We start from the raw sequence: 248,348 nt of genomic DNA, 5'->3' as shown, positions 1-248,348 counted from the left end.
TGCTGACCTAAGTTATACTCCAAGTAGCTTTTTTCCCCCTTACTATTTTTTCTTTCAGTGCCTTTATTTGCGAGTTAGAGTTTGGTGAAGAAATCAGGAATGACTACTGGCATTTTCAGCAGAAAAGGGTTTGACATGGGGAACTGGGCCTACATAGCCGTTAGAAGGCCTGGGGAAGTGGGTCAGCGAGGCCACTGAAATCTCTCTGCAGGAACTGCAGGGCGCTACTGTTGGGGATCTCAGCTGCCGGTAGCACCTGGGAGGGTGCTTGCCAAAGATGCCTGGAAGCTACTGGCAGATCCCACAGTAGCTGCTCTTACCCCTGGCGAATACTTATTTTTATGTCTCTTTTCAAATTGTGTACAAAACGGCTCTCTTTGGTGAACTCTATTTGGATCTCTGTGGGTAAGTGCCCAGTAGAAGGGAGAACTCAGAAGGGTGTGGAGAGTACAGAATATTCAACAGACATTGCTCAGCACAGTCCACCCTTTGGGAATATACGGCATCTATACTGACCCTTGTATCCGTATTTAAATTTCCAAAGCAGAACAAAAAGAATATCATGATTCTGGCTGACACACAGCAACTATCCCTGTTGAAGTGAAGATGTAACACCCTCTTCCCAATAGAGGAGATAAGTTTCACAGATTTATCCATTTCTTCCTCAATCACCATCCCCCTTGATATAAAAGTCTTATGTAATCTTGTGTTATTATTAACATTTTAATGATATTTTATAAGAGATTATTGTTTTATACAATGTTCACTTAAATTTATTCTCATTTGTCTTGATTACATATCATGCCTTGTGTCTGGGATTGCTTCCTTTGGAATTCCTTTGATGTTTAGGCTGCTGGAGGCAAACTCTTTCTGATTTTAATTGTCTGAATATGTTTTTATTTTGCTGAATATAGAATTCTAGGTTGGCAGTTATATTCTTTCAGCATATCATATTCTGGCTTCCACTGTGGCTGTTTGAGATGTCAGACTATTGCTCTTACAGTAGTGTTATTTCTCTGTGGTGCTTTTTAGGATTCCCTCCTTGGTTTTGGTGTGTGGTCTGCAGCTTTGCTCTGTTGTTTCTGAATGTGGATTTCTTTTTATTTATCCTACTTAGGATTCATGGAACTTGACTTTATGGATTTTGCATTGCAAAGTTCTCATTTAGTAACTCTTTGAATGTTGTCACTTTCCCATGTAGTCGCTCCTCTCCTGATACCCTGATTAGGCATATGGTAGACCATCTCACCCCATCCTCCATGCCTTTTAGCTCCCATGTGTATTTTCCATCTTTTTATCTTTCCGTGAATCATTCCTGATAATTTCTTCTAATCTAACTTCAGTTCACTAGTCTACTATTAGCTGTGTCTAATTTGTTGTTAAAACAGTTCTTTGGGGGTTTTAAAAACAGTAACTATTGAGGAATACTGTATGTGCCATAAGCTTTATCCATTTTCACTGTACAGTTAAATACATTTTAGTGAATTTATAGAGTTGTGCAGTAATCACCACAATCCAGTTGTAGAACATTTCCATCTCCTCAAAGTTCTTTTGCACTGACTTTTAATTTCAATTATATATGTTTTGTTTTTGCTTGGAAGTTCTTTTTGGTTATTTCTCAATCTTGGCCACTGTTTTCTCTTCCTTGAAGCTATTTTCGGCCTTGTCTTTTACTTCTTTGAACTTGATATTGAGTTATTTTGGGGTGTATGTCTGATATTTCCAATATCTATTTTGTCTGCTGGTTCTGTCTACAATCACACCTGGTGCCTTGTTTCCTTGTATGCTTTGTTCATTTTGGCTGTTTCTTGGAGAATTACTTTTGGGATTCTTTGAGGCCTAGGTTGGAGGTGGCTTCCTTCAGAGAATTTGAATTTATTTCTGTGAGGTGCGTAAAGCTCTACCGGTTCAGAGATGCTTTCTACATTCATGGTTTGAGATTTTGTGTCATTAGGTGATGTGAATTTGTGGCTTAAGTTTGTACAACTCTAGCTCCTAAAGGACCAGATTGGTATCTTGGTCATCACTGTTCCCAGCAGACCAGAATTTTACAAAACCAGACTACCATGTCTTTCTTAGAGACCTGTCTCCTTTTAGGCCTTGGGGAAGTAGCTCTCAAATTTCAATGTGCGTGTTAAAAAGTACAGATTCTCTGGTCAATGGCAGAGGCTATGATTCAGTGGGTGGAGTAGCAGCCCAGTAATTTGCATTTATTAACCACCGACAATGGTCTGGATATGGATGATAGAGGCCCACATTTTGAGAAACAGCATCTTTAGATATCATAGCCTCATTGGGTTTATTGTACAACCTCAAGCAAGACTGTGTGTGAGCCCTGGCTTTCTCTCTCCCAGATGGGGAGAATGTTCATTACAATGTTCAGTAATCATTTATCCTTTATATTTATGGGCCGACCTACTTAAGTCTATTGTATAGACCACGTTATGGGAGGGTGCACCCTATAGATCCAAATCTGAATGAAATAAAAGCAAAAGTACCTTTTATAATAATTATAGATTTGGGTTTTGTCCAGTTTCTGGCACAGAGCTCCTCAAACCCTTGGAATTTCCTAAGTGATGATCATCATAAAGATGTTTTTTAAAGAGGCAACTTTTGGAAAGCCCTAAGGTCACTGAAGGATGGATGAGTCAGAAATGGTGAATGAGAAGTAGGTGAATGAGATAGAAGGTATTCTTTATTCTCTATTAAATTAAGAATTTAAAAAACTTAAAAAAATAAAACTATAGCAAGCCAAGTTTAAAAAGAGAGAGAGAGAAAGAAAAATCCAAAATTTGATCAAACTTAACTTGAACTTAATTTGTTGCAATTGCACTGTATCTCTGCAGGTCTGGTTTCCCTGGTGTATCAAGAACACTCCAGGTAAAGACCATACTTCACGCTCAGCCATGAATCTCATGCTTTATACACTTGGAAATAAAGTTCTCAACTGCAGTTAAGTTTTCTTCTTTTTAAAAATATTATGAATGCTCCTGTCCTTTTGAAAATTGGAATGTGGACTGCAGTGTGGCAAATGGTAAGAAGTGGGAGAAGCTGTAGGAAAATAATCTGATGTCAATTGACTTTTCTCTTGGAGTAGAGAAGTTCCCTGCCCCTGTGCTTGGGCCCAGGTCATCTGCTTCAGGCCAGAGGGCAGCTTCCCTGCTGCTACGGATGGGTCAGGGATCCCCCTTAGGTATTAGTGGAGCCAGATGTGTTTGGAGATGGCTGGGGTCCCCAGAAGCCTACTTGGATGAGAGCATGAGCAGCCTCTTGCTGATTAACAGGATGACTCTGACCTTAACTCCTGCAGGGGATGGTGATCCTGAGGAGAGCCTGGTGCCACCACTTGGACCAGCCCTTGGGTAGGTGGCTGGTTTCTTCGGATGGCAGGGGAACTTTCACTAAAAATGTCAATAAGATAAGATGGGGCACAGCAGCCTGTTTTGGTACATGTTTTATTGAGATGCAAAGGGAGGCGAGGGGTTCTGAGCTTCACCACCCCACCAGGTGCCCTGACTTCTGCAGGGATTTTGGGGGGACCTGTGTCCACTGCTGCAGAGATAGGACTTATTCAGGGGCACATCTAAGTACACCCCCTGCACTGCTCAGGAGCACTTCCTAGGAGGCCAAAGGCCTCTGTGAACAGGTGGGAGGACCCAGATGAAATACGGGTTACTGCTGGTCATATGTTAATGTGATCTCATTGGCCTGCAGGCTTGTGGGGCCCAAGGAAACTTGGGTTACATAAAAAAGGAAACCATACTGTAGTTGGCAAACAAACTGCATCTTTGTGTATGAGTGTGTATGTGAGAGAAATGAGCTTTCATTTAGAACCTTTGGCAGTGGCTTCAGCTAGTTCCCCAGCACTTTTAAAATGACAATTTCTGAGCCTGGAAACCAAGCGGGCAGATCATGGAATTTTGGCTGGAGATCTTTTTTAAAAAAATGTAGGCTAGCAGTGAAAACGGAGGCGGGAATTTGGCTGGGAGGCCTTTCTGGACTGCAGAGCAAACCAAGCAGGGTTACCATGGCGGCGCTTCTCCTGTTTATATAAACAAAGGTTTTTCCTGACAAACATACTTCATATTTAATAATCCTCAATCCACAAGGGCCTCTTCTCTTTGTGTGTAGCTAGTTCTGCCAGTTGGACTTGGGTAGAATTTTATTACTGTGTGTGGTTGTTTTCAGGCACCCAGTGCACTTCAAAATTAAGTGTTAAGTACTGATATCTTGAAGTGCAAGGCTGAGGGGTGTTTAGTGATGGGAAGCGAGATTAACCTGCAGTATGGAAACGTAAAACAGGCTTTTCCCAGACCTGAAGTCTGCTGGGCCAGGCGACACGGAGCGTTCAGACGTGGGGTGCCATTTTAGCTCAGTTCACATGCCTACTTAACTCCAACTCCACCGACCCGACTTCTCGGTCTCTCTCAAGAGCCCTCCCAGTCACCACACTTCACACTGCGGTGGCTGAGACGTCGCCCTCCTCTTAGCCTGCATTCAGTCATCTGTGAAGTCTTAACAAGCTCCTGTACTGTAAGAGGACGCGTGTGGGTATGAGTAATGGAAAACCCTGCTCTCTTCAACTGACGCACTAAAGGGGACTTACTGGATCATGTAAACTGGGAAAGCGGGTAGATCTAGCCCGAGGAATCGCTGGATCCAGCTCCCATGCCCATGTCTCCAGAGGGTCCCAGGTCCTGGCACATTAAGGAACTGACTGAAGGAGTGCTTTTAGGACTCCTTTTCCTAGGAACGTGGAGTGATTGGGAATGTCACAAGCTTGGGTAGAGCTCTCTGCAGTTCCTCTCTTCTGGATATGTGGACACACCTCTAGACCTGCCCAGAGGCTCGGAGCAGTCTCTGGGGAGTCTCTGCAGTTGTCTCCTCTCTGCCCTCTGCGGTCTCCAAAGGGAGCACTGAGGGTCCGTATCAGCTGTGAGCAGACTTCTCTGCTGATGCCCTTCCAGGGTTTCCCCAGTGAACAAACTGGTTCTGTTCCAAGGAGCCGAAAGTGTGTGATGCGCGTATGCATGGCACCAGGGGACCAGGACTCCAGTGATCCAGGCTAACCTGTATTACGTCCCCAGGTATCTCCAGGAGCAGTCAATCTGCGGTTCATCCACTGGCTCCATTACCCCAACTTCAGGGCCCCTCACAACTCCAGTACCTTGGTGTCTGCCACCACCCAGAATGCCATAGGCATTTCTGAAAGTCCTCAGGAGTTTTGCTCTGTGTTTTGGGAACAAATCCATGTCTTCTGCCAGGTCCGGGTTGGGCTTCCGTCAGCTCTTCTCTGGTCACCTCAAAGTTGCAGATGCTTGAGATACTACAGGGCTCAGTTCCTGGAGCGGGTGAGGCTGTGACATGCCATGATGTCCACTCCTTCACCCTCTGCTCCACTGTCTCCTTTTCAAGTTTCGTTTCCTCCCAGACCCCCTGCTCCCCTCTCCTCCATGAACACCGCAGGTCCCACCCTTCCAGGCTTCTCTACTCATCGCTTCCTATTTTAACAGGTACAACAAGACCTCCGGGTCAAGCTGGATGGTGACCGCTAGGGCTGGGATCCAGATGTCTTCATTCTCTGCTTTTTAAAATTTTTTTTATAACCAATTAAAAATTTCAATATCTGGGAGATATTTGAGGGAACTGTTTGTTTAAAATGCTAGATGGCGCCCGGCTGGGCATGGCTCAGTGGTTAAGCGTCGACCTAGGATCCAGGAGATCGGGGTTCGATTCCCGGTCAGGGCACATGCCCGGGTTGCGGGCTGCAGCCGATCAATGACTCTCTCGTCATTGATGTTTCTCTCTCTCTCCCTAACCCTTCCTCTCTCTGAAATCAATAAAGATATTAAAAAAAAAAAAAAAGAAACCATCCTCTTTAGAAAATAAAAAAATAAAAAAATAAAATGCTAGATGGCCAACAGACATGAAAGGATGCTCATCATCACTAATCATCAGAGAGATGCAAATTAAAACCACGAAGAGATAACACCTCACACCTGCCAGAACGGCTCCATCAGTAAATCAAGCAAGTGCTGGCGAGGGTGTGGAGAAAGGGAACCTCGTGCACTGCTGGTGGGAATGCAGTTGGTGCAGCCACTGTGGAAACAGTATGGAGGTTCCTCAAAAAAATTAAAAATGGAACTGCCTCATGATCCAGCGATTCCACTTCTGAGAATATATCTGAAGAAACCAAAAACATTAATTTGAAAGAATACATGCACCCCTATGTTCATTGTAATGTTATTTACAATAGCCAAGATCTGGAAGCAGCCCAAGTGCCCATCAGTAGATGAGTGGATAAAACAGCCGCGGCACATTTACACCATGGAATACTACGCAGCTGTAAAAAAGGAAGGAAATCTTACTTTTTGTGACAGCATGGGTGGGCCTGGAGAGTATTATGCTAAGTGAAGAAAGATAAATGCCATATGATTTCACTTATATGTGGAATCTAATAAACAAAATGAACTAACAAAGTGGAGACAGACTCATGGATACATGGGACAGACTGACAGCTGTCAGAGGGGAAGGGGGTGTGGGAGACTGAATGAAAGAAGGTGAAGACATTAGCCAAAGAACAAATCTGCATAACCCATAGAAACACAAGAGTGTGGCGATGGCCATAGGGAAGGGGAGGGCGGGGGCTGGGTGGAGGTGAGCAAAGGGTGGGGGGCATGGGGACATCTATAATGTCAACAATAAACATAAAGTAAAAAAATTCCTTGAATAATAACAAAAAAATCAAATTAAATAATTAAAAAATAAAAATAAAAAAATGTTAAAAGTGGCACCTTGCAAACAGGGGTTTTAGTTTTGAGAGTGTAATTCGAGAACCTTGGGGAAGGCAGTGGAGTGATTCAGCAGCTGTTTGCACCGGGGCCCTAAGGAAGGAAGGCGTCTGAAGGCAGCACCCACTTGCTCTAAGAAGTGGTTATGGTCAGAGGCAAGGGCCAGCTCTGAGTGAGGCAGAGCTCATGGGGTCAGAGGAGCGGAGCCTCATTCACCAGGGCTCAGACGGGGGCCATGCTGCAGCTCAGAACCGAGAGTCCTGGGGAAAGAGGGAGAGCAAAGGGCCGAGAAGGGGTCACCTTAGCAAGAGACAATGGTGACTGTCACAGAGTTGGCCCAGGCTCCCTGGGATATGTTGAATTAATTGGTTGGAACTTGTGGGAGTTCACAGTTCCCACAATTCTGCAGGTGGGACTGAACCATGAAAGTGACATTTTGTGTTGTTATTGTGACCCCCTTGCACCCACCCCAAGGTGGGATGACCGGGAGGAAGTAACGGCTCACTCAGTGGACAGAGCAGCCAAGTTGTTTGTCAGCAGAATAAAAATCTCTTGGGGAAAACTGAGGGGCGTCCGGGATTAAAACACCTGCTGTGACGCGAAGCGGCCACCAGGGGGCAGTGCCGCCCCGGCCTGTCTGAGTCCAAACGGGCGGAGTCCCCAGGGAGTCGGGAGAGGCACGGCGGCCACGGGGCAGGGCCTTCACCGTTTCTTTCCCTTTTCCTCTGCGGGGCGTGACTGCCCCGGGAGGCTGGGGGGCGGGGTGGGGTGGGGTGGGGTGGGGTGGGGTGGTCTGTACCGAGCCGCGTGCAGAGCGGGACCTAAGAGCCACCCTGGGGAGCGCGTCGCGCTGCAGACCCGGGGCACCGGGCGGGCGGCCTGTGAGCCCTTCTCGCCGCCCCTGCTCTGCGGCCCCTCGGCCCCCGCCCTCTCCCCCCGAAACCCGCGGTGAGCAGCCTCCGTGCCTCGGGCACCTTTCTAGGCGCTGGGGCACTGGCCGTCCTGGAACTTGGGTTCTGGAGGGGAGGGACCGAAGTCCCCCGCAGCCTCTCCCACCTGGCCGCCTCCTCCACCTGTTCCTGGGGCCCTCAGGCGCAACCGGCCGGGCGGAAGAGTCTGCCTTTGGAAGGACAGGTGACAGAGGGGCTCACAGCCTTTTGCCTCCCGCACCCCCGAGTGTGGCTGGGATAACGGGGAGCGGTGCCCCGACGGAAGCCGCAATGGCGCGTAGTGACCACAAGGGGGCGCCTGGAGACACCAAAGGGGCGGTGATGCAAGGACCAAACTGTATTTCTCTGGGGCCACAATATGTCACAGCGACCGGGCAAGCACGGCTGCTCTTTGAACCAGCTGCCTCCCCCACTGGCTCAGGAAATTCTCAGGAGTCCTCTGAACACAGAGGTAAACGTTCACCTGCAAGATGCGGCCGCCTGCCTTCCACCTGGGGTCAAGGCGCCTGCAGGGCAATTTACACTGAAAATCGAGTTTCCTTTAGATTTTGGTGGCCTCTTTCTGCCTCCTTAGCTGGATCCAGGAAATGGGCTGTAGCCTGGGGGAGCCGGGCCCTGGAGTCCTGGCTTCTTGTGTAAGGAGGAGCAGCCGAGAAATGGGTTCCTGGCTGATGGATGACCCCCCTAAGGCGCTGAATCAGGTGCTGGGCTTGCACAACACGGAAAGCCCTCCTACAGTTGTGCAAAGCCTCATGCTCTCTCTTTCCTATTTTTTGGTGGCTAAAGCCCATCTCCTGCCCGCCGTTTGAGAGCGCCACCAGGCTGTTTTTGAGAATACAATTCAGGAAGTTGACACAATTATGCTCCTCAGCCAGGATTCTGCATGTCTGACATTTGATTGCAAATTGCAACTTTCCAGGCTTCATAGCTCTGGTGTTGCAAGCGAGAAGGTGAATCTATCTGTAAATATCTTTTTCCTTAAACTTTGTTCTCTCATGCCTCTTCTCTTTTTTGGCTCCTACCCCTTTTTGGCACAAGTAATACAGCTGAGGTCAGCGGGGCTGGGACATTTCTCAGTCCACAGCAGAGAGAGGACCAGGAATGAATGTTTGTGTCCAAAGGTGTGTTGTCTGCCTTAGGGTCCAGGCTGGGGGGTGGCCAGGGCACCTTTGTCTCTGGCTGTAGCTAAAATGAGGGCCCAAGGTGAGAATTTATTTATTTATTTAATTTTTTTGATTTGGAAGTTAAATCTGGTTATTCAAAACAAGGCTGAATTCCTGGGTGTTGAGGTAGCTTTGGAACTCTAGGTCCCACTTCACGTCTGCTTCTCGCTCCATGAACAACAGCTCTGGTGGAGAATGGCCTAGGGTGACCAGCTCGTCATTGGGTTTGGAGGGAGCAGCTTACTTGAGATCTGGTGGAGAGCTCATCTGAAAAGATCGGGGCTAGGAGATGGGGGCCCGGAGCACCAGCCACACCCCACTGTAGGTACAAATGGGTCCACCGTGCCTCAGCCTTGCTCCCCGAGATGCCTGAGTGGCTTGCCATTGTTTGAGTAGTGCCCGTGATTCTCAGCAGTTACCTGCTGGGATAGAGCCACATTCGGTTAACTTCACAGCCGGTGCCGTGCGGGACCTCCCCTGCCCCGCGCCTCAGCTCTCTGGGGCCTCGCTCAGTGTGCGGTCCTGTACGAGCCAGTCATGTGCGGTCCTGGCTCCGACCTCTGTGTCCCGTCAGCACGAGACTGCCCTGGCCTGGGTAGTCCTGTTTTAGGCCAAGCTTTAACTTTGAAATTGTCTATTGCCTTTATGCATCTAAGATAACATACCTTTGAAACGCCAGAGTGATATTTTCCCAGCCCCCTGGAAGGCACAGCCGCCTGCACCAGGGCAGGAGACCTCATTGTTACCTTGCCGCCCCTTCATGCTCTAAATGGCAACTGTCCTGTACACACAGGAGTCTTCCAGTCTCAGAGGTTTCCCGCTTTGCTCTCTCCTGCCTCCCTAACCCACCACCAATGAATTTCATGTAACCCTTCTACATCTCCTCCTTTGATTCTGAAATATAAAACAAGGTGCAAATCTGCCTTTCTCCGGAGCAATGTTTCAATCCGTTGAGATTTTCCTTCCCAGAAACTGTCAGTTTGGCTCAAATAAACCCTTGTAAGGCTTTTTTCTTAGGCTGGACATTCTTTTGTCAACAGGAGAGTTTTTGCTCCCTTCCATCCTGGCCCAAAGGAAGGTGGGCAGTTTGGACAGGTAGAGGGCTCTACTCTACAAGGTCACCCAGGAACCCAGGCCGGTGAGCTGGTTCTGTCAGCCTCTGTAGATGGCATCTCTCTCTAGGTCCAAAGTAACTGCCATACATTTCCCAGCAGGAAGGGAGAGAATGTGTCCATAGCAAGTGCATTTCAGGAAATAATCTGGAAATTTCAAACCTAACTTTTGCTGATACAGCTTTGGCTCAAATAAGTCATGTGACTAAATCTAACTGTAGGGGGTGCTGGGAAACAGACTATATCGATGTCCTCTCTTCTAAATTGTCAACCTCTTCCTCTCTTCTGGTCCCAACCATCGGCATTTCAAGTGTTTCTCACCTTTAGGGTTCCACTCTCCTTGTTAGTGGTGAGTCTCCGCCCCTTCCTCATGCTCCCGCCTTCCTCCGGCCTATTCACCGCTCAGCCCAGGCAATGTGGCTCTTCCCCAACACCGCCCTGAGACCTGTGGCCTCAGTTTTGTTGAATTCATGCTTCCCAGAGCTTCCTGTTATGGGAATAAAGGGGTGTATTTGTCTGCGTGCATCAAAGCCCAATCAAACACCAACAGGACTTTGTAGCCGAGAAAGCCGGGGTTAATTAGTTGAGGAAATGAGGCAGAGCCAGAATCACAGGTAAGCTTGTGGTACTCAAATATCTGGCTCCCCCAATGACTTCCAGGGGAAAAATCATTAATTATGGTGGCTAAAGGAGTTGGGGTCATGGGCTGTACTGATTGGTGGGGGCCAGGGTAAGGAGTAGAATCACTGTATCGGGTCCTGAAGTCAGCGTGGCATTGTTCTGCTGGGTTCATGAGCGTGTGATCCGTAGAGCTGGTCAGCTTTCACGGGCCTGGAGCTGAAACACAAAGTCCAGGGGTTATCTTTAGCTTGACCCAAACTCTGTCTCTGCAGTCAACAGACCTGAGGCTTTATTCTTAAGAGAGTTTGACCCTGACTGGAATCTGATGTCCTAAGCGATCAGACAGAAAGGTGAAACGGGTCATGTGAAAGAAGTGGAGTTTCTATGGGGTTGCATCCCCTTACTGGATGATTCTTCAGCTTCCGGTGCATTGACATTCTCTCTTGAATGCTGTCTGTCTGTCCTTCATTCATTTGCTATCACACCTTCATGTTCCCCTCCCTTTGGTCATTCCTAGTCCATCCCTGCCTGAATGGCTCCTCTGCCCTCTGTTCTCTCAGCATTTCCCAGGGCTGGACTCCTTTTTGTTCTTTTGTCTGAACACCCACCTGAGCAGACCCACTCCGAGGATAAGTCAATTAGGCTGCATGTAACTGATACCCACAGATGGTGGCTGATCTAAGCAGGAGGCTCGTCTTATGTAACAGAGTTTGGGGCCAGGCTGTCAGTCCGAGGTTGACTGGGCTCGTTTGAAAAGCCTGCCTTGCCAGCATTAGTGCGCGGCTCTTTTCCCCAGGGTGCAAGAAGGCTGCCACATCTTCAGGCATCACGTCTGCATTCCCCCAGGCAGGAGGAAGGGGGCCAAAGCCAAGCCAAAAGGGGGATGCCAACTAAGTCTGTTGCATTTTATAAAAGCTTTCTCAGGAGACCGCCCCCCCCCCCCCCCCCAGCACTCCTGTTTCAGAGCAAGGTCCCATGTCCCCTCCTGGCTACCAGAATGTCATGGGAAGTGAGTGACCTAGCTGGGCACAAGCAAACCTGAATAAAACTGGGAGCATAAATAAGAAAGGAGAAGATGAATACTGGATGGGAAAGCAGCAGCGAAATCACCCGTGACTTTAGCACCCATCTGCTGACAATTCAAAAACCCGTATCTTCTATACAAATGACCCATCAGCACATGAAACAATCCTAAACATCACTAAGCATCAGGGAAATGCCAATCAAACCTCAGTGAGATGCCACCTCACGTCCACGAGGATGGCTATGACAAAAAACAAGCCAACACACGAACAACACTTGTTTTTGTTCTCTTGGAACCACAGCTTGGTTTGCTAATTTTTTGCCACAAACTACGCATGTGGAATGTGGTGGATTTTCTTTGCTGGAGATAAAGCCGAATGACAAATAATCTTTGTCGTAATGGCATACAATAGTTTTGAACTTAGCTTTAGAAGAACCAGTGGCAATTCAGGTACTGGACGAGGTATCAGCTGCTGATGTGCTGGGCAAGGCAGCACTCGATGTACCGGCACCCCTTTCTTCACTGTCTTGTAAGTTTCATGTTAAATGGGGTGCTATGGCCTAAAAAAAAAATAATAACCCTTACAAGTCAGAAGAAAATACGGTGTTACTTGAAATTATTTGTGAACACACTTGTCAAAAGTTCAAAACTAAATGGTTGAAATGAAATAAATCTTACACAGTTTAAACCATTTCACTATCCATAAGTTTCTACGTATATGAAAACTCTGGATATGAAATAAATCTCAGCACTGATAACGATGCAATGTTTTGAAAAACTCACCTCTCTTCTTAGGAAGCAATGCATGCAAATCACGCGTGTTGCCCAAGGACGCACCAGGCCTGGGCGCATTCGCTTTGCCTCCAAAGGCCCTCGCGCACGGTGGGGCCGGCCCTGCGCTGTGCTCTCCAGGGCCCTGGCCTTGTGTTCAAGCTGCTGCTGCAACGTGTTGAGCCCCACCAGGCGGCTGTCTTTTAGATGGAGAATAGAGCAGAGCCATAAAATGTGTCATTTCTAATGGAATTTTTTTTTTCTAGTGGTACACTGATTGAAAATCACTGATCTAGAGGGAGAGGAAGCGTAGGCCAGGCAGAAATCAGTCTTACAATCTCAGAAGTGACATCCCATCACCTTTTGACTATATTCTTCCAATTCAAAGTATGCCACTAGGTCTAGGCCACACTCCAGAGGAGGGGGCACCAGAGCATGCATCCCAGGAGGTGGGGTCACTGGGAGCCATTTTCGAAACTACCCACCCCAGCGTTTTCTTTGGGCTCAGGATATTTCATCTTGCAGGGAACTTGGATCAATCAGTCAAATCCATCAAAGGTTAAGAGATGGGTAAATTTGCTGACAAATCTCTGAGTAGTTCCCCCCCTTCTCTGCAGCTCTCTTTCCCACTAGCGTCAGTTTCGGTGTTTTCAAGCACAGATGGTGAGATGCTGAAGTTGCAAACAGACTGAAGGGCCAGGCTTCCTGCTGGGACTTTAAAGAGGGAGCGAGCACTGGTTCTCAAGGCTGCTCCTTCTCTCCTGGTCTGACCAGCTCCCTGTGGCTTGGCTTTGCTCTGTGGCTTGTTTACATGGCTGGGCAAGAAAGATGACTTAGCCCAACCAGGCTCCTGGGCCACATGGAGCCCTGGCAGGACTGATTTCAAAGTGAATCGTTAGTCAAAATAAGCCATAACTAGTTAATGATCAGAAATCTTTGCCTTCGCTACAGATACACCACAAGAAACCACGCTCTGGGTCTTGGCATGCGCTCTTCCCCATCTGCAATGCCCTCCCTGCCTCACCAACCCAGCCTTCCAGGTGACCCTTCCTGAACCTTCCTATTTCTGTCCACACCACTCTTTCCCTTTCTTCTCTGAAGTTTTAGAGCAGCTAACATCTGTGCCACCCAGTTTAGCTTCTGGCCACATCCTGCCTCGTGGAATTCTTTATTCCCCACGTGTGGGCCTTAAGCCCTCCCACCAATAAGATGTAAGTTTCTCCAGAGCAAGAACTGCTTGCTGTCCAATTCCTTTCAACCCACCGTGGTGCCCGGCCCAGGGTAGAGCTCGTTGGGATTTGAAGGTGGAGGCTTAGGGGGTTCTTATATGTTGAGCCGCCGCAATCTCCCTGCACAGTGCCTGTCCCTGGCAGGCCTTCCCTAAATCCATGTGAATTTGATGTTGGCGTCTGTGGCATTTGCATAGATGGAGCCTGGGATTCAGAGGGGGGTGATGGAGAGGACTGTGGCCTCTTTCTGCAGGCGGCAGTTGTGGGGACAAAGCTCGTTTTCTTTTTAATCTTCACCTGAGGATATGTTGAGAGAGAGAGAGAGGGAGGGGGAGGGAGGGAGAGAAACATTGATTGGTTGCCTCCCGTAAGCACCCTGACCAGGATCAAACTTGAAACCCAGGTATGTGTCTTGACCGGGAATTGAACCTGCCACCCTTTGGTGTACAGGACGATGCCCAGCCAACTGGGCCACCCAGCCAGGGCCACAACTCGTTTTCACTCACATCCCCCCGGGCTCATTCCTCGTGTATGCACTCAGGGCATCTCCTGGGGCGGCCGGGGTGTGCTACTTGCATGGTGATGATCAGTCTAGAGAACTCTGGCTGGGGAAAGGGAAGCTGGATCTTTATTTCTGGGCAAGCAAGCTCCTCCTCCCCGACATTCCTGCCTTTGGGAAAGCAGTTGCTTGTCTGCTTTGAAGGGAGTGGAAGGGGAATGGGTGTGAGAACTGCAGGGGGGCTTGGCCATGGCTTGGACGCCTCCCTGCACAGGTGCCACCCAGGGGCTGGGCAAGGCGGCGCGGGTGGGTGGTGCAGACAGGCGCCGACCTCTTGCAAGGATCATACTGTGGATTTTGTCCTTGGCTTTGCAGTTCCGACTCAAAGGACAAGGCCTGAAGCGTCCTGGTGCCTCAGTTTGCCACTGGGAACAGGAGGTGGTGTGGTCCTTCTGGTGGGACAGGTGTTTCCTGGGAGCGCTGGGGATCCTTTGACTGCAGCTGATTCTGGGGGGTAAGCTGGGGCGGGGGAGCAGTGTTCCTCACGTTGTCCCATAACCAGCATTTATAACCAGCGTTACTGGGCACCCTTTGGGCTCTATGCTTTGAGGGGGGGGTGGACCCTGAAAACACAAAAATGGCAGGTCCTGGTCCTGGAGGAGCTCTCGCAGCCTCAGGGGAGGAGAACAGGATGACGACAGAGCTCTGCCTCCCTGGCAGGGGCCGCCTGGAGCCTCGAGGAGGAGCCGCCTCAGGTGGGAGGCATCTGAGAGCCAGAGGCGGCCATGCTGCAGCTGAGTCTTTTTTTTTTTCTTTCTTTTTTTTTTTTTTTTTTTTAAATATCTTTATTGATTTCAGAGAGAGGAAGGGAGAGGAAGAGAGAGAGATAGAAACATCAATGATGAGAGAGTCATTGATCGGCTGCAGCCCACAACCCGGGCATGTGCCCTGACCAGGAATCGAACCCCGATCTCCTGGATCCTAGGTCGACGCTCAACCGCTGAGCCACGCCCGGCTGGGCTGCAGCTGAGTCTTGACAAATAAGAATTGGTCACTTGAGGAGAGGATTTTCGATTCCTATATCGAAGGGCCCAGGTGCTGAGAGTGTACAGTGTGTTCAGGGGTGTAGTGAGTTGGCCTGGCTACAGTGCGAGGCTTCCAGGCAGGAGTAACAATCAGGCCTGCACTTTAGAAGGATCACTGAGCCTGGTGTGGAGGGGCTGGGGGCCCGAGGGTCGTGGTGGGTAGGCTGGCAGAGGCTCTGCAGTCGCCCAGCTGGGTGCATCTGGAGGCCAGCAGGCCATGCAAGAGGCACCGAATCAGGAAAAGCTGGCATCCGTGCTGCCGGTCACTACCAGAACCCATGAGTAGGTCGAGCTTGAATCAATATGGGCTCTTTATTCAGATGGCGGGCGATCCGAGAAGACGGTGGCTTATGTGCCCTAAAGACCACCGTCTTCCATCTCATCTCAATATGACCTTTTCATAAGGAGAAGAAAAGTATAGGTGAAGGGTTTAGAATTCAGTAGAAAGTAGGTAAAGGGCTTGGAATTCAGGGAAAAAGTTTAATTAGATAAAAGCTGCAGTCCGGTGATTTTCTGAGCATCCCTTCCTCTGCTGACTGGTGATTCTCGATCTGCATCCTGGACAGCGGACGTTCTCTCCCTGGAGCTCAATGGCTGAGATACCATCTTGGTGGCTTGCAGTCCTCCTGTCAGCTGGGACTTTTTTGAACAGATGGGTTTCTCATTTTAAATATCCCAAATTGTCTCTCTCTCTTTTTAATCTCAGTACCTTTCAGAGTCTTCCAAGTATATACGCATGAAGAAAGGTAAGGAGCCTGGCTGGTGTGGCTCAGTTGGTTGAGCTCCGTCCGGTACACGGAGAGGCCACCAGTTGGACTCCTGGTAGGGGCACATGCTTGCGTTTCCGGCTTGATCCCCAGTAAGGGGCATGCAGGAGGTAGCCAATCCATGTTTCTATCTCTCTTTCTTTCCTTCTCTCTCCCTCTCTCTCTCTCTTAAAAAAAAAAATCAAAAAAATCAATGAAAACATTTTAAAAAAAAGAAGAAAGGTAAGGATTTCTTAAAACAATAGGAGTCTATAAGCACACACTCCTAAGGCAGCTCTATGAAGACAAAGTGCGTGGGAGGTAGAGGGGATTCCACAGGGGTCCTGTTTGCGGCACAGTTGACTTCTCTCTGTTTTAATTTAAGCCTCTAAGTCTGGTGCACATTAACACCATGTTAAACGGAAAGAGGAGAGGTTGAGATATATGCTGTAAACCAGCACTTCCATATTTTCCTGCTTGTCTGGGCCACCTGGGGATGCTGTTGAAATGCAGATTGGGACTCAGGGGGACTAGGTGGGGCCTGAGCCCTAGGCTGCAGGTTTGGACCACCCTCTGAGTAGCAAGACTGAATAAAGAAGTCAAAGGCGCCTGCGGTGAATGAAGAGGGGGCATGGACAAGAGCCTGAGGGAGAAGAGGATGAGTTCTGTTTGGATATGTTGCATTTGAGGCCCTTGCATTTTTCTTGTGGGAAATTGTGTGGTGATGACTAGTGGGGTTAGAGTTCAATGAGAGGTCAGCAAAAGGTCAGTGAGAGGTTGGAGTTGAAGATGCATACCGGGATCTCACCACCTAGAAGGTTATAGTGGACACCTTGAAGGAAATGAAATTGCTAAAGAAAAGGAGGGAGAGAGGGAGAGAGAGAAATTTGAAGAGAAAAAAGAATAGGGCAGCGGGACTAGAGCGGTGAAGAGACCGACAAGGCGTGGTTCGAACATCAGGAGAGCAGCCAGCAGAGTGGGAGCGACAGAAACCAAGCGAGAGGAAAGGCAGGAGGAGGTGGGGGAGCGTTGGGTCCTCCTGGGTCCAGACCTCCACCCCCACTCTTCTCCCTGTGCCCCGAGTCCTGGGGGAAGCGTCTCACAAGTGCTGCAATGGACTTTCTTGCTTTCTGGACTTAGGTTGGGTTTAAGCCAACCGGGAGCGCTGGCTGGAGGCTGGAGGGTAGAGCAGAGTGAGTTGGGGTATTTCCCTGGCTCTTACCCTCCATCACAGAACCCCACTCCTGTCGAGTGACCCTCTCCACATAGCTCACTGTTTCTTGTAGCTCTCCTCTCTGCTGCTGGCTCCAGTCTGCTGCAACATCCCCTGCGAATAAAGGGACTATTTATAGAGGTGTAAGATAGTTTGGGAAAAGCAACCAAGCTTGTGTGCACCATCTGTATCCTGTTTGGAGCCTGACCAATAGAGAGGGGATGGTCGGCTGTACAGTGTTGCAAGAAGAGCGCTGGAACCAGGACATAAAATTTTGCAAGTGAGAGCTCGCCTTGTTTGCCCAGAGCCATTTCCCGAGTAGGATGGGCACAGCGAGTTGAAGGCCATGTGAGACTTGAGGAAGTGCAGGCCACCCCTTCAAAAAGCTTGGCTCCGGAGAGAATGCGGGAGTAAGGCAGCAGCCGGAGGGAAATGCTGGGGCTGAGGAAGGGGCTGGTGCGCTGGGGGCCCTGAGCACATTTACAGGCAGACAGGAAGGTGCCGCCAGAGGGGAGAGACTGAAGTTGCGGGAGAGCAGGTGGGTGATGGATGGAGGGGTCCCAGGGGGCCGAGGCCTAAGGATCAACATGGGACGTGGAAGACTCAGCTCTGTAAAGGAGGAGGCGTGTGTCCTTTGTAACAGATAAGGGAGGGGACGGGTGGGTGATGGAGCGGGGAGTGTGTGGAAGAGTCAGGGGCCTTGACCGGCCTCCTCTTGGGTGCTTTGATCTTTTTCCTGACAGAGGAAGCAGATCTGCATCTGAAAGTGAAGGAGTGAGGGATAGAATAAAAAGTTTGGAAAAAGCTTCTGGAAGGAGAGACACTGGAAACATCTGGAGAAAACATGAGTCTTCATAAGTTTTTCTCGCTGTCTCTGGCTGACTTCAGGTTGAGGGTGCAGCCCCCCTTCAGGTCTATGGGCACCTGTCTGCATCCTGCCTGTGGCTCAGCTCATCACGGCACACCTCTGGCCTGATCTGGAGTTACAGATCCAGCAGTTACCTCCATCTTACCCTCTGGGCCTCTCCTTTGAGAGGGAGAATCTGACTGACTCAACCCAACCAATGGGTTGGTTTCTCTTGGGCCAGGCCGTCACTTGTGTTTCAGTCAGCTCTGGCCAGGGCGTGGGGTCACCGTTACAAACATGGGCCCACAGGCCCACCCTCCATCAGAAATTGTGGCTCTTAATGAGAGTAACACCCTCAAAAGAGTTTAGTACATTGGGCTTTATTTATTTATTTAATTTTTTTGGTTAACCCTCACCTGAGGATATTTTTTCCCCATTGATTTTTAGAGAGAATGGAAGGGAGGGAGGGAGGGAAGAAGAGAGAGAGAAAGAGAGAGCGGGAGAGAAACATCAATGTGAGAGAGAAACATCGATAGGTAACCTACGACATGCATTGAATCTGCTACCCAAGTATGTGCCCGTGACTGGGATTCAAAGCCGTCACCCTCTGGTGCACAGGCCAGTGCTCTAACCACTGAGCAATACCAACCAGGGCAGTACATTGAGCTTTAGATTGATGTGAATGAAATTGTTTTAGTAAAATTCCTTTGGTTATTTTGGGATGCTGAAATCTCCCTAAGGGATAGCAAGGAATTAGCTAATGAGTCTCCAAGATACTTCACTATGAGGTGGAACTCCCTAAGAGAAAAGAAGTGAGTGTTCTCATCATTCCTATTTCCTTCAGGATCCCATAAAATAGATCTGACTGGTGGGGATGTGATTCAGAGGCTGAGGTGGTGGAAATAAAACCTGGGCATGCTCATTACCGATGCCTGCCCCAAACTGCTGAGCCCTTAGGTAGGGAGCGCTCAAGATCACAGGCCTGGCTGGGCCTCATAGCCCAAAGTAGAGGCTCTTCTTAAGGCACATTGGTGAGGTTTGGAAAGAGCTAGGGGTTTGGAGTTGGGGAGTCTTGTTTGAGTTCCTTCTGCACTGTGTAATTTCAGGCAAATATTTATCTCACTGAGATTATAATTTTTAAGCGATAACATCTCTGGATGGATAATACATTGGGTTAAATTCACACTAAGGTGTGATAGCAGATTACTCAAACTTTTCCTTGGAGTCAGCTCTGACTCTAAGAAGGCTATTGAACTCTGAATAACAGGAGTAAAAGGAATATCATGGAAAGAAGGCATCAGTAGGTCTGTAGGCCAGGAATTCTATAAAGAGATTTCTACACATTCAGTCTTGGGCTGATTATTCTAAAGTCTAGGGGCATAGGTGTGGTGTCCACCGGACTTTCTATGTAGAAGAAAGACGTCACCTGGCATGCTTGCAAGGGGTTGTTCTCTGTCATGAACTTTAAAACCTGGGCTGTTTTCCACGACTTTCCTTTTCTGAGATACTTGCTGACTTTCCTCTTGCCTTCCCACAACTATCCTGTTGAAAGAGACAGTTTGGAGCATTGTCAGAGTGCTCAGCTGTGACCCTTCAGCCTGCTGACCCCTGAAAGTATGTTTTCTCTCAATAAAGGGCCAAGTTTCCAGTCTTATTGCTATTTTTCTTTAAAAAATAAAAAAACAAAAACCTGGGAAACCTTCCCAAAGCAACACAAACACTAACATAGAGACCCCACTCGGTCTGTTTCTCAAAGAGACAATCCATCAAGGCTCACATGCCACATGCATTTCTTTTGTAGAAGATTCCCGACTTGATGTCTCCCCACGGACTTTGTGAGGATGATCTCACCCACTGAAACTGGCAGGGAGGACGCATTCCGATTTTGTCCCAGCACAAGAACAGAAAGGTGGTTGTTAAGCAGATATTATCCAGTTAGTAATCAGACAAGCCCAGTCCCTTCTCAGAAAGATTCGGACCAAATTCTGGAGCTACTTTCTGCAGTAGGATTTACCCTAGACAGCCCTGTCCCCCACCAGGCATCTGCTTCTGGCTTCCGTAGGAGGTGTTGAGGTCTCTGTGAAGGGAAAGGGGACCCCGAAGGAGTGGAATGATGTGGAACTCTTCCTATTGCAAATACATAGAAATGCAGGATAAAATGAAAACCAAATCAATCTATTGCTGGAACTGAAGAGGGAATGGAAAAACAGCCGGAAGTGGCGAGCAGTGCCGCAGCAAGCCAGGGGCGCGGGAGTGTCTGTCTGTGCTCCTATTAGGCTGGGATAGGGCCCATGCAGCCGTGAGAGTTAAGGCCTTGGGCAGTGCCAGAGGGGCCTAAACAAGAAAGCAAAAAGATAGGCAATTGCAGGGCTGAGCTCTCCGGGAAAGGAGCACTGGAAAAAAAATTCAGTCTTCAAATCAAGAAGATGCAGAGAAAGTTTGCCTCCGCCTGGGTTCTGGGAAGGGAAAAAAAATTGCAAAAGTGAAAAGTGCTTTGAGAGGTGCTGGAGGCTGAATGTACGCTGTCCATCAGCTGTGGACACCCTACACTAGGAGTTACGCATGAAGAGCGGTCCTAGTTACGGTACTGCTAGGACACATGCAGAAGCAGATGGATAATCACTCTGGTCTTAGGAGCTTTCCATTGAAAAATCAAGCTCAGCTGAAGATGAGTTTTCAGTAAAAAATATAAAACACCTGCTGGAAAGATCCACCATGAACAAGAATTTGCAGACATAATAAGCAGGAGAGTCAATAACACTGAACTTGAGGTCACAGAAAAACAATCTGAGAAAGACTACAAATACAGGGATGTTTACGTGGTTAAAGAGATGAAAAGGAAAAGTGGGAGCCACAGTGAAAGAATAACACATTATAAAAAGATTGAGAGAACATTGATAATACAACGTATTTGCATTTATGTTTAAATTAAAAAATAAGTAGACAAACTGAGGAAAACATGTGGGCACCAACCATCCAAATAACTAGCAAACAAAACAACAAAACCCAACAACATTCCCTCCTTCCGCTAAAAAGAACCCCAAAGTACAAAAAAACTCCAAAAGCCAGAGCTTGGAAAGAGAAAATGGGAGGTCTTTCTTCCTTTCTTCCTTTCTTCCTTTCTTCCTTTCTTCCTTTCTTCCTTTCTTCCTTTCTTCCTTTCTTCCTTTCTTCCTTTCTTCCTTTCTTCCTTTCTTCCTTTCTTCCTTCCTTCCTTCCCTTTCCTTTCTTCTCTTACCTGAGGACATTTTTTTCCATTGCTTTTCAGAGAGAGAGAAAGAGAGAGAGAGATGTGAGAGAGGCACCGATTGGTTGCCTCCCACAGGAGCCATGATCTGGGTCGGGGATCAAGCCTGCAATCGAGGTAGGAGCCCTTGGCTGGAATTGAACTCGAGACCCTTCAGTCAGCAGGCCAAAGCTTTAACCACTGAGCCAAACTGGCCAGGACTCTCCTTGCGTATTTTAACCCAACGAAGCTTAATATGGTTTATTCACTCTTGTAAAATATATGTTAGCATTAGGATTATCATGAGACTAAGAATGTAGGCACTAAACTTAGTTGCCTAGTGTATCAAAATAATCTTTCCATCATAATGACATGATAATGGAAAGAACTGGAAATACTGGACCAGTAGGGCTCCTGTGAATAGTTCTGTAAAATCACACAGTGGGAGGGAATGAATGGGGAACTTGAGTGGAGTCTTGAGATGGAAAAGTAAGTTAAAAAATTGTATAATTGTATAATTCAAGCATACATGCTAGAGAACTTGGGTAGTGGACATGCCTGGTGACCAGCCACCGTCAATGTAATGAATCAGTGTTAGTTTTGTCCCGTCTACCTGCTCATGCTTGACTCCACATATCTGTGAATTTCCTTCTTTTTCTCCTGTGGTACACATTTTGCCATACATGAGTGTATCAAACCATCACATTTTACACCTTAAGTTTGTACAATGTTATATGCCAATTATATCTCAGTAATGTAGGCTGTGGGCTGGTCATACATGGCCTTTATTATGTTGAGATAGGTTCTTTCTATACCTAATTTGTTGAGAGGTTTTTTATCATGAAAGTATGTTATATTTTGACAGATGATTTTTCTGCATGTATTGAGAAGATCATACCCTTTTTGGCCTTCATTCTTTTAATCGGTGTATCACACTTACTGATTTGTGTATGTTAACCATCCGTGCATCCCAGGGTTAAATCCCACTTGATCATGGTGTTTAACCCTTTTAATGAACTTTTGGAGTCAGTATTCTACTTTTATAATTTTGTTAAGAATTTTGACATCATATCATCAGGCCTCATGGCCTGTAGTTTTCTTTTTCTGTACTGCCCTTATCTGGTGTCAGGGTAATGCTGACTTCATAAAATGAGTTTGGGAGTGTTTTCTTCTCTTAAATTTTTTGGAAGAGTTGGAGAAGAATTGGCATTTATTTAAAAAAAGTGTTTAGTAGAATTCACAGGGCTGGGCTTTTTTTGGGGGGGAGTTTTTTGATTATTGATATAATCTCCTTAGTCACTATTGGTCTGTTCATATTTTCTATTTTTTCATAATTCAGCCTTGGTAGAATGTATGTTTCTAGGAATTTATCCACTTCTTATAGGTTGTCCAATTTGTTGGTGTATAATTGTTCATAGCAGTTCCTTATGATCCTTTGTATTTCTGTGTTATCAGTTATAATGTCTCCTCTTTCATTTCTGATTTTATTTGAGTCTTCTCTCTTTTTTTCTTAGTCTAGCTAAAGGTTTGTCAATTTTGCTTATCTTCTAAAGAAATCAGCTCCTAATCCCACCATCTTTTCTATTGTTTTTCTAGTATTTATTCCACTTATTTCTACTCTGATCTTTATTTCCTTTTTTCTACTAACTTTGGGCTTAGTGTACTCTTATTTTTCTAGTTCTTTGAGGTGTAAAGTTAAATTGTTTACTTGATATCTTTCTTTTTTTTTTTTTAAATCCTCACCTGAGAATATTTTTTCCATTTATTTTTCAGAAAGAGTGAAAGGGAGAGTGAGAGAGGGAGAGAAACATCGATGTGAGAGAGACACATTAATAAATATTGATGTGAGAGAGACACATTGATTGGTTGCCTCCCACAGGAACCTTGAAACCTGGACCTGGGATTGAGCCTGCAACCAAGGTACATGCCCTTCACTGGAATCAAACCTGGGACCCTTTAGTCTGCAGGCCAACTCTCTAACCACCCAGCCAAACTGGCTAGGGCTCTTTTTTTCCCTCTTAATGTAGATATTTATTGCTATAAACTCTCTCTTAGAGCTACTTTTGTTGCATCTTATAAGTTTTTTATGTTGTTTCCATTTGTTTCAAGATATTTTTCTATTTTCCTTTTGACCCATGGGTTGTTCAGGAGTCTATTGTTTAATTTCTACGTATCTGTGAATTTTCCACTTTTTCTCCTGTTATTGATATCTATTTTCATACTATAATAGTCAGACTTTTCTATCCACATACCAGCTTGGAACAATTTCAACCTTAAATTTGCAAACACTTGTTTTGTGTCCTATCATATGATCTGTCCTGGAGAATATTTTCATGTTACTAATTTGCATCCTTTCATTTCAACTTGAAGAACTCTTCCATTCCTTGTGATGATGAACGCCCTCAGCTTTTACTTGTCTGGGTAAATTTTCTCACTCCATTTCTAAAAGACAACTTTGCCAGTTGATTGGCAGTTTTTTTCTTTAGTATTTGAATATATTGTCCCACAGGGTTTCTGCTGAGAAATCTGCTGATAGCCTTATGGGGATTCCCTTGTAAGTTACAAGCTTCTTCTTTTTTTTTTTCTTTAAATTTTATTTTTGTTTAAAATATTACAGGTGTCCCTTTTTCTCCCACAAGCTTCTTTTCTTTTGTTGCTTTTAAGATTTTCCCTGTCTTTGGTTTTTTCAGTTTTATTATAATAGGTCTTGGAGAATATATCTTTATGTTGAGCTTGTTTGGGGACTTATTAACTTCATGCACTTGAATGTCCAAATCTCTCCCCAGGTTTAGGAAGTGCTCAGTTATTATTTTTTAAAATAAGTTTTCCACTTCCTTTTCCTCTTCTTCTTCTGGAACCCCAATAATTTACAGATTGTTCCTTTTGATGGTGGCCCATAGATCATGTAGGTTTCTTTCCACCCGTTTTTATTCTTTTGTTGTTGTTGTTGTTCTCCTCTGGATAATTTCAAAGTTCCTATCTTCTAATTCACAGATGTTTTCTTCTGCTCGATCCATTCTGTTGTTAATGCTCTCTATTGCATTTTTAAAAATTTAATTGATTGTATTCATCAGCTCCAGACTTTCTGTTTGGTTCTTTTTTATGATTTCTCTTAGTTAAATTTCTCATTTTGCCTATTGTTCACCTGATTTTGTTGAATTTTATTTCTGTGTTTTCTTCTAGGTCATTGAGCTTTCTTAAAACAGATATTTAAAAACCTTTATTGAGGAAATTGCAGATTTCTTGGGTCCCTTGGCATATGATGCTGGTTCTCACATCTCCCTCAAAGGTACGTCTGTCTGTGGATGGATGTGAAATTGTTGTTGAGAGGGTTATACAAGCATGAGACTTATTTGCCCATCTGGATGCCTTTATTCCCCTAGGATTCTTATTAGAAAAATTTTCCCATTATATTTTTGTGAAATATATTAGACATACTAAAAGTTTAGAGAATAATTTAATGATGCATACACCCATGTATGCATCATCTAGCTTAAGAAATAAAAAAAGTACATTTGAAACTCAGTGGCTCAGTGGTTGAGCGTAGACCTAGGATCCAGGCGATCAGAGTTTGATTCCCGGTCAGGGCACATGCCTGGGTTGTAGGCTCGATCAATGACTCTCTCATCATTGATGTTTCTGTCTCTCTCTCTCTCTCCTTTCTTCTTTCTGAAATCAGTAAAGATATATTTAAAAAATAAAAATATACATAAAAAACAAAAACAAAAAAAACCTCCCTGTGTCTTCCTCTGCATCTCATTACCCGCCTTTCTTTCTAGTTCTGAGGTTGGTGTTTATCATGCCCCTGCATATTTTTATAGATTTATTACCTACACTTTTAAACTCTAGACAATACATAGAATTATTTTGCATGTTTATAAATTTCACAGAAATGGCATAATGTCACATGTATCCTTCTACAATTTGTTTACCTCATTCAATATGTGTTATGAGATTTTCCACATTGATACTAGTAGCTCTAGTTCATTTTTATGAATATGCCACCATCTATTTATTTACCTAGCTTGCTTTCATTTTTTACTATTACAAATAATACTGCAGAAAACATTTTGGTTCATGTCTCCTGGGGCATACTTAAGAGCTTCTGTAGCTGAGTTGAAGGGTAGGCACACTCATCACTTGGGTAATGCCACACATTTCTTGGGTAGTAATTAAAATGTAAACCTTCCTGTATCTTATAGTCTTGGCAGAGACCTCAAAGTCTGGGCCCAGTTTTTTCCTGATAGACTGTTTATCTGTTTTTTAATTTTTAAAAAAATTTTTACTGATTTTTTAGAAGTTTTAAAAATGTTTTCTGGATACCAGTTTTTTGTTGGGTATACTCATTGCAAATGCATCTCTTAAGCTTTTCTCTTTGTTACTGTTTACTCTGCTTAAGTAGGTTTTACAATTTGAACCGAGTCAAATTTGTTAATCTTTCCCTTTATTCCTTACTGTTTGTGCCCTTTTGGGTCTTATTTAAGGACTTTTTCACCAACCCCTATAATGGAAGGATTTGTTTCTTACTCAGTTCTGGCAGTTTATTTTTAGTGGCATAATGGGTTTTAGTTTCTATCCTCTGGTAGGGTCCTCTGGCCAGCTCTGGTTCTCTTCTAAGCCATGTAAACTATTACTTAGACCTGCAGAGACTCAAGCAGCTTCAGGGACTGCCAGACCCATTTCATCTCAAGGGTGGAGCTATCTTAACCTGTCTCATCATAATTCTCTAAAAGAGTTAACATGATTTAGTCAGTGAGCTTGACTGGAATTTTTCCAACAAAAGCTTATTAAAATTCTTTCCTGAAATAGAGTTAGATGGAGATTGGTAATTAGAAAATAGAAATTGTTTAGTATGGGTTTTGGAGCAAGACAGGACTGGTTTTGAAATCCCAGTCAAATCACTAATTATGGGTCTCAGTTTCTTTATAATATGGGGATAATGACATCTAAAGTGAAGAATTTATGATGAGTATTAAATGCTCTGACCACAGAGCAAGCATACTAAGAAAAAATAGCTAAATTTGTTGAGCACTTAATATGTGCTAGTCACAGAGCTAAATGTTTTACATGAATTATCTCACTCTGTCCTTACGACAATCCTCTGAAGTTAAGTACCACAACTATGATCATATAGAGGTTAAGGTAAAGGTTTTGATTAGGTTCAAATCCCAGCTCAGCTATTAACTGTGTGACCTTAGATCTTGCATTTTGGTTTTCTCACCTGTAAAGTGGAAACATAATAATAGTATATAGTCATCAGGTTACTAGAGCTGCTGTCACAAAGTGCCACAAACTGCGTGGCTTAAACAAAAATTCTGTTCCACAGTTCTGTAGGCTGGAAGTCTGAGATCAAGGTGTGGGCAGGGCCATGCTCCCCCTGAGAGTACCAGGGAAGGAGCTGTTCCTGACCTCGCTCCTAGCTCCTGATAGCTCCTTGGCTCATGGAAACATAATGCCCACCTTTACACAACATTCTCCCTGTGTGTTTGTCTCTGTTACCAATTTTCTCCATTTTATAAGGACATCAACTATATTGAATTAGGGGTCCCTCCTACTCCAGTATGACCTCATTTTAACGAATTATATTTACAATGACCTTATTTTCAGATAAGGTCACATTTGGGGGTACTGGGGTGGAGGGAGAGCATAAGACTCCAACATACAAATTTTAGGGGAAAACAATTCGACTCATAACATTGTATGTGAAAATTTGTCATGAAGATGAAGAGTTGATACATTTAGAGTGTAGAACATTGATACATAGAAAATGATCAGTAAAGTGTTAGCTCTTGTTATACTACCATGAGTCAGACGGAGAAACTGATGCTCGGGGAGGTGGAGTGACTTCCCTAAGGTGATATGGTCAACGAGTGGCAGAACCAGGGCTTCAGCCCAGATACACTGATCCCCAAACTTCTGCACTATGTTTCTTCATCACCTAAAGAAAACAGAAGAGAGATTCATATTTCAAGGCTCCTTTTAGAGGGAGATACTCACCCGGGTATAATTGCGTGCAAAGAAGGTTCTGAAAATTGTCCTCAGCACTTCAGTTGCATATTTGCATTGCATGTAACTTTTCTTATTTTCAAGTAACATATTAAGATAAAACAGCTATCAATGATTGAAATGAAGTAAATTAAAGAAAAAATAAGTTATAAATCGTATAATTTTACTTTTCCTCATTTTTCCTATCACTTATTTACTGCAACCCATCACTGAAGTTCAGTTTTTCTTCTTTCTATTTGTTCCACTTAGTATTTCCCAAACCCGGGACCCACATCTCCTCACCAGGGCTTCCCTGCTAGTAACTTCTCCTACTTAGCTGCCCTATGTCCCATTCTTATAATAAGGCTCTCACCCAGGTGTACTGGTTAAAAAAATCAAAGAGGTAAGCTTTGCTGGGGCACATGTGTTGTAGCCCCAGTCGGTTCCCAAAGGCTGCGACTCTGACAGCCTGGGAACAGGGGATGGTAGGACTCACACTTAGGGACACTTAAGAGATGGTCATGACCGGGCAGGTCTGGTCAAGGTTTGGAAGTTGAGAACAGTTTGCCACCTCCAGTCTCAAGTTCACATCTTCCAATTCCTGTTTCCAGGATGATCAGTCCTCTCTCTCCACCAGGTCCTGCGACAAGAGGCCTCACCCATGACATTCATGTCTAAGGTCCCATTTAGGAAGCCCTCCCCCTGTGTGGCAACATCTTTGGGGTCCAGGGAGAGTGATTTCTCTGTAAATCAGGATGCCTGCAGGCCCTGAGGGATTATGACTCCATTTTTCTTTTTCTCTGGTGTGGTTTGTTGTGCAGCTAATTCTCATTGGTTACGCTGAGGCGAGGATTCTTTGGGGTTCTGGAAGGAAATTTCCTCACATTTTCCATTCCTTTCTTCCCAGAGACAGTTTACTGGCAGAGTACCGGCCACTTCTCTCGGCAGCCAGATGAGAAACAGAGCTTAAGGCAGAGGCAAGATCGCTGCTTATGTGGCCAGCACCATTTTTCAGCATTAAAAAAAAAGTCAGTCCAACTTGGGGTCTTTTTTTTTTTTGAAAAGTGAAGGAAAATGCAAAACTTAAAAAGGCCCTTTGCTCAAGAGGAGTGGAAGCTGCTGTTTGAGGAGAGAGGGTTGTGGCTGAGATGACAATGCCATGTTTCTTTTCCCTCCCTGGTCACCGGCGCTCACCTTTGCGCATCACAAGCCCTGGTCTGGGTCTCCGATGGTGGACACAAGCCCTTCATGTGCCTGGGGCCAGGGTCTTCCACCTCCTCCCCCCCGAAGACTGACTAACCCAGGCCCTGTGCCCCAGGGATCTCCCAAAAGGGCCTATGTTGTGGGGACAGCCTCGTCTTCCAGTTTGAGGCCATCCCGCCCGCAGGTGTTGGGCTGCCCAACCGCAGCCCCCAAATCACTCCCTCCACGCTGTCCCTTCCTACTCAAGTCAGCTGTGGCGCAGGAAGGACAAGTCCCACTTTCGAGGACTTCTGAAGGGTTTTACAAATGCTGCCTCAAGTTCTAACCTCTCGCTTTCCATGAAGTTTGTGCTTAAGGAATTGCTATAACTGTTAAAGGAAATGATAAAATCAATACTTGCATGTGGTTAAAATAAAAAAGCAGACAATGTTACAGAAATTCTGGCCAGCAATGGAAAGCTCCTGTCTCTTATGTCTCACCCTTAGAAGAAAGGACTTTTAATTGTTGCTTTGTTTCTTTTTCAAAATCATTGAGCATTGCCGGGCTGCTTTTATTTATTGATTTGAGAGAGAGAAAGAGAGAGAGAGATTGAGATTTGTTGCTCCTATTATTTATGAGTTCATTGGTTGATTCTTGAATGTGCCTTGACCAGGAATAGAACCTGCAACCCTGATGTATGGGAATGACACTAACCAACTGAGCTACCTGGCCAGGGCCTATGTTTACTGTTTTTGTTGATTTATTGATTTTTATTATTATTATTTTTTAAATGTATCTTTATTGATTTCAGAGAGAGGAAAGAAGGGGGGGGAGAGAGATAGAAACATCAATGATGAGAGTCATTGATCAGCTGCAACCTGCAACCCGGGCACGTGCCCTGACCAGGAATCGAACCCTGATCACCTGGATCCTAGGTCGACGCTCAACCGCTGAGCCACGCCCAGCCGGGCTGTTTACTGTTTTTAATGAGGTCTTGCTAGAGAGTGACAATTAGCAGTGCACTATGTTGAATTAGAAACTCTGTTAGTTTTGACAAGTGTAGTAGAAAGATCCCGGTATTGTTGACAGGTCTGGGTTCTAGCAGGTGTAGGTCACTGCATTTTTGTGGCTACTCACCCCTTCTTGCTGTGGCACTGGTATTTTCTGGAAGATTGGAGAAGCACTGAGGAGAGCAGACTAAATAATTCATCACTCTGAGGCTCTGGTTCCTCATTTTTAAGTTATTCATGCAATTAATAAGTGCCTACCATGTACCTGGTTCTGTGTTAAATGCTGGAGAAACAGAGATGAAACAGTCATAGTCCCTTTCTGTCAGGTGGTAGGAGTAGGGGTTGGATAGAAACAAAAGAGTGAGATTTTATGGCGAGTGCTATGATAGATACCTATGATAGATAGATATGTCACCTTCCAGAATAGAGGAAGGTAAAGTCATGGACAGTTTCCCAGAGGAAGTAATATTCAAGCTCAAATAAGGGTTCTCCAGGGAGACAAGGGAGAAGGAAGCATCCAGGCAAGGAGTGAGCAGTACCTAAGCACGGAGAGCTCGGTGCTTCCAGGGAACCTGTAACCTTTCTATTTACCTACATAGAACATAGGTGCTTGTGGGGGAAGATGAGAAGAGAGACTAGAAAGTTACCAATGGCAGCTAACATGCCTCATATGTACAACTACTCTGCATATTTACGGATGAGGAAACTGAGGCCCAGACTCACATGACCTGAAGGACTTTCAGTTAATACTTGGGGGAGCTGGGATTTGATCCCTGGCAGACTGGTTCTATAGCTCTTTTTTTTGTTTAATGGGTTAGATGACCGAGGAGTTTGGAATTGTTTCTATAAACAAACTTTAAGGTAGAGGAGTGACATGATCAGTGTTGTGTTTTAGAGACAACTCTCGAGCCACCATTTGGAAACCTGTTAGGCAAGAGGTCAGGGTGCCCAGAGAGCAAATTAGGGGATGACTGCACCGTGTATCAGGCATTGGAGGATGGCCCCTGAATTTAAAAGGGAAATGGGGCTGCACTGGAAGAGGCTATTAGGAAAGTTATTTCAGAGGCAGAATCAACAGAACTTGGTCACTGACCAGATGTGGGAGTTAGGAGAGTATGGGGTCAAGATTCAGGGGCTGAGCCATGGTGATTTGTTTGTTATATTTGGGAGAGGGGGAAAAAAGAGAATGAATCAGGGTTGAACATAGTGCAATCAAGGCAGCTGTACAGTGTTCAGGCAGCCCCGTCGGAAGTGGTTGGAAAGACGGGTCTGGGATGCTGGGGAGACATCTGTGTTGAGGGTAGATTTGGGAGTCACTGGCTCGTAAGAAGAACTGAATCACAGAAGTGGATATGAAGATAATATGTGGTATGAAGAAAGCCAAGGTAAGAGTTCTGGGAAGCATCAGAATTTACGAGGGTTGTGCCTGAAAAGTTGGTTGGGACATCCTTGAGAACAGGTGGAGGGGTGTGGGTGATGGGAGTAGTTAGGAAGATCCCAGTACTGCTCTGGGCTCTGTGATACCTGGAGCCCAGGGCTGTAAGTGAGAGTCAGGTCTATGAAGGACAGGAGGCCAGTGGTGAAGCAGTGATGGAGAGAGGAGGGTTCTCAGAAATGGGGACCCTAGGGGGAACAGAGGAGAGAGGTGGCAGGGAGCATAGAATTCAGAAGTGTTAGGGGTGGAGAGAAGACGCTTGACTGAATTGAGAGACCGAGGGCACCACAGAGAGTGGATGAGGGAGGGGAGGGAACTCTTCCTAACTGGCCTCTTTTCTCTTAGCTAATTTCTGTGTCTAGTCTGCTCAGGTGGCTGCCTGCTGCTACAGGGGGTAGTCAGGCCTTCAGATTTGCTGGGTTGCATCTGGGTTCCTGAAGTGCTCTTGTGCAGGAACCACCGTGTATGTTTACATCCACATATTTGGCTTCCACTGACCTGAGGACAGATGTGGAAACAGTAAGCCTGGCCGGCCAGAGGAAGCAGAGAGGCTTACAAAGCCAAACCTCCTTCTGTTTTAACTGGAACATCAGGACCCAGCTTCATTCCTCCAACCCGTTCTAGTCCAAGAGAGAATGGGCCACTTCTGGCCTCTCATTTTAGAGCAGAGTGTGACGATGGCATGCCACATGTCCGATTGGCTAGTCTGGACCACAACACATCCCGGTGCCTGGCCGTTCCTGAGGTCTCCTTCCAGACTCCACACAGGTACTTTGGCTGGTTTCTGAGTGTCTCCTGACTTCTCTCAACAGCCCCTCTAGTAGGCATTTTATTAGTCTTGTTTGCAACCAAAAAAAAGGAAGCTCAAGATGACACAAATACTAAGTGGGAGAAGCAGAATTTATTTTATTAAACTTCTCTTTTGTTATGAAATATTTCAAACAGAAATATTCCAAGAATAGCATATCTGATACCTTCTAGACCCACTGATAGCTCTATGAGACTCTAATATTAAGCCATCCCTGCTTCCCATTTTTATTTTTTATTTATTTATTGAAGAAAAATCTTTATTGATTTCAGAGAGAGGAAGAGAGAGGGAGAGAGAGAGATAGAAACATCAATGATGAGAGAGTCATTGGTTGGCTACCTCCTGCATGCCCTCTATTGGGGATCGAGCCCGCAGCCCGGGCATGTGCCCTGACCAGGAATCAAAGCTCTATCTCCTGGATCGTAGGTGGATGCTCAACCACTGAGCCACACTGCTTCATATTTTTAAAAAGAAAATATTAATGTCATAGTTGAAGCTATCTGTGTTGCCCTTCTTGATGTTTACCCCTCCTTCTCTCTTTAGAAGTAACCATATTTGAAGTTGGTGGTTATTATTACCATGCACATATTTATATTTTTATTACACATACTATACTAAAAGATAATCTATGGTATAATTTTGCATGCTTTCAAGTGTTGCATAAATGGTATCAAACTCAACATTTTTTTCCTGGATGATTCCATTTGAGTGCATTTAAGACATGCATTGGAGATCACAGACAATGTTAACCTGAGCTTGCATTGAGCAATCAGCCTTCATCGGCTCTGACAGGAAGTAATCAGACTCTGAAAGTTCCGTGTCTCACAGAGCCCTTCCAGTTCTGATAACTCAGAGCGCTAACTCCTTACTCAGTTCCTAATGAGTAAGGGTGTTCAGGTCAATTTCTTGACTTCCTTGAATAATATTATAGGCTTTATTATTGGAAGTTGGTTTTGGTCAAGCCTTTCTTGCCAAACCATTCTGTATAATGAATGAAACATGAACAATATTTTCCACAGTGCAGAGGTGGGGTGGAGGGTGGGGGGAATGTGGCTCAGACAAGAAGTCAGAGGACATAGGAGTAGCAGCATCTTTTCAACAATGTTTACAATAGTCGCAAGGTTCTTTTTACTCCTATGTCTTCTCAATGAGCTTTTCCCATTTGGCACAAAGAACTCTCCTGGTATTGAATCCAACAGGAAGTGGAACATTTGAGTTTTACTGAAGGTTATTTCTCAAGTTTTGCCTGGGTAGAAGACAATGAAAAAAAAAAAAATCAAGGTTATCTTCATCAATGATGAGGCCTTCAGTTCTAGAACAGTGATGTACAACTTTTTCTGTAGAATTCTAGGATGTTCAGAATTTTTGGACTTGATGGAAACATTCTAGATCTATGCCACACATGGCTTTTGAGCACCTGAAATGTGACTAGTGTAACTAAGGAACTGAATTTTAAATTTTATTTAAAATTATTTTAAAAAATGTATCTTTATTGTTGAAAGTATTACAAATGTCTCCCCCCCCCCATTGACCCCCTCCTCACTCCTGCCTCCTCCCCAGGCCTTCACCGCACTATTATCTATAGCCTCACAGGGTTAATAACTACTGTATTGAACAACACAATTGTAGAAGATTTAGATCAACATCTGTTGGGAGAGTTTAAACAAGTCTTAATAAATCAAATAAATTCACATTAAGATGCAATGATTTATTTGTTCTTTCTTTTTCCAAATCTGAAGTTAGTATAAGAAACTGGATAGCTTGGAAACTGTTGCATAAGGTGCTGCTTCTCCAAGAGCTGCTGTTAATCTGTTGTTTGTAGTGAGCGTATCTTGTGATTCTGTTGGTGTTGACGAGTGCCAGGTATTAGTGGTGTATCTGCTTGTACCCGCTGTCATTGCCCCTGCTTCATAGCTCACTCAGCCTACAGCGCCATCCCCCAGCCCACTGATTCTGGCTCCTTTAAGTTCAGGTTGTCCTTCGCCTCCCTGTCGTGTAGCACAGCCTCACCCTGGGAGATGGGCAAGAGTGGGGACCAGGCCTAGTCACCTCTTGATTTCAATCCAGCTTTGGACTCTGTCCAAATCAACTTTCATTTCTTTAAGTTTTTATTTCAAAGTCATTTTAGACTTAGAAAAATGTTCCGAATAGTACAATGGTACAAAGAATTCTGCTGTATATTATTCGCCCAGATTCCCGTATGTTCATGTGGCTAACATTTTACTACCTTTGCTTTCTTCTCCCCTCCCCTTTTCTATATCCACTCCTATGTCTGTGTATGTATTTATATCTATTACCTATGTGTCTCTCTCTCTCCATTTATATATATTCTCCTAAAAAAAAAAGTTCTCTTGTATAACTACAGTACAATTATAAAAATCATAAAATTAACATAAATACAATACTATTATTTATTAGTATAATAGACCTCATTCAAAAATTTCCAGTTTCCCCCTAATGTCTTTTATAACAAAAATCTTCTGATCCAGTATCCAGCCCAGGATCACAGGCTGCATTTGTTTTCTTGTCTCAGTCACCTTTAATCTAGAACAGTTCTATAGTCTTTCCATGGGCTGGACATTTCTGAAGAGCAGACAAAGGTCAGCTATTTTAAAAAAATCCCTCAACTTGTGTTTTTCTGATGTTTCCTCATGGATTTAGCTTCTACATTTTATCAAGAACATCATGCAAGTGATGTTGTATCCTCAGAGCATATATATAGAAGTACATGATATCACTTTTTCATTTGTGATTAATTACTTGTTGAAGGTGGTATCTGCTAAGTTTCTCTATTATAAAGTCACTGTTTTTCCTTTTGGAATCAGTAAGTATCTATAGTAAGATATTTTGAGAATATGTAAATATCCTATTTCTCATCATACTTTTGCCCATTGGTTTCAATATCTACTTATCATTCTTGCTTGAAACAATTGTTACCATTGTGGTTGCCAAATGGAGATGATTTAATTATATCACTCTTTCTGTAGTCAGCATTTATTTGTGAACATTCTACTGTAAGAAAACGTTTTTCCTTTTTAATATCTATCTATTTATCTATCATCTATCAATCAATCAATCATCATCTATCATACATCTACATATCTATCTATATCTATATCATCTATCATACATCTATCTCAATATGGACTCATGGGTTCTTATTTGTTTTCATGGGTTATATTCTATCATTATCATTATTCATGATGCTAAACTTTACCAGATGTGGGTAGTGGAAATCCCTCGTTTGCTCTTTGACATATTTCTATATTTTTCTGAGTAATTTCTTACTTCCTGATGTGACTATATGTTTCAGTCTCATCTTGCACTTTTTGTGTACCAATCCTGGAATCAGTCACTTATTGAAAGACTAGCTTTCATTGTGATGAGCACATGTTGAGAGAGTGAACAGGAGGCAAAAACCAAGGAGAGGACCTGGGACCCTAAAAGTCAACATAGTCAGGGTATGAATGAACTAGAAAAATACTGCACCTCACAGATAGAAATAGCAAGGAAGCTGGCTTGTCAATGTTAAGTTAAAGGAGAACATTTTCTCTTGAGAATTCTTAAACATAGGCTGGCATTCATTCAAATTTGTAACCCAAATTTACACTACCTGCATGATTCTAAATTACTTTAGGTTAGAATTTATTTTAAAATAGCTCTGGGTTGGTAATGATTCCAGATATTTGTAAGAAGCAAACATAAGTTCTCTTCGGAGAAATGCAATCACAACACAAACCTCAAAGTTTTCCATGAATAAAGTTCTGAGGAATGTGAGCTCAGAGTCAAAATCAAAAAGCATTTAAGGAGACAAGGCACTATGAGCAGAAACCAGCAGGAACAATAAACCACAGAATCAGAAGCAAAGATTTTAAATGTGGGAATTATTGAATATAAATTAAGCATGTTTTATATATTTAAAGAAAGAAAAGTGGTGATTAATAACTTAAAGTACAAGTGATTATAAAAGGTGAACAAGCACATTTGAAAAACAACCAAATAAGATTTTTATAAAAGACAAATATAAAAATTCAAATGATGATTTAAAGAGAAAAGTAGATATAGGTGATAAGTCCATGAGCAGGAAAACAGATCTGAAGGAATTATCCAAATTGTATAATAGAGAGACAAAGAAGTAGAAAATATGAAAAACAAGTTAAGAGGCATGGAAGACACAGTGAGAAGGTCTAACATATGTGTAATTGGAGTCCAAGAAGACAAGGAGAGAGAATGGAGGAGAGGAAATATTTGAAGAGATAATGACTGAAAAATTTTTAGAATCTAAGAAACATACATGCATACTTCAGATTCAGGAGGCCAAATGAATTTATAGCAATATAAACAAATTTTTGCTTAGATCAATAGCAGTGAAACTGAGGAATATCAAAGACTATGGGGAGCAGAGGCTATTCCCAGTAGCTGGGGTGGGAATGCCATTTGTCAGCCTTGAAGAGTGAATCAGGGCAGAGTATTATACTTTCCACTACAAGTTTTCATAATATTAAATAAAGACACACAAGATAAAAAATTGTATTTGTAGTATGATTTCAATATTTTAAGGGGCATATACAAACAAAAATGACCTAAAGAAAATAAACTAAAATATTTAAGAGGTTTTGTCTTGGTATTGGAATAATGGATAACTTTTATTTTCTCTCTAATTTGTATCTTGTAAACACACACTAAAACCTCAGAATAGTTTATGGAAAACATAAAACCATCCCACTGATTCCTCTCTACGAACTGTTCAAATTACTCAGAAAGTTAACATCAGTGTCCCTCAACAGGTGAATGGATTAACAAGCTGTAGTACATTCATACAATGGAATATTACTCAGCAAAAAAAAAAGAGCAATCAAGCAACAAAAAGACAGGGAGGATCCTTAAATACATAGTGCTAAGTGAAAGAAGACGATCTGAAAAGGGTATATACCATATGATTCCAGTTTTGTAATATTCTGGAAAAGACAAGACTATGGGGATAGGAAAAATAGCAGAGGTTTTCAGGGGTTCAGGGGGAAAGAAGAGGAGGGATGAAGGATGGTGGAACTATTCTTCATGACACTGTATGACACAAGGTGGATACATGTGCATTTGGCAAATTCTGTAGGACTGTATAATACAAAGAGTGCATGCTAATGTAAATTGGACTTTACTATTGATTTATCAATTGTAACAAATGTACCACACCAATGCAAGATGTTAATAATAAGGAAAACTGTGCACAGGAGAGGGGATATTTGGGAATTCTTTACACTACCTCCTCAATTTTTGTGTAAATCTAAAACTTTCCTAAAAAATAAAGTCTATTAAAAAAAAAGAAAAAAATGAGCATTTGTTTCATTAGTTGATACAGAATTTAACAGGCAATAGGCTCAGCAAACTGAGGTGAGAAGACCTCTTTACTGTGGACTGAACAAAGCCCTTTCAGGCAGCTGTGAAATATTAGAACACAAATCTGCAAATAAACAGCTGCTTTGTTTATGGATGCATTAATAGGTATCACAACAGCTTGACTCCTGATTCTGGATTCTTGCTGTTTCTTCAATGAACCATGACACAACTGTTGAATCTTGCTTATGAATTCATGGAATGGCAGGGAATCTGGTTCTGTGACAGGATATTTGATAAACAAACGAGGCAAATTGGAGCTGATTCTTCTGAGGACTGCCAGTGCTGGCGCAGTTTTTTCCTTCTGGCACCTACCCTAAGTTCCTGGCACCTACTCTTATTTTTCCTCCCGGGCCAACTGCAGAAAGGACTTGACCTCAGTTGACACAGAATGTGGAAGAATGTGTATGCATTGAAAAGTAATCCAGTCAGCTGACAAAGTTAATCAATTTTCATAAGAATTCATTCAGTACCACCCAGTGAGAGCCCACACTTTGAATATTTGCTCAAAGGCAGTGGGAAAATGAGAACTTGTTTATTACCTCTGGTTCTTGAAAGAAAACATAGTCTCAGATAGAGGTTCCATTTCTATTGTTGATTTGCTTAAACATTCAAACACGTTGAAAATCTTCATGTATGTTTATTCATTCAACTAACACTGATGAACAACTATTATGTGACAGGCACTGTATACATAGGTTTGTTAGTAGAGAGGCTGCGCTAATACATGTTCTATTACATTGTCAGAGCGTGGGGATGAGAGGAATCTTTTTCTATGCTTATTCTTGCCTTGACTATAGAGAAGACAACTCTTTCCTGCACTTCCATTCTTCTCTTCGCCCTTTTCTTGCTTTTGCCTGGGAGTTGCGACCTATCTGATTGGCGAGATTATAAGACTCATCCATTTATAGGACAGTGCTATCAGTGGACACAGTTACTATTAATTACAAGCAAGAAAACTTCTTTGCATTCTTTTTTTTTCTTTAATCCATGTGAAATCTATTTTTATATTGCAGAGATAGAAATTTCATTTTATTTTCCCCCCAATTAGGTAGCCTTTTATTTTATTTATTTATTTTTAAAATTTATTTACTTTTAGGGAGAGAGAGGAAAGGAGAGACATCAATTTGTTGTTCCACTTATTTATGGATTTATTGGTTGATTCTTGTATGTGCCCTGAGCAGGGAACAAATCTGCAGTCTTGGCGTCTGGACTGAGCTTTAACCAACTGAACAACCTGGCCAGGGCTAGATAGCCCTTTATTAAAGAAGTAGCTCTTGGAAATGCCACCATTATCATAAACTAAACTTATATGTCAGTTTCTGAAAATTGTTCTGTTGTATTACCGTCTACTGGCTATCCTTGTCCATTTTCTTTTTAAGTTAAATTTGGAATCAGCATTTGAAGTTACGTAAAAATCTCGTGAGGTTTTTTTTAATGGCATTAATTTGAGTTTGTAGATTATGTATTTGTGAGAGAACTGACATCTTTTCAGTATTAAATCCCACTGAGAGATGTAGTACACACAGCTTTCCATTTATTAAGGATAGTTTATAAAAATTCTTATAGTTGTCTCCCTATATTTACAGGCATGCCTCACTTTATTGTGCTTCACAGATGTTGTGATTTTTACAAATTGAAGGCAAGGCCCTCCACCAATAAAAAAATTATGACTCTCTTTATTTTGATAGTAGCTTTATTGCAGTGGTCTGGAACTGAACACACAAGATTTCTGAAGTATGCCTGTATATAAAATTTATATATAATTTTAAAATTTAAATATACACAATTAATTTTTTCTATTATGAATGGACAGTTTTCTAACTGGCCATGGTCCCTGATGGTGCTGATCATGTACCTGGCCAGCTCACTGGCCTCTTTTATTAATTCTAATAATTTTTAAGTTGATTCTTATGAGATCTTTAGGTAGTCAATTATATTGTCTGCAAATGCTGATTTTTTTTTCTTCCTGATATTTATAATTACTTTTAACTTTTGTTTGTGTTATTGTACTGGCTAGGAGCAGAGGCGGACAATACTGGTGATGGTTCTAATTCTCTCTTTTTTATTATAGAGGAAATATTCTTAACATTTCAACTTTAAGTATAATGTTTGTGTCATTTTTTGGTGGATACCTTTTATCTGTTTAAAAGCTTTTTTTGTCTGTTCCTAACTTGCAAAGGAAATTAAAATTAAAAAAAATTAACAGTTATTATTAATTACAAGCAAGAAAATTATGTCTAGGACATAGTGCTGGACTGGATCTCTTCTTGCGTTTACTAATGGCTCAAGATTAAATAATAATAATAATCTTTAAAGACCTCCTAAAAGGAAATATTGAAAAACTTATAAAAATGTTGATCTAAACATCAAAATCCTGTGAGAACCAACAACCTAACAAGTAACATGGGTAGAGGCCAGGGCGTGGGGAGAGTGAGCATTTAGTTTTGGAATTTTGATGGGGCAAATGGAAACGTCTGACAAGGGCTGGCCATGGCACCCTGTTCTCCTGGAGCTCTGCAGGTCTTATTCCTCATAGCAGCGATCATGCCATTGGAGCAGGTGCAGACGTGAGTGAGTCTGAAAGTCGCGTCAGCCTTATTGAAACACAGGAAGCAAAGCCAGGGAAACGGAACATGTGTCACACAGACACTGACTATGGGAGCTCATTATACCCAATTCTGCACAGAGTGGAGAAGGCAGTCGAATGTGATGTTAGAAAGGACTTATTTGTAGTAAAAACTTTCATGCCTGTGTAATGCAGGCAAGAATGTTTCTTTTTGGAGAAATGACTGGGACCCACATTACTCCTGACAAGAAAAAAATTTGGAGACATCCTAAATTAAATTACAGCAGGCCAGAGGGTGGACAGAAGAAAACAAGAGAGGTTAATCAGTTAACAACTGGGGGCCAAAACCAACAAGACTGCCTACATTCCTGAATGTATGTTGAAACTTGGAATTAACTTCAGGTGGGTTTTCCACAATTATTTAGAGAGAAGAACTGAGCGGCTGACCACCAGACGCCACATCTTGCTTAGGCGTGAACTTTGTGGACTCTTGCCCACAGCCGATCCAAAAGAGCCAACACTTCTTCCTTACGGACCGTGCACCTGTCCCAGAAATAGCCCCTTTTGCTTATAGCCGCTGTAAATTCTTTCAAAACAACTTACATCTTTCTTCCCCGAACTTAATGTATGAAAGAGCCCGTCAGCTCGAGGATGGTGTTTGTTTTCTCCATCCAGCCCTGCCGCTGTGGTTCCAACTGCAGTCCCAGGGCCTGGTCTTTTCTCTGGCCAGCATGTGGCTCCATAAGCCCTTTCCTTTTGAAAAGCTTTCGCTCGTAAAGGTTTTTGTTTAACACTCTCATGTGGATGGCTTTATCCACACGAGGTTTTGGGGTCTGCCAACTTTGCCACCATCCAGAACAAGAGGAACTGAGCATGGCCTGTCTGGACCTTCCCTCAGCCCAGCCCCATCTGCTGTCAGTCGGCCCTGAGTGAAGGCGTGCCCAACAGTACAGCTATTGCCAGCGGAAATTACTAGGCCCTTGGTTCTTTGCTACACCCTGGCAATTGTATTACCACGTCTGATGTCTTTAGCCAGCAGGAAGCTGAGCTAACCTCCCAGGCCCTAGTTTCCGGGCGTCGCGCTTCACTCCAGGCGCTGGGCTGCCTGAGCCTGTGCGGCCTGGTTTGCCACCTCTTGCTTTCCTGCCCCTCTGGCCTAGAATCGCTCCTCTCACCTTCCTGCCTGAGGATCTCCCGTTGTCTTCCCTTCCACCCTATGGAGCCTGTGGTTTGAACCCTTGGGCCACCTCTGCAGACAGAGGCTGCTTCCCGCTCCCTTGGAACCCACTCCAGCTGGGAGAAGCCTGTTTCTGCGATTTCAGATGCACGTAAATGCTTCTGCATCTCCTTACCTAGGAGCCACTCTTTGCATTCAAGTGGGATATTTATCTATTTCCACAAGAGTTTTGTTGGAAATGTCGCTTATCATTGATTTTAAGCCAGTTTCTTACAGAATCTATAGGTGTCCTCTAAATAATTCTAAGAGTAAACTAAACCAAAAGACATGTGCTCTGTTTCCTACAAAGTCGGGGTGGGGCTCACAGGAAGGGGAATGTCAAAAGTGATTGTGTTTAAAACAATGAGAAGATAGAGGGCTGTAAGTCTACCACGGCAGCTCCTGGGGGGAGGGGGGAAGCACAACTTAGAAAGTCCTGCTTTAGGACTTCTCTTTCAGGAGAAAATAAAAAGTTTTCTGTACTCTTAGCACTCATCCCCAACAATTCTTGTCCTTTTAAAATGTTTTTCAAGAATGCAAATCATTACACAAAGGAAAATGTCTTTTAGGAGTGGTGTCTGTGTTAATATTTACCAGAAACTCCCAGCTGAGGGTGTCAACTGAAGTACTGAGTGTGCAGTTAATCGAACATGTTTGAACAGAGCTTGGCTTTGACCTGTTCAGGGACTCAGGCATCTCAGGCATTTTGTTAACTGCTGCTGTTGCTTCATAAGTACACTGTGAAACGATATTTAAAACTCAGTAAAGGAGATGTTGCACAATTTGAACTCCAAAATTTAAAATTTTCCCAACTTAAGTAGAGCAGGAAGAATTTATATAACTAAGTGAACATCTGAATGTTGGGTAAAAAGGAGAAGAATCTAAGATTATACCTAGTGGAATTATGAGGCTTCTAAATTGTTATTGGATGATAACTTCAAGCCAACACAATACAACTGTAATCATAATAAAATCCATGTGTTTTGCCTATGCCAACTTTATAGCCTTCTACAAAATGTTTGATAATTATAAGCAATGTTGAACTTGTTTACCATATATTTAGATGGACAAAGTATTATACTGATTGCTATATGCCTGTGAGACTCCAGAGAGAAACATATTTTTCCGAAGACAGAAGATTAGATTTAGTGATGAATAATTGTGGATCTTCCGCTCAAGTTCACGGGCAGCTCCTGATCAATGATCTTAGTCCCATCCCTAAGGCTTCCTTTGCTTAGCCAACTGGATACATCGGAGCACGACACAGGGTAGTTGAAGGGATTTCATCAGAAAGTTGGTCGGTAATGCAAACAATATGCAGGGTTTAAAAGTTCTTCACACCATCCAGTAAGCATTTTTTCCACTGCTAGTATGTTTCTGGTTTATTTATTACACTTAAATGCAGATGGAATTTATTTTGGTGTAAGGAGTGATGTAGGACTCCAACTTATTTCCCCCCCTTCCAAATTGCTAGCCTGTTATCTCATTCAATTCAATGATTAAGAATGTTTATTTTTTATTTTTTTAAAAATGTCTTTGTGCCCCAAATGCTATGAAAATGGAATACTAATGAAATCTTGGAAAGAAATTGTGGCATGATTTTCTGTTTGCAGATGGTTTTATTCCAATTAAGATAAACTCAAGGCTTAATGAGGACTTGTAAAGAAACAAATTCAGGAACGGGTAAGAGACTCTTTTACTTACCAAAAAATGTAAGTGGAGGAGCTGAATTGAAGCTGCTATGAAGAACAGTGGTTTGTATCAGAAATAATAGACATATTTTGAAGTGTGTGTAGACAGGATGGTATTTACTGCAGCACTATCTATGATGCTGCCTGGTTTCCTGAGCAGCTGCAAACCTCCGGAATCCTCGCTCTGTAAGTCAAATCAGTAATAGCCACATTTCTTGTTGCAGGCAGCTAGACACAATCCTAAATGAGACGATCTCTTTCTTCTGTGGGCTTCTCTGTCTCCATTTTTCATTTTCATTTTTCATTTAGCATGGACTACTTTTTAAAATTTAAAACTGTTACTGGAAACAAAGAATATTTTGAGTGTCAGACAGCTAAAGAAGAAACGGGAGTAATCAAGACAGTAAGGAGTTTAGCGGAGGGCACAAATGAAATTAATTTGAGAAATGTCATTTCATTTGCAGAACGATGGCCATTTTATTATGACCAGGATGTTAAACACTGGAACAATCTATGTTTTATTTTTATAACAAAGAGACAACCAGTCAATCAAATCAAAAGAGTTGATTTTAGGAATTTATTATATATTTTTTTAAAAAAAGCAACTTCCAGGGTTTGTCATTGTACAGGTTTAGCCCGGCCTCCTATGGCATGGTACAGCGATAACTGATTTTCTTTATAACAATGACTCAGAGGTACTAGAATCCGTAACTGTCTTCTGAATTATCACAGAAAGAAGAGAGAATTAGAAGAAGAGTTTAATGTTAAGTGTATTTAAAAAAAATCATATTCTAGTTCTTTTAAATTGGTTATCCAAGTATGATAATATAGCAGAGCTCAGATAACTAGAAAAGGCAATTGACGATAACGCCCCGTCCCCATCTGGTGTGCATTAACAGGCATTTTACTGCATATATCTTTATATAGTTGCAAGCTAATTCAACCCATTTTACACAGCATTAATTCTTTTTATTGAGCTAGCATTGGGCTGAAACTGTTGCTCCTTATCTCATAATTATTACTTTTTCTGATTTTTTTGATGGTTTTCCCTCATCTGACAGTGTTTGGACTTTAACGTATATGAGATTTTGAGGTCATCTCTGCCCATTCTCCTGATAGTTACAGTGAGGTTACCCATGGCCAAGTATCCTAGGCTAGTTGTTAATTTTTCCTCCAGCTCTGTTCTTGACCTTGGTAAAAGAGAGACCTTGTGCCTCCCTGGAATATGTGCCAAACTCCAGGCCAGAACTGTTTGTGGGCTGGTCATTAACAGAGAGGACCCTCGAGGTTCTTATTAATGCTGTGCAAACAAGGGTCTCGTCATTTCAGTAACTATTTGTACATTTATAGAAGCAATACGGTCATGGGAAAAACCAACAAGCACAGCTTGGTAGAATAACCTGCCATGAAATATCATTGGCTTCATAATAATTTACTACAACTGTTTTTATTCACACTGGATGGGAAGTGCTTCCATCTAACACATGGAATACGAATATATACAACAAAAAGTTGGGTTTTATTATAAAAAAGACTTCACGAAGGCAATAACCTGGGGATTTAAAAAATAATTCTGTGCAGTTTCCTGATCACAATCATATGTCTGCTGCCTTTTACAGGGAATGACACAAGTATTGATAGATTTTATAAACCAGTTAAAGAACTTTCCTGCCTGTAATAGCCTACTGTTAAAAACATTGCCTTGTTCATACAGCATAGGTGTTTTTCCTTCTCAACTGTAATTCTAAGTGATTACGGATGACATGATGAGTCAGTTTTAAGGACAAACCTTGCTAATCTTCAAAATCATCATATATTTGCAGTTCCCTATTTCATCAAAAAGTTCACCGAAACAACATCTCAGAAACTGCACAGGGCTTCTGATGGATGTGCTGTTGGGATCCCGAGTGTTGCATTCGCACCTGATGCCCACCGTCTTTTTTCACAACAATGTCAGCATCTTGGCTTGAACTTTCTCATGGCTGCAGTGAGTTATGTGGCAGTGGTGTGGGGTGGACTGTTTTGTACTGCCAGCAGTCAAAACAGTTGTCATGGGCTCAGCATCTCTACACGGTGAGCCTGGGGGACCCATTCTTCTATGGAATGGTTTTCTGGAGTCCAGCAACGTCACTGCAGGTGGCCGAGACATCCTGGCCCCCACTTCATGAAGGACTATACTAAAGAAGAAGCCTAGTATTCTAAAAATAGACAATACAGGCCAGCTTGGGGGTTAGGGGAGGGAGGATGCTTTCATAAGTCTTGGAAACCATCTCCGATTTTAGCTCTATGAGAAGCTAGGGGATCCTCTGGGAGTGGCAGGCTGGGAGAAGGGCTGAGTCTGAGGTACGCTTGGAGAAGTGTCAGTTTGGCATTGACACTGCACATTTAGTGCCTGTAGTCTAGGCACTGGGCCTAGATCTATTTTCCCCTGACTGTACCTTTTATGCCTAAGGGTTTCCTCATTACCCCATGCAATCCCTGTTTGTTTTTGTTTTCTATGTAGGGATGGCAAAGAGGGCTCATCTCTCTCTCAATTCTGACTGATGAGTGGTGGCTCTTTGGAATTGTGATTTGAGGATTGTGAAGAAATCAGTAGGCTCTACGGGAAATAGTGCTGTGATTGATTAGCAATGTCTGTCGTGGCTATAAGAATTGGTGTTTATGGAATGCATGCCAGGCCTTAAGTCCCTGTTCTGAGTAAAGTGAAAGAATGAGTTTGGCTTGATGTGTTCTTGGAGGATCTTTGGAGACCAGAGACCAAAGCACTAAGTTTATATTTATATTCTGCTTTGTTCCTGAAAATATTTAAGGAGTTTGGGAGAGGAATTTTAAGATCTGTAGAAAGCTGGAGGGGGAGATAATTTTGAACAGGCTGGTGCAGGAGGTCCTGGACAATGGGCTCCGTTTTCACCCCTGGGTGATGAGGCCCAATGTTTAGAAAGTGCGTATGGGGCTTACTGCTCAAAACAGATTCGGAAAGACTTGGAGCAATGGAATGAGCCCAGGCACGGTGGGAATTTCAGGCAGAGCATTTCTGGTATATTTCATTTGGATCAACAGCTGAAAATAAGTCATATGTTGAAAAGCCAAGGAGGAACCTATTTGCATCCACATAAGTGCCTTTTTGGGGGTTAATCAAAGAACCTGGGGATAGTTTCCTTATTATGTCAGGACCATTGTCTCTCAGCTCTATCTAGAAGTCTCTGGTGCATAGCTTTACCAAGAAAGAAAAATAAAACCAGTGAAATTGTGTGGTAGGTGCTAGTGGTGCCATTTTGGGAAGATCAACTCACATTTGTCTATAGAAAACGGGATCAATTACTTCTTCATATTCAAGTGATTTAAACCAAAGCCAATCCTGAGTTTCATTAACAGGTTGCTCGTCGACAATGTGTTGTCTGTTGATTTAGGGGACCACATCGGGCCAAAGCCAGCCACCCCAAGCTGCTGATGGCCTGTGGGTTTTAGAAACTGTCTGATGCTCCCATCAGCATGCCCCTTGTCAATGCCCACACCTGATTTCACTTACACAGCAACATGGCAACGTACCTTTTTCCATCAGTAAACACCTGCTCTTTTCCTCACTTGGAAACTGGGAGAATTTGGAAGGAAACTATGGCGTGTTTTAACTCCTCTGAAAATCCCAGTAAGACATGCTTTTGGATATCTGTCAGATGTTGAGTTTCTTGCCACAACGGCTACTCCGAGCTTTCCCCCAAATTGTAGGCAAAGGGTTTCCACCTTCCTGGGTGGTGCACAGGGGTGAGGATTCCTTGGTTCCTAGGCCAAGGGTCCAAGGTTAAATGATGGAGTTGGAGTGGAGGAGGAAAGCAGCATTTAGAAACTCAGCAATGTTATTTCTTATCCGACTCTGCATTTCACCCTCAGAGAAATGATTTCTTATTGGTCTCCATGAGACACAATCCCGCTTGGAGCATCTCAGCAGTTTCACTGTCTCTGGAACCTTCTAGAGGTGATGGCTGGCTGGCTATAACTGTGACTATAGTTGCCTCATCATGTTTTCAGACAGGACAAAATTTCGATTTCTTTCTGCTGATCGCAATTGTTGGCATACTGGCATGCATGACAAACCAATTTTTAAAGTGTGCGAACACTAGTGGGCTTTGTCACCACTCGTTTCCAAAGCAGAAGCCTCCTTTAACTGGAAAGACCTGTTCTACCACCACAGAGGAGCCTCCTCCCTAACGTTTTTTGAGAGAGCCCAGAGCAGGAACTTTGGGTTCTAGACAGAAGGCCTAGGAGGAGGCCGGGAGGGGGGTGGCGCCCTGTTGGGAGGGGGGGCCTGAGGGGGAGGGGGCAGGGTGGAAGGCGGGCATGGGATGGGAGGAGTGGGAGCACTGGGGGGCGGGGGAGGGCAGTGGGGAGCAGGGGGTGGCGGGGTGTAGATGGGCGCGGGCGGCGGCGAGCTGGTGTGGTAGGCGTTGTTGAGGGGGTACTTGGCGGGCTGATGGTTCTTGACTCTGGTGAAGTTGATGCAGCGGCCCTGGAAGAGAAGCGGAGAAAGGGAGCGTGAGCTGAAGCTTGCTATGACCTCCTAGCAGGGCGTGGGAAGCCTGAAAGAAACATGCAGACAATAGATACGACGTCTGTGACAACACACTCCTGGCGCACAGGAGAACCTGACAACAAATAAGCTCCCTGCTTCCTTTTTCTAAGCTTACTGTATTGCAAAATGATTGGTTAAAACGCATTTTTCCTGTAGTCTCTCTCTCAGGAAGGAGGAAAAGCAGGGGCCTGATCTTAACCGGAGGCCCAGGGTCAAGCCGAGTACAGAGGCCATCGATTTTAATCTCAACAGTCTTGCCAGCCAGGCGTTATTGTCAATTGTTACATTTCATGCATGAGGAAACTAAGGCTCAGAACAGTTAAGTCACTTTCCCAAGGCCACACAGCTAGTAAGTCAGTCCCGTCTCCTCCACACATCTTTCCCTGATGCCTCCAGCCTCCACTGAGGCTTTGCTTCCCTCCCTAAATTCTTCTCTAGTTACAATCTGGGCCACACACTGAAGCCTGCATACTAAAATCATTTGATCTGTAAATGCACTGCCTCCCTGACCAGATGAGAAACTTCCGGAAGGGAGCAGCCTTGTTTTATACTTTGCTGCTACCCCACTGGTTTAGGAACTGCAATGCCGTATTTCGATGCCGGCCATCTTCTCTGAGCTTGCATTTCATGAGGTTAAACCAGGGCCTAACTTTGTTAGGTTCTGATCGGGGGTCTACTACCTGCAGAAATAAGTCATCATCTTCTCACTGCATTGCCCAGAACTCTCAGCTCAAGGTCGAGCTTTCCATGACTTAAATGATGTTGTAACCCAGTACTGTACATTCCCAGTTGTCCAAGCAGCCGTCTTTTACAGATTTATAAATCTAAGCCTTGGTTACAGTTTATTTATGATTCTGGATAAAGCTCTTTCCTTCAACATGCTAAAGTCCTAATGGTTACCATCTGTGATAAATGCCTGCAATGGGCAACTCAGAGTTGGGATTTATTGTACTATGTATTCTGCCCTTCATTCCTAGACATGCTCAGTCAGATCCAGAGACCGGAGATCCATTTCCTTTAAAGGTGAAGGGAAATTCCAGTCCTGGGGAAGGAGCTGCTGGTGCCTGGGGCCGAGTCCCTGTGTGGCTTCAGATTTCCTTTAGGGCTGGCCATCCACTGCTCTCTCCCTCCCTCTAGGGATCAGTGATGGTGGGCTGGGGCAAGAGCGGAGGCCTATTAATCCAGAAGCTGGGGAGTGGGGGTAAAGTGGGGGAAAAGACCTCCCTAGTCAGCCCCTCCAGCTGCCATCATTGCCTCTTGGCTATAGCTGCAGGGGGCTAGGGTGGGCTGAGGTGGGGAGAGGCAAGCAGCCCCCTTCCTGTGGTCAGTAACACCCCAGGACTGTACTCACTGTCTCAGGCTCCAGAGCTCTGGGCTGTGGTTCATTGTAGACCCCAGTGCCTTAGAGCTGACACCACAGCCCAGAGCAGCCGAGTGGAGGGGTAAGCTCACTGCCTCTGCCACGCCCTGCTGCATGACACCCCACTGTGTGACTCGAGGGAGATAATGCCACCTGCCACTGACAGTCATTATGAGGCTTAACCTGATCAATGCTGGTGAAGGCCTTGGAAAAGTGCCCAAAACATGGTGTTTGGAAAATGAAGTTGAGTCTAGATGGGGAAACATGCTCAGACACAATAATGACCTTATCTACTGCAGAAAGGCCAGCTGGAGGTCGTATCAGGTTTTCTAACTCCTAGTTTCGTGCCTTCTAAGTGAGCTGCCGGCTAGAGCCTCTACACGCCACACCTGGCTTCTTTAATAAAACTGGCATACAGGAGAAAAAATGCAGCCCCAGAGGCCCGCCCTCTCACGATTCCTCTCACGGCCACGTAACTCCTGTAACTTATTCGTATCAGACCTCCCATAGTGCTTTGCACCCCAGTTCACTGCTGATGCATTTGCACATACTTATCATCCTGTAAAAAGGTGCAGATTACGCAGAAACAAATCCCCAGGGTCAGTTACAGTAAGACGCAATTAGGGCTTCAGGGAGGGGTGTGGCTAAAATTAAGTTCTTAAAACCTGGAGCCTGAGGAGCCAACACAAACACTGTATCACTTAGACCATATAATTGGCCTGAAGATCAGTTTACACGACATCATTTCTTGCTTGCGAGAGGATAATAGAAAGGCCAGATGTTCTCAGTGTCATGTATGCCAGCAAATCTGCACCAGTGTTTGCTTTAAACGTTGCTAGGACGATTGGAGCGCTCATTTCCTACACTGGTCTGTAACCCAGTTTAATTCTCCGCAGTATTGTTTTTGAGTGGTTTGACTCAGCTCTAAGATTTAGCTTTGATCTCAGTTTACCTCGGGGGTTGCTCGTTTATGAAGAATGAATGCCAATTATTTTCACACATTAGCAACAAAATGCTCTGGATAAATTCTAAGAAGAATATGCAAACAATATCTCCTGCTAAGGGGTAGCTCAGCAGGATGTTCGGCGGTGTTCCTCCTAGGCTAGAAAATCCCATTTTTATCCGACTGAATCTGATGGTGTTGGGAGGATTATTAGAAATGTCCAGGCACATCAGCTTCTCTATTATCAAAACTCTATGTACTAAGTATTATTATCTTCACTGTACAGAAAAAAAGACCGAGGGCTGAGCTTTATTTAAACAATGTGACTAAGATTATACAGCCGGGGAATGATAGAAGTTGGATTAAAACCAGTTCTGCTTGCTGTAGGCACTAATCCTCTTTTCATTGTATTATCCTGAAGAGACTAAAAGTACAAATAATTTCTTGAGGCACTTGTAGATGTTATCGCACAGTGTAGCACTTGGCCACCATCCGTCAGATCTTGACCTAGCTGTCTAGAGATCTTTCCAGAATATGAGTCAATTCACTGACCAGCTCAAAATTCTTCAAGGCTCCCCATCATCTTTAGAATAAAATCCAAACCCTCCGATGGCGTATCAGCCCTTTTGTGATCTGGTCCTGACTTACATCTTTTAATTAATTCCTTGCTCTTACATTGTGGGATGTCCAGGCTGGCCCATCCTAAGCCCTCTACAAATATTTGTTCAATGAAAGAATATACTATGCCACTTGGTGCTCTTAGTATAGACATCGCTTCCTCGCTGAAGGGTGAGCATCTCTGAGGCAGCATCTGGTCTTCTCTTCCTGAGATCTTTAAAGCAGCACTAGGTTCAAGTTCAAGTTGGCACTCAACACATACTGCTCATATCCCCCAGGGTTTCCGAGGTGGACTGAACCTTTGTTGAAAGCTCAGGTTTTCTCTGCAAGTTTAGGTTCTAAGACGATCAAAGTTCCATGAACTCAAGGCTGTGAGTTCAGGTCTCCTTGGTTACCTTCTCATGGTCTCTTTGGACATCTAAGGTCTTGGGGGAAGGGTGGCAAGCATCTTATGTGCTCTTCTTGATTTCCACACTAGACATGTTAACACGTTACCATCAAAAATAGTTTTTTGGTTACTTTTGATTGATTTACCAAAGAAAATTGTCCCTCAACAAAACCCTTTACCTAAATTGGAGGTGACACACTCTGAAACAATCATGGTGTAAACAGATTGTATTGACCAGGTTCTGGCTTTTTCCCAGTTTTGGAGGGCGGACACCGATGGTTCATGGAGAACAGAGACAGGAAACTGGAGGTGTGGGCTGCGGTCTGCCCTGTGGGGCAGGCCTGGGAGGCAGAGTTCTACCTCTAGTTCTGCCTCTAATGCACTGACACAGTAAGTCACTTTCTCTCTATGGGCCTCAACTCCCTCATCTGTAAAACCAAGTTGTGCTAGCTAGATGAAATCCAAGGGTCTTTCAGCCCTAATATTTTATGATTCAATAAAAATTCAAGTTGTTTTGGAACCCTTTCCTCGAATACTTTAATCTGAATTCTTTTGGGACAGTCAATTTGCATGTCTTTTTATACTACTTAGTTTGGCTAACTCTTTGTATTGCATGTTTTCCAGTTGCTTATCAGATTTACAAAATACTAATAAATTGAATTTCAAAATTGGACTCTCCATCTTCTGCTCTTTTGTTACCATGGTAAAAACTCAAGCTTGCCTGTGAGTTCTGAATTTGAGTTTGTGGGATGACAGGGGGGATGTGAAAAGAACTGTGGGCTGATCGTGTGCAAATGACTTGCCAGTGGTGAGCTCATGTGTGCTGAGTGTTATAAAACATCTGTTTAGGTATCAGGCACGATCAGTGGAGAGGGAGCTGGCCTTCAGAGATGGTTAAAAATATGCCACGCTCCCACAGATTAAACAAAATAGTTCTCTATGAACAGAGGTCACTTAAGGAAATTGGATTTCACAGGAAGAATACAAAAATAATCAGATGGAAAACATTTAACATGTACGCCAAGTTTCTTCTGACAAATACCTTTTTTCTCTGGCCTAGTTCTCTCGTTAATTGTCTTGTTTGGAGGGCTGTAGGTATTTCTCAAGTTACAAATGGACTGGGTTTCTGAAGTTTGTTTTAAGTCATTTGTTTAGAATTAGGAGCATAATTTCTAACTTAAGTCACTCTTATAAATGGGGGTTGGTTCTCAGGCTAGACCACAAAAGCTCATTGACATATTGAAGGCAATTGATGTAATCCTCCTGAAGTTGGTGCTCTAACGATAAATGAGACACATGAGCAATGAATGGATGGAGGGCTGGATTGGATGACTTCACAGCACTTTCTATCCCATGATTCTCTTCATTTGTTAAGTCCTTTGTGTATTCACCCTTTTGACAAGTGGTTTTTGAGTGCCCACTATGTCCTGGACACCCGAGGTGTTGCCGACAGTGTTGAGCAACCAAAAGCAGTCTCTGCCCTCATGAGGAATATTGGCCACAGGTGGAGAGAGACAGCCGTCGAGTGATCCCACAGGCAATCATGTTTGTGCCCTGTAACACTGGCCTTGGCCACAGTTGATTGGACCGGGGGTGGACACCTACCTTGATTCTCTCTTCTGGGAGTTTGGAATTACGACTGAGTTTACAGGCAGTCAGTCAGTCAGGGCTGATCCCTTGCATAGAGGGGGTGTAAGTGGGAACTGGGGCTGGCCCTCTTCTGGCACAGGGGGAAGCAGAGCTCTGATTCTATCTCTTAGAGATCCTTCACACCCATTCATTCCTCCCTGCCCTCACTATTGCTCATCCTCTGTAACTTGGGTCACTAAATAAACCGGGCTCCCTGACTTCAGCCTTTCCCTTTTCCAGTGATATTTTGGTTCCATATAAAATTTATATATACACACATAAAAAAAAAAAAAAGCGTATGTATGCACGTGTATATATAGAGGTATATATGCCTTTATACATATATGCAAGATGTATATATGCCTGTATACATAAAATTTTATATACTTGCACATATAAATATATACGTATACATACACATAGCCACGCATTCAGCATTGTCTTCCTGCTTAAATTCTTCAGTGCCTCCCCACCTTCTAGGGGAAAATATCCAAGTTCCTGAGCAGGAACTGTCCCCTGTCCCCTTTGCATTTCTTTCTGCCATCCTACCCCTTTTCTTTCCTATACTTTAGCTTTGGTCCATCGCTTGAAATGAAGTCACCATACTCTGGCTTTTCGTTTAACAGCTTTCATTCACAGGCCTAATTCTATGACAGGGACAAAGTGGCGCAGAGACACCTGTCTTGCTTTTTCCTCTTTTCCAAAGCCTGAGCTTTTCTCCACCTTGAACTTACCCTGTCTATAAATCTCATATACTACACTGCCTTTTATGTGCTGTTCATGGAACAGGAGCCAAGGCGGGTTCTTTCAGTGATTTGATTCATTTTGCTGACACACATGCTGGCATGCTCTGCTTAATAACTTCTTCGGATGCCAAACTGAGGGTTAGCTGAAAGCGTGAAGGAAATATTTGGTAACAAGAGGAAACTAGAAAAATGGACGGGTAGAAATAAAAATGGTACATCTTTAGTGGGACACGTGCAAACTAGGCTTTGTTAAGAATTACTACTGAGAAAAGACTTATTTAACAATAAAATTCACTTTTTTCATCTGATTACAAAGTTTCACATTTTCTTTGTGGAAAATTTGTAAAATGCACAGAAGAAGAAAAGAAGATTAGAATTTGAAATTGTAACACTCAGAAAGTTAATAGTCTGACTTATCCTTTCAGATCTCTCTTTTACTCTCTTTCTCCCTCTCACGCGCACATGCAGTGGTACATATGTTTACAAAAATGGAATTGTTCTATACAAATTGTTTTCAATAATATGCTGTGGCCATTTCCTCCCTGACATTTTCAATATTATTTTCAATGGTTGCATAATCTTCTATGACATGGGAACACCAAATGCAGTTATTAAATTCTTTATTGGACATTAAGAGTCTATCTAATTTTTAATTATCACAACGTTTCTAAATAAACTTCTGAAAAGTTCTAGAGTCAATTGTTAGTCTTTGATTTAGGATTTTTACATCCAATTTCATATGTGAGATTGGCCATTTTTCTTTTGTTGTTTACTGTTTCTGTCATCAAGGTTATGTTGACTTCACAAAAGAAATGGGAAGATTTTCATCTTTTTATATGTTCTGTATTTCTGAAATAGAGTAAAATAAGTTGGTCATCAAAAGCATAGAAAATTTTCTCAAAATATTTCTGAACATACTGTTTTTCTAGAGTGCAGATTTTTTGATGATTTTAAAAGTTTTCCAGAGGTATTGACCTGTTCTCGAGTCCATTCTTTTCTTGAGTCCATTTCCATAATTTATCCTTCCTTAGAAAATTACTCGTTTCATCAAGATTTTTTTAAAGCATTTGCACAGACGTGTGCTTAGTACACAGAAAATTCTTAGTTAAATAAATCTATTTGTGGAGATACCTTTTTTGATATTAATGTCATATTAATATTATTAATATTATACATATTTACATGTTCTGACTTGTTTTGTGACTTTCAAAATTTTGTCAATGAATTGGTATTTCCAAAGACATTTTTTTATTGATTTCAGAGAGAGGGAGAGAGAAAAAGAGACAGAAACATCAATGATGAGGGTCGTTGATCAGCTGCCTCCTGCATGTGCCCTGACTGAGAATCAACCGCGATCTCCTGGATCCTAGGCCGACGCTCAACCGCTGAGCCACGCCCAGCTGGGCCAAAGACATTTTTTAATGATTTATTTTTCAGTCCTGCTGGTGTTGTTTTGTTTTCATTAATTTGTTCTCATATTCATAGAGTCTTTGTTTCTGTTGGTTTTTTTTTTTTTTTGTAGATTTGTTTTCTATTCTTTTCTAAGTTTTAACTAAATGCTTAGCTCATTTGTTTTCATTGTTTTCTTGTTTAATAATAAAAATTTAAAGTTATGATTTTCTTAAACCCCATAAGTTTTTATTGTGGCATTCCAATTATCACCTTTCTAGGATCCCAGTAACTGTAGTTTTGTAGCATGTTTTAAAACTCCTAAGTGCCTTATGGCTAACTTCCAGGTTTTTTTTTTGTTTTTGTTTTTTGTGGTGGGAAAATGTAGCCTATAAAAATACTTTTTTTTTTTCTTTCAGATTTTCTTTGTTGCCCAAGTTATAGTCAACTTTTACAACTTTAAAAAATAATGTGAAGCTTTCTACTTTATGGGTGCATTGTTAAATAAATATCCATTCATTGTTCTTGTTAGATTAAAGCCTCTATATCTTTGGTTTATTTTCTTTCAACTGCTTGATCTATTGAATTCTAAGGATGGTTTATTAACTCTCCCCCCAATATTTTAAATAATTATATTTCCTCAAATTTGACTTTGTTGCTTTAGTAATTGGGCCACCCAAGAGCAGTAAGGAGGGGGGGCCTTTCCCAGCAGTCTGGGCGGAGAGAATCTCTCCTGTTCCAAACAGTTCTCTCTCCCTGTTTGGCGGTAGTTGGTTTGAATGATGGCAGCCATCCTTCCGTCCCTCGTCACCATAGGCCTGTCCCAACGGCGAGGCGGAGCCTGTGCCTCCACTCCCTTGAATCCGGGTGGGCTTGCGATAGTTCTGAATAATGGAATATGGTGGAAGTGATGTTGTGTCAGCTTTGAGTCTGATAGTAAGGGTCCTGGACATTCCTGCTTCCCATTCCTGGTGCCCTGAGTTCCCATTCCTAGGCCCCTTCACTGTAGGGAGAGGCCGCGAGGGGAGGCTGAGCACACGCAGCATCTTGGATGAAGCAGCCCTCTTGGACCTTTGGCCCAATCAACTTTGCAGTGACTCCAGCTCTAGCCACTGTCTGATTGTGCCTTCACGAGGGACCCCAAGTGACAACTACACGGCCAAGCCAGGTCAACCCACGGAACTGAGAGCGAAAGGAGCCCACTGTTGCTGTAAGTCACCATACTGTTAGAGAGCGATACTGAAACAAGTCAGGCCTTTTACTGATTTGCCTTGGGCTCCCTCCCCCCCTACTACAATTTAAATCTAACTCAGTAAGGCTGTAGCAGGCCTCCACATCCTTGGGTCCCACACCTGCAGAGTCAACCAACTACAGGTGGAAAATATTAGGAAAAAAGTTACGTGGTTGCCGGTGTGTTCTGTGTAGGTAAGCCTGTGATGGTCGTGTCTGTACTAAATAAGTACACACTTATTTTGTCCTGATTCCCTACACAATGCGGTATGACAACTATTTATATAGCATTTACACGGTGTTGGGTATTATAAGGACTTCAGATGTTAGAGGTTTTCCCCGCCCATACTGGATCTCAGTGAGGTCCACCTGCTAAGCCCTTCATGGGTTCCTGCCCTTTTCCTTATCAAACTTTGCCCTTAATTCTTGCTGTAACTGCCTGTCACTGTACAGCAAGCTCTTTGTTGGCCACTGTATCACCTTCACCACCCAGAGTTGGCACACAGAAGGGCTGCCAACTATTTGTAAAATAAAGGAATGAAGAAGCAGACCCTGCTTTCTAGGAAGAAGGTGAAATGAAACATTTGTCAAATACTACATTAAGCCCTGCGAACATTATGATCCTATTTGTATCTTGTGAATAAGCTTAAAAGCCCATCTAATGGGCATGGGTGGTCATCACTGTAGCTATAATAGCCATGATTTATCCAAGCCGTGCATACGCCATTCTAAAACCTCACCCCAGCCTTGTAAAGCAGGTATTACTATCTCCATCAAAAAGATAAAGAACTGGAGGCTCTTAAAGGCCAAGGCCCTTCTCCAGGGCCACACAAATAGTAAGTGGCAGGGTCAGGATTCAAACCTAGTTTGGTCTGACTTTGAAGCTGATGTGCATTAGAGGCTATGAGGGTTGAGGATGCCTGGAGGGGGTCTCTCCCAGCTGGGTCCTGGGTTCTGGTCACAGAGAGGAACTCTGGAATGAACTCACCCAGAGAACTCAAATAAACCCCTTGAGTCCAGACAGCCCAGGGTACCGAAAGGCGACCTCATGCTTAGTAAGAGCAATCTTTGCTCTTTGTCTGAAGACCCTGCAGTGGGTGTGTGTGGGGGTTGCTAGTGGTTTGGCCCACTCCCCATCTGGTGCCGCATCCACCAACCCGCTCCCGGCTCACCAAAGAAGAGAATTCTTGAGGCCGGGAGATGTGGCCGGACGGAGGCCGAGGAATGCTGTGGCCAGGCAGTGTGAGGACACACCACAGTCTGAAAGCCTCACTCAGGTTTTCTGGGAGCTTCTGCTGTGAAGCGGCATCATCATGAATAAAGAAGAAGCCCAATAGAAGTAGCCCAATAGAAGTCCTCCTTCTGGTCATCGCAGTTTCCACTGGGCCCTTCCATGTTTTCCAGCCTTCTTTCTTTGAGGGCAGGGACTTAGTCATATTTGGTCTGAAACAAGCTTCTGGAAGAGCATCAGACACTTGCTCATTCAATCAATAAGCTGCCGGAAGGGCTGAAGGGCCACACTGGCAGCCTGGAGAGGGAGCTGCAGAGCGGGCGCCGTCAGCCTCCTGGGCCCATTCTTCTGAGCCCAGCTCGCCCCTCTGTCCAGCCTCCTTCGCTTCTTCCCTGTTGTGGTGTTAATGCCTTGGGGTGAGCGGGGTGGAACTCCAAAACTACCCTGGCTTGAGGTCCCCTCTTCCTACCCTGTTCACCTTGGGGCACGTCTAGCCTGCCACCAGGTCTGCTACTCTCAGCATTAGGGGTCCTCTGTGGGGGGCACACAGCCATGGGTGGGTTTATCAGCATGCTTATCTACCTTTGGGGCCAGGGAAAGGGCAATCAGGATTGTTAAGTTTGGGATGCTGGTGGTCTGGAGAAAGGGACACAGGAAGGTCAAATTTTGGTGGGACTGGGGGAGGCAAAAGGTTAAAAGTGTGCAGAGCACTAAAGAGAAAGGATGCGAGGGGCTGGCCAGCATGTGAGCACGTGAGCTCATCCCCTCGGCTGGGAGAACCATAGAAAAGGGAGGGAAGGTGGCACCACAGTATGTCTGTGCGTCTCTGACCTAGGGCTTCCCTTCCCAGAGGTGAGCAAGGAGCCCTAGAGAGGTGGTTTAGTCTTCAAGGAGGTTTCTTTCATACGCTAGTCACATGGTATCATGTGGACTAGTCACAGGGTTTTACTATTTTAGGACTATTCTCACAAAAGGGAGTGAGGTTGACCTCCTCTGCTCCTTGCATCATTTTCAGAGGAAAGTGACATTTTGGAAGCTGTCTGATTTACATGTTTTGGGAAGGAAGGGTAGGACCTGAACCAAGAGATGTATGTGTCTGAGGACTGCTATGCAGGACTGTGCCGGGACGTGGGACAATCTTTTACGTTCTTGCGGAAAGAGCACCTGAGCTAATGGTGGGGCTTGCTGGGCACTTCCTGAAGGAATGAAATGCCAGCCAAATTCCTGGAACTTTGAAGTTGGGCATTTACTGGCCTAGGTGGGGATCTGGGGGCAGGAGAGAGGGGACAGAAGGGAAAAGGTGGTGGAGCTAAAGTGAAGAGCTGCAAAGGGAGCCAGCACTTCATTCTTCACGTGAACAGAGCAATTCTAGGAGGAGCTGTAGCCTAAATCAGAGGCCAGTCACTCTCTGGATTACTTCAGCCCATTTTCAAAGTGTATTGACACAATCTTCAGTCAATAAAAACCAACAGTGATTTCAACCTACTGTTTGCAAGGAAGTTGTCAAGTCATGGAAACATTACCTCTTCTTTAAGCTTCTGACAAAGTGATCATACACAACCTGACCAAAAGGGTGGTTTCTTTTACAGGAATCAAAAGGAAAGTCCCCAAAGTTCATATGCCCTGAAAAAGATGATCTTATTTGTTTTTTCAACTTGCTCATGCCAAAGTTAATCTGGAATTTGTATTGATATAAGTTATCATTCGAAGGCTAATGACACAGATTTTTTTTATTTTATTACCTTAAATGCTCCTCCAGAGGCAGGGGCTCTGGTCATATTGTTATAGTAGATGGCATCCGACCTGGCTGTTGGCAGGACCAGGTGGAGATGTGAACATAGTTTATGCACCAGAGTTTAAAACTCAAAAGGGAAGGGTCGAGGTTTATTTTTTGTTTATATTCAGTGGCCCAATGGTTAAATAAAATTGGGTCTACATCTACATTTGAGATTACACAAATTATCTCTAATACTGTAATTTTAAGCCATTTCCAACTTTAGGGAATTCATATATATTTCCCTAGGCTTGGTCTTGGTTGATTTTCAGATATTCTTTCTTTTAACACCTCCATGTGATTTCTCTGACTAATGAATCCAACACTTTCACTCTAGGCAAACCTAAAAAATTAAAACTTTTTTGGTTATTTCAGTCATGATAACAGTGATGATGTTTCCCAAGTGTTGGCCCTTGTTTGAACTGAGTTTCAACGATGACCTGTGAGTTTGACTCAGTCTTATTGGAGCTGAAGGGGACGATCTTGAGTCATTTTGCTCACGCAGAATGCTGTCCTTCCAATGATAGCTCTCCTTATTGTTCCATTGTGGGAGAAATCACAGAACTTTCATCTCTCTAGGTTGGCAAATTAGTAGGAGGGAAAATTAGAAACCAAAGACAGAAAACAATGGGAGGGAAAAGTGTAGGGGACTCAGAAAGGGAAATCAGCCAGATACCAGCTGAAGAGTCATAGACACTATTTGTGTGAGAGTGACATAGGAGGTTGCTTCTAATATCACCCAAGAAGAGGAGCTGGCTGAGTAAGGCTTGGCACTGCCTCTGGTCCCAGTGTCCAAGTTGTTGACCACTGAATCCTTGTCTGTACAACTTTTCTCCCTATTCATGCAGCCTTGAAGTGATCTCAGCTGTGGACCATTGTCCCATCAGTGTAGCCTCCGGGACCTTTTGAGTTGAGGTGACCTGATGTCTGCTCTGAGTGGCTCTGGGCTGGGAGAGAGCCTTTTCTTTCCTTGTTTCTCTATGACCTCTAGGGACCCCCAAAGTGTGGAACATAATGAGAGTGAAGAGGGTCTTTCTGGAGGCAAATCACAAATGGATGTATTCTTTAAGTTTACATCTGAAAATGCCCTAAAGAGTTCAAAAAGGAATAGTTTTAGAAAGAGATTATAAAAGTATGATTTATGCAAGATAAACCTCAGAGAAGGTTCTGGGCCAGGTGTAAGTGGTTTATAGACCATAAATGTCAGTCTCACCGCTTCAGAACACAGCTTTTCTTGTGAATGAGGAGAATCCTTTGAAAAGTTTATTTTGATGTGTCAGTGTTCGGTCCCTGGTCCTGTCCTGCTTTAGTCTAAGGAACCCTAGATAAGGATGCCTCCTCCTCCAGCACCTTTCGATCTTCAGCTCCTTCTTCACTACCCAGTGACTCCAGGGCAATGCCCAACCCCTCTGGCCTGAAGTTGCTCTAACTGATATTTAGCCCACCAAGGAGTCTCTGGGGGAAAAGACAGTTATATGACTCATTATAATTTTGCAGCGGGGACAATGACAGTATTGTCACTCTGGAATTAACACTAGGAAAATATCATTGTCCAGTTAAGACCACTGGAAGAATATTGAACACTGGCTTTTTAAGCTCTCAATATTTTTTACTTTTAAGGGTTCAAATCTTGGGCCAGACTGCCAGAAAACATTACCTCATCATATCCGTCATTGGGTAACAAGGAAACTGAACTAAATGAAGACTGAATTTCATACCAAAGCTCTGAATTCAAAACCTTGGGGGATCATTAGACAAGCAGAATGACAAGCAGACCAGAGAAAGATCTTTAATGATGGTGACCTTGCCAATGAGCGTCTGGGAGACCTGGGCCGCAGAAGTGAAGGTCGTGCCGGATGGAACGTAAGCAGAGGTGGCCACGGCAGAGGGCCGCTGTGTCCCAGTGTGATCAGCCACTCACACCTCCTCACCGGGGCTTTGAGGCAGTGGGCTGGGACATTTTTCTACCCACCAGGGAGTCTAGCTCAGACATCACAGATCTAGTTCTACAATCATCCCAGAAAGCTCACATCTGCTTCCTTCTCTCTCTTTTCTTAAACTACCACTTCTTTTGTTAAATAAAAGCAATTAAGGGCCTTACAAGCTACAGAAAAAAGAGGAAAAAACCACACCCCTGAGGCTTACTACCCCAACACGACCACTGTTAATATTCAGGACCTATATGCTTACTTCCACATTTCATCATTTTACTTTTTGTTGTTGTTGTTAATCCTTACCCGAGGGTATTTTTTCTATTGACTTTTAGAGACAGTGAAAGGGAGGGAGGGAGGGGAAGAGAGAGAGAGAAAGATTGATGTGGAAGGGACACATCAATTGGTTGCCTCTCGCATGTGCCCCCACTGGGGCTGGGGATCAAACCTGCAACCCAGGTATGTGCCCTTTACCGGGAATTAAACTCAAGACCCTTTGGTGCACGGGTTGACACTCCAACCACTGAGCCACACCGGGCAGGGCCACCATGTTACATTTTAATGGATCCCCTATTTTCAGGTGAAGCAATAGGAACCAGAGATTTCTTTTCTTTTCTTAGAGGGGAGAACAGTCTAGGCAAATTTTAATGGATTCACTGATAGTCTTTGATGCACTGCCCCATGATTAGAACTGAGACCCCACAAAACGCTTTTTACTTTACTTTTAGGTCCCCTGTTACTCTCACTCAATTTAAAGGTTGAATTATGATACAGGGATAAGATGGAGCTTTATCCAGAGAATTTAAAATAAATAATCTCTCATATTGATGTAAGGGCTAATAAAACCACCAAACTCTTAATATCGCATGTGTGATTTTAATGTATTTTAGGTGTATAAAGTTATATAGATCTTTTTTGAAAGGTGTCTTTAAGTAAGCCTCAATGGACGTGACTATTTTGGGGACTGGTGCCCATTGGCTTCCGGTCCTCTGTAATTGGAGGGTCTCTTTACAGCTCCTACTCAACAAGCAGCTGCTATAAATGTATAGTGTCATTTAAAAGCCTCACACTATTGCAAAAAAAGAAAAAAAATCTCTTCCCGTAAGTTTCCACTTCTCAGTGTAGAAATGAATATTGCTTAAATGTTTCCATCTCTTCTATTCTGTAAATTATGTTTTATTTAACAGACCTTCATTTTATTATGCCAGTTCATATGGGACATATCAAATAAAATCCCCCTTTGTATTTGAGGTAATCATAATCTCTTTAAGAGTCTCAAAACAAATTTGATACAGGAAAGAAGAATCTTTGGAGTGTAGGGAACTCCAGGGGTCAAAGGCTCCATCCTTTAGCTTCCTAGTTAGTTAGGATCAACCCCCAACAATCTCTGCTCAGTGAGATCACAATGGACCCTGTCTTTACAATCCACCAGAGAGCCAACCCCTTGCTCCATATGTCCATTCTAAGAAGTATATTCAGCTGAAGCAAAGACATGGAATATATGTTTTGAGAAGTTGTTTTTAAAGAAATAAAGAAAATACACACACCTGCTGTAAGAGCAATGATTAGAATTTATAATTATTCCATAGTACAAAGAGGCCTTTTGCGTGATATACACAAGCTGTAATTTTCTTCGTGTCACAGACCCAGAGGTTGCAAAGCAAGGACTTGTTGCTTCATCAACAACACATGGGAAAACTCTCAGTTAATTGTCTATTTACCTACATTTAAAGATTCCTCATCATTCTAGGCACTAGTGGGAATACGTGGTGGATGAGGAAACCGAGTTTCAGAGAATGATATTTAACTGCAACTGTTTGATTTGCTCCGGAAATTAAAGTCCAGCTCAGCATTGTCTATGGGTCCCTTCAGTAGCTCTGTGTGGAGCAGGCAGCAGGAATCATCACTCCCTTTTATGGCTGGAAAAACTGAGCCACAAAGAGGAAGGTCAGGACACAGCTCCAAGGTTGCTCTGCAGCCATGAAACTATCTTGGCTTCCTATGTGGCTATTTCTACCTGTTCAATAGGGGGAACCATCAACAATATAAATGTTAAGCAAAACAGACTTGGAGTTAGTTGGCCTCCCATTTCTTTAAACCATGGCTCTAACTCTGAGAATTTAATAAATGCAAAAAAGGTACTGTCCTCAGAACAGAGAAACAGCTTCTCTCCAGTAAAAATCTCCATACAGTGTACTATTTTGGTTTTCATTAGCTAAAGCCTATTTAAAAACTACACAGGAAGCATAGAAAGGCTCTGGAAGGGCTCATCATAACCAGGCAGGGAACTTCCTGATGGTGGAGGCTGTGGCCAAGTTCAGAGCTGCTGATCTGGGGCAGATCCTGCCTCAGGTGAACAGGGTACATGGGCACTTTGCACTTTGTACTGATGACCCCGGCTGGGGAGGATGCCCGGGCATGGGAGAATGGAGACAGGACTCTCAAGAGAACTGGACAAGCTGGAAAAATAGGCTAAAGTAAATAAGACAGTATTTAAGATTAAAAGCCAGGTCTAGCACTTAAGCAGAGAAAATAGATTCTGGCACATGGAGCCCTTGGCCCGGTCGCAGTCTGGGTGAAGAGGATTTGGGGGTTTCAGACTGTCTGGTCAACACGAGGCAGCTGTGTGACTGCCCCAGGAAAGCGAATGGATTCTCGGGTCACATGAGGAGATCAGCACCCCTCCCTCAGGTGACCAGCCTACTCCGTTGTGCTCTGTGGTAAGGAGGTCACACCTACAGGGAAGACATTGGGCAAACTGGGAAGCCTCCCAGAACTACTTTATCCTAAGCATCGGCTGGACTCCTTGCTAAAAACTGGGATGCCAAAACCCTGCCCTAGATGTATTGCATCAGGATTACCAAGGGAGTCTGTCATTTTTGAAATACTCTGAAAGTTGTTATAATCTGAAAGTTTTGTGATACATGAAGATAATGAATTTGTTAAGCATGTAGCATAGTGCCTGCCTCATGGTGAAGAATCCAATGATTAGAAATAAAAAATATAGTATTATAATAAAAAAACAAGATCTGCTTTAGCCAGTTGGTTAAGTGAGGCTGGCGCCCTAATTTTTATCAACGGTGTGTGTGTGCTAGTAGACACTGGTATATTAGTTAGGTTCAAGGTCCTTAAAGCAAAGAGATTAACCTTTCTCTTTTTGAAGAACTTCTGGTAGGTAGGTTGGGGAGATACATATGCACAGAGAAGTGTTCTAACCACAGCAGGGGCCTATAGCTCACTGTGCTCAAGCATGCTCTGACTAAGCCCCAAATATAATAATAAGGCCTCCAGAATCCTGATAAGGAACCTGAGGACTTATTCCCAGTAAGAGGCTGGCTCTGGGGAAAGTAGCCCATTTGTGCTGGCAGAGGAAGTTCTGGTCTTGTGTCTTATTGCTTTAATTTTTTCAAGCATTAAGCCTATGAAATGAAGAAAAAAAAATCTGTATATTATAGTCATTAGCAGAACTAAGAATGGGTTTCCTAATGTCAAAACAAGGTAGCTATTAAGGCTTCTGGCTTGTTTTAATTGGACCTGGGCCTTTCAGACCACCTCTCTCCAACCTTTGGAACCATTTATATTTCTTCTGCCTTCAGGGCCCCCACCCCAATTAAGTGGCAAGTTTAGGTGGGGCTGAGATATTTAATAGGCCTTTGGCTTTTTGGTAGTCTTTTATTAATGCTGCAAGTAACAGTGGTCAGAGGCTCTCTGCTGGATTTCACATTCTGGTGCTGGGTGCCTGGCTGTTGTGGTTTTGTTCCCGCTATGATTTCTGACTCTGGACAAAAGTTGATCAAAGTCAAGGCCGGAATTATTACCCCTCCTAGAAGAGCTTTAGGCTCCCCCAGACAGCCTGGAGTAGGTGCTTTATGAAAAAGCAACCTGGCACGCACCATCTCCTTCTTGGAGGATTTTGGAGGATGTCACTTTCCTTTCACCCAGTGGGGAGGGCTAAATTATCCTAAAGTTTCTAAGCAGTTTGAATCTATGACTAGGGCACATTGAACTGACAAACTATTAAATCTTCTTATTGACTTACCCTTAGTATGAAAATACAGAAGGACACCCAATCCCCTTATTTTTTTCAGAGCTGAAAATAAAAGTTAAAATTCCCAGTTGTCTTCTATTACTATTGCTTTTAGCTCAAGGACTTTTAAAATAAATTAGCTTTTAGAAATGGACCCAGGACTTCTAAAATGCAATGTAGGCAAATCCTGTCAGCTTAATTTTAATCAACAAAGCCACGGGGTGACTTTTCTGCAATTTTCCCATGAGGGCTGGGAGCATAGACTGTAATAACCTTTGCTCCTGGGTGGACACTGTTTTTCTGAGGGGCCTCCCACCCGGCTCCTCTCGGTCTCCTTCAGAGAGCTTAAAGAGACCGAGTCCCTCCTACTGAATTCTCTGTGGGTTTGGAAGTCACCTGAAGAACCTGCCCCTGAGATAACCTGTGTGCACCTTTGGAAAGTAGCTCTGGGAACTGGCCTGGGGTCAGTCCTCTCGACCTCAGTCTGACCCGAGACAGCAAATTCACAAAACATGTGACTAAAAGGGGATGGACATTTTCTCATGATTTCTTCTCTATAAGAAACCAAGCTTTATAGGGAAGAGGGTCTTTTCTGTATACCCCCTAATGCCTAGAAAACTAAGTAAATTGTGAACCTATAAGTATGCCCCTCACACAGGTCCTCCCTCTAGGCCAGTTCCTTGCCCTGTCCCTACTCCTGACCTGCAGCAACTGATCAATAAGGTCATTTTCTTGTAATAATAATAATGATGCTATGTGCCGGTCACTGTGCTAAGTGCTTTTCATGTACAATGTTGCGTTGAAGCCTCACAACCTTCCCATGACCTCATGGTGCAGGTTCAGATTAACCAAGATTACACAGCGCATGGTGAGTTGAGTTTCAAACCTGCTCTGCTTCATTGTAAAGTCTCTGTTCTTACACTCGCAGCAAAGCAATCCTGAGCCCTGAATTGGTGTTGCTGATACAGTAATAACTACACTATATTGATCTCTCCATACTTCACATAGTGCTCTCACAACATGCCAGTGGCCCATCCCCTCTGAAAAAACCTAGAGAGATTAGGGACAAAGGAGCATTTCTGTGACCTGAACACTGGCCAGCAGCAGGGGCGGGAGGCCCTGAGGTCCTAAGCACTTTTGGTGGGAACTGCTGACTCGTGCGATGGATGTCAGTCCTTGGCAGGAAGCTCGAACAGATTATTAAACAGATGGCTTGTAAGTTCCAAAGACAGGAAACAGTGGTCACCCCTGTGAGCAAAGGTTTGCAGAGAACGAATTGTGCCAAACCTCATTTTTTTCTTTTTGCAAGTCTTACTAGATTCATAGATGGGGGCTGACAAATGTAGTTTATCTGCATTTCAGCAAACCATTTCACTCAGTGTCTCATAGCACATTTAGGGAAAAGATGGGCAGATGTGGGTGTGGGTTGGATGTTCAGTTGCAATTTAGATGGTTCAGAGAAGGTTGAACAAATAGCATCCAAAGGATGCTGATTTATGTAACAATGACAACAGGGTCAAGGATATAACAAGCACTTAGTAAATATTTGTTGATCGCCTTACACTCATGGGAAGTCTTTAGTGGCCCCATGAAAGGGCTCTTTCTTTGATTTAGCAAACATTTACAGAATAGATGAGGAGTTTGGGAAGTGGGGGGAACAAGGTCTGATCCCCGATGGAGGGAGGGACAGGAAGGGTCTAGTTCTGTCCATTTCCTTTTGACCTCTGGAGCCCAGCGCTCAGACATGGTGATGATTGAGGACAGCTACGGGTCTTTCCTGGCATTTGGGATACACTGTTGTTCCTCAGCACTTAGGAATTCTGAGGGGGCGGTTTAGAGACTACTGTGGGGAACTGTGTGTGTGTGTTTGGCCTCCTGGCCCACTGCCCATCTAGAAGCAGATCAACTTCACTCATCTGCTCTTCATATTGGGCTTCTGGTAAGACTTCATTTACAGAAGGAGTTCTCTTTTTAGCTCAAAATTGTTTGAAAACTGCAGACGCTGACGATATCTAAGATTCCTTGAAGCTCTAAAAATTAAGTGGTTCTTAAAAATTGTGTGGAGGAGGGAGTGCTAAGGCAAGTTCCACAGAATACTGGCTTTTTTTCCCCATTTCCCTTTCACCTCTTGGTCTGCTCGATCTCCCTGGCAAATCTCTGAACGCGTACCCACCTGTAGTCCCACCATCTATCTCCTTTCTTCTGAGTGCTCCCTCCTGACAACTCTCAGGTCCCCAACAACTAGTCTTCCTGTAAGTTCCTTGTATCAAGAGTGGGCCGAACATTTATGGGGCCTGACCAGTTTGTATCTGGTGGCAGGAGGAAAATCTCTCTCAGTGAATAGAGTTTACAAGGGTTGGAGGGAAATAGAAATCAACATTTTATTTTGATTATGTCACAAGTCATCTTGTTCCACATACCAGGTACCAGAGCTCAGAAGGGAAGAAGCTGGCTCCCCTGAGCGTGGGAACTCCAGCATCATTTTCTCTTCCTGCTCTCACAGGCCTCAGAAATGGACTTGGCTATCACGGATACTCAGTTCTGAACCCACACCCAACTCTTTTTTTCCCATAGGGCTGGCTGTGAGTGTGCAGATGGCTCTCCCTCTGGCCTCAGTCCTGCTTGGACTGAGCCCTGCCTGACCATGGGTCCTCTGGGGGCCGGCGGGGAGACCAGAGAAGCAGGACCAACCTCTCTCCCACACCCACATCGGTCCATCATGATCGGTGTTCAGTGCCCCCACCCACGTCCCACGGCTACTGGCACCTGGGGCATCGTCATCTGTTCTAACTTGTAAAAGTCCGAGGAGATGCTGACGGGAACCCAGGCCTCTTGGCATTCAGGCTCTTTCCATGAACCACATTTGGGAGCCTGAGTTAGGTGTTGCCCTGACACTCTGACACGGAATTTATGCACAAGCATGAAAGAAATACATCTTGGCATTTAATAGAGTGTCAGAGATGGTGTCTGTGAACTTGCCAAGCTGGGCTTCCATAGGATGAGCTGTTCCAGGGTGGAACTCTGGCAGGGCCACTGGCCCTTGCTAAAGGTGACCGAGGCCGTGGAAATGGACTGACATTTACAAAGGATGAGCTCTTTGGGGAGATGTGTGTTTAACCTTGTTGACAACACCTGCTACTTTGTTTGGCATTTTTTAAATGCATAGGACAAAGAAAAAAGGTCTGGTCCCTTTAGGAAAACAGGTTTGTTAACGGGGTGCCCATTTTTGTGTGAGTTGGAAGCATGAAGCAGACGTGGGAATGTCTCTTGTGTCTCCATCTTAGGCGGTTGGCCATTTGGCTGATAAAGCGATCACAGGCTGCCTAGCAGCATGAAGCAGAGCTCAAAACAGTCTAGCTAGTGAATAAACTGCACTGCGAATTTGAGGTTTCAGCCCAGCTCAAGCTGCTCTGTGGTTTTTAGGCCCCTCCCTTGTAGAAGGCACCGGCTAGAGGAAAGCCTCTTACAGCAATAGCTTAGGGTTATTTAATTTGCACTTTTTTATTTATTTTGTACTACAAACCAACAAAGACATGGATACATATGTTGTTTCCTAATAGTGTAATTATTATATTAATGATTATTGTTACTAAACCAGCATAGGTTAAGGGGTTGCGGTGGGTGCCTCTTCTCAGATATGGCATCTCCAGTTGGAGCTGATGCCCCACAAATGGGCACTGGCCTTCAGCACAGTGGGCCTGGACCAGGTTCACCTCAGCGGGTGATTGAAGGAGAACCTCATGCACCAGTTTCCACAAGGAAGTCAAGGTGCTTTCCCTGGTATCTGCCACCCACCTACCCTCAACCAAAGCACCATGTCTCAGATCCTGGGGAGTTCTCTTTGCCTTTGTCACCTCAGTGCTTTCTCTCCTCTCCCTCTCCCTCCTTCTTACCATCTTCCTCCCCTGCCTCTTTCCTTGTGCTCTCCTCCTTTATCTCCTTCCTGCCTCTCTTCTTCTTTAATACCTGCCACGTGCGAGGCATTAGACAGAAAGGGGTGGAAACCAGCTATGAAATGCTCAGCGAGTGGGACAGAAAGCACATGATGATGGTTGAGAGGCAGAGGCATCTACAAAGCTTCTAGGGAAGACAGGACTTGGGTTGAATTACAGCGAGAGGAGAGGAAAGGCCAGGATAGTTTGGGCCAGGGCAGGGAGTGAGCGGAGGTCTAGAGGCGGGAATGCAAAAGGCACGGCTGCTGTAATAGTGCTTTGTGCGGGACTCGCAGAGAGCCAGGAGGAGCCTGACTGACTGTGCGGGGCGGTGGGAGCAATCCTGCTTAGCGCAGCGTTTCCCAAGGAGCCTTTCCTAGGGTATCAGTACCAAGTGATGCTCTATAAACACAGTCAGTCATTTACAGTCTTGGGAAATGCAGCATAATATAGCCCCCTTTCTCTAAAGGCCCATCAGCTTATTAAAGCATCTGTGAAACCCCGCAGAGAGAAAAACCTGTTGAACATTGTTAAGAGTGGTATTTTCCAAATGTTCGATGCCTATGAGCAGCTGTGGAGTAAGTGTCCTGCAAAACACACCTTGTGTGGGCAGTGGGAGTCACTGATGGACTCAGAGAGGGTGGAGTTCATTGGTGTGGAGAAGTAAAAACTCCCTCCTGTCTGCGAGGTGGGTGTGGGGTGTGCGCTGAGACGTGCCAAACACCTGCTCCTCAGTTGAGCCCCCTCTATTTTCCTGGGAAGAGACTGGCTGTGCTGGTAGGTGCAGAGGGGCGCGTTCTCATTCCTGAGCACTGAGAGCATGTATTGCCCTTGGGTATTAACGAAGGCTCAGTGCACATGCCAAGAAAATGTTTTCACTGGCCAGAGAAGGAGCTGCGCATCCATATGTATGCGCATGTAAACTTTTGCTGACTGGCAACCCTTTGGGAACTTATACCCTCCCTCCTCCTCTTTGTTTAGACAAAACCTGAGCATCCTCTAAGGAAAAGCTTAAGTCATGCCTCCTCCGCAGTCTTTTTGGACCAACCCTGGCCTCCTGCTTGCCCCCTTCACCCATGATCTCTCTCTTCTTCATCTTACGGTCAGCAGCAAACAAGCACTTTATGACACACCATCTGGTTCTTAAATACAAATTTCCTTCCCCTTCTCCTCTGTCCCCTATTCAGGAGTGCCTGCCCCATGCTGTGCCCCAGGGTGCATGGTGCATATGCTGAGTTTTGGCATAAACGACATTACATTCTTCTGCTTTTCAGGGCAAATGAATGTGTAACGGACTCATCTTCCCGCCAGCCCCCAAATGAAGTAGAAAGATAGTCACTTCACTTTTATTTCCACTGCAGTGATTTTGGAGCATAGTGGGGCTCGAGGCCCGTTATTCATCCCGGATGCCTTTCTAAAGGTCAGCATGAACAATCGAGAGGCACAGCCAGGCAGGGCAATGAATTAACACAGCAAAACAATGGAGTGACAAATGACGGCCATCTGCCAGAGCTGAATTCTGCTTTCTGGGCATCATTGAGAGGGATTAGACTTTCCAGGGCAGTGTGTGCTGGGAGGGACCCTGTGGGAGGTGGATGCGGCTGGAAGGACAATCAGGCCAAAAGAGGTTGCAAAAGTGGTTGCAACAACCACCTCACTGATCTCCACTCTGGCCTCCCTGCAAATGATTCTTCCCACAGCATCAAGGGCAGTCTTTGTATAACATGAATTAGATTACATCCCTCCTTCTAAACCACCCCCACCATGAAACCTTCATGTTACACTGAGAGTGAAGTCCAATCCTTGGGTTAGAGCCCTGCCTGCCATGGCCCCTGCCTTTCTCTCTGGCCGTACGCTTGCCGGGCACTGGCCTCTGACTTCCTCCACTACGCCAAGCTTTCTCCAGCCTTGCGAGTTTTGCACTAGTTGCTTGTCCTCTGACCTTGATGTGGCCAGTTCCTTCTAGTCATTCAGATCTCACCTTCAATGTCAACTCTTCAATGTCAACCTCTCCAAACAGACTAGCTGTCCATTCTCTTTCTATTCCACTACCCCAGCACTTAACATTTGGGGTGCAAATTTCATGAAAGGACCGTGACCTCCTGGTTCACCAGTGCTTAGGACAACAAATATCTGTCTTGAATGAATAAATGCTAGTTTTCCCACTTATTTTGAGTCCCCTGAAGATAACTTCCTTATCTATAAAATGGGATTGAGAACACCTACATCCAAGGGTTATTGGAGGAAATACAATAAAAAATAATTGCAAATTATAAGATTCTTGGCAAATACTAGTTATTATTGCTCAAGTCAGGTCAGTTTCCTTTTTGGTAAAATGGGGATTAATATATGTTTTCCAGGAATTTTTCAAAGATAGAGTAGATAATGCAATAAATGTACAAAAATTTACAAAAACTTAGAACAAAGTTTAAAGTCCTACAAGCCCATCCTTCCTTGTGATGATAGTGGAGGGAAGAAGAAGTAGAGAGACTTCCTTAAATGCCTATTAGCTAAAAAATAAAGCCCCAAGATGCCTGTGTTTTAAAAATCAGTTTCTCCAATTATTTATTCTCTTTAATTTACTGATCCATAAATTCTAAAGTCTGGCAGCCTCCACTCTGCAATGCACTTCTGCTCTTCAAGTCCATGTGAAATCAGAATTTCATTGATCTTGTATTACATTCTGAAAGATTCTGAATATATTTCCAATATGATGCTAAAGATTTCACTATCTCCAAAGGCAGGCTTGTATATTTTAAATTGGTCATGGACTCAATCCAAATTTCCACCTTCCTTATTTTCCTTTGGCTTGCCTTTCTTCTTCTCATTAGACCATTGGTACTGTAGTGACCCTGAACATTGTTTTATATATTGTGATTTCTAAAACTCTGGCAGCGAGCATTATGTTTCAGTCTTGAGGCAGCTCCCAATCAGTAACTTAGCTTGAGCTCTGGTCGAGTTGCTCAGATGGTTGGAGCATTGTCCCACACACTAAAAAAGGTTAGCAAGGGAGGGTGGGGGTTTGATTCCTGTTCAGGGCACATACCTAGGCTTTGGGTTTGATCTCTGGTTGGGGCGCATATGGAAGGCAAGAGATCAGTGTTTCTCTCTCACATATATGTTTCTTTCTCTCGCTCCCTTCCCCTCTCTCTAAAAGTCAATAAAAAGATATCTTCAGATGAAGATTGAAAAAAATGCAGCTTGAAATGCCAGCTAACATTTCAACACCTGTCCAAGACTACTGCACACAGCAGGTACTTAACAATTGATTTCAACTGCCTGTTCTTGAACTACCCCTCTTATGTTATAATATCAGAAACTCTGATAAAAATATCCTGTTTTTCAAATCACTATTCTCTCCTTTTTTTTTTTTTTTTTTTTTTTTTTTAAAAACACACACCAATTTAGCAGGATAGTCTTCCTAATTCGGGGCGAAGGGGAAGGGAATGGTAGACTAGAATCATTACACATTTGGAAAAGATTAATGGCAACAACAAAGCAGACAAAAAGCCATTAATAGACTTGTGTTACTAGATTGCAACCCAAAAATTGTTGAGCAATATGATTAAATTTAATAGAATTTTGAAACCTGCTTGAGTCAACCAAGTAAGTAACATTTGTGGGCTGGCTCTGGCCTCTGCCTTCTCCACTCTTGAATTGTTTACAACTTAAGCTGAGTCAACAAGAGTCATTTGACCTTCCTAGAGGCTTAGAAACAAGAAAGTGTACCACTGACTATTAAATGTTGGGCTATTTTGATTGATTTGGGATTTCTGAAAGTGACTAGGTCCATGAATAAAGGTGGCACAGCTCTTTGGTGAAGTAATCGTACTAAATTCCAAGCAACCTTTTATGAAGGGAGTGTCCCCTTGCCCCCTGGTGTATTTTACACTTAAACTAAGTGCCATTTCTAACCAGCCAAGTATCAAGTGCTCAAGACTCACATGTAGCGAGTGGCTGCTGTATTGGAAAGTGCAGACTTTACTTTTGAGGTGTTCAAGATCTAAAAACATCTTTTGTTACTTGTGGAGGTTAAAAAGGGGAGGCCACAAATAATTTTAAAAAATGTGACTCCATCTGTGATCCCACTGAGTTGCCTAGTGTTTGTTAGTCTATACATGGAGGGAAGACCTGGCCAACTCTTCTTTTGGCCACTAAAGAGCCTAAAAGAAAATTCTTATAAGACTTTAAACTCCTGTCATGAAAATACTTTATCTTCTGATCTCACGGACTTTCAGGGACATGTAAAACTATTTGAAATTGCATCTATCTATATCTATCATCTATCTATCTATCTATCTATCTATCTATCTATCTATCTATCTATCTATCTATCTATCTATCTATCATCTATCTATTTCTATCACCTATCTATCTATTTTCTGGAAGTGATAGGAAGATTACTTATTTAAAATCAAATGATGTTTTGATTGGCAAGGTGAGGAGAAAGTAGGAACAGGAGGTAGGACCCTTTTCTCTAACCCTGCTGTTTCTGGGGAAGATTTATGAGAAGCTGCATTTCTTTAGGGAGAGACAGTTTGTTCCATGGTTTACAAAGCTAGAGAATTCCAATGATCAAATTGTTGCCCCCCCCCCAAAAAAAAAAATCAACTTGAGCCTGGCTGGCATGAGCATCGACCTATGATCCAGGAAGATGGAGCTTCAATTCCTAGTCAGGGCACATGCCCGGGCTGTGGGCTCGATCCCCAGTAGGGGGCGTGCAGGAGGCAGCCAGTCAATGACTCATCACTGATGTTACTATCTTTCCCCCCCTCTCCTTTCCTCTCTCTGAAATCAACAAAGACATATTCTAAAAAAAATCAACTTGTAAATGGGTTAGTAGAAAACACGTTATCCATAGAGAGCAGGAAAATTACTACAGAGTAAATTTACCCCCAAATTATTGTTCGCCTTTGACACATAAATATATTACCTAGTGTGTGATATTTTAAGCATGGATTGGGTGAGTTTTATAAAGGGCAGACATCAGGGCCTGGCTGTGGATGACATGCAAGGTCAGAACATTCATTCCAGAATCAGAGTCTAGAGCAATTTGAAGGCACAGCAAAACTGCTGGATGGCACTGGAGTTTTTGGGCAGGTAGGGAAGATCTTTTGGAAGTATCCCTCCATGTTGTTTATGAGTGGTCTAGAGTTGGCTTGATGCTAATTATTTGTAAGGTCCAGTTTTTGCCAGGAGATTCTATCTTGACCCATTAACAAGCATATTTGCAATTTTAGGCAGGGGATCTAGTGCAGAACAAGTTTTTGCAGCTGATGGGCTGCAGTGTGGGCCACGGGCTATGGGTAGTTCTCATGCACTTATTCCTGGTTTGGAGAGGTGCTTACTGTTTCCAAGCACAAGTTTCCGTGGCCATATCTGGAGGACCACGTGGCATCTTGTAGTCCTATAGATGTGGTGGGACCTTGAGGTGATGGCCTCATGAACTCTAGTAAGCTTGCTCCCACCACCAAAGGAAAAACACTCTCCTTTCCATTTGTCTCACCTAAGAAACCCAACCTTGCTAAGTCAAAACTACTTCCCTTGCTAGAAAGAGAAAGAAGGGGGAACACTGTCTGTCTTGCACAGCCATAGGGATGCTTCCACAGTCTACTTTTATTAGTTATACCATTAAGGGGAATGGATGTCTGTTATGATGTACAATTTTCCAGGCTCTGTGACATTTAAGAGTTTCCCATTACAAATCACCTTTAGTGAGCAGTAAAGAATATGGAAAAACTTATGCAAGATTTACTCACATTTAGAGCTTGTATTCAAGTCAGAGCTACAGAGTCCTTGAAAAGTAGCTATGCCATGGGTGGAGGCCAATGCCTGGATGCCAGTTGCTAGGGTCACACCATGTAATGAGGCAACCCAACCCAGATGTTGGGGGGAAACAGGAATGCAAAGAGGTGCTGAAGGCTAGAGGAGAGAACATGCCCAAAGCTAACTCTGTCATCTCCATGGATTCTGAACACTTTGCTCTTGATGGTATTAGCCAAAAAGAAAAGATGGAAAAACTCTAAAATATTAAACAAATATCATAAGGATGAATTTGTAAAGTGCGGCCAGTAAAGTTTTAGACAGTTGTTTTTCTATTAAACATTCTACTTTCAAACTAATTTTTTAAAAATCAAAATTAATAATAAATGGCAAAGATAAAAGGTATAAAGAGCAATTGTTATAAAGTTTAGGGCTTTACTAATCCTCAATCAGCCTCATTTTATATAGAGATGCCCCTAAGAGACTTTGTGAGCATCCTCTCTTTATTAAAAGGCAGAAGGTTTATTGAGACATCTTTGGCCACTATTAACATGCGGTTGCCTATGAAGGGAACATTATAAAAGTGCACAAGCAGCCGTGACCACCTGGGGAGTTGCAGAAGAACTAATAATCCCTGGGACAAGGAAACAAATGAAGCCATGTCTTCAGTGCCCCGACTAAAAGTATGAGCTATGGACCCTTTCCTCAAGTTCACTTGAAGCTTACTCAGGGAGTGGTAAGTCAGTACTGATTTTAAATTACCATGGTGCTACACTTTGTGGCAGTAGCTGGGTGCAGAGAAAGAAGGAGGGGCTGGACAGTGAGCAGGGGTTAGGGGAGGGCCTTGGAAGAAGCGGGACTTCAGCTGAGTGCTGAGTGGGGGAAGGATGGGGGATGTGAGTAGACAAAAGGCTGGAGAAGGCAGAGTCGGAAGGTGGGGTGTGGATGCTCTCCTCTCCCTCTCTCCACTGTCAGCCTGTGCCTCCTGCTTCACTTCCTCTCCCATCTGGGTCTTCACACCTGCCATTCCTTCCAACCAGAAGGCCTTTCCCTCACTTCATCACCAGAGCTCATCCTTCAGGTCTCCACCAAATGGTCTCTTCTTTTCAGAAGTCTTCCCTGGTCCCCTAGTCTGGGTTAAATCTTCCTCTATGTTCCAGTGGAACCCCAAATTCTTCCCCCCCATGCCACTCATCACATCAAGTTGCAAGTTAGTGCCTTTCTGAGTGCTCCAATGTATGTCCACAACTGCAGGGACCTTGCCTCATTCATGTGAAACCCCCACTGCCTGCCTGGCTGGGTGCCTGCTGTAAAGTAGGAGCTCAAGGCCTGTTTTCTGAAAGAGAGGGTGTACCCTGTCCTAGACACTGTGCTGGCAGTTAAGGGAAAGACAGAGAAAAGTAGAATCAGGGAGATCAAAAAACACATGAGGTAATGTGAGAGCACAGCACCCTGTGCAGGAGGCCCAGCCAGAGTGGGAGAGCATCAGTGGAGAGGTCACCTTGGGTATAAAAATGCAAAGGTGTTGGGAGGTGCAAGAAGGTAAGAGGACGGAAATGGAGGGGGTTGGATGGTAGAAACTAGCTCTGCCTTCCAAACTTGGGTCTGGTCCTACCTTCTCCTCTAGAGATCAAGCCCTCCACAATGCCTGCCCTCTCCTCCTGGCCGGCGGGGAGGACTCAACGAGAGCCAAGCAGTTCAGGGATGGCAGGTTCTGGTCTTGCCATTTCCACTAATTTCCTACATAACTTTGGACAGAGCATGAACCTCATTATTTGAGTCTCGTCTTCCCAACATGCGAAAAGGGTGTGAGCCGGTGATGGGGAGCAAAGGAGAAAATGTACTGGGAAGCGTTTACACGTGTCTCCATCACCTTTCCAGACCTCAATTTCCTCACCTCTAAAATTAAGGGACTGGGATTGTGTGGATCTCCAACCCATTCCTGACACTGAGAGTCAGGTTGAGGGGGGATGGTCATGGAGATGCTGAGAGAAGATAGGGGTACGTATGGATGATCTATAGCAGACTGGCTCTTCTCCACACTGTGAATCCTGGAAGGCTATCTTCTAGGTCAGACTCTGCTATCTATGATTCAACAGAACACTTTCAGGCCAGAACACAGCTTCCTGCCAGCCTGGGGAGGGATGATTCTCATTTGAGGCCTATTGCAGAGTCATAGGCTGTCCCTAGAGATGACCGTTGCCAATGCCCTCAGCCGGGGAACAGGCCCGCTGCAGCCAAGTGGTTAGACATAAACATCACATTTGAACAAAGTAGCAAACTTCTTAAAATGTTATGCGCTTGGGTGAAATTTTACCCTAGAATCAAGTGCTACCTCCCTTAATCCTGATTCTGTTTGGAAGGAAAAACTGAGGTCTGAGGATTTGAACAGGGATGCCTTTATTACTCAACTTTGTCTGGTTCAGCCTCTGTATTTCTCCTCTGTTTGCTATTTGCAGCTTGATACCAGGATTTGACCTTCTGTTGCTGCAGCTGTTTGGGAGATGAGGTAATTCAAAGGTGAAAGTTCAAAGAGAAACTAAAATGATGATGATGATGATGATGATGATGAAGAGTGTGTGAGTGTGTATGCATGTGAAGGATTGGAAGAGAGAGGGAGAGGGAGAGGAGGGAGAGAGGAGGGAGAGGGACAGCCCTCAACCACATCAATTGCCTCCACATTTATTTATTTAGAGAGACCTCCTACTGAGGGGGAAAGAAGTTAGTGTAATAAAAAATCTCAAGATGGTATATTTTGCATCATCAACTTTAGATTTTGCTTCTCTGATGAAAGTTAATTTGGCAGGTTTTGGGTATAGTTTGGTTTTTGTTGTGGACAGAGGATGCCTTGAACATTTTATTTTTTAAATTCAGGAAAGTGAGCCAAGAATTCTAAGTTCTCATGTCCCTCTCCAATGAGATAGTGGAGGAAAGGTTTCCAAGGGTGAGAACTGAATAAATTCTACTGGGAATTCAAACATCCAAGGAAGGTGCTGTGCCAAAATACATCACACCCTCTAGGAACATTTCCTATAATTTGCTTTTTTCCTCCTTTTTAAAAAAATGACCTACTCTGACAAAAATTTAAAAAAGGTCAGGAGACAGTGGCCAGCAAATTGGACTTTTTCTCTGGATTTGTTGGGGAATTACAATCTGGTGTCAGATACGGACAGAAATTTTGAAGATCTCTGCTTCCTCAATGTAAAAAGTCAATATAAAGCTTATTGTCTGTTGTGCAAGAAAAGACTGATCTTCACATAAAGACTTCAATTATAGATACCTTGATTCTTTTAGTCAACACTGACTTAAACATGAAACTAATTCCAAGAAGTTTTTCATAAATGTTGAGATGTAACTAAACTTCTATGGAATCAATTGCAGTGTTCAGGGGGAAGGAAGGGGAAAAAATGAACTCCCATCTATTTGAATTATTTACAAGTTGTCATTTTATTTAATCCTGATAACACCTAAAGAAGTAGGGATTATGAGATCACTTTAAAAAAAATGTCTTTCTTGATTTTAGAGAGAGAGGAAAGAAGAGGGAGAGATAGAAACACTGATGAGAGAGAACATTGATCGGCTACCTCCTGCATGCTCCCTACTGGGGATCGGGCCTGAAACCAGGCATGTACCCCAACCGGGAATCAAACCAGCGTCCTCTAAGGGCATGAGTTGACGCTCAACCACTGAGCCATACTGGCTGGTCTATGAGATCACTTTTATGCATGAGGAAATTGAAGCTCAGTGAGGCTGGTTAACTTAACTAAGGTCACAAGGCAGAGATTTAACTTTAACTGGGATTTAACTTGGGTACCCTGATGCTAAAACAATCTCTCTCTTTTTCCATGCCATGCTGCATGGAGATAATGCCACCTTCATCTATGTCTTTTTATCCCATTTATCACCATTTAAATTCAAGCCTCATGATCCATGCTTGGACACTGCAGTAGCCTATTAACTAGTTACCAGCACATCAGATCCATTGTTTCTGAGCTTTGGTAGGATGACTTTAACCTAGCTGTTTTGTAACACAAGACATCTGTGGCCAAATCATACATATAAATTAAAAACAACTAAAAACTCTATTAATATCTAGTCAACCAGAGCTTATGCAAAACTTTTGAGAAACTTTATAGTAGATTAAATTTCTTAACATACAATATAATTAGGTAGTATAATACTTATTCCAGATGAAGATTAGCTCACAGCGGTTGTAGAACTGAGTCCCAATGTTTAGTCGGACCATCAGGGTGGTAAACTCTCATCCATGTTCACCTTCCAGCCTTATGGGGCACTTCTGACTTCCCCCACTCCAGCCTGAGAGGTTTCCTCATTGCTCTGCAGGTTGGCCACAGGCACTTATGGGCTGCATCCTGGTTCTGGAGACCTGCTACCTTGGCCCTTCTATATCCTGCCTGCTTGACTGAGCCCCAACTTTCCTCCAAAGCCCAACTCAAGTCCAATCAGTCCCTGAGGAGGCCTCCTGTCTTCTTGAGCTGCCAGTGGTCATCTTTTCTCTGTTGCTCCCCTTTCCTTCAGCTCTCTCTTGGTGCATGGCTCTCTTTTGGTCTGCTCAGGGAAGCTACCTTGACCACCATCCATTCTGTCTCCTCAACCAGTAGTTCATTCTTTGACGTCAGGACCAAGTCTCATGCTGGTCTGTCTTTCCCAGAGAGCTCTGCACAGCACCTCTGGAATCACTGGCTGATTATGATCTTACTCAGTGAAATGAGTGAGCACATCCTGCTCTTGGGTTTGCTCTGTTTACGCTCAACATTCAGTAAACAGAGTTACTAGAGATGCAATGAAGCAAATTCAGAGGAAAATGGAAGTTAGGAGTTTCAAATGCAGAAGGTTTCTCTGTGAAAAGGAAATGACTGATAAGAACTGTGGGACCTATGGGAAGTTCCTATGGAATGTCAACTAACTTCATGTATTCTGGATGCTCAAATGATCAATTCTCACCAAGTTGTTCGGGTGTTGTTGGAAATTTGACATGTTGGTACTTAGGCCAGGTGGATGTGTTGTTTCACTAACAAGCAGTTCAAATGAAAATGTTTCTTTACACAGACACATCTGCTTTAAAATTGACAATATTCAGGAAACAATGTCTTATCAACACACATAAAACAGTGGTTTTAATTATTTTAATTGCCTAGTAAACAAAATGACTTAAAAAGTGATTTCCTCCTTATATTTATAGAATTACATTAAGTGAAAGAATTAGACATTAAGTTATGTACAGGATGATCAAAACTGAGTAAAGAAAAAAGATAATATAGGCAAAAACTCCAGTGACTAAGAAAATGCTTTTTTAGTGACTATAAAAAATGGTGAGAAAATGGTTACAGGGGATGATAAAATTAGGGGAACCCCTTGGACTGGCTGAGCAGTATTTTCAAGTGTATCTAAAGCAATCCTTGGGGGTAATTGCTTTTAGTTTTCAAGTGATGGGGCCATTGCTAGCCCACACGGCACGTTTGTGTGACTCAGGAAAAGGCCCATCTGCGCGTGCATGACCCTGAGAGACAGCGCCTCCTCAAGTTTGTGCCTTAGATGCCCCACTTGCCTCACCCTAGTCCTGCTCCTGGCCATCTCTGCTCAGATGTCCCACAGGTACCTCAAACCTGATACGTTAAAAAGCTAAGTCCCCATCTTCCTTCCCAAAGCTGTCTTCTTCCTGTGCCTTCATCTTGGCGACCAGTGTCATAGCCAGGTCAGTCCCTTAGGCCAAACCCTGGAGGTCCTCCTCGACACCCCCATCTCGCTCAACCTCCACACCCAGTCATTCTGTCTCCTCAACATCTCTTGAATCCAGACTCTTTCCTCCTTGCCCATCGCTGCTGAAACCAGAGGAGAGTTGTGGGAGGACCTGCCACCATGTCTCGTTGCCACCATCTCCACACTGCAGTTACTGTGCCTTTTCTAAGGCACAAATCTGATCGTGCTCTGCTTAAAGCACTTGCAGTAATTCTCCACTGTCCTAGAGTGGGCTCCCGCGACCAGCTCCCCACGCAGTCTCCTCTCCTCATCTCTCCACTCACTGTCCTCTTACTACACCTCAATGCTTGCGTAGCCCTGAAGGAGCCACAGGCCCACCTCTGGATCCTTGCTCAAGCTTCCCTCTCTCTAGAATATCCTCCCACAACTCTCCTTCTGGTCTCTGCGTTAAAGTCACTTCTAGAAGGCTGGTGAGGTGCCCTTCCTGGGTGCATCCCCACATCTCGGGTAGTCAGCTCCATCGCAGCTTTTCACATGGGATGGTGCTTGGGGACCTGCCCGCTTCTTCCTGCCTCTCAAGGGCAGGGACACAGCTTATTCATCGGAAGCCCCCAGTATCAACACGGTGCCTGGCTCATAGAAAAATGCTCAACAAGTTATTTATTGAATACATGAAAGACTTAAGGAATCCCTAGTGTGGACTTTCAAGTCTGAGAATCCTGAACTCAAGCGTCAGCTCTGCCCCTTACCAGCTGTGGTCCTTGGGAATGTTAGTGACCTCTCCTGAGCCTCAGTTTCTGCTCTGTACAATGGAGATCATAGTTATCCTCAAAATTATTGTGAATGGGTTTGTGCTTCTAAAAACATCTGCAGTTAGTATGATGCCTGACCCTCTTCCAAATCATACATTGAACTCCAGGAAGCCAAAATTAAGTCCTATTCTAATTGGTGTCTCCAGTGATGGGCTCTTAGTGGGAGCACAATAGATGTTTGCTGAAGGTCTGTTTAGGGAAGACAGCCAAGGTGAAGGGGGAAGGAAAAAGGGGTAATGCAGGGAATGCGAAGGAGGGAGAAAAGAGAAGGAGAGAAACAGAGGGCACTTTCTCGGAGCCCACTTATGTGACAGAAGTCTCATCTGCTTTCGAAGGACTGCTCTGAGGACGCTCTCTCCCCCGGAGATAACTTGCCCAGATCATTCTCGCTTCTGCTACAGTGGGAGGACCTGGTACCCATGTGACCGGAAGGTGTCTTATTGGAAGCAGCTGTGCACACAGCAGCAGCCTGGGGCTGAGCTCTGCGAGAGGATTTCACAACCTCTGTGCTTCAGATGAGCTTCAAACGTTGTTTATGTACATTTATGTGTGTGTTTCCTGGGTCTTTTCTGATTGCAAGGAGGCCCAGCCTTGCAAAACAAGCTCAGTGTGCCTTAGTATGTTGTTAGTGCTGATAGTGATGGAATGTACCAGCCTCCCAGCGCCAGATCTGGGAGAGACCAAGGAGCTGAAAACAGAGAAGACATCCAACTCCGGTGGCTTTCTCCCAGAGCTTGTGATGGGAGGTGGGGTTTGAGTTGGGGTAAAAATGACCAAAGAGGGTTTGGACTGGTTGATATATTGACTGAATTCCATCCAGAAAAGACATATGAAGCAGAGTTATATGTTCTCTTTTCCACCATTTTACCCAAGGAGTAGCAATAATACAGAAGCCAGAAGCTATGTTAACTACCTTTTTTTAAAAAAAAAAAAAAAAAAAAAATGTTTTTATTGATTTTAGAGAGAGAGGAAGGGAGAGGGAAAGAGAGAGAGAGAGACATCGATGTGAGAGAGAAAGATGAATTGGCTGGCTCCTGCATGCCCCCTACTGGGGATTGAGCCCACAACTCAGGCATGTGCCCTGACCAGGGATCAAAGGGGAGATTTTTGGTTCATGGGATGACACTCAACCAACTATTCCGGCTGGGATAACCACCTTCCTGATAGGAGAGGGACTTGAAAGTCCATGGAGATTGCAATCATCCATTTCCCTTATGTCTATGAGACATAGGCATAGGGTTTCTAAAGTGTATGGGGAGTTGCCTTCAAACTGTTTCCAGAAGGAAAGAGAAGATGATGCCCTGGATGAAAAATAAGGAATTTGACTAGATCATTGATTCTTAACCTTGGCTGCTCATTAGAATCACCTGGGGAGTTTTTAAAACCCCAATGTCCAGACCTCATCCCAGACAAATTAAATAGAACATTTGGGGTGGGGCCCTGGCATCAGTGCTTTAAAGCTCTCCAGGTGACCACACTGTGCAAGCAGGCTGCAAATCGCTGGATTCCACAAAATTCCATGGGTTGTGAAGTTCCTTATATTTCTGCTTTGAAATTAGTAATACAGGAACAGAATTATCTGCAGTTGGGAAAGATGTCTCTGTAATTGGTTGGGGCTTAATATTTAGATTTAAGCTAGGCTAGTTATTCCTCTATTGTGTCAATAGATTTGACTATGAAATTATAGATAACATATATATAAATATATATATAATTAATCCTCACCTGAGGATATTTTCGCCATTGCTTTTCAAAGAGAGTGGAAGAGAGAGAGACGTGTTGAGAGAAATAATGATGTGAGAGAGACACATTGACTGTTTGCCTCTCACACGTGTCCCGACTGGGGTTGGGAGTGAATCCACAAACCAGGTATGTGACCTTGATGGGGAATCAAACCTGAGACCCTTTGGTGTGTAGTCCAATGCACTAACCACTGAGCTATGGGCCAGGGCTTCAATATATTTTTTAAAAGTTAAAAGGTAAATGACAAACTAGGTAAAACTTCAGCTTTTTATATAATGTTAGACTTTAAGTTTCATAAGGTAAGCACCGTATACTTAATGCATAGCACAAGGTCTAATGCATAACAGTTTCTCAAAACATTTGATGAATAAAGGTATAAAGAAGGATTGAGCAAATGAACATATAAAAATTAATTCTAAAATATCTAATTAAAATTGGGCCAAGGGCACATAAGTGCAATTGACAAAAGAAAAATACACATTAAAAAAATTGTTTCACCTCAGTGATAAAAAATGCAAATTAAATTAGCACCTATCAAATAGCTAAATTAAATAATATTGGTGAACATCTGGGGAGAAGGGCTTTTGATAGGTGTGGACATAAGGGTTAACCCCTAAGTGTTTCAGGAGGGTAATTTGGCAATATGTATCAAAGCTTTAAAGTTCTGAATACTGTTTTGGACATTTATTCTAAGGAAACATACATGAATGTGCACACTAATTTGACAACGAGGATACTGATTAGGGCTTATTTATAACAATAACCATTTAGAAATAAATGTCCAAAAAGAGATGACATGCAGAAATATTATGTCACAGATAGACAACAGACTATGACATGATCATTAAAATGATATTATACTAGGATATGTGGTGACATGGAAAGATTATCCCTCAAGTTAAAAAGCTCTGAGGGTCCGTTTATGTCCTTCCCAGATGAACATTCTCAATCCCTTCCACCATTTGTCCTTGAAATGTGAGCAAACCTTCTAAATTCAAAGAGTGGCCCAGGTGTATAAGAAGTCCTGGGGGCCATCCTGGAAAATGCTCACAGGACACAGGTTCTAATTTCCACATTTTGCTTAGTCTCTGAATGCACCCTGTGTTGGCAATGCCCCTGGGCAGCAACTCTTTGTGTTTACAGGGAACAATGAACAATATTGCCAAGGTGATAGTTTACTGGGTAGAGATGATGGGAAAAGCATTTCCAGCAAAGGAATCAGAATATGCAAAAGCAGAGAGACTCAAAAGCATGTTCAGGGGTTAGTGAGCAATTCCAGACGGCTAGGGCCGATACGGAGTGATTGAGTGAGTAGCAGATGGAAGGGAAAGGGAGGCCTTTCTAGATCAAGCTAAGGATTCTGGGCTTTTTCTTCATCTTTGCAAATCTGAAGCCTTGGAATAGCTAGTTGAGACTGTATTTTAGAAAGAGCACAGCGGTGACTACGTACTAGAAGCATGAAGGGGGATGGTTTAAGCAAAGGATACCATATGCTTAGTGAACCCTTTGAATTTTAGGATCAGATGTGTTGCTGGCTTGCTATTTAAGTGGTTGATTCTGGCACTTCCTCTTTTATGTTGGCCCAGGACTATCTGGTGGGCCCTAAGGAAAAACAGGACTGTGAGCCCACCCCAGGCAGAAAGAATAAGAGGTCTCCTGCTGTGGTCCCATTCATGTTTTCCCTGACTTGGGGCTTGGACAGCTCTGAGGAGGTGGGCACCCATCCCAGGGAAGGGTGTGGCTCTGGGCTCAGGCCTCCCCCAACCATCTGCTCTGTGGTGGGGCCTGTAGGTGCTCAGCCCTTCAAGCAGCCTCAAAAGCTTTGTTGGGCAGACTGACTCTGCATCTGTAGGGCTGGGGTGGGTTAACCGTGGGGAGGATGGGGCAGGCAGGAACAGAGAAGGAAGAGCTGCCAGATTTCTGTGAGGTCTATGCGATTTGAAAGAATTTGGAAATGAACTGAGAATGTAATTAGGTGATTTTTGTTTTTGTTTTTGTTTTAAATCCAGAACCTGTGACTCTGGTTCATGAGCACATGCCTGGATGCAGTCATTTTGAGTTTATGGAAAATGTGGTCAGCCCCATAAATCATTGCTGAGGAATTCTCAAGAGTCATCACCGTGTAAGTAATGTAGGTTTGCTGAGAGTCTCTTAAGGTGATGCAAAACAAAGCAGAAAAGGCTCATGGACAGAGCTACAATTCAGTTTTCCCTTCCCTGGAATTCTCCTCTGAGCTGCCACAGGGCAGCTTTGAATTCCTCTTCCTAACTGATCTGTGACCTTCCTTGTGTAACTCTGCATGTGCATCAAGATGTTTGCAGCCGTCGTCATAACTACATGGGCACAATTCTCTGCATTTATTTCTCCCATGTGTCTCAAATTTTAGCAGGGTTTCTACAAAGAAAGCCCGCTGGAAAGGAAGCTGGACAACCATAATAATTTTGTGACAAACCTGGGTCAACTGTGTCCTAATTCTCAGTCCTCCTGGACTTCAAATAGATTATTTTATGTGATTGGAGAATGGAGACTCAAGGAGGTGTTGTGTTTCTTGAAAGCATACAGAAAATCTTCAGATGTTAATACAGACTATCACTCAAAAGAAGTGAATAAGAGATGCAATTTAGGTGTAATTTATTAGAAGAAATTCTATGTTTTCATTCGTTGTTGCTGGATTTATTCCATCAGTCGGTTCTTCTATCTTATATATGATAATATTTCTTTCCATCCCTCTTGTTTCCAAGCCCCTCCCCCTTCTCAGGTTGACCCAGTTTATGAATCAGTTTGGGCCAGACTGGTCAGTGGAGAATGAAATATTAACTGATCTAGTGGAGATGTTTTTCAGTTGCTCTGAAATGGGCTTGTACCAGCATGTTCTGTCACAAAAAATAGTACTTCTGACCCTGAGTGTAGGTAGCTTACTATTTCTTTCTTAATCTGTTAGCTGAGTCTCATGCATGCTAAAAAAATTAATTTTCCACAGAAACCAGATGTATGGTTTATAAGGCCAAATACCACCCTGAATGTAAAGTTTATGGCCTGGGCTCATTTCTCTAAACTGTAGAGTTTATACTTTAAAATTGGCTCTAACAGTGTGTTTTTGTTGACCTTCACAGACAAAAATACAAATTCCATATGTCATGAAGGTCAAGGTGGCCAAGCATTTCTATGACCTGGTTTCTTTCATGTCATACTTACCTGCTCTCCCTGCAACAACCTGGAGCAGGAACAGCTCATTGGGCAGTAGCTTACACAAACTATGACACTTTTGACCAAATCCCTTCAGCCACAAACCGTCCATTGTCAGCAAGTGTGAAGGAGAGAGGCCTGCCTAACAGGGTCTGCCCTCACGCTTATTAGTTGTGTTGTGTTGAAGAGTGAGTACAGTAAAGATATGGGCACATTCGGTACACGCTGGTTGCAATATGGTTTGAATTTTTGCATAAAACCTCCACAGGAAGTAGAAAAGCACAATGTAAATAATTATAATAATATTTGCCATTGACTGAGCATGACTATGTGTTCAATATTGGCCAGATGCTTTATAAGCATTACCTTCTCCAACCAGCCACACTATGAAGTAGTTAGTATCACCCACTTTATAGAGATGGCGTTCAGAAAGGTTCAGTGCCTTGCCTGGAGTTAACTTCCAGCCAGGGAGGAAGTGAGGTTCAAACCCAGCTACCTGCTTTGAAGGGAGCTTGAGATCAGACACCTTCATTCTGCTTTTGGGTGAATGTGCCTGATTCCTTGAGAAGCAGATGGAAGATGCAGCTGAAAGCTGAGAGAGAATTTGGCTCCAAGATTTGCTCTGTTAAACTTATGGAAGAGAGACTTGCTCTTATAAATTGTGGCAATGACGTGATCTGAGCAGAACTGAGGTTATTTCCAGTGTTGATACGATCGGAACAGAACAAGTGATTCAGCACCTGTTTCCTCATTTACAGAATGAAGACATGGGCAGATGGCTTCTCAGGCCTGCTGGCTTCTCCCTTTCTAAGTCCTCTTCGTTGGAGATGCTGCAAGTTTGGTCTGGACAGTTTTGGGGAAAATCTTACCAGGATAGAAGGTCCTCCTATGATTTTGGACCATTTGGGCCCAACAGCTGCTGGAAGATGGTGGAGTTTTCTGTGGTCCCATTCCCTTGCCCCATCTTGTGGCCCTGGCATCCTGTTTGTCACCACTGCCCAGTGTGGTGGGGAGCAGAGGGCCTTTCTCCTGGCCTGGTCCAAATTCAGAACCAGCCCCTCTTTACCAATAAATCAAGTTCAGGTCCTAGGGAGCTAAACCCAATCTATTTCTGTCAAAATCCTTTTCAGAAAGGCAAGTCAAAACTCAGCGTCTTATAAAAACACAGAATTTTGTAAACTAGTATCTATTTGTCAGTGCATGAGATAATCGCTGGATTTGGTTCCCCGGAGTCATTCTAGCTCGACAAAGACAGAGGGAGACAGAAAAAGACTGTGTGTGTGACACCGTTATGGAACCCTACCGTGTCTCCCGGCTGTGGACGCATCACTGACACGCGATCGTATCCTTTCCTCAGTAGGACCCACAAGGCATCGAGCTTTCCCTGAAATAAAAAAAAACGCACCAAGGTTACATATGAAAGCAGACCAGTGGCCAGCACAGACATGTGGAGCTTCTATGCTCCTTTGCTCATGTGAACAACACAGCACCGGCAATGTGGCTGTGACGGGGTAAGTGACTCTCTAGTCCAGGGGTGGGGAGCCTCCTACCCTCGGTCCATATATGGCCCATTAAATCATCCCAGCCATCACATTAGGGGTGAGTTAAATGTTTGACCAAATATAGCAGGCTAATTTTTAAGTTGATAATTTTGTATGACCTTCGAATGACGTTTTAACTATCCAAGTGGCCCTTGGCAGAAAAAAGGCTCCCCAGCCCTGCCTAGTCCCTGAGTTTAGAAACAAAGGAGAAGAGACACCTTATAGAGGACACCCGCTGCTCATGCAGTAGATACTGGGGACCTCAGTGCAGCTCAAGTTTACAAACACAGAGAAACTCAGTCAGGCTGTTGGCTTTTGCCCTTGTTGCATTTCTGGGCATATCCTAACACAAATCTATATTTTCAACTTTCATTAGAGTTTCTTTTTTCCCCACTTGGTGCCCAGAGTTCACAAATGAAAACGATGACAGATCCTGGAAAATTACTAAACAGAAGTGTCTAGAGGGTAAGACCAATGTAGGGCCCCTGGTGTGTAGATACCTGGCTATCCCCTAGGTTCACTCAGGAACAATGACTTGCTCAGGAACCCAAGGCTCAAGGGACATATTACCCAAAATCACAGATTATCCCAGATCACAACCTCTTTGGAGTTGAGGTAACTGGTTGAATTTGAGAAGAGTGTCTTCCCAGTATAAGCTGAAGGCAGTCTCATGCCTCTGGCCATTCTAGTGCCCTAGGATGCTGAATGGAGGCTGGCTTCTGCCATTGCAAATACCAAACAAAAAGACATTTATTTACTTTTGTTCTTAATATTACCCTTGGCTGGTGACTCCATCAACAGGCAGGAGTCCCCTTTACTTTGCCTCATTTTTTGTCATCGCTCTTGCAGTAGGCAGAAAAATCCCCTCCCCAGCTTTCAAAGATGACACCTTATTCTCCGGCACCCATGAACATGTTACCTTCCACAGCAAAAATAACTTTACAGGTGTGATTAAGCGAAGGATCTTGAGATGGGGAGATAAATCTGGGCTATCCGAGTGGATTCCATCTAACTACATGGGTCCTTAAAAGAAGGAGGCAGGAGTGTCAGAGTCAAAGAAGGAGACATGCCTACAGAAGCAGAGTGATCCAAGTGACAAGGACTCAACCCACTGCTGCTGGCTTTAGAGATGGGAGGGGGCTATAAGCCAGTGAATCTGCCTCTCAAATCTGCAAAAGACAAGGAGACAGATTTTCTTCTAAAGCTTCCAAAAAGAATGCAGCCCCGGCCTCACCTTGATTTTAGCTCAACGAGACCCATTTTAGGTTTCTGACTTCCAGAACTGTAAGATACTAAATCTGTGTTGTGTTAAGTCACTAAGTTTATGGTGATTTGTTACAGCAGCAACAGGAAACAAATACAGCCCTTATCACTCCCTGACATATTCTATGTTTATTTACTTAGCATCTGCCTTTGCCAACTAGGATGCCAGCTCCATGAAAGCAGAGGTGTCATTGGTTTTGTGAACTGCTGTGTGCCCAGCCTTTAGGACAGCATCTAATGCTCAATAAATATTTGTTGGATGAATGAATGTACTCAGTGTCACTAAGTGCTGGGTTAAGTGTTTTGACATGTGTCTTCTCATTTCATTCTCCCAGCAGTTCCAGAGTTTTATGGAAAGGAAATGGAGATTCAGAGAGATCAACTAATCTACCCAAAGGCACACAGCTTGTTCACTTGAGAGGTGTGATTGGACCCCAAGTCTGTTTAATTCTAAAGCTCATATACTTCCTACTGTACTGATGGCAGATTCTTCCTTGTGCAATTTTTCTGGCTGGAGAGCCCAAATTTATTTATTTTATTTTTAAAAAATGTATCTTTATTGATTTCAGAGAGAGGAAGAGAGAGAGATAGAAACATCAATGATGAGAGAGTCATTGATCGGCTGCCTCTTGCACCCTGGACTGGGGATCAAGCCTGCAACCCGGGCATGTGCCCTGACTGGGAATCGAATGGCGATCTCCTGGATCCTAGGTCGATACTCAACAGCTGAGCCACGTCCCACAGGGCTGGAGAGCCCGAATTTAGATCCTTTAGAACAGATATTTTAAACTGTAGGTTGCAACTCTTCAAGCACTCATGAAACAATTTTGTGTGTTAAGAACAGAATTTTTAAGAAATTAAATAAGATAGAAAAGATCAGAGTAAATTGCACGTGGTGAGGATAAATATTATTTTGTGTGTGTATGAGTGTATGTGTGTACACGCACACAAGTACACTCAAAGGCAAATACTGGGCCAAAATGTGTTTCCCACCTGGGTCTCGGTCAGGCATGCTGGGGAGCACTGATCTGGAAGAGTCTTTGAAAGATAGCTCTGGAAAGGCTGGGGGTGTCTGGAGAGTTCAAGTTCCTTGACACAAAGCTTTCACAGTGGCAATGCTAATTTAAGAATATCATCTCCAAGACTTCATGTTCTGAAATTATTTTCTAGTGGGTTATATTCAGATACCAAATACATGCTCTTGAACCTTTGTCAACTGTTGCTCAAGTTCTTGTGGGTTAAACTCTGCCTTGCTAAGCGCAGTGTTTCTCATCTCCTTTGCAAAGTATTTACAAAAGCCTCTGAAAATATTGTGAAATGACTAGAATGCTGTGTTCAGCATGGTTTTCTGCACTCACCCGTCTCAATCATCGTTACATGTTTTCCTTCAAGGTTCTTTGGGACAAGCATTTACATTTCAGCATATAACCAGGTGGATTTCCTGGAAGAATGCCTCTTTTTCTTTTTCTTGCCCTTTTTTGGGGGACTAACAGTATTTGGTTTTGTAAATCAGCCCACCCACCCACAGCATTCTGGGAGCTACTCGCTCAACTTTTTGACAAATGAGGGTCAATGAGGTGAGGTTGAAAGAAAATTTGGCTGTTGAAGCATATTAATTAACTCAGCAGAAATTTAAAGCTACATGCAGAGCAAAAGAGCAGAAGCCACCTGGATGTATAACACCAGGAAAATGGGTCGTAAATTATGTTTTCCTTTGTGTCAACAGATCGTAGTGTGATATTTAAGCACAAAATGACTGAATTCAGACTGCCTGAGTTTGTACTCTGGGTCTACCCCTCACGAGCTCTGCTGCCTCAGACAAGTGGTTTCATCTCCCTAACGCTTACTTTTCTCATTTTTAAATGAAGATAATAACACTGTCCATCCTATAGACGTGGTATAAGGCTTACAATTAGATAGGTACTTGTCTCATAGGAAGTATTCATTAAATATTATCTATGATCATGGTACAGTCATTAAGATGATCATTTGGGAGCCTCTGTACAAAGAGGGAAAACTATGCAATGCAGAGTGTAAGAATCCAATAATTTGGACTTTATTAGCATATCTCTCCCTATCCTCTCTTCTGTGCTTTTCCAACCACATTTCCCCCTTTCCCTCGAGCCATACTTCTTTTTCAACAAGACAATGTCTGGCCTCCCTGGCAGTGTTCAGTGGCCCCAACACTCCTCCAAACGTGCTCTCGCTAAGACCACCTATGGCATCCCGAGTGCCAAGTACTGCAGCCACCTTTGTGCCTCGTTTTACTTGATTCTTCTGAGGGATGTGATGTGCGGAGCTTCTCCCTTCTGCACACTGGCCCTGGGCTTTTGTGCCATCACCCTCTGCCTTCTCCTCCCTCCCTCCCTCTCTGATGAGTCCTTTTCAGACCCTTTTGCTCCTCCCCTCTGCCTACCCTCGACACAGTGGGGCTCCCCTGGGCCCCCCTCTAGTCTCACCCCCCGGCTGAGGCTCGCCCTGCGTGCTCTCATCTAGTCTCATGGCTCGAACTTCCCCCTTTTTGCTGATGCCTCACAAATTGTATCTTCAGCTTAGTCTGTTCTTCAGCTCTGGATCTGGGAATCCAATGACCTGCCAAATCTCACTTGCAATGTAGGCGTAGCACAGGTATTGAAAACCAAACATCACAAATTGAACTTTCTTTCTCCAAACCCGCTCTTCCTTTTTAAACCCCGCCTTGGTTCATGGCACCCCCCCATCCACATGGGCAAGCTGGACCCCCTCCCCACCTCCTCACATCCACACTCCCACCACACCTCGTGGATGTTCTCTCCGTAACAGCTGTCCAGCTGCCTCTCCCTGCCCACCCCTGGCCCACCATCTCCATGGGCGCTGCCTCCGCCCAGGCCCTTACCTTGTCACTCACTGGGTGAACAGTGTCCTGATTGGTCCTTTACCTTTAGGCTCTCTGTCCTCTCTCCTACTTGATTAATAACAGTTTTCATTGCTAGTCTAAATGAATGCCTTGCAGTTAATAAAATAAAGCAAGAAATATCTTAGAAGCAGTGTTAATTTGGACAAGTTGCCAAACCTCTCTGTGCCTTAGTCTTCCCATTTGTATAATGGGAGTAGTGTTCGATTTTACTTTTGAGGGCTGCTGTGAGGAGGAAAGGAGTGAGTGCACGGAAAGCCCTGGATCGGGCCTGACTTGTGGTAATGTACTCCATCCAGGTAAGCTGCTGTCGCTGGACTCTCCTGGCCAAAGAGAGACTAGCTAGTTCTAGTTATATCCTCAGTATTCTGAGGTCTGACCATCCCGCAAATGAAACTGCAGTCCCCACTCCATGGCATAGAAAACAGCCTGGGTAATGCACACATTCTATACCTCTATACCTCAGGGGGCTTTTTATTCGGGAGCCTAAGTAAGCTTTAGAATAAGTATGTTTATTCCAGAAGAGAATAAAAAATAACTCTCTAAAGCAAAGAGAAATGCATATCAAAGGCTCTAGGAGCCTTGATTTTTTGAATGTAGGCAAAAGCCTGTCATTTCAAGGCAGTGGCTAATGTGCTTATTAATAGCATCCCCTTGGGGCCAGAAAAGCCTTAGGGAATTCTTTCAACCGTCCCTGGGCTTCACCAGAAGTCTGGGGAGGAGCCTGCGAGTTGACTCTACCACTCATCTCAGCTTCGAGTGTCCACCACTCTCAGGCTTCTCCACCAGACATATTCAAGATGCTGGTCCTCACTCTCCAGGAGAAATGCCCAGCTGCTTCTGTGAACTAAAAGATCTCCCCAATCCCCTGGGGACCCTCTGCCAGACTGTATTAGCTGACGTTTAAAAATAGCCTCCTTTCATTTGAAGTTGAGACATTTTGACTATTAAGTGAGAAATTTACCAATTCTAGGCTCCCAACGCACCTCAGCCTCAGACAATAATTTCTAATCCACAAAGTCAGACAAACTGGAAGTCCTATGTCAACTCGAGCTTTTGTTTCTTCCTAAACAATAAGATTGTGCCAGGAAGGTTGATGCCACCGTCATTCGAAGCACGTGGTGCATGGCGTGTGGGGCTGGGTTTTTCTTTCCGTTTGCTTTCTTTTTTTTGGCGAGCAGCAGCTGTGTCTTCTTTGCTGGCTCGTCTGCCTTAGCCAGGCGGAAGTTAGTCAGAGGCTGAGAATCTGGAGCGTGGTTCGACTTATAGGGCCCTTATAGACTAACACTGGAACCTTTCCATCTTAAAATATATGGTAAATATTGTGCTCCCTGTCTCCCTTCAAATGAAATAAATTAATGCATGAAGTTGGAAACTTTCCTACACCTCCCCCCATACATACACACACGGTAATTTCTGTTTGTTCCTTCTTCTGTTGGTCTTTGTTTAAGAAACATTGGGAACTTTTCTAAAAGGTAGTGATGAGGGACAAAAAATATCTGTTCAGCATCAACAGCACATCTGACAACATTTAAAGCTCCGTAGTGTCTTACTGGTCTACCGACAGCTTCATCCAGTACAGTTTCACGGTTATAAGGTCAAGGGGCTAAAAGGCCAAGGACAACAGGTGGGCCTAACAGAAAATGAGCAGGACACCGCCCCTCCCGGGCCCTGCAAGAAGCATGGGCCGGGCTGGCTTTTGCAGAGAACAGCCAGTCTGCCTGGCCAGCCAGGGTCTGGCTTTTGTCCTTCAGCTGTCATTTCTGTCATTTCCAGTCATGTGGAGGGGCTACTGGAAAATGAGAAAAATGGTTTCTCTGAAGGCTGCAAGCCTTCCAGCAAACCTGCAAACAGTCCTGGTTTTAATCTATCGGTGGCCATATATCTGGGCATTACTTAACTTGTCTGAAATGGTCAGTCCCAATTTAATGAGAAACATGGGGTGCTGTAAATCCAGGGGGTGGAAACCAAGCTAAGGCAAATTCAGGCCAAATAGTCATGAGCCTGGAATGAGGAAAGGGTGAAGTGTGGTCAGCGTGGTCAGTGCCTTAAATTAGACTGGGGGACGGTGGAGAGAAGCCCACTGCGGACTCCTTCGCTTGATGAGTTCCCGCTGGGTTTGCTTAGCAAATGTGCCCACCTGCTTCTCAAATCTAGTTCACGAAATGCGTGCAAAAAGTGAATCAAATGCAATACATTAAAAGATGTATTTGAGCCCTGGCCGGTGTGGCTCAGTGGTTGGAGTGTCGACCAAGCACAGAAGAGTTGTGGGTTCTATTCCCAGTCGAGGGCATGTACCTGGGTTGCAGGTTCGATTCCCGGCCCTGGTGGGCACGTGGGGGGGGGGGCAACCAACTGATGTGCCTCTCTCACATCAATGTCTCTCTCCCTCTCCCCCCCCTCCTTCCCTTCCACTCTCTAAAAATCAATGGAAAAAATATCCTCAGGTGAGGATTAAAAAATATAAAGATGTATATGATTCTGACCACTTTTACTGGAGAACTAGGAGTCTTCCCAGTATCCCAAGTTTTGCCCAGGGTAGGGGTGTTCTCCCTGTTTACAGTAGGGGCAGAGTAGATCGGTTTGTCTCTGCGAGCTACCTGGCCCCATCCACTCCCTGTGGTTCTCTACCTTCCTGGCTCTGTGCCTTGGAAACCTGACCTCTTCAGATGTCATCGTCCGGTTTCCCTTTGGTTTGGCCAATAAGTGGCACCAGAAGGAGATGAGAGGGCAAGATTAGGGAGAGGCTGGGGTATTTATTCCTTCTACTCCCCCCTTGACCGCCTGCCTCCAACAGTGGGTGCTTTCTTACAAGGCCCCTGCACACATTGCCTTTTCTTTTTCCCCCTTTTTCCCCATTTATCCCTTCTATGCCCTCTCCCACCTCCACTCTGCACTGCTCCCCCCCCGCCGCATTCATCACATTGTTGTCCATGTCCCTGAGTTCTCTCTCTTTTTCTCCCCTTTTTTGCTCAATCCCTCCCCCCACCAGAGCTGTCTGCCTGCTCTTTCTATCTGTCTGTCTCTATTTTGCTTAGCAGTTCAGTTTGTTTATTAAATTCCACATATGAGTGAAATCATATGGTACTTGTTGCAAACATTTTCGGTGATGGGCCAGAAAGTAAATATTTTAGGCTTTGTAGGTCAATAGGCAAACGAAAGGAAATCATGTAGGCACTTATACAGCCATTTAAAAACATAAAAACCATTCTTAGTTTGTGGGCCATATAAAAAGAGGTGGCAGGCCAGGTTTAGATTGCTGATCCCTCTCTATGGCCACAGCTCCCATTGGGAGACTTCAGCTCTAGGGCACTGGCTCCAGAGACCCCATCTCTCCTCCTTGCCCTTAGGCCTAGGGGTGTAACAGCTCCCACTGTCACTGGCCCTGGGTGCCTCACCACGGCTGTGGGTTCCCTTAGCCTTCCCTGACCACACCTATGTTAGTTTAACTCTTCTGAATGTGTCTTCTGTTTCTTGCCTGGATCATGACAAATCCAGTGAGATGGTTCAGGAAAGGGAAGCAGAGTTTACGGTACTTCATGAGGCTAATGTTTTGTCCAAGGCCTAGAGATGTCTGCAGGCACTGGGGCTAGAATGGGGTTCATCTTGGAGCATGCATCATGTTAAATAGTATAAACACTGACCTTCTGGTAGGAAGTCTGCCCTGCTTCTGGACAAACAGTATACAATTTGATTTTTGAGTTCCTTTCTGTGCTTCTACTTTCAAACCTCCTTGTTTGGGCCCTTTCCTTATCCCACTCAGCCCAGATACACATAAGATGACCTCAAAGAGATGGCAAGAAGAATGTCACCTTCCTGAGACCAGGAAACCTAAGCGATCCACGTGAGTCATAGGAGACAGTCTAACCGGCACGAAACTCTGGAAATGGTTTCATAATTACATCCTATGCCTCAGCTCTTTAACAACAGAAGGTGGAGTCCCTACTCTGTGCAGGTACAGTGCTGTTTACTGCTGGTTCAAAGATCAGTTAAGCATAACTGGTGCCTTCCAGGCGTCAAATCTGGTGGAAAGAATATTCATAAACATGAGCAGTCACACCAGGGCAATTGTACATCTCCCACCTACCAGTGTGAACTGAGCGAGCACTGGCATGAGCTGCTCTGCAAGCAAGAGGCGTTCACCCTTTCTCAGGTCCTAACAAGGGAGTCCTGCTGAGGTGCTTAGTGAGCATCGCAGGTCTTTCCCACCTGGCTGTTTGAGTGATTCTTTGAGACTCAGATTCTCAGTCCCTTGGCATTAATCCAGTGTGTGTTTGTGGTAAAACAGACTGTGAAATCCAATGTGGGTCTCCCTACTGAGACTCCTGACAAATCAACAAGTATAATCATGGACCCTTTGCCAGACACCACAGTTCCTGCCCTCTGGGAACCTCTGTTGAAAGGCTGGCTGGGACTTTCTGTGACAGTTTCTTAATGGGGCTTGCTAAAACCCAGATAGCTGGGCACCATCCCCAATGTTGTTGATTTAGCAGATCCGGGTTGGAGCCTGAGAATGTGCATTTCCAACAATTCCTGGGGGTTGCTGATGCTGCTGGTCCAGGGACCACACTATGAGAACCAATAATTTAACACAATGAAGGAAGCTCAAGAGCAAGGGCTGTGGAGGGAGTGGTAATTGGGGCAACAGAAGGGTATCACTTGGGGAATTTAGATGTGAAATTTGAAAAGGGAGGCATTGGGGGAAAATGGAATTTCACTTAATGAAAATAAGTGAGCAAGGTATGATGGATGGAATACTTTTGAAAGCCTTTTGTGAGACTCTGAGCCATTAGGTTTGAGACATTAGGCCTGGGAATCCATATTTTTAAAGCTTTCCCAGGTGCTGCTCATACTCGGCTAGATTTCAGAACCTCTGTAGACTCAGAATCCAGGGATGCCTGGCACGTAGTAGATGCACAATAAACACTCAGTGAATTGATACTAATTCCAAGTGGCTGGTTGGGAATGTTTTTAGATTCCGAAACCTAGTTGTCCATGTCCCTATTTATTTCATAAAACTCAGTCCTAAATCACCAGTTAATAGAGGAATAATGTGCCGTCAAGTACAAATTAGATTTTTCAGACAGGATTAATGTTCTCTCAACGTCCAAGAATGCAGAAATAAAGACCTGGTTATAACCAAATATGTTGTGTTAGTCACAAGGTACAGATGGCTACAAACGGCACCATAGAAAAACCTCTCTTCTTCGTCTCTGAGATCCTCGTTGGCTCCTTTCTGTCTGTGCACCCACGCACGCCACTGCACGCTTCACATTAGAAAATAATTACAAGCAAACAGCTGTTAGTCAAGCAGCTACATTTCGCCCACATCTTTTCAGAGTTCAACCCATTGCCTCAGGGGTTTTATCTTAAAAAAGAATCTCACTGTTTTAAACACGGCAAACCAAAATGAAAATACATTGCAATTAGTGTGGGCATGAGCTGGCTTGGCTGGGAAGAGGCAACTACCAATAAAGTATCACTTGCTGTTTAAAATGGTTATTTCTTTTGATTTCATTGGAGATGGGATGTCCTAAAATGAACAAATAACTCAGAGAATAATGAATATTATTTTGGCTGTCATTGGAAGAGGGGTCAGGCTATGTGTGTGTGTGTGTGTGTGTGTGTGTGTGTGTGTGTATGTTTGTGTGTGATAAGAGCTGACTCATATACTAAGTCTTTCATTTGAGGTTTCGGAGTTCGTCCAGTTCTGTTTGGAGCACAGATCTAGAGGCTGTAGACCTGAGTTGGGGATCTTGGGTTCTAGACTTAGGCAGAGCAAGGGCTTTGCTGTTCTCAGTTTTCTGAAAGAGTTTTATGAAATGAAGGAGAGGGGACAGATTCTCTCAGAGTCTTTTCAGCTACGATTTTCTCATGTTCTTTGACAACTGGCATAGTGCAGATGTTAATGGGCAAGCCTGAAGAGCAAGGGTACTGAATGAATCACATATATTCAAAGCCATTTGTACCCCAGAGCAAGAGAAAGAGGCCTTCAGAAAGCATGAACTGCCTCCTATGGTTTAAACTTCCTAATAAGCCGAAGAGATTTTAAAGTTTGGGGCTGTGGCAGGAAGGGAGACGGTGGAGAAAAAAGGGGTTTTGCTCACAGCCAGAGAGAGTGAGTTCCAGATGGATATTCAGCGCAATCCACCAGTATGTGCTGATACACTGGTGGGAGGCGGACAGGTTTATGTTATGGCAAGAGAACTAGAGATTAGGCTTTAAGGGGAATCATTCCATTTTTGTTAGTTAATGAAATTGCCTACCAATGAAGTGAGATGCTATAGAAATTTATGAAGATCCTCTGGAGTTACAACCCAAGTCTACTTTCATTCCACTACTTGCCACAAAGAATTTATATGCATAAATGCATAACCCATGGACACAGACAATAATATGGGGAAGGCCTGGGGATGGGGCAGACGCAGGGTGGAGGGGGTCAGTGGGGGGGGGGGAAAGGGGGACATCTGTAATACTTTCAACAATAAAGATAAATTAAAAAAATAAAAATAAAAATAAAAAGCCTAGTTCTCAATCTTGATAATGTGGAAATGGAGAAAAAGTAAGTACCTGTATTTTTAAGTTCATGGTTTGAGAAATTTGTTCCATTGCGATAATCTGGAATTTGGTTTGATATTTTACCATGTCAAAGAGTCAGATTCTTACTAGGTAAGTGTTTTATCAGGAGTGAGGGTGGATTTTTGAGTAGAAAGAAACACACCTTGATGGGAGAGTACCACTTGCGGGGGGAGGAGGGCCGGCGCATGTTGTTGTTGAGGTTCCGAGGCTCAGGGAATTCGTACTCCTGCTCTGGCATCTTGACTCTTGCATTCTTTGCCTTTTCCAACTTAGCACCTTCTTCTGTGGAGCCCTTTTCTCCCCAACGAACCTATATGAAATAACATACAAAAAATCAAAATGACAAAATAAAATATGATGCCCCAGAGAATGGGGATCACAAATACATGTGTGATAGGCAATGCAGGGGCTCCCCAATCCTCATCTTTGGGCTTTGAGGGCCAAGGAAGACAAAGGTGTGGAAAAAGGGAAATGGGGAGGGCTGAAGAAGTAAAGAGAGTAAACCATGTGGATGGATATTTAGGGGTAAAATTGTCCAGGCTGTGGAGACAGCAGGTGCAAATTTTTTGCAGGGCCAGGAAAAAACTTTGAATTTTATTCCAATGAGAGAAGAAACCACTGGGGGGTTTGAGCAGATGAGCGATCTTCTCTGATTCATGGTGGGGAAGATACGGGGGTGCACAGTTAAAAGGTTGTACCTGCCATTTCTCCATCTGATGCCTCACAATTCACATCCCCACTAGACCTCAAGTATGAGTTTTCATCAATTGGCTTGGGTCTTCCATCACTGAGTAGTCAGCACATAGATATGAGTATAACAGTCCACCCTTATCCATGAGGGATACATTCCAAGACCCCCAGTGGATGCTTGAAACTGAATAGTAGCAGGCCCTGTATATACTATGTTTTTTCCTATATACACTTACCTATGATGAAGATTAATTTATAAATTAAGCACAGTAAGAGATTAACAGTGATAATTAATAATAAAATAGAACAGTTATAACAATATACCATTATAAAAGTTATGTGAATGTGGTCTCTCTTTCTCTCAGAAAACTAGCATGAACTTCTTTTTCCTTCTTGACAATTTCATGAATTGAAGATTCATTCTCATGATAGGTCTTAGCATCTTTAGCATATGATTTTTTTCTTTCTTAGTAAGTCAATAATTTTTACCTTTTCACTTAAAGGAAACATTTTATGGCTTCTCTTCGGCACATCCGAATGGCCAGCATCACCACTCCTAGGCTTTGGGGCCATTATGAAGTAAAATCCGTTACTTGAACACCAGCACTGCGATGCCTCCCCGGATGGCCTGATAACCAGGATGGCTACAGTGACTAACCTGGGGGAGCGTGTGCAGTGTGGATACACAGAATAAAGGGGTGATTCACATCCAAGGAGGGATGGATGGGGACAGTTCGAGATTTCCTCATGCTACTCAGAACGGTGTGCAACTTAAAACTTATGAATTGTTTATTTTTGGAATTTTCCATTTAATATTTTTGGACCACGGTTGGCCGCAGGTAACTGAAACTGTGGAAAGTGCAACTGCAGATAAGGGGGGACTACTGTACATTCAGCTGTTCTCTTACCTCCATCCTTTTAATGCCTCCAACACCTCTTCCACCATAGTAAGAGGCATCCACCGTAGGCCACTTTTTCTTAGGCAGACCATCATCGTCTTCCTCCTGCAGAGAGATCGTGGACATGAAGGAAGCAAAGCACAATTGCCGTAGGTATGTGTCCACGGCGGCAATAAGGACAAGAGTAGATGACCTGGGTGACAGCCAGGGCTACCTCTTACTGGGGCCTTGGGTGAGTCACTTAACCTTTCTAAGCTTACTTTCCTTCTCTGTAAGTGGGAATAAAAGCAGTACTACCTGTAAGGTGTGGCACCATTCTGGGACTTGTTCTCAAAGCAGTTTCTACTGCTTTGTAGGTAACTCATCTCATCTCATCTCATCTACGTGCTGATGTCTTGTGAATTTATATCTTCATCCCTGACTCCTGTCAACTCCAACTGTTGACTTGACACTGGGACACTAATAGTCATCTCAACAATAGCACACCAGAGAGAAGTCCCGATTTCCCCACTTAAACCTGCTTTGTAGTCTTCCTTACTGCCTGGGAGTCATTCTTGAATTTTCTCTTTCTTTCACTGCCTCTCCCCAACCCCATCTCAATTTATCAGCAAATTCTCTTGACTCTACTTTTAAAAGATCCTAAATCTGTGACTTTTCCAACTCCAACTCCATCACCAAACCACCACACTGGGCCTAACTCCCAATAAGCTTTCTCCTGGATACTGTGGTAGCCTCCTAACTGGCCTCCCTGCTACCCTCTGATCGTTCTATGCTTCCTGTAACCCATTTTCCACAAAGCGGAACCAAATCCAAACCCTACTTTTGCCTTGTGAGCTCTGGCCTTTGCTCACCTCCCCAGCCTTTTTCCTCACCACCCTCCACTTCTCCCCCACTCCAGCCTGCTTGTCCTCTCTCTGTCCCTCCAATGCTCTGAGCACTGTCCTGTCTCGAGACCTGGGTACAAGCTGTTCCCCTGTCTAGGAATGCTTTTTCCTTGGTCTGCTCATGGCTGGATCCTTCCTATCACTCCTCAGGGAGGACTTCCTGGAATCCTTCTAAAGTAGCCCCAGTCCTTTCACTCTATTGTTTTATTTTTAGTTATGGACATTATTATGGCTTGGTATTTATTTACTGTCTGTCTCTCCATGCTGGAATGTAAGTCCCCTGGAAGCTTTTGTTTGTCGTGTTTACCATGGTGTCCTTAGCTTTTAGAACAGCACCCAACGTGTGGTAGGTGCCCAAAGATTATCTGTTGAATTTGCAAATAAATTTAACAAGATGATTCAAATAAAGCAATTAACTCAGTGTCTGCAACTCAGCTCAGTGACAGAAAATTGGCATTTATTATATTTTTTTAGGATGAAGGAAGAAAACAAGAGGAACTTGTAACTGTATAAATGGGAAAGAGAAGACTAATTAGCAAAACTTCTCATAGTGCTACTGCAGTTATTCTTGTGAGAAACAGATCACAGTCTACAGCCATGAATGGCTTATAGGGCGGTGGCATGGTTTCTTTGGGTAGAGAAAGAAAGCTAAAAAAATGGGTCTGCAAAACAGAGGAATGAGACAAAGAAGACGAAAGTGCTCAGAGCAAGCCTGCTTGTGTTGGTGGTATCTGGGGAGTCAAGCACTCAGGGTGGAGTCTTATGTAGGGCCACCACTACGTGCAAAGGGGAGTCCCATGCAGGAGGTAAGGTACAAAGCACAGGCAAGTGGTCCACAGAAAAGAGAGCAGAACCAGAGGTGATGACAAACAAAACAGTAACATCCTAAGGCACTGAGACTCCCTGGGTGACTTACAGTGCTTAGGTTGGGCAGGATCCTTTTGGAATTAAAAAAAATTTTTTTAACATGTCTTAAAGGACAGTGATAACAGCAGATCAGAGGACTTGCAAGGTTCTGGCAGCTGATACTTGGGCTGGTCTCTCTTTCTCTCTTTTTAAAACAGAGCTGTCCTTCTTCACATGGGACTGTGAGTCCTGAAGGCAGAATAGATTCTGTTGATCCTGGTATTCTAGGTCTAGTACTAAGTCTGGTACACAGTAGGTGCTCAATAAACACATATCGAATTTGTGATAACCATAATTGAAAATATGTAGTCTTTACCATGTATGTGCCAGTCATTCTTCTAAGTGGTTTATATGTATTAAGCCTTTAATATCACAATGGGCAGTGAAGTAGGTGGTGCGATTATGCCCATTTTAGGAGGAGGAATAGAGAGTGTAAGTGACTCAGGTCACCTAGCCTGTTTGTGGCAGAGCTGGATTTGGGCCCAGGCAGCCTTACTCTTGTTTGACTGTTTCTCAGTGTTGGAATTTCTGGCTTTTGTCCCTTTGTGCTTTGCTTTCCAACCATTTGATGGTATCAAATAAATGTTAGTTCTCTACTTCTTAGCCCTTGTAGCTGCTAATTTTAAAGACTTATCATTGTAAAATATGACAAAATAATAAAATAAAAATAAAAAACCTTAATAATAAAGTAGTTCACAGTATTTTGCCTAATGACATAATTTCAGAAGGCTTGTGATATCAAACCAGGAACCTTAGGCATCTTACCTATATAGTTAAACTTCACCACTAGAGGCGGATGTGTGTGTCTGTGTGGCTTCAAAATGTGGCTTCAAAAATCCTGGGCACCCTTGCCTAGTGCCATTTTTTAAAGGAGGAAGCTAAAATTATATCACCCAAAGATGAACAGAGCAGCACCAAGAATGTAAGAGATTCCAAGAATAAAGCTGCTTTATTCAATAGGGGACTGAAATGGTTTGATGAGTCTCCTAATTTTTTAAATGACAAACATGAGAGCCCATCTAGTTGAGTCTTTCCATCGCCCAGAACTGGACAGTCAGATTCAGAGCAATGAAGAGACCAATGGAGTTGAAGTTCTGGTTTCCACTTGCACACCCAGCTGCCCTTCCTCTCATCCCTTCCCTTGCCCAGGACTTGCTGCTGCCCCGTTTCTGGGCTGAGCCTGAGTAAGGAGCCGGGGCCGGCCTCCTGCGCATGTGCAGGGCCCCTTTTCCCACAACAGGAAATGCCAGCACTTAAATCAGCTCCACGTGCTCCTGATCCATCAAGCCTGCCGTTTAATCCCCTGACCCAAGCTTGCCTGCCAAACTCAAACAACAGCAAAAGACAACACGGAGGCCCAGGGTTTGACCAACGAGAGAGTCAGAATTTCCCTGCAGTTACCATGGCTCTGTTTACACATTCTAGCGACGGGAGGGTTTTGCAATCTTCGGATGAGAAGGGAATCTTTGATGTGTCTTTGGCCAAAAATTGATGGAGTAAATTCACAGTCTCCAGCAATTCCACTAGGAAAATCGGCAGCACCCGAGGTGACCTTCTACATCTAATGAAGTACAAGCGCTCTTGGCAAGTTGCCCTCGCTGCCCTTCAAGGATGTAGCAGGGAGAGGAAAACTGCAATATAGAAATTCTCTATGATTATTGGAGAACAGATGGATAAGCTGAATTGCTTTGTGTGAGCAAAGCCACAGGAATCAGGGGTTGGTGGGCAGTTGACAGAAGATGGGCAGAAAATAGTGGAACTGGGTTACCACTAAAATGCTAGGGCCCACCTTGAGGAGATGGCCGCGAGACCCTCCCAACAGTGGGAACGACAGTGATGCTAAAGAAGAGGCTGTTTAACATTCTGCCAGAAGTTATTCATTGTAAGCACATCTTTTAAACCTTCAGCAAAAGTCCCTATGCAGATGGCCTTGTGCCAGCGGTGCCTTCCGGGGAGTGCAGGAATCGGGCTTTTTAGATGGTGTCTGGCAAATGAAGAAGAGGAGATATCACAGGAGAAGCAAGAAGTAGGAGTTAGTGGTGCCTGGAGAAACCGCAGAGGTTGGGGAGGGTGCTGGTTTCCCATCAGGGGAAGTTATGTTTAATTCTTAAAAGGATGTGGTAGCCCCAGACATCCAGCTGACTGATGTTTGGGTCACACAAGCGGCAGCACATTTCTCAGATGGTAGAGGCCCATCTGACCTGCTTGTCCTCAGGCAGACCTGGGCATGTCCTCGGTCACAGTCCTGCGCTAGAAAGAAATAGCTGTAGACTCTGAAGTCGGATGCACACACTGGGTTCGCCCCCAAATGGGTTAGTCCTGTGCTGCCCTCAGACACTGAACTTTTCCGTCTTTCCAGTCATGCCAGGCTTTTGTACTGTGCTCCATGCTTCAACATTTTCAGTTCCTTGTGCTTGTAACATCCCTGCCTACTTCTTCTACACATCTTTTAAGATATGGCCCAAATGTAACATGTTCTGTGAAGATCTCCCGGAGTCCCCAGAAAATTTAATGCTCCCTTCTTTTGTCCCCCACAGCTCCTTGTAGTGACCTCCCCTCACTCAACAAATGTTTAACTATTTGTTATTAAGCAAATCAGTGAGTAGAAGGGTGAGATCTCTCATCCCAGGGCTGCCTCACTCCTCTATATAGACTGTGCTCTGGACAACACCACAGACTTGATGTGGACAGCGCCCCCTGGCATTGTGCATATGGTGCTCCTCTTAGACTTAATCTACAAGTTCTTAATATTCCTGCTTCTATGATATCCAGATGGCCAGCTTGACCCAAATAGGCTTTCAAACCCCAGTTCACTGCAGGTACCAGAGAGAACTTAGGAGCATGTAACAGAAACAGAATCGAGCCCAAGGAAATAGTTTTAAATCAGCCTTTGAATTCATTTAACATTTCATTGAACTGTAGCACATCTTAAATCCTTATAATAAGCCCTGATAGCCCCAAATGAAGCCATTCCTACCTTCTCTCACTCAAGCCACTGTAGCTGAGCCCCTCTAAGCTAGCACAGTGTTATATTTTGAGAAAAATAAAGAGAATGTAGCTGTCAATGAGGTCATTTACATTTATAGAGGAGTAAGTTTTGTAAAGGTGATGACATGAAGTAAGTAAAGGACAAAGGCCACAGAAACTCCCAAGCCCAAGAGGCTCTGAGGGGCTGAACCTAAAGTAGAACCGGCTGTCTGCGTCACCTGAAGTCTTTGGGGATAATCCATAGAGGTCACCCTGTCACTCTTGGAGATTAATTCCTAGGAGTGATCCGAAAAATCCAGCAACACCTCTGTTTGTAAATACAAAAATTCCAAATGACCTAAGATTTCCCTGTTCTGAGCTGCAAAACATGTCGTGGCACCAACATACCTGTTCACATATCCACAGTGACTAAGGATGTCGCAACACCTATCCTGCATTCTTCAATAAAGAATAGTGTGTTTATTATTTTTTAGAAGCAATGTTTCTTTTTAAACTATTGAAATATTGAATACTGAATTCTGGGCCTGTTCTAGGACTTCTTTTTGATGTGTACACGTGTGTGTGCATGTGAGTGTGTATCAGTGTGCAGTTGATGCCCACTGGCTGTAGCGTGGCCCTTCACCCCTCCAGAGTGGGAGGTCACTCCTGCTGTCTGCGTAGCCGTAGCCGTGAGGGGCACCAAGACTGCTGCTTGGTCCTAGACAATTTGTATACTTTTTTCATCACTCAGTTATTTTCATCTAAAAAATTCTTGTCTCAGAGAAATTGTGAGGGTCAGTGAGCATGATAATAAACCTAGAAATAAGTTCATCATTCAAAGGCAGGTGCTTATTGTTAATTGGATGGCCATCCAGTGTGAATGCCTTCAATATACATCTCTCTCCCTCTCAGAGTCAGAAAATCCATGGAAAGCGCCTCTACTTAGAACTATGCCATCAGCTGAAGTACCCCATTATTGGATTCTCCCATAAACTGCCATTTATTTGGAATAACTAGAGACTTAGTGAGGAATTCTCATCCTGCTGCCAATTAGAGAAGAAGTGCCCCTCTGAGTTGTTAAATTTAAGCTTCCTTGCTTTTGTTGAGATCTCGAAATTTCAAGTATTTTTTCTTTGTCTCTCTTTATACAGAAGTATCACTGTTGGTTGCATGGAATCTCAAAAAGTCATGACTTTTTATATTGTGCATATTGATAATCCCTATTAAAGAGGATCACTGTGAGCACATTGTAAAGTTGTGTTCATTCTTGAAGTTTAGTTATTTAAATAGTAGATATTCTTCCCTTGGGATATGATGCTAAAAGAGTTGATGGAAGTTGGGATAACTGATACTTAACTTGTTCATATATATGGATGGCAGAGAGTGTTTGACTTCATATAGGTAATAATTGAGTATTAGACAACGTGTTAAGCTCTTTGGGGATAAATAAAAGATGAATTACATATAGGACTTGATCTTTAAGTAGCTAATGGTCTTAAGCTTTAACGCAGAAGGAAGAGTCAACGAAACACCTTGGGAATGCAGAGAAGGGAGAAATAAGAGATTAGTTCCGATGACAGGAATTACAGTGTGGTTTGTAGAAATAGCAGCACATGAGCTGTGCTTGAAGGACTGATAGGATTTGAACACAGGGAGCTGGGGTGGAGAAGGCTGTCTAGATTCAGACTATGATTTTCAGGGCATTGTGTAAAATACTCTGTGTGGGCTAAGTTATATTATCTGTTTCTGTAAGATTTCTTTATTTTTTTCCTGCCAAAACACATTAGGTGGGAGATTAGGGCTTCTAAACTCCCAGGGCCAAGGGCCTCTCAGGGCCAAGGTACATGCTAAGGTACTCAGCGCCGCCTGCAGCCCGCCTGGCCAGCGCAAAGGCTTGTTTAGGTCTAACACACCCCTTGAAACCTCAAGTATCCCGAGGTTGTCATTCTGTTTCAGAAACCAGGTCTGTCTTTCTCAGGTGAAATTTCTCTAAGAATATTAGATGCAACTGGAAAAACTCAACTATTTCTTTTGCTTTCAGCTATTTCCTGGTATTTTTCTGGTTGGAGCTTTTACCCTCCACCAAAATTATGTTGTTGAGTAAAGAGCTCATTCTACACATACCCATAGAGCTGTCTGCGTGTGTTGTCCTATGCTAGATGCTGGGGTCTGGGGTAAGCCCTGCCCCACAGTCATGTACCTAAGTCCCCCTGCATATTTTGGCCACAGTAGCTGCCACATCACCTTCCAAAGACTAATGCAGAGCCAGCACCAGAAGAAAGGGCAACGGCTCCTCTAACTGCACATAATGAGGGGAGGGAACCCTCCCCTTGAGGCAAACAGACCAACCTCATCAAGAGTTTCGTGACCTAGTTTTCTTTTGGAAGTATAAGAGACAGCTGCATAGAACAGAAGCACAGCCAAGCTGGAACCTGCTGAGCTAACCGCGGTGCTTTCTCCTGAAGGATTAGGAAAAGGCTTTCATGGATGTAAAGAGGGCTCCCCGCCTCTTCTTTGCACAGCAATGTAATTTCCTCCCCTGATTTCTGGGCAGGAAGTTAGCATTCCAACAAGATGTGCTTTAATTGATGGCAGCTAGTAAATCCCTTGGCTCCCATGCGTATGGTTCAGGATATAAGAGCCACATGGAATTTTAAATTTAATCATTCTTTCTGTATGTAGGAAACTTGACAAAGGCATTGGGAAGAGGAATGGTGACAGGGTGGTGCTTGGTTTGCACACAACAAACTTTAAGGATTGAGGACAATGAACTAGAAATCTCATCATTAGAGCCGTTGGTCCCACTGGGTTTTCAGACCTGGACCCTGGTTTCTAAATTGGTGAGTGTTGCTTCCCGGGAGGCCAGGTCTCCTGGGAGTGATCGGAGGACCAGGAGGGCCACTGGCCAGGCTCTCCTGCCCCCAGATGCTCCTTCTCCTCATCAGCCTTCAATGCCTCCGCTCTACTCTACCCCAAGCAAACTGCTCACTGGCCAATTTATGGTGGAGTCTAAGGTATTTTTCTTCCTTCAAATGATGAGAATTTGAGAGCAAAGCCAGGATATTAGCGTATCCCCTTCCAATATATTTTCATTGCTTCCTGGCAAATCTTTAGGTAACATTGTTTTAAATTAAAGAACAGGCTATTCCTAGAATCACTGATTTCCCCTGATTTACACACATAAAGCATAAGTCTCTGCAGGGAGAAAAGAACCCCTAAAGTGTCTCTTTTAGAGGAAAAATCGGTGCCCTGGAGCTCTGAATAATTGTATTGATAAAAATATCTATGTTTGCATCTCAAATTCTATCTTTGCAAGGAGAAAACCTTCCAAAACTATCTGTGACTGCCAGTTTAGTTCAGTTCTTATTCATCTTTGGTTAAGAAAGAGCCAAAGACCTCCCTCCCTGCAGCTTCATATGCACTGGGGGCCTGGGCTGGCTTAGCTCTGCTTTGCAAGGGGCCTGAGTCTCAGGCCAGCCCACCCAGCTCTCCGCCCCACTGCACCACCCTGTCCACTTGGTTACACCCTGCTCTGGTCACTCACCTCACTTTCCTCAGCAGGGGGTGGAGGCATCTCCTTGATAATCTGAAAGAAAAAAAAAAGAACAAGTCAGTGGAAATCTCCAGCCATCTGCTTTCCAAGAGGCCTGCTCTCAAGAGGTGGCTTTGTAGTGTGGCCATAATTACCATCGTAAGAGGTCCAAGCAAGGCAGGCTTAATCAATGCCATGATGTCTCTTTCTGGACAGAATAGCTCAGTTAGTTAAAGCACGGTCCAGGCTGAGGGTTCCATTCTCAGCTGAGTCTGTTGTGGTTTTGTATAAAGAAAAAATGTTTCATAGGTAACAGTTTCATCTCTTACTCCAGGTAGCTATCTTGCAAATTTATTCACTCATTCATTCAGGCCTGGAATCATTCACCCATCCATCCAAACAGCTATGTATTTAACAAATAATTATACACAACAGAGGTTAAGATGGTGCTGCATAGATAAGTCAGGAATGGACCACACTCAAACTGTCGGTAGCCCTGTTAACTGTCACTGGTCTCAAGTGGTGCCCACCAAAGAAAGGTACAGGGTGTGACAGTCAGGCAGACCGATTCCCAGCAGTGGGCAGCAAAGAAGCGGTAGCCAGGATATTTTTTCTGGGCTCTGAACTGAAAGGGGTAGAAAGATTTACATAGCAACATTATAAGACTGTATTCTGCAATTGCCCTGTCATCGAGGCTGAAGAGACACATTTGGACACTCTGGGCAGGCAGCAATTGGGAACCCTTTCCAATCAATGAGAGGATGAATGACACATGGCAGAAGGACCGGGAAGGAGGACAGCTGGATGGCAGTAAGCAACCTCTTCTTACTCTTGTGTTCAACTTGCACACCTCATTTATAAAAGGAGAGCCCCTGCAATTAATTGGAGTCTTTTGCAAGGCAGTTTAGCCCTGATCTACTGTGACTCTAGCATGTCCTTTGGTGGCTCCCTCCTCTCATCTCAAGCTTATTATTGGAATTTTGGGTCACCAACATACAGTCCTTTTCCTTGGGAATTCTGGTAAATACAAGCTCATTATGTATCTTTTGATGTCTTAGGGTCAGGGCTGTTGTGGACCGCTTGTGGATGGATGCTTGGGCACTGCCCACAGGACCAGTTCCTTAATCTTCTAGTTGGAGAGCTCTCCTGGCCTCAGGGCAGACCGCATACTAGGCACCAAGCTCTTCCCTACTAAGCTCATATCTCCTCTGACTTAATGATTATTCTGGGATCTCATTTGGGCTCTGATTTCCACTGTTATCATCCATGCTACCATTATCTGTAATGCCATCTCTGTATGTTGAGACAGGCTACTGCCTTGAGGCTCTATTAACAGCAGCCAGGGGACTGGGAGTCCAATCATCTAAAAGGACAGTATTCAATTAATTAAGAGGCAGAGGCTGAGGCCTCCAGGGGCTTCGAACTCTCATTTCATCTGCCTCCACTTCCTGGCCATTGTGGGAAGCCTGCTGAAGGTCTCCGGAAAGCACGAAGCCATGATTTTGCTCACCCACTCAACGCTGGCTCTGAATTCCTTCAGGAGATCTCTGGGGAGGGCCCTTACTGCCCAGTGCTGAGTTCTCGTCATCCCAGGAGCCCTGATGACTTAAAAACAGGAAATGCCTGGGAACGGGAGGGAGAGGTGGGGGCTGGGGACAGCAATCTAGAATGTGCCTCCTCTCTTTGGACAGGGTTAGGGAGTGGGGTGGGATGGAGCAGGAAATTTGGGAAGACAGACAAATGATGACAAGGGCGCTGTGGGCATTACACAGGAAGGACCCTGGGATGTGGACGTTCGGTGCAAAGCAGCTAAGCTTTTGTCTTCACTGGGCTACCAGCTGCCTCCCTCACTGCCCGCAGCACAGTGGAGTTGTCAAAGCAACCCCAGGCCTGCCTTTTCTTACAAGCACAACATGGTAGAACTAAATGGCAGTGCTGGGGTTGGATCTGGGGACACTTTTCGTATTTCTCCTCTCAAGGCCAGCCCCACTTCTCCACTTCCTGCCGTCTTTAGGCTGGGTATTTGGATGGGGAGAGGTGACCGTTTGCCTCCTTGGTATAGCTGCTCTGGAGTCTTTTGGGGATTAATGGGTGGACTGGTGAAGTAAAAGAGGGTAAGAAAAATGAGGTGGAATAAGGGACTTCTGAATTCTCTTAGTGTTTCTTTGCTACCCGAACATTTCTTGAAACTGTCTCTGCTGTGCATTGGGAGATATGCCTCCTCTCCCCACTTACCGGTGATTTTAGCTCTGATTTTACCGGTCTTTGTTGAGCTAGACATGAGATGGGGCCAGATTTGACAAAGACTGTTGTAAGGGTAAAGGAAAGAAAGCCAGAAAAGATCAGGTAGAATATTATTCAACTGAAATCTTACTGGCAACAGTAAGTCAAAACAAAATCAAGTTTTTATGTGCACCTCTTAGTGTGGCTGATGGAAATGGTCACGAGGGAAGGTGTGGAAATACAGTTAGCATGGCATGAATACCATGGAAAGATCATACATGCCCAGGTCCCTTGTGACACCTGGGAACTTTGGTTTTAAGAGTCAATTCAACGGTTTAGGTCTCCATAAAGCTGTTTCTTAAAATTTATTTTATAAAATGTTAAGGTGAAATAAAACACCTGGTGAGTTTATTTTGTTTGTTTCTATTTCTCCAGAAGTATTCAAGTTCAGCTCCTAGTTTGTATGTTTTGATACAAAAAGAACTGGTTTGTTCTTTTTTAAAAAAATCCTCACCTGAGGCTATTTTTTTCCATAGCTTTTCAGAGAGAGTGGAAGAGAGACAGAGAGACAGAGAGAGAGAGATGTGAGAGAGACACATCAATTGGTTGCCTCCCATCCACGCGTACCCCAACTGTGGGTGGGAATTGAGCCTGCAGCCGAGGTACGTGCCCATGACTGGAATCGAACCCAAGACCCTTTAGTCCACGGGCCGAAGCAGCTCTAAGCGCTGAGCCAAAGCGGCTCGGGCATTGCTTCGTTCTTGCTAACCCAGCTGCGACGGGCCTTGCATGGAGTGCAGAAGGCGGCCTACCCGGTTTTAACGGGGCCTCTTCCTCGCCCAGGTGACAGCCACGCTGGCTGTCTAGACGCTGCCCCTGAGGTCGTGAGCGAGGGCAACCCGCTGCATCGGAGGCAGGCACGGGGCTCAAGGAGAAGGCTCTGATGCTGACAACAGCAGAACAGCACTTTCGTGGCATTCGGTCTTATTTGGAACCACACGAATAGCTTTTTTTGTTATGAAAAGAGAAACTTGGCAAAACAACAAAAGCTGGATTTCTATTTTAAGCCGGTGCAGGGGAATAACAAGACGATGAGTCACAGCCATCCACCTCTGTTGTCGTGACACTTGGACCTAAGAATGTCCTTCCTTCCGTCCCGTCTCCGTAACTCAGAGCCACAGTGCTACACTGTATTCATGTCCACCAGGAAAATTCATGTGTTTATTTTTTTTAAATCAAGCAAAAGCGCTATATTTATTGTAGCATTACTTTAATTAAAAATTTAACATGCTTCAAATGGTGGCGTTTTTGAGTTTAATTTTTAAAAGTGTATTGTTTTATAAGATTGCAGTTTTGAATGTTCTGCTCTGAACCTCTTCCCCCATTAGTCCGGTTATTTTCATGGGGCTGAAATTCCATATGCAGGGGTATTTTTAGGAACAGCCTTCATGTTATAGGAGAAGTGATGGTATTTAGAGAATGTTCGGTGTGCTTGCTACTTTGGTGTATGGTTAACTTTGGAGACAGAGAAGGAGAGACCGTTGGCCCGCTCTGACTTCCTCATCTGATTTATGGTCTTTTGTGCTTTCCATGTATAGTAAAACCCCACGGGACCTGAGTAATCATAGCCCTTGGGGTTTTGGTAATTTTGGATTATGAGCTCATGTGTAGTTTGCATTTGCCTATGGGAATTCTATGAGGACTGGTTTGAGGGACCAACCTGCCAGAGAGGATTCACGTTTCCTTCTGCAGATTCCTAAACACTTCTAAACTGTGATGTTCTCAGCTTGTAATTAACAAAACCCCAAGTAGTATATATCTGAACTTTAAAAAAGAGAGGTTATGATTCTGAATTTTTAGGTACATGCACACACACACACACACACACACACACACACACACACACACACATACACACACACCAAACTCATAGCCCATTCTTTCACTCAAGGTCCCAGTTTTAGGCAGAAGACCCAGTTCCAACTCCCAAACTTTTGTGGGCCTATGTAAAGCTATTTAGACCAAATGCCTAGGTTATTTAGATCAGAAAATCCCTCCTAGGACCACCATTGCTTTGAGGTCAGCTAACCATAAGAGTTCCAGATCCATCTTTATTTTGGCCTTAGAAATGTCCCCTATTTTCTTGTGAGCCTGGCTATACATTTAAAACAACTTTTATTATATTTTTTCCAGGAGTTTTTACTGTTTGTCTTGATTTTGTTAAGCAGTCCACTGTATTACCAGTTAAGAGTACTTGATTTTCACAAATGGTTACCTCTTGCATGCTTAGAGGGGTTAGCTCAAATAAATGTATTTAGATGGCTAAAGATATTTGGAGCCTTTGATTTAAAACACTGCATATCCTGGACTTTTAAGCTGATCTCTTAACACCAACTCCTCTGCCACCTCCCTGGCCTCATGGGTTCTGTGGGAGGAGGAGCTACCAGGACAGAACTGTGTACAGAAGAAAGAAAGGCCAATTGAAATCTTAAAGGCCTTCTAAGGAGAGCTTTAATGTCTCAGATAGAAGGGGATGCTTGCTCTCACACTTTTACATTCTAGACTTCCATTCTGATTCCTAGTCTTTATAATAAATATACTTCTAGTTAAGATAAAGAAACTAAGGGAAAATAAGCAACTGGGTGTGGAAAATGCCTATGAAGTAGGAGATGCTAGCTGATGGCAGATAAATGAATCTTACTACTATACAAACAGTATAAATACAATAGAAACCTCATAGCTGATTAGAGTGGGTTAATGCTGGCCAAGTACTGCCTGAATCCAGTGATTGTACACTACAAATGTTTATCAAAGGCTAATGCCAAGGGTGTTGATCTAGAATGTAGTACAATAAATTTTCAAAGAAATGAGCTTACCTTTTTTTGGCATTTGAAACTCAAACTTTAAATAATTTTTGACCCCTCATCTCATCTTCCTTAAGACTGAGACTATTTAAAAGGCCAAATTCACCAACAACTAGAGTGAGCGTAATGGCAGGAATTTTCACATTAGTTGATAGTGCCTAAATGCTTCACACAGTAATTTAAAAGACTAGCTATGCATATTTCGTCAGAGTCACTGCAAAACAATGAGTGAGCCCAGTGAAACAAATCCATGAATTTAGATTCCCTGAGGCTTGGAGGAGCCTCTGGACTGCCTGGGTTATAGGCAAGGTGATGCCAGCCACTGGCAGTGCTTGTGGGATTCCAGCAGGGCACACAGGGAACAGGATGTGTTGGTACTGTTCACAGTATGTTCAAGCTTGTTGGCAATGACACAGCCTTCAATGAAAGCAGGAAAAAGGTCGCATTTCAGAACTCAGGAATCAACTACTTCAACATTCTCTAGGGTTATGTTTTCTACACAGTTTTTGGCAGAACAATAGTGCCCTTTTAGATGTCAGTATGTCAATGGGTAGGGGTAGGGATAGGCCAAGGAAGGGTTCCAGGGTCAAAATAAGTTTAGATATTCACAATGCAAATTATCTCACTAAAGGCTCTGAGAAGTCTTGCAGTGAAGACTGAGTTTAATGGTGTCTTTCAAACTTATTGTCCAAATACCCCTTGTTTGGAAGTGTACCTATTCACATTGTAGCTACTACTGTTCTGTGGACAGAGTTTGTCAGTGCTGCCCTTGATTACTTGTATCATATAATCCTTCGCTGGATTTGATGTGTAACTAGGTTTGAGAACCACAGGCCGGGAATCTTGAAGGGGAAGAGTAGATTCATTTACAGAAGGTACGAAAATAAGGGAGCAATCTTACAGACAATATGATCCCAATTTTCTAATTTTTCATGTGAAGAAATTAAGGTTCAAAGGATTTACCTTTAACTGATAGAGGAAGACCTCTATGGGAACCTGTTTGTCTTTAATGAAGCTCACCCCTTCCCAGTTCACCGAACAGGCTTGAGGATGTGGTAGGTGGGTTATAAAGCACCCACCACATCCAGCTGGGCAGGAATGAGGGAAGCCATGAGGCAAGGTGAAAATGAGCACAGACTGCGTGTGTGGGGTGTGTGCTGCAGAACCCCAGGGTGAGGACAGGCCATGGCCGAGCTCTGTGTGTTAGTGAGAAATAATCTTGTCCGCTGCAGGGTGAGGAGTGTCCAGATGGGAATGGGTGGAGGCTGGAAAGAGAGCATGACAGGTCTAAGCTAAGGAGCTGCTTGTACTAGTCAGGTTTCTATTAAACAAACTGTCAGTAAATCCCTTTGGGGATGTTAGGCTTGGTTGTCAGCCCTGCAAATTAGATATTATGCTTAAAGGTGTGGAGAGCACTATCAAAGACTTTATTTTTATTCAATTTAAGGCATATTAACTTCTTGATCAATTTTTGTCCTTTGCAATTTGTCATCGGAGAGGTCTAAAGGCCTTATTTGTTGAACTATCCTTAAAATTCAATAGTGAGTTAAACATGATCTTCTACATAAATGCTTTAAAAACCGCTGTTCATTAGAGATCAACAAGACCATTACAAACAAAACAAAGGAGAACAGACCTCTGTTTACGTGGGGAGAAGTGAGTGCACACACATTACCCCATTCCAACAAAATAAATAAAAATATTTGCCATTATTTGAACAGAAATAAGTGTGCAGTTGCCCCATCAGCATGCTTGGGCTGTTCTCTTCTGAAGTGATCAGTATCCTGGCAGCAGGAAAGGAGACTACATACAATTGCTGGATCTAGGTGTAGGAGTGGGCAGGGCAAGTGAGGTGGGAATTAGGGAAGTGAAGATGTTCATAAGAGGATTCAGTAGATTAAGGACCATGCAGGCATTTATTCTATCCCCCAGATCTTTGATTTGGAGGAGCCAGTCCCCATTGCCAGTCAGAATCTATCAGTGTCTTGCTGTCTGCTGAAATTTACGCCGATGTGATGTGGCGGCCTTTGTTGTGCACATAAAAGCTGCCAGCCTCGCTGGGCTGCAGGCTCACATCGGGGCACCGGCTCTAACATCTCTCCTGCATATCCCTCTAGAAAACACATGACCGTGTCCTGCCCCCTTCAGAGCGTCATTATTCATGAAGGAAATGAGTGATAAATTTGGTTTGGGGGACACCAAGAATCAAAAATCTGGCCAACTTTCACAAAGAAGGGTGAAGACAGTTTTTTGTAGACATCATAAACAGGAAAATTAATCTCCAGAGTCTTTCTTTGTAAAGAAATTCTTCAGGACTTACAAAATCAGATCACATTAAGGCATTCTGGCTGCCTTCCAAAGCAACATGGACTTAATCAGATAAATTCATTGAAAAATAATTTGAATATTGCAAAATAATATGGCCTTGGGTGACACTGCTTCCAGTAATGAAAGACATTAATTAAGAGATGTTTCCCTGCAAATAAAAACCACAGTGAAATATCACCTCACTGCAAAGACCAGAGATAACAAATGCTGGCGAGGATGTGGAGGAAAGGGAACCCTTGTGCACTGTTGGTGGGAATGTAAATTGGCGCAGCCACTATGGATAACGGTATGGAGGTTCCTCATAAAATTAAAAATAGAACTACCATATGACCCAGCAATTCCACTTCTGGGTATTTATCCAAAGGAGAGCAAATCACTCTCCTAAAGAGATATCTGTATCCCCATGTTTACTGCAGCATTAGCCAAGACATGAAAACAACCTAAGTGTTGGACAGATGAATGGATAAAGGAAATGTGATTTATATATAATATTATATATAAACAATGTGATACTACTTAGCCATAAAAACAAAAGAAATCCTGCCATTTCTGACAGCATGGATAGATCCTGAGGGCACTGTGTTAAGTGAAATAAGCTGGACAGAGGAAGACAAATACAAATACTATATGATCTCACTTATATGTGGAATCTAAACAAAAAATTAAGTAAAAGAAACAGAGATCAGATTAGTGGTTGTCAGAGGCAGAGGGATGGAAGGTGGGGGAACTGGGTGAAGGTGATCAAAAGATATAAACTTCTAGTTATAAATAAGTTCTGGGGATGTAATGTGCAACATGATGACTTTAGTTAATATACTGTATTGTTTATTTGACAGTTGCTGAGAGTATATCTTAAAAGTTTTTATCACAAGGAAAAAAATTTGTAACTGTGAGGTGATGGGTGTTAACTAAACTGACTGTGGTGATCATTTTGCAATATATACATATATCATTACGTTATGTTGTACAACTTATACAATGTTGTATGTCAATTATATCTCAATAAAACTGGAAAAAAATTTTCCATCAATATAAATTGAATGACACACAATACAGTAATATATTCTTATTAGAGTAAATACTTTTAAATATTAATAATGATAATACACAGCACTTACTATGTGCGAGGTGCTGTTTTTAAGTAGTGTATATATCTATAAACCCTTTGCCGTATTCCTATGAGGTTGGTGCTCTTGTTGTCTTTACTATATGAATGAGGAAACTGGGGCACAGAGAGATTAAGTAACTTGCCCAAGAACACACAGCTAGTTAAGTAGTGAAGCCCTGCTTGGCTGTTTAATGTTTCTAGTTGCCCTTGCCCAGAGGTAACTGTTTTTAATAATCAAAGGGACAAGGTGAACACAAGTGACGCTTACTACAACAGTGCTTGCTACCAGCCTCACCAACCCTGGCCACCTACTTCTTTAAGAGCCCATTGCAAGGCCCCCTGCCCCCCTAAATTCCAGACTTGAAGATGTGCCTCTTTAGTTCTTTTTAAAAAATCACTGTAGAAAGCACTCTGGCTGACTCATGTTTTTTGTTGTTGTTTGTTTTTGTTTTGTTTTCCCACTCAAACTAAATTGCTGTGCAGCCTCAAGTATTTAAAACAACATCTAACTCTTGGGGCTGCTGTGGCAGGAGTCAGTTTGACATCTTGGTGAGATCAGCCAGTCTGGACTACACTAATTGACCCAAGACTTGCACCTCCCTGATCCCTCCCTGCACACACGCATTCTTGTCTGCTCTAAGTCATCTCTTTCCCTCAACACCCGGAGGCTTCTGCTGATGCAAGAGTCTCTCTCTTTCCAGAAGTTCTGCCACATGGATGCACCTTCTGGCTGAGTTTCTCATCTCCTTCATTTACCGCCTCTTTAAATGGTCACTTGAAGCCCCTTCCCTCCACTTGCCCATCCAGCACTCTTGAGTTCATGGTCTTGGCTCACTCAGTTCTACATACAGATGTGAGTCCCCCTGCACTGTGTGCTGAGTGGTGGAGTTTCAGAGAGAACATGTGACAGGCTCTTGGCTGGAGATCCCCCTGCCGTAGGACCCTCCCTGGGAGCACTAAGACGCAGGAAACAGGAGATGCCATGGGAGCAGGGCAGCGCTCGCTTCCAGCTCCCCTGGGCTTACTGCGTTCTTTCAGGCGGGCTGACTAGTTGCTAAGACCAGGTGACCTTGGGAGAGTATCAGCTAGGGCAACTCAGTAAGTGTATGTGTGAGTGTGTGTGTGCACCATGCATACACATGTATATATACTTATTACATGTCAAGTAATACTTGTCATTTACAATCTTGTGTGGCTCCTTCCTAAGTACCAGAACTACAGCAGCCACCTCAACTGCCCCACCTAAAGGATGTGTCCACTGGCAATCCCACTTCCCTAACCCATATTGATTCCTCATGACTCTTGCCTGGTTCCATCAAGCAATGTTAGTTTACTCCAATTTGTATAAATGGTATAATTATTTGTCCTCGAATTTTGCACAGTTTTTTGTCACCCTATTCTACTCATGGTCCTGTTAACTTTGCATCGCCCTTTGCTTTGAGTGGCCCGAGGCCTGAGGAAGGATGAGGAGCTTCGGGCACTTACCACGGTGCAGCAGAGGGGCCAGAACCACCAGAGGAGAGCCAGGGCCAGGAGCAGGAACAGGATCAGCAGGGCGATCGCCAGGATGGAGCCATCGGACTGCGGGGCCAAGAGAAAGGGTGGTAAGCCATGGGCAGGCCAAGTGTGCAACAAACCTGAGAGCTCAGAGTGAGGCAGGGCAATACCTGTGCTCTCCCTCTCCCATCACCAATATGCAGATTTAAGGCCCAGAGAAGAGCACAATTTGTCAAGCAAATTATTGAAACTGCCCATCATTCTGGGCAACCACTCCATGTAGCCAGTTCTCATGAGAATTAGATTTGTTTATTCAGTGAGGCCCTGCTCTTCTCTTTGAGCAACACTCTAAAGGACCAACTCTGAAAGAGAGAGCAGGTGGCTGCCTACACACCCGGGCATTGAGGTGGCCTACCACGGTCCATCTGCCTTTGGACCATCACCCTTTGCCCAGTGGCACCTCCCACATCCTGGATCTGCCACCACCTGGCTTGGACCCAGGGCACCTCTACTCAGGACTCAGCCTGTTCCCCAGAACCCGTTCACATAGGTGCATGCAACCAATTCCTGAGGCTGTGAATAGAAAGTTTAGATCTGCTGATAAGAAGCAATAAAGGGGAGAGGGATTGTAGGGAGTGAGGGTGGAGAAGCTGCTGCTGAACCTGGGAGGGGAAGGTGTGGTGGCTGAGTCAATGCTGTCAGGGTTATAGGAGGGCCCGGGAATGAGGCAGGGACCAAAGGCAAATTCCACCCACTTCAAAACATGCCTAGGCCAGCCCTGAAAATAGACATGATTGCTGTGGCCTGAGATAGTTAACTTTTAGTAAACAGAGATCCTACTCAGTGTTGGTATTCCGGGGTTGCTGGTTCAAGCAGCAGGTGTAAGTCTCTTCCACCCCGCCTCCCTGGCTACTGGGAGTGGAGAAATGGGTACAAACTTATGGGAGAGGAGGTGGCAAGGGGCTTATTGTCGTAGGTATTAATTGTTATAGGTACTTCTAAGTAAAGCTGGCAATTCCACTTTTAGCCCAAGAAAATAGTCAGATAATAATAATAAAGGGGAAACCTAAATGTTTAACAATTAAGAATGGCTTAATAATACATTCTAGAACTACCATGCAATTACTATGCGGACACTGTTTTCAAATAACATTTAAATGACATGGGATAACATTCCTGATATAATCAGTGGAAAATGAGAGAGAAAGACTGAGGGATATTTACTAAAATATTAATGGTGGTTTTGCTGGTAGTATGTTTATTGTATTTTTCTTTTTTTAAAATTCATATTTTCTTTTAAACACATCATGAGGGAAAAAACTACTTATGTTGTACTTTAAGAGCCCGCATTTGGGTCTCCTCCTTTTGGTGTCAGGGCTCACCTGGCCCAGGGGTTCTTACCCAGAGCCAGTGGACCAATGTGGTACCCAAAAGAGCTCCAATGGATGGAAGGTTGTGACCCTCCTGAAATGACACCCACGATTTTTGGTGCCTGTGTCTTCTGGGGAGACCACTCACAGTGCAATCAGATTCTCAAAGCTGCCCCTCTGGCTCTATTTATAGGGGAGGGAGGTGGGTGGCCTGTGCAGGGTAACAGTAGGTTAATGGCAGAGGCGGGACATGACTCACTCCCACTGAGTGCTCAGGGGGGGAGCAACTGGAAGCTGTTTAAAGGCAGCTCTTACTCCCTGGAATGTCTTTGACCAAGAGGCCAGGGAACTAAATACCCTAGCCCCCAGCAAGCCAAGGCTCGGGAATGCCAGATTGCCCCTGAGGGAACTGCAACCTCACAAGTGCAAGTGCAGGGCTGGGCAGTGGGTGGGGAGAGAGCACAGGGGCCTGCTATGGCCATGGCCATGGCCATGGCCAAGAGGATGCCTCTGGACCTACAACTTTTATGCATGAGCAACGGCAGAAGGCGATGCTCTCAGTGATGACAGAGGCCATGTGTGTTTTCCAAACTTATTGTTAGTTAAGCACAACCCTCCTGATCTCTCAGTCTCTATATTCCACGCCCATACAATGGAAATGCAAAACCTCACCTGCCTCACTGCACTGGCGTGAGTATAAAATGAGCTGTGAGATGGAAGGAGGTATGGTCGGGCAACTGGGATGAAAGCTATCATGTCCAAACTTTGAGCTCGCCCTTGCTGTTTCCCCACGACAGAAAACATGGTAGGCATTAAGGGTCATAAATCTGTTTGTACTTGGAATAATAAGTGGTTTTGGTTACTGAGAGGCGTATAAAACAGTGGTCTTCTAGTATTGAGTTATAATTAAGTGAAGACTACAGACTACATTCATTCACAACCCTCCCTCCCCTGATTTTATATTTCACTGTAGATAAGAGAAGCAGAAAGGCTGATGTGTTGTGGGGAAATATTTAATTTTCTTTCAGAAAAAAGGGGGTTTCTTGTGAAGTGGGGAGCGTGGAGGACCTGGCCCACAAGGGCAGAGAGGAGGCTGCTGCGCTGGGGGAAGACATACTGGGTTCGGACCAAGATACCTTTGGCCTTTCTCCTTCCAGGCTTGGCCTGCCCCTTATGAGCCACAGTTCTCTTTGGCTGTATGTGAGGAGGGCGTGTGGGACTCAGGAAGGGGCAGACGCAGTGAGGGGCACTGGGGGAGTGCAGTGCCCAGGGTCAGGAACTTCTGGAATAACTTTCTCCTGTTCTAGAGAAAGTCCTCCTTCCCTGAAAAAGCCCCCAAATGCACTGCCTGGCAGTCAAGACCTTCTAGCCGCCATTACTCACGCAGTGTGAAAGAGCACCAGCATACAGAGGGCATACTTTTTAATAAACTTAAACCCGAAGCTAATGTTTTACTGGGAGATAATATACACACAGTCTCAGAGGTTTGCTCATGTATTCATTCAGCAAACATTTATTAAGGATCTATTCTGTGCCCACTGAGCAGACCTCTGGGCTACAGGATTGATTAGATAGAACCGAGGTGCCCACAGTCTGCTGAGGGAGATATATAAACAAATAACCACAGGCAAGGGGCTGTGTGTTATTCAACATCTGTATACCCAGCACCTCTATGTGCCAGGCAGTGAACAAAATAGACAGTCTCTAGGCTTAAAGAGCTTCTGTTCCAGTGGAATAGTAATAATGATAATGATGATAATAATAACTGTTATTGGTACAGTTAATATTTATTGAGCACTTACTATGTGTCAGGGACTATTCTATTACTAACATGCTTTCTATATATTAGCTCATTTAATTCTCATTAATAACCTTATGAATTCGACAATATTTTTTTTCAATTTACAGATAAAAAAATATCGATGCAAAGACAGGTGAAGAAACTTGCTCAAGGTCACAGGGAGAAACTGGAATTTAAACCTCCGCAGTTTGGTTCCACAGCTCACAGGTTTAACCAGCCGACCATCACTCTTAGCAAGTGCTAAGAACCAAGTGCCTGGGAACTAACATTGGAGCTCTCCTGCAGGGCCAAGAAGAGCTTGGCATTCCTGCATAGAAAGGCAAAGGCAAAGTGCATGGCTTGGGGGTGAAAGGGAGGTGGGGTCCCCACTGTGAGAGACCAGCAAGCCAAGTATGGATTCTATCCAGAGCCCAGGGGGATCCTTGATGGATTTAACTCAGGGCACTATGATTAGATTTGTTTCTTGTGAAGCAGCTGTGGACACTGTAGAGTATGGACCTGAGGGGGGAAAGATTGGAGGGTCAAAGGCCCAGGTGGAAGGCTGAGGCAATTCTGCCCAGTTCTTTTAGGAGGACTTTTTATATGGTCACTCCTTCCAAAATTCTTGCATTTTCATGGATGTGTTCAGTACTGATTTTACTAACGCTAGCTGACTGTTATTGTGTATTATCCACCTTCCTGGGATTATGCAAAGTGCTGTACATGTATCATCTCATTTAATTAAATAAGCCTCACTAAAGCAGACTTGTTGTAGGGTCTGTTGTCCCTTTTTTGCAGGTAAGGAAAATGGAGACTCAGTGAAGGTATGTAACCACAAGCCACTTATGAACATATTTATACGCCCACAATTTTAATGTTGCAAAACTGGGAATCAAACCCTTATAGTTTGATTTTGGAACCTTACCCCTCTTTCACTTAATCGTTACACTATTTTGTCAGAATTATAAAAATCCACTTAAGAAATAATCTGTACTTGAAAGACTAAACTGTAAGTAGCCACATGAGAGATTGAGACTGAGTTTGTAACTCCTGCCTCCCCTCTGATGGAAGGAAGTTCACTCGCATGGCCCAGCGTGGATCACGTGTCGCATGGGAGACCACGTACTTCAGAATGAAGCTGGAAAGAGCCTGCTTTCCCCTTAAACATAAGCTTGGCTTGAAGTTTCAATCAATAACCTTGTGAAGAGGGACTGACAACTCATGTAAGGGTGGCTGGATGTTACCTGTTGAGTACATAGCACTATGTAGAGACACAACACCTCTGCACGGCTTCGTACACGGTATTTGCTTCATTCATGAAAATAGTGCAGTGATTCTAAGCCAGTCCCTTCACATCTTCACCAAGTCCCAAGGCACCCCTCTCCCCCACCTCAGGTTCTAAGAAATAGGCTCTGCCAGTCGCAGGGAGGCATGCGGAATGTTCCAGAGCCCACACAGCATAGCCTGGCGCCCCAGAACCTAGGTCCACGCTGGGCCCCGTTCACTGCTCTGGCTCCTTGGGCTCTGGCCTCTGACTGCCCTCCTGTGTCCCAGCTCACTGTGTGCTGGCACACCCTGCGCTAGCTGCCACCTGGTCCAGAAAGCTTCTACTTGGATCAGAGCCCAGGAGGGTCATGGGCTCACCGCTGCTCTCAGCCTGATTCAGGACCCATGTATGGCTCAGGGCAAAGGCTGGCCAGGGCTGGAGAGAACCCCAGGCCCACATGGCCACCACCACAGGGCTGAGTGGAGCCATTGAGGTCAGTGGTCCCTCTTATGGAATTGTGCCTGCCCAGGCCTTGTCTCCTCAGGTGTCTAGCGGACAGGGGACAAGGTGGCTTCTGAGAACTCACTCAGCCTGAGCCTGCCCACAGGCCTGGAAACAGACCCCTACTCCAGACTCTGGAGTTGCTTTAAGTGGGGACCTGCACAGACCGGATTTTAGGATACAGAAGCTGACTTGCCCAGCAAATTCTCAGTCTGACACCCGCAGGGCTGGGCAGTCCCTGCACGCAATTCACCAGAAACCTTGGAAAAAGATTTCTGAGGGGGAAAAAGCTGCAGATAAATAGCCAAAGACTGATTCCTACCATTGTTATTCCCTGAACAGCCTAAATATCAACGTAAGTTAAATTCTTATTTTATTTTAAAAAGTAAAAACAAAGTTTAAAAAAACCAACATGGCACATTAATTTAAAAAAGTTTTTGACAAGAGGTGGGGGCTCTGGGCTGTGTTACCAGAGCTGAAAGGAGAGGTGTGGTGAAGCAAGCAGCCTAAGGCAGGGCGTCTTCCAGGCGGGGGAGGGGAGTCGCCTCTTTTCTTCAATGAAGAGTTTCACCCCTTTTCCCCTGGTCAAACGCTGCAGGATAGAGTGCTCTCACAGAGGCCTCCCGTGGGGCACGCAAATGTGAGATATTCAATATTCAGCCAGCCCTGCTCCTCCTGGGCGTTTGTTGTTAGGATTGTCTTAACAGCAATCCTGGCTTGAAAGGCCAAATCTCTGCATATTGGCTTTCTTCAGTGCCTCTGCTCCCAGCCCACCAAACAAGGGCTTGTCTTCTAAGACAAGGAGGCATTGTGCTCGAGGGCACAGATTTGGAAACTTGAATAATGAAAGCATCCCTTAGTTGGTAGGTTTCTAGGTAATTTTGGATTTCTGACACATGGCTTGCAGGGAGAGATATTGTCTGGGCCTGCCGGTGGTGGGACAGGAGAGAGGCAGGCCTCTGGACGATAGGGCGCCAAGCATTGCTGCTGCTTTCGGTTTGGTCTGTGGGTTGCCATGGTCCAGGGAGGAATTAATGGGAGGCTGGGGGAAGCTCACTCAACTTAAAGAAACTTTGAGAAATCCTCCATCTCAAAGTCTGGAGAGGGATTCTGCATGATGCCCGGCATGAGACCATCACAGAACCAACGAAGTACTTGGAGTTTGGCCTGGGTGACTGTCCCCACTCTTGTGTGTCCTTCATATCGAGGGCACCCTGTGGGTACATCCCAGACTTTCTCTTCCCCTTTACTCATTCAGTAAATAAGGCTGGAGTCAACCTAGCATGCTGCCCATAGGGAGCAGAGGCGGTCCTCTTCTGTACCATGCAGGCAGATTTTCTGGGGGGAACCTGACGCTTATACAATTTTGGGGGGCCCCTTTAAAAAAAAAAAACCCATAAAAATACAAATGTAAAATAATAAGGGCTCCTCCCAGGGCCTTAGAAGAGTCTCAAAGGGACCCTTTTAAATGGGGATCCCTGAAACTTAAGCTTCATCAGCTTCCTCTGCCCCGGGTTGTAAGTTTTCCCCAGACAGGCCCCATGCCCTCCATGAGGCTGGTAAATCTATTTAATTCTGGGCTTCAGTTTCCAGCCCGCTTGCTGCCACACTCAGCCATAGTCTCCAGCCCAAAATAATAAAGGCAATACTGAGGCTTTCATCTACCATTTTGGGGGGCTCATTTCTGTTTGTCACATGCTTTATTGCCCCCACTATAGTGGTCCCCAATATCTCTTATTTTAACTTACCCCTGGATAGGTCTTGGTAACAATTACCTTTGACAACAAGAATATACACAAATTATTAACAAAGGTGCTATGAGGGCCCTCACAGATGGGTGGTGGGTTTGCCATAGTTCTATGCTGTTTAGCAGATCTTGATATTAACACTAAATTACTGAAGAAGATGCTCAGAGTCTTTCACATGATTAGACTATCTTTTAAATATTTAATGTGAAAGAATGAATTAGCAGGTTTATTCTGCCACATTGAAAGAATATTAGTCAAACTCTGCCACAAATATGACAGAAGATTAGCTGATGATCCATTAGAGCTTCTTAAAGCTGGCAATGCTTTCCTAAATTCAGCTCATAAATGGTGGTGGCACAGGCACCCCAGGATGACACAAGGAGGGTTTGCTATGGCCAGAGGTTCCCCAGGGGTCCCTCTGTCTCCATCCTGTGCCAGTCCCTCTCTCTCAGGTATTCAAAAAGTTGTCTTTGAAGCACTGTTGGGAAGTCCTCAAGGGAAAGAGATCCTTTAGTCAGAGGCAGCTCCCATCTATGACTTTATCATTTCATAGCAACCTGCTTTGTCTAAATACCAAAGAAGCCATCAGGTGAGAGGAAATTTGCAGAGATAAAGGGACTAGGAATGCATTGACTTGTCATGCTTGGATGGGAGACCCTGTGAGCAGTCAGAGGAGTGTCAGCCCCAAGGGGAGGGAGGCTGGAGGGCTCCACTGTGCCTCCCTCTGCTCCAGGCTGCTTTCTTCTGCCCAGAGCAGAGGCTGGAACTTGGGAGGTGTCACATTCCAGTGCTCTGAAGTGGAATTTAGAACCATCCTCAGCAGCTGGTCTGAGCTCTGTTTCCTGCCCAGACAAAACTGGCAAAGCATGGCAAGTTTTATTTTGAAAGATGAAATTTAAGTCATTTTATTGCTGCTGAGACATTCTGGATGGGCAAGTCCAGAGACCAGAATTCTCTCTTGCTCCCAGAGCTCATATATTCTGACTGTTATTTCTGGAAGTAGCCTTAGCAATTCTAACTTCTCTGCCCACTCCGCCCTGTATTTTATTGGAACTCTATTCCCCTAGCATCTGTAACTACTCTCCTGAGCCTCTTTCCTCCTATCTCTGATTATTCCTTGCCCACCTTCCCCATGGGTTTCTCTTTGTATGCAGTCCTTCAAATGTCAGCATGCCCCATGGATCCATTCTTTTTGTAAGAAAAATATATACTTTTTATTTTGCTTAAAGTGCTTATCTATTTTCCCCCACTTTAAAACATTGTGGTGAGAAATATACATATATATATATCGAAGTGTGCAGTTCAGTGGCATTTAAGTGTGCAATTCAGTGGCATTTAGGGCATTGATGGTGTTGTACAAGTCATGGACACACTCTTGGTCCATCTTATCTTTCCTTTCTAAGACTTTCCAGGGGCTCTCATTTCCTCTTACAGTTTAAACTCTCATCTGGATATTGATGACTTAAGTCTTTCTCTCTAACCTAGATTTCTCCTCATGCTTCAGGGTCAGAGTGAGGGTCATTCGACTGCCTGATAAGTCCTACTGAGACTTCAAACTCAAGAGTTCAAACTGAGCTCATCACTTTCACCTTCAAACCTGCCGGACCTCCTTCCCTCACTCAATGGCCCCACTTATCAACCCAAGTGGGAAACCTGGAAGTCAACCTCAATTTTCTTTCGCTCCCTCTCTCCTCCCTGATGCCCATCAGTACATCTGATCCTTCGAATTCCTAAGTACATTTCCAATCGGCAGGTCACACCATCTCCAACACCTTTGATTGGGTTTAGAATCCTATAATTTCTTTCCTGAATAGTTGCAGCTGTCTCTTCACTGTTTTCTCCAGCACCGTTCTTGCAACCCTGACTTCCACCCTCTGTAAATCAAGACTTATCTATCTAAACTGTTATTCTGACAGCTCTGTCCACCCATGAACTCTTTAATAGCCCTTCCTTGTCTATAGTTCTTGGGAATTTGATTAAAGTGATACACTTCTTCCTCAGAGAGTACACATTTACATTTACACACAAGCCCACAAGCTTTGATAACAATTTCAAGGGGGGGGGGGAGGAAGGGTGTCCATCAAATCCTCAGAATTCGCATCCCCTAGGCACAAGAGTCCTTAGACCACACAAGGTCCTTCACAACCAAGCCTCTATTTCTCCAACCTGCTCTCCTACCACCTCCCTCTTTACACTTTGTGCTTTGACAAAACTAAAGTGCATATAGTTCCCTGTTCATATCTTGCTGTTCTCATTTTCTTCTCCCTGAAACACCCCTTCTTCCTCTCACTGCTTGGTTAACTGTTTCTCATCTTTCAAGTCTTCCATAAAGCACTGCCTGATTCATTCATGCCTTACATATTTATTGAAAACCTACTATGGGCTAGGTCTCCTACAAGCACTGACATTAAAGATGGTCATGGTCTCTGCAGTCATAGACCTTGTAGTAGAGTGGGGAACACAGACAAGTAAATACTACCACTGAACTCTGAGTCCGTGCTCCCATTTTATATTATGTCTCTCTCTTAGCTTCTACTGTATATTATAGAAATATCATTATGTGCTTGTCTATCTCACTGAACTATAAGCCCCCCGAGGACATATATCTGACTTTACTCATCTTTGTAACTTTGAGATGTAGTAAAGTGTTTCCAATGTAGAAGGACTTAATAATAGTCACTCAACTTATTTATTAAATTGAGGGAAATAAGAATTTAGTAGGCTAACACCTTATGCAGCCAATAGGTGGCAGAAATGGCACTGGGGCCAATGTTGTCCAAGGCTGCTCACCTTCCCCTTCAGGGCTCCATCACTAGAAACAGCTCACCACTCTCACTATAAAAGAGCTTGGGCTTTGGAATCAAGAATAGATGACCTAAATCTGAATTTTTCCACTTACTAATGTGTGGACTTTGGATAAGTTACCCAACCTCTCCTAACCTTCCTTATCTCTACATATATGAAATTGAGATATTTCTACTTCCAGGGTTGATTTGATACTTACATGAGATAAGGTATGTGTAGAGGTCCTGGCACATGGCCATCCTTCAATATATATTACTTCCCTTTCCATTCCCTCCTTGTTCCCCTGCCCAGGCCATGTTTCTGATGATGAGCCAAGGCTTGGCCTAGGTAAATGAATTTGATTCTTGGGAACAGAATGCTAACTTTGGCTGGAGCTATGGTGTTGATGGGTGACCCCAGGTTACATATTTAGGAAACCACAGGCCCTCAGGTTGCCATCCTAGTGTCAAGGAAAGGGAAAACCAAGTGAGTTTTCCAATGCTGAATTTAATATCCCTCATTAAATCTGATCAGACATTAATGAGAGTGAAACATAATCAAACATGATTCACTCTTGCTACCTGAGAGGTAATCTGGGTGAGAAATGGGAATAAAATGGACAGATATTGAATTCCTTAACCCATAAAGTAGGCTGTACATAAAAACTATTAGGTGAGAATTACCTATGCCCTTGTGAAACTCTTTGAAAAGCATGGCTAACGTAATGAGGCTGTCCATGTAGTACACATGGCAGAACTCCCACATCCAAATTAACCTAATTCCAAACTAGTGGCTTTGGATGCTGTAGCCATTGCTCAAAGCATTCTGAAGCACCTCCCTTGGAACTGTTTTTGAAACCACTTTATAGGCCACACAAAGAAAATCTTGCACCATCTGAGTCATGCTTTGTCAAGGAGGTTCCCAGATTGATAACCCACCATTCATTATTCATTATTCATCACAACTACAACTTTTGGGGTTGTTTTGAAGTCAGATGATGAGGATGTGCTCCTATTGCCTTAATGAGGATATTCAAATGCTGTGCCTTCAAAGTCATAGCAATTTCAGAGCAGGAGTTCAGAAGATACTTGGAATAGTGACAGTGCTGTTGGAGAAAAGATATGACCTTCTAAGGTAAATATTTTGAAGGAGTAGCAATCAATTGAATATAAATTCCAGTTTGCTATGAACCTTATTACTTTATGCTTTATATGGATAATACCAGAAGGACTTAGATAAGCCAGCATTAAGATGTGATTAAGGGAAAGATCGATGTGATACTCCTACAGGTGCAAGCTTTGAGGTCCTCTATATCAGGGTTGTACAGCATCATCTTGGTCCTGTTGCCACCCTGACCTATTAGAGACATTTCATGTCACTAGTAATGGCGAGAGTGGTAAAAAGTAAATCTTGGGTTCATTCAGTAGTTTCTTTCAGCTCCATAAAATGCATAGACTTGTTAATTAAAACCCATTTTTAGAGAATAGTGCAGACAAGATGTAGCTTGTTAGTGCTCGGAATGCCTTCGTTCCTGTGAGTGGGCTGTTGGATCCTAGAAGAGAAAGGCTAATTTTTCATCTTCATTTTTCGTTCCATTAGATACAGGATTTTGCCTACTTGCCTTTAGTGTAGCTATTTATTTAATGCGTATGCTCAATTGGTATTATTATCAACCCTCACTCTTAGTCACCATCATTATTGCCTATTTTTAGTAAGTCAGCAGACCTGCTGCATGCTGTTGGTTGTTGCTTTAGATTATGAACTCGGGAAGGTGGAAGCCATGCCTATGATTTAGGTGGCACCTCGTAGAGATAGATGATACCAGCAGTTACATGAAAACAATGTCTCTAAACTGTATAATAGGGTATTAGGAAACCAACAAATCATTTTCTATTGCATTTCTAACACATGTTTAGCAGTAGGAGACACAGAAGGAAGAAAAAGTCAACCTCCAATCCTGGAAGATGTTATCACAGTCCAGTTAGGAAGTTAGGGCTGACTCACAGGGCTTGTTTAGAAGCAGCACAGGTTCTGTGTAGTTAAACTCTAAATGATGCTACAAACCACAGTGTTTGAGCTCAGAGCACAGGGAGGCCAGGAGGCTTGCCAAGGTCAGTGAGGCATCCTGGGACAGGTCCAGGCAGCACTTGGCAGGCCTTGCAGCCACAGTGACATTTAGGTAGGTGGAGAGAAGATGAGAGGGCATGCCAGAAGGAAAGTAAAATGTGATCAAAGGCACGGAGCTAAGAATGAACATAATTTTATCTAGCGTGTGGAAATATAAAATAAAAATGTTTGATCATCAGTGAAGATTTTTATCTATTAGGGCTCAGTATATTCATAGCTTTTAAGGCCAGCAATTCAGGGTCAACTAAGGCTGCCAGGTTGGACTCAGCATTTGTTAGATATTTATTTTGGCTGCATTTGCACCTTTTACGTACAATCTCAACCTTTATAGATACCTTTGCTAAGACCATGAATTTCAGCTATGTAAGGAAAATAAAATTGTCTTTCATATTTCCTTGGCCTACAAATGAAGCAGTTTTCCTGATGCTTGGTTATGTGTAAAAGAGACCCAGAAATATTTTAGTTGTCACTTATGCAAGTGCTTTTTTATTAAAAAAGAACAAAACATTAAGCCCACTGCTTTGGGCACTGACTAAATTAATATCTGTTTCAGCAACCACAGTCATGGCAAAAGAGTGCTAGTTATGCAATGCTTGTGGCACAGAATCTTCTTTTGGAAAGATATAAATTTTATTACTGACCTTTGAATTTCCTTGGTGCCCTAATGAACAGGTGAGAAGCTGGTTGCTTTGCAAAAGAAAAAATGTTTATATACCTTCGTGTGACTTTGTAATTCTATAGGGAGCATAAGGAAGAGCTTGCCTCCTTTTTGGGAGTGCAAACAATACAAATTACGTTAGACCCAAATAATATCCTGATTACAAAATACATGTAAGGACCCTGGGGCTGGCTGTGATTTGGCGCACTGTGACTATGAAGTGCCAACCAGGACAATATGGTCTGGGGCAGGTTGCTGTCACCTCTGATTTTGCCAATTTTTGACCATTTAAAGAGTTGGCAATTATTCTAGTGTTGGCAGAAAGGAGATCCTCTCAGGCTCTCTGCTTTATGGTCCTGTTCCCCAAACTGTTCATTTCTCCTCTCTTCTCTCTCTCTCTTTCTCCCTCACACACAGTTTTTGGATCCTCTTTAAATTGTGCACTTCTTCCTACAATTGTTCTTTCAACTGAATGTTCTAATCCAGAATGCTCAACCCAAAAGATTCGGCTATTTGAAACAACCCCAATAACTCAGGAGCAGGCATAAATGGACACATTGTACTAAAGCTTATTTACTCAGCATATGCACTATACTCTCTCAAGTTCTTCAGAGATAAGAATTCCTATTTTATATACAAATTACATAAGCCTGCTTGTCTTGATATCTCGGCTCCCAGAAGCTTAAACTATCAAATTAGAAAGGGGGAGGGCATCTCGAATGTAAGATACATGTACAATACTGAGAAACGAGAGGTCAGGAAAAGCAGAACCATAAACTTAAAAAACATAGTGATCAGATCAGAAGGCTACTCTAGAACAAACAGCCTCAGAAATTGAGGGTTTCATAGTATTCTGGCAAATTTTAGTTCATGATAGCAATGGTGGAGAGTAAAATGTAAACATTATATAATATTTCATTACATGCATTTTGTGTGAAAAGGTTTCCTAGGAAGAAAGACCTAGGAGTAGGTGAGGAATGAACTCCATTTGCATGCTTTTCTTGGTTCCCTAGGTTAATGATCTCACTCCAGTCGCTTTGAACCTGTGACAACGATGAATTTGTCCTCTCTCCCATCCAGAACTGACTAGTGAAAACGGTCCTTAAGATACATGTCTATTTCTCTTTTGCATCACCCCTGTCCCCATTAATAGTTTTCTTTATCTATCTTGTTTTTTATTCTGTTTTTTTTAAATTTTATTATTTTTGTCTTATTTTTTGGAGGGGCTTACTCTGTTGTTCTCTATCTCTGTTGAGGCCTATACTCTGCTAGCTTTTCTTCTTTTCTAATATAAACATTTAAGGCTCCGAATTTCCCTCTCAGAACCACTTTAGCTGCATTGCACAAGTTTTATGTGGCATCTTCATAATTGACTAGTTTTCAGTATTTCACAATTCCCATTATAATGTTACTTTGACTTATAAAAGATTTAGATGGGTATTTGAAATTTCCAAACACATGAGATTTTCAAAATTGATTTGTAACATGATTTGCTATCAATTTTTAGTGGAGTTTTTTGATCACAGGATATGGTCCATATGACATGGATTTGTTGAAATTTGTTGAGACTTTGCTTAAAGTCTAATACATGGCTACATTTTATAAATGTTCAAAGTGTGCTTGAAAAGGAATAGGTATTCTCTCTAAGATGCAGGTTTCCTATATACAGTAAGTCCTGAAATAGCACTCCTGGCCATCTCACAAAGTTGGCTGTAATGCGGTTGGTGATCAGTTCCTGCCCTCTGCCTATCCCCCACTCTCCAAAGGAGAAAGGTCAGAGTTCTTATTTTCTACTGTGGATAGGGGTGGGAAGTACAGGAGAAGTGATTGATACATGAAATTCAGCATACATTTCATTACCTTTACCTTTGTATAGTACAGAGTGATGGGAAAGATTTCACTGAATTTAAGATGCATCCCTTGTAGGATGCCTCATTATTTTACGAGCCATTAGGGAAAAACATTGCCAATTAAATTATGCTACATTATTGATGATCTGAAACATCTTGATTTCAGTGATGTTAAATGTGAAAAAAAGTGTACCTCAGAATTATGAAATAATGGTATTTTTTCATTAACCATATAATTGCATAACCCTCATTTCATTCAACCAAAAATTTTTGGGGCCTACCTAGATCATTTTCCTATAGCCTTATTGTGTGGCCACTAGACCATGTGTAACTACATTATTCAAATAGTTTATATTTTATTAATTTTTTTGGCTGCTTGATCTATTAATTACAGAGAAAACTACTTAAATCTCTTCCTGTGAAGGTGGATTCATCAATTTATCTTTACAGTTTTGTCAATTTTTGCTTCATATATGCTGAGGATATGCCATTAAGTGCCAACTAGAATTATACCGTCTAGGTTAACTGTTCCTTTGAACATGATGTAATGGTCCCTTTTATACTAATAATGGTTTGGTTTTGCCATAAAGTACATTTTACCTGATATTAATATAGCTATACTAGTTTTATTTTGATATTTACCTGATACAACTTTTCTCATACTTTTATTTTCAACCTTTCTATGTCTTTCTATTTTTGAATGTTTTATTGTAAATAGCATATAGTGTTTGTTTTTATTTAAACACAATCTGTGAATCTGTGTTTTTTAACTGCTGAGTTTGGTCCATTACATTTATCTTGGTAATGGATTGTTTCAATTTGACTTTTATTTCTAAAAGTAAATATTACCATCCCACTATGTGCTTATTACAGAGTTTTCTGCGGCATAGAGTCAGAAAAATATTTTTTTTATTTTATTTACTCTCAAAACAAGGAAATTGCAAACATAGGGCAAACATTCTTTAAAATACTTAGAGATTAAAATGCTGAAAGTCAATTGCTCAAAGATCCAAGAAAAACAAATCAGCACAAATCCTCCAAAACATATTTGAAGAGATATTTTTATGCATACAAGGGTTGTCAAAATAGAGATATTGGCAAACAACATCTGAAAGCTGAGTTTTGCATTTTGATATTCCTGTGGTCTTCTGCTTTTTCTAATGACAGTACAAGAAACCACAGGCCATCTTGTTAAAATAATAATAAGAAAATACTACGACATTGTAAAAAGACCTTGAATTTGTATGGTTCTACTGAGACTAGCTAATAAATAGGTGAGAATGATTTGTAACTAGTATAACAATTATTTGTAAACAGAAGGGTGTGTTTTGAGGTTACTCAACAACAGATGGTTCTCAGGAGAAGTTTTAAGCACCCTCTGGTCTGAAATATCATCTCATTTGTATTAGGTGGAGGTTGGCCAATCTGAATCTCTCGAAGAGAAGCTGTCTCCAGTGTCACCAACAAAAGGTTCTCATATTTATTTTCAAAATATCAAAGCCAAACTCATTTGTTACACTTTATAGGGCTGATCGTGTTTGCCTTACCCCTTCATTAGCACACTTTTTGTTCTAGAATTACAGACTCTCTGCATAGGAAGGAGTCTGAAAGCTTTTCTAGTCCAATTGCCCATCTGATGCATGAATGGCACTTACATAATTCTGCCAAGTGTCAAGTTGCCTGTGCATGCAAACAACCATACCAGGGAACTCCCTCCCTCCTGAAGCAGTCAATTAGAAAGACTAAAAACGGAGCCACAAATTGTGTCCATTACCCTATTCTACTCTTTGGATCTCTGCAGTAAAAGCAGATATACCTGTTTCAGGACAGCCTTTCAAATATTGAAAACAGTCATCAGGTCTTCCTTCATGCCTCCAGACTAAAGAGGCCCACTTCTATAGATTATTCTATATAATCTACCACATTTGGTGTTATTTTTCATATATTCAGTTTCTCTAGGCTCTCCCTGATGTGTTTTTTGTATTTAACACAATACTCGAGTGGATACTTTACCTTCACCAAGTCAGAGGTTCCATGACCTCTTTAGTCTGAGACACCGTACTTCTGTTAATTCAACCAGAAGTCAGAGTCTCTTTGGGAAGCACGTCAGTGTACTGATTCTTACAGAGCCCACAACATCCGTGCAAGGAGACTCATACTGAGTACCTACTGAGTACAGGCCCTGTTCCAGCTAGTTAAAGACCAGGATGTTAGCCACATTGATCTGATCCCAAAGCTCATCTTTGTTCCCACTTTTCTTCTCCAACTAAGTCTTTCCCCTGTGTTTTGCTAAGCTACGTATTTCGAAGGACATATCCCCTATAATTACAGCAAAAATGAAGGCCGCCCTTTTTCAAGGGCTGGCTATGAAACATTAATGAGTCACTTGTAGCCCTAGGACTGTGGATTGGTCACTTTTGGTACAAAGCTCCCTCCAGCCCAAATAATGTAAAAGTACACTGGAGCCTATTCCCTTTCCAAATGACCAAATTTATAAATCAGTGGTATCAAAAGTAATAATATTTTGTTAGTATACTTGGAGCATACAAGTGCTGGAATCATCTTCCTAAAATTTTGCTTTGTGCTTCCTTTGAATGGCTTCCCATAGCCCAAACTCCACCTTCTGTCATTCAAATCCTCTGCAAGGTCAGCCTTCTATTTCCCCTCCAGTCCAGCCTCCCTTACTCTTCCAGGTTGTGTGAAAGGGGGACAGGTGGGTGTGGGAGCCAGTTGGACAGGAAGCGGGATGATGTTAGGGTGAAGAAATCTATAGGGGAAAACCACGGTGTGGCCCCTGGTCCTGTCCTCCTGGATTGGTTGTTGGTAAAGGACTTGTCTTCTCCAGGGGTCGCTTCTTAGAATTGCAACAACAGTTTAGGGAGGGTCTTGTTGGAGAAGACATTTTGGGCTGAGCAAATCATGAGCTGCTCACGTTATTCCTGAATGTCTAGAATGATTAGTCCAGCTCCTTTGCGGGAAGGTGCACATCTTGAGTAACTGGGTCCATTAAGGGGACAGTCCTGAGTATGCACTTGCTTGTGTCAATTTACTTATCCAAAGGTCTGTGTGGAAGCTCATCAATCTTTGGAACAGATGGGGAATTTCTGGGTGCCTGCGTGATATTTGCCTTTTATACTCCAAAGTGTATAATATTTCTCTCTTGGAGTATACATCCTGCCTTGGAAGCTATGCTGTAGGAATCTGGAAGTCAAAGACTGGCTATTCTTCTTTGAGGTCTAACACTTTGCCCACAGTACTATTTCAATACATGTTGGTCCTGCTCTTTGGCCCCATTCACTGTACTTCTTTTCTTAATGAAGATACGCACATGCTTATAGCTGTTGGTATGAATCATCCATCCCAGAGTAGCTACCTATTTTGATTGATGGACTGTTTTGCTGACCTTGGAAAAGAAATAGAAGAAAAATGTCTTCTCTATTTTCTACTTTTTCTGAAGAGCAATAATTTTTTATTATGTTGGAAGGCAAGATTGCCACCACTCAACACAGGCTACTGGATTCATTCCCTACCAGGCCGGTGAAATTCAAGAAATTTTGGCAAGGGCAGGCATGCCAACTCTCTGTTTACCTAGATAGCCTAATGACTACAAAACTGGGCTGGGTTTGTATTTTCCTAAGTTATTTCAAAACAATTAGTAAGAGAATTAAACTGACTTACAAGACAGACCCAGGAAGTTGCCTAGGACAGAAGTCTGCAGACAGTTCTGCGATGTGGTCCCTGCCCTCCCTTTGCAGCTTCTCTTAGCTGCAGACACTGTAGCCTCCGTCTCTGGGCTCCAGATCACCCCCTTCTGAGCCAGCCCTGATCAAGGCAGTTCATGCACCCTCAGCTTTGGCTGGTGACATTAGTAGAACTTCCATAGCCTAAGTTTCTGGTATTTCAGGGTGAGCTCAGGCTATGCCAATGTTCCCCAAGTCACACACAGCTTTTCTGTAGTTACCGTGATACCTATTCTTTTTTTTAAAGACAAAATATATTTATTTCCTGAATGAGGAGAAATTGGAAGTTAACATCAAAACTGCATCATGTATTATGTTTAAATTAAATATTAAAGAAACTCCAAAACATGGCAGATAAAGATGGTTTTTCCAACTGGTCCCAATAGTGTTGTCTCTGACCTTCTCTGCTGTTGCCCAACCCAACCAGTTACAGTCAAACTGGCCCCAAACACACTTTTACCTAGGCTGCACCCTTAGCTAACCCCAGTGCTTTCTTTATGACCCAGTTCACTTATCATTTCTTCTGTGATTCCTTCTTTGATTCCCCAGACACTCCACTTCATGGTGTCACTGGTTTGAGCATTGTCCATTTCTCTTAATATTAAAGCACTTATCACATTAAATTACAAATCCTTGGAGTACTTGTTTGTTTCCTATGTATTATATCTTTGTGTTCCTTGGACTAAGCAAAATGAGTGACTTAGATTCTATATTAGTTTCTCTGGTTCTGCCTGGTATCCAGCCTTGTGCTGTAGATCTTCATAAACAAGGGGCCTGCCTTGAATCTTGATCCAGCTGAGTGGGTTATTTCCAGGCCCCCTTCTCCAGGTCCGAATTCCTGACAAGGGTCTCCTGCTAGTGGAGCTGGTGCTATGCTGAAGAGGTTTTTGACTGTTGCCCTGCCTGGGATCACTGGTTGTTGTTTCCCAGCTGGCTGGTTTTTTTTCTTCTTAAATCATGCTCAAGCTCCCCATGCTCCTTGGATGCGCATATTGGATTACTGGCCACCCTCTTTGGAAGTCTATCCTCCAGCCAGGGCTCAGTGTGTTCTAATCCTACTTCACGCTCGCTTTCTACTCTTCCTACCAGCAGGTGCCATCATGGTCTCAGTATGACCCTTGAATAAATCCATTCATTCAGTCAGTCACCGGCTATCTACTACTATGGCCAGGCATTGTGCCAGGTGCTGGGTTGCAACAGTGAACACGACGTGGCCTTTGTTTTTCCTCAAGAAGCATATGGGCCACATTGTACAAGAGAGGCAATTGATCTTTTTAGTGTCTGTGCTTTCTTTACTCCAAGTCCAGTTGTTTCCAAACTTATAACCTATCTCTGTAGGGCTGCTGGAGGCCCACTTTCTTGGGAGATGTTGGGAGTGATGAAGTGTTAAAAACAATACAAATGATAACTGGGCTCTCTCTTCCTGAAACAATGAGCAACAAGTATGTAGCTCAGCAGGCCTCAGTGTGAGAGGAGGAAAACAAAGAACAACTTGGACCATGGAAATGGGGCATTTGGAGAGAAAGTTTTGCAGTCTTTGTCTGGCAACACAAAATGGGAAGTTCCCTAGATTGGATGTATGGGCCAAAATTATTCTTTTAGGCAAATTCCTATTTTTATAGCAGAAAATATGATCCAAAAGAAGGAACACAAAAGAGGTTTCTCATTTTAAAATCTTGGGATTCTTAAATGAATGGAATTGGGAGTAAATCAAGAGAAAAAAATCATTTTTCTTTAATAGATTTAAAAAAAAACTTTGGAGAACAATTAGTATCAGGTAAGTAGAATGATAAGAGACCTGGATATTTATGATTTACTTGGCAAACTTACTAAAGTGCAGAATCCTGGGCTCCCTGCTAAAAAAATTCTGATTCTTTTGGGTTTCACAACCTTGGTACTATTGACATTTTGGACTGGATAATTCTTTGTAGTGGGGCAGGTTCTTTCCTGTGAGTTGTCATGTTTCTCTCTCTTTTTCTCTCTCTCTAATACCTATAGAAAAACACCAATAGTTCAGGAAAAGAACAGTTTAAATTCTTAAAAACCTGAAGGATAATATGATTTAAAAATCTTTGGGAAACAAGTTGGCACCATGTTCATCCCCACAGAAATCAAATCAAATCACACTCCAAAACCACAGGGAGTCGCGGCTCTGTCAGGGGCCACTGGAGGGTCTAGCCTGTGGTGAAATTCTCTCCGGAGCTACAGCTCTCATGTATCTGAAATGGTCCCTCCTCTGAAAAAAAAACCCACAAACATGCTGGGCATGATAGAATACTTTAAATAATAATAGAAATTTTCTATGTGGTAATAATGCATCAACTTTAGTGAATACTTGTTTTAATTCATTCTCCTATATAGTCTAAGTATTCTCCTTATGTTACTCTTAATTGATTTACTGAGAAAATCTTTTTTTCAAAATAGTGAAGAAGAAGGTGGGTTGGGGAGCTGGGTGAAAAAGGTGAAGGGATTAAGAAGTACAGACTGGTAGTTACAAAGTAGTCATGAGGATGTAAAGTTCAACATAGAGAATATAGTCAATAATATTGTATTAACTATGTATAGTGCCACATGGGTACTAGACTTATCAGGGGGATCACTTTGTAAGTTATATAAAAGTTTTATCTCTATGCTATACACCTGAAACTAATATAATATTGAACTTCAACTGTAATGGAAAAAAACTAGTGAAGAAACTGCTACCTAATTCCACTTGGTTTCTCACCAGGCCTAATCCAGTGGTGGTGTTTTCCCTTGTTATCCTGTAGGCAACATCTTCAAAGTTTTCTCTAGTCTGTTCCTAGGCTCATCATGGACTCAAAAGAAAGCATACCCTCTTAATCAGGGACACGTTGCCTCTTTATAATCTGCAGAACATAAATAACAAATCTTTTCATGAGACAGGCCATTGGACTTTTACTTGGCAAGGAAAGAGAATGTCAACAGGCTAGTGAAGAGCTGTGATTCTTTGACAGACTACCATGTACCTCCAGCCCCTTCTACACTTTACCTTTAATCTTCACAGCAACCATGCAAGACAGGCCCTGAGAGAGGCTCAGGTTAACGTGCCCAAGAACACCCTGAAAAGTGGAGGGGCTAGGATTTGAAACTGGGATTTTTGACTCAATATCCTAATTTCTTAATTTCTCCATTATGATGCGATTATAGGGCAGTTCTTAAAATGACAAACTTCTTTTTGATATTTCCCTTAAAATGGCACTGTATTAGTGGTTTTCTCATCTATTGCTAGAGGCTGGGCAGAACAGAAGGCCGATTAAGACTATGGAGATGGGATGCCTTTAAATATGCTGGTAAGAGAGCATTTCGGCAGTTTGACCATTTTCTATAGTCATGGAGCTCAACAAAGTTTACCATTTGTATAGGAATCTTTTAGCTCTTGGATGGAAAAATCATTTTCCTGTAAAACTTCATGGAATTTCTGCTCCTGGCAGGGGCAGCAGTTATTCGTTGTGAATCTTGAAAACTTGTGACACAGTTGTCCAAATGGGCACCAAATAAAGCGAGGAAAGAAAAGCCTCGACTACATATTTTAAAATTATCTTTGGTTCCAGTTGATGCAGCTGGCAGGCTGCAACTGGCATTGACAAGACTAACCCTTTACTCAGACCCAAGGGATTTTTTTTTGATCTAAAAACCTTGTCATCTGAACCAGCTGCTGCCCAAGAAACGAACGAAGTCCAAGGCCTCAGTTCACATTCTGGATGACCACACATCCGCCTGCTTCTCTGTTTAGCCCAGCGGTGGCTTCAGTCTTCTTAATTTGAGCTTCTGTGTAGGGCCCTGCTGGGGACTGGAGTTTTATGTTTGAATATAGGTCCCTTTGTCTGGATGAATTTGGACACTGAGTCTGTCCCCGTTAGTCACCTGGGCTTGGCTGAGTGACAAACATGTACTTCTAAGGATACATCTTGTCTTAGAAGAGTCCCTGTGTTATAACAGGACTCTGAAGCGAGCAAATAACTTTTTGGGAAGAATCTGCAACTAGTTCAGTGATTTTGACCAAGCTTCTAATATAATAACAGCTAATATTTATTAAGCACTTACTACCTGCCAGGGCTTCTGCCAAGCACTTTAAAAAAAATCTTTATTTGAGAATATGCTTTTATTGATATTTAGCGGGGGGAGCGGAGAGAGAAAGAATGGGACAACAGGCCAACCAACTGAGCCACCTGGCCAGAGCTTTTAAAAAAATTAATGAATTAAGTTTATTGGGGTGACATTGGTTAACAAGACCATACAGGTTTCAAGTGTACAACTCAACAAAACATCATCTGCACACTGCATCGTGCACTCACTGCCCAAAGTAAAGTCTCTTTCAGTCCCCATTTACTCCCCCTTTCCCTCTGGCTATCACCGCACCAGTGTGTGTGTGTGTGTGTGTGTGTGTGTGTGTGTGTGTATTTTTTTTTGCTTAATCCCTTCACCTTTTTTCACCCAGCCCCGTCTAACCCCCCTCCCCTCTGTTCCATGTATCTTTGCTTCTGTTTCTATTTTGTTTATTATTTTGTTCATTAGGTTCCACATATAAGTAAGATCACATTGTATTTGTCTTTCTCTAGCTTATTTCACTTAGAATAACATCCTCCAGGTCCATCCATGCTGTCACAAAAGGCAGGATTTCCTTCTTTTTTATGGCCGAATAGTATTCCATTGTGTAAATGTACCATGTCTTTTTTTTATCCACTCATCTACTGATGGGCATCTGGGTTGTTTCTAGATCTTGGCTGTTGTAAATAATGCTTCAGTGGACGTAGGGGTGGATAAAGTCTTTCAAATTAGTGTTTGCGGTTTCTTCAAATACAGTATGTTGCTAGAAGTGGAATCACTGGGTCAAAAGGCAGCTCCATTTTTAATTTTTTTGAGGAACCTCCATACTGTTTTCCATAGTGGCTGCACCAGTCTGCATTCCCACTAACAGTGCACAAGGGTTCCCTTTCTCCACACCCTCACCAACACTTGTTTGTTGATTTATTGATGACAGCCATTCTGACAGGAGTAAAATGACATCTCATTGTGGTTTTAATTTGCATCTCTCTGATGATTAGTGATGTTGAGCATTTTTTCATATGTCTGTTGGCCATCTGTATGTCCCCCTTGGAGAAATGTCTACTCAGGCCCTTTGCCCATTTTTAAATTGGATTGTTTGTTTTCTTGGTGTTGAGTCGTATATGTTCTTTATATATTTTGGATACTAACCCCTTATCAGCTGTATCATTGGCAAATATGTTTTCCCATACAGTGGGTTCCTTTTTCATTTTGTTGATGGTTTCTTTTGTTGTGCAAAGCTTTTTAGTTTGATGTAGTCTCATTTGTTTATTTTTTCTTTTGTTTCACTTGCCCTCGGAGACATATTAGGGAAAATATTGCTATAAGAAATGTCTAAGATTTTTACTGACTATGTTTTCTTCTAGAATCTTTATGGTTTTGAGACTTATATTTAAGTCTTTAATCCATTTTGAGTTTATTCTTGTATATAGTATAAGTTGGTAGTCTAGTTTCATTTTTTGTACATCTGCCCAATTTTCCCAACACAATTTATTGAAGAGACTATCTTTACCCCATTGTGTGTTCTTCCCTCCTTTGTCAAATATTAATTGACCATAAAGGTGTGGGTTTATTTCTGGCCTCTCTATTCTGTTCCATTGATTTGTATGCCTGTTTTTATGCCAGTATTATGCTGTTTTGATTACTATGGCCTTATAGTATAGTTTTATATCAGGTAGCGTGATACCTCCAATGATGTTACTTCTTCCTATCCATGAACACGGTATATTATTCTATTTATTTGTATCTTCCTCAATTTCTTTCTTCAATGTCATATACTTTTCTGAGTACAGGTCTTTTACCTCCTTGGTTAAAGTTATTCCTACGTACTTTATTTTTTTTGTTGCAATAGTAAATGAGATTGTCTTCTTAATGTCTCTTACTGATAGTTTGGTGTATAGAAATGCCACAGATTTCTAAATATTAATTATGTATCCTGCTATTTTACCAAATTTATTTATCAGTTTTAGTAGATTTTTTTGGTGAAGTCTTTAGGGTTTTCTATATACAATATCATGTCTTCTGTAAATAGTAACAGTTCTATTTCCTCCTTTCCAATTTGGATGCCTCTTAATTCTTCTTGTCTGGTTGCTGTGGCTAGAACTTCTAGTACTATGTTGTATAGAGTGGTGAAGGCAGACATCCCTGTCTTGTTCCTGTTCTTAAGGAAAACACTTTTAGTTTTTGCCCACTGAGTATGATGTTTATCATATATGGCCTTTATTATGCTGAGGTATAACCCCTCTATTCCCACTTTGCTGAGAGTTTTTATTATAAATGGGTGCTGGATTTTATTAAATGCCTTTTCTGCATCTATTAATGAGATCATGTGATTTTTGTCTTGCAATTTGTTTATGTGATGTATCACGTTTATTGATTTGTGAATATTGTACCAGTCTTGCATCCAGGAAATAAATCCCACGTGTTCATGGTGTATGACCTTTTTAATGTATTACTGGATCCAATTTGCTAATATTTTGTTGAGTATTTTAGCATCTGTGTTCATCAGGAATAGTGGCCTATAATTTTCTTTCTTTCTAGTGTCTTTATCTGGTTTTGGAATTAGGATAATGCTGGCCTTGTAAAATGAGCTTGGGTGTCTTCCTTCCTCTTGAATTTTTTGGAATAGTTTGAGAAGAATAAGTGTTAGTTTTTTGAATGTTTAGTAAAATTCATCTTGGGGCCATTCTTGATTCCTCTCCTTTCAAGGCCTACATCTAATGGTTCAGGGAAACCATTAGCTTTGTCTTCAAAATATATCAGATGCTGACCACTTCTCTCATCTCCATTGTTCCTTTCTGAGTCAAGCTGCCATCATTTCTGGCCTAAAATATTGCCATACCTTCCTAACTAGTGACTGTCCTTCCATCCTTGTCTTCCCACAGGCTGTTCCAGCAGCCAGAGTGATCTTTCAAATATAAATCTGATCATGCTGTGCTTCTGTGCAAAATCCAAAGTTCTCACCAGACCCTCCACTCTCCATCCCTTTTATCTCATTGCCATTGCTCTCTTCACTAGTGCTCTTCCAGTGACTGATCATCAGCCTTCCTGCTCTTCCTTGAACACACCAGCTGCCTGGTCTTGGGGGGATGTGTGTGTCTAAGCACTGGGGCTCTCTGTTTGGCATGTTCTTCCCTCAGTAGCCTCACAGTCAACTTCAAAGTCTCTACTGAAATGCCACCTTCTCAATATATCTCTATCTACATTACACTCACTCAAGAAGTACCAAATCCCCTTACTCTGCTCTATTTTTAAAATAGAATATATTATCTTTTAATGTAGTGGGTGATTCATTTGTTATGTTTCTTGTTTACTACCTGCCTTCTTTCTCCTCCCCCTCTCTACTAGACAGAGATTTCTGTCTGTTGTGTTCTCTGATGTATCCCAAGCACCCAGGACAGTGCCCAGCACATTGTGCATGATCAATGAATATTTGTTGAATAAAGGAATAAATGGACCTGTATCTCAAATCTTAGGGTGGTTGTAACTTTGTTGTAGACATACAGCATTCTCAAATGCAAAGGGGAATAATGCAGAAGATGTTATGAGGTGGTGTTGATCCAGGGTCAGTTTTCCAGAAAACTTAGGACATGCACTCAGATGAAGATGTAAGGTGCAAATGTAGGCTGGAGTGAGTTGGGAAAATGGCAGAGGCACTTTACTCAGAGTTTTTTTCATTTTGCAGTACATTAGTAATTAGTGTTAATTAGTAGTACATTAGCAGTTTTGCAGCACATTTTGCAGTACTTTCTTCTTGGCTTATAGGCTCAGGACTTAAATTTTTAGTCCTGTTTCTGCCATAACACAGGTTTGGTTCTGAGGTATTTCCCCTTCTCATTTCCCTGCCCTCGAGGCCTCAAGGTCATGGCTATTTCTCTGGTATGATCAAACAAAATGAGAAATACAGGCCCAAATTGTTGGATCATTCAGAGCAGGGAGGAATCTGGAATGAAGTTGTTAGATTTGGGGTATTTTAATAATTTCCTGAAGGTTGGCAGGTTCCAAAGGGTCAATTTCTAAAGGAACCAGACAGGGTACATTTGAAGAAATTTCACTGCTTGTGCACACAGTTTTCGTATTTGGTCTCCAGATTTGATGTCCCACTGACAGATCCTTGAGATGCAGACATTTCTCAGACACTTCTTTGTGATAAACCTAATTGCTATGGTCAAATAAAACTTCCCTGTAGTCTGTATCCATTGCACTGGATGACACTGCTTTCAAGAAAACTGGTTTGCTCTTAACAAAGGATGAAAAGTGTGTGGGAGGGGTGGAAAGGCCGGAGGTGGGAGGGAGTGTTGTCTGTCAAGAGGCCTGACTTCCTGCTCATTTATTTTGCCTGGTTTCAGTGCTGCTTGCCCTCTCTCCTCCAGCTGTGATGGTGTTAAGGACACAAACCCCAATTCCTGAGGGGTTCTAACAACATGTCCTCCAAAGGCCGGCCAGGAATTGATCATAGCATCTGCCTAAGCTGACCATCAGGTCAAACACATTTGTCTCTAGAATGATCTAAAGGAAAAAGTGCATTTGGCTGCAGAATCTGAATATTCAAACAAAAGTTATTTTGGAAATGCTCGTGTCAGGGGCTGGGGTCTCTATACAAGCTGATCAAGCCCTGACTGCCCTCTGATGAGCTAAACTCCTGAGATGCTGACAGTGGGCAGGAGCAAGTACACAGGCCAAGGTATTCTCAACCCTAGCTTTGGAACTACCAATCTAGGGCCCAGCCCAGACTATTTCAATTGGTCTGGCACGAGGCCAGGGTGTCACTATTTTTTAAACGCTCTCCAGGTGATTTTATGTATAACCAGAAGCCAAAACTACTTGACAGCAGGATCTATAGAAGGGGCATCGGAGGAGCTGGCAAGGAGTACGCAGTCCCTACTGCTGCCTCCCAATCCCTATGGCATAGAGCCCCTCTCTCCCCTTTCCTGCTTCATCAATTTTCCATTTTCTCCTGGATTGTTTCCATACCGTACAAACAAGCTTCGGTTTCTTCCATTCTAAATAAAAGACTCTCTTTATACTCTTTATATACCTTTCTTCAGTTACTGCCCATTTTCCTGCTCCCCTTTAGAGAAAAACTCCCTCCGACGTGCTTTCTGTGTATACTGTCCAATTTCTTTCTGTGCATTTTCTCCTAAACCCGCTTCATCCAGACATCTCCCCTTACTGCTGCACAGACACGGGCCCAGAGCCTTGCTAACTGGTCATGCCAGTGCATTCAGGCCTCACCCACAGTCACAGGAATGGGGAACCTGGAGAAGCCGAACACAGGTATTCCTGATACACCGCAGGGCGCGGCACGCCCCTCACCCAGCCCATAGTTGGCCCAGCAGTGTCAGGATGAAAGCTCAGTGAACAGAATGCAAACCAGACAGCTTTCCAGGGAGATGAGAATGACAATGAAAACTTTGGTAAAAAGAAAGGTGATGACTTACACAATGTGTAGTGGTGATGATGACAGAACTGGAGATGAAAGACAGGCCATCGTTCATGCTGACCTGGAGTGCGGCTTTCCTGAAAAGACAACAAGGGAACCATGGGGTCCGTGGGGCTAAGAACCGGACACATTGGTCCCCTGTGTGCTCTGCTCAGAACTACCCTTCGGACTAGTCTCTTCCCCTGAGGGCCTTAGCTGTCTTCTTTGTAAAATGTGGAGCATGGACTCTAGGACCCCTCCTACCTCTAACATTCCAGGGAGATGTCAGGATACGCTTGGCTGGCATATCAAGGCAGTGCCTTCAGCCCTTCTTGCATTGCAGCAAATTGCACTGAATGTGCAAAGCCTGCTTCCACTTAATTTACTTGTCACATTGTAGTAAGGTGAAGGATTCTTTAAAAATGGTCCAAATCAGTGGCGCTAAATGGATCAAGCTATAAACCTAATGTTCTGTTGTCTTTATCTGGATTCTCAGAGATCTGATTCTGGTGGGGGTAGCTTTGTTACTACCCAGAAAACGCAGACGCATAGTAACAGATGAACTAATTTGCCTTCTACCTTTTATCTAGATGAGACTCACTGCAATAGGAGCTTAGCTTGCATTTTGCAGGAAGGACACTATTAATTTGTAGAATCAGTGGAATGAATGAATCACAGACTGATGTTAGGCAACCAGAGTTGGAGGCTTACAATTTGAACAAATGATTAAAGGCACAATTCAGAGGAAAGAGTTTAGCATTTTTTCCCTTAAAGCCACCATTCTATCTTCAGCCTGTTACAGACACATTCACAGAGTAGCTAGTTTCTTCTGGTGACTATTTTTGATGACATTTCACTAGCACTTATACTTGCACCATCATGACATTTTCCCCATAAGTTAGTGCAGGGAGCCTTGTGCACTCTGGGTGAACACTGTATGCTCTGCAGAAGAGCAGAGGAAGGAGCACTGAGCTTGGCTTCCAATGGTCTGAATCTGGGCCTTGAACCATTTGTGGACCCACTTAGCCTTTCCAAGCTTTCTTATCTCTACAGGGGTAATAATCATCTGGCAGGGCAATTATGATGACAGGGCAAAGTAATGTATGTGAGAGTGCTTTGGGAAGTGTGAGAGCTTTCTGGGACATAGTTGTGATTAAGCCAGACAGACCTTGGTTGGTGCCCAAATGCTTCCATTTACTGCTGTGTGACCTTGGGCAAGCTCCTTAAATTCTCAGCCACAGATTCCATCCACATCTGTAAAACTGGGAAGATGTGAGTATCTTGTTTGTCGGAAACTTGGGAGGGTGAAGTGGGACACCCTTTGTAAAACATTTATCCCTGTGCTTGGTTCACTGTAAGTATCGTTCATCATCATTACTTGGAGGAGTCTAGAGAAAGGCCCCATTATGACAATGAAGGGACGCTGTTTTCTTTTCCCTTTGTCCCCGCTCCCTTCTCTCTTCTCCCCGAGGCTCAGTTGCTAGTGGAAACTTACATGCCAACTTCTTTTAAGACAGGTGCTGGACACAGCAAATACGTATCTTCCACAGCAAAGGGCTTTTCATCTGTAAAAAGGAAGTCACTGGATTAAGAGGAGTGAGGCAAGTTTATGACTTCAAATTCAGTGATTCCTAAAGACCATCAGCCAAGTCCTGGGAGACACTAGAAAAGTAATAACTGTTTGAAATAAAAACTCATTTTGAGCTGTAAAATCCACTCAAGGTCTCCTGCTTGAATACTAGTCTCTGATCCTGTATGTCCAGTTGAGTCCATCAGCAAACAGAGACCAAGTTCTTACCATAGACCAGGCATAATTGAGGAGAAATAAGAAAATATTAGGCTGGTCCTCAGGGAGCTTCAGGTCTAAGTCTAGTTTGAGAGAAAAGCCATATTCATGGGAAAAGTTCACTGACAAACACAAGAAGTGGCTAAGCCAAAATAGCATTTGGCTTCAGAAGTCAGAGAGCTCGCTTTAGGTGCATGACAAGGCAAGATCTCAGGGAACACAAAACTCGAGCTGTGCTTCAGGGGAGAGATGGGGAAGAGGCATTTCTTTTGGGAGGAATGGCATGGGCAAAGACAGAACCAATGAAAAATAGGTTCCAGGGTAGGACATAAATGGGATTTAAAAAGATCAGTATAGGAAGAAGTTTAGTCCGAGTTATTTGAGTTAGACTGAGGGAAAAAATGTTGCTGGTTTTTGGGGAAAAACTCAAAGGGGTGAGTTTTAGAAGTTTTAGCTGTTGCAGCTATGAGAGATGGATTAGAGTGGGGGCACCCAGGAGGCGGTGAAATTCTTGCTCTTATCTTGGGAGAAAGAAGCTGAGAAAAGCTTAAGCAGCTTTAATCAAAAACTCGTTAAGAACTTCGCTGTGTTCCAGATTTTGGGGCCAGAAGCAGGGCTGAAGAGTTACTAAACTCAGTATATAGAAGTCACTCCTTCATATATTATATGGAGTATGTGAATGTTGAATTATAGTATATATACACAACATAGTATACACACAAACACACTATACTTCAGCATTTATTGGGTACATACTCTGTACAAAAGACAATGATAGGACCTGTAGGTGATACAAAGATGAATAATATGTGTCCCTTTAATTAAGCTGTTAATACAAATACCTACATTAGAAGATAGAAAGAATATATGTATATTCTTTCCATAGCAAGACGATATTCTGCTGTTGGCATTTGCTGTGAAATTGATGTTTCTTAATGACATTTGAATGTGGCTGGCACTAAACACTTGCCCGCATGGAGATTAGAGAGCCCCAAGCCTTCCATGCCTGGATTTAAGGATCAGAGACACCTGGGATGGGAGTTAAAGGACATATCTGAGTGCTAAGCACAATGTCCTCATGGAAGGAAGAGGAAGAGAATGCCCAGTTACAGTATTCCCCTGATGTCTAGGGAAATTATCAGTATGAAAAGTTAGGGAAGTAATTTCATGTCATGCCATGCCATGCCATGCCATGCCATGTCATTCATTCATTCATTCATTCATTCATTCATTCATTCATTCATCTATCCATCCAACAAATATTTATTGAAGGACTACTATGTGCTAGAAACACAGGCTCTGAGAAGAGAAACATGGCCTCTGGATTTTATAGGAGTCACAGGGGAGATAGTTATTAAACACATTCATTTTTATTAAAAAAATTCTTTTGAATGTCTACCAGGTGCCAGACGCTGTGCTAGGCCTCACACTGAACAAAAGAAGTGAAGCACCTCACTCAAGGAGCTGACATGCTGGTAATTACACAAATTACTATGTAATTATAATTGTGGTGATAATAAAGAAGGGGAAGGAGGGGGCCTGCTCTCATCTGGAAGGTCAGGAACGGCCTCCCTGAGGAAAGGCTGTGGAAGCTGAAGGCCTGATGGAAAGGAGATGGAGTGGGAGGGAGGCCGCCCTGCAGAGATCCTGGGGCAGGAAGGAGCCCAGACCACTGGAGAGCTAAAAGAGAGCCAACAGGCTGTTAGATTGGAGTGAGATGAGGGCTCAGCATGAGACTAGAAAAGGCAGCAGGGCCAGACGGCCAAGGCCTTGTAGGCCATGGTGGGGTTCTGGGGATTTTTCCTAAAGGCAACCGGGAGCTAGCTAGTGGAGGTTCCCCTCCAATTTAGAATTAGCTTTGGCAGGTTATGGAATGTTGCCAGAATAGTGAGGGTATGTTGAGTAAAATTATGACGACAGTGGTCGATCACCCAGCGCCTGAACTGTTATTATTTTCAGGATGCCTTTTTGTCTATGGTGACAATAATGACAGGGGCAGGCTGCATGTGGGTACTCTCTAAGGGCTCCGTGTGCATCACATAACTGAAAGGGAAGCTTGGATTCATATCCAGGCAGTCCGCCTGCCATCTCTTGATAAGAACCACGCTTTATCTCCTTCACAGTGACCTTGAGAGCTAAGACAGGGTTCATTAGGCTCACCTTCCAGGTGCAAAACGGAGGCTCAGCGAGGCAGCAGTGACCCACGGTGGCACAGCGAGTCAGAGGCAAAGCAGGGCCGGAACTGAGTTCTCCACCACTTTTTCCTCCTCAAAGCCCCTCCGTCCCAGGAAAGGCTTGTATTAGAGAATAAACTGAAATCGGGACAGGCGTGGCTGACTAGAACCTACACTGATTTTCTTTTGGCCATGGCTTATCCTACTGTACATGTACTAGTAATACCTGGGTGTGCGGATTGCTGCCCACGGAGCCTGCTCAGAGCCACAGAGCAGCCACAGAGCAGCCACAGAGCAGCCACAGCAGGCCTCATGACTCCTGGCTGCATTCCGTGGGAAGAGCTGGGTCACCCCGAGGAGGGCCTCCAGGTCAGTGCACTGCAGTGACATGCCGGGGACACTCCAGGACCTGGCATGCCCCTGTGCTGTGTTAGTGCCCAGGCTCACTTCCTGGGCTTTCTCTGCACAGCTCCTGTCCCTTCCCTCTGTCCCAACCAGAAAGGAGGGAAAGGATGAGATTGGCCTAGTCAAGTAGACATTTCTCTTTCTCTCTCCTTTCATTTTCCTTTCCTGCCTGGGAGTCCAAATATTTCTGGAGCAAAGCAGAGGAAAGCCTGGCTGGGAGGGCTGAGGACTTTGCCGAGCCTGCAGGAGGGGCCTGACACAGCCTTCCATCAGTTTATCAGCTTCCGAGGCTGTGGGCCTGCTCTGGGGAGCTGGCATTTTCTGCTCGGAGAGGAATTGTTTAGTTTGGAGCCTGTTTTCACTTTACCACAAAAATGAGTGACTTTTTTCCCCTTCTCTCTAAACAAAGGAGGACCATTTGGTTTCCATAACTCAAATCATCTGACTCCTTCCTGGAAAGTCCACTTGGGAAGCAGGGCACAAAGCCTTCCTCCTGGGCTCGGCCACATTTGGTTCAGGTGCCAGGCCAACCTCGCTGCCACCTTTGTGGAGCTGTGATGTGTATGGGGCCATGATCCACTCTGAAGATGACTGAGGCCCGGGGTCCTCTGTCCACCAGGCAGCAGCCATTTCGTGGCGTGTAGCACTGAGTGGGGGCAGGGCCAACAAGGACCAGGATCTAGCACCAGCACGTGGCTTGTTTGCAACCGCAGAAAATTAGGGAGGGGCAGGAGTTGGAAACCAGAAGTTAGGGGAATTTTTAGATGATGTGTAAATATAAATTTGTTTGTCTTTTACGAAAAAAATTTAAAATTCAGTGCATACCCATGACAGGTTAATCTGATGCATTTGTCTACAAGAGTCTGATAATCAAACAAACTTGATTTAAATACGGATTTGGGGAACAATGAATGTCATTATGCCAAACTGCAAAACACGCCAAGCTTGAGAGCTGGGCATCCCTGAGATGAGTGCAGAAAGCACAGCATGGGGCAGGGTAGCCTTCGGGGTCAAGCAGATCCAGGTTCAAATCCCTGGTCTTCTTTACCAGTGGGTGACTGGGGACAAGTTGCTCATCTGTAAACGGTGATGATGACATCATTGCACAGGGTTGTGTGGGGAGTAAATAAGAGTGCATGAAAGTATACACCGCGTTACTTGGCACTTAATAAATATTCAGTTAATATTATTCAACATTATCACATGAGCATCCACACCTTTAGAATAGTCTATGTGAATGTGTGCTTTAAAATCAGAGGAACTAAAGATTGAAATTTCCCAAATCTCTGATTGCTTAGTTAATTGTTTTATCAAACTAACATCTTTTTAGGCATTATAAATTCCTAGGAAATAAAAAGTTTTAGTGAATGTTTATGTGTACATATATATGTTTACACACACATATATATACACACATATACACATACATCTGTATCCACACATTATGTCTATATTTCTATATCTAATTTATATCTATATCATCATCTATATCAGTGATTTTCAACCAGGGTGTTGCAAGAATTTTTAAAATATACAATACTTGACTATTCAGTCAGGGGCACTGACCTCTTTTCCCTTAGACTGTCAAATAAAAAAATGACAACAGCCAACACAACAATAGTCATCTGATGTGCATGAATCAAAATTATACCGATTTTTCTGTCAGATCAGTAAAAATATATTTTTTGGTGTGCCACAGAATTTTAGTAATTAGTGTATGTGTGCCCTGAGATGAACAAGGTTGAAAATCGCTGATCTATAGCTATACCGATTTTGTCTAACACTATATACCCATGGTATCACTTGACATTATTGTTTTTTTATTATTTACAATTTGGGAAACTCAGGCTCTGAGAGGTTAGGTAATTGAGTCAGTAGTAAATGTCAGAGCTGGAATTCAAACCCAGGTTTTGTTGAGACAACTTGCCCAAGGTCAACCCAACTAGTTTTTCTACAGATGTAATTTAAACCAGTTAGCATTTAATATTGTCACAGTCGCACAGCTTGTTTTATGATGTAGCCTGAAGCACCCTAAAGCTGAGTCTATTTACACCTGACCACTTTGGAGGCAAATGGCCAAGACTCCCCAAGGTTAAAGTGGGATAAGAGTAGGAAGCATGTTTCCTATGAGAGGGGACCAGGGTTGAAAAACTCTGTGATGAGGTTCAGGCCCTGATCTACTATAATGAACCCATGTTCCAGAGCCATACAGCCAAATGTGTACATTCCAGGGTTTGGACCTTGGATCAATGCAATTCTTTTCAGACTGGTAAAGAACTTCCCAAAATTCTTCACTGCATTTGGTGACTGTCTAATGGATTTGGGATAAAACCAGGATTAAAATTCATTAGCCAATTCAAACACCAATCACAGTGAATCCTTTTATAGGGCTGATTAAATAATTCAAATACTTTTCAGGTCTTGGCAATCTTTTCTTGATATAAATATTTATTTCTAACCAAAAGGAAAAGAAAAATAACCCTTAGTTTTATCTGGGGATGCTTGCTGAAAGTCTCCAAAAGCTGATGTAAGCTCCAAAGTAGAGTTTACATTCCTACTGTGAACAAAATAGTGGAGGCGAGGGACTAAATGAGCTCACCCTGCTCTTTCTCCCAATCTCCCCTGGGTGGAGGGAGCATTTTTATGGCATCCCTGAGCCAAGTATAACTGTTCAGCACCAAATTATCAGCTAGTTTGGGAATGTGTCTCTGAATGAGAACAGAAAGGCTAGAGTTAGGCTGGATGTTTCTACCCTTTCACTGCCTTCAAAAGTAGCCAGCTTTAAAAATAAGTTAGGCTTTTCAAATATTGTGCAAAAACCTGAAATAAAATCACATTCCTCAGGACTCCAGGTTGGTGAATTTCAAAGCATCTAGGTTGAGCTTTCTGGAACCCCAAACAGAAAAAAGGTTGTAGATTTCCCCACTGGGGCTCCTGCAATGACAGTTCACAAACTTGGGAGTTCTGCAAAGCTAAAAGAGATCCATTGCTTAGAGTAGAAAGAAACTAACATTTATTGGACATGTACTATGTTTCAGGCCCTGGGCTGGAAGGTTTTTATAGGTGGTGAGATAATAAGCCTATGGATTTTTTTTGTTAGAAGACATTAAACTCTCCATCAGGGGACAAAGCAGAAATTATGGAAGTGGAGAGAGTAGCTTCTACTTGGAAAGGCTGAACAGTGGTTCTGAGTTTGGAGCAATGAGAACCAAGAGTCAAAATAGAATAGGGAGAGATGGTAGTGAAGTGCAGGTGGGTGGGGCCAAGTTGGGAACAGTCCTTAGAACATAAAATATCCATTGTAGTGTCCTCTCCTGCCCAGCCGAAGCCAGAAGGATGCCTATAACGTGGCAGAACCAAGCTGGCCACCATCCTTTCCCTCAGATATGACCCATACCTACCTACCCCTTTCCTGGCCTGGAGTTGTTGCAAGATTTCATTAGAAGCCCTCACTGTCTAGTGACTATGAGATTAGGCAATGAGCTTGGCCAACAGGTTCCAGGTAAGTTCCCTGGCTTATACCTAACTATTTCACCAGTTCCTATTTGTTATAGGTACCACGGACACATCTTTTGGTTTCCCTTCCTGTTCTCTAGGGCAGGTTGGAGAAAGATGAGGATTAATGGGCATATTAGGAGCCTGCGCTCTGGTGTCCCATCACAGCTCTGCCACCCACTGGCTACGTAGCCCTGTCCGTAACCCAGAGTTCTCACCTATAAGATGGGAACAATACTAATTTCATAGGTGGTTATATATTTTAATGAGATGATGTGATTAAATGCTCAATACTTCATAAGCACTTGACATATGTCAACTGTTATTAGTAAAGTAGGACACTTCTGGGCCCACTGTCTGAGGCACCTGTAAAACACAAGATGTGAATGTGTGTGCAAACTGAGTAGGTCTTGCAGCTTATCAACTGTGTTGTGTTAGGGCTATATGGTGTAGGTGTGATAAGAAGAAAATCCTCTACCCAGAAAGGATCTGTGGACATGTACATAGTGTAATGGTTCTCCAACAGGGGTGATTTTGTTCTTCAGGGGACAGTTGACGATGTCTGGGACATTTTTGGTTGTCAAACTGGGGGAGGAGTATTATTGGCATTTAGTAAGTAGAGACCAGGGATAGTGTTAAATACCCTTCAATGCACAGGGCATCCCTCTACCCTCACCAAAGAATTTTCTGGCCAAAAATGTTGAGAGTGCCAAGGTTAGAAATCCTGGTATGACTACCACGGCTTTATATCTTTCTTTGGCCCCTTGTAGAGAGTCCTACAGATATTATGGGTGGTTCACAGCCCCCACGGTACTGGTAGAATGCTCAGGAAAGTTCAGAGGTGTTATAGGATGATGGGTAGAGGAGGTAGAGAGCATAACAGTTCAAGGGCCACTGGAAGCCACCTGGTTGGAGTAAGGAAGAGAGAGTTCCTTGGTAAATTCCTCCATGCAGGTTTCGATGGGTCCAGGTTTGCCTAGATAGGTGGCACAGCACCAGGGCCACTCTGCACGGTGGGGCTTTATAACTGAAATGGGGTGCTCCAGAAGTGGGGCTTAGATTGCTGCTGAGGTTCTGAGCTGCTGTGGGTGGGAAGGTTATAGAGTCAGAACACCTTACCTATAAATAGCAATATAGGACTTAGCTGAATGCAGTCTTAGAAGAAAATGAAGTGGGTTATCTGGGTCGCTGTGTACATGAGGATCAAGATTACATGGTGGACCCAGGAGAGAAAGTATAAGGTGAGGGACCATGAGTCTATTCCCAACGGAGCTAAGGGACAGGAGGCAGCAGCCCTGCCAGTCTCTGGATTGTCTTTTTGGGGTTACATATTTCCCAGTTCCACACAAGGTTGTGATCCTCACAGTTACGGGCATACCAGCTTTTAGAATTGGTCTTCAGTCCAGCTAATCTGGTTTCTTACAGTTACTGTTATTTTTATTAATTATAAAAGTAATACATGTTTAGTGTGAGAAGTTGAGAAATACAGAGAGGTATACAAAAAGAAACAAAATCCTTGGCAGTCCTAATTTCCAGTGATAAATGTTGTTAATGTTTTGGGGTACACTATTCAGATTTTTTCCATGCATATTGTTTTTTTACATAATTGGAATCATATTACACAAAATGTGATGGCATTTGGCATTCATCTCTATCTGAAGTTAACAGGGGCAGTTTTAGGTGTTGCATGGAAACGACATGAAGATAATGGGGCTCAGGGCTCTTGCAAAACACTTTATCCTTTCAATAAATCTACACCAAAAATTCTTGACTGTTGACATTTATAAAACTTACAAATTATCTTCTAAGCAAAACATCAACCTTTAAAAATTTTCTAAGCTTGAAGTCCGAATAAGTGGTGCACTCAAGACAGCTGCAATTGACTAAGGATAAATATACTTTTTAAAGCTTTGTTTTTCCTTGGTTGAAGACAATTCGGGATTCATGCACAAGGTATGTGTCTCCTGACACACAAGCTCTTGCAGCTGTGCACAATTAGGTTTGGAAGAGTTTTACCTTGGAACTGGGATTGAGGAGCAAGTCTACAAAGATGGCCAAAGCCTTCCACACAATCATGGCCATGAACTAGGCAAATACTGGCTGCTCTTAAAGAACACAAACCTACACAGAAACTAAGAAGAGGGGTGAGATGGAGGCTCCATGTACACACTGGAGTATCAGTGGATGTCACTAAGCTGCTGCTGTATGCACATTAGGGGCCAGAGCTGAATTGCACAGACGAGAAAGCCACAGGTAACACTCTTTGTCTTCCATTCCCTCAGCAGTACTCAACTTTTCTTCTAAATGAATGTTGAGCAAATATTTAAAGAATGTCAGTTATAAGGGGGCATGGATTATTAACCTGCCTGCGCTGGCGTTTCCACAAGTTTGGCCCATCTCTGTGTTAATTACTTTCTCCTTCATCATCCTATTGAAGTGATAAAGCACTATTACGTGAGGAAGGGAACAGTCCCTGCAAGTCCAGCTGTGTGGTGCAGAAGTAGAGGGGGTGCAGCTTTCCCTATCAGGACAGCAGGGCTGGGCGAAAATAAGTTTCAGGGAAGTTCATAAGCAAATCTCTCCCCCAACCATGCCTCAAACAAGCACACTGCTTGCCAGAGTCCACATGCAGCTTACAGTGTTCGCTTGGAGGCAACTGCACACTTGATAGAGCAAGGGCGACACCAAGGGTGACTGTCGGCCAGGGACTGCTGTTGCAAACTTTGAACTGTGTAAACTCACCCCCTGGAAGAAGTTTTTTGCCCCCAAATGAAAATCTTCCCCACCTAATTATCTCTGGTGGCAACTCCTTTTTAAAATCCCTACTCCTTCCCAGATTACTGGGGCTTTTGTCTGACCAAACAAAACTACAATACATTTCCACTTATCTATATTTTTGTCTGGGCCTGAAGAATGGGAACATGCACTAACGCAATCTCATCAGGGGCCACTTCAGAAATGAATGGGCAAAGCCCGAGCTCCCTCTGAAAGCAGGAGCAAGGGGAAACACCACCAGATGCACGAGAAGCTCCTGACGTTCAAGGAAGAGGGGCCACACCGAAGAGGAGCCGGCCTGAGAGCACACAGTCAGCTGCATACACTGACACAAAGTCAGCGTGGGCTGGGGCTCTTCCTTCCCTGGTCCAGGGCCTTTTCCTTGAATCTGGGTTTAAGTCTTGACTCTAATATGCTCTGTGACCTTGGGCAAATAGCTAAATCTTTGTGAGCTGAGGTTTCTGTCTGCAAAACAAGGGGGGCTGGTGAGGGACCAGTGCTCAGAGTTACATGGATATTCAGAGTCAGAGGACCTAAGGATCTATGGGGATCTGTGTTTTGGAAGCAATGTTGAGAAGAGGTCAAACCCCTCAGGAGTAGGCTGCCTGGGGTCCAAATGGCTTCTACCTTCTGCCATCTGGGTGACCTTGGGCACTTCATCTCTCTGACTTTCAATTCCCTTGTCAGCAAAATGGGGATACGACGAACTCCTTCACTGGGCTGCTGCAAGGATGGAACGAGGTAGGTGGGGGAGGGCACAGGGCAGGTGCTCCTCAGTGGCTGCTCTCACTGGGATGAAGCTCCCTGGTGACTCTGCTGTGCCGCCCAATTAAGAACCACGAGGCGAGATGCTATGTTGCATCTCTTCATTCTGAGTTGCACAAAGTGACATCCCATCATCTTCATACAACATCAGACTCCCAGGTATGCATCTAAATTGCACTAAGTACCCTTGGCCAACAGATGCAACACTCTAACCAGTGAGGCAGGAAACAACAGGCTTTTGTTTGGGAAGTTTTGTGCTCTCTTTCCCTCTCCCTCCCTCCCCATCTGCCACCATAGGTGCAGGTCAACACTCTCCTTAGGGTGCCCACAGCACCCCGGGGGGACCAGATGTTTTCTAAGATAAAGTATAGTTTCTGGATAATTGGACAGATTTTTAAAAACAAGCACACTGGGACTTCTACATTCCAGCGAGTGTTGTCTCTCTTTCTCCTGGGAAGCTGACCCGCTCTTTGGAACTCCTAGAATTGCCTTCATGATTAATGTTCAGTTTGAAAAACTCTGTTCAAAGAGGGCAAAGTTTTATCCTTTGGAGAGTGAACAGAAAGTAAACCAGAGCCATGTCTAGTGAATAATGTTGGAGATCAAGCTGGGAAATAACATTTTTTGCATCAAAAAAAAAAAAAAAAAGAAGTGTGTCTATAAATCCGGGAATCTGATTTCTCACATGGCTTATAAATGGAATTTTAGTGAGTTTGTTAAAAACAAATTTCTTTTGTTTATGGCCATACCTCATACATCTCCACACAACACCAGGGTAGTCTAGCATGTTTTTTATTATTGCATTAGTAAAAAAGTCAAATTTTAAAAATTTACTGTTCATTAAAATGGATCATTTCTCAGCTCATACCCCAGTGTCTCCTTTTTAGTATTCTAATCTCTCTGTAAATGGATTTCCAATTGAAAGTGGATCTTTTCTTGGCACAAAACACTGAATACTGGAGTAGGAAAAGTGCAGCCAGAATAAATAAAGTTCGTGTGAAGATTTCCAAGATATTTTTTTGGCCAGGAGTGAGTTCAGCCTGGTCATTGGAGAGCCAACCAAATGCTAACTTAAGATGTGTGCTAGGCTTAAAAAATTAACAAAAATTTTAAAATTAAATTTTAAATAATGGTTGTACTTTTTTTCTTATTACACAAGGACCGGTGATTGTAGAAAGTTTAGAAAATACAGATAGAAAGAAGAAAGTAAAAATTAAGAGTGGTCTCATTCAGAAGTAACTACTGTTAACATTTCAACGGATGTCTTTTAGTCTCGTGCATCCGATACTCTTTGTAACTTATTTTTAACACACAAAGCTACATCATTAACATTTCCCCACATCAGTAATTCTTCTTTCCCACAACATTATTTAATTGTTTAGGAGTAAAGTGTAATTTATATAACAAATTATCTATTGTTAAACATTTGTTGTTACCCTTTAGATGTTTTGGCTCTTCCTCCCCTCCCCTCCCCTCCCCTCCCCTCCCCTCCCCTCCCCTCCCCTCCCCTCCCCTCCCCTCCCCTCCCCTCCCCTCCCCTCCCCTCCCCTCCCCTCCCCTCCCCTCCCCTCCCCTCCCCTCCCCTCCCCTCCCCTCCCCTCCCCTCCCCTCTTTTGCTCTGCTCCTCTTTTGCTATCATTAGCAATATTACGATGAACATCTTGTAGCCAAGTCTTTGTAAACATTCCCAATCATTTCCTTTTGACGAAGTTGAAATTGAAATTCTGGGTCCAAAATGTATAAAAGCAATTGATTCATTTTAAGAATTGACTTACAAAAGACTTAGTGGTCTCTCACTAATGATGAATAAAAACACTGACTTCCCTTTATCTTTGCCTATATGGGGGGTTGTATTTCTGTTAATCTTTGTTAGTTTGATAGATTATTTCAATTTGACTTTCCTTGGTTATAGTAGCATTTTTCATATGCTTATTGACCATTGTTTTTCTTGTAAATTTCCTTTTCATATCTTTTACCCATTAATGTGGTCACTCCCCCCCCCCCCCCGCCCCCCGCCCCCCGCCCGCTGATTTTTAAGAGCTGCCTGTGTGTATGAAGGTTATTGGCTCTTTGTTTGTTACATGTTTTATAAATAATTTTGCCAGTGTTCTGCTTCTCTTTAGATTTTGCAAGGAGTGTAAGAGGAAAATTAAAAAAATATGTACTCAAACTTTCAAATTTTTCTTTTATGGCATCTCCCTTCAGTGTTATGCTTAAAAAGTCTTTCTCCACTGGTAAATTATGTAAATATTTTTGTTTCCATCTAGAATTTTTATAGTTTCATGTTCACATTTAAATTCTTCATCTGGAATTTGTTTAGATTTAAGGTGTGAGATAAAAATGAACTTAATTGTTTTTCCAAGTGGTTAGCCAATTGTCTCAACACCATTTTTTGAATAATATACTCTTTCCCCTCAGCTAGAAAGGTTACTTTATTTTATACTAAACTAACTTAAGTGTTTGGCTTTGTTTATGGACTTTGCTTTTCCTGTTCCAATGCTCAGTTTGCCTTTTGTGGCATCAGCCATCCATTGTTTCAATTACTTTGTATACATCTTAAAATTGGCTAGGGCAAGTTTCCACATTTTTTCTTGGCTATTCTTATATGTTTACTCTTCCATATAAACTTTAGAATTATACTGTTAACTTAAAAAGTCCCATTAGATTGTATTAAAAGTAAATATTAACTTGAAGACAACTGTTTCTTTATGATACTTAGTTGCTGTTCCATTTAATAATAGTGATCATGATAATAATAAATTAATAGCAGCAGTCAACATTGATCCACAGTTTGTTGTGTGCCAGATCCTGTTCGCTTCCCACGTTAAACCTCAAAACAATCCATGATAGGGGTGCTATTATTGTCATATTATTTTACGGATAGAGAAATTCAGGCATGAGGATGTTCAGTAACATGCCATGGTGACACAACTTTAAGAGAGAGCTAGGATTCTTTTCCTGGGTGGTTTGGTTCCAGTCCCTGTACTCATGTCTGGTAATTTTTGCCATAAGCATCTTTACTGTAGATATCTTTTGCTGCAAACGTGAATTGACCTATGGCAATTTCACTGGAAAAGATAAAATAATAAAAAATAAAAAAGGGAAATTTAAAAAGATAGACTGAAAAATAAAAAATTAATAACAAACTTAAAAAGACTTTACTGTGAAAAACAAAACTACATTGTTCACAATATTATACATTTTTGTTTGTTGTTTTGTCTTCTTGCTCGGCATAGCATTTTTCTGTTTTTGTCCCAATTTCTTACTTCTTTTAAAGAGATATGAGCTTCCAAATAAATAATTGATTATTAATGCTCTTGAAGACTGTGAGTTAGTAGCTGCTTCTCTTATATTTGCTATAGCTTGGCAAACTTTTGATTCTGATGGGTGGAAGAGATGATTGTGTTCACCTAAGGATTTGAAAACTGATATGTGATCATTTTCTAGAATAGTGTGCAATCTGGCTTCATAGTTGTTGTTATTGTCCAGTATTTTAAGACCATTATGTCTACTTGTCACTGGATAGACCATTATGAGGGCTAATATTTAGACATAACATAAAAATGGGTATAACTGCACAAGAACTCCGCCAATGGACAAATGAAACTGACAACTAGCTTAAACACATTAAGTTTGCCAAAGGTACAGCAAACTGTCAACCAGTTGTTTTATCCTTTACAGAAAAATTGCCCTAGTGCCAATTAGTGTTCAGCAAATATGTTTGCAGTGAAATGCTTGTGGTAAAAATGTTTATGACAAAGATGTTTATGGCTAAAATACCTGGACCCATATCAGATACTGGCCGTCTGTCCCTTAAAGTCCGGTAAAACTTGGGTGAAAAAAATCTGGGTCTGGTGCTTTGGGTGGGGAGGGAGGGGTAGGATTTCTTCGTATCTCTCTTCCAGTTCATGCATTTCATCTTCATCTGTGTCTAATCACACTGCTTAATTCATCTATTAAGTTGTATTTCAGAGAATAAACTTTTTCAGTTCTAGAATTTACACTATGTTCTTCTGAAAATCTGCCTTTGTTTAATGTTCTGCCCCTTTGGTATGTTTTATCTCTTTATACACTTTAAATGTGTTTATTATACATTCTCTTTCAAATTGTTCTCTGTTCCCCTTTTCTTGCTTCTCCTCTTGTTTCTTTCGTCCATCTTTATATTGTTTGCCATTTGGTACTGTGAGCCCATCTTTGGAGGGGGTTGTTGACTGCAGGAATGCTGTAGGTTGGGCTGGACGTCCACTGCCTCTGCCAGGGCCACAGATCAGGATGGTCATGGACACATTTTGGGTGGTATAATATCTTACCTTTATTCTTCTGCCTTGATTCATGAACAGCTTTTCCAGTCCTCATTTACTGTGTGGTGCAGTCCTTTGTAGCTTAATTTCTGCAGGGCATTCTGTTCTTGCCCACTGCTTTGCACAAACTGGTGTCCTGTATTTGCATCAGTATAAGGATCATGACCTGCAGACCTGCAGGCCTGGAGTCCACAGAGCTTAGCTTTCTGCTTAGATTATGCATTCCCTATTTGCTTCCTGTACCTAAGGGTTTCCTCCTCATTCCTTTGAACAAAGTCACATGTTACAACTTTTAAAACCATATTTTACCTAGAATTTCTGGACCTATTATATCAACCACATGTCCAGAAATTGTTTTGGATTTCTAAGTGGTTGATTCATTGATGTTATTTTTAAGAAAAGGCAAAGAAAGTGGGTGTTAACCTATGTTTTTTATTTTCTGGTTATACTTATCATCTAAGAATATATTTAAATAATTTTTAATTTTTGGCATTAATATGTTGGCATTTTACTTGTGTCTTAGTATAATAAATGTTTAAGGATGTTCATAGCCATTTAAAAAGGTATATGTATCTTTCATTTTTTATTCAAAGACTCACAAAATCATGTTAATACCTCTCACTATAAATATTCATTTTCAATTTGTTCTTTTATGTTTAACAGTTTTGCTTCATATAATCTGCTACTGTATTATTTGTTGAAGACTCTGAGGCCTGTATTATGTTTGTGCAGGCTAGAGAGCCACAACAGCCTTACCTTCATTATTAGGCTTTTAATTAGTCTTTTTCTAATTAATAACAACACTTATATTTTCTTGTTGTTATAAAACATAATGCAGCATTTAGGAAAAAAATCTTGAGAGAGGAAATATATACTATAAAAATGAAAGAACTCTGTAGGGGGCGCACACTCAACTTTCACACTGGGACTACTCAGGGATATTTCAAAATGTTTTCGAATAGCAAATACTTTTTGGAGACGTGAGAGTCTTTCCAAGTATTAAGAAAGCTAACCAAATGTTTCAAATGTTTGGAATTACTCCAAGGCCAGGAATTCCAGATGTTTGTAAGGAAGCCATTGCATATCTCTGTTTAAATACTCAAGTGGGTTTTAAGATGGCAAGGAGGGGAAAAAAGGCATACCCTTCAATTCTTCCTCTGTAAAAGCAGGGTATTACCTACTCCATAAGGCTATCAGGGGGGCAAAACTAGGGGTAAGGGGCAGGTCAATAAATGTGTGTGTCCTCCTGGTCCTCTGTTCTCTTTCTATCTCCCAGGGCTGTTGTGGCAAAAAGATGTGAAGCATTTAAAAGCACATAGCACTGTAGAAAATGCAGTATATTATTACTGTTCATCACTGCAGATAATGAATCAATAACTTTCTGTATGATGGATGCCAGATGCAAATAATAACCAGGCTTCTTGGACATCTGTCCTCCCGCAGTCAGTCTTCCCCTTGGCTCCTGGACAGCTGCACGAATCACACATGTCTTTAAATTAAGAACTTTCTTGCTACAAATGTCTTGTGAAAGTGCCAAGGTTATGATAATTCATCTTTTGCATGAAATGCACTTAGTTTTACTTTCATATTCCTGTATTTCATGTCAGATATTCACTATGATGAGTTTCTTGGCAACTCCAAGCAAGAATCATCCAGGCTCAGAAGAATTCCAGCATCTACACATGCAAGCCTTACAGTGTGGCTTTTGGTTCATTCCGAACGAATAAGTTTAGACCATCTATTTTTCACTCCTGTGCTTGAGAGTCCCCAATACTTCGTTACGGAAAAGTCAAGCTTTATACCCCCTCACCAGTCAGCACTGGCGCTGCCGCCGGGGAGGGGGTAACTCAGTACACATGCTGGCGGACTGGGAAACGAGGGCCCTGCTGCCTTTCCCGAGGGGAGCCGGCGTGTGGCAGGGGCTCGCTCTGTGCTCGCTGCGGGAAGACCCTTCCTTGCACGGTTGCCCGGGGGTGGCCCTGCTGGAGGATGGGGCTGGGCATTCCCTTCCCTGAGCAGGCTGAAGGAACCCACAAACTCCGCAAGGACTTACTGAGGGTGACCGACTCGTTGATCTTGAAGCTGCAAAGGACCCTGTCCACGTTGCGAGCGTGCCGAAAGCCATTCCCTCTCACGACTACTTGAAATGATTCTGAAATGAAGAGTAACGACACGACACGTTATTTGACTGCAGGTCATTAACCTTGGATGTCCCATCTTCTCTGATTTAGGGTGTTTGTCAGCTATTTCACCAGGCTTAAAATATTTGAAAGTTAGTTCCGGTCAGAAACCCAGTGACCATGTGAGTGCCTTTTGTCACTTACTAAGAGTCCACAAGGAAGACTTCTTACTTTGAATTCCCTTCTTGCCTTTGCTCTTGCTGTTCCTTCTCCCTGGAATGCTTTCCGCCCTGTCTCTGTCATTTAAATGTTACCCACCTCTCAAGTCACCGAAATTTTAAAAACTGTGATCTCTGCAGCCTGAGGGCCACAGGGGAAGGAAGGACTCTCTGTTTCTTCTATCAACTCAACTGCTCTTGTGTCTCTTTTACATGTTGGATGCCCTTGAAAGGATTTCTCAGGTGCCTAACATGTCATGGCATTGGCATTCCCAGTCTGTCCTGAACAGTGATTACATACTATCTGGTGTTATTCTTTTGTCTTTTCTTCCACAACTAGAAATACATTCCTTTAAGTCGAGAATTATTTGATACTGCTTTGGCCCCCCTGCTCTGCAGGGCACACAGTACTCATACCTTGTGTAATGTAGTGGTAATTGAAGTTAGCAAAATATCAGAGTCTTGTTTATCCATGACCAGTTGTCAAGGGTTACCTGTTTGAATTACAGGTGATCCCTTACTGTAGTTAGTACTCACTTCTCTCTGAATAGAATGGAGAATACATATCACAGGTCTCTAGCCTTGCATATTAATTTCATGTTGGCATAATGCATGTTGAGTCAATTCATGGTAATAAAATCCTTATGAAGTAGAAATAATGATAGTTTAAAAATAGTCCTACCAAGGGGGCAAAAAAACTCCAGCCCTTGTTAATTAATTAGCAAAATGTTTAGGAATTTTGCTTAAGTTTGATGGTAGCTAATAGTCAATGTTCCACTTTCTTTTACTTTTGTCATCCTACTGTGTATAAAAATTGGGGCTTGGGATAATGCTGCATGGCATATTAAAAAAGAAATCAACTAAAATTCATAGGAAAAAATGCAATCTTTGTGAAAGTGGATCTTAAACTGTAAATTGCTATCCAAGTAGAAATTTTTGTTGGAGGAAGAATGCAATTAGAAGACTAGCATATGGGACTGTTCCAAACTTTAATAAATGTCATGAGTGTATGTCACTTTAATTCCCAGGAAACTAACTGAGAGGTCTTGTTTGCCAAGAGAATAATAACTGATGTTAATTGCTCCCTCATTTGGTGCCAGGCCCTGTGCTCAGCGCTGTATGTGTCTGATGTCATTTAAACCTCCCCACAGCCCAAGGAGGTGAAAATGAGAAAACGGAGGTTCGTGAGGTTAAGTCATCTGTCCAACATCATACAGCTAGTAGCTGTCAGAATCAGAGCTGGAATCGGGGTCTGTCAGGCATCAAACGCCATGTCCTCAGAGCTCGGCCACTGTGTTCTTTACCACAATGCTAAAATGGATCCTCATTGTCTTGTGACATATGACTAATCTAAGAGATTGATGTTGTGATTTTTTTTAAAGCTTATTTTATTTTTATTTTAAGCAGGCTTGCCCATTTTGCAGAAAAGTGGAGCTGGCCTGGATGGACAGCAAGAAACCGAAACTGAAGCAAAAGAACCCAGAGGCACTGCATGTGCCACAAAGAGAACAATGAGAACAGAATGCTTTTTACAAGTATAATGAACCATAACAAGGAACTTGAGATTCTGACATTTTAAAGAACTTGCCCAAGGTCAAGAAATTAGTAAGCAGCAAAACTGGGACTTGTATCCAAGTGTTCACTGCCTTAGTTTAAAACTGTATTAATTAAGGTCATGGGCATATGGTCTTTCAGGACCATAAGTCCTATGAATATTAAGTATTTATATATCATATTAATGCATATACACAATTGCTAAGTTTAGAAGGATCTGTGACATGATACCACTGGTTCAACAACATCGTGGAAGAACACTTTGTATCTTATTTACTCAAATTAAACCTATAGAAGCCTCTTTCTGGTTTTAGTTTGAATGCTAGGCTTCCAAAAATCTGCCACTGAACGCTTTTGTTGATTCAAGATGTTTTCTGTCTCATTTCTGTGCCTACTTCTGGTTTCCTCCAAGATCAGCGGAGAAGAAGACGACCCTGGAAATGCAGGCTGCGTGCCGAGGTCTCTTCTCTAACAACATCACATGTTCTAGCATTACCGGCTCGGCTGCTGAGTCCTCTATAAAAGAGGCTGCCCGCGCCTCTGGTTGGCCCGGCCTCCCGGTGTTTAGGAAGAAAGACAGCAGGAACCCATGACGTGGCAATGGTGGAAACCCAACAATTTAACCCCCGAGGCCTGAGAGGAAGGTGGAGGAGGTAATGCTCTGGAAACACAGGGGAGGCGAGCTCCCACCCTGCGGGGTGCAGTTGCTGTGCTAGTGCGCACATGTGGTTTGCAGAAGAGCCCAAACATCTGACTCAGCAGCCCGACTAGAATGTCAGCTCATCACACACACAAGTTATGTAACAAAACCCTGTCAAGTGAATGCGCCAGCAAGTGAGAACCAGGACATAGCGATTTAACTCCCCTTATCCACAAAGCCCCAAACCTACCCTTCGAAATATGCTCAGCTAAGTGTTCTTAGGCAATTTGCACATTGGGTTAAAGCTTTTAAGAGGTGTCTAGGGATTATAGGGCTTTAGGAAGGAATTTCTACTTGAAAACCATATTTAATCTAATCTTTTAAGACACATATTTTTAAAGGTATCTTTAAGACATATGTTCATTATGATTCTCTTGTCACTCGTATTCTCAATTATAATTTTAGCTTCCTGATGGTAGAGGCCGTCATCTCTATTTCTTCAGAAGCTTTGACTGTATCTAACTCAGGGCTGAGTCAGTCTCAATATAAGCTTATTGAATGAATAAATAAATGACATCTTGGTTTAGAAAGGGAATAAAGGGGAAGGACAAGGTGGCCATTTATTCAGGTACCAGTTGGGTTTAATCCTGTTTGTTTTCTGAGGATTAATAAGGTCAATGAATGAAATGATGTTTAGCATCATTAGTCCTTAGGGAAATGCAAATCAAAACCACAACCAGATATCCCTCTACCCTCACTAGAATGGCTACAATATGAGGGACAGATAATAAGTGTTGGTGAAGAAATTGGAGCCCTCCTACACTGCTGGTGGGAATGTAACATGGTGTATGTGCTTTGTAAAATAGTTCGGTAGCTCCTGAAAAAAATTAAACACAGAGTTACCTTATGACCCAGAAATTACACCCCTATGTATACATCTGACAGAACTGAAAATGTAGGTCTACACAAAAGCTTGTACATGTATGTTCACATTCTTCATAATAGCCCAAAATGTCCATCAGCTGACGACTATGTTATTCTTAGAAGGGAATATTATTTACCCATGAAGTTCTAACACATGCTAAGACATGGACAAACCTTGAAAACATTATGCTAAATGAAAGAAGCCAGATACAAAAGGCCATATATTATATTCTTCCACTTATATGAAAAGTCCAGATTAGCAAACCAATAGAGACAGAAAATGGGTTGGCTGTTGCCAGGGCTGGAGGAAGGGGGAAATAAGGAGTGACTACTTTGGGTTTCTTTTTGGATGATGAAAATATTCTGGAATTAGACAGTGGTTATGGCTGTATACCTTTGTCAATATATTAAAACCACTGAATTTACTTTTTACAGGGGTGAATTTTATGGCATGTGAATTTTAGCACAATTTAAAAAAGAAAAAATTAAGGTTAATGACTTATTCCACTCTGTTCCTTTCTTTTGTATCTTATTTTTTTGAAATGTGGAACACATAATTTTGAAATGACTTTAATAAAGACTGAAAATGAGATACCTCTATAGTCTCCATTTTCTCTGGTTTTCTAAGACTTCCCTGGAAAACTATTAGTGATATTTCATCTTGTGAGTTTGCATTTGCTCTCCTATTAGATGCTTAATGTAACATCTACAATATAATACAGTGACTAATGTATGTTAAGTGCTTTCTGATGCTTAAATTATTCTAGAATTTTAAAATTGTATAGCTATTTATTTCTTTATAACAGCTTTAATGAGGTATAACTGACATACAATCTTGCATATAAAGTATATAACTTAATAAATTTTGACATATGTATATAATCATGGGACAATACCACAATTGAAACAGTAACCACAACCATCACCCTCAAAAGTTTCCAGGTGCCCTTTGCAATCTCTGCCTCTGTTCTTCCCCACCGCCACTTCCAAGCAACCAGCGATTGGCTCTCTATTATACATGTTTGCATTTTCTAGAATTTTATGTAAATGAACTCATACAGTAAGTAATTTTTTGTATAACTTTTTTTACTCAGCATAATTACTTTAAGACTTATTCATAATTATTTTGATGTTTATGCAGTCTATCCCTATCTATTGCTGAGTATTATCCATTATGTGGATAAACAGTAATTTGTTTATCCATTTACCTGCTGATAAACATTTGTGTTGTTTAGTTGTTAAAACGGGATGGTTATAGGCACTTGTATGTAAGTATTTGTCTGGCTATACATTTCCTTTTCTCTTGGGTAAATGCCTAGGACTAGAATGGCCATGTCATATGATAGGTATGTGTTTAATTTTTTAATAAACTGTCAAAACTGTCTTCCAAAGTGATTTTGCCATTTTTACATTCCCCCAACAGTATATGAGAATCCCTCCTCCAAACAGAAATATCTTTAAATGAAGAGGAAGATGGAGCAGAGAATTAAACTATCCATCCAGAGAGGTGCCTAAGGGTGAGGCATGAGTGCTTTGAAAAATAACGAAAAGGGAAAGAAATGAAAAAGCTATTTGATGTTGTTTAAATGTGTCCGTTTTTAAGCATCTGATTTCCAAATGGTAAACGCGAAGCCTAAAACTACCTTCCTTTTCTGCTCCCTCGCTTAGTTTTATTACAAACAGTGGGAAACAACACAGCGGGAATAATACAACTGCTCCTGAAATGACAATGTGAGGAGCTAATTATAACCTCCTTCCATTTCTGGAGTACAAACACTTCAAATGTGGAGCAGTTGGCAGGTTGCACACTTGATTCCAATTAGTTCCTTCTTGGACTGCTTGCTTACATAGTGCGCTGTGAACCGTTCAAATTCACGGCCAACTGAGTGGGGCCCGAGGAAAACCGTGCTTAGGCGCTTAGGCAAAGGGGTGCATTTCCTACAAAAGAGCTAAACTAGGCTGGGCCAATTCTAATTATACAGAGACTCAGCTGCAAAAATATTTAATTAGGAACATTAAAAAAGAGTCTGTATTGGAAGGGAAGCAGAATTATTTAAACCCAGCTGATGTTAAAGGTGCTATAAGGCTCTCCATACAGCAGGTGACTTCCTACATGTTTGAGAAGAGGGACAGTAAATACAGTGACAGAAGAACCATGCTAAATGGTGACCACAGGGTTGGCCTGAGAATTAGGTGACAATAGGGACTGTTGAGGAGTATGGTCAACTGAAAAGAGTACATCTTTTAAAGGGAAGTATTCAGTCTCCAATAATTATTATCTTGCAATAAATACAGGCCCAGTGTTGCTAGATCTGATTTTTCAAGACAAGATGAAAATTTGAATTCTTAGGTGAAATCAGATTTTTAAACGTTAGCAATAAATTTAAGATATCTTAAAAAAAATACAGTGCGGACCAAAAAGAATGTATGTGTAGCCCAGACAGGATTTGTAGGCTGCCAGTTTATAACCTCTGGTGGTGGTTTCCAGATCATCTCTTCTCCTATGGACATGCCTTTGTCATGCCATTCTTAACATACGGGGCTTGGAACCATAGTCTGAACCGGGAATAGTAGGACGTGGAATTAGCTCTCTTGACCTGGACACTGGATGACTACATCAGCTTTTTTTTTTTTTTGGTCAGAAGCAAACTTGTTAGAGATCAAGATAGCAATGATTCTTCTTGTCATTGCTTTTCCCTACACCTGCTTGGATGCGAAACTGGCTATTTGAACCCAAGTTCAACATTTTATATACATTTGCCTATTAAATTACACCCTGTTCTTTGCAGCCCAACATATAAAGATCTGTGTTGGATCTTAGTTTTGCTGTCCACCCAGTGCATTCTCTCTCTAAACTCTATCAATGTTCTCCCCAATATTTTTTCAGTAGAGAAACGCACAGGCATGTTTTTCTCATATAGGTATAATGGTATCAACATTAAGATTCTCACATTGACCTTTAATCCTCATTAAAATGATATTGATGATAATAATGTCCCCTTGTTTTGCATAACAGTCTATGCTTTTCAAAGCACTTTCATGTAACTGGAAGGAGCCTGGCAGGAGCCTGCAGAAAATCACAGAGGGGGTCTGCCTAGGTCTACTCGACAGGAGTTCATAGTCATGGACAACAGAATAGGCCCCAGTGCTTCATGAAAGCCATGTTTACTCCAGAGAATGATCAGCAATGGACCTTAAAGAAACCCATGGAAGGTCTTTTGGTGTAAGGATTTCTTTAGAAAGCTTCATTTTCTTCTTAGTAAAGTTATTCTCTAATCAGTATGGTTTAGCCATTTTAATTCTAATTCAAGAGATATGGGAGCTTGGCTCTTCAAAACCTAGGGTAGCTTCCATCACTGTGTCTTATATTAATTTTTTCTTTATAAGAAATAAAGGAAATAGAATTGGATAGTTTACTCAAACACTGGAAATGATGGTTTGTCTACAAAATGTCATATTGCACATAAGCCAGAGATTTAAAAAAATATCTTAAGTAAGGTGCCTTGGATTGAATTTGCCAGAGATTTGTCTGTTCTATTGATTCTACCAAAGAAACAGCTCTTAAAAAATTTATCAATTGAATTGCTTTAACTTGTTTAAATTTATTAATGTATTTTAATATTTTCTTCTTGCATTTTCCTTGGCTTAAAAAAATCCTTTATTTATTTTTCTTTTTCATCTCATAAGAAACATATTAAAACCAATGAATTTTCTGTGATCAGTTCTCGTGGACCCTGATATTTCTGTGACATCATTTTACATGTGCGGTCTTTTTCATTGTCTTGAATACCTCAATGGTATGTAAAGATTTCGTTTTACCAATCTTTGATTCAAGAATTATTTAGGAAGATACTTTTCTGCTGTCCAGGTTGAAATTTTGTTTTTATTTTTCCCTTGCTCTTTCTGTCTTTGGCTATTATTTTCTAATTTTTCTTTGTTTTAATTAGACAGTTCAAAGGTATGACAACTTCCTAAGGGGAATTGAAAGGAGTTAATAAGGGTGAAATTAGCAAAAACCAGGGCGTTGTCTGTTGAAGGAATATGGGAATCAGGGCCTTCAGTCAACAGGTATTGACTAATGGTTAAGTGCCACGTGGTCTATTCGGACGTGGAGAGAAATAAAGTTCCTCATCTGTCCTCAAGAGCCCTGAAGGAGGCGACTTGACTGTGCTAGAGAATGAACAGAAGTGCACGCATTGTTGAGAGTCTGATTCACTACAAGGCTGGAACACATTCAGCAGGATTGCTGGACTGCAAGCCTGGGTTTTCCTCATCAATGGGGTAATTGTACAATTAAGGAACTCCCTTGTTTTCCCGTTATTTTTAAATGAAGGAACTATAAAAATTGTGGGGGCAGGTTTACCTTGAAGCTTATGAACACTGGTTGAGGCTCCTCACTACACAGACCCCTTTCAAGGCTCTGGCACTGGGTTCACGTGGTCCTATGCTTTTGTCAGATTTGCAAAGGTAAGATTTTTCAATTCCTTTTCTATATTTATTGATTTTTTTTTCTTTTTTTAGAGAGAGGGAGAGAGAGAGATACTTCGATTTGTTGTTCCACTTATTTATGCATTTACTGATTGATTCTTGTATATGCCTTGACCGGGGATTGAACCTGCAACCCTGACATATCGGGAGTGATGCTTTAACCAACTGAGCTACCCGGAGAGGGTCTCAATTCCTGGGTCTGTCTCTGTAGCAATTGCAGCTGCCCCTGCCGTCTGTCTTACCAGGTAGCAATATTTAAAGGTCAGTAGATAATCTTGGTTAATTGCTTTTCTTTGGGAAATTTATACATCTCTCTGAATCATCATCAAGTATTGTTAACAACTTTGTATGTTTACATATATACTTAATGTTTTGTTGTTGGCAAATATTATTCAGTTCCTCTAATTCCTTGAAAGTCTTTCAGTTATTCTAAAATGCAGTGTAGCCAACAAACTGGAATGAAATCATTAAGAAATTACTTCATTTATACCAAGAACATGTCATAAAGAATCAAAATGTATATTGTTTGAAAAAGACTGAAAGTTGTTCTTCAATGCTTATAGGGTTGTATAATATATTTTCTGTGATAAATTAGTAACTGGCACTGGTATTTTACAGACTAGGAAGGTGATATTGACAGTAACCTCTCAATGGTGAAAGACTTGAGCTCCTGGAGCACAGGCACTCACAGGGAGCTTTGTGTCTCCAGCAGCCAGGACAGTGCTTGGCATTCAGTAGGTGCTTATTAATACTTTTTAAATAAATAAGGGCAATGGGAAGCCTGTCAGGACTTATAAAAAAGCCCTGCGTGGTTGAAGTTTTAGGCAGTCTGTTACAATACAAGACAATAACAAGACCCCAATTTGCATCAGTTAAAGACAATATTGTGATTCAGAGAAGGCTGATTTTTGTCTAGGTGGAAACTTCCTGTATAAAGGACAATATTATAATGATCCTTTACTAGGGCAATTGGAGTTGCCTACACTATTTTGTGAGGACTGGTAGATTGAACAATTAAGATCAATATTGAATTATGGAGAGAGGCCAGCACCAATTAAATAATTAAATAGGTCAACATTCCAGGGGTGGCCTGTGATCACCATGATCATGAAGGGCTGCCATGAGCATGAAGGGTTAGACTCCACTTCTATTCAGATCAGGGTGTTGGTGATGTGTGGGAATCCAGTGGTATTTCTGCAATACTTTCATAATTAATCCCGTGAAAAGAGGGAGTTTGGGCAGACTTTTCCCAAGTTTCAAACAACTGACATGTTGCTTCCTCCTTTTCTTTTTTTCCTAAAAGCAAATATATTTAGCAATTTCTACTTCTCTCACCACCCCCTCTTCCGGTCTTGCTTCCCTTCTTTCCCACCAATGAAGTCAACATGTGATTTGAGCTTAAAATTTCATTTGTATGAAAGCAATTAGCACTTAATTTCAATTTACCTCCTGCACATATGGTGGATGGTTCAGCGGCTAGAATTTCGATGCAGGACTTCTTCAAAATCTAGAAGGAGAGGAAACAAGAAAGTCAAAGTACAGCTTATTTGTTAAAACAGAGAAGTAGGGTTTGCTTTTAGTTCCCAAGACAGTAAGAGTCGAGCACATTCTGTTGCAGTGGGTGGGTGGGGAGCACTTTACTAATGTCCTTAATGTCAAACACTCAGTGAGCCAACATTCTGTTAGATGCCGCCGTAAGAATCATTCATTCATTTGTTCTTTCGGCAGATATTTATTGAGTCTATGATATGCCAGACCTAGCTGTGGAGAGGTTTGACATCTTGTTGGGGAAATATACAAATGAAAAGACAAATAACAATGGCTGGTCATATGTGATAGGTGCCAGGAGAAGGGGCAGACAGAAGGAGCTGTGGAGCTCATGGAGCAGAGATCACTGAGGTCTGGTACATTGGGAAGGACTTCATGGAAGAGATGGGCGCTAAGGGTAGGACTCAGTCAAGTGAAGTGGGGTGAGTTAGGGGCAGTTGGGGTCCAGGCAGGGAATGGCATGAACAAAGGTGAGAAAGCAGAAACACACAAATCTCTTTAGCTGGAACAAAAGGAGCTTGAAAGGTAGAAAAGAGAAGAGTGACAATAAAGCTGGAGAGCAAGAGGCAGAAGGCCAACCCTCTAGAGGGTCATTTTCAGATTACTGTACTCAGTTCCTTTTTTGTTAGAAAAGGTCTGGAAAGAAGTTGATGAAGAGGGTTTTGAAAGCTGCTTTGCTGTGTCCCACTCTTCAGGAGGATTCCCTACTCTTTACTTAAGTGGGAAAGTAGTTTTCCCCCAAAGGAGAGTCTTGTAGGATTGGGCGCAGTGTATGGGGGAATCTCATGACTCTTAGGGAGTCAATAAAGAAGGCTTCCTATGGCCAAAGCAGGGTATCTGGCTGGTAGGGTTTAAGCTTCTCTCCACAGTCTCTAAATCCTGTCTCTTATCTAATATTGATTATAAAATTTCAACCAAGCATTTTAAGCAAGTATAGGACACTGAGTTAATTTACTAAGCAAACGCAGTATCTTTATTTGGGCCTTAATTTGGAAATTGAGATGGTTCAGAGGGCTGAAGGAAACCATTTTTTAATTTATGAAAGGGTTAATTGTTAGAGGAATTGATGATGAAATTATAAAACTTAAAGTCAGTAAAAGAAAAAGTATCTTCTTGCATTGGGAAACACTCTTATTTGTGTTGGTGTATTTATTTATATATGTTCCTCTGTTCCAGCTTAAGTGAAACATGCCGTGAGTTACAATCAAATAAAAGACACAATAAATTACAAAGAGGAGGAAATGGATTATAGGAAAGATAATGAGAAGATGAAAAAAGGGGTGAGAACATCACAGAAAAAATATACTGTGAGGAGTTTATTTCCTTGCTAGGAGGGGCTCATGGATTTAGTTCTCAGCTTTCTAGTAGCAAATGAGGATAGATAATATTTATGAGATTCTCAGTCTGTAGAATGAAAACAAGCCAGTTTCTCAGAAGAGAAAATATTTACCCATTCCAGAGAGAAATCTGGATGTCCTCGTAGAGAAGCATTGGGAAAGGAAATGAACAACATGCTTCAGAAAATCTTGATCTCATGTGCAGATGACAAAACATTCAAGTGTACCCACTGAAACACGTGCCCTCACAACCATGTATTTTAGGCAACTCTCTAATACCTGGAAGTCATAAAAAGCAGCTTTTCTTTTTTCGATAGTTCTAAAATTCAGATTTCCAGCCACATTCCTTTCCATTCTTGTATAATTTAAAGGTATTTTTGTACTTTGATCCTGCTATTTGTTTTCAGCTTCCCCCTGATTTCACAGTGGGAAGCAATTTGTGTCTTTCGGTCAGCACTTGCCTTCTTTCCTTGGCCTCTGGCTTGCTTACCCAGCCACCTCTGCCCCCACCCCAAACACAGGACAGTTTCCGCTAGTCCCCAAACCTGTTCCAGCTGTAGAACGATTCATGTGCCCCCAAATCCCAGCACCCAGAGTCCATCTCTGCTAGAGTCAGTGGTCCTCACATAGCTGTCTCTGGGGACCTGGCATCACCACTAGCTCTTGAGTTCCCTTCATTGTCACTGTGACTTGGGATCAGGGACCCCAAGGATAGATGCTGGGCTTCCGAATTTCCTTGCTGGCTTCTCCATTCTCTTCTTTCCCTGGGATGGTCTAGTCCTTTAGGTCTCTTATGTAAGCAGCAGCGTCCTAGGATTGGGGCTTACCAAGATCTTGATATGCAGGTAACAACTATCTAACTTGAATTGCGATGATAGTTCACAGTCTCCCCCCAATTTGCTGTCATTGGTCTTCCTGCCTGAGGGAACACCTCAGCCAAGGGTTGACATGACTGAGCCACCCCCTTCAACATGTCCTCAGGCAAGTCTTCACACAGGCCACACTGGAAGAAACAGAATTCACCCACATGGAGGAACTTACTAAACAGTGGCCTTAGAACAACCGCAAAGCTACTTTTTGATGTTTTAAATAAAATTCCTGAGGCATTTGACATCCCTTAATAAATCACTTTATCATCCACAACAACAGATTTCAAAAACAGTTTAAGGATAAAAATTGAGCTATTGGATCTATCCTGTCCCCATCCCTAACTCCACCAAAACACATAAATGAAATTTTTCACCCATGTAAATTCTTGACTTTGAACCAATGTTTTTGATCCAACTCTAATACTTAACCAGGGGTCAATAAAGGCAACACCCGTGAATCTGGAACTGCAAAGACACACTCGCAGGGGCTGTCATCATAAACACATGCTGCATTATTCTCTCAGTGTCTGCAATTAGCTGATAAATCTAAGGAGTGTATGAAGGCCCAAAAAATGTCAGCCAAGCGCTGTGATTCAATCCAGTAAAAACATAACTTTCCCAATCTTAACTTAAAACATCTGGAAGGAATGCATTGCCGCCAATAGAGTAAAATTTATCAGTGAGGGGGATGGGCAGGATTCGTCTGGCACTGTGGCTTCTATTAGCTTGAAATGTCTGGTTTCAAAAGGTAGGAAGCCACAGTGGCACTGAGTGGATTTGGGGGGTTCCCTTGGTTATTAGCAGCCCAGACTGTACGGTAATCAGTCTGTTTGAACTTCCCCACCGCAGATCAGCTTAGGGTCTGGAGACTAGGTTGGGTGGGGGGAGGGAGGCGAAGGGTGCGTTGCTCCATCAGAGCAGTGGTAGCCATGGAAGAGGTGTGGACATAGCACTGGGGAATCATCGCTGGAATGAAATCACTAGATGGAGTGGAAGGGACTCTGACATCAGGGTGATGTCAGAGCTGAGAGTACAATTGGCCTGTAATAGAGACTCGTTAGACCACGACTTGCCTCAAATATAATCCAATGTGAGGGGTTAGGTCCTGGCCCTGATCCTGTACTTACTTGAGCTAGGGTCCTTGACAAATCCTTTAATTTTTCTGAACCCCAATTTTGGGGACCAATTTAACATACTGAGTAACATTTTAGAATCTGGAATCCTATTGCTTGGGGCAGCTCATTCCTGAGCATGTGACCTTGGGCAAGTTGTGTAACCTCTCTGAGTCTCTGTTTCCTCAGCTGTAGAAGTGGGATAGGAACAGTACCTACCGAGTAAGGTTGCTGAGTTGGGAAGACTGAATGAGGTAACGTGATAAAGCCCACAGAGCAGTGCATGGAACCTGCTGAGTAAGTCCTCAGCTAATGGGAGCTGTTATTAAAGGTTAAGTACTTGGGCCCTGGGGGCAGATAGATTTGGGCTCTAAATAGATTTATGTTCAAAATCTAAACTCTACCCCTTACTGGCCATGTGGACTTGGACAAGTTATCAAAACTCTGAACCTCAGTTCCCCCTTCTGTAAAATGGGGTAAGAAAAGCACTGACCTGAAAGGGTTATAGGGCTATGTGATGGTAAAATGAGTAATGGATGTGAATGCAGAGACACTTAGTTTGTAAAGTGAATTGGACTTAGGTGGCAGCACTCAGATTGAAAGGCAAGGAAGAGAGAGAGATTCACGGAAATCTGACAAGGTTTCCGTTTATGGACAGGTCAAACAGATGTGATTGGTCAATAGACAGTTATTGACAATCCTTGGGCCACCAGCCAGAAAGTGCCCTTCATGAAAAAAAGTCACCAAGAAACGTGTTCAGAACAACCGTAGTAGTAAAGCACTTAGGAGAATGTCTGACATACAAAAGTAGGTTTACGGTGGCAAGTATGCGAAACACAGTTTATTCTTGTGTTGTTACTTATTAATTACTGTAATATTTTCCGTATGAACAACTGCAAAGCTTCTTTTGCCCATTCCTGTATATTCGGTCCTCAAACCATGGAGCTGTTACTATTAGTTTTGTTATCACCCCAACTGCTGCTCTTTCTACTGGGCCAAGATTGCAGCTCATAGATGCTTATAACCCATCAGCAGCACTGGCTTCATGCTTAATTTGCTGGAAAAAGAAAAAGATGGCTAATAATAGTATCCTGCCACCTCTTGGAAAGATTTCAAAACGAAGATATATGGGGAAACATGTTTGAAATCCATAAAGAACTATATAAATGCGACGTGTTGCTACTGGTATACTTACTTTTGCACATCTCCTTAGATCGCTGGCAGAGGAAGAGAGGAAGCAGATGTGAAAGAACTTTGCCAAGTAATAAGAACTACTCAGTATATTTAAAGTGAAATCCATTGTGGACCATTTCAGGTTGTATATAAGAGTTTAGTTTTTTGGAATCTAAAAACCTCAGGTCCTCTTTCATAAAGTTCTCAGTTTATACAGAGATTTTGCAAGAACCCTTAAAGGATTATAAAAGTTTGCATAGAGTATTAGGAACACATTCTTTGCCACAGGCACACCTAATATTTTTTCTAATTGCTCTGCCTCCCTCCCCAAAAAATAACCAATCTTTATTCACTTGGCCATTTCCTGTTAGATAATTGTGCGTGTGTGTGTGTGTGTGTGTGTGTGTGTTAATAAAAAACCAGACTCTTTTATTCATTCATTGAATGGTTAGTTTCACACTCAGGGAGAGTGTGGTGTGAAGGAGCATAGGACAAAGGAGATTCTGAAACTGAGGAAATCCTCCCCCCCCCCCCCAAAAACCGCTTTCCTCTCCTGTTTTCAGAAGGAAAGCTCAGATAGCTGTGAATTTCAAAACGTGGTTTATTTCGTAAGATGAGCTTGCTGACCTGAATATTGGCGAAGCCAGTGGCCCTCCCTGGGCGCTGACCCCTGCAGCGAGCATTTCACTGGATTTCCTTCTAAATTCTGCCGTTGCTTTCACAATGGACCTTAACAGATTCCTAGATGTAGGAGGCAGAGCTGGGGGAGTGGAGGTGGGGGGCGTGTGTGTGCTGAGGATTAATTGAACGTCGCTTTCTGCAATCTTTGTAGCTTTTTCAAGCTATTATTTTTATTACATATGAACTTCTTAATAAGCCAAATAGAAATAATAGCTTAGTTGAAATGCCTGGCCTGAATGCCTGCAAAGTCTGAGTCTAATTAATGACTGCTGAGGCCATTAATTTTTTAAGAAATATTTTCTGCTCACTACGGAAACTACAATTGATTCTATTTCTGTTTCCCAGGCCTGCAAATGTGCATGGAGCCCCAAATGCCATCTTTTACAGATATAATCTTGGAAGAGAGGTTGGGGGAAGGACCGAGGGGGTTTTATAAGACACAGAGCTACAAACATACCCCCTTGTCATGCAGTGTATGTCGTGAAGGGCATGCTGCCCCCTGGGCTGCTTTACAATGAATAAATGGCCACAGCATGGCCTTCGACACCATGGGAAATACGACAAATGGGTCAATTTCTGTGATCACACAATTTAGCAGCTGGCCCAGAGGAATGGCACAGAGCATGAAAAAGATCCAAGAGCCAGGCAAATGGTTCCAACACTTGGTGCTGCTGGAGTTCAAGGCAGGGCAGGTTCGTGGTGGAGAAGTGACCAGGGCAGGCTCCCTGGAGAATAGACGACTGGATTAGGGCCTTGAGGCAGCATTCAGATGGCGCGAAGGAGGGGAAGGGGGGGTCAATTTGATTATCCCGGTCACATAAGCCTGACTGAAAAGAAGGGCGGCTGCAGCAGAAATGCAGAACTAATGAGCTCTGGAAAGAGGATTAGCTCTGTAAAGACAGGTACTTTCCAGGACTGTGGGGATGTGATGCAGACTGTGATTCGGGGGAAGCCCTGAGTAGCTCCTAGTGGGGTCTTGGAAGAGTAGGCGGGAGGCAGGGCCTGGAAGACTGGTGTTGCCTTTTGTCGTAGCTTTGCTAGGATCCGGGCCACATTAGGGACTACACTCCTTTCACCTTCCCATGAACAGAAGGGATAGGTCAGAACAGGATATGGTTTTCATAAATAAAATAAATACATATACACCGTGGGATAGATTTACTCCTCAGTTTTGCCGATCTTACAGCTTGCTCGTTAACAAGGACGTTCATGCCAAAACTTGCAAGAAATCCTTGCAAATATAGTTGTTTGCTCAATACTTGATGTTGATCAAACATGCGGAAAGCTCTGTGAGCTGACTCACCCTCCCATTAATAGGAAGGCCGACGCAAGCCCAAATATTTATTTCAGGGAAACGCTCCTAGATGGAGATGGCTGGGTGCTAGTAACTGAGCTTTTCTTCTCATAGACAGTGAGCTTGGTTCCAGGCACTGCCCTCAATTGCACACAAGGTGGGGACAGCTGGGAGGAGGAGCTGGCATTTCAAGTGCTGGGATTCAAAGCTGCAGACCCATCTCAGTGTCATCTGAACCCAGCTTCCAGGCAGGTTCCCGTTTCACTGCCGGCAGCACTTTTGATAAAGCAAACAAAGATCCGGAGCCTGGTTGGGCATATTTTCATTTGAGGGCTGGCGTTGCCTTTACCAGTTGTGGTCACTGGAAATTCCCCGAAGAAGCCACAGTAACAGAAGGCAAAGGAATAGCTTCTTCCTTTACAGTGTTGCTGGTTTAAAGGGCTGCAATCTTCCACCCAACCAAAGTTTGTCTTATAATTTTATCAACCGGATATAATACTGTCCTCAGAGGTAGTGTCCTGATCAAGTGGAGGGAAAGATGTTCCTTCCAGCCTGTGTCAGGCGGCCAGCTTCTCATGATGACGGAAATCCATCCGCTGAGCAGAAGTTGGGATTTTCAGAGATGCTCTCCACCCAGCAGTAAAAGGCAAAGAGCCCTCCCGCCCACACACGGTGCACTCAGGTTGGACCACATGGGTTCGTCTGGCCTCTGCTGTAACTTGGTGAACTGCGTCAAGCCACTTCACAATTTTGGTTGTCAGTGTCTCCTTCTCTAAAATGGAGCTGCTTCCTGGCCTGGCCACATCATTCACTAGCGCCTTGTGGCCTTTCTCCTCATGGCCATTAGAGACAGACCCGGGTCTATTCTGGATGACAGCCCACTGATGTGTGGCCTTGGACAAGTTAGCTAACCTCTCTCTCCTTTAGAGTGTCTGCTTCTGCAGAGGGAGTAACATCTACATTAAATTATGGTCATGAGAATTTGATAATTATGTGAAATGATTTGCATGGTGTCTAGCACATGAGAACTCACTAAATGGTGGCATTTCTGATTTTTATCTTCCTAAGGAAATGAGGTGGGAGAAGAAGACTCTTGAGTCAAGGAACTGGCTTCTAGCCTCACTCTCCCCGTTAGACCTGTGTGCTCTTGAGTAGGTTATCTGAGCTTCAGTTCCTTCACCTGTAAAAATGGGAATAAGAGGACAGTGGCACCTTGGTTTTCGAACGTCTCTGTTGACGAACATTTCGGGTTACCAATGCTGTAAACCCCAAAGTAAATGCTTCGGTTTTTCAACACGCCTCGGAAGTCAAACATGCCACACGGCTTCCACTGAGGGCAAGATCCTGAGGCCTCGCTGTTGGCTGTGGATCCCTCGGTTATCTGTTTCAGAACTCGAACAGTCTTCTGGAACGGATTACATTCGAAAACCGAGGTACCACTGTAATTCCTTCACAGGGTTGTTATGATTTTTAAATGGGATAATGCTAAATGGAATAAAGGAACAATGCTTGGCCCCTAAATCAGTTATCTGCAGCTGTTGATGTCTTTCTGCCTTTTCCCTATGTCCTACGGGTGGGAGACTAAAATGGAAAACAGATGAGAGCACTTTGAAAAATATGAGCAGGCAGACTTGGGGTGGTTTATTCAACCTTCCTGCACCTCAGTTTCCTCACCTGTAATCTGGGAATAATGAGTTCTTCTTCAGGGAGGGTTTTTGAAGTGCATAGCAGAGGAGTTGGTGCAGAGAAGATGCTCAATAAATCATAGTGCTTTTTCTTCTTCTTTACAGGCCTAATTATTATTGATCCTCAGTGTTTATTTATTTGTCATCTAGAGGGCATATGGGTAAAGTGCTACGATCTCTAGATTCCCCAAGAGTCTTGATTCCAAGCATGATTGTTCTATTGCCAGACTTTGTGCCTGGCTACAGCTTCTCACAGTTCCTATAGTAAACTACCGTGGCCTTCCGGGCGCCATGTGATTTAGCCTCTGCTTGCATCTCCACTTCATCTTCAGCCATTCTCCACCTTAAATACTGCCCTTCTTACATTCTTCTCTGCATCACCCTAGGGCTCTGCTCTGCCAGGAATACTCTATCCATGCTCTTCAATGAATAGCTCCATTTCATCCCTTAGGTCATCTCCTCAAAAGAGCCTGGATTCTTTGTCAGCCCCTTCACTCTTAATCTCAGAACTGTAGTATGTTATTTCTTTTATACCATATATCCCAATTTTAATGATACATATTGATTTGCTTGTTTTTAATGTATCCCTCCTACTAGATTATAAACTCCACCAGGGCAGAGTCTCTCTGTCTGCTTTACTTGTAATTGAATGGCCAGACTCCACCATAAGAGGTTTTCAATGAGCACTTGATGAGTAAATAAATACTAGCCCCTGCATCTTAAAATTAAGGTCATTATGGGTAGAGGACTTTATAAACCATTTGACCTTATTGAAAGCTGCCCTGTACTCTTATTTTGGATAATTAAGCCCAGTCCTCTTTTATTATGAGAAAATAATCAGCCACAAAACAACATCCATGGGAACGAGCTGTATTAGATGCCTCACATGGGGGGAAAAACGAGAGCTTTCTTTTCAGTATCCAGAAGGAGAAATGAACTTACTTCTTAAAAATAGCCAACTTTTAGGCCATAATTATTTGTCTGACTTGAGAAAGATGAGCCCTACTGCGCTTGTCCCTGTTTCTCTGTCCAAGCAAACAAATTAACAACTACCATAAATACAGGTTTCACATATTGGAAGGATTGAAACCACTAGCATAACTCCCAGATAAAAGCTCCTAAGAATGTTATCATTCAGCTAAAAGTTTGGAGTCTCAAATTATTATTATTTTTCCCTTTTTGGGAGATGTTTTTGCTAAAATTTCTTGAACATCTTTGAGTTGTTTCCATTTGGGGGAGGAGAACTTTATAAACACCCTGACTCAAGTTGAGCTTGGGTGAGTTGCTAAGGTTGAAATATTTAGGGACAACAGAGATTTATGCAGATAAAAATTATAATTTTTATTATATAATAAAAATAATTCAAATTATTTGAGGAGGAACCAACTATTGAATGATGTAGACACATGTCCCTGTTTAGAATCCAGCCATCTGAGGGCAGGGCTTCTGCAGTCGCCTCATGATTAAGCTCCTGCCTCTGGCTCTTCCTAGTCTTCCTTCTATATACAGTCATCAGATTCTCTTCTTAAATATCACTTGTTAGATATTCAAAATGTTTCAGTGATTGCACCCACTAAGTTGAAATTAAAGCCTCTTTAAGGCTCTTGCCAATTGGTTCCAACCCAATGTCACATTACTCCTGACTCCTTTACTCAAACTCTCCCACCAGACAGGCAGGTATTATTATTGTCGGTGGAATATGCTTTACTCTGGGCTGAGGTCATGTCATCTCTTCTTTGGTGCTCCCTATCACCCCTCCTCAGTGGTTCAGGGGCTCAAGTCTGCCCCAGTTTCTCATGAAGGCTCCAGTCCACAAGCATCCACCCCTGAGCTTCCAAAGGATTCACAATCAGGCCTAGATCCTGCTATTAATCATGTCTTGCACCATTTGGATGTTGTTTTATATGATTATTGCCATTCTTGTTGCTTATATTGTCAAGTATGCCACCCTGACCCCAGAAATTATTTACAGCAGGGGCCCCTCACCTGGGAATCCACAATTGGGACTGATAGTTCTTTATCCCTTTAATTACTTCCACTTTCTGGTTAAGGGAGTTTAAGTGAGTTTCTGTTCCTTGCAAACAAACACATCTGGAAGAAGATGCCTGTCACATGTACATGCTTAAGAAAGGAGTTCCCAGCCTGAGGTGGGATTATTTTTCACAAATCTGAAAACTTAAGGTCACATGTATCAACATTCGGAAATACACCTGGGGCCTTTATTTAAAAGTACAGATTTAAAAGATACAGATTCCTGGGAATAGGGCCTGGGGATGAGTATTACAAACAAGATTCCCAGGTGATTTTTATATATATTCACGAAAATTTAGAGAATTAGGGGAATCTGACATTAATGTTTCTCATGTGATGGTGAAGGGACATGAAAGAGGAAATAATTCATATGCCTTGAGAACCAGCTGTGTGCCTGGAAAAACCACCAGTGTTATATCTTGCAATCTTGTTATTAAACAAATCTATAATATAAGTCTTATCATCAATCCCTTATACAAATAAGAAAATAAGTGAAATGACTCATCTAAGGATCTATAAGTGGTAATTTGCTGGGCGAGCATTTAAACTCTGGGCTGACCAGATCCTATCAAACCTTGGAGGGAGGGAGAGGGAACATGAAGGCACATCCATGCTGGAGGTTTCTTAGGTCAGTCTCGGGGAGCTGGGCAGGTCCTGAGCCCCTGGCTGGTAACCTCTGTGCCAAGACTCCATCTAAGAGGACAGTGATCCTCTGAGTTCAGCATTGGCCTCCTAAACCCTGAGTATGGAGCCTGGTGAGCTCCACCTGGAGAAACCACTGGCTGTCTGCCTGGTCCCAAAACTTAAGAGGCAGAGGCTATAGCGTCTCTGGACTTCATTACAGGCGCAGCGCACACACTCACCTTCTGGCTGAGGCTTTAAAGACCAGCGTCATGCGATATGCCAGGTGGAACAAGGGCCTGGCCTCTGTATGGAAGGTGGAAAAGAGAGTCCTTGGAAGCCAGTGTTCTGTTCATTCACAGGAAAGGGGTGATGAAAAGCCAGGTTGGGATGGAAAGGAGGGTTGGTGATTGTGCAAACCCTGGAGAACACTGAAGCCCTAATATTTGGGGATTAGAGGTCTAAAGCAGTGGTTCCATTAAAATCACCTGGGAAGATCTTATAAAATCCTGCTCTAGGTGATTTCAATGGGCATTCAAGGTAGAGAACTACTGGTTGAAAGTACCTCCCATGGCCACGTGAGACCAGTTGAACCCACAAATTCTCTGAAGGCAGCTTGCATTTAGTCACGGTTGGGAAAGCTGAGGCCTATCAAGTGTGTACCATTAGCAACAGTCTTTCCAGTGTGAGAACTGGGGGCAGCCTGAGCTCTGGCCGGCTGCCAGAGCAGGGTTCCTGTCCACGCTTAATTTTCCATTGTAGGGTAGAATTGGCACAGGAGAATGAAAAAGGAAACAGATGCGAAAGGCAGGAGGCAGAAGTGGGATATGACGGATACAAAGATATACAGAGGAATGTTCTCTCAAGAAGGAAAACACCAGCCTCAGAAGGATGGAACTGGAGTATTTACAGCAGGTCAGGGGCAGACAGGGCCCAAAATCCAGTCTCAGAGGAGGTGGTCTACTCACTGAGTGGATGATGCCTTGCAGAGCCTGAAAGCCGTCATTTACAGGAAATACGTGGTCCTTACTGTCCGCAATCCGGGCCAGCTGAGAACAAACACACACGAGATGTGTCAGGCTTGGACATGGAGAACTGAAGAAAGTCACTGGGTTCAGGGGACTCCATTTACTTTGAGAACCCAGAGGAACTTGAGGCTTTGACTCGGCTCAGGGGCCTCACTGAAAAGCCTCAGTAATAATGAGCTTTCCAGCGGCCTCCCTGGAGTGAGCCCAGAGGGTTGGTGCCAGCTTTTACATTTGTTTTAATACTTTTTTCCTTGGGAGCAGAGGTAAGATTGCCCAGCTAGATGAACATTTGGCCTGGATTGGTGTATTTATGAATTTGGGGGCAGGCCATTGGCTCATTTTTCTCCCATTCACCCAAATTCCTGTTGGCAACTGTTTTCGAACCAAACAAACTCATTTTCTTTCAGAGCAACTTTAAAAATAAATTCAAGCTTTGGTTTGGGTGAGGACAGAGATTGGGGATGCTTATCTTTGCCCAATGTGCTCACTGAGGAGAGGACCCTGGTTATGGTATGGCTGCTCCTGCTTTGTGGAGCAGAGGACTGAGAAAGGAGAAACTGCTCTGTGAACTTTCCTACCCTCAGGTCTCTGTACATTTCTGTGATTGCCACAGACACAGTCAGTGCCGGGATTCTTATTGATTGCAAAAGCAACATAGAGTCATTGGGAAATTTCAGAAAACCCAGGATTGTTAAAATAATTTTTTAAAAAGTTACTCATGATCCATCTATTCATCCATCCATCCATCCATCCATCCTCCACCCATCACATTTCTATTATTGTTAATTTGATATATATACAGTCTTTCATAGTTTTTCTATGCAACATACACATATTTATTTAGAAAGTGGACTCATACTAGTTCCAATGTTTTGCAATCCTATTTTATTCACTTAACAACATATCATGAGCACCATCCCATCTTATCACAACAAAAAGAAATTACAAACTACACTGAGCATCATTTATTTAGGTTATTAGCAAATTTTCACAATTTGCTTATATATACTTATACATACTTTTTTGCCCACTTGCCAATTATTTCCTGTTTCTGTATTGAAAATGCACTGCATGTTTTATGGAAGAAAAAGAATGTTTGCCATTTAAATAATAAAAGATTTATTACATTAAGTTTAAAAACAACCAACAAGTTTTCCCAGTTAATTCAGATGTTTTGACACCTTGGCAATTTAGCATGCACCAAGAAAGGCAACCAAGGCCTGGATAGTCAAGTGCATCAACAAATGGCTTTACATTCCTTACTCATCCAGTAATTCCCCTCCTGCTTAGCATTTCTGGAAAAATACTCTAAGGGGTATTTATGTTGCTGATGAACACTCTGTACCGAATCATTCACAAACCTGGTATGCTCCCAAACTGCAGGAAATCCATGATCATACCTGTGTTTCATTGAAATCCTTCACGCCGACACAGTAAACAATTGCACCAAGGTCTCGGGATCTGTTAGCCTGGGGCAATGAAAGAATAGACATTAGAGAAAAAAGCAGTGGCAAACATACTCCTTTTGCATTAGCCAGACTAACTGCAATGGTCAGGTATTTATTGAGCACCTACTATGTGTCAGGTACTGCAATGTAGACGGTAATCCCTGTCCTCAAAGAGCTTATACTCTAGTGAATGTCTCACTCTAACATAATGGACATGAGGGGAGTGATTAATCTAACTGGAAGTGTTGAGAGAGCCACAGAAATGGTCTTTGAAAGATGAAGGGAAGAAAGGGAAACTGTAGGCTAAGGTAAGTCATACTACCTATTCTGGGGAAATGATTATCTTTTCTGTTTCTCTGATGATTTTTTTGGCATACGTTTTCTTCCTCTGTGATGGCAGCATGGTATAATGGAAAGGAGGTGGCCTTTGGAACCCAATATACCTGGGCTTGATACTTGGTTTTGCTCTGGAAAGTGTTATGGGAATTAAATAAGATTATAAATGCAGAGCTCCTCACACAAGGTCTAGGGTGATGCACATGCTTATAAATGTCAGTGCCCTTTGTGAATAAAGCTATTTTCATTGCCATTGAACACACTGGTTTAATGGTATGGGGATTATGGTCCGTATTTGAGTAGGTGAACCCATGACCCTTTCTGCAGTTAAGTATTGAGAAGGCAAGATAAAAAACAACATCCAGGTTTTGGCTTGATTTTAATATTTGATTTATGAAAGGCTCTAATAATCAATTTCCAGGTTCTTCTGTGTTTCAGAATCAAAAGCAATAATTGGAAATCCTTGGCGCATACAGTAGGTGCTTAATAAATAATTGATAGCAAACATACAGTAGGTGCTCAATATGTGCATGTTGATTTGAATTGTGTTCTTCCTCCCTTATGTTAGTACTCAAACTCACTTGTGACAAATACTGAATTTTATTTTATTTTATTATATATATCTATATATATCTATATATCTATATATTGATTTCAGAGAGAGGAAGGGAGAAGGAGAGAGAGAAATAGAAACATCAATGATGAGAGAGTCATTGATTGCCTTGCCCCGACTGGGGACTGCACACCTCAATCTCCCGGATCCTAGGTTGATGCTCAACCTCTGAGCCTGGCCGAGCCAAATATTGAATTTTAGAAGGCACAGAAACATACATCTTTTTCCCTTCATGTTAGAAATATTTCTTGAGGCTTTCAGAATAAAACAAACTTTTAGACACAGTCTAGCTCCAGCTTTATCTGCAACAACTTCTGTGACACTTTTCCTCCAGTTGGGCTTTATATAGAATTATCAAAAATGGAAAGGTTCACTTTCTTTATATATCTCGAGTTTTATCTTTCTTTTTCAGAAACCTTCTTTCTATTGGTGTTGGCACTCCAAATATTTTCCCAAGTCTGTCCATGCCATACCTAAAATTCTTTTCTATTAACCCTTATTTTAAGCATCTGACAACTATCATTTATTTCATATTCAGTTATTTCCTTATTAGGGTTTTTACTTTATTTGACTGTTGTTGGGCATCCAGATAAGCCATTTTGCATTCCCATGACATAGTTTCAGCTTTAGAGTATAGAAATTATATCATTTCCCAAATGCTCAGGGAGTGTGTGTTTCCCACTGTGAATTATCCTTTGTACTAGTGAGTGCTGGGGGAGTAATGTGCTCACCTACATAATTTCCTCATGCCCTTTGCCAGCAGACACTTCAACAAGCAGAATATTATTGCCTGGTAAGGCCCAAGAGGGCAGCAACTGTCTTACTGTCTTACGCACCCCTGCGTCCCTAGAGTCTAACAAAGTGCCCAGCACATGCCAAGTTCTCAGTTAACACTGAGTGGATGAATGAATGAATGAATGAATGAATGAATGAATGAATATATACTTCTTGCTCGCTGAGGGAGCTAGGTTTAAATGAAATAGTAGTCAAGAGCTTGAGGTAAGTGTAATGCTCTGATTAACTCTTCCCCAGAAGCCAGAACCTCCCTCCCTCACTGCATGTCTTTTTCCTCATTGTGTTTCTTTCTAATTTGGCCTGAATAAGCCTTTGTCACTAATGAGACTTTAATACATTCCCACGATTAACTGGTTTCCTTGGGCCATTTATATATATAACTCTCACATCTGAAACTTGAAAGGAAAGGATTTCCTAAATATAAATGCTATCGCTTAATTTTTGAATAAACCCCCTTTTCTGAATCTCTTTATACAAACTGAGAGTTTCATTTAGAGAGAATTATTTTACTTGCTTTGAGGAATATTTCATGAGAACACAAAGAAAAGGAAAAAAAGAAATATTGAAGGAGAGATTACAATTTACTTTCCAATTAATGTTTGGTTCTTAGAGTGAGAATCTCAATGATTAATATATTCTGCCAAGATTGGCTCTTAAATATTTCAAGTAATTCTTTCCCCTTCTGTTTTCAGTAGACAATATGAAGGAAAATTCAGAAAAACATGTTTTTGCTTAAAAATGATATATAGTATTTCAAAACTGATGGATCGACATACTGCTTCCTAGAAAGGCATGGTAGGTATTTTTATTTCCTCCCCAAACATAGAGTAATATAGAAATATTTTGAAAGGGAGATATATCTGCCACGTATAAGACATGAAGATTCACTTTAAGAGATAAATTATTATTATTATTATTATTATTTACCTATAAGACACTATTTTATCCAGTTTTTTTCCCCCCACCAAGAATAACCATCATTTTGGCCAAGTAGAAAGATTGCAGCCCATTTCAGAAGGAAGAAGGCCTTTTCCATGCCTGTTTGGACAGACACAGGCCAGACCGTCGCTTACCTCCCTCTCTGAATAGAAAAAGAGAGCTTCATGGAGTTCTCCATCAGTCAAAGCAATGATGACGCTGGCTGTCCTGTATCCTGCTCAACACAACACAGACCCGCTCAGTCCATCCTGCCGCACCAAGGGAAACCCTCTCTCAGCCCTGAGAGTCTCTCTCTTAAAAGCTCAACCACCCAAGGTCAATATCGTGAGAATCAGCAACTTTTCTTTTGGTACTGGAAGCAATTCCAGCACGAAGAAGAATGCAGAGACGGACTCTAGTGGGGACTGGGCTTTGTCTCTGGGTTTCTCAGTCTTATCTCAAAAAGCAGCCAAACCTGGTGAAACGGTTTCTGGACCGATAACTAGGAGTAGCTCCAGTGAATCAAATTTCTCTTATTTCTAGGAACAGTCCATGTGACTATCACCAAGGCCTGGGGACAAACTCTACCACCTGGGCTGTCCAGGGGCCCTTCTTACATGCTGTAGTTGACCACGTGCACCACCCTTGAAGAGCTGGGCAAAGAATAACAGCCATCGTGATTTAGATTTATATGCTGACTGAATTAAAGCAGTTGGAGTTGGAAAAACCTACTATTACTTCTTGCAGTGATTTTTAGGCTTCTAGCAACATTGCTGATGGTTGAAATATATTAACAAGTGTTGGTGTTGATATTGGATCTGTTTTATTTGTTGTAGTTTAGAGTGAAATCAGAAGTAGACACTTCTACAGGTCTGGGAGAAAAATTCCCACTGCAGTATTGAATCTTGTAAATGAGATTTGCCTTAGATAAAGAAATGTTATTCATAAAACACACTATAGTAATTTTAATAATAGCCAAAATAGTACGAACAATAATAATAATAAAAAGTAGTTCTATGTGCTAAGTACTCTATTATGTACATTTTTGGTATTTTTTTCATTTAAATGAAGGAAATTTCAAACCAAACTGGTGTCTTAATCTTAATTTCATATCCAATCATAGCAGTGAAGGGATGAAGAAGCTTGGAGCCCAGAGAAGGAAAAGAAAATACATTTGACATAAAAATCCAAGACTTTACTAACCCATTCAAGTATTTACTAATTTAATGAATTCAACATACAAAACTGTTCATGGGCATTGCCCATGATCTAATTAATTTTAAATCACTTTTCTTAACATCAATAGGATAGTAGAATTGGACCTCGTATGTGTCATCTTTCAATGCATTCCTTCTTTGTGATGAAGTGTGTGTCCAAGGACTCTAGTCAATATCAAATATGTCTTTTGAAACATGAAATTGCCAGGCACTTTTTCAGAAACAAACACAAAAGAAAGTTAAATAATTCATAAAGGTAATTCATAATATAGTCTTACCTTGACTGTTTTCATAATAAATCTGCTCACTGGCCTGGAAAACACATGAAAGGGCCATTAGACAGCCAGCCAGCCACTGTTTGCTACTCCAAATCCCATACTGGCCAGTGGGCTCTGATGCTGGATATGCAGCCGGGGCTCAGTCTTCATGTAATCTACCCATGCTTCATGCAATGGATGGATGTCAATGGATGAACTTCATCTAAAGTTACCCTGACATTTAACTAATATACTGTGAACATGGATGCATGTCCTACTTCTCATAGACTGAACTTGTCTTCCTTAATATTGAAGTCACTGAAATTCTGTCTCAATCACTGAAGCAACACGTAGAAAAGGTGACCTTGGGAATGGGAGGATTTGCATGTGGCATGACTCCTGAGTGTCAGCCAAGTGCTAACTAACAAACCTTTCATCAGTGTCAGGGAAGGAGCAAGGACATTTCTTCAGTTCTTTTGGATAGTGTTATCAGCGTACAAGTTTACAGGGAAATCTTATTTTACTCTCTTGCCATTGGGTATTATTCAGTTCCCTTAATACATGAGCCTTATCTCATCAGCCATCCTTATGTTGATGTTTCCATGTTACACTTTGCGTTTGGAGTTGAAAATTGTTTTAAAATTACCCTTTCAAATCCTTCATGCATGTAAGTGTCTCCTCCTGGCAGGACCTTCTGGAGTTCTTCAAGGCCTTGACGAATCTGTTCTCTGAAATCCAAAGAAACCCTATTAGTCATATTAGAGCATTTTTTTACTGTGCTGTTGATAGTCATATGCATTAGTCTTTTTCTCATCTCCGTGGATAGTCTACATTGCCCCAGTGGTCCTCCAAAAAGCCTGTCAGAGGGAAAGTCTTTGTAGCACATTACCCATTTAGGGTCAGCCATAGCGCAGGATGAGTGAGATTTCAAGGACTGAGGGGAAGGATACTTTAGGAATCTCCATCTGCTCAGGAAATTCTTCCATTTCTTTTATTTTTGGAGAGAGAAGAATAAAGACAGAGAGACAGAAAGAGAGAAACATCAATTTGTTGTTCCCCTTATTTATTCATTCACTGGTCGGTTCTTGTATGTACCCTGACCTGGGATTGAACCCCCAACCTTGACACATCAGGATGATTACGCTCTAACCAACTGAGCTACTGAGCTAGGGCTTCCATTTCTTTAATAAGACAAAGTTTTCATTCTACTTTGGAAATGGGCCTTAAAATGCAACTGCTCCTAAGGGGACACACAGCAACTTAAACATCTTTATATCAAGATGCAAACAGCTCTTGTGAACCAGAAAGAGGTGAGTACCAAGAAGTCAGGGCAAGGCCACCACAAGGACCGCAGGTGGGAGGAGCAGGCGTCTGGAGTGAACTCTGTCATGCTCACAGTTGTGCCAAAGGAAACCGTGTAGTCAGCTTTAAAAACAAAAGTCTAGGCAATGTATGCTTTCCAGGACAACCAAGTGTTTTCTGTGGGCTGATGCCTGTGTTTTCTTACTCTGGTTGCTCACGGTGGCCTTGGGCAGGAAGAGGAAGTGGGTTATGGCATTAGGAAAGGGTCTGATTGAAAGTGGGAAACATGAATGGTCTGGGGATCAAATGGGATCTTTGTGGACCATTCTCTCTGGGATGTAAGATGTGTTCCTGTCTTTTAAATAGCCCCATACTGTGCTGAAAGGGCAAGACAGTATAATTTCTGTACAAACATTAGCCTTATTCATAAACTGTAAGCCTATGAAAAGTTCGAAATTACCTTCCTCTCACTGGGGTCTCTTTAGTGGCAGAGGGTGGAGGTGCTCTATTTAAATTAGGAAGGGAAACTTCTTTTGAGTAGGGAAAGAACCTAACACTTATTAGATGTCCACTACTCAAAGATTTGTTTTCATCCTCACAGTAACCACTCAAAGTGGTTGTCCTCATATTATAGGTGAGGCAACTTGGGTTCAGAGGAGTTAGAAGATCAGAGACTTGAATTCAAATCTGTATGACTCAAAAAGGCTTTCTACTCTGCCAAGCAGCCTCCTAGCAGACAATGGTGCTGGAGAAGTGGGAAGTTGTCATAATACTTGAACTAGTGAAGAGCAATAGCAATTTCTAATACCATCTGAGTACTTAAAGTGGGACAAGCAATGTTTGAAATACACCACACACACAATTAATTCACTTATGCCTTATAATAGCTCTATTTAATAGATAACACTGTTATTTCCATTTCAGAGAGAAGGAAACTGAGTCACAGAGAGGCTAAGGAACTTGCCAAAAGCCCCTTAAGTATTAAGTGACAGAGGTGGGATTTGAACCTAGAGGCTGTGTTCTCAATAACCATGATAAACTGTTTCTCTTTGGAAGGAAGGAAGGAAGGAAGGAAGGAAGGAAGGAAGGAAGGAAGGAAGGAAGGAAGGAAGGAAGGAAGGAAGGAAGGAAGGAAGGAAGGAAGGAAGGAAGGAAGGAAATTTACTGCGGTCCATTCTGGCAGGATGTCTAATGCAAAATTAACCTTTTGTTAAAACTGATGTAATGGGGTAGCCATGGGTGAGGCTGGATCACCAGGCTGTTGAAGGGTTTAAAAGACAAACTGAAAAGGGGTTAACCTGAGCCTGCCCCTGGCCTGGGCGACAGATGCTTTGCAGGTGGAAAGTGACTTTGGGAAATACACTGACTATTGTTTGATTACCTTTTATCAGCTGCCCAAGTCAAAAACTGAAAGCCTTCCTTGACCCTCCACCTCGGCTCTCCTCTCTCCTTACGTTGCCCTACATAATCTATCATCAAATTCCATTAGTTCTACTCTAGAGTATGTGGGTTTTTTTATGTTTTTTTTTTTTTTTTGGTTTCAGAGAGAGGAAGGGAGAGGGAGAGATAGAAACATCAATAATGAGAGTCATTGATCGGTTGTCTCCTGCATGCCCTTCGCTGGGGATCGAGCCCACAACCCAGGCATGTGCCCTGACTGGAAATTGAACCATGACCTCTTGGTTCATAGGCTGACGTTCAACCACGGAGCAACATTGGCCGGGCCCTTAGTTCTACTCTAAACATATCATGAAACTTTTCTATCTCTTCTCCTGATGCCATGGTCTAAGCCACCATCACCTCTTAGACCACTGGGAAAGTCACTGGCTATCTTTCGACTGCCCTCTTGCCCTTCTTCCATTCATTCTCCACATGGAGGCCAGAATGTTTTTAAAATATCAACCAAAACATGCCATTTATTTCCCTGCTCATAACCCTTCAATAACAGTCAATTACACTTGGGATAAAATCCCCAAATCTTGCCCTGGCCTGCTAGTGCCTACCTGGAATGGCTCCCTGGCCTCCCTATTAGCCATATCAGCACCACTCCACCTCCACTCTCTGCACTCGAGCCCCTCTGGTTCTCCTATATGTCCTGTTTTGGTCTCCACTATATCTTCTGTGTTTACTACAGTACCAGGAACATTCTAGACATTCAACAAATATTTACTGAAGAGGTGAAAGGGGGGAACAGACGTCTCAACCATCCTGCAGAGAGGGCAACCGTGGGGGCAGAGATTAGCTTTACTTGGCCATGTGCAGAGAGGCCAGGCAGGAACCTACCTGGTAACTGACCTTAAGTCTGTGCCCATGTGGTGGTTATAAACCATTCGCTATGTTATACTTCTTTACATTACCCCAATATTTCGTAAATCCCATCAAAAGCCATAGTTTAACTTCAACCCTGTTGCTTGGTAATGAAACAGGGCATATATCTGTGCATTAGAAAGAAAGGGGAGAGTAGTGTCTTCCACCAAGTCCACCATTGGGAAGGCAGAGGGTGGCACTGGCAGTCATCTGGTAGAGGGCAGCTTGGTCCTGCAGGCTGACAATTTAATGAAGGTAATCACAGTGACAAGATGGCATGGGGTGAGGCTGGGATAAGAGGGTGAGGCTGGGATGGGAAAATTGGAGTTTGCTCTTGAACACATGAAAGTGGTACCACAGAACCTTCAGAATAACTGGGGGACACTATGGAGGAAGGAGCTAAATTCTGACAATTAGTGGGGAGGAGATTGGACATTTAAAGGTAAATGTGAAAAAAGTAAATGTGGTCTTACTCTTGGTCATGGACTAGTGAGGTCTGGGATATATTGGTAACACTAAAATTGGAATATTGGGTTAAGACAGAAGCTTTAAAAAGAGGGTTAAAAAAAGCATATTAGGGGAATGGAAAAGGTTCCTTGGCTTCACTGTATTCTTTTCCTGCCAAATAAAGTCTGGGAACTGGGGTGTTTTCTCTGAGCCTATTTCCTTTTCTTTATAAGTATTTTCTTGAGCTTTCTATTTTTTGTTACCAGAACAAGCAAAGGCTGGTTTGGAAGCTGTCCTTATTCTTGATGCTTTGTGTCTGGCAAGATATTAAGTCACTAGTCCCAAGCAGTGCTCATAGCCTCCCAGATACCACCCTGACTTCTCCAAAGATCAAATGACTTATGGCCCTACATCCCCATTCCCTGCCCCTTCTCTATGTACCCACAACATCTAAGCAAACAAAACAGATGGTTTCATGGGAATGGTGGGTTCATTTCAATTCTGGGACAATGAAACTATTGATAAGGGCCTATTTTTTTTTTTTTTTTTTTTTTTAGCTCTCTTAGAAATGGGAGAAAATTGGGAGAGAGATCTGTTAAAGGGGGTGATAAGAACCTCTCTGATGACTTGGTTATTACCAAATGAAATGTTATCTTCCTGGGAAATGAGAGGTCAGGAATCCTATGAAGGCAGGCTGCTATTAAAGAGTCTCCTGTTTTCCTTGGTGGTTGCACATGCCTGCCAATGTTCTTACTTAGAAGTTAAGGGTTCTCAGGCCACATGTCTTGTGTTCCTTTTGCAACCCCTGCAGCACTTAATTATGGGCCTAGAGAAGGTGATATGTTGTTGAATGAATGGTCCTGGTTTGGGCACATTCATCAATCCATTCATTAATTTCCACAACTATTTATTAAGCATGGTAACCCAGCACTAGTCTGGTTTATAGGGACGGGAGGTGGGGTTGAGGAGAAGTGGGACAGTGTCTGCTGGACTTACTGTTGGCCCTGGGAATTTTCTACACTTCATGAAGATTACTTTTTGAGATTCCAGCTGTGTCGGGACATTTGGATATTTGTTGATGAAAACATGAAAGGATGAACATAAGCATGTCAAGAAGCACTTGAATAAGCATTTATCCCAAGTATCCCAGTGATGCACCTACTGCAAAACCCTTCTTGGGTTATGCAATGTCTACCACATTTTCAGTCTATAAAAACAGCCTCCACCACCCCCTCAAATAAGCCAGCATCAGCTTTGCATTGCTGACTTCTTGCCTCCAATAAAAGAGCCTCTGTGGAGCTGGACTTTTCTCAAAAGCCCTGCAGTTGCTGCCTTTGCAGCCTCAACTTATATAGTAAACAAACATCACTGCTTATTACCACTAATGCTGCATTCACATTTCCAGATGACTTTAGGACTCTAGCATTGCCTACCAAAAACACGGAGCGAACAAAACAGTAAAACATAGATTAAAGACATGTTGCTACTACTTTTGGAATCATGAAATTCCACAACCAACTGTAATCATTTGTTTATAATATATATAAACCATAGCCTCTTTGGGACTTTTCCTAAGAATAGGCCAACATGATTAATGACATGAAGATACATATTGAACCAATGATCATTATATATATTTATCCTCACCCGAGAATATGTTTATTAACTTTAGAAAGAGAGGAAGAGAGAGAGACAGAAACATCCATGTAGGAGAGAAACACCGATTGGTTGCCTCCTGTAGGCATCCCGACTGGTGTTGATCAAACCTGCAGCCCAGGTGTGTGCCCTGACTGGGAATCAAACCCACAACTTTCTGGTGTACAGGATGACACTCCAACCAACTCAGCCACCCGTCCAGGGCTTTATATATTTTTAAATGAGGTATAATTTATGTACAGTAACATGCAAAGATATTTACTCATTTCCTTTGCAATTGTTGAATTTATTTCTATAAAGTTATTCATGATAGTTCTTTATTATCTTTTAACATTTGTAGGATCTATAGTAACATCCTCTCTTTGGTTCTGCAGTTCCTTTATGGATTGTAATATTCCTCTTTATCATATACTACCATAAGTTAATATTATAACACTTCTCATATAATGGAAGAAGGCTTTAATATTATACTTTCACATAATCCCTTCTCATTCTTCGTGCCATGACTGTCATGTATTTTACTTCTATGTATGTAATAAACTCCAAAACAGTGTTATTATTTGTCCTTTTATGAAATTCAGAAAATACTTATTTCTGTTACTCTTCCTTTTTTCTTTTGTAGATCTAGTTCACCTGGTATTTTCCTTCAGCCTGAAGAATTCCTTTAGCATTTATTTTCTTGTAGTGCAGATTTGTTGGTGATGATTCTCTTAGGGTGTTTTTTTTTCCCTCCTCTGAAAATGTTTTAATCTTGCCTTCAGTTTTAAGGATATTTTCACTGGATATAAAGTTCTAAGTTGACTTTATTTCCTTAAGATTTTAACCTTTTGTCCTCTGGATTGCATGTTTTTTTTTCCCTTCTGATGAAAAGTAAGTGATATTCAGTGTTGTTCCTCTGTTTGGAATATGTCTCTTCTCCTTCCCCTCTGACTGTTTTTAAGATTATGTCTTTATTCTGGTTTTCAGAAATTTGACTATGAAGTACTTAGGTGATACTTTCATTGTATTTTCCCTGTTTGGGATTCTTTAAGCTTCTTGGATCTGTGTGTGAAATACTATGTTTTATATCCCAAATATGCATACATTTGACCAGTTGATATTATCCCACAAATTATAGACCTGATTCATACTCCTTACCTCCTGATCTTTTCCATTTCTCTCTTCCAGTTTAGATAATTTATATTAACTTGTTTTTAAGTTCATTAATCCATTTTCTGTTGGTATTGTATTTTTCAGTTCCACAGTTTTCACTTGGTTCTTTGCGATCTTTTTTTTTTTTTTTTTTTTTTTCTGATTTCTCATGTCTTCTTACACTATATTCACCATTTTTGTTAAATTCTTTAAAATGTCTATAATAGTTGCTTTAAACTCTCTGTCTGCTACTTCCAATAATTGAGTCATCTGTGGTTTGCTTCCATTTTCTTGATTATGGGTCACGTTTTCCTACCCTTTTTCATGTTTTATAATCTCTTAATTTGTATTTCAGACATTACGCAGGAAAAAAGCAAGTGGAAACTTAGGTATAACATTGTTTTGTTTTGTTTATTTACTGAGGAGTGCAAGCTTTTTATCACGAGGGACTGATTATTTAGATCCTCCTTGAGTTAGGTTGAGCTTGGGTGGGGCCACAGCTTTAATTAGAGTGTGTTCCCTGTTAGTAATCCAACTCTCAGCATTTTGCCCTGTCCTGCCCTTATGGTCTTTTCAGTATTTGAGCTGTAGCTTCTTATATTTTTGCTTGATCTTTAGATTTAACCCTGGTAGGACTCTGGAACACAAGCAACACAAAAATCCATGAGATTATGCAATTTCCCTCTACTCTTCAGCAGCTTCTCCAGTGCTACTTTCTTGGAACAATGCAGAAAAGAGGTGTGGGTGAGGCGGTAGAATTGCAAGGCTGATAGATTTCTCTTCTCATTTGGGGCTCTTTCAGATAATCTATTCCTCTGGCAAACATTGTTGTCTAAGGTTCAATTGGCTTTTCTTCCTCTCTGCAGAGTCTCTGTCCATGGCTGACCTACTTTTCCAACTGCCCATACCCAGACCAAGCATCCACCCCCAAGAATGGAAGCTTCTGCAGATCTCTGCTCAGCTCTAAAGAGGTTGTTTCTCTGTAATTCAGTTCATCAGTGCTTCCTGTGTGTCTGCTGGCCCCATAGAAACATATGACTTCTATTATGCATGGACCTTTCTGGTTGACCATGGAAATGAAGGTTTTTCATATCCTAACTAGAAGCACGCATACTGTAAAGTCTTTTTCTAAATGTTTGTGACTACACATTTGTCTCAAATCAGGCAGAAAAATGCTACTGACTGATTACTGGCATATAAATATACTTAAGTATCTCTCATCTTTGAAAAATTAATCCTCTCTGACCCTACATCTCCCTCCGGCTACTGACCAATTTATTTGCATTCCTCTTCATTACACAGCTTCTTGAAAAAGTACTCATTTTCCCACTCATCTGTCTTTCCTGGTGGAGACTTTCTTCAAATGGAGTGATCTTTTGCTATCTTTCACAGTGAATGAGAGAGACTACAAGATTTGTTAGAAGCTCTATATGCATGGTGGGGCATACCGATTGGTGGATGACCAGCTTTTGTCAACAGGCTTTTTTGTTGAGCATATGTAACTTTTTTCCCTTTCAGAGAGACTTATTTCTACAGTGAAGCAGTTTTCAAACTCTTTCCTTGGGTGTTTGGACAAGGAGGAGAGCTAGAAGTAGCAACGTTTGTTATGCAGATGTCTATATAATCTCCCAAGTCTGATGTCTTACCATAAAACCATTCTTGTCTTGTTTAATTTTGCCAGAGAATATACTTCTCTTCTCTGGTGGAGCTACAGAAAGGGTAACTTTCAAAATGTAGTGGAGGTGGGTGCTTCTGAAGGTTGAATAGCTTCCTCAGATAAACTTGTAAACAATTTCCAATTTTCATCATGTAGCCTTCCCTTGGCTTTTACAGTATCTGACAGTTCCAGTTTTTGAGCTTTCCAGGGTTCTGCAAGGCTTCAAGTCTTGTTTCTCTTCTGCAAGATTATATCTGACTTTTCTCCACACTTCTTACATTATTTGTCACTCCTCTGTCTTCTTTCTGTCCTCATATATAGTGTTTTAATGATTGAACTATTTCTTAGTTTCTTCAACGATGGTCTTTGTGGTTTTGTTTCACAGTCTCCTGGTTTGGGGTGCTTTTTGTGATACAAAGGGCCAAAAATGTCTCTACACCTCATTTTAAAATGGAAATCCATCACCTTTCAACCCATTTGGCTCTCCCTTTTGTCTCCACAACTCTGCTGAAACTGCTTTTGTCAAGGTCACCAGCGATCTCCCCACTGCCAATCCATGGTCACTTCTCTGGCTTCTTATTACTCAGCGTCCTACAGCAACAGACACAGTTAACCTTTCCCGCAATTTAAAATCCTTTCTTTTCTTCATTTCCATTACAGGATATTCTCTCCAACTCCCTCTTCAGTTGTTCTTTCTCATATTTTTGTGTAGGCTTTTCCTTTTCTTCTAGAACTCTAAAAACTGGAGGGCCCCAGGGCTCAATTAGATCTCTTCATCCTCACACCTACATTTTTAAGGTAATTTCATTCTTCTCAAGACTTTGGAGGAAGATAGACTTGAAATTTCATCCTAGTTCTGCCACTTCCTAGGCATTTCAACTTCAGATTTCCCAAATGTAAAATGAAGGCGTGGAACTGTTAAGATCCACCAGCTCCCCTCCAACTCAGAATGGTGCATCCGACTTTATATGGGGGTGAAAGAGTGAGTAGAAACAGAACCCAAGCATTGGCTGGGAAGTGGAGAGGCCACACTTGGCAGATAGGAGTAGTTCATGATGCGACATGGGGTTAAGTGCAGACCAGTAACTGAGATTCATGAAGAAAAGCCCGTCAAGTAATTTCCAAAGGTTTCAGCCTAAGCTGGCATAAAGGACAGGAGTGATGGTTTAATCACAGGGCAATGTGATGAATTTGTTCAAACTCCTCTTTATACAGCTCTGTTTTGGTTGGTTACTCATTTGTACAATGGTTTCCACCATGCATTTCCTATGGCACCACTTGGCTTCTGAAACAAATCCTTGTAAGATATTCCCCATCACTAACCTTTTTCCCCAGTTGAACCATATTTTGCAAGAGATGGGAGTGGTAGAAAGTGGGCTCTATATCCAGGGCTGCCCAAATATATAGCTTCCTTCCATGAGAACCTTCAGTTTCATGCTCTTTTCAGTTCAATAGGGACTGGTTCTCTCTTGGTGCTGGTGGCATATAAAATGTTCAGGTTGATATAGTTGAGCTCAGTACTACTGACCACAATGAGTGTTTGGAGAGGCGTAGGATAGAGTGGCACTCTGCCAAGTCCTGTGCAACAGAGACTGTGGAGCCCACCCTCTTGGATGAAGGCTGAAAGCGGAAAGCCCTAGGGTAGATGATCTATTTTGGTGAGATCACAGCTCTTTAGTACAGGCTGGTGGAGGCTGCAGTTCTCTCCAAAGAACTTCCCTATCACCCTTTGGAGCAATATTGGGCTGTAGGTGAGAGTCGGCAGAAGTACACGAGGTCCATGCCAGATAATCCAACCCACAAGTCATACATGGACACAGTCTATCTGAGAAGAAGAGTTGGAGGATCATACTAGACACTGGGAGAATGTTGGGCAAAAAGAACTCTTACAAATAACTAGTGGGAGTATGAACTGATGCAGCCCCTTGGAAAACAATTAAATCACGCCCAGTGAAGTTACATATTCACAGATTGTAAGACCTAGTAATTCAATCCCTAGTTGTGTATCACAAAGAAATTCTTGCTTCTGACCCCCACCCCTTCCCAGGAGACAGGTATAAGAATGTTCATTGCAACGTTATTTATAATAGCAAAAAGTTAAAAGCAAACTAACTGCCTCTGAGTAAGAGAAGAGATAAGTACATGATGGTACATTATTATAATAGAACCTGATGCAATAGAAAAGTACACATCAGTTTAAATGAACCAAACACAGCTACATGTATCTACATAGAAAAAGTCTCAGGAACATAATGTTAAGCATAAAAAGCAAGTTCAAGAAAAATACGTTCAATATGACCATTCGTTATAAAATTTAATATGAGAAAAATACAATATATTGGTCATGGGTGTATAAAAATATACAACATCCTTTAAAATGATAAACCCCAAATTCAGGATAGTGATTGTCTCTGATGAGGAAAGAGAAAGGCGAGTGTACACAGGGCATGTTAATACCTGTAACATCTTATTTCATTAGCATTGTGGTGGATAATGACTGTTCATTATTCTTTGTACACTTTCGTTGCACTCAAATAATGAATAATTTAAAAAAATTGTTGAGGGTGAGTAGCAAAAGCTGAACCTGTAGTTCACGAAGAGGCATCGCTAAATCTAAGGTTCGAGTCCACGCCTGGGGCTGAGGCAGGTGACGGACAAGCAAGGTGCTTCGGTCATGGACCTGCCTGACGCTGACCGATAGTGGAGGTGATTTTGTTGGGTCAAAGAAAATCTCTTGGTTTTGTCTGTCCAGCTTCAGATATAGAAACCCTACCTACCATATTTTGGTTCTGTTGACTACTTCTGAAGTTTGCCTTGCTGGCTTCATCAGACAAGAATATTTCTGAGTGCTGCTCTGTCAATTGTTATCCTTTAAATGTATTTTCCACATGAGGGATAGTAGGTGAGGAAGGGAAGTAACTTTCCTGAGTCCCTGTGCTGTGCCAGGGTCTTTGCTGGGCACTTTTTATGCATTAATTCACAAAAGTGTCACAACAACACCATGCAGTGGGCATTATTATCTTTGTTGTACGTATGAGAAAACAGATCCAGAGGAGTGCAGTAACACATAGGTGCTGGGGGACCCGACTGGAACCCAGAATGGTCCTGGTACAAAGTCTGACTTGTGCTACTTACATCTGTGGTGTCCAAAACAGGGGTGGGACAGTGTGCTATACCCAAAGACACAGGGAACATACATAATATACATAGACATTGTTTGTTTGTTGTTCGTTTATTTTCTGGACCATAAATTGTACTCCAAAATTTGAGAAAGAACTCAACGTGATTTTTATATAAACTCAAACTATGGAATAAGATACAAATGCACATGCATTTTTTAAAATGAAAGGGTGTTAAGAGAATTTTCTTGCTTTCAATAAACGACTTCAAACTATAGCCTAGGACCCCCAAGGACACTTTTACTTTCTTCTACTAACAGGGGTACTTCAGAGAACAAGCCTGAGAAGCGCTGGACCACACGACTCTCACAGATTGGTCTGTTCCCAGCCCCGCTGAATTGCTTCAGGGTGGGTTCTTCTTACCATCACTGAAACTCAGTGGGAGGAGCCCTTAGAGAATTACTTCTAGAGACATTGCCTGGGCGCTCCTGTGTGGAAGAGGTTGCCCTGGAGCCATCAGGCAAGGGAAACGCTAACTTTTATGTGGCCTCATGCTCAAGCAGAATTTTTTACCTACACACCTCTATGCTAAACACTTCAGAGAAGGAGGTAGGCCAGGCAGAGTTGGGGACACACTCTTTGAATTACTGTTGGATATGCTCTGATGATTTGAGTGTGTGTGGGGGGGGTGGGTGGGGGGTTTCCAGGAGGATTTGGGGTAATTCCTGAGCTGTTTGTCAAAACCCCAACCACCACCACAATAATAACAAGGCCACTTGCTATACGCCTGGGGTTGTTAATGCTTCCAGCAGCTCCATGAGGCAGGGACTATCATATTCATTTTATAGGTGAAAACAAGAGGCACGGAGAGGTAAGGAACTTGCTCATGAACTCAGGCCCCATGCTATCGTCTCTCAATCAACAGGACAGGAGATAAATAAATGCTCCGCTCTATGCCTCTTAATTTGTCAGCAAATCTTGTACTTCAATGGAAAGTACCTCAAAATGGAACAAATCCCAGTTCTTTCAAGCACGCAGTATCTGAGGACTTTTTCTCTCTCTTATTTTAAATTTAGAAAAGGCTTTTAGAACTGTCTCTTGGGAACGACAACCTGTAATCATTCTGCTCCAGGAATCAAGTGGTGTGTTCAGAATATGTCATTTTCCCCTGTGACACTAATGGCAAAACCACACTCCCAACCAAACCAGAAGATGACTGAGAGGGATAGAGGAGTGTGGTCTCTTGGTTTCCACTCAGCAGTTTGAGCCAAGCGTTCTTGGCGTTCACTGCAACTCCTTAAGCAGTAAGCAAGACGCTTAACCTCTTCACCCCATCTGCGAAGTGCCGATGCTACCTCTTTGCCTCTTTGTGAGGGATACTTCCAAGCTGAAGTTGTCAAAAGGCCACGAAGATAAAACGTCTAGAAGGCATATGTTCCCAGGGAACTGTTTTTCTGGAAGAAGCCAGAGGGTTTGGGGTGGTGAATTGTGAATTGGATTTTGTTTTTAACTTAAAGCTATATGTAATAGTAAAATTGTGGGAAACCCTGTAGTACAGTGGTTGAGGGTATGGACATTGGGGCCATGATGCCTGAGTTCAAATCCAGATTCCTACACTTTTACAGCAGAGTGGCCTTCAGCCTTCTCTGACTCGGTGTCCTCATCTATATAATATATATAATAAATAATATAGTTCCCATAACAACCTTACAGGGTAGATATTATCATTTTCTCTAATTATAATTGAGAGAAAAATTCTAGGATATTGGTATATAATAAACCATTAATAAAAGGTTGTAAATAGACTCATACGAATGCATATGTATTTATGCATTTGCACATATACATAGTGCTTGCTTCCATTTAATTATTCCACAGATAAGAAACAAGAGAGCAGCATGCATACACATGCAGTGAACATGCAGGCTATTGAATGTAGTAGGAAAAACAATCGCTGGATTTAAAGATTTTCATTTTGTGAGTTTAAAAAAATTCTACTGCCCCTGGCGACTTATATGAATTTGGGCACATAATTCAATCTCACTGAGAATGATTTTGCTTAGTGAAATGAGGTGTGCTGGATAAGATAAAATAATTCTTTGACTTGTTGTTTTGTTATGCTTTGTTTTATAATCTTGCAAAGTTTGGCGAAATTTTCTGTTAAAGATAGTGAACTGGGTCTACACATTTAACCCTCCTTTCTGTCTAAATGATGTAGGAACAGCTAAACTAGCATAATAGGGGAAAATGTTTTTCACTGCTGGAAAATAGGTAAGGATGCCATATACATGCTAGACACTTGGAAGAATTTCTGCAAAACTAGAGCTGTTGACATCACGGTGAAGGAAAGACCTACTAGCCTGGAATTCCAGGGCATGAGAAGAAAAGCCTGTGGTTGGTGGTGGGATAAATTCTTAACACAGGGATCCAATGTCTCTATACCTGACCATTTTCCTTTGGCTTCAGTTTCTTCCCTACCTTGGACATACTACTGGGTCTTCAGCCTTTCCAGGAAAAAAATTACATTATGTACGTCTAAATTTTCCTGTCTTCTTTAGCCTGGAATCTTCACATTTTCAATAAAGATTTACATGATGTCTGACAGAACTTATCCCAAAACCCAGTACTGAAAAACTTAATTGTTTCTCTTTTGATTTACTATCCTATGGAAATGCCTCAGAAGTTAGGAAGAAAAGGACCAATTTAAGGAATCTGAGAAAATTTCCCTTTTGAAATTAACTCATGTAAGAAACATACAATTCTAATTCATACTCATAATGAAGATATTCCATCTCTAACGCAATAGCGAGGTGCCACACACACACACACACACACACACACACACACACAAAGGAAAAATTCAGAATCAGGAAAATATTCATAGAGGTGGAGGACATTATTTGTCAGTTAAAAAATGAAATGGCACTAAAAATATAGAACATTGATGAAATAAATTAAAGGCATAAATAAGTGGAAAGACAGTCCCTGTTCATGGATCAGAAGACTGAATACAGTAAGGATGACAACATGATCCAAAGGGATCTATGATTCAATGTAATCCTTATTAAAATTCCAACGGCATTTTGCAGAAATAGAAAACCTTATCCTAAAACTCATATGGAATCTCAAGGGACCCCAAATAGCCAAAACAATCTTGATTAAGAAAAGAAGTTGAAAGACTCACACTTTCTCATTTCAAAACTTGCTACAAAGCCACAGGAATAAAAACTGTGGGACCGCATAAGGACAGACATAAGGACCAATGGAATAGAATAGAGAACCCAGAAATCTGGTCAAGTGACTTTTGACAAGGGCATCAACCATCCAATGGGGAAAAGACAATTTTTTCAACAAATGGTGCTGGGAAAACTGGATATCCATTTGCAATAGCATGAAGCTGGACCCTTATTTTAAATCACATACAAAAATTAACTCAAAATGGATCAAGAGACTAAAAGTGAGAGATAAGACTCTTAGAAAAAAACACAAGGCAAAAGTTTTATGACATTGGGTTTGGCATATTTCTTGGGATATGGCATCAAGTATAGGTAACAAAAGAAAAATTAGATAAATTGGACTCCATCAAAATTAAAAACATTTGCATCAAAGGACACTATCAACAGAGTGAAAAGGTAACCCATAGAATGAGAGAAAATACTGGCAAATTTTATATATTAGTTAAGGGATTAATATCCAGAATATATAAATAACTCTTAGAACTCAACAACATTTAAAAAGAACCCAATTAAAAAATGGGCAAAAGACTCGAACAGACATATTTCCAAAGAAGTTATACAGATGTACCAATAAACACATGAACAGGTATTCAACATCACTAATCACTAAGGAAATACAAATCAATACCACAATGAAGTAGCATTTCACACTCAATAGGATGGTTGTTATAAAAAAACACACACCCAGAATATAACAAGTGCCAGAAAAGATGTGAAGATAGTGGAATCCTTGTGGGTTATTGGTAGAAATACAAAATGGGACAGTATGGTGATTCCTCAAAAATCAAACATAGAATTACTATATAATCCAGCAATTCCATGTCTAGGTATAAGCCCAAAAGAATTGAAAACTGAAACCTGAACAGATATTTACATGCCAATGTTCATTGCAGAATTATTCCCAAAAGACAAAAGATGGAAACAACTGAAAAGCCCATTGACAGATGAATGGGTAAATAAAATGTGGTATATACATACAGTGGAATATTGCTCTGCCTTAAAAAGGAAGGAAATTCTAATACATGCTACAACATGGATGAACCTTGAAAACATGCTAAGTGAAACAAACCAGGCACAAAAGGACAAGTATTACATGACTCCGCTTATATGAGAAATCCAGAGTAGGCATATTTTCTAACATTCATGGACAATAAACAAATTTTAATCATAAACTAGTCCATCAACAAAATTATTAAATTTTAAAACAAGAAATTATATAAATCACATTTTCTGAAAAAAAAATGCAATGACTAGAAATTGGGGAAAAAATTAGTGTGAAAACTGTGAAATACTTGTATTAAATCCAATATAAAATTATAAATGTAAACTATTTAGAACTTAACAATGAGAAAGATACATGTCAGAGTGTATGATATTTAACAAGAATGAGGTTTAGAGTATAGTTTATATTCATAATAACTTTTATTATTAAACAAGGAATAAATAAACATAATGAATAAACTTTCAATTCAAGGAGCCAGAAAAAGAGATGAAATAAAAGATAAGAAGCAGAAGACAGGAACTAATAATAGTAAAAGAATGAAATAATGAATCATAAAACAAAACAAATATACAAGAGAATTGATGAGTAAGTTTAAGAGACAAACCATTAAGCAATTTGAATGGGAAAAAAAAGAAAAAAAACTTTTACATGATGCAGGAAAAGAGATATAACCACAGATACATAAGAAATTTTGAAAACTAAAAAAGTATGTTATAAAATTAAAATATCAATACGTTGGTAATTTCTACCACTTCTCAAGGTGAAAAATATGGTAACAATAAGTCACTTAAGAATTTAAGGTAACTGTCAAAGAACTGCTTTACTAATGATTTGGGCTTAGATTGTTTTCCTCTGAGTAGTATTAAACCTTGAACAAACACATACTTTCTATATTAGTTAAGATATTCAGCTTGTGAAAAGACTGCCAATTCATTTTTCTAAACTCGCATAACCCTCTTATCCCTAGGGTGACAAAGATAGTATAAAATAAAATTCCTGAACACTCTTAATATTAAATGTTGATAAGTAATATCTTCAGGCTTATAGTAAATCAAATCCAGAAATATAATGAAAGAACAAACCATGATAAATAAAATTTATTCCATGAGTGTAAAGTTAATTTTTTATCAGGAAACTTTTTTATTTAAAATTTTCAAATGGACAAGACAAAGATAATGAAAGAAGAAAGCTATAATTATCTTGATATGACCAAAAGGCATTTAATAAAATTTAACATTTATTTCATACAAAAAATTTTAAATAAATTTGGAAGAGTAATTCCTTAATATAGTAGATAAAATATCTGTATGAAGTCAATATCCAATAAAGTACATAATTAAGAAACACAAACCATTCCCGTTAAAGTCATTCCCATTAAAAGTTGAAAATTTTAGCCAATGTAATAAGACACACAAGAAGATACAATAGCTATAAATGTTAGAAAAGAGAACAGGAGTTATCATTAATTACAAATAGTACAATTGTTTTTACCAGAAAACCACTCCAAAATTAACTGGAAAGTGTTGGAACTAGTAAAATGTTTCACTAAAATGATGGGATAAGAAATAAATTTATAAAACCTATAGTTTTCCCCCAAGCCAGTTTTCTGAACAACTTCGGGATCATAAGCCTCTTCTGATACAAACTACAGTTTCTCTGACTTGCAAATTTAAAAAATTTCGTGGAGTTCAATAAAAGCCCATGGACTCCCAAATTATAGGTTAACTGCTCTATAGTGAATAGTAATTTTAAAAATACAACAGAAAAGAAATTATTCACAGTGGAAACAAAAGTTTAAAGTGCCTAGAAATAAACTTAGGAAACACTGTATGAGACTGATCTGAAGAAAAGAACAAAACCTTACTGAGGGACATAAAGAAGTGTTAGCAGATATAGCAAAAATGCAATGCGATTTTGCTAAGGTTATTATGTATTGTTCATACAATTCAAGTGAAAAATCACAAGAATATTTTGGAACATAATAAAAATTATTTAAAATACACACTGTAAAACACAACATACAAAACAAAACACTAAACACCAGGGAAAATTTCACCCAACATTAGAAGTGAGGAATCACTGGTCTTCCAGATGTTAAAACTGATTAATTAAAATATGTAATTTGGTTCTAGCATAGGGACGGAAATGTATTACATCAGAATAGAAAACCTAGCAGTGGACCCAAGTTTATGAAAGGGTTTAAGTTTTCACATTGGTAGCAAAAGACAATTCAGCAAATGGTGCTAGAAAAATTGGCTAAACACTTGGAGAAAAAAATTATTCATCTTGGCCTTATCCCATACATCAGAAAAAATTATAGAAGTAATTAGCTAAACATAAAAAAATTACAGAATATACTGTAAGTAAAGATAGTCATAAAAAGGACAATAACAGCCTACTCACAATAATGAATACTGGTGCTAAATTTCTGAATAAAATACAGAAATAGAATTCAGCTCTACATTAAAATAATAATATATTACAACCAAGTGTAATCATAAATGCAAGAATGATCCAATATACAAAAACCTTCTTAATGCATTTCACTGTATTAGTAGGTCAAAGAAAAAATATGATCATCTCAATAACTGCCAAAAATGCATTTGATTAAATTTAATATCTATTCCTGATTTCTTTTAAATTGTTGGACTTCCTTGACATGATCTCATTTCCAATGATGAAACATTCAAAGTATTTCAATTAAGATCAGGAAAAGACATGCAGGGAGTTTTAAGGAAATTATATGCAATAATTAACATTAAAATGATTAATTTGAAGAGTACTTAAATTAACATTATATCCTTTATTGTGCTAATGAAGAAGCCTAAAAAATTTGTTAAAATTTGTCAATTGCTTTGCAAACTGATGAAGCTAAGAAATCTTGGAAGAGCAACATGATGTAATGCAAAGCACATGAGTTGGACAGAATCCAGAATCAGAATACTAGTTCTGCCATTTTTATTATTTGCCTTTAGCAAGTTGTCTAAATTTTCTAAATCTCAGTGTCACTACCTGTAAAATTAAAGTAAACAGCAGGTAAAATGGAGCAAACTTGTCACTAGCCATCTCTCCTGCTGATTATAACAAAACTCTGCACAAAATAAAAAAGCAAACACACAAGGGCTCTGAAAAGTAAACAAAGCAGGTGGATTAAGGCAGTCTGTTAAAACTTGGAGAAACCACTCACACATAGATGAATTCAAATTTTGTTTTGCCCTTTTCTCTCATGTCTTTAACCTGAGTATGGGTCTCAGTACATGGCAGTGGCCTGGAATGTCACCTAAAAGGCGCAGAAGCCCCCATATTTCTGACCTCTGGCGAAAGGGGAACTTGTGGTTCAAAGAATTTGGAGAGAATCTCCATTTTTATTTCTCTTGTGTTACTCCTGGTTTTGCCCCAAGGGTGGCCTTAGTAGAGAACTATACACAGCAATGTGGTGGCCAAAACTCCAGGAGAAACCTCATTTTTCTTGCTAGAGGACTTGGAAAGAGGGGCCTCAGTGGGTAAGACAGTGCTGGGGAATTCTGGAGAGGACAGAGCTGGAGAAGGGAATACCTCTAATTCTGTGTATGAAGCTGTGTAAGTCCCAGGTTCATCTTGAGCTGCACATGTGGAGGACAGACCCAATGCAGCTTAGCAAAGCTTTTAAAAATGGAACCAAAATAAAAACCACCACCCACAGAAGAAGTGATAGAACTTGTGGTCTGAATCTAACCAGGGTGATTTCTTACTAAAGCAAGCAAAGAAAAAAAAATCAACATTTTCTAGAGGATTTGAATATGACTCAGAATCTGAACAACATAATATTACAAATTTCTAGGATATAATCTAAAATTACTCAACATACAAAGCACCTAGAATATGTGACCAATTCTTAAGGGAGAAGACAAATAAGATGGGAATCCTGAGCTGTTGGAATTAATAAAGAACTTAAAGCAGTTATAATAACTATGTTGCATGAGGTAATGATAAACACACAAAAAATAAATAGAAAGATAAAAGTTCTCAGCAGAGAAATAAAAAAATTAAAAACAACCAAATGGACATTTTGGGACTAAAAAACACAGTATCTGCAGTAAAAAATTAAATTAAATAAATGAGCTCAATGGCTGAGTGGAGATGACAGAGGAGAGAGTCAGTGAACATGAAGATAGATCGATGGAAATAATGTAATCTGAAGAAGAGAAAGAAGAAAGATTGAAGAAGAACTGAACAGGGACATGTGGAATCATATCAAAAGGTCTAATACTTGTGCCATTGGAGTCCCAGAAGGAGAGGAGAAAATGACTAGCATATACAAAATATGCAGCAAATTCCCCAAATTTGGTGAAAGACATAAATTTATGGATTCAAGAAGTTCAGCAAAGCCAAAATAGGATGAACTCAAAGAAAACCATGCTCAGACACTCATAGTCAAACTGCTGAGAATTAAGGATAAAAAATAATCTTGAAAACAGATAGTGAAAAATGGCATATTACACATTAAACAATGAATCAAACAAATTACCAGAGACTGCTTTATAAATTGAAGCAATAATGGTTGTATAGAGGTAGATAAGAAATAGTACATAAAGTGCTTAGCAGATAAAAGACACAAATGATAGTTATTATTCAAACAGTAAATCTACATTTTGTCACATTATATTTATTTTCCATTCTACTTTTTCAACCTTCTCATAGTTTCCCCTATGTGATTTGATCCCCAAGAATTGGATACAATATACCTTTGATATTATTTCTTTTGATTTACCCCAAATATTTGCTCTTGTTGAAATGAGAGTCTCTGCTAATTCATGTTTTGTTCTTAAACAAGTTTTTAAAACTGTATGTTTCCTCAATTATTACATATAATAATGCATCTTTTACTGTCTTATAGGGATGTTGTGAAGGTCAAATGGGATATAGAAAAAATATATACAAATTCCTGTGACCAACTTAAAACAATGAAAGTCCAGCTTGGACCAGATTGGAAGTTCTGAAAGCCTAATTCTTTTAGGCTGAAAGTATCCTAGAGAGAGATGGCTTGCCCACATTTTCACATAGGCTGATAAGGTTAGGGATGTGTCAGTAAACCATGTTATGCCTTGTAAGTTGATCCCTAGGTTAGGCTAAGCAGCCACCACATGAAATCCTTACAGCCTTTAGGAAAGCTTTTCTGGCAGTTGTTTGCTACATTAGCAGCCCTTATATATTAAATCTCAAGCAAACGGGAGATTCTAACCTCTGTCTTCTCCTTGGCACAGGAAACTAAGGATAGTGAAGTTAAGGCACAAACAATTAGATTGAAAGTAGGATTCAGATGGGTAATTTGAACTAGCATAACCAAAATGGGTCTGAAAAACCTAAGTGCCCCATTAGTGTTTATAAATCTGTGACCCTCCCTTTGCCCTCCCCAACTTCCCAGAGGCTGTGAGCAATAGCACAAAAAATATCCACAAGGGATGTGATGTGTGAACTTGGTCTCTTGGCGGAACTCTTAGGCATGGAGTAAGTGGAGTCACCATGAAGTAGTGCTAGGCAGCCTCGGGTTGTAGGAAATGTGAGGAATGGGTGAGAGGGAAGTTTTCTCTGAATAAAAGACATCTCCGCATAACGGACGCCACCATTCAAAGCCTGAGAAAGATTAGGAGTCTTGAATGTAACCCAAGGACTAGAGACACTTTCTCAGAGCTTCTTAAAATCTTTGGCCAATGTTTAAAAAATGTCACACAGGTTTATTGGGCTTTGTGATTCTCTGTTTATTAACATAAGGCAGCAAAACAGAGTGGGAAAATGTGGGGCCTGCGACCAGTGTGGGTTCTGCTTGGTATCCTTAGGACTAGATGTGGCTTCAGCTTCTCCTTCTGTTAATAAGGAATAAATTCCTATCTTTTTGTTTGTTTTTTAAATCCTCACTGGAGGATATGTTTTAATTGACTTCAGAGAGAGAGAGGAAGGGAAAGAGAGAGAGGAAGGGGAAGAGAGAGAGAGGGAAACATCAGTGTGAGAGAGAAACATCAATCGGTTGCCTCCCATAAGTGCCTCAACCGGGGATTGAACCTGCAACCTAAGTGTGTGCCCTGATTGGGAATTGAACCGGCAACCTTTTGCTGCATGAGTTGATGCTCCTATCAACTAAGCCACCTAGCCAGGGCAGAAACTCCTGATTTTAAAATGGGGTTTCTGTGCATCTCAAATGGCATGCATACATATAAAAGATACTGCTGAAAGAAAAACAGGATTTGAAAGCATCTAGATGGCACGGAGTATTCTTTTTGTTACAAATGGGAAACAAAGACATAGAGAAAAATGAGGACTAGCCCTGATTTGCTGTGTTGGCGCAAAATCCAGACACCTTACTCCATCCTGTTAGTTAGTTTTAGAAGAAAAATATTATGGAATAAAGTCTTCCTGCCCTCCTTAGACTTAACCGCCTTCCCTTTTTCCAACATGTCCATATATAAGTCCCACATGTGTTCCCCCCATGGTGCTTCTCTCATGGGGACCATTTTACTTTTTAAAGAGTAGACAAAGTATCATTAACTCAAAACTGTCATCTCCACTCTCAATATGCCATCCCAACTGAATAAATGACATCTCTATTATCGATAGTTTTCATCTGCAGGTGGTAAAACCCCAAATAATATTTTTGTTAAGCTATGTTTAACTAATCCTTTTATGTCAACAACATTTTTCCACATCTGATTCAAATTTCCTTTTGTTTTGTGGTATCATAAACCCTCCCTTTCTATTCCCTGCCTTAGTAATTATGTATTACAATAGTTCAAGTTCTTACTTCTTTCAATGTGCTTGTTATACGCCTGAAACCTTAACCCACAGAATAAATCTAATTTAAATAAATGTCCCCCAAGAATTGGGTTTGCTAATATTTTGCTCCAAGTTAGCAGGCCAAGTCACCAATCAAATGCAAGATTTACCTTAATGTAATTTAGTCATTTATAAAATTTCACCAACATCAGGAAATTCTATCAAAATCATCGCAGAGTAAACTAGCAGATGGGTCAATGTGCAAAGTTCAAGGCTTAAGTGAAAATAGAGAACTATTAGATTAAAATGACCGATAGGTCAAGGTTGGCAGTAGGGCAGAAATAGGAGAACTACTCAAGAAAAGATGAGCATTTTTATGACAGGGATGGGCATCCTTACCTGTCTTCTGTTAGCTTCATTAGGGTTGTTCCTTGAGTAGAGAAGACAATAAAGGACATTCTTAGCTGTGGGCTGGAAAGGAAAAGAAATTCTATTAGGGCAGATAAAAAGACTGGAATGCTATTTTCTTCCAGGCTTCGTCCTTGCCCTTCCCTTTATATCACAGCAGCCAAAACTGAGGACCTACAACCCAAGGGACTTCCACAGTTGGTGTAAGTATTTAGCCAGCAGCAGAACTGAAGCTATGGACCAAAGAGAAGACCCACGTTGTCTGCCTGGAGGCTGGTTCTGATTTGACACCACCACTCAGTGAGTGCGGATTATAAGGAAGGAAGCTAAAATTCATCACTGCCTGTTCTCTGTCTGAAGAAATGTGTCCCTAGAAGAGGACTGGCCTGCATGGTGTCTATAAAAAGGGGATCCCGATAGATAAAATTTGATAGTGTCTCCGCAGTCGTCTGGTATGTCCTATAAAGGAAGAGAGTGTCTGAGTGTTGTAGCTTGATCCTATCAGCCATTAAGATCACACATGAACTCCTTTTGCTCTGAAAGCAGGATCACGATCAGCTTTTAATTTCTACTTGGCTTCCCAAGGACGTTATCCTATAAGTAGAGAATGTCTGATGGGCCACAAGAATATCTAATCCACTTGGTAGTTATACCTCTCATTATTAATGACTACACTGGCATGATTTTAGTATGGCTGTACTTAGGAGCTTTGTCAATGTAAAACTGACAAATTTTACATGTTCTGGGAGTCAGAACAACTCTCACCTAAGGACCAAACATGCTTCTCTGTCTGCGGGATGGACTGTCGGACTGCCATAGATTCACCAATAGAATGCCATCCTGGGGGGCTCTCTCTGGGCGGCCAGCTGGTTCACGCATCACAGCACCAGCCTATTTCTTCACAATGCAATAACCTCCCAGACCTGATCTGGCTCCAATTCTTATAGTTCTCACTTCCTAAATATTTCTCAAATCTGTCTCTCTTTTTTTCATTTCTTAGCTTAGGAACTTGCCCTCAATTATTTGACCACTGCAGTTATTGCCAAGGGCTGACTTGCGTGTCATCATTCCTTGTTCCACTGTTTCCAGAATTATCTTCCCAAAATAGAAATCAGATTTTGTCAATCATTAGCAATCAAACCTCTAATGGCTCCTACTGCCTCCAGGATAAAGTCTACACTCATTACCTACTATATGTTTGAAGCATTTTTGGAAACCTTTAACATGGTATTTAATGCTTGGTAGGAGCCCAAGCAATACCTAGTGTATTGGATATTGGTTTCTTGAAACAGGCTTGGTTTCTCTGTGCATAACAGAGGCTGCCTGTTACTACCTCACCAGTGCTAGCCCAGCAAGATACCATGTCCTGAATAACAATAATAATGATCATACTAATTGTGGCCAAACTTATCAAGTGCTTACTATGTGCCAGGCACTGCTGTAAGTGATTTGCTTGTATTATCTCATTAAACTTAGAACAACTTTATGAAGTCAGTGCTATTATTATTCCTATTTTTACACAAAAGAATATTGAGACCCATTGGGAGAGTGGTGGATCTGGAGCTTAAAACCACACATTCTGATTCTAGAACTTGGGCTCTTAACCACTATAATATTCTGTCTCCCTGATATAGAGTTCGGCTTTTGGAAAGAATAAATTTTATTTTATTTTATTTTATTTTTAATATATCTTTATTGATTTTAGAGAGAGGAAAGGAGAGGGAGAGAGAGAGAGATAGAAACATCAATGATGAGAGTCATTGATCGAGCCCACAACCCGGGCGTGTGCCCTGACAGGGAATCGAACCCCGATCGCCTGGATCCTAGGTCGATGCTCAACTGCTGAGCCACGCCCGGCCGGGCAGAATAAATTTTAAATGTGGGGAATGTAGGTCTCCAAGGGGCCGTTGGAATATTAGTCTGGGCTAGAGACATAATTTGGGAGTTCTCAGCATACTGATGTGAATAAAACTGTTCAAAGAAAGTGTCATCAGTGAGAAGGGATGCGAGCCAAATTTAAAACCAACATCAGCATTTACGGGCTTGGCTCTGGTCAGTGAGACGAAAGGAGAACTAGAAGCCAGAGGAGAGAATTTCAAGGAAAGAGAAATCTGATTCAAAGGAGGCTCCTCTACCCAGCAGAAGCAGCCCTGCAGGGTGCTCACTGGCCCTGCCCCCCAGGGCGCCACTTGGTGCCGTGGGCGAGAGCAAGCAGCTGGCGGGTGGGGATAACAGGCAGATGGCAGTGGGTTAAGGGATGGATAGGAAGTTAAGGACAGAGAGACAGCGAGTCTAAGTGTAGCTCAGTGAGAAACTGGTAAAGAAATAGGTTAGTATCTACAGGAAGACATGATCAAGAGATCTGGTGTTTCTCTTTTTTAGATGAGGGGCGGGAGAGATTAGTTTATGTCTATCAATAGTGGAAATGGAGCCAGGGAAAGGTAGAGAAAACACAAAAAAGAAATAAAGACATGGAGGAGATTGGAAACAATGGGATAAAACGGACTAAGATTCAGAGATTGGCCTGAAACAAGGGGGATACTTGAATCTCAAAGACTGCCACACTTTGAGGAGTTCCACATGCTGGGAGGACCAGAGGAGACGACCAGAAGAAAGTGCCTCGTGGTCTGGGTTAAGCCATGCCAACCACAGTGGTCCTCAGTTTCCTTATCTATAAAATGAGAGGATTTGGATTAAGTGGTCGCATAGCTCTCTGAACCCCTACCTCTAACTTTCTTTGATTCTAAGATACTTAAGTGTCTGGAATTGCTGAAGGAACTGGCGAAGAGAGGTGTCGAGTACCCACTCTAAATCCGGTAATGGGCTAGCTGGTTTGCACATGTTTTCTCCGGTAATTTTTACATGTAAACTAGGGTTCAGCTGAGGTGAGTTAATTACTGTGGTTGCACAATGGAGATTAGATTCAAATCCACATCTGCCCTACTTCAAAGCTTTTCCCAGTAGACTCCTCTGCTGCGGCAGAACAGAAGGCTAGAAGGGCAGAGACATAGGAGATACTGTTGAGTGTCTGGAGGCAGATTTATTTTCTATCACTCCAAAGGATCAATGGATAAAAGCGCAGGAAACGATATTTTGGCTCAATGACCAAAAAACAACAACACTTTTCTGGAAACTGGAATTGTTCAACTGTTGGACTGTTTGCCTCAAAAAGCAGCAGTTTCTCACCAGAGCCATTCAAGTTGGGAATGAATGCCTCTTAGGACACAGAAGTTGGTAGGTTGTTCTTTTCGATTCTAAGTTTCTATGATTCTCTTAACTCTTTTGCATTTAATACCACCAATGTATCTGCTTCTCTCCTTTCTCTCTGCTTTTCCCCCACCCTTCTCTCCTCTCAGCATCAGTTTTTCTCATTCATCTGGGTTTAGGTGCCTCTTCCTGCTGTAGCTTCCAATTTTTGGTATCACGGAGAGGGCACCTCCCTCCAATCAGGCAGGCAGGTACATGTTGAGATCAGCAACCAGCTTTGCAGGGTATACATTTGCTATTATCCTGGTCTCAGAGGAGAACTTGTCTTCTGAGACAAAAGGACTTTATTCAAAAAAGTATATGGGTACTCATATTGGCTGGAAGACTCTACAGAGGCCATCAGCAAGAAAAGAGCTGCCTTAGAATTTACAATTGGAAACAATTGTACCAAAGACCTTGACAGCTGACATCAAGCACCTCCATGAAAGCTATCACACTTGTTTATCCCTTGGAGGCTGCACCTAAGGGGTGAAATGACCTCCTTTCCTTTACTAGTTGGTGTCTATACTTATTACAAAGTGGGACCTCTAAGGTCCCTGCAATGTTTATAGTGACGGTGTTTAAAACTGCATTGCCCTCTTGGAGAGTGATGTTAAGAATTCTGCCTGATAGGGCACACAGTTAGCCCAGAAATGAGGGAGTTCCCAGAATGTGAGACTTTCAGTGCTAAAACTGGAAAAGTTCTGGGAAAACTGGGATGGATTGGTCATTTTACACACACCTTGCACTCCCTCTTAGAATGAGCCAATTGCTTCAGCTTGATACACTGTTCAAGAGCATGTTAATTATCCTTCTAGAAGAATATATTATTCAACAAAGGAGGGACAAAGTGAAAATTTTGGTCTTAAATCAAATTGGGGTCCTCTTGAAAACACAAAGCCAATAGTCATTCTAATATGTGGCAAATATTAAAACAAAGTCTCGTCCAAGATCTGAGAGTCTATCTTTGTCCAAAAGCACTCCCGAAGCAGTTAGTAATCTGTAGAATAGCAAATACTGGCTGGTGTTGCTCATGGCGAACTACACATGTGTTTCTCACCTGATGAACTTATGAGCCAACTGTTCCACAAAGTAATAGATCTCATTCCAGTGGTGCAGCACACTTCCTGATCTAGGAAAATGAAAGCAGACATTACTTAATCAGGTGTTCATTTGTCTTTACCTCTTATCATTTCTCTTCATATTCTATTAATTGATATTCAATCTATCCATTAATTAGGCTCATTATCTGAAACTTCTATAAATTTGGAAATTATTTGAAATGTTAGAGTTCTTAAATTTTTTGTTAAAGAACTCCCTTTACCACACTTCCCACCTCTTCCCACTCCCATGCCACACACTCATACACTGAAAAATGAACAAACCAACCAACCAACCCTGGGCTCAACCAGACTTACAGGTTAGTTTCAAATCTTTAAGAAACTATTTTTTGTGTGCTATTTAAATTATCCCTTTGATACGGGAAAAACAGCAACTCCAATTCATTTAAATGAAATTAGCTTAAACTAGATGCCCAAACAAACACAGATAAACAAACCCCCTCCTCAAAAAAACAGCCCAATTTCATTTATAAGTATAGAGGCAAAATTTCTAAAGAAAATATTAGAAAAATAAATCCAACAAGAATCCAAAAGAATAATAATTAATTAATTGGCGAAGCTTATTTCAGGATGTATCGATAGTTCAACATGTAAGGAAATCTAATGTAACTAGTCATTCTAATAAATAAATTAAAACCACACAGACTTTTATTTATTGAAAAGGAAGCCCTTACCGGAAAAAGAGAGAAATATTCTCTAGGGCACATGAAATTATAGAATTTTAGGTCTGGAAGGGGATTCTTTATTTCCCAAGGTTGACTTCTGTTTTACCGATACTATTTATTATGGCTTCAATTTAGCTTATAAGTATTTTCATAGTGCTCGTACTCAATCTGTTGCAGTGACTTCTTAGTAGGTTTCTCTATTCTAACCCATTTTTTTTTTTAATTAAAAAATTAGGCAAGTAATGAATAACAAATCATGGAAATTCAAGAATTTTTTTTTTTTTTAGCTTGGGGAAAAGAAGGAAAACAAAATATAGAAGTAAGAAAGTATACCTGAAGAGAACATATCACTTGTAACCCACTCTTTTCTGTAGCTATGATGTCTCTTTGCTTTCACTTAAGGATCTGTTTCAGCTGAGCTCTGCATTTCTGCCTGTCATTCTAATAATTGTTGAGGTTAGAGTTTGTTCCTTTTAGTCTGACATTTTTCTACTGCAAACATTTTCCACTGGTTTCAGATTAATTTTGTTTTTTATGCACTCATTTGCCTTAATTTTAGCTTCTCAAGAGTTATTTGTGGCTATTTTTCTTTGTTTCAGACTATTTTATAGATACTTAAGACAAATCTGTGCAAAGTAGAGTTTATGCCTTCCTCTTCATGGTACAATATCCTTAAGAATTCTCATTGAATGTATTCCAGCTCTACGAGGAGAATTTATTTTTCTCTGCCCCATATCTAGACAGATATGTCTGTCAGACAGAATGTTATGGTCCTACAGTGGAAGACTCCGTATCATAAGGATATCATCTCACTTTACCCAAGTTAATCTATAACTTCAATTCTAGGAAGAATTCTGATAGAGTGTTTTATAAAACTCTAAAACTGACTTTAAAAATGAAATGAAGATGAAAGGTTTAAGAGTCATCAGGGCAATTATGAAAAAGAAGAGCTAAGCTTGCCCTATCAGACATAACAACCCCGTATGCATGAGACATGACACAACAGCAGAGTCAACAGGGTAGAGCTGAGGGCCTAGACCTCAGCCCACGTGAGGTCTTGCTATAGAGTGAAAGAGGTGATTCAAATTGAGGAGGAAGAATAAACCCTTCAATTTCTGATGCTGTGATAACGGGTTTCTTACTGGGAAAAGCCAGTTAGATCACGGTCTCATGCCAAATGTAACCCCAGGTGTATTAAAGCCCGATGGGATGACAAAACTTCAAATTCACTGGGCGAGCTACAGAAGATTATTATGTCGTCAGGTTAGTGAAGGGGTTATTCAACCCGACACACAAAGTAGGGATTTTTTTTTTAAAGAAAAGGATAATTTTGACTACCTGAAGTACCTAAAATTCTGAATTACAAAATATACCATAAACAAGTTCAAAGACAAGAAGAGAGTGAGGGAAAATTTATCTGCAACAAATATAAAAGGCAAAAGATTAGTGTCCAGGATATGTAAATAACTGGTACAAGTAAACATTAAAAAAGCAAACAACAGAAAAATAGACAGATCCGGCAATCCCCTGAAGGATGGTAAATCAGTATTTGAAAAATCATTCAACTTCTCTAGCAAATATAGAATGCATACGGGATGGGCAAAAGAAGGTTTATAGCTGTGAGAATGCAAAACACAGAGTTTATTCTTGCACTATTATTTATTAATTATTGTATTATTTATCTGTAGTACAACTGTAAGCTTACTTTTGCCCACTCCTGTATTTAAATACTTGTTTGGGGAAGAGCAAGCAGTTTCATGCGGCAGCAGCGTAGAGCCCACAGGTTAGGGGCAAGGAATTGGGAGATGGGGAAAGGGGTCAGGGTGAGGAGGGTGATGGGGCCCCTTCCTGTCAAAAAGAAACCTTTCCAATAACCCTTTTCCATTCCAGGCTCTCCTCTTTTATACACACCTACCATCTACTTGTGACACTAGACGTCCATGCTAGCAAACTCCTACTCACTCTCCAAGATGCAACTCAGTCTCTGCCTTTGACAACAAAGATGGGGCTCATTGTCCCTGCACCTTGCTCTCAGGGTACCTTGTGTGGTTCTCAGTCATCATACTCAGATTTCAGGTTGGAACCACTTTTTTCTGAGCTCTTCTTGTGAGGGCCTTAAGGATATTTTCCTCTCCGGCATCTACCTGTTTGCTGAATGGAGGAAAGGAGAGCATGGAGAGGAGAAGCCTCTATTGCTCATGGAAGCTCCTGATCTTTTGCCAGCTGGATATCACCTCTTCCTCTTCTGTTTGGCTAAATACTCTGGGTTTGGGCTTGGATGGCTCCAGCCAAATCCTGTGACCCTATGTGAACCCGAGGAGCCTTCCCAGCTGGGTCAATCATTCTAGAGCACAGCTCCGTGGTGAATGATGATCTATCATCATCAACGATAGATCTTGGAGCTTATACTGGCAGCTGGAGTTCTCCCAAGAGTTTACCAGAACTGCATATCCTACTCCTAGACTTTTAATGCTTTAGAAATCCTCATTCATTAGAATCCCAGATATCATCCGGGACAGGATTCAGTTGTGTACTTTAAATCTTCAAGACTGGTCCTGGCTGCTCTCCTTAGCAGTGGGGTAGATGCTCTGGTCCTGGGGGTCTTGGTGAGGGTCTGGGGGGACATGGCCCTATGTTGTGTAAGTGCCTCAGGAGAGGCACCACATGACTGACTGACTATAAGCCATGGTCCAATCCAGAATTCTGTAACTCCTTTCCAGGAATCAGGAGAGATCCTTGGACACTGGTCATCTGTGCCCACTTCAGAAATGCAATGCTGTGCTCTGGTGCATATAAGCAGGACAAGTACTACGTGAAGGTTTGGTAACTGAGGGGTACTGTAAGATGCCTAAGGATTTGAGAAGAACCCCACACCTCCTCCATCCTGAGTTTGTTTTCTTCATCAGTAGAGAAGTTATGCAGTGAGGGGATTACACTGGGAGGGAAGACAAAATGTTGGTGAAAGAGGAACTTGGACTAGAATTGAGGGACTATTCTTGGCTCTCTGCTTAAGGGGTTGGGGTTTGGAGTAAACCTCTTCTTGGTTTACTACTTCTTTGTTCTCAAGGACTAGCTCTATTTCACAGCCACAAATCAATCTGCATTCTTTTGTTTATCAAACAGGATCATCCAATAATAATTCACTTTCTTTGGTCTTAAAACATTTCATTTTCACTGTTCTTCTGAATAACATGTAAAATTTATACAATTTTGGTATTCATCTGATTTGCTGCTGCTAAATATAGGGAAAGATTCAAGAAATATCCTGGGGTTTTAAGAAAAGTTTAGATTTATCCAGAAAACTTTCTTGTTAATGGGCAGGTGCTGCTGCTTCTTAAGGAGAAAATAAAGTGAGGCATCCAAGATAAAACTGGAGGTGAGGAGGCATTGGCTGGCTTGTTTCTTCCATTCTAACTCTGTTCATAACTGCCCTGTTACTGTTGAGGTTTGTTTCATATTTATACATGATCACTCTTTATACGATTATGTAAGCCTCGATCAAAATATACCCCCTTTGGGACACACTTGAGATGTACATAGCCTGTTCCCTCAAGCATCAAGAGTAAACAATCTTCTAAGATTCTGGGAACAAATTGACTTTGTCTTCTCTGGGTTACCATGAAATCCCAAGGGGCCTCAGCTACTAAAGGGGCAGAATATAGGTTATCTATATCTGCATCTTGGAATCCTTATTACTGAGCCTCCTTACCCACACACGCATGCTCTGTCCTACCCCAAGATCAAGGCACCCCATGGAAAGGGAAAGAGCCCCGGTGGGGGTGCTACTTATATATCTTTAACCCAAAACCCCAGGAGCAAGAGGCCTGCCTGCCTGGTGTCACAGTCCTCACCACTGCCTCACCACCACCCAATGGCCAGAGTTAGACTTTCTAACCCTAAACTCTAAATACCTTAATCAGACTCCTCCCCTTCTTTCATAGGGATATACATGCCAGGTCTTTGATTGAGTTTGGACTTCCTGTTAAAACACGCATGCGTCACCTGCGGTCTGCCTTGTAAACAGATTTTCTGGTTTGAAATTTGCCCTAGTAGCTACGCCCAGAATAATCGACCCAGGGTGGTGTGTCCATGTTCAGACCCTTGGCTTCCTCTCAACCCCGAGGACCTAGTTGGACTCCTGGTCACAGCCAGAAGTAGGGTGTTGTTTGGGGAAGTGGCAGAAAGTGGATCCAGTTCCAGCATCTCTCTACCCTACAACGTGTAAACTATCTCATTTATCATACCAACCAGTTTAAGAGTTAATGATCTTCCAATCCTAGTTATGGAATCCTAATGTTCTCTTCAGGCAGTAATGGCTCTCCCAGCCATTATGACCAAAGCACCAAGGTAAAAATAAAAACTCTTTCATAGCACCAATATAAGTAGTACTGGGAAATTTTCCATTGGACTCTGTTGTGGATTTTTTTTTTTAATTGGATTTAACACACAATTGCTGGGCAAACGAACTATAGTCACAGAGAGTTGAAATGCTTGGTTTAGAAATCAGTGGATGTGAAAGGTCCCTGATATTTGATTCAATTAAATCCTAACTCAAATACAACTCTATCCCCCTGAAGACATCCATGGGCTAGGTATCAGGATGGTGTGGAGGATTCAGGCCCCTTCTTGGCATTTTGTGCTTTGGTTCCTCCCAGGAATTCTGCTTGAACACAGTGTACAGAGTTCTGTGCTCAAAGAGTCTTTCAGTATACCTGGGTCCACTCAAAATCAGAGTCAACACCTTCCCACACCACCTTCTGACTTGGCGTTGACAAGGGCTCCCCAGATCATAGGGAGGCAAAGCCACCAGTCCTCACTACTAGTCCCACAACAAGGTCACTGCTGGGGGAAGCTCCACTGTTTCTTCCTTTTGTTTTCCTATGCCCTCTCCAGTGTTTGGAACATGGCAAGAAGTCAACAGCCCTGGCCGGGTAGCTCAGTTGGTTAGAGCGTAGTCCCCATACGCCAAGTTTGTGGGTTGGATCCCCAGTCAGGGCACATACCAGAAGCAGTCAGTGAATGTATAAATAAGGGCAACAACAAATCAATGTGTATGTGTGTCTCTCTCTTCCCCTTCTTTACCCTCCCTTTTCTCTCTCTCTCTGAAATCAATAAATAAAAAAAAGAAGAAATCAACAAATTTTTGTGACATTGCATTCATTGTGTGTTCCCAGCGAGGGATTTTGCATTGCGTTCAGATTACGTTCAATTACTTCCAAGGGTCTAATATGCAAAGAGTAGGAGAAAAATAAGAACTCTGAGTCTTATTCTGATTTGTTTTCAGAAATACATTCTTTTGTGTTTATGTGAGTTTCCAAACCTCCTTGTGGTTAAGCTCCTTAGAAACGCAGGCTCTTTCCATTAGCCACACATACAACCAGAGTCAGAACCAAGTGGGCCAAATTGAGTTTAAATTGTTTCCCCTTCTTTTGCACATGGGTTAGAATAAAACGAAAGGGAAAAAAGAGAGCTCATAGTTGGAACCATCACTCAGGAGTTTTTTAAATCTGGAAGAGCAGAGTTGCTTTAAGGATGGAAATTATAAAACTGTCAGTTTCTGCTTTTCCTTAGCCCCACCCAGTTGAAGTCACTGATGTCCTCAGTGACCTACCCAGGTCCCCAGCGAATCCTGAAGGGTATGGCAGCCTCGGGAACCATTAAGGGGGACCAGCAATTACTTCTGCCATGAAAGGCCCCGAGTTCATTTGCCCCCTCCCCCCATTCCCCAGCTTCTTTCTTGGCCTTCCTTCCTCCCTCCTAACCTCACACTGCAGCCTAACTGGCTAGAACCCTAAACCCAGCCCAGGCCTTCAGCCCTTACCCTCCTATTACTGTCTGGGGTCACGGCCAAGCCTCCTTCCTGCTCAAAAAGCTTGACCTCAACTCTTGCTTCCACTCCAACTTCTTCAGATACCAGTCCAGACCCAAACCAAGGCACTAAGCACTGCTCTTTGAGTTTGAGGCTACTCACCCTGCTCCTGTCTGTGCCATGGAGACCCCAGCCCAGGATGCCCAGCCCCACCCTGCTGACTCGGGAGGAATTTCCCTTTTAGTCAATCCAACACATGGCTATGAAAACAATGACTTGTAAGCTATAGAACGCAAACTGTTAGTGATTTGGGAAATCAGTTTGGTGGGATGTTGCCAACATTTTGAAAAAATAAAAAATAGACTAGAAATATCAGGATATATTGCATCCAGAAAGCAACGCTATATGAAACTTTTGGCCAATTATATGTAAGTAATGTATACATACTGTGTTAAGATGTAAACTGTATTTTTTCTTGTGGGTCAAGATCAAAGGATATTATAGCAAAATATATTCTCCTTTCACTTCCACTAATTCCCTTTTTCCCACACACACATACAGGTTGCGAACATATATACACATATCAGGAAAGTTAAAAATATTTTCTGATATCAACTATTGGTATCCTGGTTCAAGTTCAATGCAAAATTGTTATTGTTGTTGCTAAAAAAACAACAGAAAATTGGTTAGCTGCCCAAAGGTATTTGCCATAATTGCAGTGTACACCAAGATGTGATAAATGAGACTCATGGGTCACCAGTCAAAGCCACCAATATGATATGTAGATGACCACCAGGCAACCACGACCAGACAGGGGAAGTCAGAGGTCCCCTTCACATGCATGTCACAAGGACACAATACGCCTCCCCTGATACACACAGTCGTAAGAGCGACAGAAGGAGGTGGGAGCAAAACTTAAAAGTACAAATTTATTGAGTTTAAATTTTTACAAAGATTTCCAGTTTGGATGAAAGTTGCCTCCCCTTCTCACCACACTTGCACCCAGCAAGAGTCTTTCGAGGATAAGCAAAGCAGCTTTAAATTATTTTCTATGTATTTGAGTATAGTGAGACTGAGTTTTTTTTACCCTAACACACACATATTTGGGATTACTGTATTTTTTTATACTGGATTTTTAAAAATTCCTAAGAGTAGACTTTCTTTGTTAAAGTTTATACAAAATTCTAAGACTCTTGATAGCTATGGCCAAGCTCCCCCAGAAATGTAGGACAATTTACTTACTCAAGGCTGTCCAGACCAGCGGTGATGAGCACCGGCTCACTTGCTCATGTGAGCTCCCACTTCTATCCTTCCACTACCAGTGTGACATCCGAACAAGATGTTTCCCTTTCTAAACTTCAGCTCCTCCATTACGCAATGGAGATAACAGTACCTACCTCCTAAAGATTGTGCTGAGAATTAAATCTAATGTTTGTAAAGTGCGAAGCATCTTGTTGGAACACAGCGACCTCCATGCAGGACACGGTGGCTGCTGGAACTCACTTCCCACCCTCAGGGCTATGAAACCTTTAGGAGTAAGATGAGAAAGGCTCATTTTCTTACCCTTCACCCACACTCAGGATTAGCTCTCTCTGAAATATCTGTAAGTTTTATAATTGAATATAGATTTTCATTAGTTTTTATGTGGATGCATTTTATTTTATTAGAAACCTTTTTTTTTTCATATTTATTGTTCACTTGATTTTCTTCGTTGTTTTTCTTTTTTACATTGAGTACCAATTAGGACCAGCTACATGATTAGTAGACCCCAGTGCAAAACGCAGGGCGTCCTGTACCAAGATTATTAAGAATTTCAAAACGGCAACAGCGGAGCATTAACCGAGTGCAGGCCCCTGGGCAGCGGCTGGCCTTGGCCTCAGTATTCTCGGTCCATTTTCTGGGGGTGCGAATGCTTGCTCAGCCCAGGAGGCAGCACGCTTTTTCTGCAGAGGGCCGGGCAGTAAATAGTTCAGGCCCTGAGAGCCGGATGGTTGCTGGGGCAACTCTCAGCTCTGCCGTCGCAGCACAAAAGTAGCCATTGATAGTAATGAGACAAAAGGGGTGTGGCGGTGTCACAATGAAATGTTATTTGCAAAAACAGTCAGCAGGCCAGAGCGGGCCAGCCTCTGTCTTAGGGAGTCACTTTCTTTCGGTCCTCCTCACAAGATAATATAACCTATCACTTTTTCCCCTGGTAGCTGGGGGTTCAATGTACTTTCAATACTCATTTCCTGCTATTTATTGTTTCGAATGTGGCCTGGGAAAATCGTGCCGTGGGATATATATGGAGGCATTCTTTGTGACCTAATAAATATTTCATGGGCATTTGAAAGGAAAGTTTATTCTCTGAGGGGTATTGGGTTCAAAATATATTTATTAGCTCAACCTCATTAATTATTATTCGCATCCTCGGTGTCCTTTGAACGCGTAAGTACTCAGAGAGATGTCTTTTCAGATTCTGCTGAGGAAACAATTTGGTTTTCATCTTCGACGTTCAAAATAAATGCGCGTTCCCGTAACACATTTCCTAAAGACGTGGATTCCTAGGATGTCTTGGTGTATTATTCCGTTACCGTACTGTTAGTTTTGTTTTAATTATATTTCAGGTTTGAAGTTTTTATTCAAGTTTGGTCAGAAGCTTTGCATGTGAATGCAGATATTGATATCGGATATATGCTAGCTTCCTAAAATAAATTGGGAAACTGCATAATTCTATATTTTCTGGAAGAGTATAACTAATACTGAAATTTTCTGTTCCTTGAAGATGTGATACAAATTTCCTGGAAACTAACTGGTCTAAAACTAAAAGACATATTCACAGGGCAAATTAGTCCTTCTCATATGTCCAGATTTTATAGGGGGAGGGAAAAATCAGAAAGACTGAGCATTTCCCCTAAAGAGATTAAAAATCACATCAGACTGTTACTATCTGGGTTCAAATTTATGGCTTTCCATTCACTAGTAGGTGGACTTGGGAAGAAGAAGAGGCGTTTGGGAACTAAAAGTCAACTAGTTGGAGTTTTTTTTTGTATATGAGAATATAGTATGAAAATTTCTTTTCTATCGTGTATTAAAACTTAAATTTTTCACTTTCTCTTTTAGGAATCCATTTTTTAAAGTTTTCTATTTTGCGGTATAAACTCACTGATAACATCACTGTGACTTATTAACTTTTCTGGGGCCATTACTCCTGTTTCTTTTACAACATGTCTTTTTCTTATACTTTATTTCCAATACATCTTTCATTTTTTTAGGTCAATATTTTCAAGCGACTTTTATTCCATAAGGAAATATGGATGACACACATTTTAAATTTTTGTATGTCTGAGGAAGCCTAGTTAGGGAATTTATTATCACATTTCACTCAAACACTTAATGTTGTAGACTAAAAAGTAAAAGCCTAATGCCAATCTGAGTTTTGCTTTTGTTATGGGAAAGGGGATGCCCATTTTTAGTTTTGCCTTTTGGAAGTATGTACACATTTCTAATCTTCTATTTTAATAATTTATCTAAGATTGTATAAGTTGTGGATCCCTTTAAAAATTAATTAGGCTGAATATTTGATTAGTCTTCTAGAACTGAAGACTTTAATTTTTCTTCAGCTCTGGAAATGATCTTTTATTATTGTTTTTTATTGTTGCATCTCTTGTAAATGTCCTCTTCTACCTTCCTAGAATTTATATCTTATATATATATCCTGTATTCTTCCTCTTGCAGTTCTGAGAAAAGTTTCTTAAACTGTCTTCTGATGAACTGAATTTACTTTCTGTGGTGTTCAAAGTGCTGGTCATTGCTTCCAACGGATATTCAGAGAGCGGATTTTCTCTGCAAAACTTATTTTCAGCTTGTTCTTTTCTTATGACAGAGTGCTGTTGTTTGTTGATGCAATATTATCTCAAAATTTATTAAAAATACTAATTAGACATATATTTGCTTAAATGGCTTCAATGGTCATTGCTACTTCTTTGATATAAAAACCAGTCAGTATATTTTAAAGTTTTTAAAACTTGACAAACCTCTTGGGTAATTTCTTGAACAAAATTATTGCTTTTTATAAGAATCCATATCTATTTGAAAATAGCTTTTGCCCTGGCTCGGTAGCTCAGTTTGGTTAGAGCATTGTCCTGATATGCCAAGGTTGTGGATTAGATCCCCGGTGGGGGCACATACAAGCAGCAACCAATGGATGCATAAATAAGTGGAACAACAAATTGTCCTCATTGTCTCCCCCCACCAAAATCAATAAATAAAATTAAAAAAAAAAAAAAAAAGTGGCTTTCTGTTTTTTTCACATGTAAGTGACATCTTGGCTAGATACAACATTTTAGGTCATACATTTATCCATCAAAGTACTCTACCACTTAATGCTGCAGAGCTTTTGTAGGTAAACTGTGTCCTTTCCTACTCATGAAATTCTTCTCTTGTCTTTGAAGTTAAAAATTTTCATCAGGAAGTGTCTAACTATTAGTATCTTTTAATTAATTAATTAATTAATTAATTAATTAATTGTGATGGTTATTTGATGAGCTTATTCAATCTGCATTTTCTGGGGTTTTTTAAATCAGAAAAGTTCTCTTCTATTAAATCTTTAAATGTTTCTTTTAGACTATTCTTTAGCAACCCAAATGATCTCTTATATTGGATATCTATTTCTGTCATTCATTATGTATCAAATTCTCTTCCAACTAAGTCAATTCCTATTCAAATTATGAGACTTTCTCAAACACCCTTTTACATTTATTTCATTTTCTGCATTGTAAGTTCTGCTCTTTACTGCTTATTACATTTTACATTTTTACTTATTACTTTACATTTTTCCATAGGTTTATATTTCCTTAACTGTTCTGGGTCCCTTTTCTTCTCATTTTATATTTTATCTCCTGTTTCACATACTTCTTATTTTATTTTATTTCATTGAAGTCATAAAGCATATGATGCTAAAACTGACCTCTTTTGCTGTTGAAAATTCTTTCAATAAATATGTTCTTCTACCTCAGAAATTTTTGTTTACTTACTTATTTTAAGTTGCTAAAACTTTGTAGGCCCTATTTTCATCTTTAAAAATGGGAAGGTGTAACTGGATCTGGTATTTGCTTCTCAAATATTATATATATATTCAAATTATATATAATATATAACATATAAACATATATATGACATTGTTTTATACTTGTAAGTTTCTCTAAGAACTTAATCTTGAGGAAAGGAATGGCTAAAGCAAGCTTTTTATTGTTCCACCAGTTGGGGGAGAGTAGGGAATGGAATTGTTCCTCATCATTTCTCATAGAGAAACTTCATCCTTGCAAGGTTTGTGTTTGTTTTGGACACAGTTCCGTTAATACCAACTTGCCATATGTAGGGGTTTTTGGCTTGGAATCTACTCCAGGTTCACAGACCTCATTCCTGATCTCTACTATATCCACATAATCAAAGACAGGAGGCCGAGGATCCATAGGGAGAACTCAGCAACGCTGGACAGGACGACTGTCACGAAGACACCTGGTGTCCCTTCAACTCTCCAGTGCAGCTGCCTCTGAGTGATGCTGACACACATGGCCGCAGGGTGCGAGGGGATTGCTTTTCATCCCTCTTATGTCCCACTTGGAACTTCAAACTCACTTCTAGATTTGGAATTATTCTTGGGGCTCCTCTAGAATCTTCCTCTACATTTTTTTACAACTTGGCAGCAGAGTTGAAAGTAGGCCCTGGCTGACCTCCTTCACATTCAACCCATCTGCTTTGTTTCTAGTGGAATTTCTCACAAGTGTGTTGCATGTCAGGTGTCCCTGTCTTTTGTCTTCATATGGGATGCAAGCTATCCCAGATGCCTACTTAAGACTTTCTTTTTTTTCTGGGGGTGGGGGGAGCAGTTTTATATGACAGTAAGGGAGTCAGTAAAGGAGAAGCTATCTATGTTCCGCTTCTTTTTCAGAAGTCAGAAAAAAAATTTCTTTCTCATCTCCCAGAAAGGCCCTCAAATCATTAGATTTCAGTTTCTGCATTTATGATGCATATGGCCTCTCTCCGTTCTTTCCTGCTGGATGTATTTATAGTATGCACAAATATAACAGATAATATTTAATGATTCGACAAACTGATTTTTGAATGCTGGGTAGGTCCTTCAGAATCTATAAAGATTAAAATTACAACATGACATTTATTGAGTACTTACTAAGCATCAGGCATTGTGCTGAGCATTTTACATTCATTTCCATTTAATAATAATTGCTAGCACTTGATGACCACTTCCTGTGTGTACATAGGACTCTTTTCTGAGCACAACCCTATATGATAATACTATTAACTCCTTTTTGACAAGTGAGGAAACTGAGTTCACCAAGAGATTAAGTAACTTGCTCAAGGACACACAACTAGTAAGTGGTAGGGGTGGGACTTGAACTCTGGTGGTCTGACCCTAGTGTCCATGTTCTTAGTACGAACACTAAACCTGTGTTCTTAACACCTATGCAACACTGCCTCCCCATGGAGGGGCTAGGAAATGTACAGTTACAATTCAGAGGGTTAGGTGCTAAGATATGGAGAAGTACTTGAGAATTTCCACAAATTATTATGGGAACTTGGGAGTGGGGGTACAGAAAAAGCTTAAAATTGGGGAACTCAAATGGAATCAGGAATGCTGGACTGGTTGCTTATTTTAATGGAATTAAGGTTTACAAGGGGCTTCACCTGTTTGGCTTTCAATCCTCTCACATTTTGTTCATTTAATAGTGTCCTTTATGACAGTTAATAATCAAGAAATAATTTAAAATCTAAACTGAGATACTTTCAAGAATAAAACAGGAAGCAATTAATATTTATACTGGGACAAAAAGTATAGGCCAGGAATGTCCTGGGTCATACATTTGTTTATTTATGGTTAGATTATGGCTGTCCAATGGTCTTTTGTACTCCCTTGACCTCACATTGTTTATTACTATGACTGGTATACAGTTACAGCTAGAATCCGTCACTTCTATTTGCTATGTAATTTCCGTAAGCCTGATATCTATGTTATCTTTTATGTAGGGAATAATGGCGGGATGACTATGATTCTGATCATAATCCTTCTGCCACCAAGATACTGGGAAAGCCCTGATCCAGGGGCTTCTTACAAGTACCTATTAATTGAGACTGTATATGGCTGAGCATCAGAGTTTAAGGAAAAGATGCTAAGGCCATTAAATACAACCCCAGGAAAAAAAACCCTAAAGCTTATTCCTCCCCATCTCTTGATAATGGGCACATTTTTCAGAATGTCTCATCCTTACAACTCATATTCCCTGAGTTGTAGGGATGAGACATTCTGAAAAAAAGAGAGGATTTTGAATGATGCGACGTAGAGAGGAGATTATTCTTAATTTTTGTCAACTAGTGATGAGAGGGTACCAAGTACTAGTAATCATCTCAAAGGGTAAGAGGGGCATTACCTCTGTAAAGACAGGCCTGGTAATGTAGGGCATTACAGCTAAAGGCGAGAGAGGGCACGGGGTAGTTTAACCAACTGCATAGTGTGGTTCTGTTGGAAATGACAAAGGTCAGAATGTGGAAAGAGGTAAAGCTAGGGAAATACAGTGGCTTGTGCAAGAAGGCTCTTGAGTACCTTGCTAAGGAATAACCTTAGAAGCAACAGAAGAATGATTGTTAAATATATCGCAATGTTAAAGATGTGAAGGTTCTTCCAAAAACTTGTAAGGCTTTCCTAATTGATAGTAATAAACTCTTGTAGTTGAAAAAAATAAGCAAAAATAAAAGAGCTTTGGAGGTCTTTAAAGATTAAAGGGTTAGGGGAGATGATGTCAAGATTAGATTTGTATTCTAGAAAGGTTAATTTGGTACCAGTTTATAGGGTGGGGCGAATGGCTAAGAAAGGACATAAAAGAGACCAATTTAGAGAATGTTTCAGTGAACTGGGTGAGAAATGGCCTGAGATCAGAACTAAAGCAGAGAGTGGGGTAGACACAGGAGAAATGTGGGAGCAGATAGTCCTGTGAGAAAGAGGATTGCTCCCAGATCTTGGGCTTAAGTGGCTCGATTTATGGTGATGTCATTCACTGGTTTAGTGTATTTCTTTCCAAGGTCTACAATTTCTAGTGGCCTAATTACCACTAAAACCTTCCTCCTTCCTCCTGTCTAGATGAATGCTCCTTCTGCTCAGATGTAGTCCTGGGATGCTAGGAGTCAGCATCATTGGCTTGCCTTGTTCTACTCTGTGGTCTTTCAGTTAGGGATTCTCAATTCGAGTGGTACCATCTCACAGGATGGCATTTAGATACAAATGTAGAGGCATTACTTATTGGTTATCACAGTGACCAAGAAGGCTAAAGACATTTACAAAGTACGAATCAGAAAGGCTAAGCATCCTCAGTCCCTCTCAGTGAAAAAGTGTCCGACTGAAAATGCCAAAAGCACCCCCATTGAGAAACACATTTAGTTGAAGCCCAGATACTCGTAATTCAAACTCTGAATCAGCCTCTGCAATACTCGGGCCTCCTCTTGGCTCAGCTGTTGCAGTGTTCCAGCCTTGCAAATTCCCTCATATTGCACAAACTATGGGCAAAGAGATTCTCAGCTTTCCAATTCATGTCTGATCTCCATTTCTACTTTTCATTTAATCTAATTGATTGATTCCATGGTCTTTTGCATGTTAAGGTTCTTTTTATCTTTGTGCGTAGATCATGAGTCAGAGAGGCTTGGGTTTGAAGTTGAATTTCGTCACTTAGAGTGACCTTGGCTAACTTTTCTAAACTTCAGTGTCTTCATGTGTCCAATGGTGATCATGACTGTACTGACCTTATGTGGTTGTAAAGACTAAATGGGATCATACAGGCAAAGCACTTACCACAGCGCCTGGAAGCTAACAAGAGCTCAGTAAATGTTACTTACTATTTCTTCTTGGAATTGATCTAAAATTTTCTCTGCTTGCCCTCTGCCCTAATCTTCATTGTAGCCTTTAGTTTTGGCTGCCTGGAGTCCTTCCAATGTCCTTCTGCCTAAAAATCAAGATGTGTGGGACTGCTTCCTGCTTCTTTTACATCCCTTGCAGCTCCCAGAACAGGACATTGCTTGCAGTAGGGGTTTTGTTATCCATGCCTTTAATGGATTACATATTTGTTATTGGGATTGACAAGATACTTATGCCAAATGAATGAAAGAATCAGCTCAACCAAACTGAAGAAATCTAATTACTTTTTTTCATTACGAACCTGGCATGTCTGAGAAACATGTCAGAAAATTTCAAATACCCACTTGGTCTTTTGTTGCCGAGTAATGGCTGGGAGAGGAGAAATCCAGTCACTTAGTCACACATCAAAAAGACAAACATTCTAAATTAGCATAAAACAAATCCCATTTGCATTTATGTGACAGCCAAGTCCCACTAAGGGATGCCAAAGTTTGTTCTTGGACCACTAGGAGTCCTTTTGCATTTGGAGATAATTACAGGTTATCTTAGGACGGGTGCCTTCCTCCAACACTCTAGGATTCTATTCTCAGCTTGACACTGAGTGTTACCAGGTCTCCAGAACTAAGGAAACTGGAGGTAATTACTTGGCTGACACAGACAGAAACATGAAACAAAACAAAAACACTTCTGCCTTATTTATTTTTGACCCATATGCCAAATCTTCCAATTTGTAGGTAGTTCTAACAATTATTACCTGGCCTGGTAAGCTCTCTCCAAACCTAGAAACTAATTGGAGGAACATTTAAAACCAACAATAGAATCCATCTCAATACCACATACATGCACACACAGACATTCCAGGCCCCTGAAAACTTCTTTTTCTGATGCCTTAGAATTTTTATTGTAGCATTTTCAAGGTATCTTCTAATGAACTCTGTTTCCCTTATTCAGAGCCAATATCACATTTTCACTACTCAAAGTTCTCTTCCAAAGCATATCTGAAAACAAGTTACATCTGTGTGTTTTAACACATCTACAGAGTTGAATTTCCCTTCTCGATCAGGTTCAATCAGAACAAATTGCTAATTTATTTGACCTTTAAGTTCATCATAATCAGATCCCCTTAGAGTCCTTCCTCTCCATCCCTTCAGATCTGAGAAGCATATTTGTGGGCTGTGGGGGAGGGTTAGAGTCCTGAAACTTTCAATCAAAGATAGCTGACTTAAGCAGTAGCTCTTCAAGTAAGTATATTAGTTGCCTTTTACACCAACATTTACTGAAACTCTGATACAGGGATTTTAAATTCCTAGAATCCACCCAGTTCCTCTAGTTGTGTTGACATGTGCTTCCCATTTTGATGCAACTGCACAGGGCATTGATGAGTGAGAAGTGCTGGGCTGGGAGTCAGGAGTAGACATCATCCCTGCTCTGTCACCATGTAATCTTAGGTCCTCGGATTGACAAAGGTTGAACAGATTTCTCACCTGTAAGCAGTATTTACCTTAGCTACCAAGCAAGGCTGTCTTTGGCACAACTGTGAGATGGCATAAGTTTTGGGAGACTTTAGTTCTGACTCTAAAGATTTCTTTTGTGAGTTAGTTGGGAATCCGGAAGGTATTTTCCCAGGAAAACAATACTATACCTGGTAGTGAGGTTCCCAGCCTGATGCCATAAAAATCTGTCTAATGACCATGTCCCTGAAGTATAAGACATAGTAATGATCGTACAGATCATTACCACCATGGGATCATCCAATGGTGGGTCTTGGGGTAGGAACTCTGAGTGGCAAGACAAGGTCTCCTTGTATGGGGTAAATAGGAAGATGAAATTGGTACTGGACAAAAAGGAAGTGGCAGAGGGAGGAGTACAGAGGTTCTAATGGGGAAGGAGCATATGGTAAGCCTGTGGGGGGCCATTACAAATGCAGGGATTTATTGGGTGACAGGTTGTGGCTTTAGCAAGTCCTATAAATAAAGTTATTCAGTGCTTACTGTCACCCTCCAGCTCACTGTCTCCTCTATTCCCTCTTCTTTCTATGCCACCATTCTATTTTTGAAAGTAAACATGAATATAGCCAACACTTCCCTGACACTCACAATAAAGAATCCTCCTTTTCCATTGAAATGCCTAATAGCTCTCTACAAAATAGACCAAAATTTAATACATAAATACACAGTACAGTAGCAGAAGAGTCCTGTGAGATAGAGGGGAGGTACAGTCATGTCTGTGGGTTGGTCAACTGAGTGCGTTAATCTTGGAGGACCCCCTGGAAGACTAAAAGGAGGCTCCTCGACTGTTTTTCTCTGGACAGAGGCCTTTCAAATCCCTGATTGAATTTCCAGCAATCGACTTTTCCCGACTGTAACCAGAAAAGTATGTTTAAATGAACATGAAATTCCATCGGTACAAAGCCTTGTGAAGCTCAGTCCACCAGCCCCATCACCGAAGCCGCTAATAACGCCTTATTGTGTTTCTGTGGTAGTCTACGTTGTCATTATGAAGTCTTTTGCTCCTGGTTGAGAAAACATGACGTTCCATTAAATGTATAATCTGGGTTCCCTCCAGGCCAGAGATGCATCCTGCTTAAAGCCGAAATGAGCTGAGATTCAATGTCATGGAAAAGAGGAGAAACATCCGCTGGGCAAAGGGGAGTTGAGGGCTGGGGAGAAGAATGGGGAGTGCGGTGCCCTGTGACCCACTGGCCAAAGGATCTTAGAAGCCCAAGGGAAAAACAAGTCAGCATTCCTTCTCTTTCCAGTCTGCTGTGGCTGGGTGCTGGACAGCCCTGGCTGGAAATGTTCTTATCTGCGAGAGTAGATCATGTCTTTAGGGCTCCCCCAGGGGCCTGTTAGCTATCACTACCTTTTGGCCCATCTCCCAGCTCTGGGCTCCACGGTCACAGAAATGAGCCTGGATCCAGGCGGCAAGCTTGAGTTGTGCATCTGCCCTAGCAAGTTCCAGCATGGTGTTCGCTCAGCACAAAAGCATCCCTCTCTTCAGACAATAGGGCAACTGAAGGAAGTCAGAGGAGTCCGAGTAAATGTAAAGCAGGCGCCTGTAAAGGTCTCCCCACCCTTTGTTTCCCGAAGCATTTTGGGCTCCACAATGATATGATGCGTTTAGAAATGTACTCTAGGATTAAACATGAAAGAAGCAGCATCCTCTACGATGGCGAGAGGCTCAGAGCTCAGCACGCTAGTCAGCAGGCCTGAAATGCTTGTTTGTTTGTTTGTTTTTTAATCCTCGCTAAGGATATTTTTCCCATTGCTTTTCAGAGAGAGTGGAAGGGGGAGAGAGGGAGAGAGAAACATCGATGTGAGACATCGACTGGTTGCCTCCTGCACGTGATCTCCTCCAACCAGGGCAGGATGGAGCTTGCAACCGAGCTACGTGCCTTTGGCCAGAATCGAACCCCTCTGCTCACAGGCTGATGCTCTAACCACTGAGAAAACTGGCTAGGGCTGAAATGATTTTCAAAAACTCAAAGTAACATATTTTTGTTGAATATAAAAGTAACATGTTCATTGCAGGAAATTTTGAAAATCAAGAAAAGCATAAAAACAGAATTAAAAAATCTTCCAGATAGAAATACTATTACATATTGGGTAAATACAGGGTGTCCCCAAAATGTATACACACTTTAATGGCTGATAGCTCAATTTTGAACATTAAATGTATTTTAATAAACACTGCCTTTATAATTATTCAAAGTGTATGTATTCATTTTTCAGGGACACCCTATATACATATGTGTTTGTTTGTTTGTTTTTCAAAGGGAGAATCATAAAGTATATAATGTTTGGTAACTGTATTTTCACCTAAGAGTAGATTATGAGCATTAAATGTTTTTCCTAAAATCTCTCACAAACGTGCATAGTATTTATCATGCCTTACTTCATAAATCCCATTGATGGACATTTAGTTAATTTTCAGCTTTATTCATAAATAACACTGCCATGAACGTACATATAGGCGCTTCTATGGGATGCTCTTGGATTTTTTTCTTTAGGACATAGACTTGCAAGATGGAAAAGTAGAAACCCATTTTTAAAAAGCATTTGATACATGTTGCTAAAGTACCTTCTTGTCTTTGTTATCCAATACAATAACCGCATGTGGTTATTTAAATTTAAATTAATTAAACTTAAATAAAACAAAAAGTTCACTTCCTCTAACACACTAATCACATTTCAAGTGCTCAACAGCCACATATGGTTAGTAGCTACCATATTGGGCAGCACAGATAAAGAAAATTTCCAGCAGCACAGAAAGTTCTATTGCACAGCACAAGCCTAGAAAGACTGTACAAATTTATATTTTCCTTAGTAAAATATGACAGTGCCCACCTCTTACAAGTTGGCCAGTACTAAATAGTTATTCTTTAGAAATATTTGCCAACTTAATAACAATTGTATCTTGATTTTTCATTTCTTTGATTAATAGTAAAGTTGAACTTATTTATTTATTGCCTTTGATACTTTTTTTTGGCAAATTGTTTATGTAGTAAGCTTATTTTCTATTGGGATGACCTTTTAAAAACTGATTTTTATATATATTTAAAGAGTAATTGCCATTGCAACAGTATCTGCAACTTGTTATTATCTTTTATTTATGGAATTTTTTTCCACTTATAGAAATTTAAATTTCTAATCTATTTACATCTTTTTATAGTTTTTTTCTATTGTTTCTGCCTTGTTTCAAAAGCTCTAAAACTAAGATTATAGTAATAGTCATCTAAAATTTCTTCTAGTGCTCTCACAGTTTCCTTTTAAACATTAAAATTTTCAGTCCTGGAATTCATTTTGGTGTGTGGTGTAAAGTATAAATATAACCTTTTCTTTTCCCATGCTATCAGCCATTTGTCCAAGAATCTTTTTTTTTTTTTAAAGAACAAATTAATTCCCCACTGATTTGAACTTCCACTAAATGCTTACATATCGTTGGATCTGTTTCAAGATTTTCTTCTCTGTCCACCTATCTTTTGGCTTTTACCATCTTGTTTTTATTAATTTGCTTTATAATACATTTTAATATTTGGAGGTATAAGTATTTCTTCACTATTCTTTCCCAAAAATGTTTTAGCTCTTTTTGCCTGTCTTTCCCCCCCTCTAAGATAAACCTAGAATCATTTTATTAAATTCCTCTCAGCACCAAAATAAATGCTTTCAGAACTTTGATTGAAAAGTTGAATTCAATTTATAAATTGATTTGGGGAGAATTGATTAGCTCTACAGTATGGAGTGAAGTCATTCCATTCAGGGACATGGTGATTCTGTCCATTTTTTCAAGGTTTCCTGAATGTCCTTCTCCACCAGCTTAAAAAACATTTTTTTTGAAGCACAGTGATCGATATCTCTGACTGTTTTCAGACACAGTCTCTGAATCTGTGAGTGGGTGCTTCCAGCCACTAGAAGTAACAAAAGAAATTCCATTTCTTAGCATTGGAGTATATTTTCAGTATCCACCTTCCCATAAATCTGCAAGAGAGATCTCACTTTTCATCCAAAGAATCTGGAGTTCAAAACAGCCTTTACGGAAAAATCAAACTCTAGGGGCAACTGCAAAGCACATTTGGTTTCTAGCTGGCCAGCTTATTCTGCAGGACTCTTTTTTCCAATTCCCAAATACTTTCCAGTCTGTGAAATTCATCTCCCCACCGCTGCAGCAGCAAGCCCGACCCTGGCGCTGGGCGCTCGCGCATTTTAAGGCGCACGGATCTCCTTGGGGGGCTTTCTACTGTTGGGGCTGTTTATTAGTAGACAGCACGGAGATTCTTTGAATGGCTGCGGTTTGGCAAATCCAAGGGGGCTTGGGAAGCGTTTAATCGGTCAGAGTTCAGCTCTCCCTTGAGCACAACCCCACGATCCACTTTCGTAAGGAACCCAGGGCTCCTGCACCTCCCTGGTAGCCCACCAGTCAAGTCGCCGAGAACCTGAATTCTCCTGCATCACGGATTCTCAAGCCCGGGGCCGTGTTTTTTTTACCCGCAGGGGACTTTTGGCAACGTCTGGAGACATTTCTGGTTGTCTCCACTCCGGGACTGGGGGCGGGGGGCGAGTGGGGGAGAGGAAGGCTGGGGGGGGGGGGTCCTGGCTCCCGGCTCGGCGGCGGCGGGTAGAGACCAGGGATGCTGCTGACCACCCCGCCGTGCACAGGACGGCCCCGCAACAAAGCATTCCCCAGCCCGATGAGAAATGCCCTGCATGCCCACCGACTGCCCAGCCGGCATGCATCACACTATTAGGAACAAAGGTAATGCACCAAGTAGGGCAGGGTTTTTAAAAAGCAGCCCACAGACTTTAAACCCCCCACGCCTCTGACTTGAGACATGCCCGAAAGTTCTGCCTCTCCTAAGCAAGCTTTCCTCGCTGAGGTTTCTACAGCAAATGAGAAGCAATCACGGAAACGTAGTAGGTCAACAGCATCCTCACACTCCCTGGCACGTCCCGGGGTCGCAGAAAGCAAGGCAGAAAAAAAGTGTCCCCCCCCCCAACAAGGAGCGACGCCCCCTCCCCCTGCGGGCTCCGGGCCGCAGAGGATGAGACGCGCGCTCCCCTGACAAAGGCGCAGCGCTGGGTCCCTCTGGTCCCTGGACAGTCGTGCCTGTCCCAAAGCCACCCGGCCAACAAGCCCAGCCCGGGGAGAAAGCATCATCAGCTCAGCCCAGCGTGGAACAACTTAGGGCACTTACTTGTCCAAAATGAAGTACAGGTCAAATCCCCCGTAGCAGGCTGGACCCCCTTCCTCCCTGCGTGCCCCATGCCCGGCGCAGATGAGCACAAAAGTGGCCAAAGAGAGCCACTTGAAGCCAATGCCGAGGGCTCTCGGCTCCACGGTGGCCATGGCCCGCAGCCCAGGGACAGGGTAGGGTCCTCTCCTTCCCACGCTCCTCGAACTCGCCAGGACCCTCAGGGGCGCGCCATCCGAGGGGCCCCTCCTCTCGGGCCCTTTATTCCTCCACTCTGTCCCGAAACTCCCCGGAAGCAATTGTCTGGAGGAGTTCAAGGTTTTCCGTCTGGTTTCCGCCGCGATTCGGCGTCTCGGTTTCAGGTTTCAGGAATCCCAATACTGTACTCCGCTTTTTAAAGGGGCTGCTTCTGGCTCCGGCGCGCCGGCTGCTCCCGGGCCGCGCAGAGGTTTTGCAATGGAAGCAGTTCCGTCCAGACGGTTCTTTGTCCCAGGTTTTAAATATTATGGGGTGGGTTTGCAAATTGTTCTTGGTTGGGGGAGTGCTCTCTGCCTTTCCTCCCTCCTCTCTGCCCCGTTTCTTTTTTGGATGGGGGAAGAAAGTCCAAAGGGTGCCACCTTGTGGCCCGAGACGACGAGAGCGCTCTCCGGCTTTGGTGGGAGCCGGGCGGGGCGGGCTCTCTTCTTTTTCTCACGCACCTTCCCCCGCGCCTCCCCTGTCTTCACGCGTATTTTCTAGCCTTTTCATCTCCGTCCTGTCCTCTCCTCTCCTACGTCTTCTGATAAGGTCACTGTAAAAGTTTGATGAGAACTTCTTTCCTCCAACCACGGTGGCTCCCACCCCAGACTGGGACCTTTCCAAACAAGCCATTGTGCAAATTAAGCAGAGAAGAACCAGGCCTTTGTGATCTGAATCATCCATTATTGTACTCTTAGCGCAGATCATACAAGGGACCGTCGGGGTCCATTCATGTGGCTGAGAACAGCATGACCAGTCCCACAGAGAAGCCTGCTCCCTGCCCGCCTGGAAAGACTGAGCTTTCTATGTTATCTCCATCTCCAGAGCTTAGGGATTCTGTGGGAGTTCTTTTCTGCCTATGAACTTTGACTTTTTTCACCCTATCTTTGACGTGGGGCAGAAGAAATAAACAGCTTACAAGAGTATGGGCTTTTCAAACAGTTTGTGACTGGCCTTTCTAAAGTGAGGGATCCTCTTTAGAGTGGCCCCCCGAGCCACAGTTCCAGGGTGATCTCTGTTTCAGCTTCCGATGTCTTTCAGTCTGGGGGTCCTCAGTGCATATACATGCTCCATTTTCCAAGATTTTTTCTCCAGACACACATCTTCCCTTCCACTTGTGACCCTGTAAGACCCTCACTCCCCAATATGACCATCCATGGTGGTTTTTCCCCACTTTGTGTATCGTGGAATCCTACCGTCTTGGAATAATCTATTAAACAATAATTTTGTTGTCAAATTAGTTTTGGAACTTTGTAATGCATTGCATTAGGCTTCCTCCTAAATGTTTCTTATTGCCTGGTATTCACATACACCCCACCCTCAAACTGAGTAAGACTGATCTGGTACCATACATAAGTATTACAATATTATTGACTATATTCCCTAAGTTGAACTTTACATTCCTGTAAAGACACTCTTATTAAAGAGAGGTCAGAGCACAGCTCCCAGAGGGGGAAGGAAATTCAATATGAAACAAAGTTATGGGGAAGGGGAGAGAGGGGAAGAGGCTTCCCTGGGACAAAGATGGTGTTTTAATGGACAGAGGGGTAGAGGGACTCAGACACTTGAATGTCCCAGCTGCCTCCACCTTCCTCCAATATTCTAGAAAGAGGTCTATTAATACAAACTAATCATTCTGCAGGTATTAAATTGGCTCTACCTTCCTCTCCCTTTAGCTCAGAGAAATCCATTCCAGGCACTTCTTCTAATTAGAGGGTTTTAAAAAGCCAGCCTCACTTATTACTGAGAGGTATCCTCCAAACATGCCCGTGAAGTGAATTTGACATTGAGCTATGGAGATATGGTTGTTCTGATGAAAGGTTGAAGTAGAACAAAGGTATCTAGAATTTATAACAGGTAAGTGAAGCCCCTGGTGTGATCTTAATGTGGTGGCTCAGCAGGTCTGCAAGAGGAGATATCAGGTTCTTTGAATTGGAAACATTTTTTTTTGGTTGTTGGGATATAGCAGCCTTATAATTAATTAGTCCATGTAGGGAAAAGGGAGAGGTGGATCAGTCACTTGAGGTTGGAGGACTGGGGAAGGACCTTCAATGGATTCCTCCTTGCATTTCCCAGATTAATTTTACTCAGAGATATCCAAGTATCAAAATCCCCTTATGCAAATGTTACCATCTTCTCAAGGGACCCCTCAATGCTCTGATTGGACTGAGGGTGCCTGGGCTTCTAATCCCTTCCAAGGACTCCAGGGTTCTGGAGGAGATTAATTGGCTCTCCCAAGGTCCATAGAGATAGATATATAAGTTTTGGAAGAAACTCCTCTGCCTCTCAAACTCAAGTGGGTGGAAGAACAATATGAGTGGTGGTGTTGGGGCTATGGATCGATATTTCTGAGGTTGGAGAAGCACAAAGGCAAATTGAATATGCATGTGGAAGTGTTTGAATGGTAACCTGGAAGTCAAGGCAGGGAAGAGCTTCTTGCAGGAAGAAGCAGTTAACAGTGCCACATGCTGTAGATGGGAAGAAGATAAGCCCTGAGAACATGCCGTTGATATGACACAGTGTTGTTTTGTTACTAAGGAGCATTACAGCGGAGTGGTACAAGGGGGTGTTAAACTGCATTGGGTTACTGGGAAGGGGAACTTCTCTTTCCATAAGAGAAAGGGATAAGAGGGTAACTTGTGGGTGTTTTATATGCCACAAGGAAGGATTCCAATATATCTAAATGTGCCAGGAATTTCACGTTCCCTGCCTTCCAAAAGACTGAAGAGTTTGTCTTGACTGATCATTTTAAAACTTTAGTCCTACACTCTAACTGCTGTTCTACCTGAATTTGCCAGGCTTCTTTTTTTAAGATAGAAATTGTTAAATATGACCTGCCTGTCTACCAGCCACCAGTGACTCAGTCTCCCTTACTGGCTCCCACTCTCCAACACATGTGACTGAGCCCCTTTTGTAAAGCTGCCTAAATCAAAGTTTGCTGTCCTGATAACATTCTCATTTAGTCTTCCAAGAATCTCATTGGGCACTAAAGCACCATTTGTCTGGATTCTTGGCAAAGGTTTGAGAAAATGTTCCAGGTAATACAGACTATCCAAGAAAACTAAGGAAATTTTTTACATAGAAATATTTGTCCACAATAAAAACAGGTCTGAGATTCTCCACCTAATTTTGTGCCAATCAAATAGGTCCAGTGTTTGCTAGGTTCTTGGAGGTCCCACTGATCCTTGGGCCATATTGGTATCCCATAGCTTCATAAGGCAAACCATCATTTAGTGAAAATAGTCTCTTTTCATTGTTATGAGATTTCCTTCATGCTTGTCCTTCATAGAACCACCATTTGCAAGAAGTCAAGAGAGCATTCCCAGAAAAATTTATAATCTGGAACAACGGAGTTTCTAAAGAATCTAAATCAGGTCAATAACGGCTTTTGGCCATGGGAAAAGCAGAGGTACTGGTAATAATTTTAAGCCTAGAGGCAGAACCATAGTCTAGAGCAAGATACCTTGATGGCATCTGATAGCCCAGATCATTCACAACTTTAGCCCAGAAACAACCAAAGCCTGGTTGAACCCAACATGCCATTAATAACCTCATCTAGAGCTCAACCCAGTCTAGCTGTAAAATAAATTTAGTCCAATACATTCTTTGATTTAATTTAGGGTATTCTAAAACTCCACCCCCAAACCCTGTTAACAGCTACCCAAATGCAGAGATAAGACTCACTTAACACAGCCCCAACACAACTCTGATCAATACAGAACCCTGAAAAAAAAATGAGCCAATTTCATATATAAGTCAACGTCAGCCCCAAAACAGATTCTACTTAATCTGGTTCACACCTCAGCTCAGCTCAATCCACAGACCACCTCAGTCCATCCTAAACCAAACCCAACCCAACATGAAGTTTAATCACCAACTTCCTTTTAGTCCAATCCAGGTAGAGTCTAGCCAAAACTCAAAACCTAGCACAGCAAACCTTATAAAGAACGTATTCCTACAAAGATTCAGATGAGAATAATATATAATTCATATCAGCATATCCTAAAAACCCATCCCAGATCCTCGCAAGAAAAAACCTTCAGAACAAAATGTTCATTTTACTTAAAACAGAGACCAGGCCAATCCTACCCAGAACCCAGACAAGGGATGAAATAGACCAGTATAGTCAGAGAACTGACAAACCCAGAGTTTACAAACACCCAGTGGAAGACTATATCAGACAACTCAAGACTAGCACAAAGCTAAATACAAGATCAATTCAGTCCCTTTCTGCCCAGTTCTGCTCAACCCTGGTATATTTAAGCCAGAGACCTCAGACAAGTTTACAACTTAAGATACAGAAGAAAATCTATCTAAGACCCATCAAACCCATAACTCCTTCAACACTGGTTACTGTGTCTAAGTCCCAAGCCAGAAAGACCAGTGGTTCTCAAAGTGTATGATGAGAATGTGTGGGCTGGGGACTGAGAAGGTGATTGCAAAGAGATTTGCCCCCTCTCAAATACCCAATGGAGCTTTTTCAAGATACACATATTTGTAGCGTACCAGGAATGGATGTGGGGTTTTCAGGGATATGTGTAGTTTAACACAGCCTTACAGTTGCCCAGTTTCCTTCTTTCATGCCTCGTACCTACTCTTCTTCTATGACCTATTTAAGTGGGCAAAATGAATGGTAACTTCCATAAACTCTTTGATCACTAGGCAGGACAGCAGACTAATTAATAGAGTGATCACACATCAGGCCATTTGGGGCAAAGCACAGCTCCGCCATTACTAACTGGGTGACTGTGAAAATGACATGACCTGTCCACAACACAGCTTCCTATCTACAAAATGGGGATAATAATATTACCTACCTCATCGTGTTGTTTTGTGGTTTCAGTGAGATAATGTATGTCATATGTGGCCCTCAGGGAACACACAATGGATGTTGGCTTTAATTATTATTGGAGGATTCTGGGAAATTGCATGTGAATTTCTCCTAGAGATGAGAAGAATAAATTTAGAAGAACCACTTTCAGATTGTTTGATTTTTGTAACACCAATGAAACAAGGCTGTCTCTACACCATTGGCATTCACATTGTTATCTTTGAGAAATGCAAAGATGAAGATTCTAGCTCATCCTGAAACTACTGGGAGTTGATGGTTTCCTAGGATGCATGCATAAAACAAATAGAAAACATGCTTTGGGACTATCAATAATCTATTGGCAGCAGTATTTCTTCTGTGAGCCAAGAATGCTAGATAGCTAAACGCTAACAAAATGTCTGAGAAAATGATTATATTCTTTCTGATACGGTTTTTTTTTTTAATCTAATGTTATGAACTAACAATTTTTGAGATAGAAAAATCCATAAAAAAGAATCTTTGTTATTTTTTAGCTTTATTAATTAATTCATTAATTCAAAAATAGTTTTTGGATATCTGCTATAAAGTAGGCCTGTGCTAATGACGCAAAAATGAATACAACACAGAGCTTACAGAGTTTAGTTGGGAGACACAAAGGCATAAGCAGGTATTGGGACAACAGTGTGGTTAACTTATCTTCTAGAGGAAACACAACATGTACCCCCCACCCCACCATGCTAATTCCAAGGAGTAGATCTGACATAAGGGAATCTTCAGTGTTATGTTGTTGGACTACAACTCTTTGGGATGACTTGCCCCAGAATGTGAATGAGTTAAGACATGACAAATGCCTCTTCCTACTATTAATGAGATACCCCTTCTCTAAGAAGATCCAAAAGTGATCAGGAGGGAGCACATGGCAAAGAGAACAAGATCTGGGCTACTTAAACTGTTTCAAGTTGGGGTGAAAGAAATCCCTAGAATCCTTGTTCCTACTCATAAACCGTCATGGATCACCAGGGATCTACCTGATAAGTTTGCCTCTGAGCACTGATTCCTTAGAGAACTGCTTGGGCAGCAGTCAGAGCTGGGTTCGTTCTTTGTAATAATTTTTCAGGCTCCATTGAGCATGTGTCCAAAGTGGATGTCTAAGAAACAGGCTCACCCTGGAACCTCAAAAATAACATTTTCCCATACAGTGGCCAAAGTAAATTGAGAAAGTCATATGTCATTTGTTATGAAGGGGTCTTTGTGTCTCCTGGGACAGAATTCTTTTTTTTTATTGCTCAAAATATTATAGATGTCCCCGTTTCTCCCCACTGATCCCTTCCACCCACACCCACCTCCTCCCCAGTCCCTCACCACACTATTGTCTGTGTCATTGGCAGAACTGATTCTTGAAGCTAGAGCAGATGCATCTCAAAACAGGCAGAGCTCAAGGCTCTGATGGTGCTGCTACCCAGGCTTTGTTTTCCTCTCTACCACATTCCTATCAAGGGCTAAGGACTGACTTGCTATGAAATCTTCATCGTGGTCATAAATTTAGGCACTTAAAGTGTGGGTTTAATACATAGAAAATAGTAGAGTCAATCAATAAACATATAAAGAACACTAAAGGCCCCTACAGCATAGGGGAATTTTCATCTTGAGTGGAAATGGAGGAAAAACCCAGCAGAATTATTACAAACTTAAGAGGCAACAAAGAAGAAATAAAGACAGATGCCCAGAACACTACCCTTTAAAATAAGATTTACTGAGAGGCAGAGGAAAAAACTCAGGTGATAGACAAGAAGGCTTTAGAATTTTGTGTCTGAAAACAAGAACTATAAAACTGAAGTATGGAGGGAGTTTATGACCAATTTAGTAAGTAATGGGGTCAGTTTAAAATACAATTCTTAATCATGCAGCCAGTTCAGAAACTGTGGAAAAGAGAAAAAAAAATAGGAAAGAAAAGAAAAACATACAAATTCCACAAACTCTATGCATACAGTAACATTTTTCAAATACTTTCCCCACATATCAATAGTTCCTCATTAATTATGTTCTCCTAACATGAAATTAAAAACAAGAAGCACAATTTTCTAGTGTTCATTGCTGTTACAATTCAGATGTACACTGGTGGTCCTACTATATATCTTTGGTTGGATTACTTTCCTTCTCTCCGAGATGTCTCTATACCTTTTCTTCAAATTTCCAGTATACTCTTCTTCACTCCTAATTGATACTGGTGTTTCATATTTAATTGGGAAATTGGAATCCAGAAGACATTTATATATGTGAATCTTACGCTCAGGAACAATGAGTATATAAGTTGAAGCTATGAGTGTGCTTGCGTATCAACCAGGGCTAAGTGAAGACAGTGATAAGAAATGAGAGTCAAGGATGGAGTCCAGGGGAACGTCAGCATTTTTACACAGTTTGACAGAGAAAGAAGAGCCAAGAAGGGAAATAAGATATTCCGAGGAGGAAATATTCATGAGTATCAATTGGGGTGGAGAGGGTAAGAAGAAAAGAACTGAAAACTATTCATTAGATTTAACAACTGGAAGTTTTTCATGAAAGGAGCTTAATGGACATGATGCTAGGGAAAAAAAGGAAAATTTATGGGGGAAAAAAGAACTATTAGAAATTAAAGCACATGGGTTGGGGGGATGGGTGAAAAAGGAGGAAGGGATTACAATGCACAAACTTACAGTTATAAAAATAGTCATAGGTGTGTAAGCACAACACTGGGAATATAGTCAATAATATTGTAATAACTACATATGCTGTCAGATGGGTACTAGACTTATCGGGGTGATCACTTCATAGACTATGTAAGTGTGTAATCACTATGTTATACACTTAAAACTAATATAATATTGTAATGTAATTAAAAATATTTTAAAATTAACAAATTGTAATTTAATTAAATAAATTTTAATTAAAAACATTTTTTAAACATTTAAAAAGAAATAAATAAGGTTAAAAAATTGAAGCATAAATAGTAAAATTGAAAAAATTCAACAGAATGAATAAAAAATAAGATTTCAGGGAATAAAAAGATGAGAAGAAAAGGATGAGGAGGAAAATATATGCTAAATAATGGACAAGGGCAGGAGGTCCAACATCTGAATAACATCATTACAGAATGTGAGAACAGAGACCATAGGGAGAAGAAATCACAAAGAAAATTTCCTAGAATGAAGGACAAGAATTTCTAGTTTGAAAAGAGCTCTGCTTGTTCAAAACAAGGGCTAAAAGTAGATCTCCCCACAACCCCACCTAGTAAATTTTTGAACATTTGGGGAACAGAGCAGGTTTCATGAGACTCTATAGGAAAAATGTCAGACAGAGAGGAACAGAATGGCTTTGGTCTCCTCAACAGCAACATTTGAATCTAGTAGGTAATGGAGCCTTCAAACTTCTCAAGAAAACAATTTACAACCCAGAATTTTATACACAGCTAAACTATCAATAAAATGCCAGGATAGACTAAGACGTGTTCAGATATGCATGATCTCAAGAAATTTACCTGCCATTAATATTTTCTCAATGTGTGCTGGAGGAGCTTCACCAAAATGAGGAAGTAAAACAAAAAAAGGAAGACATGATACCAAGGTACAAAGGAACCCAATTGTAACTATTAATTTCGCTAGGCTTTCGTGGTTAATTGTTTGGTCAAACACCAGTCTAGATGTTGCTGTGAAGATATTTTAAAAATGTGATCAACATTTAGATCAGTAGACTTTGAGTAAAGCAAATTACCTTCCTTAATGTAAGTAGGCCTCATCCAATTAGTTAAAGGTCTTAAGAGAAAAGATTGAGGGGCCCAGGAAAAAAAAATTATGCCTCTAGACTACCTTGTGACTCAAGATTGCAATATCAATTCTTCCCTGGGTCTCCAGCCTGCTGTCCTGCTCTGCAGATTTTGGACTTACCAAACTCTACAACTGTAGGAGCCAATTCCTTAAAATAAATCCCTCTTTCTTGCTCTCTCTTTCTATGCATCCTATTGGTTCTATTTCTCTGGAGAATTCTGACTAATGCACCAGTTCAGGATAAAGGCAAAGAAAATTCTTAGGATGGCAGCAAAGTGATGTTTTAGGATAACAGGCATGCAGATGGCCTAGAGTGCAGCCAATCCAGATAGAAGAATGACGGTCTCCTGAAAAGATTCTGCCACAGGGGAAAGAGAAATTGATAGCTACCTTGATGTGATTGACACAG

General features: G+C 42.1%; 1 protein-coding gene across 1 annotated transcript; it reads right to left on the bottom strand.

Annotated features, from left to right (window-relative positions):
* Positions 1 to 43,127: 43,127 nt before the first annotated feature.
* On the bottom strand, positions 43,128 to 239,607 carry ANTXR1 (ANTXR cell adhesion molecule 1). The gene is made up of 18 exons (XM_087823606.1): positions 239,096 to 239,607; positions 216,968 to 217,039; positions 212,653 to 212,724; positions 190,295 to 190,376; positions 189,670 to 189,703; positions 188,330 to 188,409; positions 185,465 to 185,533; positions 184,005 to 184,085; positions 172,132 to 172,192; positions 162,795 to 162,893; positions 146,536 to 146,605; positions 145,060 to 145,138; positions 117,717 to 117,812; positions 107,721 to 107,762; positions 99,429 to 99,524; positions 97,973 to 98,140; positions 86,858 to 86,938; positions 43,128 to 47,068 (listed from the first exon to the last, which is right to left on the bottom strand). Exons 1-18 carry the CDS (start codon positions 239,245 to 239,247, stop codon positions 46,808 to 46,810), a joined length of 1,695 nt encoding a protein of 564 aa, XP_087679732.1. The 5' UTR covers positions 239,248 to 239,607; the 3' UTR covers positions 43,128 to 46,807.
* Between the last annotated feature and the right edge of the window lie 8,741 nt (positions 239,608 to 248,348).

The sequence above is a fragment of the Miniopterus natalensis genome, chromosome 13, assembly GCF_054644295.1.
Source record: "Miniopterus natalensis isolate mMinNat1 chromosome 13, mMinNat1.hap1, whole genome shotgun sequence".
Lineage (NCBI taxonomy): Eukaryota > Metazoa > Chordata > Mammalia > Chiroptera > Miniopteridae > Miniopterus > Miniopterus natalensis.
Note: the sequence above shows the minus strand (reverse complement) of the source record. Positions and strands in the feature narration are given on the sequence as shown.

Excerpts from the sequence above, each read along its gene's own strand:
- ANTXR1 (XM_087823606.1), bottom strand. The coding sequence starts at position 239,247 with ATGGCCACCGTGGAGCCGAGAGCCCTCGGCATTGGCTTCAAGTGGCTC. Across the intron at positions 145,139-146,535 it reads GTCTTAAAAGAAGTTGGCAT|GAAAGCCGCACTCCAGGTCA; the intron begins GTAAGTTTCCAC and ends TTGTCTTTTCAG. Across the intron at positions 117,813-145,059 it reads TCATCACCACTACACATTGT|TCCGATGGCTCCATCCTGGC; the intron begins GTAAGTCATCAC and ends TTGGCCCCGCAG.